Below are 262,437 nucleotides of genomic sequence, written 5' to 3' on the forward strand. Positions count from 1 at the left end.
TTGACTGACATGAGCCTTCAACTTTTTCAGCGAGTTAGAATTCCGCGTGAAAACTTTCGCGATGCTTTAAAGCATTCACAACAGCAACGTCATAACGGAACGGGTTCTGTTTTTATAAAAGCGAGTTTTTTGAAACTCGGAGGAAATTTGTTGGAATACGCACCGCGTGCATACGCGTGACTTGAATATTATCACTGCTGGTGCAGATCTGCCGCCGCGTAAGGCGGACATGCGCAACCAATGCGCAAAAACGAAACTAATGCTCGAGTGAGCGCGCCAGTGGCGCTCTATGAGATGCAACAGCGCAGCCTGGGTCGGAAGCTTTTGTTCCTGTCTTCCGTTCTTTGTCTTCCTATGTGGCCTAACCCATACAAAAACGTCCTATGGGCGTCTGTGGAAAAAGCTATGTCCGTCTATGGCCTTTTATGCAACTCTATAAGCGCCCACAGAGGTGCTTATTTCCAGCTATTGAACAACCTGTGCCACTAAAGCTATAGCTTTGGAACCATACAACTGTCTTAAGCTCTCTATAGAAAAATATATAAGCCTGTATATACAGCTATAGACAGAAATAGGAAAGGTTTATAGCTATTTTGGCCAAAATTCTATAGCCGGCCATAGGACATTTTTGCATGGGAAATGGCCATTCTAATAGACAAAAATTGTGCAAGGTGAATGCGGTCAGCATGACTATACCACTGTAGTGCACGTGTGTGCCGCAGCTTCGGCCGCGTCGTTATCCCAGTTGCAAGCCCTACTTTTGTGCGCGCCGCGCATCGTGGATATCGAAAACGGTAGGAGCACTGGCGCTTGTACACATCCTTCGCTAGCGCATTCACAGCGACTGTTGGCTGTGTGGAGAAACGACGCAGTTACGCGCCACGTGGTGCTGCATTCAGTTTTCTCATCCATTAGCGCCAAAAGCGGCCGCATCGGATGGCGGCACACGAGTTTCGTGTAACGGCTAGTACTACCGCGGGTGCTGGTGACTGGGCACACGAGAAATTGTCTGGATAGTGTGCGCTGTTTAGAAACGCCTGTTTTTGGCTGCGAGCACATGGGACCAGGAAAATGAACAATTTTCGGTTACTCTTTCGATATTCCAAACAGTAAATGCACGTGCGACTGAAATCGAACAGCAAACTCTAATCACAAACTATTAAAATTATGTTTATTGACACATATGCACTGGCCTCTGAGCTCTAAGTTTCCACTTGGGGAGCAAAACAAAACACTTTAATAAGCATCATCATAACCCGCATTTAATTTTTCTTGAGGTCGAATGCAGGCGCTAGTTTTAGTGTGATTAGAATGATGTTACAGTGAAGTCGATATATTTGCAGGATCTCGCTTATCCGAAAAGGCGGCGAATGTCGGGACTGGAAGCGACTAATTTGTGATGCTCAAGTCTTTTGCCTTCTGCGAATAAACCAGACTTTCCCATGGTCTGGGGTGCAGCAAGTGCCCTTTGATTAGGAGAGCCCTGCTACCTGATCTCAAAATGGGGTGAGCCGTCGCTGCCACTGCAACCTCAGATCCTGCGCCGCTACAGAAGCGACAATGTCATGCAAGGACCGCGATGACGACGTTTCAAAGCGCCGGTTCCGGTTTCGGTCTAGTTCTTGTGAATGGTTTCCAGTTGCCTTCTAACGCAAAAGTGAGCAAGAACTCTACTTGGTATCATCACGCAACACGACGCATCGTTTGACGCAGTAGTTCCACGGCTCTCCTTTAGTGCATATGTTATTTGTTGCTGTTTTGGTCAACTTTGTATCACAAATCGTGTCCCCAGCAATATATTTATACATATCCTGAATCATGAAGCTATGTACACCAGCGCAAAAAAATCTATCTCGTGGCGTATGTTGATCACGCATATTCTCTCAAGTGCGGGCGCTGGAAAAGCTTTCGACCATTAGGACTATTAAATTCAATGCAAATGAACTGCTCACAGAACATAATATTACAGTTATTCAAAATTTCGAGCCTAGAAACGTGCTATTTGACTGACCTGTCTGAAAAGTAGAGCCTACAATGAAAATTCTCCCCAAGTAACAGAAAATGTTGCTTCAATGTAGAGTGATTATTACAAAGTTTGCGCAACGTTAAAGAACTGAAGCCGATGATGCTATAACGTTAAAACAGGAACGTTGAATAAGTGATCATAATATACGTTTTAGAAGAGTGCGGTGAGGGGCTAGTTGGTACGACATTATGGAAAATATTAATAACTGCGCAAAAAGGACGGGACAAGATAGAAGAAGCACAGAAACACACGAGACAAGCGCAGACTAACAACTGATTTATTGCACCAACGCCTCCTTCCTTCGACAACAAAGTGCATGCGCACAAAGAACAAAGATAAAAGCCATAATCATCACGCCAAACCAAGAAACTCCAACTCCTTGCGGTACAGGTGTACGGAAGCCGCGCTAACACATTTGTCAGGCCCTAATCTCGCGATTTCCAAGGCTTCAATAACTTCACGTTCTTTCTTATCCCTCGCGCGACCAATAATCTTAGTGCTGCCGAAAAGTGGAGTGCAATCTTTATCGTCATTCTTGCAGATCTTGCAATGACTAGGCAGATGCTGCCCTCTGGAATCAGCTAAGGAATCGGCATGCTCTAATAATCTAATGTTGATGCATCGGCCAGTTTTCCCTACGTACACCTTACCACAGCTCAGCGGAATCTGATAGATTACATTCACTCTGCATTGCACAAACTTGTTCCTGTGGTTGGTGCTACACTCAATCTTCTTTTCCTTGTCTGGTATGACCAAATTGCACAAACGCGACAGCTTGCAAGGTGCCGAAAAAAGGACCTCTACGCCGAATTTACCGGCGACCCTCTTCCGGCCGTGCGAGACCCTGTGAACATAGGGAATTACTTCATACTTCCGCCTCTCCTGGGCATCCGCCCCACGTGGCTTTGAGTTTGGGCGGAAGGACTTCAACAGGGACTCGGCAACACCCCGAAGGAGGGCCAGCGGAAAACCAGCGGATTATGGCTTTTGTCTTTGTTGTTGGTGCGCATGCGCTTTGTTGTCGAAGGAAGGAGGCGTTGGTGCAATAAACCAGTTGTTAGTCTCCGCTTGTCTCGTGTGTTTCTGTGCTTCTTCTCTCTTGCCCCGTCCTTTTTGCGCAGTTATTCATCTTTTCCATAATATACGTTTTAGCATGTTACCAGCCACATAATAAGGTAATGTTTAATAAAAATGTCATGGAAACATTTTCTCTCTGTGAGAATGCAACGTATTCAGGTCATCAGTAAGAAACATTTAGACACAGTTAGACAATGGTTAGACAACAATTCCAATTGAAATTGAACACCAGCTGGAGATACATTGCAAACGTGAAGAATGTGCACCGGCTGAAAGCCAAACTTCGAGCTGCTGTTTGGTAAGGAAACGAACCACTGAGAAAACCAAAAACATGCGCAAAGAAATCTGTGAACGCAGTGCAAAGCAGCAGTCACATCTTTGCTACACAACTATCTATCAAAACGCGAACTCCTGCATAGATAAGACAAGCAAAGACACAATAAAATATTGCTCACTGCAATGCTTAATTCAGTAGGCGCCTATTACTGCCCAGTAACGCCTGCTCTTCCTGCAGGTAAATGAAACGCTGTCAAAAAGCAGCAAGTAGCCATAATTGCTGCAATGACAAAGATGATGTGCACCGTCAAAGCCAGAATGCTGTGTTACCTCAGGATCCTGAATAGGAAATAATAGCAAATTTTTGGAAAGCACTCTGAAAGCATGAATTTCATGTCCCTCTTTTACTTGCATTATTTGACACGACTCTTTGTGTACTTAGCAGCTTCGACAAACATGTGAACCAGCTGATAGCCTCAGAAAACTGTAGCACCTTGCCAACTTGCTAAAGATCAAGGCTTAGAAAGAAAAAGCTGAAAAAAATGAGGAGTTTCCTTATTTGCACTATGTTTTATATGGCACCAAGAATGCTGCTAAGACATGGCATGAAGATTGTTTTTTCTTCTCAGTTACAAACTTTATAGCCTGTTGTAACGTATCACTGCAATGCAAATATTTAAAAATACCTGCACTGTGCAACATGCTGCAAGACTACCACAAGGCTACCACATACCTCTTACATGCGGTAGAGTTTATATCGACCAAACTAGCTAGCCTGTAAGGTGAGGAGACACCAAGCCTCTGACATCTGGAGATGTGTACCTCCCATGTAATTAGAGTGGTTGGAGATGCTCCTTTTTGGCGACACTTCAGTTGCTGGGTATGGAAGGACCAGATATGAAGGGGAACAACTAGACATCTAGTTTTTAATCAGCATCACTGTGAGCAATGTGCGTTGGCTTTTCTTCTGTCTTTAAAGGAGTTTCATTTTCTATGTTCTGTGTCCACATAACTGCTTGCATAGGCTCATTTTTGCTTGGAGGTGCTTTTCTGTGTTAAACTACAGTTCCAACTCTGGCCTCAATCTTCTGCACCTTCTTGGTTTTTTGCTAGTGTTCAGTTTAAGCCGTGTACCAACGCGCGTAGATCTCCATTTTTCTAAATTTCCAACTGCCTCCGCCTCCGTCATGTTCATCTCTACACCCGACGCCTTCAAGTCTGCTGTGTATAATGATCTTAATCAATCTGCCTATTACACAGGCATTTTTGTTAGTCACCCACTCCTCCCTGTAATGCCTATTGGCCCTGAGAGTAAAAAAAATGAAATTAAATGTAGTCTAGCCTGAGCAAGCACGCATTATGTTCAGTTTATTTTACCATTTGACCAGTAGAGAGCTGTTAAAGCTGCTAAGTTGAGCTTGACATGCCTATCACACCTACACTGGAAAACAGCAGGCGCAAAGGCATGCGTAACCACTAACGACAACCGAAGATGCCAAGTGTGAAGTAATTAAGTACCGTGCCTCGCATTTATTACAGTGCATACTCACTGCTCAGTAATTTATTACCGCATTAGACTTCCTGCAAGCAGAGTGCATAATGATGTGTTTTATTTGAACATGGCACCAGAGTACAATGCCAATCATTAACCCAGTGCAAACACAAAAGAAGATAAATTCTTGCCCAATGAATGTATAGCTTACTGTGCAATCAAGAGGCGAGTATGGTGTACCCTCAAGATCAAAGTAATAAAGAATGACATTTGAGCAGCCACTCATTCCCCTCACCCCTCCCTAAAAAAATGAAAAAGGGTGTTCTCCAGACGGCACGTTAGAACGATGCGGTTGTAATATTTGCGACAGGTCAACTACATGTGAAATTCAGATATAACGCCTATGCATGGAGTTGGATGCGAGGCGCCAGGGCACAGGTAAACAGTAATCGTATTCAGGTATCTTCTGGTGACACCTCCTGCTCAACGAATACCACTCATGGCCGCGTTCACATCCAACAAGTTTGTATCAAACATTAGACAGGTGTTTATATCATAATGCAGCAGCAGTTCTTTAGTACTGTTGACCAGTGCTGATTTTTTGGCGTGATAAACGGAATCATCCTACGAAACGCGCATCAACTGTTCCTCGCCAGATACTTGCAGTCCCACGAGGGAGAGCAGCTTTTCCGTCGGTTTCAAGTCGACTCTTTCGTGCAGGGCTACTGACATTGTGACGCACATTCTGCACGGTCGCTCTACTGTGCATCGACGCCGCATGGGACACCATGTGCGGTTGTACAATCCAATGCGGCGTACGGGCCCCACATAAGACACACTAACGATAATACAACGCACGGGACACACGCAGCGAACACAGAAGAACAAAAACTGCATCAAAGCACCTGTTCCCCATACTGTTTCCTGTTCACTGCGTTCCGACTGTTGGCTTGGCCAGCGCTACGACTTTGCTATGGCTAAGCCGCAGCCGTGATGGTAACAACGTTCATACAACGAAAAGAAAAATTTTAATGTATCAAATCATTGAGGTTGTAAGCTAAAAAGCTACTGTAAAATTAAATGCATAACATTGCTTAAAAGCGTAACGTTGCGTTCTTTTGCGACGTCAACGAGGCGAGCATGGACGCAAATACGCGAATGGCGCTGTGAATTTGTTGTGCTTCTGTGTAACTCTGGAAATGGCGCGCTTATACTTTTCGAAATGCACGTTTGTCGGTGCGATCAGTTTGAGGTCTAATCGATTGAAATTGCTCAGGGAAAGTCAGCGACACTGTATTTCTCGTTTCTGTGCATCGCGAGTGACTTTGGTGGCAGCCACGCGGCAACATCTCCGGTTTGGCGAACTTGTGACAAGGTGAGCATTTTGTTCACAAATTTGGAAAGTGTCTTTCCCCCTTTTTTTAACCGCACAGTCTTTTTGTTTCTAGTGCAACCCTGCGCATCATCGCATGTTATGTTCACGATAACATTAGTGCGACGTGCATGCTCTTCCGTTTCTATTTGAAGTAACGTTAGTCAATCAGTGTAAACGTTAGGATTGAATTAAGCACTAACTGCCCATGTTGGAACTGCTTGTAGGATATGCTTTGAAACAATTCTGCGCAGGAGGTGGTCTTCTGATAATTTGTTTATTACCAGATATAGTCTAAAGGCATGAAACCATTCATCCCACTGCAACACCACTGAAAAGTTGTTTAGTGTTCATGCATCTGCTCTCCTTACGCTTAACCTTTCGGCAGTCATTCGCGTGGTTCCTTTGGATCTGGACAAGTGGCTGCTGTTGCTAGGGACGCCTGGCAACAGAGCTTCTGGTGACACCCAGTGGGTCAGCTGTTTGTGCAAGTGCCAAGGTACCAAAGTTACCATTCCTGGCTTTTTCTTCCCAGTCCATCAACTTCATATTCCTTGCAAAGGTTACAATATGTAATCAGGCAGTCAAAGTGAGTAATTTTTACTTATTTCAGGACAGTTCAGAGAAATGCACAAGCAGCATCAAACTTCTCTTTGTAGACTTTACAGGACCTGGGTTCATTTCGTCTAGCAGAGTGGCAAGCAGTAGGTCAACTGCTCACAAAATTGTTTGCTTCTGATGCAAAGTAAGGAGGGCAAACATCATAACACAAGTCTCTAGTCTGTTTCATTCTCAATGCATTTGATCAAAGCATAATGTGAAATGCTTTATCTCCCGTACCCTAGTTTTTCTTTACTTTGAACAGTAGGCATCCACAATGAACAGCACGGCAACTCCACTCACTGACGATTTTGCCTTCAGCAGCAATACAGGGAGTATGTTACTCCATGTGTCATCTCGACATAGACTCAAAACTTCGATGGACAGCTGCGTCAACAGCTGCAATCACCTCCCACAAGCATGCACCCCTAAGACACATACGGGTCATTCAGTCCATAAATTCCTCTTCTTTGTTCAGTAAACCCTCGTACATCATTTTAATGTTACTGAGTCGCGGCTCCTTTCACTTGGCATGCCCCGGGCCAAAGCTACAGTGTCTGTCAGCATCAACAGCAGCAGCACCTTATGTCCACTGCACGACAAAGGCCTCTCCCATACCTCTCCTGTTAACCCTGTCCTGTGCCAGCTGTGGCCACCTTATCCTCGCAAACTTCTTTATGTCATCCACTTAGTTATGCTTTCTGTCAAGATGCACCACACCATGAGGAACTACAAGTACAGTGCAAATATTGACTGGTATTCAATGTGTTCGAGAACCTCGAAGTGGCAAGGGATGGATGGATGGCAAACAAGTGCCACATAATGCTGGATGTTGCGAGTTATTTCTTAGCACTTTGACATGGAAGTCCATCGAGGACTGATATAAGTTTAGAGTGGAGCCACCAGTCAGTCCAATGCGAGGGAAAGGAAGCCAGAATAGCTTTGTCCCTTTCAGTTCCTTAAAGTATAGACGTTTAACCTTTAAGCCATAACTCATTTAAGCAGCATTGACGGTAATTGCGTGTAAAAAATTTAAAGGAAAAGAGAAAGTGAGGGCGGGTTCAGAGAAAAGGAAGAAGGAAGGGAGGGAGGAGTGCGGAAGCCAATGCTTCCTTAGAAGTGAATGTAGAAGGTGCCGGGAATAAGGTAAAACTATAACGATTAATGAAATGACGGGTTGGGCTGGAGGGGTAGGGTGAAAGAAACGATAAATCAGCAATCAGGGCCACGGCACTGCTGCTATGCATCCGCACTCACGAATGCCGCTTGTATAGGTGCTGCTGCTGCTTTTCCTGGACCAGTTACCGAGTTGACCTTATTGCCTGGACGGGCCCAAAATGAACGTCTGGGAGAGCGGCGCTGCAGCCTACTTCAAAGAGCCGTTGGATACCTACTCCCTCCCTACGAATTGGCCGCATTACCCGTCACCGCAAATTGTGGAAGCCACTTCGTAGTTCGTCGAACAACATGGGGCCGCGTCACCTACCGGCTTAAAAGGGCGTCATTCCTGCTGACACCGTGGGCCACGACACTGCTGCTATGCATCTGTACTCACGAATTCCCCTTGCACAGGTTAGTTATCTTGAAACTAAGTGTTATCGTGACAACGATGTTTGTCTCATTGAGATGTCGTGGCCGCCTGGTGCAGTGGATTATGTGAAGTATGTTCGTGCTGCTGCGTCGTACATTTGTCGCCTTTTATTTCTTGGCGGTGGCGTGGAGGTAAACCCAGGTCCTATGACTAAAGCGCAAGAAGACAAGATTTACGCTGTAGCTTTAACCATTGAGCGTCTTGAGGCGGACAACACAAGTCTTCTTGAATCGATAAATCAAGTCTTGAACCTCCACGTTACCCTTAGGAACGACCTGGAACAGTTAACTAAAAGAGTTACTGAACTGGAATGCAAAATTTAAACTCTTCCCTACAGTCAGCTTGTGTCAAATGCTGATATCTCTAAAAAAATTCAGGACAAAGTTGATGATCTGGAAGATCGCTCAAGGCGGCCGAACGTGTTGTTTTTCGGCATCGACGATTCTGATCAATCTGAGCCTTGGGAAGACTCGGAGCGATATATAAGACAATTTTCTTCACAGAAACTTAGCATTACTGTCACTTCCGTTGTCAGAGCTTACCGACTAGGGCGTCTTTCGTCTGACAAGAAACGTCCCATGATTGCCAAATTTTATAATGAGAAAGAAGTCGAATCTGCATTTGTCTTGGCTACAAACTAAAGAACCAATTTTAGCATACCACGCGACTACTCTGAGGCTGTTCGTGATAAGCGCCGTAAACATTACAGTCTTCTCAGACGATAAAGAATGTGAGGAAGCAGATTCGTCTGTATTTTAATAAACTTAATGTAAACGACGATGTTTATCTCTGGGACACTGCTGGCTATCGGGCTGCGCGTCTAACTGAGCCTTCTGCCGATTTACAACATTCAAATTATGCTGCTTCTGATCGTGCACCGAAAATCTTGCCGAGACCGAAGTGTTTAGATAACATTTGCGTCTTATATACTCAGCTCAGAAGCGTTACAGCAAAAAGTTATGCCCTCTCCTCCCTTATAGACTCCTCTGAAACCTTGTTAATAGCATTAACTGAAACGTGGCTAACCGATTATATATCAGATGTGACATCCTTTCATGGGAATTGTGTTTGAAATGTTTTCGGTGCGACAGAAAGAACAGAAGAGGAGGTGGTGTACTTATAACAATAAAGCAAGAGCTGATTTCTATAACAATTGCTACTTCTACTCTTCTCGAGTGTGTATTCGCCTCCTTTAAATTGATTTCTACAAACATTATTGCCGGTGTTTTGTATCGTCCACCCGACCTGTATGATGGCTTTGCATATGAATTTCTTCGCTTATGGACCGATGTGTGTACGCGGTTTCCAAATTCTGTCCTAATTATGTTTGATGACTTTAATTTCCCAGGTATCAATTGGGAAACACTATCTGTTTCTCCTACTGACAAAGATGCGCGCGCTTTCCTACAAACTTGTCTTGATTTTCATCTAACTCAGCTCATTACATAGCCCACCCGATCGTCAGGTACCACTGCAAACATTCTCGACCTGGTTCTAACCAATAATTCCGATGCTTGTTCTACAATATTTAACCTTAATGGTCTTTCTGAACATGACATTATTTCTGGGTGCATCAAATGAAGAATTATGAACAGAAAAACCACCACCAAGCTGATCAGGTGTTACAGCAGAGCTAATTTTTCCCAAATGAATCATGAATTAAACTATTTTTTTGAGACGTTCTTGGCTGAATCTTCATTCCGTTCCATTGAACAGAACTGGATACTGTTTAAATCTACCCTGATTAACCTCATTATATAATACAAACCGGTTATCAAGATTAAGCGCACCAAAAGAGCGCCGTGATTCGCGGCTGCGAAGAGGTAATAATAAGAAAAAACGTTTTTATCGGCAGGCGGTTGCTAACACCTTAATAAACACCTGGGAAAAATACAAAGTGATAAAAATTACCAGAAAATGCTTAAAGCTACCTGTCGCCAGTTTTATAGCGGCGTTTTGCCTACCATGCTGTCTAATAAACCCCGTTGGATTTGGAGCGTAATTAACCCTCATACGCATCATGATTCTTTCTTGACAAGTTCTAATGGTGACCAGCTAAACGATACTCATTCTGCTCAGCTCTTTAACAACGCTTTCTCATCTGTTTTCGCTCAAGAAGTCATCACCACCTCTCCAGTTCTCAACTCATTTCATGATTATTCTATGCCCCCAGTAATCATTAGTGCAGATGGTATTCTTTTCTTGTTAAGTAATCTTAGAACTACCACATGCGCGGATCCGCTGGGATTTAACAACAAAATATTAAAAGCATATCTCAGAGTACTGGGAAAACCTTTGACCACGTGTGAGACCTTTTTAAATAATTACGCCAGTGCTAGAATATGCATGTTTGCTCTTTTAGTACAAACATGCGAGTGCATGGCCGCACTCTTTAGAGGTTCATTGCGTGTGACAGAGCCACTCATCGCTGCAAAATGGCGCAGGAGAAGATGGACCTGAATGCAGTGCTAGTACTCCTCTACGGGCCAGAACGTGGAGCCTAACTTTCGGGTTTAGCTCAGGTTAAGGACAACATAGGTAGCTATGGAAAGATGAACGATAGGTTAAGAGACAGGAAGCGGGCAGAGTAGGACAGGGAACAAATGCTGGTTAATGATATCCTAGTTGAAATCAAGAGGAAGCAATGGGCTTCGGCAGGGCATGTAATGTGAAGGCAATATAACAACCGGTCCTTAAAGCTAACGGAGTGGATTCCAAAAGAAGGCAAGCGTAGCAGGGGGCGGCATTAAGTTAGGTGGACGGATGAGATTAAGAAGTCTGCAGGCATAGAGTGGACTCAGCTGGCAAAGGACAGGGTTAATTGGAGAGACATGGGAGAGGCCTTTGCCCTGCAATGGGTGTAGTCAGGCTGATGATGATGATGTCATCTGTCTCTTCACCTCGATGTGCGGCAATGCCGGATGCAGTGGTCCTCCAAAGAGCAAGCATGGCCATGTGGTCGCGTGTTCGCATTAAGAATGTACAACCCTCTACTTCAAAGATTCTACGTTTCCTCTGGGTATGTTGATCCCAGATGAAGACAAGTTCCCTTGTTGAAACATTGGCAAGCATCCTGAGGCTTTCCCCTTCTCTTGTTCACTTTTTGAGTGTCAAGAAACCGTCTGCCTACTCTCTCTACCATGCACTCCTTTTATGGCGAGTTACCTTTCGAGTAAACCCTAGGATTGCCTCACAAGGTGCAGATAACCACATCTTGTACTGTTATCTTTGTGTGTATACACCAGTTGTAAGTCATGAAGAAAATCAAGTGATTTGTATTGTTTAACACTTTAAAGCTAATCATGAGGATATAGTAGAAAATGTGCCGTTTTCTGCCCACAAGCGCTTGGTTGTGTGTCATTACTGGTTTCTCTTTATCAGGGCTACTTGACAGCTGCCATGAAACACAGGTTTTTGAGAAGTCATGCGTCAAATAGGAGCGTTTCTACTATGACAATTTAAATGTTATTTGTTGAGACGTCAATCATTGCCGGCCAGGGATTGAAATTTTCAAATAACTAGCCTGACGTTCAAAACCTGCATGATTAACTTTGTATCTTCTTTCCTTCTTTAATAACCCGGAATTTATTTCTTCCTTTCAGCAAACATTATTTCATTATAGCGTCTGTGTTATAGCCCATATTTTTCACTACCTTGAGTGAAAATTGGCCACTATCAACCCACCATAAAACTACGGGTGTAGTACACAAATTGCTCGGATGCAACTGTTTTCGCGTTACAGCATGCAGAGCGTGGTCTTAAAGCCAAATTCTTTACATTTGCAACTGGTTCATAAATGGCCTATTCTGGCTAATGGCATTTTGCAAAACTGTGTTGCTCTGAATGCTCCTAAGAATAACTTAATTTCATTCAGGAGCATATATATTGTCAATATCTCTTAAAGGCATGATTCCTCTCATTAGCCCTTGGTACCTCACAATATTTAGTTTTATGATTCCAGCATCACTGACTTGCATCACATGTTATATAGAGTAGTAAAATGCTCACTATTAGTTTAAACCACTACTCAGCATGGGGCTGTGCACTTCTCGTTGTGTTGCATGAAGTATACTTATGTATGAAACAACTTCTTTCAGGTGCGCGTCACACGTTTGAAGTTCTAGCAAGAGAAAGGCTGCAGCACAACATTAGTCACTACCTGTTTCTTGCTCAGCACATAACAGGCCATGGTAAGATATGAACAAAAATGTTGCATGTATGGGTTCTGCACATGCATTTTTTGCACTACCAACATTTTGATGCTCTTAACTGATATAATGTTAGAGAAAGCAAATAAAGCATTTTTATGTAATTTTTACAAAGCATTTTTGAATATATTGCGGCATGTTTATTTTAAGTCTTAAACTGACCATTTAGCTCACCTTCAGTAACTGCTATATATGCAGAAATTTTATACACAAACTGATTTACATTAATTCAACCCTACACCTTTAATTGAAGCGTTCTTGTGTCATGTCGGGACCATTAAATAATGTGCACTACAGTAAGCATATGCACACTTTCTTATACAGAGGTCTGCCACACAGTGGAGAATTTGGTGTGGGTTGGAATGGCGAACTAACCACTATAAGTCTCTTTCCTATTTCTTTGCTTTTTCTAAGCTTTCTTGCTGCGTGTGTGGTTATTTGATTTGTACATTTTTTTACTGTACAGCGGGCACATACAAATATCAACTCTATGTTAAGCAGACAGCGGTGTCCTTTTTCCGAGACAATTTTTGTGCTGAAAATTTACTGCCAAATTGTTCCAGTGGCACTCACATTTGACAGCTCTGCAATGCTTGCTGCCCAGGTCTTCCTAATAATGTGGTCCAGGTCATTGTAAATTGATGGCAAGCACCGGTGGCATGAATTACTAGCAAAGTGATCATGGACCTTGATGTTCGTGTCAAAACTTTTGGTGGAGGAGTGCAATAGAGCAGCATGTTTTCAAATATCAAAACGCGCGTGGTTTGACAGAGGTGCAGATGCCCTTGTACTATTAAAATCCATCAAGAAGTTCATCTTGTTGCCCTAAGAGGCCATTGGTGATCCATTCTCTGCATCGTATGCGCTGCCCAGGTTCATTTTCTTGTTTTAATTTCTGCCAGAGTATTGACAATTCAGGCTTGTTCTGGAATCAGTGTTACCATAGTTAAGTCTTACCGCTAACATTTTCATCTCTATGGCCTACTGTTCTTCCTGCATTTATTCTCAAGCCTCATTGATAGCATCCAAGTTTCAAGATGTGGCTTTTTTTGAGCAACATCATCAGGCTGCTTCAAAACACAAGAATGCCCACCGGGTTCACTACACGCAATACTGTATCTCCTGATATTTCCTTTCTCATGGTCTAGCTCTCCAAACTCTACTTGGCTTACATAGAGCTCCCTTACCACTTCTAATGCTCCTTTACTTATCATGGGCTGTTGGTTCTTTTCGGGACTATTAGACGTCACTTGTGATTTCTGCTTAGTTTTTTTATGCCCTCAGTTCTTTCTCTGCTTTGGTCGTCAAGCATACACTGCAATTCTTACTGCTAGATACTTAACATCACCATCAACATATCGAAGCTTACTTGCTGCCTGTCCCCTCTACATATATTTCGCTCCTGAATACTATCTTTGCTTGTTGCTGCTTTTAGCCTTCCTCCACGACATTCTATTTGCTCAATCCTTGCCTTTATGTATTTTCTTCTGCTGCTTAGCTTGGAATTATTGGCTAGGTTTGATGGTTATGCTCCTTCTGTGTTTACTGTGAGGTTTGAGACTTTCATGCTGTGTTGTTTCTTATATCTTTTTCTTCTCGAGGTTGTATATTCTCTAGCTACCCTACCTCTTGCTTTTCACTTGTTCATTTCTTGATTATTGTGGTAAGTTCACCATTCAAAACCACACCACATTCTCCGCCGTCTGGCAGACCTCTGTATGAGAATGCATACATGTTGTTCACCAGTCCTACTGACTGCAGTAATATGTAATGCCTAATAGCTCCGTAAACAGTACAGCTAGTCCGACCATGTTGGACGCCATGTTGCTTCCGATTACTAATACCTCATCTCTTGTGTGTGCTGCCCAAATTGTTCGTCACGCTGAGGCCACCCGCCAACTCGCCCGACAGCGCATACGGCGCCATAAAGCCCATGACACTCGCCGCTATAACCTCCGCCACAGAGCTGTTAGTTACAAGCACGGAGAACAAGTCTGGGTTTGGAGCCTAATCCGCATCCGTGGGCGCTTCGAAAAGCTTCTGCGCCGATATCTTGACCCCCACGAGGTACTCCTCTAAGTCAGTGAGAACTATGAAGTTCTCCCCCAGGGAACAGTTCGCTCCTCTAGACGGGTGACCTCCGAAGTCGCCCATGTCGCACGGATGAAGCCGTACCATGCCCGCTAGTGCTTCAGGCGTGTCTACACCAGCCGCCAGACACATGCGACGTCCCTTGACTTCCTGCTTCTCTCTGCTGCGGCACCGGGTCGTTTCCCTTCAGAGAAGGGAAGTAATTCCACAGTACCAATCCATCCAGTGCGTCATACCGCGGTTGAACTGTTTTAGCTGGGATTTGCCATGTCTTGACGATTGGAGGGGTTATAGGATTGTCATCTTCCTCGATCGAGCTCCCTGCTGTCTTCACGCCCAACACGTCTGATGAAAACTGGTCTGTGTGTTTTGAACGGTTATCGGAAACAGTATTTCAATCACTTAGGAATCTTTATAGTGCACTGACGTCGCACTATACATGGGCACCTTGCAATACGCCTGCATCAAATGGAAGCCACCTTGGACAGGTTCGAACACGCGTCTTCGTGCAGCATTCAAGCGTCCTAAACACTGAGCCACTGTCGCAGATAAACAGCTTTCAGCTACAATACAGGCTGTTATGTCATTGTTTATTGTTATTCATAACTTAAGAATACAATGTACTTCCTGTGTCATCCGTATGTCGAGCACTTGCGTGGTGCTCAGCCCCACCAACAAATCAACAACTCGATGCATATCATCAGCCTGACTACACCCACAGCAGTGCAAAAGCCTCTCCCATGTCTCTCCAATTAACCCGGTCCTTTGCCAGCTGCGCACACCGTATGCCTGCGAACTTCTTAATCTCATCTGCCCACCTTGCCTTCTGCCACCCCCTGCTACACTTGCCTTCTGTTGGAATCCACTCCGTTACCCTTAAGGACAAGCGGTTGTCTTGCCTTCGCATGACATGCTCTGCCCAACCCCATTTCTTCCTCTTCATTTCTAGTAGGATGTCATTAACCCGCGTTTGTTCCTTCACCCACTCTACCCGCTTTCGGTCCCTTAACGTTACACCTGTCGTTTTTCTTTCCATGGCTCGCTGCGTTGTCCTTAACTTAAGCTGATCCCTTTTCTTTAGCCTACACGTTTCTGCCCCGTGGGTGAGTACCGGCGGATACAGCTCTTGTACGCTTTTCTATTGAGGGATATTGGTAAACTGCTATTCATGATCTGAGAGAACCTGTCATATGCGCTCCGCCCGATTCTTAACCTTCTAGTTATTCCATCTCATGATCCGGATCGGCCGTCACTACCTGCCCTAAATATTCTTTTACTACTTCCAGCACCTCGCATCCAATTGTGAACTGCTGTTCCCTTACTATGCTGTTCAACATTACTTTCGTTTTCTGCATTTTCATTTTTAAATCGCTGTTTTTTCCTCTGCCTGTCTAAATTGTTTGCCTGTCTAAATTATTGTCTTGAGTGACTCTTCAAGGAAATATCATCAGTGAATCGCAGATTATTTAGGAATTCTACAGTAACTCTTGTCCCTAACTGTTCTCAAATCAGGCCCCGGAATACCTCCTGTAAACAGGCGGTGAGTAGCATTGGCGAGATCTTATTTCCTTAGCTGACGCCCTTCCTTATTAGAATTTTATTGCTGACTTTATGGAGGACTATGTTAGCTGTGCAGTTGCTATAGATAGCTTCCAGTTTTTTCACATAAGGCTGTTCTGTACCCTGAGTCCGCAATGCCTTTATGACAGCTGAGTTTTCCACTGCGTCACATGCTTTCTCTTATTAAATGAAGGCTATATATAGGGGTTGGTTGTAGTTATGAAGTATGAATCCAGCACTTCGATTTTGCAACGGCTCTGAAGAACAAACGAGATATTCAACACCAGGATGCCAGGGCAAACTTGCGTATTCAAATTTTAGGCGCAGGAAGGGTTTATAAAGTAATAGTATTAAGGAAGAAGATGTCATTACGCCTTAGATAACCGAACATTCAATTTGCATTGCTGACAATGCACTTAACGTGTGCTTGCCAGAAGAGATTAATGGTTATATAAACAGCTAGGTGTTTGAGGATGTTAAATCTTCTAATGAAAGAGCTTTTATTTAGTAGTGTAGAACGCTCGTGGAAATAGAAGCTGTGTTGAGGAAGATTGTCATTGCTTTACATTTTTACTTTAATATTTATACAATTGGATATTATGTACCTCAAACTGTACAGTCGGTTGAGAAAATTTCAGTATCGCATTCTCTGCGATATTGGAGGATTTGAAATACACAATTGCATTGCTTTACAGCAAAATGAAACGTCATTTGTTAATTTATCATACATAGGTAACTAGTCACCTTTTATCCATTGACTGTCATGGGCACAATATCCGCTCTGCCGCATAACCTACCCGCACTGTATTATTTGGTTTAAAATCTGTATGTACTGGCTAATACATTCGATATACGGCAATCACACAGCTGATGTGGAGTTCGAATGCTGGGAACACATTCCCTTGTCTAATCTGTGCCGCAAAGGCAGGTTGCCATTTAACGTAGCCCTAAATCGTCAGGGCACAACTGGCGCTGCCATTCGCACCACATTTATACTAACTTTCTTCTTTTATTTTAGTCTCACTATTCTCTAGGCATCCATCCATCATCCCCGCGTTTCGCGAAATGATGGTTGCAACAAGACCGCTTTTACAAACAAAGTTTTTACCCTCCACAAGCGCTTTAAAGCGCAATAGCTGACTTGGTATGTCAAGGTATGTGGCGATTGGTGTGCTGAAATCGTGTTAAGGTTGAATGGACGTTTCTTTCCTAGATTACCAGGTGGGCCTAGCGGCAAGGGACAAGGGGTAGTTCCGCTTGCTTCCGCTTCATGACAACAAAACCAGCGCGCTGTTCTCCGCCCGGCGCCTGGGTGCGGACCGTCTGCTACTGGTCGGTGTTGCATTTGGCTCTTCACTCACCCCAATTTTGGCTCCCAACGTTACTTTTTGAGTTCACTATCACTAGACACTGGGGCTGAAGGAGATACTCATTATTTGGCAATGAAACACTAAAGGTAAGAGTAGGAAGCGGCTTTTGTTTCTTGTTTTTGTCGGCTCTGTCCATTTCACTGCCAGTCCCGGGATAACTCGGGCGACCATACATGCACACCCCCTGTTTCTCCTCAGTAAACTTGTTCTGACTATTCCACTCACTCTCTGACACTCTAAAAAATGATCGTTTAAAAGAAAACAATGCAATCATGTCGTTCTATATATGGCGAGGCCTTATAAATTCATATACCTTGTAGGACAAATTGTAACACAACAGATGGAGCGCATGTTTCTTCGTCCGCGTGGCTTTATTTTCGTCTCAACACAACCGTCATGACGAGGCAGCGGTCCACGTGCGTCCTCGCTTTGACAGATGCAGGAAGTCAAGAACTTATAAATTCGGACTCCTACGACAGTGACAAACAGCCCACCTAAGTGCCTCGTCGAGTGATGACACCGATTAAGAGCCACTTCTAGCGAAAAAAGCGTGCAAATAGAGGAGAGGGCGAAAACCTTTGTTAAAAAGAAGGAGAGTTGTGCGAGCTTATGAGCGAGGTCCACATTCCGTGGATCCATTGGCTTGAGCTGTACTGCGGACCTGTTACATGAGGGCCCGTTGGTCATCCAGGTTATCGCTGGTCAGCAGCGCCTCCCACCGCTCAAAAGCCGTGTCTTTCTTCTGCGGAGTGTTTGGTTTGGCCCCACATCCCCACGAAATGTGAGAATTTATGGCGGGCCTGGCACTAGGGACATGTGCCGGTGTACAATGTTGCATTTATGAGATGGAGTGTATGTAGGTTTGGAAATGTGTTCGTCTGTATCTGCCGCAAACAGACGACATCTGGGGAGTCGAATATCCTATTAGTTTGGGGGAAGCGTCTCCTTTGAAGACTGAAATTCGAGGCTCTCGTTATACCTTGAAGGTAGAGGGGTAAAAGCGTAAAAGCGGGCACGGTGTGTGGCCCTGCTCGATTGATGATGGTTCGAGCTAGAGCTTGTGCCCTCTCGTTTTCCTCTAGGGCCTCATGGCCTGGGGTCCAGGTGATTTGCTTTTGTGCTTGATGAGGGGTGCAGTTCCCACAGTCCGGCTGATGTGCTTGGGAACTCGGCCTCTCAGGAAGATTTGACAAGCGTGTTGTTAGTCTGTTATCACATGAGCGCTTTGGCCTTGGGAATCGTAATGTCTATGGCAATGGCAACGGCGGTGGTCTCCGTGCTCGCTGGTGTTGCGACTCTTACAGAAGCAGTGAACAGAGCGGCAAAACGGTGGTTCACTGCCGCCACTGCGTACTGGTCATGGTCCGGGTATGCAGTGGAATCCTCACTAAACACGTTCGAGGGATTGGCTAGTCGTCGGCGTAGGTAGGATACCCGCGCTCATCGTCTGCTTGTGTGGGCGTCTTTAAGCATGTTTCGGTATCGGAGCCACGCTGATATATTTTCTGTGTTGCTTTCCCAGAGAGGACTGAGCAACCAGTGCGCGGATGCCCGCCACTATGCCTACTCGGCGTAGGAGAGCTCGTCCAGCACGGGTGGTCTGAAGTGTTTGGTGTTTGACATGCACGGATGGCTTCTGTTAGTTTCGCAAAGGTGTTGAAGCCTCTTAGAGGGGTCAGATGCTTCGTCGAGGTGTTTTTAGGAAGTTGAAGGGCCGGCTTGTATAACTCCTTACCATGGCGTCAACTTGCTGCTCTTCTCTCTTTGTTACCGTGTGAAACCATACTTCGTATGTGATTCGGGTAAGTACCAGTGCTTGCACGAGCCGAAGAGTGTGTTCTTCTCTAATTCCTTGGGGATGCTTGGTAACGCGTCTGAACATGCGAGCTATCTGGTTTGCGGTGGTTTTAGACTTTGGATTGTATGGGAGGCACGCACATTGCTCAGTAACCAAACACGAAGAATGCGGATCAGGCTAACCTCCCTGATGGCCTGACTCTCGATCGTGAGGTTGATGGAACCTGGAGAGACGTATCTCGGGTCGTGTACTTGTATGGCCTCCAATTTCTCCGATTGCAGTGGAGAAGAAATCTGACGGTTGAGATTTCTGCTGGAAGAAAGAGTTCGAGCCTCAGGAGCGTGCTTTTGACCTATCTTATTCAGGGATCATTTTCGTTTTGAAGTGCCATGTAACTCCGGAGTTACCATACAAAACAATCTCCTCGCACTGGAGTGTGACCTCCAACCTGCCTCCTGTCCCTGCAGGAGTAAGGTATGCGGTCTAGTTTAGGAAAAAGTCACGATGTTTGTGTGCCACGTGCTTCAATTTTTGGTTTTCATCAGGCAGCGAAAGCTAGACTGGCAGACCCGCGACATATAGGAGATGTATAAGCAGAGCTAACTAATTTGGGGTATGGAGCGCTAACGCATTTTTGTGCTGAGGAAATGTGCCGTAGTTTCTCAACTGCAGCAGTAAAACACTAAGAGATTGTGATTGTTTATTACAAGCTGTAAAATTGTTTGCGAAAACGTTCCAGCTTTATTCTGTTTCCGAGCCACATTCCTGGAATAGAATACAGTGGTAGTTTCAGAATAAAGCAAGCAGGTGGTTTATGAAGCTGTTAATTTGATAACCACGCAAAAATGTTACATAAACACACAGCTTACCTATCAAGAGGAACGGGACAAAAAATTGAGAGCGGTGTCCAACATTCTTGGACAAATACTTTGATCCTTGAAAAATTGTAAACTACTCTTTATGAAAATATTGAATGTCATATTGTTATGAATTATTGAAGAAAATGTTGCTATCAAAATATTGAATATGGAAGGTCCGTGATTCTTATATGTCATCATGATCATCAGCCAGACTAAGCCTACTCTAGGGCAAAGGCCTCTCCCGTTTTTGTCGAATTAACCCTGTCTTTTGACAGCTGCGCCCCTCTGTATGCCCGCAAACTGCTTAATCTCATCCGCCCACCTAAATTTCTGCCACACCTGCTACGCTTGCCTTTTCTTGGACGCCGCTCCGTTACCCTTAAGGACCAGCAGTTATCTTGTCTTCGCAATATATGACACTTATTACTGCTATAGAAAAGTTGTGAGGAACGCTTTTGACAATAGAAAAAACGTTATTCGAGAATAAAATGCATGAGTGCCGTCGGCTTATTTGCGGATATATTGACTGTCATAATTAATTTTTTCAGTCTATCAATAAATTCGTTCATAAGCAGTTTCATTTCATTTCATTTTATTACCTTAAATGCCCCGAAAAAAGGGGTGTTTCATATGAGGTGGCAACAATTAAAATCACAAATTCACAATAACAGGAAAGTTTTTACGTTTTCAGCAAAAAAACTTGGGAAAATGATGATGGCGACGTTGTTTGGAAGGCCGTTCCAGTCTGCGGCTGCACGACGAATGAAGGAATTAGAAAAAGTTACGGTGCGGGAGCGTGGGCGGGAAACTTGTAGGTGATGGCTGGCGCGAAGAGATTTGCGTGGGGGCGGAGAATATAAGGTGCGATGTGCATAGGGCTGTGGAATAATTTGTGAAATAAAGACAGGCTGGCATTGCGACAGCGGAGCGATAAGGGTGATAACCGGATGCTGTTTTTAAGGAGGAAACGCTGTTGTCATAAGAGTACGATGAATGAATGAAGCGAGCAGCGCGATTTTGAACAGATTCGAGGGCATTGATGAGGTAAGCTTGATGAGGATTCCAATGGGCGATGCAAATGCCAGTTTGGACCTGACGAATGATTTTTAAGCTAATAACTTTACATGTTGGGGAGCATGGTGAAGATGGTGCTTGAGGAAACGTAGCGTCTTGTTTGCTGGAGATATTATCTTAGTAACATGCAAGCTCCAAGAAAGATCGCTAGAAATTGTTATGCCTAGGTACTTGTATGACTGAACTAGTTGCACGGAAACTTTGATATTACGAAAGAGAACATTAGAGGATTACGGCGGCGGCTGATGGACAAAAGATTAGATTTACGTGAGATAAGTTCCATCGGCCACTTATTGCAGCATTCCTGAAAAGCATTAAGATCATTTTGAAGAGAAGATTGGTTAGCAGTGGTGAGAATGGCACGATAAAGTACACAGTCGTCAGCGAACATGCGTATGTTAGATGTTACTTGTGAAGGCAGAGCACTAATGTATATGAGAAACAGTAGTGGGCCAAGCACGTATTCTTGTGCGACGCCCGACGTTAATAAGAGTGAATTAGAGTTCTTTTTGTTAATGGAGACAAACTGCGAACGATTAGTCAAAAACTCTTCAATCCACTTCAAAATATTGGGGTGTAAATTTAATTGAGAAAGTTTATCAGCAGGCGTTTATGGGGTACTTTATCAAATGCTGTGGCAAAATCTAAAAATACGATGTAAGTCTGTAGATTACAATCAAGGTTAGCATGCAGAACATGAATGGACGTAGCAAGTAGGGTCTCGCAAGAATAACCCCGGCGAAACCCGTGCTGAGTCGGTTGAAAAAAGTTGTTCGAATCAAGGAATGCCATGACATGGGTATAGATGACGTGTTCCATGGTTTTACAGGGAATACTAGTTAGAGAGATGGGACGGTATTTAAGCGTCGAGGTTTTGTTGCCTGATTTGTAGACTGGAACGACCTTCCCATTTTTCCAGTCTATGGGCAGTTGACCGGTGAAGAATGACTGAACGAATAACAAGCACAACAGAGATAAACATATATCTTTGGTATTAATCACTATTTTAGCGTAGATATTGTCAGTTGCAAATAAGGATGAAAGTTTAATGTTTTCAATTAGTGACGAAATTCCTGATGAAGAAAATGTAAGAGAAGGAATAGTATCTTGAATAACTGGGGAGTTTGGAGGAAATGTCGGATCTTTTTCATTAGTAAACAGGGAAGAAAAGGATGCGTTAAACATGTTGGCATATTAAGTTTTACATACAGTTACACCCGAGCTATCGGTGAGGGAAATTGTGTGTGTGTGCTGGGGGTTAAGACTTGCCAGAACCTACGGGGGTTAGCTGACATTTTAGGCAGATCGGAGATGAAAATAGTTCTCTTGGCTTCTCGAATACTTGATAAGTAGGTTTTTCCGGCTGCGTAATATTTGTTCCAAGCCTTCTGACTAGGAATCAACTTGGCCGATCGGAAAAGACGCTTCTTTTTATTTTCAAGGTGTTTGAGTGTATTTGAGAACCATGGGTTTTGAGGGTTAGTTCTTATATTTATGTTCGGAATAAACCTATGGACCAAATCTTCTATTTTCCTCTTAAACAAAGACCCGATATCATGAACGAATCCTTGATGAAAGTTAGACAGAAATCCTGGCAAAAATGCTTGAAGTTCATTATTTATTGCTGTACAGTTTCCTTTATCGCACAATCGGATAGTTATTTTAGTTGTTGCGCGTAGAGATGGTTTGATCGTGAAGCCGACGTGTATGACATGGTGATCGCTGACGCCTGGTAGATACGTGGTGGAATGAACGCATTCAGGGTTATCCGTTAATAATAGATCTAGAATATTAGCGCAGTCTTCGGTTACACGATATGGTTAGGATATAGTTAGAACGAGGTTAAAATTAAGGCAAAAGGCTAGGAATTCATTATTACCTATATCGGTTAGATTATTCCACTCGATACTCAAAAAATTGAAATCTTCGAATAGGAGAGTGCAAGTGTTTGGGTGTTTAGCTTTAATTTCATTCAATGCATTATTAAGTTTTCGAGAGAAATCTGGGCTGCTAGGAGGCCTGTAGCAAACGCCGATGACAACTGATTTAGGTGAAGTGTGGCATAAAACCTATAATATTTCTATGTCTGATGAAAGGTGAATGGCTGAGCATGATAGATCTCGAGTGGTGGCAATCAGTACCCCTCCTCCCCTTCGATCTGAGCGATCTTTGCGAGAAACACAGGAATTGGGCAAGTCGGCAAGCACTTCACTATCAGAAATATCGCGGTTTAGCCACATTTATAATATGTTACTGGCAAATGAAGTGACGATATGGGAAACAATGTCGCGCTTTGAAATGAAACTGCGCACGTTATTAAAGATTGCTGACAATGAAAGGGGTTCTTTGTGTGCATACTTAGAACGATCTGTCGACAGGTGCTGAGATGGTTGCTATTTTACCTCTTTTACTGTCTGCGATGATTCATCGAATATGTAGCGTTTAGGACCAATATGTAACGTTTTGAAGCGCGGAGAGAACTTATCGGATACCGATTTGGCAAAGGCTACAAGATGTTTGCGGACGTTACGAACGGGAAGGGAGAAGTCTTCGCCAACATTCATAGCCACCTCAATTACTGTTTATCATCGTGGGGTAACACGTACTATACCCATCTTTCTTCTTTGTGTCATCTTCAAAACCAGTCTGTTAGAATTATGACATTCAGCTCATACACCGCATCCAGTGCTCCCCTTTACCGCCGGCTCAATATCTTACCTCTCCTTTGTTCACGCCAACTGAAACTAGGTTTATTAATTTATCGCGCCCGTCACAATAGCACTACTCTCCCTATATTTACAGGTTCCTGTTTGTGTAACGTTAATAATACTAGATTCGCTGAACAACATAATATTTTGCTTCCGAATGTCAAAACTAATTATGGCAAACAGTCAGCTTTATTTTCAGCAATCACTGTCTGGAACTCGCTACCCGCAACCATCAAATCATTCCTCACCGAAGCACAATTCCATAAAAACTTGAAAAACTATGTACTGCATAATTGCCTTCAATTGCCACGCCAGTGAAACCTGTTAGTATTGTGTACGACTTCTATTGCCTGAGTGCTTGTTCTATGTTCTCCTTTTGTGTTTGCAAAATGTGTTTTTAAAATTTAGCATGACTAAACTGTTATTTCAGATCTTAATTTTCATTGCACCTGTGTTCCGCTATGTAATTGCTATCTGCTATATATTTATCCTACTTCAAATATGCAATTAATTACAGGAGGTCCCCCTGACAGTTTCCACTTTGGGACCTCCTTCTGTAATAATCAATTTATGTACATCTTACCTATGCATCTTTTTCAATAAACTTTCAAACTTTCAAACTTTCAAACATAGTAGTTGGTGCCTTTCAGCTTAGTGCCCAAGGAAAGGATGCTTTCTTTAGTTTTCGATCAGGTGAATTTAACGATGATTGGCCTGGTGCGATCAGTTGAGTGGCGACTGAGGCGGTGAGCACACTCGATTTGATTGGGTTGATGGCAAAACCTAGTTGAGTGGAGCAATGGCGAATGACTGTTTCTTCCGAGTCTGCGTACGTTTCAATAGGGTAAGTATCAGGGATATTGTAAAATATGAGATTGTTACGGCGAGAGCAATATCGTGCATTGTCAATACGTGCTTCCAATTTGGCAATCTTGCAGGTAAGTTCAGTGTTGAAAGTTTTCAGGTCGTCGATTTCAGAATGGAGAGTAGAAAGGGTGCGTAGTGTGATTCTAGAGTGTACATGCGCTTGTTTAAGCTGGTCAAAGTTGTTTCGGTAGTTTTCAGTCGGCCTTTAATGTCCTGCAGATCGGACATTAATGTAGCTTGTCCGGTAGTTAGTTCCTGGAGCTCGGAATGTATGCTGTCGCAACGGTCGGGCCCTGGGTCAGTTTCAACATCGCTTACAACAGTAATAGAAAACTGAGAACACGTGAACGCTCGGCAACAATACTACAATACTACGCGCTCAAAAATGCTTTTGTTCAGAAGTTTTGGGTATATCATCTATTAAATTAGCACCACTTTGTCGAATATGCTAGCAATTATTTGTCGACTTGATCTCCTGTCTTTTGCGGTGTCTAGCAGAGCAGTGTACATGTACCGTTGTTCTTTCTAACATTCAATATTACATTCCTAACGATATTCGTTAGGACATCTGCATATTTTTGGAGGGCTGCGGAATCTACCTTTCTTAGAAAATATATCTCTAACCCACGAAAATGTCAGGACTATTTTACACATGTTCATAAATGGCTAATTCTTTTGTACAATAAAAATATCAATGCTTTCTCTTCATGCCACAAAAAATATCCATCAAGAGATGTCAGGTTAAGCTTTGGCCATATTCTCTGCTCTACGAATGCGTACTCCGCTCTCAGTCCTTCTAATGCTGCTACTGTGTCCGCATATCTATTGAACATGACTTAAGAAATAAATCACACTCTTTCAACTTCGCCCTATCTTGCGCCTTGACTCTGTCTAGGTTAAAACGTTAACTTACCGTGAATCTGTGCGGATTAGGCTGGAATACACATGTTCAACTTGGGATCGCAATCTATATAATCTTCCAAAAAGCCAAATATTTTTTTTTACTAAACCTCGTATTGCACGCTGCAGCCCTTCAATCCAACAAAATAGACCTCATTCGTTCATTTTATTACCGCAGTATTAGGCCCTCCCATTATTGAACGTGTAGCACGAACTACTATCCACTGCAGAGCTTGTCCTGGCTGCACATAACCAATACATTCGTAACAAAAATATCAAAGCGCACCACTCTCGTCCACGCACCAAGGCAATCATGTCCTCACTTTTTTTCTTAAAACCTCCCAGTAAGCGAATGGGTGCCAAAGAAGTGCAGTGCTCCATCCAACTTTTTTTTTTTTATTTCAGCCTGCCATCGATCCTGTATTTAACAAAACGCTCAGCCCCACTCTCATGTAATACCATGCTCATAGGGCGTTAAAGATGGCATTCTTCAATAAGCATAAATAAACTGAGGTGCCATTCACAAAATGACAGCCATGTTTGAAAAAAATAAATGGCTGTGCAAAGCTAAGCAAAAAAGGAGTGTATTTTTTATGTTAATCCTGAGTTTTGAAGTCATGAATAACGACGCAAGCACTTGTTAAAAGTAGTAGGAGACGCCGTCTCTAGCATGCAGTCGAACAGTTCGTGGGGCAGTGAACTTACTAGGTAAATGATGGCTTTCTTTTGTACCGGTGAGCTATCGTAACTGTTCTCGGTGTGCTACCAATGTCACTTTACAACTACGGTGGTCGCATGGACACAGCTGAGAAAAGGAAGAACGTCATCTAACGAGCAGCGAAGCTAATCTGTGAAAGCAAGTTTAAATATTTGGAGCACAGTGCTGCGACGTTAGGGTCGGCTGTTTTTTCCCCCTCCCGCTGGCTCGCACCTAGTGGCTGTGCATCGCTTGGTATCAAACTTCCCAACGGTATGCTATATTAAACGACTAACATCGTCAATCCTCTGAAATGTCGCCTATCATGCACACATCGCCTGGATCAGCAGCGAAAGGAAAACATATATACAGGGTTACACTTGATCCCGTTTATATTGCTATAAATATAGCGCCAGGGCTTCTTGAGATATTTTTTGAGCCGGAAACAGCACCTATGAGTAAATATCTGAAATAGAACAAACACGAAACTTCCTAGATATTATTTTACACCATCACTGAAAACACGCACTCCATCGGGCCCTGCTGCCTAGCGCGTTCGTTCTTCTTTCTGTGACTCTCCTTATTTATTGCTAGCTATCCAAACCTAACTTCTCTGTTGCCACCGCACTGTTGACAACTCAATATAGCCACTGCAAGAACCTTTCCGTCAGCCAAAACTGCAGCTGCTACTTAAAGTTTAGTGCAGAAGAACGTCCGGCTCCAATGTTCGCGCACATATACGCGTATAACTGTTTAAAACGTATGCGCCGACACCAATCTGAGTTCGCGTCAGCGTGAAGTAGTCTGACTACCGTTCAGAAGCGCAAACGAAGTAGTCGAGAGCTGGACAGAGACCTGTCTTGTCACGGATTGCGTTGAGAAAAAATGAAGCATTCATTGTCCACATATGAAAAACATTTTTTTTTTCGAAACCGAAAGGCATTTCTTCACAATTAGCAGCGCTGTAGGGGCGGCACCTGCTCTTTCCGTCTTTTTTCAACTGCGTTCAGTCACTGATTTTTTATTTCTTTCAATCAGAAAATAAAACGGGGAAGGTTTTGGTGTTTTTGCGCTGCTTTTAATTAAACGCCTATTGCACCGGTTGTTAGGTTGGGGCTGAATAAAAATATTGGAAGAACTTTACGGGAACACTTAAGCTGCGCCTTAAGGGTATGACACCAAAGCTTTAATGGATTAAAACTAATACACGTGGAATTGGTGATTCTCTACTTTGTATACATAAGTCACTGGTAGCCCTGATTCTACTCCTGGTGCAGTAGTGCAGTGGTTTTAAACGATGTGCCACTGCCATGTGATGGCAGGTGCGATGGCAGGTGGAATTTATGAGGCCGTGTTCCTCTTCCCGAGCAGCCTCTGGCGGCCAATCATTACTTCCACTGCCACCTGCCATGGTGGTTAGTTTGTTCACAATCCAGTGGACAGGTTGTGATGGCGCCACGAGGTCACGTGACCTAAGTGGCCCAAGTAAGCTGCTGTAGCGGCCAGTTGCTCAGGCCTCTCCACCTGCAAGGCTTCAAACGTTCGCCAACGCCAACGGCTGACTTTTTTTTCTGAAATGGGGGCGCCAATGCTCTCACTTATATATAACAAGCCCCCACCGGCACATTTTATGTACCACAGGCTTAACGCAATTATAAAGATAAGCGACTATGTCTTTACGTACAAATTGGTTTGTATTGTCTCAATTGCCTCAAAATGACAGGCTGTGAGGGACGCTGTAATGGACGGCTAAAGACAATTTAGACCACCTGATGTTCTTCACCATGCTCCGATACCGCACAGTAAATAGTCTTCTAGCATTTCAGCTCCATGGAAATGCGACCACAACGGCTAGGGATCACATCCGCTTGTCGACCGTCAGGAGCCGAGCACCTTGTGTACTCAGCAACCGGCAAACATAGGAAGCAATGATTCCAAAAGCTGCAGAGCATTTTCTTACCTGTAGGAACTAGTTTCAGGCACCTAAAAGACCATGTTTTCATCTCAGAGAAGAATAATGATGATAAATTTTTATGGAGCAAGAGCATCTGCGGCCAAAGAGCGCCACGGCACATGAATTTTTCTTCTACTCAAGGTTCTATTTTTTAAGCACTTCACCCTAAATAAGCCGAACACCTGACCAGGAGAAAGATGTGCCCATTACCTTTGGGTAACCAGCGGCACTGGGGATCGAACCCTGCACCTCCCACATGCGAGGCGGACGCTCAGACCACTAGGCGACCGCTGCGGTGCATCTCAGTGAAGAAGGAAATTCAGTGTCTTGAGATAAGCAGAACACCTGGAAAGCTCCGCCAAGTTCTCTAATCAGGAGGATACGCAGCAGTCGGCCGCAAATTTGGGCGCCCTGACAACACGTGATCTTACTGAATTTATTTTTATAGTGCAAAGGACTCATATCACCGTTGTGGCGGACTAGAAGACGACGCCCAACGTAATCTGCAGCGTTTCAAACTGAGTGTCATTCTTCTCGTGCGCGATCGGGACGATCGCTCGGTGGCCCCGGGTGGTGCGACAGAGTAGAAGACGAAGAGCTGTGCAGTGGCGCGGGCAGGAGTGCCATTAAGCCTGAGGACATCATCATCGTCAGTGCTCGCGGCAGGCCGTCGGCAATTGAATCATGCCGTAACAGTGTTTCATGGCGTACTGTATCCATCGGCTTGCCGTCTCGTAACACAGTGTACGTACAAAGGAGACCCCAACTGTTCCGGAAGGTAACTAGAGACCGCAAACGCTCAGTGATAACGTCAGTTATGAAATGAGCGATCAGCACGTGGTCTGATTGGCGCAATGTCAAGCTGCGAAACCTGCTTATAACAGAGAGGTAACGAGAAGAGATTTGTGGAACTTGTGTCCTTTAGACGACTGGGAACACGATGTTCCTTTCGATAACACATAATCTAACAGGAGTACCACCAACCAGTCATCTACGGTGTTTTCCTCTAAACCATGACTAAAGAATGTAGTTACCACCGAGTGAAACCGGAAGGTCTGGTTTGTGTTAGAGCAGAGGGCGGTACCTTCAAAACAACTGGTCGAGATGCCCTTGACCGGTATTAACACCTCTTTTTGGGCTAGATGGTGCATACTTGAATTAGAGAAAACCTTGCGCCAAAACAAAGCAAACCACAAGGACGATGACGAGACAATAGCGCTTTTGTCTCGTCGTCGTTCGGCTTTGCGTTTTGCATGGTTTTGGCGCTAGGTTTTCTCTAATTGAAGTTTGACCGGTATGTTAAGAAAGATGATCTAGGAATTGGTACTGCCAAGTATATACTGCTGCCCATCAAAAAAAAAAAGGCGACGAGGATGGCAGATTAAAAGGATCACAGTTGTGAAAAGAAGAAAACAAAGTCGCATTGTCGGATTGTTGGAAGTACATGATGAATCAGTCCAGAGCTAGCTTAGCTAGCTCCTGTTTCGTAAGTCTGCATGTAGCTAGCCTATTAACGACTCACAACGGTCGTCGGTTTGCGCTGCTAAATTAGGGTTCAGGAGAAAAAAAGCGGACAAGGGCGCATTACCAGGAGAATACACACACAGACTATCGCCGGACTTACGTCTGGTCCTGCGTTTTTTTTCGCTGGCTTTTTTGTCTTGAACATGCACCACCTCGCGAAGCAATGTACGCTTCTAATTAGGGCTACCACCGAAAGCTCGCTCCGGGTGCCAGGCGTCGACATTTTTTTTCCAATGTGCCAGCCCCCTATACTTCTAGCTTGCATTTGTGTGACAACTCTTGGAAAGCGATCCTTCAATTCGTTAGGTTCTAGAATGTGTGGCACGCGCAAACACCTAAGGAGCGACTCTTGAAAACAGAAGTGCAACGAACTGCTTTCATAGAGTCTTCGCAGCGCACACGTTTCCAACATGATCTCTGCATCTAATAAAACCTTATGGTTTTCGAGACGTGATTTCCGAAACGCCTCGCCATATATTACACTACTCGCTAGCAAAACTTGTTAAGCCGAAACTCGAATACGCCTCGCTTATTTGTACACGCATGAATCATCTCATTCACTGATTGAAATCTGTTCAAAAACGCACTACTAGGTTTATTCATCTCTATACGCTCATGACGTCATCATTTCAACATTAAAATCCTAATCCGGCTTCTAAACGCTCTGTAGTCGACGTCGCACTACCAGCCTGCCCTTTTATCCTAAGTTCTTCTTTTCTTCTCTTGAACAAACACAATACATCACAGCCAAATTGCGCATATCCCACCGCACCAGCCATCAGTCTCAAGTTGCGCGCGCACGAGCTTGAACCGCTACATTCACTGCTTCCTTTTTCTTCCGAACCGGCACAAACAGGAACAGCCTTCACCCAGACATCGCTGCTACCACGTCTCCATGTTTCTTTTTACTGCTTTGAAATGACCATTTTGTTGTAATTATCTCACCCATCACCCATACTCTCTGACGGGTGCAAATAAAGTGCTTTCTATCTCTCTTTCTTGTCACGAAATGATCTTCTTTGTATAATAACCCGCCCCTTATGCAATGCCCCCTACAGGGAACTTAAACTAGTAAACAGAACTGGACTAGTTGTAGTGAGACGCATATGTTAACTAGGAAATTCAGGACCAGAAGTTTTTGAGCGTCGACTATGCTCTGGGAGGACCGCGCTAGCACCTAGTTTGAAAATTATGAAGCCGCTTTTCTATTATGGAGAGCTACACGCACCAGAATACGGTGCGAGGCCCAGCGGATATAGCAAGACAGTTGGCCTTGTACCAAGCAGACGACGCGGAGAATATTTGCTTCGGCGTGAGAGGCGATAAAGTAGTGGTATGAGTGCAAATTATCCTAGCAGCGTACAATTACTAGTTGAATACAAATGGTGCGGCAACGAATGAGCGATAGCGCTAAGGGGCCGAAACAAGATAACGCCAGAACATTCACGTGTGATTACGGTTTTCCTCTTTTTTCTCTCTTCGCGCATGGTATTTTGCCGCAGTAATTAGATCTGAAATCTAGCCATTCTGTGCATGCACAGATTATTTCAAGGTAGCGGACAGCAGGCTTCGAACCTAGGCGTCGCACTAATGCTACCGCTCTGCAAGTGCAGCGTTGGTATAAACCTAATGGGGATAAGCATATTTCACGTTAATCTCGTCACTGTAAGATTAATGGGGCTCATTTCGAGCTTCACAGTATCGTTAATAAATACGATGAGCCGGCTATGTCTCTAACAACATTCGCGAGAGAAGAAAATGAAACACGGCTCTTTTAAGTTGTTGCACAAGTCCCCAAAGCAGGGCATACTATATGTTGGAATCACAAGAAATTGGTTGCAATACCTTACAGTGGCGCCTGTGATTACACCCTTGAAGGCCAGAATGCCTAACAGGGACCTTGAAAAGCTATATAGGCTGCGTTGTGCAGGACAGTTTGCATTGCGAACGACGTAACTTCTATGGGTCCGAATTGTACACTGATTTTTTTATTCGGCAAAGAAACCATAAATCACAGTTATGCTAAAAACTGGCAATGTGCTTCAATTGAAAATGGAATATTGCTCTCTAGCCAGGTGCTATTACATAAAACCATTGAAAAAGCTCATGCACCTTCTTTTTCCCCACCTGACTTTAACCCTAGAGGCCAGATGAGGCCGTGTATAAACGAACTACGCAGTAGACTTAATGCATACAATGGAAAGCTTGCTTGTACACGCTGGCAACAAACCTTTAGGATGGTAATGCCTGACATATCTCGGTGGACACCCGAACCGCGCCGTAAGGGAATTGATTGATTGAACAACTTTTATTTCCGTCAGAAAAGACGCGTCTTCCTGCCTTCGGCACGCAGGCCTGAGAGACGGACAGTTGCGCGTCCGCGGTTGGAGGCTGGCTGGCAGTCCTTGACTGGTACCGGCCTCTTCCGCTTGATGGATGTTGGTACGTTGGAGCTCAGGGTCCGGGCTTTTTTCCGACGTGCGGTGCCGACTACTCCTACAACTACTACTACGACGCCTACAGTTTTCGACCAAACGAGATGTATATGCTGTCGCGTAATAAAAAAAAAGAAAAATAGGAGAAAATGAAAAATGAAGGTAAAATGAGGACAGGGAAAGGTTTTCGCGTTTGCGCTCTTAAGCAGACTTAAGTGCAATTCTGTAATTTTTTATTCTCCGACCGCATATGAATGTTGGGACACATATTTAGACGTGCATCATTACAAAAGCAGTGCTTCGCCCTGGCTGCCTATATGCGCCGGAGCGGAAGCACTGCTGCATGCTGCCAAGCGCTGACTGCACGGTTTTGAACTTGAAGTTGCTCTTAGCATAAAGACTAGCAACTGCGTGGACACCAAAAATAACAAAACCTTCATAGAACAGTAAATGAAAATATTATTCATTGGTGTTATGCAGGCTGCGGAGAACATGACCATGCGAGAGGTTGTCCCGTGCATGTGGTGATTTTCTGTCGTCGAGATATACAGTAGCGAATGAAAAATTAGAATTATTGGTTTTTGCGCAGTACTAACATCCTTCTTGTTCTCGGTGTAAAGACCTATCCCTTCTCTTCGCCGCAGGTTCGTTCCAGGGTTTCGTAAAATTTTTGCAGTGAGATTATATATGCATAAAGAAATCACGGTCAAACAGTTGGAGCAATTTACTCGAAAAATCCGCTGAGTTCGATGGTGCGCTACAATTTGAAGACACAGTAATGTGCCATACAACCACTCGCTAAAATTTCGAAGTGCGTGCGCTTGCAAGCTCTGCGCTTTGAGAATGGGTACACACAGCACTGTTCCGTGCGTACATACCGACAGAACAAAAAGGAAATTTCGAGACAAGTGTATTTAACTTTAGAAACTGCTTTTCTGTGAAGAACACGTCCCTTCCGTTTAGAACTCGATTCCGAGGGTGACATCTCGTCTTTCTCAGACAGCTCCCTAAAGGTGAAGCGTCTCGCCACTTTTAAGAAACAGAGAGAAGAAAACTGGCAAAAATTCGGGTATCTCCGCTATGCGTCCTCAAAGCCTTCTGGTCAGCTACACATTGTAATTAAAGCTCAAAGTTCGGCTTGTTGGTGGACGTTCTTGATGTAAAATAAAGCGCAAAGGAAACACGAAAGACGGACAGGACGACGCAGACAAGTGCTAACTCGCAACTGAGGCTTATTGCCAAATGTGCGCAATTTCTACAGGGCCCCATGTAAAACATGAAACAAACAGATATCTGCGGTATCAGATTCAAAGGTTGGAAAAAAACGCATGGAGCATGTGTCAGTCATCGCTTGGGGAATGTGGATTTGCATAAAGGCAGTTAATCATTAACCTTGCACGGCATACACTAAAGCATTATATTCACAATCTGACATGGCAACAGAGGACTGGCTAATACAATGATCTGAACAAATTCGTATGCGTTAAGCTTCCATGACTTCTCGGACTAGCTGGTCGCGGGGTCAAAAAGGGCGGTTGTTCCAGAAAGTAAAGGCGTGCACTTTTTCTTCTTTCTCTGCTTTTCTTCCTCTTTATGTTTAAATTCGCCGCTCTGCTCAGACGTATTGCCATACCTGTCGATGGGCGAATTTCGGTGTTCGCCCAGCCTCGCAGTAGGCAGCGCCTCGTTTACCCTAAATACACAGCCCCGCACGACATCGACGACATAATGCGCCAGCGCAGCAGGGAAGAAACGGAGATGAGTGCTGAACGGTACGCCCACGCCTTTTTCTCATGTCGCCAGAACTTTCCTGCTTGTTCCTAACTTGTGAACACAAACTGCTTAACTTATTCTCAACGGGGAAAAAACAAAGGGAACACTGTGACGTTCCTTGTGTGTGCTACGAGGGTCCGCGTTCGACGGCGCGGCGTAGACGGAGCCCCGAGTGGCGGCGAAAGCACTCAAAGGAAAACAATTCAGCTGGAAGAGAGGAGAACGGCGACAGCCGGTCTCGTTTTGGAAGCAGCCAGCAGACATGTTTCTACTGTATATGGCTGCAAGCAACTTGAGAGGGAGTGCTTTCGGGCCTGCCGCCGTGGACCGCACGGAGACGACCAGAACGAAGGGGTTTAAGCACAACCGGACCCCCTTTCCATAGTGTCGGCACGAGTCGAACGCCGCCGCCGCCGCCGCCGCCGCGGGGAGACGGGCGTTATCTTCCCCAATTGCCATGGCCGTTCCAAGGGGGCCTCGTTTCGGCGGGCATGGCCCCGTGGAAAGACGGCGGGCATCATCAATCAACCCTCCCGAGCACATCCCAGGACAAGAGACCACTTTCCTGGCCTTTTAGTGACCTCGCGTTCCGGCCTTGAGGGGCGAGTGTCATTTGATGGAGAACGGAGGCCGGTGACCCGCGGGAACCGTCAGCGGACCAGAGCGCGCCTTACCAGAGCCGACGCTATGCGCTACCTCAACGACAACCTTCTTTCCCTCGGACTCAACACGTGAGGGGGCGAAACCATAAGTGCGGTGGTGTGTGTGCGCCCAAGTGAAAGCCCTAGCCCCCCCCCCCCCCCACTCCGGCGTGGGCGTCCTCACCCTAGGGAGTGTGGGGAGAAGAGGATATAAAAATCGACAAGGGGTACCGAAGAAGGAACGCTCAGGACGACATCGTTCGCCAGCGGGCCTTCAGCGCCGAAGCCCGACGGCGTGTAGCTTCTGCCAGCAACCGTTCGAGCTCAACTCCGGAGCCCCTACATCGTCCCCATGAAGTCGTCGGCACGTAAGCTCGGACGCCCCAGCCTCTGATGTATAATCATAATCATGTGTAATTATTGAATATATCTGTTTGTTTAAACTGAGCCATACGGTGTCTCATTGCCTCTCCGTGCCGTGTGGACCTGCGCATTATGGGGGGTCATCACACTGGTGTCAGAAGTGGGGTTTCAAAAGCAAATGTCCTCTTAATGCTGCGACATTCATGACTTCACAATTGTAATCAAAAGGGAATCACGGGACTGATTGTGGGACTTTTACCCCCATTTGAGAGGCTTGAGGCACCGGAGGGCTTGAGTGGAAAAAAAATGTCTATCTGAGGGAGCTCCCACTCCACAGCCGTCGCTAGGAGCAAGCATGCTGGCATTAGGAAGCGTCATTCCGACGTTTACTGGAGATAAGACAGGGGTTCTAAACTGCGATTTCTTTTCCATGCTAGAAGAGATTGGGAAAATGGGGGGATGGTCCGATGCTCAAATGCTGGGAATGGCGAGGTGTAAGATGGCAGGAGCTGCTCATGATTTTGCATGGCGAGACGAAAAAGTAAAATCCACAAAATCATTTGCGGAATTTAAGAAGCTCGCGTTTGAGCATTTCGACACTGAACCACGTCACGTGCGGGTACAGAGGTTCCGTGACGCCGGACAGATGGTAGGGGAGGACGTGCGAGCGTTTGCGTCGCGGCTTCAGCGCCTAGCACGGGATACGTTAAGCAGGGAGGAGGAAGGGGACCAGCTAAGGAAGAAATACGCGGAGGATCTACTTAAAGAGGAAATGACCGCTTTGTTCGTGGCTGGTCTGCAAGACCCCGTGCGCCGGTTCGTGCTCTCGCGCAAGCCGAGCAATTTCGACCAAGCCATGGCGGCCGCATTGGGTGAGAAACGAAATGAGGCGTTAACGACTGCCGCAGCGAGAGTACGCGTCATAGAGAGAGCGGTGCTCAACCCTGAGGTTGCTCTCTTGACAGAGCGGTTAGATCGCTTAGAACAGCTGCTATCTCAGCAGGTGGAACGCCAGGTTGAAGCGCGCGCTCAACAGCGTCCATTCGCTAGAAACCGGAGACCGCCACAAAGCTACAGGCGCTGTATGCGAGATTTTGAAGAAATCGTATGCTTCGCTTGCCAGGGTCGCGGATACATCGCCAGGTTCTGCCAAAACGTGCACCGTGGGGAGCCACAAAGAGAAGCAGGCGAAACACGCCCTAAGCAAGCCTACAGCTGGGCTCCAGATACCGAGACAAAAAACTAGATAGTCCTCCCCATCCTGAGGAGCATGGGGAGGAAGCAGTGGATGATGAGGTGGTGGTAGTTTGTGTGGCCGACGAGGCATGCCCTGTTATGCGTTGCAAGATAAATGGTTGTTGCATGGAATTGTTGATAGATACGGGGCAAAGGTGACATTGCTTACGGAGAGCAGTTTTAACACGCTTCGAAGGAAGGGGGACCGCGAGGTGTTGGAAACGTCTGGGGGTATGGCAACCAAGTTTGTAGGCATAACGGGGGATCCTCTTGGCATAAGTGGACTCTACCGGTTACACTTCTCTCTCGGCGGAATTGCATTGAAGCACCCCTGCTACGTATGCCCGGACACGGTGTCTCTGCCAAACGGAGTGTCAGGTATATTAGGGCAGGATTTTTTGAGAAAAGGGAAGGTAGTAGTCTCATTCTCTGAGGAAGAGGTTAATGCGGGCGGCTCAAAAGTTCCGTTTTTGAACAGGAGAGGGGCTGAGATTCGCATTACCGATATTGACACCCGTCAAACAGTGGGATCATTGGAGAAGGTGTATTCGCGGGTTGCCGTCAGGCTGGTGGATGAGGCGGTCGCCCTTCCTTGGTCGGAGCACATTTTGTACGCGTTTGTGCCTTCAGATGTAGAGAGCGGCGCCGTGGGAGTGCTTGAGCCGGTCGACTCTCTCAGTGATGGCCTGAAGGCAGCCGCGTGCCTCGTGACAGTTAATGACGCCCACAGAGTGCCCCTACGGGTGGTTAACTGTAGCCAGCAGCCACTGAGCCTTCCCAAGAACAAAACATTGGCTTTCTTCACCTCGGCGAAAGAGAAACGTGAGCCCACTGATACGGTACTCGCAACTGTAGAGCATGCTAGTCCTTCGGCTGCTCCAAAGTTGTTCGATCTTTCTCACGTAAAATCCAGGGAGAGGGAGGCTCTGGCTGGTTTGCTGAACGACTAATCGGAGGTATTCGCCGCGTCCACCCTGGATTTGGGCTGCTGTGGCGTTATAAAGCACAGGATAGAAACCGGCACTTCATCGCCCGTTTACCAGCGTGCGTACAGGATTCCTTACTCGCAACGTGAGGAGATGGGGCGGCAGGTGCAGGACCTGATTGATCGCGGCATTGTCGAACACTCAAAGTCACCCTGGGGAGCACCAGCACTATTGGTGGAAAAGCCAGATGGCTCGTATCGATTGGTAGTGGACTACCGCAAACTAAATGCCGTAACTCGCATCGATCCATACCCCATCCCCAATATACAGGAGACGCTTCCTCAGCTGGGCTCTGCCAGGTACTTCACGGTAGTGGACATGGCAGCGGGATTCTGGCAGATAGCAATGGATCTGGCAGATGCCGAGAAAAGGGCATTCAACACGCCCTCAGGGCACTATGAATGGAAAAGAATGCCGATGGGTCTGGCCAACAGCCCTGCTGTCTGGCAGAGAACCGCTGATGTTATCCTGGCAGGTCTTCTGGGGAGGCTGTGCTTCGTGTATATGGATGACATAATCATATACAGTGACAGTTTTGAGAACGATTTGCGCGATATTGAGCAGGTTTTGGTGCGACTAAGAGGAGCGGGTCTCAAGCTGAAGCCCTCTAAGTGCCAATTCCTCAAAAACGAGGTGAAATACCTCGGGCACGTTGTTTCAGCTGACGGCGTGTGACCGGACCCTGAGAAACTAAGGTGTGTCTCGGATTTTCCATCCCCGACTAGCGTACGCCAGGTCCGGCAGTTTCTCGGCCTGATCGGTTACTACCGAAGGCACATAGAGGAGTTCGCCAAGCTCGCTAAGCCGCTCACCGAATTAACAGCCAAAAATGTCGCCTTTCGCTGGGACGAAAACGCGGATGATGCTTTTGGGGCCCTGAAAAGGAAGCTAATGAGTGCACCGCTGTTGCGCCACCCGGAGTTTAATTTGCCCTTCGTTATGGCCACAGATGCGTCAAAGGTCGCCGTTGGTGCCGTGCTATCTCAGGTTATTGAGGGCAAAGAACATCCCGTTGCTTTTGCTAGCCGACAGCTGAGCCCCACAGAGCAAAAGTACGGAGCTACGGAAAGGGAGTGCCTCGCCGTTGTCTGGGCAGTAAAGCACTTCAGATGCTACCTTTACGGCCGCAAATTCAAGCTAGTCACAGACTGCCATCCTCTGAAATGGGTGATGAGTGTCAGGGACCCTAGCTCACGACTCGCTAGATGGAATCTACACCTGCAGGAATACTGCTTTGAAGTTGAGCACAAGTCAGGAAAGACACATCTGAATGCTGATTCACTCAGCCGCACAGCTGCCGTGGCAGCTATAGATGAGTTCGTCCCCGTAGTCGACCCGGCCGAATTACGCACAGAGCAGTGCAAAGATCCTGGCCTGAAGCGAATAATCGAAAGCTTAGAGGGCGCACCGTCTCACCCCGAACAGCTAGGTTATTTCATTGGCAAAGACGGCACCCTGTGTCGGCGCACGAGGCCAACCAGGAAAGGAAGAACAGAGAAAACCGCTTGGGAGAGAGTCGTCATACCTCGGTCGTGGACAGAAAGGGTTCTTCGCGCGTTTCACGATGCGCCATGCGCCGGTCATTTTGGCGTAGCGACGACACGCAGGCGTGTGGAGCGTTTGTACTTTTGGAGTGGCATGCGACAGGATGTTAGAGACTACTGTGCGAAGTGTCATTCCTGTCTCGAAAGAAAAACACCCAAGGGACGAAGACCAGCTCCAATTCAGCCGTTCCCTGAGGTTTCGGCTCCCTTCGAGCGGACAGGTATGGACATAATGGGCCCATTGCCCACGACCACTTCCGGAAACAAGTACATTTTAGTATTTGTCGATCACCTTTCAAAATACGCGGAAGCGGTAGCACTCCCAGATCAAAAGACAGACACGGTTGCAAGAGCATTTGTCGAACAGATCGTACTCCGACATGGACCCCCGAGACAACTCTTGACAGATCGGGGAACGAACTTCGTGTCGCAGCTAATGAGGAGAGTTTGCGAGCTGCTTAAGATCGCTAAGAAGCAGACAACACCGTACCATCCGGCTTGCAACGGCGCGGTGGAGCGACTGAACCAAACCGTGGCCGGGTTCATGTCGCATTTTGTTTCGCGCGACCAGCGGGACTGGGACTTGTGGCTCCCGTATGCAATGTTTGCCTGCAATTCCGCAGCACACGCGAGCACGGGCGAATCGCCATTCTTTCTTCTCTACGGCCGAGACCCGGACCAGCCTAGTGAAGTGCCAGAGGGCCCCCGTCGTGTCCCATACACTTCACTGGACGACCATAAGGTTGAGCTAGAATAGCGCTTGCAAGGGGCGAGGGACATCGCAAAGGAGGCCTTAAAGAAAGCGGCGAAGCGCAGGAAGGAGGTGCACGATCGCAGTGCTAGAGACGCGCCGTTTGATGTGGGGGACAGCGTGTACATTGAAAACTGCCAAAGGCAGATTGGGCTAGCTCGTAAGTTCCAGACGAGGTGGAGAGGACCGTGCGAGGTTGTCGAGAAGCTTTCTCCGGTAAACTTCAGAGTCCGAGACGTGAACCGGCGCTTGATAAGGATACACGCAAATCGCCTCAAGTCGGCACCGGTTCAGTATTCACGAAATGAGGAAAGGGAAAGCGCGGATTTTGATGGGGACAGAAGTGAAGCGGAGCGCGCAGATAGTTCGCAAGAAACGCCCTCTCCTGCATTTGTTCGGCAGGCGCCAGAGGTGACGGCCGGAATGCCACCGGATTTACTTCATGCATTGCTAGAAGAAGAAGAAGCGCGCGAGGTTGCCGCCCAGATAACGCCAGGAGAGGCTCCTACCACGAGCCCTCGCGAGTCCCAAAGCAGACAAAGGGTCACAGACTTACTTAGTATGACTCATGAAGGCCGATATCCACTGCGAAATCGGAAAGCTAAGTCGGACTAATGGCGTAAACAGAGCGGAGTTGTGAACTAGTCAGAATTGTGTAATGCCGCAGCTCATAACATTGCTATGTGCTTATGTGTTAAGTTATCGTAGTTGGTAGTTAAACCTTTCTGTCATTAAGTAACACCTTCACAGGAGAGCCTGCGGAGCGTATGCAGAACCTGCCCTACTTCCTTTTGTTATCTATATTTTTGTCTGTGCCGTGACCGTGCTAGAAGTGGGAGCTCCTTTGTAACTGTGGTAAATTTATTTCGTCCAGTTTGGACTAGAAAGGAGAGGCTTGGGTGCTGAGTTTCATGTTTATCTGTAAAAAAAGATCAGTGCTGCCCCTGGAGACGCCAGTTATGTCAGCTGAGGCATATGGTGTTCTGCAGTGGTGTTGATTGCAGCGAAAAGTGTTTTGTCGGACGCACTGTGCGAGGCGATTCAGAAAGACAAGGGGAGCTGCATGGACTCAAATGTTCGGAGAACATTCTTCTGGAGGGTGAGCGAGTGTGACGTTCCTTGTGTGTGCTACGAGGGTCCGCGTTCGACGGCGCGGCGTAGACGGAGGCCCCAGTGGCGGCGAAAGCACTCAAAGGAAAACAATTCAGCTGGAAGAGAGGAGAACGGCGACAGCCGGTCTCGTTTTGGAAGCAGCCAGCAGACATGTTTCTACTGTATATGGCTGCAAGCAACTTGAGTGGGAGTGCTTTCGGGCCTGCCGCCGTGGACCGCACGGAGACGACCAGAACGAAGGGGTTTAAGCACAACCGGACCCCCTTTCCATAGTGTCGGCACGAGTCGAACGCCGCCGGCGCCGCCGCCGCCGCGGGAGACGGGCGTTATCTTCCCCAATTGCCGTGGCCGTTCCAAGGGGGCCTCGTTTCGGCGGGCCTGGCCCCGTGGCAAGACGGCGGGCACCATCAATCAACCCTCCCGAGCACATCCCAGGACAAGGGACCACTTTCCCGGCCTTTTAGTGACCTCGCGTTCCGGCCTTGAGGGGCGAGTGTCATTTGATGGAGAACGGAGGCCGGTGACCCGCGGGAACCGTCAGCGGGCCAGAGCGCGCCTTACCACAGCCGACGCTATGCGCTACCTCGACGACAACCTTCTTTCCCTCGGACTCAACACGTGAGGGGGGCGAAACCATAAGTGCGGTGGTGTGTTTGTGCGCCCAAGTGAAAGCCCTAGGCCCCCCCCCCCCCACTCCGGCGTGGGCGTCCTCACCCTAGGGAGTGTGGGGAGAAGAGGATATAAAAATCGACAAGGGGTACCGAAGAAGGAACGCTCAGGACGACATCGTTCGCCAGCGGGCCTTCAGCGCCGAAGCCCGACGGCGTGCAGCTTCTGCCAGCAACCGTTCGAGCTCAACTCCGGAGCCCCTCCATCGTCCCCATGAAGTCGTCGGCACGTAAGCTCGGACGCCCCAGCCTCTGATGTATAATCATAATCATGTGTAATTATTGAATATATCTGTTTGTTTAAACTGAGCCATACGGTGTCTCATTGCCTCTCCGTGCCGTGTGGACCTCCGCATTATGGTGGGTCATCACACTGGTGTCAGAAGTGGGGTTTCAAAAGCAAATGTCCTCTGATTGCTGCGACATTCATGACTTCAAAATTGTAATCAAAAGGGAATCACGGGACTGATTGTGGGACTTTTACCCTCATTTGAGAGGCTTGAGGCACCGGAGGGCTTGAGTGGAAAAAAAATGTCTGTATCTGAGGGAGCTCCCTCTCCACAGCCGTCGCTAAGAGCGAGCATGCTGGCATTAGGAAGCGCCATTCCGACGTTTACGGGAGATAAGACAGGGGTTCCAATCTGCGATTTCTTTTCCATGCTAGAAGAGATTGGGAAAATGGGGGGATGGTCCGATGCTCAAATGCTTGGAATGGCGAGGTGTAAGATGGCAGGAGCTGCTCATGATTTTGCATGGCGAGACGAAAAAGTAAAATCCACAAAATCATTTGCGGAATTTAAGAAGCTCGCGTTTGAGCATTTCGACACTGAACCACGTCACGTGCGGGTACAGAGGTTCCGTGACGCCGGACAGATGGTAGGGGAGGACGTGCGAGCGTTTGCGTCATGGCTTCAGCGCCTAGCACGCGATACGTTAAGCAGGGAGGAGGAAGGGGACTAGCTAAGGAAGAAATACGCGGAGGATCTACTGAAAGAGGAAATGACTGCTTTGTTCGTGGCTGGTCTGCAAGACCCCGTGCGCCGGTCCGTGCTCTCGCGCAAGCCGAGCAATTTCGACCAAGCCATGGCGGCCGCATTGGATGAGGAACGAAATGAGGCGTTAACGACTGCCGCAGCGAGAGTACGCGTCATAGAGAGAGCGGTGCTCAACCCTGAGGTTGCTCTCTTGACAGAGCGGTTAGATCGCTTAGAACAGCTGCTATCTCAGCAGGTGGAACGCCAGGTTGAAGTGCGCGCTCAACAGCGTCCATTCGCTAGAAACCGGAGACCGCCACAAAGCTACAGGCGCGGTATGCGAGATTTTGAAGAAATCGTATGCTTCGCTTGCCAGGGTCGCGGACACATCGCCAGGTTCTGCCAAAACGTGCGCCATGGGGAGCCACAAAGAGAAGCAGGCGAAACACGCCCTAAGCAAGCCTACAGCGGGGCTCCAGATACCGAGACAAAAAACTAGATAGTCCTCCCCATCCTGAGGAGCATGGGGAGGGAGCAGTGGATGATGAGGTGGTGGTAGTTTGTGTGGCCGACGAGGCATGCCCTGTTGTGCGTTGCAAGATAAATGGTTGTTGCATGGAATTGTTGATAGATACGGGGCAAAGGTGACATTGCTTACGGAGAGCAGTTTTAACACACTTCGAAGGAAGGGGGACCGCGAGGTGTTGGAAACGTCTGGGGGTATGGCAACCAAGTTTGTAGGCATAACGGGGGATCCTCTTGGCATAAGTGGACTCTACCGGTTACACTTCTCTCTCGGCGGAATTGCATTGAAGCACCCCTGCTACGTATGCCCGGACACGGTGTCTCTGCCAAACGGAGTGTCAGGTATATTAGGGCAGGATTTTTTGAGAAAAGGGAAGGTAGTAGTCTCATTCTCTGAGGAAGAGGTTAATGCGGGCGGCTCAAAAGTTCCGTTTTTGAACAGGAGAGGGGCTGAGATTCGCATTACCGATATTGACACCCGTCAAACAGTGGGATCATTGGAGAAGGTATATTCGCGGGTTGCCGTCAGGCTGGTGGATGAGGCGGTCATCCTTCCTTGGTCGGAGCACATTTTGTACGCGTTTGTGCCTTCAGATGTAGAGAGCGGCGCCGTGGGAGTGCTTGAGCCGGTCGACTCTCTCAGCAATGGCCTGAAGGCAGCCGCGTGCCTCGTGACAGTTAATGACGCCCACAGAGTGCCCCTACGGGTGGTTAACTGTAGCCAGCAGCCACTGAGCCTTCCCAAGAACAAAACATTGGCTTTCTTTACTTCGGCGAAAGAGAAACGTGAGCCCACCGTTACGATACTCGCAACTGTAGAGCATGCTAGTCCTTCGGCTGCTCCAAAGGTGTCGTTCGATCTTTCTCACGTAAAATCCAGGGAGAGGGAGGCTCTGGCTGGTTTGCTGAACGACTAATCGGAGGTATTCGCCGCGTCCAACCTGGATTTGGGCTGCTGTGGCGTTATAAAGCATATGATAGAAACCGGCACTTCATCGCCCGTTTACCAGCGTGCGTCCAGGATTCCTTACTCCCAACGTGAGGAGATGGAGCGGCAGGTGCAGGACCTGATTGATCGCGGCATTGTCGAACACTCAAAGTCACCCTGGGGAGCACCAGCACTATTGGTGGAAAAGCCAGATGGCTCGTATCGATTGGTAGTGGACTACCGCAAACTAAATGCCGTAACTCGCATCGATCCATACCCCATCCCCAATATACAGGAGACGCTTTCTCAGCTGGGCTCTGCCAGGTACTTCACGGTAGTGTACATGGCAGCGGGATTCTGGCAGATAGCAATGGATCTGGCAGATGCCGAGAAAAGGGCATTCAACACGCCCTCAGGGCACTATGAATGGAAAAGAATGCCGATGGGTCTGGCCAACAGCCCTGCTGTCTGGCAGAGAACCGCTGATGTTATCCTGGCAGGTCTTCTGGGGAGGCTGTGCTTCGTGTATATGGATGACATAATCATATACAGTGACAGTTTTGAGAACGATTTGCGCGATATTGAGCAGGTTTTGGTGCGACTAAGAGGAGCGGGTCTCAAGCTGAAGCCCTCTAAGTGCCAATTCCTCAAAAACGAGGTGAAATACCTCGGGCACGTTGTTTCAGCTGACGGCGTGCGACCGGACCCTGAGAAACTAAGGTGTGTCTCGGATTTTCCATCCCCGACTAGCGTACGCCAGGTCCGGCAGTTTCTCGGCCTGATCGGTTACTACCGAAGGCACATAGAGGAGTTCGCCAAGCTCGCTAAGCCGCTCACCGAATTAACAGCCAAAAATGTCGCCTTTCGCTGGGACGAAAACGCGGATGATGCTTTTGGGGCCCTGAAAAGGAAGCTAATGAGTGCACCGCTGTTGCGCCACCCGGATTTTAATTTGCCCTTCGTTATGGCCACAGATGCGTCAAAGGTCGCAGTTGGTGCCGTGCTATCTCAGGTTATTGAGGGCAAAGAACATCCCGTTGCTTTTGCTAGCCGACAGCTGAGCCCCACAGAGCAAAAGTACGGAGCTACGGAAAGGGAGTGCCTCGCCGTTGTCTGGGCAGTAAAGCACTTCAGATGCTACCTTTACGGCCGCAAATTCAAGCTAGTCACAGACTGCCATCCTCTGAAATGGGTGATGAGTGTCAGGGACCCTAGCTCACGACTCGCTAGATGGAATCTACACCTGCAGGTATACTGCTTTGAAGTTGAGCACAAGTCAGGAAAGACACATCTGAATGCTGATTCACTCAGCCGCACAGCTGCCGTGGCAGCTATAGATGAGATCGTCCCCGTAGTCGACCCCGCCGAATTACGCACAGAGCAGTGCAAAGATCCTGACCTGAAGCGAATAATCGAAAGCTTAGAGGGCGCACCGTCTCACCCCGAACAGCTAGGTTATTTCATTGGCAAAGACGGCACCCTGTGTCGGCGCACGAGGCCAACCAGGAAAGGAAGAACAGAGAAAACCGCTTGGGAGAGAGTCGTCATACCTCGGTCGTGGACAGAAAGGGTTCTTCGCGCGTTTCACGATGCGCCATGCGCCGGTCATTTTGGCGTAGCGACGACACGCAGGCGTGTGGAGCGTTTGTACTTTTGGAGTGGCATGCGACAGGATGTTAGAGACTACTGTGCGAAGTGTCATTCCTGTCTCGAAAGAAAAACACCCAAGGGACGAAGACCAGCTCCAATTCAGCCGTTCCCTGAGGTTTCGGCTCCCTTCGAGCGGACAGGTAAGGACATAATGGGCCCATTGCCCACGACCACTTCCGGAAACAAGTACATTTTAGTATTTGCCGATCACCTTTCAAAATACGCGGAAGCGGTTGCACTCCCAGATCAGAAGACAGACACGGTTGCAAGAGCATTTGTCGAACAGATCGTACTCCGACATGGACCCCCGAGGCAACTCTTGACAGATCGGGGAACGAACTTCGTGTCGCAGCTAATGAGGCGAGTTTGCGAGCTGCTTAAGATCGCTAAGAAGCAGACAACTCCGTACCATCCGGCTTGCAACGGCGCGGTGGAGCGACTGAACCAAACCGTGGCCGGGTTCCTGTCGCATTTTGTTTCGCGCGACCAGCGGGACTGGGACTTGTGGCTCCCGTATGCAATGTTTGCCTACAATTCCGCAGCACACGAGAGCACGGGCGAATCGCCATTCTTTCTTCTCTACGGCCGAGACCCGGACCAGCCTAGTGAAGTGCCAGAGGGCCCCCGTCGTGTCCCATACGCTTCACTGGACGACTATAAGGTTGAGCTAGAATCGCGCTTGCAAGGGGCGAGGGACATCGCAAAGGAGGCCTTAAAGAAAGCGGCGAAGCGCAGGAAGGAGGTGCACGATCGCAGTGCTACGGACGCGCCGTTTGATGTGGGGGACAGCGTGTACATTGAAAGCTGCCAAAGGCAGATTGGGCTAGCTCGTAAGTTCCAGACGAGGTGGAGAGGACCGTGCGAGGTTGTCGAGAAGCTTTCTCCGGTAAACTTCAGAGTCCGAGACGTGAACCGGCGCTTGATAAGGATACACGCAAATCGCCTCAAGTCGGCACCGGTTCAGTATTCACGAAATGAGGAAAGGGAAAGCGCGGATTTTGATGGGGACAGAAGTGAAGCGGAGCGCGCAGATAGTTCGCAAGAAACGCCCTCTCCTGCATTTGTTCGGCAGGCACCAGAGGTGACGGCCGGAATGCCACCGGATTTACTTCATGCATTGCTAGAAGAAGAAGAAGCGCGCGAGGTTGCCGCGCAGATAACGCCAGGAGAGGCTCCTGCCACGAGCCCTCGCGAGTCCCAAAGCAGACAAAGGGTCACAGACTTACTTAGTATGACTCATGAAGGCCGATATCCACTGCGAAATCGGAAAGCTATGTCGGACTAATGGCGTAAACAGAGCGGAGTTGTGAACTGGTTAGAATTGTGTAATGCCGCAGCTCATAACATTGCTATGTACTTATGTGTTAAGTTATCGGAGTTGGTAGTTAAACCTTTCTGTCATTAAGTAACACCTTCACAGGAGAGCATGCGGAGCGTATGCAGAACCTGCCCTACTTCCTTTCGTTATCTATATTTTTGTCTGTGCCGTGATCGTGCTAGAAGTGGGAGCTCCTTTGTAACTGTGGTAAATTTATTTCGTCCAGTTTGGACTAGAAAGGAGAGGCTTGGGTGCTGAGTTTCATGTTTATCTGTAAAAGAAGATCAGTGCTGCCCCTGGAGACGCCAGTTATGTCAGCTGAGGCATATGGTGTTGTGCAGTGGTGTTGATTGCAGCGAAAAGTGTTTTGTCGGACGCACTGTGCTAGGCGATTCCGAAAGACAAGGGGAGCTGCATGGACTGAAATGTTCGGAGAACATTCTTCTGGAGGGTGAGCGAGTGTGACGTTCCTTGTGTGTGCTACGAGGGTCCGCGTTCGACGGCGCGGCGTAGACGAGGCCCCCAGTGGCGGCGAAAGCACTCAAAGGAAAACAATTCAGCTGGAAGAGAGGAGAACGGCGACAGCCGGTCTCGTTTTCGAAGCAGCCAGCAGACATGTTTCTACTGTATACGGCTGCAAGCAACTTGAGTGGGAGTGCTTTCGGGCCTGCCGCCGTGGACCGCACGGAGACGACCAGAACGAAGGGGTTTAAGCACAACCGGACCCCCTTTCCATAGTGTCGGCACGAGTCGAATGCCGCCGCCGCCGCCGCCGCCGCGGGAGACGGGCGTTATCTTCCCCAATTGCCGTGGCCGTTCCAAGGGGGCCTCGTTTCGGCGGGCCTGGCCCCGTGGAAAGACGGCGGGCACCATCAATCAACCCTCCCGAGCACAACCCAGGACAAGCGACCACTTTCCCGGCCTTTTAGTGACCTCGCGTTCCGGCCTTGAGGGGCGAGTGTCATTTGATGGAGAACGGAGGCCGGTGACCCGCGGGAACCGTCAGCGGGCCAGAGCGCGCCTCACCACAGCCGACTCTATGCGCTACCTCGACGACAACCTTCTTTCCCTCGGACTCAACACGTGAGGGGGGCGAAACCATAAGTGCGGTGGTGTGTTTGTGCGCCCAAGTGAAAGCCCTAGGCCCCCCTCCCACACTCCGGCGTGGGCGTCCTCACCCTAGGGAGTGTGGGGAGAAGAGGATATAAAAATCGACAAGGGGTACCGAAGAAGGAACGCTCAGGACGACATCGTTCGCCAGCGGGCCTTCAGCGCCGAAGCCCGACGGCGTGCAGCTTCTGCCAGCAACCGTTCGAGCTCAACTCCGGAGCCCCTCCATCGTCCCCATGAAGTCGTCGGCACGTAAGCTCGGACGCCCCAGCCTCTGATGTATAATCATAATCATGTGTAATTATTGAATATATCTGTTTGTTTAAACTGAGCCATACGGTGTCTCATTGCCTCTGCGTGCCGTGTGGACCTGCGCATTATGGGGGGGTCATCACACTGGTGTCAGAAGTGGGGTTTCAAAAGCAAATGTCCTCTGAATGCTGCGACATTCATGACTTCAAAATTGTAATCAAAAGGGAATCACGGGACTGATTGTGGGACTTTTACCATCATTTGAGAGGCTTGAGGCACCGGAGGGCTTGAGTGGAAAAAAAATGTCTGTATCTGAGGGAGCTCCCTCTCCACAGCCGTCGCTAGGAGCAAGCATGCTGGCATTAGGAAGCGTCCTTCCGACGTTTACGGGAGATAAGACAGGGGTTCCAATCTGCGATTTCTTTTCCATGCTAGAAGAGATTGGGAAAATGGGGGGATGGTCCGATGCTCAAATGCTGGGAATGGCGAGGTGTAAGATGGCAGGAGCTGCACATGATTTTGCATGGCGAGACGAAAAAGTAAAATCCACAAAATCATTTGCGGAATTTAAGAAGCTCGCGTTTGAGCATTTCGACACTGAACCACGTCACGTGCGGGTACAGAGGTTCCGTGACGCCGGACAGATGGTAGGGGAGGACGTGCGAGCTTTTGCGTCGCGGCTTCAGCGCCTAGCACGCGATACGTTAAGCAGGGAGGAGGAAGGGGACCAGCTAAGGAGGAAATACGCGGAGGATCTACTTAAAGAGGAAATGACCGCTTTTTTCGTGGCTGGTCTGCAAGACCCCGTGCGCCGGTTCGTGCTCTCGCGCAAGCCGAGCAATTTCGACCAAGCCATGGCGGCCGCATTGGATGAGGAACGAAATGAGGCGTTAATGACTGCCGCAGCGAGAGTACGCGTCATAGAGAGAGCGGTGCTCAACCCTGAGGTTGCTCTCTTGACAGAGCGGTTAGATCGCTTGGAACAGCTGCTATCTCAGTAGGTGGAACGCCAGGTTGAAGCGCACGCTCAACAGCGTCCATTCGCTAGAAACCGGAGACCGCCACAAAGCTACAGGCGCGGTATGCGAGATTTTGAAGAAATCGTATGCTTCGCTTGCCAGGGTCGCGGACACATCGCCAGGTTCTGCCAAAACGTGCGCCGTGGGGAGCCACAAAGAGAAGCAGGCGAAACACGCCCTAAGCAAGCCTACAGCGGGGCTCCAGATACCGAGACAAAAAACTAGATAGTCCTCCCCATACTGAGGAGCATGGGGAGGGAGCAGTGGATGATGAGGTGGTGGTAGTTTGTGTGGCCGACGAGGCATGCCCTGTTGTGCGTTGCAAGATAAATGGTTGTTGCATGGAATTGTTGATAGATACGGGGCAAAGGTGACATTGCTTAAGGAGAGCAGTTTTAACACGCTTCGAAGGAAGGGGGACCGCGAGGTGTTGGAAGCGTCTGGGGGTATGGCAACCAAATTTGTAGGCATAACGGGGGATCCTCTTGGCATAAGTGGACTCTACCGGTTACACTTCTCTCTCGGCGGAATTGCATTGGAGCACCCCTGCTACGTATGCCCGGACACGGTGTCTCTGCCAAACGGAGTGTCAGGTATATTAGGGCAGGATTTTTTGAGAAAAGGGAAGGTAGTAGTCTCATTCTCTGAGGAAGAGGTTAATGCGGGCGGCTCAAAAGTTCCATTTTGAACAGGAGAGGGGCTGAGATTCGCATTACCGATATTGACACCCGTCAAACAGTGGGATCATTGGAGAAAGTATATTCGCGGGTTGCCGTCAGGCTGGTGGATGAGGCGGTCGTCCTTCCTTGGTCGGAGCACATTTTGTACGCGTTTGTGCCTTCAGATGTAGAGAGCGGCGCCGTGGGAGTGCTTGAGCCGGCCGACTCTCTCAGCAATGGCCTGAAGGCAGCCGCGTGCCTCGTGACAGTTAATGACGCCCACAGAGTGCCCCTACGGGTGGTTAACTGTAGCCAGCAGCCACTGAGCCTTCCCAAGAACAAAACATTGGCTTTCTTCACCTCGGCGAAAGAGAAACGTGAGCCCACCGATACGGTACTCGCAACTGTAGAGCATGCTAGTCCTTCGGCTGCTCCAAAGGTGTCGTTCGATCTTTCTCACGTAAAATCCAGGGAGAGGGAGGCTCTGGCTGGTTTGCTGAACGACTAATCGGAGGTATTCGCCGCGTCCAACCTGGATTTGGGCTGCTGTGGCGTTATAAAGCACAGGATAGAAACCGGCACTTCATCGCCCGTTTACCAGCGTGCGTACAGGATTCCTTACTCCCAACGTGAGGAGATGGAGCGGCAGGTGCAGGACCTGATTGATCGCGGCATTGTCGAACACTCAAAGTCACCCTGGGGAGCACCAGCACTATTGGTGGAAAAGCCAGATGGCTCGTATCGATTGGTAGTGGACTACCGCAAACTAAATGCCGTAACTCGCATCGATCCATACCCCATCCCCAATATACAGGAGACGCTTTCTCAGCTGGGCTGTGCCAGGTACTTCACGGTAGTGGACATGGCAGCGGGATTCTGGCAGATAGCAATGGATCTGGCAGATGCCGAGAAAAGGGCATTCAACACGCCCTCAGGGCACTATGAATGGAAAAGAATGCCGATGGGTCTGGCCAACAGCCCTGCTGTCTGGCAGAGAACCGCTGATGTTATCCTGGCAGGTCTTCTGGGGAGGCTGTGCTTCGTGTATATGGATGACATAATCATATACAGTGACAGTTTTGAGAACCATTTGCGCGATATTGAGCAGGTTTTGGAGCGACTAAGAGGAGCGGGTCTCAAGCTGAAGCCCTCTAAGTGCCAATTGCTCAAAAACGAGGTGAAATACCTCGGGCACGTTGTTTCAGCTGACGGCGTGCGACCGGACCCTGAGAAACTAAGGTTTGTCTCGGATTTTCCATCCCCGACTAGCGTCCGCCAGGTCCGGCAGTTTCTCGGCCTGATCGGTTACTACCGAAGGCACATAGAGGAGTTCGCCAAGCTCGCTAAGCCGCTCACCGAATTAACAGCCAAAAATGTCGCCTTTCGCTGGGACGAAAACGCGGAGGATGCTTTTGGGGCCCTGAAAAGGAAGCTAATGAGTGCACCGCTGTTGCGCCACCCGGATTTTAATTTGCCCTTCGTTATGGCCACAGATGCGTCAAAGGTCGCAGTTGGTGCCGTGCTATCTCAGGTTATTGAGGGCAAAGAACATCCCGTTGCTTTTGCTAGCCGACAGCTGAGCCCCACAGAGCAAAAGTACGGAGCTACGGAAAGGGAGTGCCTCGCCGTTGTCTGGGCAGTAAAGCACTTCAGATGCTACCTTTACGGCCGCAAATTCAAGCTAGTCACAGACTGCCATCCTCTGAAATGGGTGATGAGTGTCAGGGACCCTAGCTCACGACTCGCTAGATGGAATCTACACCTGCAGGTATACTGCTTTGAAGTTGAGCACAAGTCAGGAAAGACACATCTGAATGCTGATTCACTCAGCCGCACAGCTGCCGTGGCAGCTATAGATGAGTTCGTCCCCGTAGTCGACCCCGCCGAATTACGCACAGAGCAGTGCAAAGATCCTGACCTGAAGCGGATAATCGAAAGCTTAGAGGGCGCACCGTCTCACCCCGAACAGCTAGGTTATTTCATTGGCAAAGACGGCACCCTGTGTCGGCGCACGAGGCCAACCAGGAAAGGAAGAACAGAGAAAACCGCTTGGGAGAGAGTCGTCATACCTCGGTCGTGGACAGAAAGGGTTCTTCGCGCGTTTCACGATGCGCCATGCACCGGTCATTTTGGCGTAGCGACGACACGCAGGCGTGTGGAGCGTTTGTACTTTTGGAGTGGCATGCGACAGGATGTTAGAGACTACTGTGCGAAGTGTCATTCCTGTCTCGAAAGAAAAACACCCAAGGGACGAAGACCAGCTCCAATTCAGCCGTTCCCTGAGGTTTCGGCTCCCTTCGAGCGGACAGGTATGGACATAATGGGCCCATTGCCCACGACCACTTCCGGAAACAAGTACATTTTAGTATTTGTCGATCACCTTTCAAAATACGCGGAAGCGGTTGCACTCCCAGATCAGAAGACAGACATGGTTGCAAGAGCATTTGTCGAACAGATCGTACTCCGACATGGACCCCCGAGGCAACTCTTGACAGATCGGGGAACGAACTTCGTGTCGCAGCTAATGAGGAGAGTTTGCGAGCTGCTTAAGATCGCTAAGAAGCAGACAACACCGTACCATCCGGCTTGCAACGGCGCGGTGGAGCGACTGAACCACACCGTGGCCGGGTTCCTGTCGCATTTTGTTTCGCGCGACCAGCGGGACTGGGACTTGTGGCTCCCGTATGCAATGTTTGCCTACAATTCCGCAGCACACGAGAGCACGGGCGAATCGCCATTCTTTCTTCTCTACGGCCGAGACCCGGACCAGCCTAGTGAAGTGCCAGAGGGCCCCCGTCGTGTCCCATACGCTTCACTGGACGACTATAAGGTTGAGCTAGAATCGCGCTTGCAAGGGGCGAGGGACATCGCAAAGGAGGCCTTAAAGAAAGCGGCGAAGCGCAGGAAGGAGGTGCACGATCGCAGTGCTAGAGACGCGCCGTTTGATGTGGGGGACAGCGTGTACATTGAAAACTGCCAAAGGCAGATTGGGCTAGCTCGTAAGTTCCAGACGAGGTGGAGAGGACCGTGCGAGGTTGTCGAGAAGCTTTCTCCGGTAAACTTCAGAGTCCGAGACGTGAACCGGCGCTTGATAAGGATACACGCAAATCGCCTCAAGTCGGCACCGGTTCAGTATTCACGAAATGAGGAAAGGGAAAGCGCGGATTTAGATGGGGACAGAAGTGAAGCGGAGCGCGCAGATAGTTCGCAAGAAACGCCCTCTCCTGCATTTGTTCGGCAGGCGCCAGAGGTGACGGCCGGAATGCCACCGGATTTACTTCATGCATTGCTAGAAGAAGAAGAAGCGCGCGACGTTGCCGCGCAGATAACGCCAGGAGAGGCTCCTGCCACGAGCCCTCGCGAGTCCCAAAGCAGACAAAGGGTCACAGACTTACTTAGTATGACTCATGAAGGCCGATATCCACTGCGAAATCGGAAAGCTAAGTCGGACTAATGGCGTAAACAGAGCGGAGTTGTGAACTGGTTAGAATTGTGTAATGCCGCAGCTCATAACATTGCTATGTACTTATGTGTTAAGTTATCGGAGTTGGTAGTTAAACCTTTCTGTCATTAAGTAACACCTTCACAGGAGCAATGCGGAGCGTATGCAGAACCTGCCCTACTTCCTTTCGTTATCTATATTTTTGTCCGTGCCGTGATCGTGCTAGAAGTGGGAGCTCCTTTGTAACTGTGGTAAATTTATTTCGTCCAGCTTGGACTAGAAAGGAGAGGCTTGGGTGCTGAGTTTCATGTTTATCTGTAAAAGAAGATCAGTGCTGCCCCTGGAGACGCCAGTTATGTCAGCTGAGGCATATGGTGTTGTGCAGTGGTGTTGATTGCAGCGAAAAGTGTTTTGTCGGACGCACTGTGCGAGGCGATTCAGAAAGACAAGGGGAGCTGCATGGACTCAAATGTTCGGAGAACATTCTTCTGGAGGGTGAGCGAGTGTGACGTTCCTTGTGTGTGCTACGAGGGTCCGCGTTCGACGGCGCGGCGTAGACGGAGCCCCCAGTGGCGGCGAAAGCACTCAAAGGAAAACAATTCAGCTGGAAGAGAGGAGAACAGCGACAGACGGTCTCGTTTTGGAAGTAGCCAGCAGATATGTTTCTACTGTATATGGCTGCAAGCAACTTGAGTGGGAGTGCTTTCGGGCCTGCCGCCGTGGACCGCACGGACACGACCAGAACGAAGGGGTTTAAGCACATCCGGACCCCCTTTCCATAGTGTCGGCACGAGTCGAACGCCGCCGCCGCCGCCGCCGCGGGGAGACGGGCGTTATCTTCCCCAATTGCCATGGCCGTTCCAAGGGGGCCTGGCCCCGTGGAAAGACGGCGGGCATCATCAATCAACCCTCCCGAGCATATCCCAGGACAAGGGACCACTTTCCCGGCCTTTTAGTGACCTCGCGTTCCGGCCTTGAGGGGCGAGTGTCATTTGATGGAGAACGGAGGCCGGTGACCCGCGGGAACCGTCAGCGGGCCAGAGCGCGCCTTACCACAGCCGACGCTATGCGCTACCTCGACGACAACCTTCTTTCTCTCGGACTCAACACGTGAGGGGGGCGAAACCATAAGTGCGGTAGTGTGTTTGTGCGCCCAAGTGAAAGCCCTAGGCCCCCCTCCCACACTCCGGCGTGGGCGTCCTCACCCTAGGGAGTGTGGGGAGAAGAGGATATAAAAATCCACAAGGGGTACCGAAGAAGGAACGCTCAGGACGACATCGTTCGCCAAGGGGGCCTTCAGCGCCGAAGCCCGACGGCGTGCAGCTTCTGCCAGCGACCGTTCGAGCTCAACTCCGGAGCCCCTCCATCGTCCCCATGAAGTCGTCGGCACGTAAGCTCGGACGCCCCAGCCTCTGATGTATAATCATAATCATGTGTAATTATTGAATATATCTGTTTGTTTAAACTGAGCCATACGGTGTCTCATTGCCTCTCCGTCCCGTGTGGACCTGCGCATTATGGGAGGTCATCACAACACCATAGCGACTTGCCACCTTCTTTACGTCATGCGCCATTCTGTGCACATTGATCACGACGCCAACCTTCTGAATCTCTCGTTCAACATTTTCTTTGAATTTGCGCCGCGTTTTAACCCATTGCACAAGATATCATCCGCCATCTAAATGGTATGCTCAGGGCTTCCTACGTCCTCGTTACCAATGGCTTGCGCAGAGAAGGTCTGGTGCATTAAATGAATACGATTTATGACTGCTGCCTTAAGACAGGACGTCGCGATACAATTTTTGGTGACTTTTCACTGACCAGAGGCGTAGTCAAACAGAGCTTTGGCATACCGGGGACGGTATAAGTCCACGAAATACCATCTTGGCGAACCGTCAAGGAGAAATCCAGAATTGAAGTCCACATTCTATCGTCGTTTCAAGGGTGAACTTCAGGTATGAGCTGCTTTCTGCGAAAATCTTCACATGTCAAGGATGCTCTATTAAGGTGCAGAATCTAAAAAAAACACACACACAAGGTATTCATCGACATACCTAGAAAGTTTTCGAACTAGCCCCTACGAATTCTGCTGAATGTTTCTGTACATCTGAGCGAAGAAAAAGTTGCTGAGAATAGTTGCTATGTACTAACCTAAACACACATCAGTGCGTGGAACGAAGGAGTTTTCCTTCCATACGATTACTGTTTAAGAAAGAAAGACAAAATTTCCATGAAGCACTCCAATGGAACCCCACACCCGGCCATGAAAGCTATTTCATCATTATCGTTTGTTCCGCACAGCTTAACAGTTTTCATCAGTTCCCCATAAGACATGGCGTAGTGCAAGCCCTCGGAAACTACGCTAAAACACCGCACTGACTCGGGTTCCCCGTCCACAGAAGGTCGACCACAGCGTCCGAGTTCGGGATAATGAACACGGCTCTTTTAAGTTGTTGCACAAGTCCCCAAAGCAGGGCATACTATATGTTGGAATCACAAGAAATTGGTTGCAATACCTTACAGTGGCGCCTGTGATTACACCCTTGAAGGCCAGAATGCCTAACAGGGACCTTGAAAAGCTATATAGGCTGCGTTGTGCAGGACAGTTTGCATTGCGAACGACGTAACTTCTATGGGTCCGAATTGTACACTGATTTTTTATTCGGCAAAGAAACCATAAATCACAGTTATGCTAAAAACTGGCAATGTGCTTCAATTGAAAATGGAATATTGCTCTCTAGCCAGGTGCTATTACATAAAACCATTGAAAAAGCTCATGCACCTTCTTTTTCCCCACCTGACTTTAACCCTAGAGGCCAGATGAGGCCGTGTATAAACGAACTACGCAGTAGACTTAATGCATACAATGGAAAGCTTGCTTGTACACGCTGGCAACAAACCTTTAGGATGGTAATGCCTGACATATCTCGGTGGACACCCGAACCGCGCCGTAAGGGAATTGATTGATTGAACAACTTTTATTTCCGTCAGAAAAAACGCGTTTTCCTGCCTTCGGCACGCAGGCCTGAGAGACGGACAGTTGCGCGTCCGCGGTTAGAGGCTGGCTGGCAGTCCTTGACTGGTAGCGGCCTCTTCCGCTTGATGGATGTTGGTACGTTGGAGCTCAGGGTCCGGGCTTTTTTCCGACGTGCGGTGCCGACTACTCCTACAACTACTACTACGACGCCTACAGTTTTCGACCGAACGAGATGTATATGCTGTCGCGTAATAAAAAAAAAAGAAAAATAGGAGAAAATGAAAAATGAAGGTAAAATGAGGACAGGGAAAGGTTTTCGCGTTTGCGCTCTTAAGCAGACTTAAGTGCAATTCTGTAATTTTTTATTCTCCGACCGCATATGAATGTTGGGACACATATTTAGACGTGCATCATTACAAAAGCAGTGCTTCGCCCTGGCTGCCTATATGCGCCGGAGCGGAAGCACTGCTGCATGCTGCCAAGCGCTGACTGCACGGTTTTGAACTTGAAGTTGCTCTTAGCATAAAGACTAGCAACTGCGTGGACACCAAAAATAACAAAACCTTCATAGAACAGTAAATGAAAATATTATTCATTGGTGTTATGCAGGCTGCGGAAAACATGACCATGCGAAAGGTTGTCCCGCGCATCTGGTGATTTTCTGTCGTCGAGATATACAGTAGCGAATGAAAAATTAGAATTATTGGTTTTTGCGCAGTACTAACATTCTTCTTGTTCTCGGTGTAAAGACCTATCCCTTCTCTATCGCCGCAGGTTCGTTCCAGGGTTTCGTAAAATTTTTGCAGTGAGATTATATATGCATAAAGAAATCACGGTCAAACAGTTCGAGCAATTTACTCGAAAAATCCGCTGAGTTCGATGGTGCGCTACAATTTGAAGACACAGTAATGTGCCATACAACCACTCGCTAAAATTTCGAAGTGCGTGCGCTTGCAAGCTCTGCGCTTTGAGAATGGGTACACACAGCACTGTTCCGTGCGTACATACCGACAGAACAAAAAGGAAATATCGAGACAAGTGTATTTAACTTTAGAAACTGCTTTTCTGTGAAGAACACGTCCCTTCCGTTTAGAACTCGATTCCGAGGGTGACATCTCGTCTTTCTCAGACAGCTCCCTAAAGGTGAAGCGTCTCGCCACTTTTAAGAAACAGAAAGAAGAAAACTGGCAAAAATTCGGGTATCTCCGCTATGCGTCCTCAAAGCCTTCTGGCCAGCTACACATTGTAATTAAAGCTCAAAGTTGGGCTTGTTGGTGGACGTTCTTGATGTAAAATAATGCGCAAAGGAAACACGAAAGACGGACAGGACGACGCAGACAAGTGCTAACTCGCAACTGAGGCTTATTGCCAAATGTGCGCAATTTCTACAGGGCCCCATGTAAAACATGAAACAAACAGATCTCTGCGGTATCAGATTCAAAGGTTGGAAAAAAACGCATGGAGCACGTGTCACTCATCGCTTGGGGAATGTGGATTTGCATAAAGGCAGTTAATCAATAACCTTGCACGGCATACACTAAAGCATTATATTCACAATCTGACATGGCAACAGAGGACTGGCTAATACACTGATCTGAACAAATTCGTATGCGTTAAGCTTCCATGACTTCTCGGACTAGCTGGTCGCGGGGTCAAAAAGGGCGGTTGTTCCAGAAAGTAAAGGCGTGCACTTTTTCTTCTTTCTCTGCTTTTCTTCCTCTTTATGTTTAAATTCGCCGCTCTGCTCAGACGTATTGCCATACCTGTCGGTGGGCGAATTTCGGTGTTCGCCCAGCCTCGCAGTAGGCAGCGCCTCGTTTACCCTAAATACACAGCCCCGCACGACATCGACGACATAATGCGCCAGCGCAGCAGGGAAGAAACGGAGATGAGTGCTGAACGGTACGCCCACGCCTTTTTCTCATGTCGCCAGAACTTTCCTGCTTGTTCCTAACTTGTGAACACAAACTGCTTAACTTATTCTCAACGGGGAAAAAACAAAGGGAACACTGTGACGTTCCTTGTGTGTGCTACGAGGGTCCGCGTTCGACGGCGCGGCGTAGACGGAGCCCCCAGTGGCGGCGAAAGCACTCAAAGGAAAACAATTCAGCTGGAAGAGAGGAGAACGGCGACAGCCGGTCTCGTTTTGGAAGCAGCCAGCAGACATGTTTCTACTGTATATGGCTGCAAGCAACTTGAGTGGGAGTGCTTTCGGGCCTCCCGCCGTGGACCGCACGGAGACGACCAGAACGAAGGGTTTTAAGCACAACCGGACCCCCTTTCCATAGTGTCGGCACGAGTCGAACGCCGCCGCCGCCGCCGCCGCCGCGGGAGACGGGCGTTATCTTCCCCAATTGCCGTGGCCGTTCCAAGGGGGCCTCGTTTCGGCGGGCCTGGCCCCGTGGCAAGACGGCGGGCACCATCAATCAACCCTCCCGAGCACATCCCAGGACAAGGGACCACTTTCCCGGCCTTTTAGTGACCTCGCGTTCCGGCCTTGAGGGGCGAGTGTCATTTGATGGAGAACGGAGGCCGGTGACCCGCGGGAACCGTCAGCGGGCCAGAGCGCGCCTTACCACAGCCGACTCTATGCGCTACCTCGACGACAACCTTCTTTCCCTCGGACTCAACACGTGAGGGGGGCGAAACCATAAGTGCGGTGGTGTGTTTGTGCGCCCAAGTGAAAGCCCTAGGCCCCCCCCCACTCCGGCGTGGGCGTCCTCACCCTAGGGAGTGTGGGGAGAAGAGGATATAAAAATCGACAAGGGGTACCGAAGAAGGAACGCTCAGGACGACATCGTTCGCCAGCGGGCATTCAGCGCCGAAGCCCGACGGCGTGCAGCTTCTGCGAGCAACCGTTCGAGCTCAACTCCGGAGCCCCTCCATCGTCCCCATGAAGTCGTCGGCACGTAAGCTCGGACGCCCCAGCCTCTGATGTATAATCATAATCATGTGTAATTATTGAATATATCTGTTTGTTTAAACTGAGCCATACGGTGTCTCATTGCCTCTCCGTCCCGTGTGGCCCTGCGCATTATGGGGGGGTCATCACAACACCATAGCGACTTGCCACCTTCTTTACGTCATGCGCCATTCTGTGCACATTGATCACGACGCCAACCTTCTGAATCTCTCGTTCAACATTTTTTTTGAATTTGCGCCGCGTTTTAACCCATTGTACAAAATATCATCCGCGATCAAAATGGTATGCACAGGGTTTCCTACGTCCTCGTTACCAATGGCTTGCGCAGAGAAGGTCTGGTGCATTAAATGAATACGATTTATGACTGCTGCCTTAAGACAGGACGTCGCGATACAATTTTTGGTGACTTTTCACTGACCAGAGGCATAGTCAAACAGAGCTTTGGCATACCGGGGACGGTATAAGTCCACCAAATACCATCTTGGCGAACCGTCAAGGAGAAATCCAGAATTGAAGTCCACATTCTTTCGTCGTTTCAAGGGTGAACTTCAGGTATGAGCTGCTTTCTGCGAAAATCTTCACATGTCAAGGATGGTCTATTAAGTTGCAGAAATTAAAAAAAACACACACAAGGTATTCATCGACATACCTAGAAAGTTTTCGAACTAGCCCCTACGAGTTCTGCTGAATGTTTCTGTACATCTGAGCGAAGAAAAAGTTGCTGAGAATAGTTGCTATGTACTAACCTAAACACACATCAGTGCGTGGAACAAAGGAGTTTTCCTTCCATACGATTACTGTTTAAGAAAGAAAGACAAAATTTCCATGAAGCACTCCAATGGAACCCCACACCCGGCCATGAAAGCTATTTCATCATTATCGTTTGTTCCGCCCAGCTTAACAGTTTTCATCAGTTCCCCATAAGACATGGCGTAGTGCAAGCCCTCGGAAACTACGCTAAAACACCACACTGACTCGGGTTCCCCGTGCACAGAAGGTCGACCACAGCGCCCGAGTTCGGGATAATGAAACATCGTGCACGTCCAACGACTTGAGATGTTTCTTAAGGTAAAGCCTCTCTTCGTGCCGTGAAGTATGACGCTCAGAAACAATAGATGGGAATGGGACGCCAACTTTGTGAGGCTGTGCTGTGAAGGACACTGCCAACTGTACGTCTTGCGCCTTCTCCGCGGAGCTCGCCAGCTTCTCCAAACTGTTATTACACGGTAGGTAAACTGCGTTTATTTATTTATTTCATTACTTATCTGCACTACGGGCTCTTACGGGCATTACATGGGGGGGGGGGTCAGTCAATTAAACAATGTTCGGTACAAAAAGCACGTAAGTAAAATTGCACATCACAAAGGACGCAGAATGGTTTGCCGGTGAAAATGCAATAACAAAGTAAAATAATTTTTGAAGGCTATGTTATTTACAAGATGGTTATATGGCATTCAACAATGTTACACAGTCTTTACAATTTACTGTACTGCTGTTGAACACAATACTTTCGAAATTCTCGATGGCCGCTCCAGCCTTCTCTCCGAAGGTATCTTCCGGCATAATAACAAAACATCCTTCCTTCTATGCACATATCACCTTTAAACCTTTTTCTCCAAAGAAATCAACAAGAAGCCTGGGGCTCTTTACTATTCTTGCCGACCTTGTGTTCTTTCGAGGACGCGGGCGCATTCTTGAAAGCTTCTCAGTCGAACTTCAATGCGGGCTAGACAAGATACCGACTTGGCAGGTGCAGCTTTTCAGTTGGCTTAAGCATGGTTTCGATGCAGAATTTCGGTCCTAGGTTTAGTATATCTATATGCTATTTTGAGAAGTTCGTTTCGCCTAACCGGACGAAGTTCCCTCGTGCCTTATTGTCCTTCTTTCTTCTTGGTAGTTTCAGTCGATTCCGCAGCAACTACGATGTTGCGCACCATTCCCTAAAGACCTTGTAATTGTGCGTTTAGATGCTGGCTACTTGAAGCAGTCCTTGAGGAACCGGGCCTGCAGCCACCACTCAGACTGCAAAAGTGTGCATATTCTTCTGCGGTGCCCCGCTTTGTGTTCAAGAAACCTGGAGAGAGCCTGCAATTTGGGAGGGCAAAATCCGTAACCGAATTGCCATTAAAACGTCTTATCCTCACAAACACACACAGAGAACACTGCCATGATCACTGCACCTCATCTTGAAGTGTTTACATGGAAAAGAACTTAAGGTTGTTATAGGGCTTGTCTGGCTTTCATGTTTCCTTTGCGCTATCTTTTACATAATGCGTTACAAATGATGGCTATTCTACAGCTGTTCTAAGCTACCCCCAAGTGTGCACTTCGAAAGAGGGCGCGCCGTGACATGTCGCTCACGTGTATCAAGAGAACACATACGTGGCGTCCACTTATCTGCCACCAGCGACTGAAAGGAATTGCACCCAGCCACCATAGTTAAGCAGTATCATTACAAGCTCGAGCACAACTTCCACTGTTGCTCTTTATTGACCAAAACTACTGGCCAACGACAAACAGGAAAGTAATAATGGCTCAACATAGAAAACCTAACCACCAAATTTCATCCCAGGTTCCCCTTCGCAGCTGCAGCAGCAGAAAACAATAATCCTATCAACAAATGAATGCTGCCCGCATGTGTCATTGCCGTCACTCAATACTGTGTTGTGTACTTACGCAGTAAACTTGTAATATGACGGCATTTCCGAAATAAGGAGCGATACGATCCGGGTAATCCTGTGATTGTACGAACTTCGCGCCGCTTTCGGTGCTTGTTAGAATGAGGTACCCATTTGGAGTGTGGCGCACAGACACGGTGATTATTTCATTTGTTCTGGTATAATTAAATGATGTCCCAATTGTTGGAACGCCAGGATTCCCTCGTGTGTCGAACATGACGCTGAACCTGAAATAACATTTTTGGTGCATTGAGTGATTTTGCACATTTCTGCCGAGGAAACAATAAATAAACACAATTTAAGAACTGCGAAAGAACAGAGGTGACCTAATGCTTACTGACATGGAGAAGTCTGCAGCATTTTGTGTTTTAAATCACATGTTGAAAGCGCATTTTAGTCTATAGTATTCACCTTGAGATTCACAAAAGGCGTAATACAACTGAAATTGGACATAGCGAACTGTCATAGCCTCCCGACCAAACGCGGAGTGTCCTACGCCTCTTTGTAGCCTTCAACACTATGGTAGATAGGTCACTCCATGAGAAACTTTTTTCGCATTGAGTACTACACTCGTCGATATCTTTATAAACTAGTGGCCCACTGTAACTCCGCTTATTACAAGGAGAAACGTTTTTTTTCTCCCCATGACCACGAAATGAAGCTCAGAAATGATGTCCAAATACAGCGTAACAACGCACTCGTAGAAAACTGCATCTTTGTTTCCCATTGTAAATGTTTTCAGAGAATTGACGACTACTGCTTTTTTGCACGCGCCGACGTTATATATCTGGGACGTACTTTATTATGAATTTTTCTCGATTTCAGGCCCTTGTAGTAGCGAAACCAATTTTTCACTAGTCAACACACCGCAAGAAAAATGAAGAAAATGTGTCCTTACGAAATGGATGTAAATCAGATTGCCGTTTATTGAAATTATCTTTATATGTTTTAAATATTGAAGAACACATTCTGTGAAACAAGCAGCACACAATTAATTTAAATCTTTCGTGCAGTAAATAGCTCTGTTATGCCAGGATATAAGTAGCGAAAGCGCGGAGACATCTTCATCGGAAGAGTGCATTCTCTACATGAGCCTTTATTCATGACTGACCCTTGAGCCGTCGTGGCGGAGTAGCAGCATCTCTTCCTCAAGCGTCAAACGTCCTGGTTCGATTCCCAGCTCGGCAGTTTTTTTTTATTCAGTGAGTGGGGGGGAGGGGGGTTGAGTGGCTCCCATAGATGCCGCCACCGAATACGTTGGTTAACGGTTATGCGCAGGCTCAGTTAAGGGGCGTTTATACTCCGACGTAAAGCGCGCGCGCGCTGCACGGCGACGTCACGTCGGCTAAAGCGAGACCCTCTATACTCCAACTGCGCTTGACCGCCGACGCGTTCGGCAGCACTCTGACCGCACTGGCGGAGACTTGGAGCATGTTGGCCGACGACCGAACCCTCCTCCCCATTCTGCGGCCCCTTCACCGAGAGCTGGTCATCAAGCCACTGCCCAGAAATATGCACACCTCCCACCATGAGCAGCGCCGCAGAGCCTGTGAGAAGGCACTCCACCGAGTGCACGGCTCCGAGCCGGACGCCGTATGGTTATACGCTGCCTGCACAGCGGATGTATTCCCAGTCTCAGTCATTTGCTTAGAGTGCGCACGACGAATCTTCTCTGTTGCCTTTTTCCTTGCTGGGAAAGTGGAAGATGTTATGGCGTGGTGGTCAGTTTTGCAGAGGCCACGTCGGTAAGCCACTGCGACTCCAGGCGCAGGTTTCACTTGAGTTGTGAAAGGGCAGGATCTACGCATGTGGCTAGGTCCGAAGCAAATGTAGCAGTAGATGGCAGTTGGTAGTATGGCTGATGACGTTAAATGCACCCACAGTTTTACTACAAGAAGGCTGGCGGTGTTGGTGGGCCTTGAAGGGTGACGATTCAACAGTGCTCTTTTCTCATATAACGTGCTTGGATCACTTGGTGGGCGGGAAAGTAAAGGTCAGGCTGAAGGGCGGGCAGACCATCATTAACATCGACGTTGACAACAAAAAAATTTTGCAAGTTGGATCCATCAAGTCGGGTACACCTGTACCGGCACCGAGACATCGCCGGTAACTTTAATGCTCTGTAGCGTTTGCAGACGTTCCACGGCAGCCAAGGTCAACACAGCAAAGGTATTGGACTGAGCCGAGGGTAGACAGAAATGGGCGGTCTGTGATTAGGCAGGTCATTTGTTTCTACATTACTCGCAATGATTAGGTGGACAGGGGAAGAAGGGGGAGGGGGGCTCTTACACATTTATAATCCTAATTATGATAAGATCCCCTTGTTGGTCCGGCAAGAGCAAATGGCGCTGGGTAACCAACTTAGGGCAGGGAATAAGTGGAAAGTCAAGTTGGCACTTCCCCCCCAGAGCTATCACACACTCCATTATGGTGTTGCTAGGGGTAACTCAGACCACATTCGTAAAGCCAGCCAACATCGATTACGTGCCGTGTACTTCAAGCCAGATGCAAAACTTGTGGGCTCGCAGAGAAAACGTCATGAGGCCAAACTGTGGCAGCCTCCACAAAACGTCTGTTTAGGCTGTGGCGGCGCTGAAGAGCTGTCATGCAAGCATTAAGTCCATATGGGTTCCCTTTCGGGTACTGAAGAGCAGATGCAACAAAAAATGGGCTGTGTATGGGAATAACTTCGTCAAGCCCAACGGGGCTGACCACACAAAACAACTTTGGGTCCCACACCGGCAGTGGTGTGGCTGAAAATCGGGCGTGCCCGATTTTTACCCCCATCGGTTCCTTGAAAGGTGCATGAGAGAAGCGACAACATAAAAATGGCCTACATGTGTTAGGCGAAATTGGGGCGGTCCAGAGGAAACCGCTGCATGCGATAACGGCATCGGCGGCGCAGAAAAAGGCAGGAGCCCACAAGACGTCCGCATCTCTTCGTTGACTGGGACATCAGGGACATGCAATATAAATGCGTTCTCTGTGAGGGAGAAAAAGCGGCAAGCCCGAATTGGGTTGCAGTTAACTGCCGCAGTCGCTCCTGCATGGGCCCTAGCTGAGCTCAGGAAACTGGTGTGCCACCATTCTTTCACGGCAGCATTCTTTCAATTTGGAAATTTGTATTAAACAAGCCTATGACCAGTTGCAGAATATTATTTTGTAACAATTACCTGTTACCTCGGTTGTAGTAATTGTTGGGTTTTCGCTCTGGCAATAGTGTAAATTAGGAAAAATGACTTCACTACGCCCATAACTAACTGTAACACCTTAAGATGATGTGCTGCACTAGATGTGGCTCTCTGAAATTAGAATTATGCATGAGAAATAGGAGCGCCTTTTTTGAAACTGTGTGGTAGCAGTGGCCACCATACTGGGCATGTTTTTCTTTGTAGGTCTCAAGTGTTGCAATAAATATGCCTCTAAATTCGTCATTTTTTCTTATTGCAAATTTTTAATCCCACCGTTTTAACCCTACGTCCGCTGTCTGTTTTTCAGTAACCAATGTTACCATCACTTTTTGCCAACTTCCACCGCTGATTCATGCACATGACAATTGTTATCTCTAAATCACAGGGCCTCAGGGAGAATGACTGTGCCTGAATTGACACCCGGATGAATACCACCGCATTCTGATAAATTTTCATTTCCTCCCACAGATTTAACACAAACTGCACATGTGTCATCTCCACGGTTAAAATTCTTGTCCTAGCTTTGAGTTCTGATGCACCTTGACCTAGCTTTAAATATTAGGGCACTGCTCTTCTGTTATCATGGGACGATTCCTTCCTCATCTGCTTTCTCTGACCTCGATATAGTTCTGCAATCTGCTCCTTTTCCATTGAATTAATCCAGTTTTTACCTTCTGAGTTTTTACCTCTGGTTTAAAGCTCTTTATTTCTATGTCCATGTCTCCTGAATGCCTACTGATTAGCTTTGAGGCAACCCTTTTTTGCGTAAGTATTTAGATATCTTAGCTGCCCACCTGTTATCATCCAATTTCGTCATGCGTTCTTTATATATTTTACTCTTAGCTTCTGGTACTTCGAAGCATGTCCAGCCCATATCCCGTTGTAATACTTCTTTATTAAACTTGGCACCAGCGTAAGTGGACGGCAAGACATAGTACAGGCAGACGGGAGAATCGCTGGCCCGTGTTTTGTCTTGTCTGGTCTTCCACTTACGTGGGTGCCAAGTTAAATAATGAATCACCAACCCGCCCAACTTTCTGCATTAGTTGTACTACCTAGATTGTGGTTTTGACGTGGGCACCTAGTGCTAATCTTCCAACAGCCCTCTGATTCATTTCAAGTCACTACTGAACTTCTGCCCTCAGTCATAAAAGCGCATTCCCGAAAGTAAGGCCTGGCCCCATTTTTCCTTTCGAAATAACTCTGACTACTTCACATCTGTTTCATCCCACAACCCACAATGCCCTGAATTTCTTTATCGCGACATCTGTACACACTTTCGCCCGAAGTCTGCTGGTGTTTTTCCATGTATATCCGTCCTTCCATTACCCATACCCTAAGATATAAGGCGAAAGCCTTCCTTGACTCATGAGTGACCTGGACGGAAGTTGGAGACGAAAGTTCGTAGGGGGAAGTTGTCGGCAAGAACTGGCAATAATAAGTTGTGCGGCAAATAAAACAAAAAAGTGAAAGTTGATTAAGGAACACTTCTTAAGCAACATATGTTTAATGGCAGAAAATCATCACGTAAAAATAAAGGAGAAAGTAAAAGTATATATAAAAAATTAAAAACAAAAAGAATACACCAAAATTGCAGAAAATACAAGAAAATAAAAAATGAAGGCAGAAACAGGACAGGGAAAGGCTTTCGCATTTGCGCTAATAAGCAGACTTAGTGCACTCTAAACGTTTTGTACTCTGCGACTGTGGGTATTTCGTGGTCTTGTATTATAAGCACCTCCTCAGTTAAGACGTTGAAAATCATCGGATCCGACCTAAATGCGCTAAATGTGAAGCATACAGCGTGTCCTTTTTTCCCTTAGAATTAAGGAGAGTTGCTAGTCTTCTTAGATATTTGTTAACAGTAAAATATTGTCCGCATACATTGAACCGGCCAGCAGCTGCTCTGCAGCCTTCCCGCCTAATATGTAGATAAATTGTAAGCTATGTAAGCTATGTAAGAGGACGTTGTAGCTCAGCAGAACCTAGGTCGCTTTGCAAAGGTTCGGGCCAAACGTTCAGGCTGCGAGCGAGCTTCACACGTCTTGATCGTCGTCGTCTTTCACACACACAGTTCACCACAGCGAGTGAGCGCAGCTGCACCTAGATTACTTTTTTAATAGGCTTCTTTGTATATTTATCACATCAAACGTGAACAGCAGTGGTGATTGACGACAACCTTGCTATAATCCTTAAATGACCTCCACAGTTGTTGTAACTCTTCTCCTTTCCCATGTACTTTAAATTTTTCGTTTCGGTGATTTTCTGTATGAAATCAATTATTTCCTCATCTTTCAGCATGTTCTTCTGGAGTTCCCTGCTTATATTGTGGTATGACCGCTTATATCGAGGAAAGCGAAATACAAAAGTTAATTTTACGTGCTACTGTTATCATGTAATTGGCAAGCACGAACAGACTATCATCGAAGACCCTTGCACTTCTGAACCCGTTTTTAAGTTTTCCAAGCTCATCTAGAAGTAATATATGAGATAACACTAGAGCGCGCTGTGGCCGCACTTCGCGGAATGCTAGCACCGACACGCGCCGAGAATCGGCCGTAAAGGCACATGCCAAGTAATTATCACCGTCTGCTCTTTTCCACGCATTCCCCCTGGTGCCACCATTTTCATCGTCGGTCGGCGGCGGCCAGTTGTCCTCATACTGCTTCCAGCTGTACCTGATGACTTTTTATGGCTCATGGTTCGTGGGGGTTTAACGTCCCAAAGCGACTCAGGCTATGAGGGACGCCGTAGTGAAGGGCTCCAGAAATTTCGAGAACGTGGGGTTCTATAACGTGCACTAACATTTTTCAGTACACGGGCTTCTATAAATTCGCGTTCATCGGAATTCGACTGCCGCGGCAGGGATCGAGCCCGCATCTTTTGGGTCAGCAGCCGAGCGCCATAACCACTGAGCTACCGTGGCGGCTGGTGATTACTTTTTATTCATGATTGCAGTTTCAATTTCACGGCCGGCATTGCTTGACCGTATATACCAGATGATTTCTTCATCGCTGTGAAGGATTTGATATTTGTTCATTTATTTATTTATTTATTACCTCAAAGACCCTGAATATGGGGCATTACATGAGGAATGGGCATGACAGATTACAAGATGATGACCTGGTACTTTTTCTAGAGTTTGATGGAGTTCGTAAGGTGTATGGCATCTGGCGGCAGATCGTTCCAGTCCCGAGCTGATTTCACAAAAATAGATCGGAAATGAGGTGCATTTCATACAGCGGGGGAGGACACGGTCTTGCTTTGATTAACGCTGCTGAGACACGATGTGCTGCTTATATGATTGATGCTCCTAAAGATGAAATGTAAAACTTATAGAACAGCCATAATCGAGATATTTTTCTTCTGGTTTCAAGATTAGACAAGGAGGCTCTGAATTTTAGAGAAGACACACTATTATAATATGCATATTCACAGTAAATGAAGCGGATAGCGCGATTTTGTATTTTTTCATGCGTTATTGAGAGTTTTTACTGATGAGGGTCCCATACTGCTGAAGGGAGTTCTACTTTAGGCCGGAAGATAGTTTGGTAAGCTAATCATTTAATTAAATGGGTAACAAAACGGAGATTTCCACGTAGAAAGCCAAGGGTGTGGTTAGCGCCATTGGCGATGCCCGTTATTTGAGACCACCATGTTAGGGTATGAGTTAAAGTAACGTTCAAATACTTACAGGTAAGAACGCAAGACACTTTAGAATCAAAAAGAACATATTTGGAGGGAATGTGTGAATGCCTGCGATGAAAGGAAATCATGCATGTTTTAGCAATGTTAAGGGACATCAACCAATGCTTGCACCAAGTTTCAATTCAAGTTAGACCTTGTTGAAGGGTATCGGCATCAATGCTTGTAGACATCGGGCGATGAATTATGCAATCACCGGCAAATAGTAGGTTGCTATAGGTGACGTTGCAAGGAAGATCGTTAATGTAAATGAGAAAAAGCAAAGGTCCGAGCACTGTGTCTTGAGGAATACCTGAAGTGACCGGAGAACGAGGGGACGATGATTTGTTAGCGTAGACGAATTGCCCTCTGTTAATCATAGAATTTTGAAACCAATTCATCACTAACTAATTAAGGTTAAGGAGAGACAATTTTAGTATTAATATTTTGTAGGGTAATTTATCGAGGGCTTTTTCAGAGTCAAGGAAGAGCGTGTCAACAGGAATATTAGGGTCCAGATGCGAACATGAGGTCATTGATAAGAAGAGCTAGTTGGGAATCACAGGAAAGTTCTTTTAAGAAACCATTTTCTTTAGGGTGAAAAAAGTTGACCGATACTAAAAATCTGATGTGCGAATAAATTACTTCTTCCGTTAGTTTTGAGAAAATGCTTGCGAGGAAAAAAGGGCAGCAGTTTTACCTGAAAAAGATGAAACTTTTTTAAGGACTGCGACGATCTTACCTATTTTCGAGTCTTGTAGGAGCACACCTGACGATAAAAACTGTTGAAAAAGATGGCATATCATGACACTAACAATTTTCTCAGAATTTTCTAGGACTTTCGAGTGTAATCCGTCAATCAATACCAGATCAAGATGACACTTTCAATGAATCGATCAGTTTTGTAATTCCACTAGGACCGAACAAAACGTCTGGTATAGCAGGGTGATCAAAGAGAGTGAAGAATGGTAATTTGATGTTAGGTTCTTTAGTAAAAATTGACCAAACGAAGGAGTTAAAGGTGCTACAGATCTCATGTTCTGGTATGGGAATGTTCTCATCGTTGTGTAAGGTTAGAAGTTTGGGCCGTGTAGCATTAATAGTTTTCGAAACTTGTTAGGTTTGGTCCAAGGGGCCCTCGAGCAAAACATTACAAACCTCCGCCTCCACTGAAAATCTGGGTGGAAGGGCTCCCTGTAAAGGAAGTTCAAACTATAAGAATCCTAGGACTCTTCCTTCAGTCGAACCGGAAGAACAAGGAAACACCACAAAAACTCCAGACAACCGCCAATATGATGGTAAGACTAATTAGACGAATTGCAAGCAAAAGGAAGGGAGTGAAAGAGACAGAACTTTGCAAAATAGTACAAGAATTTTTAATAAGCAGGCTTGTCTACGCACTCCCATACTTAAAATTAGACAGTAGTGAAAAAGCCAAAGTAGAGTCTATGATTAGAACAGCATACAAGGTAGCATTAGGGCTACCGAACTGTACCTCCACCGAAAGGTTTCTGGGCTTGGGAGTACACAACACCTTAGGCGAGCTTACAGAGGCACACTTAACAATGCAGAGAGGCCGGCTTTCCCGCATCAAAGCAGGAAGAACCATACTTGATCGTTTAGGACTAGGCATACAGTTTCCACCCCAAGATACCAAAACACAGATACATAAACGCATCGCTAAGGTAATAAGAGTTAAGCCACTAGCTTAGAATATGCATCCTGCTCACCACGAGGTGAGACGAAGGGCTAGGGCAAAAGCTCTACACAACATATACAACCAAGATGAACATGCAGTATATGTAGATGCCGCAGAATATCCCCAGAAACAAGCGTTCGCACTAACGGCGGTGGATACGCAAGGTAAACTGATAGTCTCCGGCACTACCATAACGAAATCCTCGGAAACGGCAGAAGAGGCGACAATCGCCCTTGCTATCATTAACACAGAAGCTACTACCATACTCAGCGACTCTAAATTTGCCATACGCAGTTATGCGAGGGGCAGAATTTCTCAGGCAGCAATGAGCATATTGGGTCAAACCAAAGACTTCGACAGAATTATTGAATTGATATGGGTCCCGGCTCACTCGGGGAACCCTGGTAACGAAGCGGCACACATAACTGCTCGAGGATTCGTCAGTCGAGCAAGGGACGCTGTCGTTGCTGAGAGTTTTTAGAAGGACGGCCTATCATCTTTTCACGATATTACTAATCATTTTAAACTTGAAAGGAGGATATTCCCTCCTCCAGACAAAGCCTTTAAGAAGGAGCAGGAGACCACTTGGAGGCGACTCCAGACGCGATCCTTCATGACGCCATACCTGTTGTCAAAATTCTACCCCGGTGAATACGACCCTGCATGTACATTATGTGGTGATTTAGCCACTTATGATCACCTATTGTGGAATTGTAAAGAGGAGCCGTCCCCGAAATCTCTAATACAGGTTCCTACTCTCGAGCAGTGGGAGGCCGTGTTGGTCAGCTCAGACTTGGGAGTTCAAACCCGGGTCATTGAATGGGCTACCCAGGTCGCTGTCAGCCGTGGACTGATAGCCACCTAGCACGGATCGTCTGCATTCTACCTTTTCTGACGAATTAAATGTTTTCCAATCCAATGTTAGGTTTGGTGCGTAGCGTAGACGGTAACACTGGTGAAAAAAGAGGAGCGTTTAGTTTGGTTTGCTGAAGATTGAATTATTTTTTCTGCAGACTGATACCTTTTCCACGTGCAAGCGGTAGTCAGGCGTATGGCGGCTCGAAAAAGTATTTTCTTTTTGTTTTTGCATGCTATCTCCTTTCTCCCTTTATAAATTAAATTGATTTTATTCTGTAGCAGCTGTCCGGAAATTGCGGGGGGGAAATCCGACTGTGCGGCCTGCCCGTGGCCCCCCCTGCCACCGGATACGGGCCGGTGTAGTTTCGGCTACTAGGCTTTGTTCCGGTGCAACGCACAGCGGTGGGGATGGGCTGGCCGGGGCCCGTCCTCTGGGGATGCAAAACCCCATGGGAGTGGCAGCGACTCCCAAGCGACTGAGTGGGCCAGTCGCGCACGTGAGGTCCGATGCCTGAGCGGAGGCAGGCCTGGTTTCATTATCAGGTTGGACTCACGGAATTGGACTCAAAAACTGCTCGAAAATCAAAAAGCCTCTGCACGCGGGGGCGTGCGTGGCTACCGGCTGGCGCGTCGGTTTCTGGCCACGGAGAGGCCAGGTCCGCGCGGGGGTTTCCAGCAGAAGGGCTCCTAGGAAGCGCGGGGGACCTTAGTAGGACCGATGTAAAAACCGTCGATGTTGCGGAGTACCGGTGGAGTAGGCCCGGGTTATCTCACCCTCGGCCAGGTTCTTGGTTTGTGGCCCGGTCAGCCCGGCCCTGAACACTCCCTCCTCAGTAGGTGTGGAGCAAGCCAGGGGAGGAAATAAGTGCATGGTTGGTTGGTTGGAAGCACAGGTGGGTCCCCACGGAGGGGTGGGTCATGGCGCCGAGGGCTGCGTGCCGATAGGCTGACGGCCCAAGTCTCTATTGGCCGGATCACACCACACATACTTCCGGAGTCTGAAAAGCCGCGAAAAACACTCGACGGTTAGTAGCTGGGAGCGCAATGCAAGTCCGAACCGGACCCCTGAAAGTCGTGGAGGAGCCTGAGGCAGCTGCCCCGGGTTAGGATTCCCAGTCTCCGAGTCGGAGCTGTTGCGTCGTTGGGTGGTCGGGCATCCCGTGAGTGGAGCCGCACCATTGGAGAACATCGACGCCCTCCCTGTCCTGGCCAGACAGGAGTCGAGCGATGATAAAATGAGGGTCAACATCTCGCTGTCCCCATTCCCATCACATTACCCATAACCCTTTCCTCAGTCCCATTCCCACAACCTATGTCCTACCCCCTCCGCTACGTCCCAGGGGAGATCAGGGGAGTCTCTCCGGGCCCGCTCCCCCGGCTGTGGGTCGCTTAGTAGCATTACCCCATTTTTTTATTTTCCCACCTTCGGGTGGCAAAAGCCCAACATTGCCTTCGGGCCTTTTCATTTATATTACGATTGGGTTAAGCCTGTGATACTTTAGTGGTACAGGCAGGAGCTCATTGGTTTACGTTTTTTTATGGCAGCTCCACCATACTCTTTGTCCGGAAATTGCATAGTCGTTATGACTGTTTCCACTGCATTTAATAAAGGTTTCTTAGTATTTGAGCGAAGCTTAATCATAAGCTTCATTAACGGCATTGTAGTTGCTACTTGCACATAGGCGACTTGCAGTAGGCCCATTATGGCCTGAGTGTGGGCAACCTACTACCAATGTTGTTTCAGTACTTGAAAAAAAAGTTGAGATCGGCACCTTTATCGCAATAACATGAGAATCAGAGCAGCAGGCAATTAGTGCGCGAGTAAACAAATCCGGCCTGTGTGGGGCACAAGGGAGCAGGCCGAAATTTGCCTTGCCCGCATAAAACCGGCATCTCTCGCCTTTGAGTACTGGCGCGCTAACAAAGTAAAAAACTCAGGGGGCTCGTACGACTGTGTAACTCAGGACTGAGCTGCAGTTGTCATTTTTATACTACCGTATATTTGGGTAGACAAGATAAGAGTGACTCATTTATGTGTGATTTTAGAGCTCTTAGTTTTTCCCACATAATCGCTTTTCGACATGCTCTCCTCTCCAGTTCGTCGCTCTAAGTGCGTTGTGCCACGAAAAAACCTATTCTCGGGTGGCCCGTTTCACAGCAGTTGTCGCAGATGAAGTGCGATCCATTTTTCCGCTCTCACAGAAATCTTCCTCCTCCTACCCCGCTAAACCAAACTCCTGACTGTTCCTGTGGTAGCCACCGGCAGTTAGGGTTTTATACGCTTTCGCAACACCCTTTCTTTCCACTGTAACCATCCTCCTGTTGGTGATTTCTCCTCTCTTGCCGCATCCTCCTCCTTCCACTGTAACCAGACTCCGGATGGTTCCCGCGGAAACCACCTTCCAGCTATGCTTTCTTATGCTTCCTCCACACACCTACTTTTTATGATAAACCTCCTCCTCCTCCCGGATAAACAACTTTACGGAAGGTTCATGTAGCACCCACCTTCCAGTTTCGTTGTCTTTCCCTCTCGCCATGCCGTTCTCCTTCCAAGGCAACCATACTACTGTTGGACATTGAACCGCTTTCGCCAGAGCCTCCTCCTTCAAGGCAAACCACCTCAGGAACGGTTATATTGGTGACCTATGTATGCCCTCCTCCCACCATGACAACTACCATCCGAGTGGTTTTTACGCCCACCACCCACTGGTTGCGCCTTTTTATCATCTCGCCATGCACTCGTTCTTCCACAGTAACCATCCTTCGCTTCAGGATTCCTCCGTTTTAACGATAGCCTACTCTTTCCACATCATCACCTTGGGGATAGTTCTGGTGGTAACTACCCAACAGTTCCGGATTTCCCTATTCACGGATACCCATCTCTTTCTCGGTATTCACCCCCCTGAATAGCTCTGATATCAACGCACCCACCTGTTATGCCGATGAATACAGTATTCGATTACAACTACAACGACGGTCACTAAAACATAGGAACTTGAGCTTAACAGCTGCCGCTGTAAAACAAACGTTTGTCGTCAGGGGCTGCGCTCACCTGTCTGCAGGGACAGAGGAGCAGTGTGCCGCACACACCAGGCAGTGCACACAAAATGTGAGCAGTTCCACGTTTGTTACTCACGTTGGTCCAAAACTGAACTGATGGGACTGCTTTTGGGCAGCACATCGTGGGTCAATGCCGGCTTCGTTGGCCAAACTGGGGCTGCTGACTTTGAACCCACAGGCCCCGCCCTTTAATTTAAATTTGAGTTAAGGGCTACATGGGACTCTATTTATACACGATTATTCGATCAATAAATGTGATAATAGCATAATGTCAACTGGAGGGTCTTTACACTTTCAGTGACTGTATTTAGGCTGATTAGGATAATGAAGCAGCAGCCGACGTTGTCCGCCCAGACTAGTCCCCATATCGGCCTTGTCCACGCTGCACACATTCGGCTTTATCATCATCAGCAGCAGCATCCTCACTACGCCCACTGCAAGGTGAAGGTCTCTCCCATGTCTCTCCAATAAACCCTTTTCGTTGCGAGCTGCGGCCACCGTATCCCCGCAAAATTACTAATAGAGAGTTATAGCATATCGTTACCATGTTTACGTTACCGTTTATCGGGCCCGGGAAGCGCCGCCACTTACCGGTCCGCAAACACTTTACGGAATTCCTTTTGGCGTTGCGGAGAGTTAGCGTTCGCTTGTAAACAAACATGGCGGCGCCCTGCACGGCCGCTTCGGACCAAATACAGCACCGCCGCCACGTTCTTCGGCGCCATTTCTCGCTATACATGAAGGCATTCGCTTTTAATTTGCAAACTCTCACTCGTACGTTGAGGTTTGAGTAACAACTAGGCCATGTTTTGGAGATTAGTTACCGATTATTGAGCAGTTAAGCCTGACTATATGTCGTGTACATAGCCAAATAGCAACGACTACACTGCAGCTCTTCAGTTTCGTGCCCGATTTAACATTTTTCTATAATTTCATGATTTCTTTCCTCGCAAAAAAAAAGACTGTTAATTCTCTTTGTATATTCATCAGTAATTGCAGAAAATAAAAAGTTTCTCCGGCCTGGTGTTGGTGTGCTTTAACTTACTGCCACTAGATGGCGCAAGAGTGTTCACATCCAAACACATAAAGAAGCGACGTTGCGGCACTGCGAACAGGCGTCGTAGTTGTGCTTTTTTTTTTTTACAGCGCTCGCAACGCAACCTGCGCTGTGTATGCAAGCTTACTGAGGTCTACGTAGTGAAATTGTCAACTGGCCAGGGCAGGCAAATGTGTCTAGCTTCACGGGTGCACATTTGAAAAGCCGCTGAGTCGGCTGTTAGCTAAAGTGCAGTCGGTACGTCTTTATATGCAGAGAAAAAGATTACTAAAGTGTAGCATTTCACTTCATAGAAATGATTGCAATGCATCCGTCTTTTTATAATTCAAAGCTGGGCATCTGCCATCATCATCACTCGTTTTAGCCCTACGGTAACTTGTTACGGGAGAGAAGGTACGCTAAAACGTCTTCTGGCGTGCGCCGCGCTAACCCGAAAATCCGGCGTCCGGTAACACGGTAAACCGTAACGTAAACACGGTAACGATATGCTATAACTCTCTAGTCTCATCCGCCAACCTAACTTTTTTCAGCCCCCAGCTACGTTTGCCTTCTCCTGGAATCCATTCAGTTACACTTAAAGACCAGCGGTTACCATGCCTTCGCATTATATGCCCTGCCCAAGCCCATTTCTTTATCTTGAGTTCCACCTGGATGTGTTCCGTCAGCAACTCTGTCCGCTTCCGGTCTCTTAACGTTACACCTATCATTTTCTTCCCATAGCTCCTTGCGTTGTCTTTAACTTAAGCTGAATCATTTTCGTTAGCATCCACGTTCTGCCCCATTGGTAAGTACCGTTAAGATACAGCCATTATATACTTTTCTTTTTAAGAATACTGGTAAATTAGACAAATGCGGACCTATTGTCCGATAGAACTGAAGAACGCAGCGGCAAACGTCCCTCGAATGCGACCCTCTAGCCAGTGACATTGACCGATTCCCTTGATATCGCTATGAAACCGATTTCACGGAAGCACCTGGCCATCTCCTGCTATTTTACTCTGGCGCTTAACCGCCATGTCAGGTGAAGACGTCGACGTAACTGGCTGGACGGCCTCCTTGAGGAGGTTTTTTTCCCGTCGGATAGATAATTTTGATAGACTTGTATCCCACTACCGCCGGAAGCAGCTTCCAGTACCTGCCGACACACAGCTGATAAGTTGTTAAGACGTGAACTGCCTTCATTAGCCAGACATGAGCCCGATAGGGGCAAGTTTCGCCTAATCTTCCAATGTATCTCATGCTCATGGGCACCTGCTTGTCTCACGTGGGCAGTTAGGTTGGCAGCAGCCCCTATATCACCAACTTAGGCGTTCTTTGCGGTTCATATGGGCAACAAAAATTATGCTTGCCGTTTTAGAACCCACATCGGTTCAATGCTGCAACTTGGGGGGTCAACTCACTTCCCAAAGCAAAGTTCGTCCGTTCGTGATGCTTCAAATAGCGTAGGTACGCTCTCGTAACCGCTACTGCCTAAAATCATTAAATTTGCACTAATTATTGCTCTGTGTGCCGCTGCACTGGGCGCACTGACCGTCATAGAGTCACAGGCAAGCACGCAGAAACACCACCTGATATGGGCTACGAGAACTAAAGTCTCAAAAAAAGTTGAACAGTTGCCAAGATCTCATACTTACGTCTGGTTCCCCGTGAAACGAATGGCGTACACAGCGAAAGATCCAACCTTTAGGGGAAACTTGTCCAGAAAATATTGGGTTCCCTGAGAAAAGCAATTATTACTCAACTTCATCACAAGTTTCTCGGACGAGAATTATTTTAGGTTGATAAACACCTAACAGTAGGTTTTCGCAAAAACAAACTCAGCTCTCACTTATTGCCCAAAAGGAATTTATGCTAGGAAAACTTTAATGCAGAAATACGGTATCTGGGCTTCTTACGGATCTTTCAAAAGCGCTCGACCTAATTAATTATAAACTTCTCCTGCAAAAACTTGATCACCCTGGCATAAGAGGCATCGGAAAGAAATAATTATGTCCTACTTGCAATACCGTTCTCAATTTGTCATTATTGAAAAACATTCTTCGAGAAAAAATAAAAAACAGTTGTCCTACGGGGAAGCATTCTGGAACCGTTTCTATTCGTCCTTTATATCAGTGAGATAGACCGCATCGATGAAATAGCCCATCATATAATCTCTGTTGATGACATGAATTTGTAATTTTCAGGTGAGCCATCTGCAGATTTAGGTAGTCGAGCAAATAGCTCACTGTCCAAAATCAATGCATGGACACAAATTAACTGCCTAAAACTAAGCACTGATAAAACAAAGGCTGTTTTATTCCACCAGCACAAGACACATGTGTGGTTGCCCCCTGTTTTATGCGTTGCATATTGCAATCACTCAGTTCAGCCCTTGGGCGCGGCCAGGAAGCCACCAAACCACGTGACGTGACGTCACGACAGCCGGAGGAAGAGCTGGGCCCCAACTCGCGCGGTCGCGCGCGGCCGCAGCCGCCACCTGACTCCCGCTCCTCCCGATAGGGGCGCTGCGCCGGCGTGTGACGTCACGGAGGAAAAGCTGGGCCCCAACTGGCGCGGTCGCGCGCGGCCGCAGCCACCACCTGACTCCCGCTCCTCCCGCTAGGGGCGCTGCGCTATGATTGACGTGAAGCGGTGGGCTAGGAAAGTTTTCAGATACCTGTATATAAAGAATGTTGACACGAAATGGAGAAAGCGAACTAGAAAATTGACAAGCAAATATCTGGACAGCAGTAAGGGGGCAAATCAGCAATTATCGGTTAAGAAAAAGGTTAAAGGAACAGAGAGAGCTTTGTGGAAAACAGGGATGCTGACGAAATCGGCACTAGAAACATACCGGACCTTTAAACAGGAAATTGTCAAAGAAAATATCTATGATAATTGTAGGGGAAGTTCTTTGTTGTTTGAGGCCAGGACTGGAGTTTTGCGGACTAAGAAGTATAGAGTCAGGTACCAGGAGATAGACACTTTGTGCGTTGCGTGCGGAGAGGAGGAGGAAACGGCTGAACACTTGATACTTTTCTGTAAAGGGCTTCACCCTACAGTGGAAGGCAGCGGGGCTGACTTACCCAAGGCATTGGGGTTTAGGGATAGTGAAGGGAAAGTGGATTTTAAGAGGTTAGAAGTAACCAAGCGAAGGTTATCTGATTGGTGGCTAAAAGCAAGACAGGAGTAAAATTTCACAAGACATGGCTAGGTGGCTTGAGCCACCGCCCGATGTAAAGGGTTCAGCCGTATCCATCCATCCATCCATCCATCCATCGTCACGGCATATGTATAAAAGAGCTGCGCTCCTTCGCCGGGACAGTCTTACACCCCTGTCACACGGGCATTTCGAGGGCCCTCGAACCGATAGTCTATCGACTCAAAGGCGATCGAGCGCTGCTACACGGGCAGTTTCAATGGCGATCGAGTCAATAGCCTATCGAGTCAACGGAGCAGCACTGAACTCCATCGAGATATGCAACGCATTCTTGGCTTAACCAAGCTAAGCCTGGCTATTTTTTTTAATAACTCTAAACTTCAAGTCGTCAAAAACTTTAAATCATGGTGCGCACACTTTTCACAAAAAATGGCATGGGATCATCGATCATCACCTGAACTAACTTTAATAATAAACTGCCTAGGACAACCGGCTTTAAGCCCCGCCACTACTACTTCTTACCTACGTATGTTAGCACAGTCATATATAATTCTTTATTTCCTTCTTTATTAATTATGCATTGCATCCATGGTCAACAAATACAGCTGGAAATACTAGTAAACTTTGTCTTAAAAAACGAGCTTTACGCCCAGCCTGTTTAGTCCCATAAGGCTCTTGCACTGCAGGTTTATTCAAGAAAAACCACATGATCCACGTTTAATCGATCTCTTATTACAACCTATGGCGTGATACTAGTGAGTCGCACCGACCAAAAATTAGGATGGAATGACGTTTCGGTTCCCACACGGGAGCCTTGTTCACAATGATCACAAAGATCATTGTTCACAAAGATCATTGTGAACAAGGCTCCCGTGTGGGAGCCGAAACGTCATTCCATCTTAATTTTTGGTCGGTGCGACTCACTAGTATCTTGTACCATCCCGACCAAACGGGATTCCGTCAGACCCTTGACTACAAACCTATGGCGTGTTTGTAAACTCGGTTTACTAAACAATAATGATGCCTCAACAAGCCTAGCACGGCTGGCGGAAAACTTGCCTGTTTATAATGTTCGCCATCCTGAAGGGTGGCATGTCGCCATATTCAGAACCAATTATGGACATCAAATGCTGAAATTTCGACTGCCCACAATTCTAAATCGCGTATTAAAATAACCTGTCATGTACATATGTGGACTATCGCCAAAAGAACTGCGTGAAATGTTTGTATAATGATGCGATACAGTGAATTCTTTTTTTTTTGCCTGCTACTTTCCTGTTAGAACGATTTTGTTTAACTAATGAATTTGCTTTGTCCTAGTGTATTGTACTTCATTAGCTGCGCGCTTCTATGCGGCCCTGTGTGCTAGGGACTCAGGGATCCCCGGACTGTTTCTAACAGCTTTTACCTGTCCTCCTCGAAGCTTTTTTGCTGCCGAATAAATTTCATTTGATTTGATTTCATTTGAAGATATTGCATTTACCCTGCGCAGTAAGATATTGTCACGTGTACTTATCTTTATCGGGCGACCACGTTTCGCCGCCTAACAAGTGTTATTGCACAGCACGGCACGCGCCTGCATCTATCCGAAGTTTCTGGCAAGTCATCGATGCTTCTATTCGCTGTCTGTTGTAGCCGAACCTTATGTTATCTGATTTCATCGCCTGACGCGAATGGTGTAGAACTTTGTGGAAGGCACGCGGGTCCCAACGATTAGTCTGGAACATTCGACCACTGCTATGTGACAGCCGACGCGCTTGAGCCGCGGATCAGATTTTCGACGATCGCCGAACGTGTTCGCCGCTACCGTTGTGGTGTAAGTGTAGCCTCTTTTTGTGGGCACAGGTTCGCCCAATAAAAGTTAGTTTTGTCTTTCACAGTATTGCTACTGTGTTCTTCAACGTCACCACCACGTTACATCTGGTGGAGGTGCTTCCTTTTTTTGTTCTTGTACCGGACGCCCCTGACAAGCCGTGATCCAAGCCCGGACCGCAAAGAGAACACCAACGTAGTCCCGGACAATCGAGCAAGCCGCCGTCTTCAACAGCTGCCCCCGGAGCACGGACTTCTACCTAAGAAGACCAAGAAGATTGTGGCCGAGGCAACCCCAATGGCAGCCCCAGCGTCCCCCATCGTGCTGCAGCAGCCCAGGGAACCACCGACGTTCCGCGGATCCACATTTGAGGACCCGGAAAGCTGGCTGGAAACGTATGAGAGGGTCGCTAGGTTTAACAGCGGGGCAAGCGACGACAAGCTGCGACATGTCTATTTCGCATTGGAGGACGCCGCCAAGACGTGGTTCGAGAATCGAGAGGCCACCTTGACGACGTGGGACCTGTTCCGAAGCAGCTTCCTGCAAACATTTACAAGCGTCCTGCGAAAAGAGTGAACCCAAGCTTAACTGGAGACCAGAGCGCAGCTGCCGAATGAGACGATCGTAATCTTCACTGAGGAAATGAGCCGTCTGTTCCGCCACGCCGACCCGGAAATGGCCGAAGAGAAGAAAGTCCGCCTACTGATGCGTGGTGTAAAGGAGGAACTTCTCGGCGCAATGATACAAAGCCCACCGACGACCATAGAAGAGTTCCTTCGCGAGGTCACCAGCATTGAGAAGACACTCGAAATGCGGAACCGACAATTCAACCGCCGAACGAACTCGACAAACTACGCCGGAGTTGAGTCACTGGGCACCGACAACCTGCGCGAGACCATCAGGGCAGTCGTACGATAGGGGATTCAAAGAATCTTCCCTTCATCGCAACCTCTGGTGGCCTCAGTCGCCGAAATTGTCAAAAAAGTCCAGCGATCGCTGGGTGTTCCCGAGGTACAACTACAATCATCGCAGCCCCAGCCAGAAGCTATGACCTACGCCACCGTCGCCCGCCGTCAAGGTCCGCCTCCACTACCGCGCCAGGACCCTGTAACGCCGCAATTCCGTCGACCACCGCCGCCGCCGCCAACACGCCCACCCGTCGCCCAGCGCAGCTACCCGAGGAAGACCGACGTTTGGCGCGCTCCTGACCACCGCCCGCTCTGCTACCACTGCGGGGAAGCCGGCCATGTGTACCGCCGATGCCCATACCGCGACCTGGGATTGCGAGGGTTCGCCGTGGACGCACCGCGCCCTCTGGGAGGCGAACGCCCTCGTGACATCGCTGACTACCTCGCCGCTACTGTCGCCGCAGCGCCGTCCATACACTGGCCAAGCACGGGGCCGCTCTGCGAGCCCATATCCAGAAAACGAAAAGCAGCAACCGATGGAGCTGCAGTTGCTGTTCGTCGAACTGTCGAAGATCCTCTGCCGCCGACGAAGACGACGCAGAGACCATCTCGACGACACAATAACGACACGCCACCGTCCCGACGAAGTCAGGAAGCCAAGACTACACCGACGAAAGACGACTTGACGACGCGACGTTCCAACTTCAGTTCAACACGACTCAGCCGTGATCCGACGCCAAGACCTAACTGCAACGCCAGACAAGAACCACCGACCTCGACGTGTTTCTCGACGGCCACGCAGTTACCGCCTTAGTGGACACAGGGGTTGATTACTCCGTAATGAGTGGACACATCGCCGCCCAGTTGAAGAAAGTTAAGACCGCATGGGAAGGCCCTCAAATTCGGACCGCTGGAGGACACCTCATCACGCCGACTGGCATCTGCACGGCAAGAATAACCGTTCTTGACCGCACTTACCCTGCCACCTTCATTATCCTCCAACAATGTTCACGAGACGTCATTCTCGGTAAGGACTTCCTGAACCAACACGGCGCAATCATCGACCTGAAGTCGAAGTCAATAACGCTGTCGGAAGATAAAGCGATACCGCCGGAGAGCCCTCGTAGTCACCACGCCATGAGTGTGCTCGAAGATCAAGTGAGCATCCCGCCTCGCTCCAGCATTGTTATTTCTGTCGGCACCGAAATACCCGCTGACGTAGGTGTCATCGAAGGCGACCAGCGTCTACTGCTAGACCGTGAAATTTGCGTCGCAAGAGGGATCGCTCGACTGCATGGAGGGAAAACTGAAGTGTTGCTGACAAACTTCAGCCAGGAGTTCAAGCACATCAACAAAGGCACGACGATCGCGTACATCGATTAAAATCTGGAAACCGGCGCTGCGTTCGTCCTCTCGGATTCCGCCGCATCTACCCCGACGACCATGGTTCCCGAACCAGACTACGACATTAATCCAAGTCTCCCCGTGATTAAGCAACAGCAGCTCAGAAGTCTGCTCCGACGATACAAAGGCTGCTTTTCGAAGTCATCGAGGATTCGACAAACACCAGTCGCCAAGCATCGCATAATCACCGAGGAGTGCGCTTGACCACTCCGCCAGAGCCCTTACCGAATTTCGCCGCGAGAACGTGAAGCTATAAGAGAACAACTCGACGAAATGCTGCGCGGCGACATCATCCAGCCGTCGAAAAGCCCGTGGGCATCCCCTGTTGTCGTCGTGAAGAAAAAAGACGGAACCCTATGTTTCTGCGTCAATTATCTTCGTCTGAACAAGATCACGAAGAAGGACGTATACCCCCTCCCACAGATAGACGACGCATTGGATCGGCTCTGCAACGCAAAATACTTCTCGTCGATAGACCTCAAGTCTGGCTATTGGCAAATAGAAGTTCAATAAAAAGATCGCGAAAAGACCGCCTTCATCACCCCAAACGGCCTCTACGAGTTCAAGTGTATGCCATTTGGACTGTGCTCGGCGCCTGCAACGTTCCAGCGCGTGATGGACAAGGTTTTAGCAGGATTGAAGTGGCCGACCTGTCTCGTTTACTTGGATGACGTCGTTGTCTTCGCCGCAAATTTCGACGATCACCTTAGGCGACTTGCCACAGTACTAGAGGCCATAAAGTCATCAGGGCTCACTCTGAAGCCAGAAAAGTGCCGCTTCGCTTACGATGAGCTTCTGTTCCTAGGCCACATCATCATCAAGTCTGGAGTCCGCCCTGACCCGCAGAAGACAGCTGCCATTGCACAGTTCCCGCAGCCCATCGGCAAGAAGGCAGCGCGTAGATTTCTTGGCATGTGTGCTTACTATAGGCGATTTGTCAATGACTTTTCACGCATCGCTTAGCCGCTGACACAGCTAACTAAATGTGACGTCGAGTTCAAGTGGGAAACGCCGCAGGCCGACGCATTTAAAGAACTCAAACTATGCATGCAGTCGCTGCCCGTGCTTGCGCGCTTCGACGAGCACGCCGATACCGAAATCCACACTGACGCCAGTAGCCTAGGCCTCGGTGCCGTCCTAGTCCAGAGAAAAGATGGGCATGAACACGTGATAGCTTACGCTAGCCGGTCGTTATCAAAAGCGGAAGGCAATTATTCTACAAACGAAAATGGATGCCTCGCCGTCGTTTGGGCCACAGCGAAATTTCGCCCTTACCTATATGGCAGGCCATTCAAAGTGGTCAGCGACCATCACGCATTGTGTTGGCTAGCCAACTTAAAGGACCCTTCAGGACGGCTGGCACGGTGGAGCCTCAGACTACAAGAATACGACATCAGTGTAACCTACAAGTCCGGACGAAAACACTCAGATGCTGAATGCCTATCACGCGCCCCCATTGACCCGCCGCCGCAATATGACGAGGATGACGACGCCTACCTTGGAATAATAAGCGCGGAATACTACGCCGAACAGCAACGAGGAGACCCGGAGCTAAAAGCCTTAGTCGATTATTTGGAAGGGCACACCGACGTTGTCCCTAGGGCATTTAGGCGTGGATTGTCTTCGTTCACGCTTCAAAACAACCTACTCGTGAAGTAAAACTTCTCACCAGTCCGCGCCAACTATCTTCTTGTTGTTCCGTCGGCGCTGCGTCCAGAAGTACTGTACGCCCTACATGACGATCCGACCGCTGGGCACCTCGGTTTCTCCCGGACGCTATCAAGTATACAAGAAAGATATTACTGGCCGCACCCAACCGCCGATGTCGCCCGTTACGTCAAGTCATGCCGAGACTGTCAGCGACGCAAGACACTACCGATAAGGCCAGCGGGATTACTACAGCCGATCAAGCCTCCTTACCGACCTTTTCAGCAGATCGGGATGGACCGTTTCCGACATCAACTTCCGGAAATAAGTGGATCGTCGTGGCGACGAACTATCTCACCCGCTTCGCTGAAACTAAAGCTCTGCCGAAAGGCAGCGCAGCCGAAGTGGCGAAATTTTTCGTCGAGAACATCCTGCTGCGACATGGTGCTCCAGAAGTCCTCATCATCGACAGAGGAACGGCTTTTACAGCAGAGCTCGCGCAAGCCATTCTGCAATACAGCCAGACAAGTCACAGGACGACAACTGCCTACCATCCGCAAAGAATGGTCTCACGGAGCGCCTGAACAAGACCCTCGCCGACAAGCTAGCAATGTACGTCGACGTCGATCACAAGACATGGGATGCAGTCCTGCCATACAACACGGCGGTGCAAGAAACAACACAGATCACGCCATTTAAGCTGGTTTACGGCAGAAACCCGACGACGACGCTCGACGCCATGCTGCCGCACGTCACTGACGAGGAAAATCTTGACATCGCTACCTATCTCCAGCGCGCCGAAGAAGCTCGACAGCTCGCCCGCCTACGGATCCAGAACCAGCAGCGTACCGACAGCCGACACTACAACCTGCGACGACGCTTCGTCGAGCACCGGCCCGGCGACCGTGTTTGGGTATGGACCCCGATACGCCGACGAGGACTGAGTGAGAAACTTTTGCGACGCTATTTCGGACCTTACAAGGTCATTCGACGTATGAGACGTATGAGGTCGTGCCAGACGGCATTTCGCATTCACAGCGGCACCACGCACGATCTGCAGTGGTCCCCGTGGTGCGCCTTGAACCCTTTTACGGGCGCTGACGAACTTCCTTATTTTTGTTGTTTTCTTTGCTACGAGTGCTTTTTCTTCATTTCGTTTGTTTGCAGCATCGGGTCGACGCTTTTCAAGAGGGGGTAATGACACGTGTCATTTATCTTTATCGGGCGACCACGTTTCGCCGCCTAACAAGTGTTATCGCACAGCACGGGACGGGCCCGCATCTATCCGAAGTTTCTGGCAAGTCATCGATGCTTCTGTTCGCTGTCTGTTGTAGACGAACCTTATGTTATCTGATTTCATCGCCTGATGCGAATGGTGTAGAGCTTTGTGGAAGGCACAAGGTAGATGGAAGGCACGCGGGTCCCAACGATTGGTCTGGAACATTCGACGACTGCTATATAACAGCCGACGCGCTTGACCCGCGGATCAGATTTTCGACGATCGCCGACCGTGTTCGCCGCTACCTTTGTGCTGCAAGTGTAGCCTCTTTTTGTGGGAACAGGTTCGCCCAATAAAAGTTAGTTTTGTCTTTCACAGTATTGCTACTGAGTTCTTTAACGTCACCGCCACGTTACAATAGGTCCAATGGTGTCAATGTCGAGGTCACAAAAAAAAGCCCACTTTACCACACTCTGTCGCTCACCGCTCGCCTAATTTACAGTATATCGGCTAGCCCTCAGAGTTTAAGGTAGTGTAACGTCCGCTCTTTCAAGAAATATAGGGCATTTATTAAATATTTTGAAAGAATGGAAAGATTTTCCTGGCAGTTTTTGTATTGATCATGCATCTTCATTCAACAACGGAAAGAAACGCGTGCAGCCCTCTTTCGGTTTGTTTGGCTAGGTGAACGACCAATCTTTAGTTGGTTGCATTGGCGACGTTCAGTCATGTCGTATGAATGCACGGTTTTATCAAAAGTGCCATCAGAAGTGCCCACGTCCAAGGGAGGACGCAAAGGTGGGCCGCTACAAGGTGTCTATAAAGAAGGTTGTAAGGAGACTCTTGCTTGACAGGTACATTTATTATTGCAAGCGCATACAGTGACTATATTGCAATGAGTGATAGTGGAATCCAGTGCGCATTAACAATACAAAGCAATGAAACTTCCAGAGAAATGTGTTCAAGTAGTACAACACGTAATTCCAGGGCGCTCATACTTGGCGCTCACTCAACAATACATGTGTATAGTTGCAACGATACTTGTTTCTTTCTGTTGCTTGCACCATACACTGCAGATATTGAAATCGCGTATTAATTGATACGTTTTAACGCTCAATAGCAGTCAGCTCTTCCAAAGTTTCGGCGCTGCCGTCAAAATGCAGCACGGATGCGTTGATGCCAAGGTACCTTTGCATTCTCTGTAAAGAGTACAGGCCCCAGTCAAGCCGAATTTGTTTTGCTTTTGTGTATGCTCATGTCATCGGTACATGTAAAGACCTTTTCACGACCCTCGGAAAAACTGGTTCTCTGCGGAGAACTGGCGGGGGAGGGGGGGGGGGGGGGGCTTCATCCCCTTTTGTTTCCTGTACTACGAGCACAGCCCAGTGCCCATTATGGATGCGCCCATGGACCATTTATGAAAAGGTCTATACATGCAAACAAACTTTAATTGCATTGGATGTTTTAAATACTACAGGATTCTAGGTGATAAATCTGGTGCGGCATTTCATGTTTGTCGAGCTCACTCTGCGCATTAGGTAATTTGCCCACTGTAAGAATTCATATAGTTCACCTTCGCTAAGAGCTGTGCCATTGCCGTAGTCATTGCTATTTTCAGCGGTCATGTCAAAGCTGTAGGCAGACTATGAAGTGAGAAAGAAGGTTTCATAGAACGGCATGTAGTAAACTAATCTGAAATGTTTGCCATCTGCTCGGCAGGAACCTACGCCTTTACTCAAAGCAGCAATCCAGAGTCAAATCTAGTGAAATGTTGTTGATTATGATTTCAATTTAAGTGAAAATGAAAACTAATCAAATTAGTTTCTTTATGATAATCATCATCATCATCATCATCATCATCATCAGCCCTACTACACCCACTGCAGGGCAAAGGCCTCTCCCATGTCTCTCCAATTAACCCTATCTTTTCCAGCTGCATCCACCCTTTGCCTGCAAACTTCTTAATCTCATCCGCCCATCTAACCTTCTGCCGCCCCCTGCTACGCTTACTTTCTCTTGGAACCCACTCCGTTACCCTTAAAGACCAGCGGTTATCTTGCCTTCGCATTACATGCCCTGCCCAAGCCCATTTCTTTCTCTTGATTTCGACTAGGATGTCATTAACCCGTGTTTGTTCCCTCACCCACTCTGCCCACTTCCGATCTCTTAACGTTACACCTATCATTTTTCTTTCCATGGCCCGCTGCGTTGTCCTTAACTTAAGCTGAACTCTTTTCGTTATGATAATACGAAGTTTCAAACTGGCGCTGTTCCTAATTGAAGGTGGCAGCTGTTGGCGCAATGTGCCATTCGCGTGGTTCATCAGCGACAGCACGCTACGTGCACGCGGCCTTTAATATGCAGTGAATTTACACGTGCTGTAAATGCGTGCAATAGTGCCTAGGCACTAGCTCGCGATCGCCGCGAACTTGTTACTTTTTGTGCTTTGTATGTAGTGTGCAAAGCTTCCCAGTGTTTTCTCTCGGTAGCTTTCTTGCGCGCTTTTCGCTATCTTCTCCCTGTGACGTTTCTCCCACCGGCTGCAGCTTTGGTTATTCATTTTTGTATTTTTACCAGTAAAGCAATACAACTACTTCTTCCTCAAGGTGCGACTGCGGGCCAGTTGCAGAGGCTTTTTTAACACACTTATGGCGGACTGCAGTGTCACGGAACGTAAACCGTGGATGTAGGAGGGAGTGGTTTCCAGTGAAAAACTAACATTCTCCAGCGTCATGACTCAACTAGAACACTTCTTGGCAGTTTGGCTCTGTCTTCAGCACAATAGCCGCGGCGGTGACCCTTCGAACTTCGCATGGAGCAGGGACTGAGTAAAGCCACCTCCATCTTAGGGAAGTCTGCTTTGTACCCGGCGGGGGGGGGGGGGGGGGGGGTGGTATAGTATAGCCATGAAAGAGAGGGGAAGGGACACCTCCAAACCTGTTTCAATTCACCACTGAAATCAACTTGCCATTCTCGATCTACCCCCGTTTGGCGCAAAAAAGTGTCATGCTTTTCTAGCTCATTATCAGTGTTTACAAGGATGTGATGCGCTAAGAAGTTGATGCGATGAGCTGCTGTCACGTTCATTGCAACGCGACTAATGGTTCTGTTGAAGTCAATCCTGTGGTCACATGCCTCGGAGTGCACGGCCACCGCGCTTTGCTCTCTGATCATTTGTCTGACATAAGCTTTCTATTGCTTCGCCCTTTCCGTCATATTGTTGGTGTGCCCAACCTACGACGCCAAGCACTCGAATCATGGGGTTTTACTTACCATGCCTTCCATTTCTTGAGGAAGACGTTTACTAGGGACGGTGGAGAAGGTATCCTATAACGTTGTCTGGCTTGTGTGCAGTTTGCACCCCTTCCTTTCCGGCAATGCTAGCCAAGGTGTCGGCGAAGTATTTTACGTACAGATTACATACGCATTTTTCCTCCTGGCCTGTCATTCGATTTTGGGTGTCCATTTCTTAGAAATGTTTCCTTTTACTGATGAGTTTTTATAGTGCAAGATCAGCGTAAAATGCGAGGATTGGGAATCGCCATCAAGCAAAACTTGCTCGAATTTCACCATACCTTTCGGACACAACTCTTTGACAGTGTGCCTCCCGCAAAGCCTATGACAACGTGATTCGCAGCATTAAATGAATCACAAATGGGGAAGGCCATTCTATGAAGCGCAAAGGACGTGAGCGGATGGATAGTTAGGGAGAAATAAGTGTTATTTTGAAGAGCTACGCGGGAGACCGGTATCAGAGGAGGTAAGGGTGAAGGGACAGAAAAGGACTATGAACAGAGGGGGTGGCTCCTGCTGAACATTTGTCCACGCCTTTTTTTCCTCTTTTATTTTTCTTAGAGTTGTGGAGCGCAGGCCACGGCTGCTTCTTCAGTGCGTTCTTTATGTCTGCTGCCGACGCTGAAGAACGACGAAGTTAGCTTGACTGCCAAAATGGCCTGGTAACGTCTCATATATGAACACATCCTTACTACCAGGCTCTCGAAAAAAAAGAATGTCCTGGGCCGCTGCGGTGGCTCAGTGGTTACTGCGCTCGGCTGTTGACCCAAAAGTCACAAACTCGATCCCGGCCGCATCGGTCGAATTTTGTTGGAGGCGAAATTCTAGATGCCCATGTACAATGCGATGTCAGTGCACGTTAAAGAACCCCAGGTGGTCGAAATTTCCGCAGCCGCTCGCTCACTACGCCGTCCTTCATAGCCGAATTCGCTTTGGGACGCTAAGCTCCCATAAACTATAAATCGTAAAAAAATATACAAGCGCTAATGTGTCAGTTTTTGCTTAGGATCAGTCCACAAGTGAACAACCAGCTTCTCGCTTTGTGGCGCTTTGTGGTGTGTTCTCTTGTTTTCGTCTTTTTTGAGCAACGACAATAATTTGTTGTGTGGAACCAACTAGCCCACCGGTTCGTCCTGAGCAAATACTTCCAAGAATCACATGAGAGCTTTTGGGGAGGATCAGGTGCATTCTTTCACGCCTTTGTTCCGCAAGAGTTCCATCAGCAAAGCACAGCGCAAGGCTGTAAGGCGCCCACGCCATACTGCGGCTGGAGAAGTTGCTTGGGATCGCATACCAAGAGGGGAAGCGGGAACGCAACGTGGCGTAGAGAGCGTGCCGGGGAGAGTAGAAAAAGAACGCGGTCGGCGACGGACGTGTACCATATGACAAGACGACCTGCAGCATTAAATGGATGACGAACGGGGAAGGGCGATTGTGTCTAGTGCGAAGGATGTGAGCGGATGGATAGTTAGGGAGAAATAGGTGTTTTTTTCAGGAGCAACACGGGCAACTTCTCTCCTACTGCGGGGTAGCGACTAAGTACCTGGCGGTGTTGCGCTAGCTTCCTCAATTTCTCCCTCTTCTTGTCCGCGCCTCCTCCTGTTCTAGGGGGAATGGGCGCGGGCCGAGGGCTTAATGTCTACTTCTCTCAGCCAGGGGTTTTCCCTTTGGGTGACCTGTCTACTTCAGGACCAGCTAGCAACTGATATCTTTTTCCGCAGTGGCGTTTTCATGATTCCTGTCGCTTTAGTGCATTCGGACGGAGGCTCGATCCGATTAAACAGCCCAGAGGCAGTAGAGGCGGCTCTTCAATCCACATCGAAGCACTTCATGCGCATTACTAATGTGCGGCAGTTCGGCAGGGGTGGTATCTTGTGCACGTCACCGGATAAGGACTGTATAGAAGACCTGCTGAAGTGTACGTCCTTCGCCAACCACCCGGTGAGCGCATCCATTCCGCCTCCTGTAGCGTGTTCTAAAGGGCTTATTCCGAGGGGTCGACTCTTAATTGAGCCCAGCCCTTTGGAAACGCTTGAGAACCTCTCGTCTGAGGTGTAATTGCTGTTCATCGATGTAGCAGAATGGTCGACGAAGTAAAAATTCCAACGCAGTCCGTCATCGCCACATTTGCAGAAATATTCTGCACTTAAGAGATAAAGGGATGGCCATTGGTATTTCTAGTAGATGCTGATAATTCTCGGCCCCCTAAAGTGCCAGAACTGCTAGAAATTTGGCCACAGCGGCAAAACCTGCAAAACGCTCTTACGTTGCTGTGCGCGTGGCGAAATTCATGGTAGGGGAGAATGTCCTGAACAGGAAGACGAATGCTGTTTTTGTTGTGATGCCCACACTGCTGATTCGCCTGATTGTCCTGCACGAGAACAATAAGTTCAGGTGCTTGACATAAAGGAAAAACGCAGATGCACGCGGAGAGAAGCTTTTGCCGCAGTCACAGAGAGAGCCTCAGGCTATTCTAGTGTGGCCACCAAATGCCCACCAATAATGGATGCCAGTTGGTCTCAGGCTTTAACAGTAGCCGTCGAGAAAGCTGTGCAAATGCAACGGATCGCATTATGGAAACCGTATCCACGTGCATTTCGCAGGTCATAGCTGCTCAGATGACCAATCTGCTGCAGGTGCCCCTCGTTCCGCTCTTGCCTTGTTTGGCTACGGAAGCTACTGTGCCTTCTGTGGTCATCACCTGCGCTCTACAGGGCCAAAATTAATATGAGCAACAAACGACTGCTGAAGTCTTCCTTTCGAACAGCGTTATAGACGCATCCTCTATGAACTGTGTGCATATGGAATCGATTATCCCCGCCCAGAAAAGAGGTGGGTCTTCTTTGAATATTGCAGGTCTATCTTGACCCCGGTTCAACACAAAGAAAACGAATGCTAGTCAAAATCCTAAGACCATGATTTTTTATTTACTTGTTTATTACAGAGACCTGCAGCGCCCGAAGGCATTATTGCAGAGGGGGGACAAAATAACTTCTACTCGTTTTGCCGAAGGTACCACAGAGAACGAAAATACAATGACACAACTAATAATAGATGAGGAAAATCATACACTGAAGGAGGACAACTACGGTCCATACATACAATGATACTAATGAAATGAAAGACACGCGCAAGGGAACTGAGCGCCACGTCACACATCAAGTAAAAATGCGCGGAATTGATCTTCTGTGCAGCACACAGTGATTCCGGCTGGCAGCCTGTTCCATTCATTGACCGCCCGTGGAAAGAACGAGGTTTTGTAAATATCTGTCCTACATTTAATCTCTCGGATCTTCCACTGATGATCAAGCCGTCTAGAAAAAAAAAAGTGAGGTTGAAGCAGGTACCGGTCTTTGTCAATGCTGAGTTTTCCAAAACAGATGCGATGCATCATTTGAAACCTCAAATGCTTCCTACTGTTAGGTAAAGATCCCCACCCTAGGTGGATTTTAAGAGACGTGACACTAGTTGAGGAGCGGTAAGTATTGGACACAAATCTCGCATCATTATTCTAAATGCGCTGGAGCATGTCAGAAAAATGAACAAACTAGGGGTCCCATACAGGGCAGGCATATTCTAGACTTGGTCATATGTAAGTAAAATACAGGAGTTGCTTGATATTAGACTAAGCTTTATTGAAATTTTGTTGTCAAACATTAAGCATTCTACAGGCTTTGCGTCTAATATAATCAACTTGCCTCGTCCACATTAGGTTAGATGTAAAATAAACGCCGATATACTATATTAAAGATACGCTAAAATGATCTCTCACAATCACTTCAGACCCATGCGTTGAGACAAGTGCCAAATTGAAGGCTACACATCTATGCTCAATGCGGGAAGGTGCAAGGCTAAAGTCTGAATTTTCGTCAAGAAAACCAAGGGTGTAATCGTCAATAATTGGTAGAATGCTGAGTGAACGCGTGCATATAGACGACGGAAAGCAACCTGGAAGAAACTTCTTATAAATCAATGCCCCAAAAAAATGGTTGGATTACAAGTTTGTCGCAGCAAAATTTAAGCGCGTTTTGTAAACTTGGAAGCGCAAAAAACCGGACGACGGACAGAGTAAGAGAACACAAAAAAAAAACAGGTTCACGAGCGCTTTGTGTTCCCTTACTCTGTCCGTCGTCCGGTTTTTTGCGCTTCCAAGTTTACAACATGCATCACCAACTAGCCCGGCAGCTTGCTGTCCTGAAATTTAAGCGCACTGTCATAAAATACAAATAATTATGATTTTGTTTCAGAGTCAGGAAACAAACGAGCTCTGTTCAATTTCATGAATAGCAAAAAAGTGATTCTGCCGGCTGTAAACATTGAATCCCTCGTTCAGACCAATGCTGACATCGCCAAGGCCTTAGAGGACATTATGAGCGGCCTAGAACTTCGCTTTACGTCTGCTCTACCTTCTCCAGCTGTATTCACATGCATCCCAAGTGATTTATTTGATGTCTTTATGCCTGAGCTATCGCAAATTGTTCTGCGCCTATCTCCAGTGGCTCTTGACCCTGATAAAGTTCCTTCGTTTGTGATCAAGATTTTGTTTAATGAATGTCCTGAAGTTCTGTTGGCTCTAGTTAACCATTCCATTACGAGTCTTTGCACACTATTTAAGTGGCGTCTTGTTGAAATACTTCCACCGCTTCAAAAACAGGGGGAGGGTTTACCTTTACACAACATACGCTCTATTTCATTAACATCGAAACTAGTGAAATTGAAGGAAAGGGTCCTTCTCAGCCGTTTCATGTATTTCATTTCTGAAAATGCTCTCCTGAATCTGTGTCAAATTGGTTTCAGGCCAGCTTGTTCAATTTAGTGTGCTCATACCAACCTCGAGAGTCGTGTTAAATTAGCTGGCAACTGAAAGCAGTTGGCCGGGCTTGTCACTTTGGATGCCAGTAATGTCTACGACAGCACTGAGCACTCGACGCTGTTACTCAGATCACAGGAACTTAACTTCCCAAAATATTTTGTAGCCTGGAGCTCTGCTTTTTTGGAAACAAAGAATTTAATTGGTACCAAAATGGTTTTCCTCTAGGATTTTTCAACAGACAAGAGCTTACCGTAAGGGTCAGTTCTCTCGCCTGTTCTTTTTAACACTTTTTACGCGCAGTTCCATTCATTAAAAATGTGGAAACTTATGTGTAGGCCGATTCTATTGCTTTTTTTTTTCTCATCAGCAGGTGATATTAACACTGTTTATCAAGCGCTGTAGAATTAACTCAGTGTTATTGACAGCTGGTTACTAAGTATACATGGGTCCCTCAATGTGAACTGCTGTGTATGTGTATTGAGTGTGTGGCAAGAGATGGCGCCACCATCCCAGCGCCTGTGTGTGCGTGTATGAGTGCGTGGCACGAGACGGCGCCACCGCCGCAGAGCGCCCCCAGCAAGTGCTGTGTGTGTGTACGGCCAGCGCCGGCCTGTGTAACGTGTAACCCAGGAGAATAAAGATTGCTGTTACGTTATCCCAAAACACAACAACTGGCGACGAGGATGGGATAGCGGGGACCCGGACGCAAGCGAAGACATCGCATCGTGATGCACGCAGGCAAGTGAACTTGCGCCAGTAGCCAGTGAAGTGAAGCACGCTTCGTTCCCGCGCAAACATGGCGACGTTTGGTCGAGTCGAAGAATACGACAACAAAGAGCCGTGGTCGTCATACACGGAACGGCTGGATGCGTTCTTCAAGGCAAATGGCATCGAAGACGACGATAAGAAAAAGTGGGTATTTTTGTCGACGGTCGGCACAAGCACGCACGCGACGCTCCGTAGTTTGCTAGCGCCCGTAAAGCCTAAAGAAAAGAAGTTTACTGAACTCATGGCTATTCTCAACAGCCACTTCAGCCCCGCTCCATCGGAAATAGCCGAAAGTTATCGCTTCCACACCAGAGTACAGCTCGAGAATGAAAGCGTCGCGGTGTTCGTCGCCGAGCTCCGGCAAATGGCGGAACACTGCAACTTCGGTACGGCGCTGAACCGCATGCTGAGAGACAGACTTGTGTGTGGAATTCGTGACAGAGCCGTGCAGCAACGGTTGTTAGTTGAGAAGAGCCTCACCCTAGATAAAGCGCTGGAGATTGCTAGAACGGCAGAGGCGGCGGAACTCAACGCAAACGAGCTGCGAAAGGGCCACGCGGACATACCGACTTCCCCGGTTCAAGAAGGCTCAGCGAATTATGTCAAGCACAAGAAAAAGCAGCACCTGCAAGGGCTCGGTGGCCAAAAAGGGCAAGACCCGAAGCCTAAAGGCAAAATCAAAACCGGACGCCAAGAGAAGTCCAGGCCGTGTGTACGCTGCGGATCCCGTGATCACAGGCCCCCGGAATGCAAGCACATCAACACAAGGTGTTACAAGTGCGACAAAGTAGGTCACCTGGCGAACTACTGTTTGTCTGGTGCTGAGAAAGGGAAGAAGTTGAGCGCAACTGCAGTGAATGCAGTACAGTCGACCGAGAAGCCACCTGAGTACTACCTGCATTCTTTGCGTGCACAGTCACCCCTGAAGCCAATCACAGTGACATTCATAGTCAATGGAGTGCCACTGGAAATGGAGTTGGATTCAGGTTCTCCCGTTTCGTTAATCTCAAAAGATACTTACCGGCAGCACCAAGGTGTTTTGCCGCAGCTTTCACGGACAGACATCAAGCTGAACTGCATACGTAGAACAATACCGGTGCAGGGAACGCTGGTGGTTGACGTATGTCTTGGCAAGACTACGTGTCAGCAGACACTGCTTGTAGTAGCCTGCAAGAGCCCTAACCTGTGCGGCAGGGATTGGCTTACAGCATTTGACCTGCTACCACGCCAAGTAAATGCGACACAGCTCGAAAGCACCACTGAAGGGAAAGTGAAAGAAATGCTGCAGGAGTTTGAAGAGATCTTCAGACCAGGCTGCGGGACACTGAAAGGACCACAGGTGCATATCAACGTTCGACCGGATGCACAGCCACGATACTTCAGACCTCGCACGGTACCCTACGCACTTCGGGCCAAGGTTGAAAATGAACTTCAGCGTCTAGAACGTGAAAACATCATCACACCAGTGGACCATTCTGAGTGGGCTTCACCGATTGTACCAGTACTCAAAGCAGATGGCCAAAGTGTCAGGATTTGTGGAGACTATAAGATCGGTGTGAATCCAGCAGTGGTAACGACACAGTGCCCATTGCCAAAAGTTGAAGACATATTCGCATCCTTGCAAGGCGGAGTCAAGTTTTCCAAGTTGGATTTCCGCGAAGCTTACAATCAGGTGCCTGTTGATGAAGAAACCAGTAAGCTACTGGTCATCAACACACACAAAGGTCTCTTTGCTTACAACCGTCTGGCATTTGGTGTTTCATCAGCACCTGCCCTCTTCCAGAGAAGAATGGAAGAAACCCTTCGTGACATCCCAGGCACATCAGTCTACTTAGACGATGTTTTGGTGACAGGAAGAACTGACGCAGAGCACCTTCAGAATCTGCGCAAAGTTCTGCAACGAGTCAAAGAGTCAGGGTTGAAGCTCAAACAGGAAAAGTGTGAGTTTTTCAAACCATCCCTCATTTACTTGGGCCACGAGATCAATGCCACTGGTCTTCACCCATCAAAGAAAAACACAGAAGCCATCATTGAAGCGCCCGAGCCCAAGGACGTTGGTGAGCTGAGATCCTTCATTGGACTCCTGTCATACTACGGAAAGTTTCTGCCGAACCTGTCCACACTACTAGCACCGTTGTATGCACTGCTTCACAAGAACAGTCACTGGAGGTGGACAGATGAAGAACGAAAAGCTTTTGTCAAAAGCAAGGCAGCCATCATGGAGGCAAAAGTGTTGGCACACTATGACCCATATAAGGAGCTCGTGCTAGCCTGTGACGCTTCGCCGTATGGTGTAGGTGCGGTGCTTTCACATCGTGATAAAGGGGTTGAATTCCCACTAGCATTCGCATCTCGAACTCTCACACCTGCGGAGCGGAACTACTCACATCTGGAAAAGGAGGCACTAGCCGTTATATTTGGTGTCACACGCTTCAGAGACTACTTGCTATGTCGCAGCTTTATCCTCATCATTGATCACAAGCCACTGGTCGGCATCTTCCGTGAAGATAAAGCAATTCCAGCCATGACTGCTTCACGTATCCAGCGTTGGGCACTCACACTTGGTGCCTACACGTATACTATTGAGCACCGACCTGGACGTCTCAATGGAAATGCAGATGCCATGAGCAGGCTACCACTGGCAGTGCTCTTTGCTGATCCACCTGAACCACCAGAGCTGGTGAATTCAGTCTCAAGCATGGAAAAACTGACAGTGTCAGTGAAGCAGCTTCAGCACTACACGAGTTGTGATCAAGCCCTAAGCCAAGTGCTGCGGTGGGTCAAGGACGGATGGCCACAAAGCACCCCGGACAAAGCCCTACAGCCATTCTGGCAAAGACGTGATGAGCTGAACACGTACAGAAATCTCTTGTACTGGGGTAACCGAATCGTGGTGCCTACTCCTGCCCAGAAGCATATCTTGGAACTGCTACATGAAACGCACCAGGGAGTGGTTGTCATGAAAGGCATGGCAAGGTCTTTGTTTTGGTGGCCTGGTATGGATGCTGAAATCGAAAAGTGCGCTCGACAGTGTACACAGTGTCTGCAGAATTCTCCAATGCCAGCAAAGTCTGAACCAGTGCCATGGCCGGAGCCGGGTGCATGCTGGGAACGTGTGCACCTGGACTATGCCGGACCATTTGAAGGTAAAATGCTCCTTGTACTTGTAGACGCCAAGTCAAAGTGGCTTGAAGTTATCATCGTGCCAAGTGCAACAGCGGAAAACACTGTAGAGCATTTGAAGGATATTTTTGCACGGTTTGGGCTGCCAAGGTGCATTGTAACAGACAATGGAACCCCATTTACTGGCCAAGCTTTCCAGGCATTCCTTTCGGAAAATGGCATTAAGCACCTACGGACAGCTCCTTTCCATCCAGCATCAAATGGTTTGGCTGAGAGAGCAGTTCGAACTGTAAAGGACGGCCTCAAGAAAACCACGGGTGGAGATCTCAAGCTCCGGCTAGCGAGATGGCTGCTTATGTACCGTAGAGCACCCCGCCCAAATGGAACGTCACCATCTGAGCTGATGTTGGCATACCCAATGAAAGCGAAGCTGGATCTTTGCATTCCTAGAAGGGAGAATGAGAGTGCACCCGAGCAGTTGCTGACAGAATCCAAGAGGCATTGCGGAGAGACGAAAAAGGGACCCAAATACAAGAAAGGTGACAAGGTTGCAGTTCGCAATTTCGGCAGAGGAGCTAAATGGTGGTTGGGCGAAGTTGATGAAACGAACGGAACTTCGATGGTAACGGTTTCAACCCCTCAAGGGAAAGTTCGCCGTCACAACAACCAAGTGAAAAAGCACTTGGCCACTCCAGCACCAAGTACAGCGGGTACACCTGCAAGCACCGAGGAAGACGTAGCCAGCACCGCAAGCACCTGGGAGGCTGCGGTGATGCCATCTGTGAGACGTTCAACTAGAACTGTTCGCAAGCCCCTACGTTACCGAGAATCTTCTTAAGGAAGGAGGAGTGCTGTGTATGTGTATTGAGTGTGTGGCAAGAGATGGCGCCACCATCCCAGCGCCTGTGTGTGCGTGTATGAGTGCGTGGCACGAGACGGCGCCACCGCCGCAGAGCGCCCCCAGCAAGTGCTGTGTGTGTGTACGGCCAGCGCCGGCCTGTGTAACGTGTAACCCAGGAGAATAAAGATTGCTGTTACGTTATCCCAAATGCGCATTGTTAGTATTTCCGATTTCTGATTGAGTAAATATCCGCCTGGTCTATATAGAAATCACGTAATTCCTAAAGTTCTGACGGTGAGGCAATTAAGAGTAATATACGGCACTTCTGTATCCTGGAGAACGCACACTGGGCAAGTTTCTGCAAAAAGAGTTCGGGTCATTGGCATTCTGTGCACGCTTTGCACTTCTATATCATGACATAAGAAGGCACGCCCTTCTCCTGATTTATAAAATGTACGTGTACCCAATTCTAGAGTTAAGCTGTGTTTTAGTCTCAGCAGCTCCTGGCTGTTAACTTCGCCCTCTTGTGCTTTTGGAGCATGAGGCACTGCGCCCCTGTCTGGGGCTTCTTAAACAGTTTTCCAATCCTTCTAGAAAAAACAGCGCACACAGGACAGGGACCAAGGGAAGAACCGACGACACGAGCGCTGACTTACAACTGGTTTTATTAGGCGGAAAGTGAACAATATATATAGGAAGGAAGTAGCAGATACAATCAGAGGCAGTCAACGTCAAAGAGGTGAAAATGGCCGATAAAATCGATAAAACCGTAAGGGGTGAAGATAAAGCAAGATAAAACTCAGCAGAAGACAAGCCATGGTGTAAAGAACCATAAAAACGCTAAGACACGTGAATAACACATACAATGCCATGAATAACAAAACCGAATACAATCAACAGTTGGAAGGCATGTGAAGGTGACAAGGATTTAAGCTGTGTGAACAAATTTAACAACTGACATGCGCTTGAAACGGATAACCAGGCACATAACTCACACATTCATCCGTTTTCTTTTTTCTTTTCTTGAGAGGTACGCCACTTCTTTTTCTGATAAAACTACAGATGGCGCACTGACGCAGGTGTATTTATTAGATTTTATGTTGAAGGCTTCCATCACTTCCCTAGTTATTTGATCCGAGTGGCTTCCTATTATTTTGCAGTTTTCAAATTCAGGTTGACAAGCATTGCAAATTCCTATATGGGCTGCTATATGTCCTTTTAGCCCCTTTTCCACATCTTTATTATGTTCCCGCAACCGGTCATTAATACATCTGCCCGTCTGACCAATATATTTGTCTCCGCAAGTTAAAGGTATTGAATAAATTACTTCCTTCTGACACGGTACGAATTGTTTACGATGTTTTTTGCTGCATGTTCTTGCTGTCTTGGAAGGAGGGTTAACGCGGTTGCAGATATTTGCAAGCTTTTCCGGAGCTGAAAACATCACCTTCACCTTTGCTTTATTCATGACCTTTTTCAGATTATGGGACAGAGCGTGGAGATAAGGGATCACTGCGACTCTTTGTTTCTTTTTTTCTTTGTCACTACCTCCTTCATTTATTCTTTCTTTTCCTTTCATCCTCTTTTGAAGCTTCTGGCTACGGAGATTAACAGGTGATTGGGATAGCCTGCCCCTAATAACCTATTGCATTGTGCGTCAAAGCTGGAAAGCATGCTGTGAGGACATGATTTCTTGAGCGCGTTAGACATGCAAAGACTCGCGATTGCTCTCTTCACTAATTTCGAAATAGCTGAATGGTAATGAATCACCGGTTTCTTATTACGTGGTTCATACCTCCAACTAATGTGATGGCCCTGGAATTCCAGCTTGATGTCAAGAAATCTGATAGTGCTGTCTACTGGCACCTCGTGAGTTAGGATTAGAGGGAACATGGTCGAAGTGAAAGTATGCAAAATATTCTGAAGGTCTGAGTGGAACGCCTGCTTGTGGCTATTTATGACCACGAGATAATCATCGACATACCGAAACGTCCTTATAACAGATGAGCTGGGAAGGATGGAAGCCAAGGTCCTGTCTATAGACGCCAGAAAAATGTCACTGGGTATGGGTGCTAAACATGATCCTATGGGTATTCCAGATTTTTGGAGTTAAATGTGCTCGTTCCATGCACAGTAGGTTGAGGAGAGGTGCGTTGAAAGTAACTCCAGAAAGCCTTGTACAGACATACCGGAGGCGTTTTGAAAAGCGGTAGAGCCGTGGTGATCTATGCAATCTTCTACTGCTTTGAGCAATTTTTCTTTTGGAATAGAATAATAAAGACCTTTAATGTCGATAGAAAAGGCTATGGTACCCTCTGTTTTCTGATCTTTAAGGAACTCTATAACTTCAAAGGAACTTTTGATCATGAAGTGGTCATCAACATGCAGGAATGCTAGATGAGCTTTCAAAAACGTGGAAACTGACTTCTGCCAAGTACCGTTTTCGGTTATTATTACTCGAAGGGGGCAATCAACTTTGTGGGTCTTCGCGGTAAAGAATATCTTCAAGGTGTTATTTTCATTATCCTCAATACGTTTTAAGAGACCATTTAAGTGGTGCTGAGAGAATATTTGTCTGACTTTTTCCTTTGCTGAGGTTACTGATTTTTCATTCTTTTGTAAAAAAACCGAGTTAATGGCTTCGAGTGCTTTTGATGCAAAGACGGCTTTTGGGAACACAGCGAAACCCCCTTCTTTGTCTGCTAACAGAACGCGTAGGGATTTTTCTTTTAGATATGATACAGATCGGCTAACGGGAATGTTGCAGTATGACGGTTCATAACGAATTACAGCGTCAATGCCTTCTGATATACATCTTTGTTTATCACATTCCTCTGCTAGACGGGAAGCCTGATGAACCATTGCCACTAGTTCCGGGGGCGTCTTCTTTGGTGGAATAGCGAATTTAGGTCCCAGTTCGAGCACACGGCGCACATCTTGCGGAAGGGAAACCCCACCTGTACAGTAGATGGCGCTCGCGGTGGTGACTGTTTTCTTCGGTAGTAAGGTCCGCAGGTGCGGCAAAACCTGTTGCCAAATGAAGTCGGTGCATCTGTCCACAACGGAGAGATGATCTCTGAAGGCCTGCTTTCCTCTGGTGAGACCACACGAAGTTTGCAGCTGAAGGAGCAAAGTGTCCCGATGAAGACGGCCAAGCTCCTGCCACTCGGACCTCACTATTTTGCAGATCCTGATGCCATGTCCTAGCGATGTTCTGCACCTTGAGCCTTGATTATTATCTTTATCGGCTAGGTTTCGCCTTTTAACATTTGAAACATTTTTAAAATTGTGCGACTCACCTCTTCACGCCTCCAATAGAACATTTCTCAGTCAACCTGAAACATTTTTAATTCCGTCTGATCTCGATTGCAGTCCCGCCTTGATTTCTTAAGCATTCATTTCACAGATGTCCGCCAAGTATATAAAAACTCACGTTCTCTAAAGATTGCATCCGATGACATTTTTCTATGGAATGCAAAGCTGTTGCGCTTTCCTTTCCTTTGGGGTTTGCTGCAGGACCACCAAGGGTCTTTTCCCTCTTATATTCTGATTTCTACTGATGCCTCGCAGGATCGTGAAAAGGCAGGTGTGGGAATTTTTCACCTTCACTAGGTTGGAGCTTTTCTCTCTGCCTTTCTGATATCACTCTAATTTTTCTGGCTCAATTATTAGCAGTAATTTGAGCCTTACAAAAACTAGAGACTACCGTTTTCCAGGTCATAGTTATGACGGAGTCTCTGTCTATTTACTCTTCATTATCTTCACCCAGTGTGTCTCGGGCATTACGCCTCTTTAAATTCCTGATGCCGCTCCATGTAAATCGGTAACCTTGCTTTGGGTACCGGGACACATGGGCTGCCACTTAAATGAGTATGAGGTTGCAGATTCCTTAGCAAGGGCCCCACTCTTCGGCCCAATTATTGCTGCCCGGCCAACCTGTGCATACACAGCTGCGGTGAGGTTTTGCAGCTACACGATATTTCAGGAATTTGCTGCCTCAGCTCTAACATCATCTCCCGAATATCAGAATCTTCTGCATCTTTTCAGTAGCAAAGACTGGCGCTCGCGCACACTAGAGGTCTCTTTCACGCGTTTGCGTTGCCGGGTTCCTTTGCTAAATTTCTACCTTCACAGATCTGGACTGGCGGTTCCCCACAGTGCTCTTCTTGTGCCGAACTGAAGCAGCAGATCACTTCCTGCTGTTCTGCCGCCGCTTCTCTTATTTGAGGAGGCACCTATTGCAAATTCTTTTCATCAGCTAGGTTTGCCTGTGTCCTTTGCGGCTGTTCTTTTCATTGGCGGGTCTTCGCTTGGACGAAGCGACAGGAGTGTGCGCCCTGCTGTGCAAAATTTCCTTTAAGATACGCAGCGACTCCCATTTAGAATTTTTTTTTCCATCCCGCTCTCAGTAAGTGATACATTGAAACATTTAAGGCGTTCTATACAGTTATATACATTAAGCCGCCCTCCCGTCTTCGGTCTCATTGTTGACAGGACACCTGTCTTTGTGTCTCCCAATCTGTCAGCCTATATACTGTTATTAGTCCTTTTCCCATCAAAACGTTCCTGTTTCCAGCACTTAACCGCCTGTGTCTTGGCCATTTTCACATAGTGAGTATGTGGCAGCTCTGTTTGAGGCCAGCCAACCAGCCACATCTGCTTTCTCCCCGAGTTTCCAGGCTTGGGCCTCAGGTGCAGGCGTCCACACTACCAGACCTGGACAGCCCGTCGTCGACGACCTGAGCCACCAGACAGGCTCCGCTGTTCTCTTCCTGCCTTTCCGGTGGGCGGCAAGTCTCTGAACACGGGCTGCCCCCGTTGCCCTCGCCGCTTACGCGGGCTACCTTACCGGGGGCCGCACGCGAATTCTACAGGTGTGACAGGTTCCCGCGGCAGCCTTGGGGCCCGCCGTGCACACCTTTCGCCAACGCTGTGCCATTGACACCACCGCAGACATTGGCTTCCACCCTACATCTCTGTTAGTGCACCGACCGGAGCCCACAGACTGCGCCGACGGCCCGCCACACCTCCTCGCTCGACGCACCAACTACCTACTAGATCATTTCCTCTCAAGACTTAAATTCGTTTCGTACCCCACATGCCACCTCGTTTATTTATTTCTCTGTTTAACCTGCAGTAACCTTAACCTGCAGTCTTTCCCTTCACAAAGGCACATGCAACGAGTGGCACAAAAACAAATTACGGTTCATTTGGCGTGGTAACGCCAAACGCGAATTAGGTGCTTTAAGTCTTCGGTTTTCACTGCACTTTCGGTGCTTGGATCTAATGGGTACGATTGGAAGTTTTTGTAGACAATACAGTGATACTATGAAGGTTACATATCTGTTCAATAGTTATCTGCTGTGCAATTACATCATTCAAGGGGAGAGCCGCCCCTTCCATTTACTCTTCGAAACAGCTTATTAGCGCCTGCTCCTTTCCTTGTATCAAAATACAATTAAAGTATTACTATATTATTACATTCAGTTATTGACATATTCATATTTGAAATAGTATTCTTATTTGATGCGAGGAGTGTACCCCACTGCAACCCGGAATGCGGAATTAGTATCGACAATGGCTCGTCGCCTGAGAGAAAGTACACGAGCTACTGCTAAAAATGATAGGCAACCCACAAATGATGCAGCGTTTCAAAGGCTGTGCGCTCATCGCAGGCGAGCTGGAAGGAAAGCTTGGCGCACAAAAAACATTGAAGACTTTCGTGCCTTCCGACGGCTAAACCGTCACGTTCTCTGCTACTTGGAAAACTTAGTCGGCAAAAGTGGCGTTTCTTTCGTCAGCTACCAAAATTTCGCGGATCACTAGAGATATGTGCACTTTCCTCCAATAGCTTCACGGTTTCGCTGCACTCTCTCTGCTAGAGTGCGTGAGTGAGTGAAAAACTTTATTGAGCTCTAGATTGGCTGGTCTTCTGCGGCCGTTAGTTGGCTTCGTCCATCTTCTTGCACAACGGTCGGTTGCCCTTAGTCCTGGGCTGCGCTGGATGCTGCTGACAATTGTACTCGCCGAATCGGACCTTCTTGGTCGACCCGGCGATCGCTGGAGAGCACTCCCTCCCATTGCTCCACACTCGGGTTTGGTATAACGGGTACCGAGTCTATCTTCTGGCATGCTCACGTTATGTGACACAGCGTGGGTGTTTCGTGGCACCAGGGGCATTTGTCATTGTATTGTGTGGATTACATTTTGCTGAGCACGTTTAGGTTCGGGTACGAGCCCGTTTGTAGCTGCCTCCACGCGACAGAGTCCTCTCTGCTAAGGGAGTTGTGCGGTGGTGGATACCGCTTTGTGCAGCCCTTGTGGTAATTTAGTATCGTCGAATAATCTTGGGGTAGCGGTTGGGTCCCCTCGAGGTCGTTTACTTTGGATGATCGGTATTAAGTGTACCCTCGAGCTATTCTGTCCGCCTCTTAGTTTCCTGCCACTCCCGTGTGTCCTGGCGTCCATACAATTGTATGGCCAATTGGTTCTTCATTTGGTTGTCGTTGTGTTATGTGGTCTCCGGAGTGGAGTATGCGCAGCGCTCCGTGCCCTATTCTGCCGCGTAGGTAGTTGCTACATCTCTGCAAGAAAGAAAATCCCTGAAAGAAGTCTCACAAGAATACAGCAAACTACTGTCACTGCGGTCAGGGCCTTTGGCACTCTCTGCAGATGATCAGTCATGCATCTCACAGATGGCAGTGCCAGCGTCGTACCTGCCTCTCACAATTGAAGCCTTATCCGCAGTTATCGTGCTATAATTCAGAGGGACGTCTACGGGTCACGTTGCAGTGACCTATGATGCCATTGCAAAGCTACCCCGCAACTGCCGTTTGCGACACCTGGAATGCTTCAGTTCTTCCTGGATGACTGGTGCGGTCCCCACGGAATGGAAGCTGGCGAAAATGGCACCTGCTTGAAACCATGTGACCAGCGAACAAGTTCTCCATCCTTCCGGACCATCGCCCTACTGAGCTGCTTAAGTAAGCTTATGGAGTGAATTTTCTGCAAACGCATCGTTTGGTTGCTCGAAAGTCGGATTGAGTAACCCCAAGAGATTTACAGGTTTCGTCATAATATATCTTCGACTGATATTGTGATCACCCACGTCTCATCAATTAAAGCGTATAATTTAATTTTTGCTGCATACCGACAACCGTTTTACTTGAGATCAAGTCGGCTTTTAACTGTGTTATTCGTCATGCAATTCTCATAAGCCTTAGCCAGTCTGGCGCTCAGAGGAAATCTCTATAAGTTTATTTGACACTATTTAAAAGAACCTTAAATTTTTGTGACCACTGCAAACGGTCCAATGTTCTTTCACGCTCTGGAGAAAATGGTACCTAAGGGAGCGGTGCTATGCCCTCTCCTGTTCAGTATTACCCTTATGCATGCAAGAAACCTTCCGAAAGGTGTACACATAACGATTTATGCAGATGATATGATTTGGGACGCTGCATGTTAGCGCTATATTACATAGCAGCGTCTTCAGAAAGCGCTACACCACATCTCCATGTACTTGGCAGCCCGAGGTGTTCGTGTCTCACCAGAAAGGATTGTTGACATGGATTCTGCAAGAAAGCTGATGACTCGATGTCCGCTCTTCCTTGGTGGACGGTCACTAACTTCTGTACGAACTCAGTGATCCCTAGGTGTTCTGATAGACTGTAATCTCTCATCAAGGATGACCACTGCGCGAGTTCGTACGAAAAATTGGCTGTGGTTTAGTTGTGGTTAAACCTGGTTGAATTGCGAAAGCTTGCTTAGCTTTGGCCTTAGAATTTAACTGTTCCGAAGCAGTAGAGCAACTAGCTTCAGATATAGACTCTTCGTCGGTAGCCTTCATGGCGAGACTGATCAACCAGCGCGTAGTGCACCGCTATATATCCCAGTGAACCCGCCACAGAGCGAGAGCAATGCGAGGAGGTCGTCATATCAACGGACAGACCACCTGCTAGGCGCGGCGCCGGCTCGGGGGCCACGGCACACGCGACGAGCGGCTGCCTTCTAGCTGTGGCGGGGAGCAAGCTGACGTCACGCGCCGTCATAGCAACGAAGAGAGTTGACGTCACACCATCTGCCATGCGCAGCGCCGGCACTGGGGGAGCACGGCATACGCGACGGGCGGTTGTACCTGGCGTAGTATTGCTTTCGAAATAAAACCTAAAGCTACCAGAACACGTGACCAGCCTTGTTTCGTGTTCTAAGAAAGGTTTTAAGTAATCTCTCGTGGTCATCTCAGATAAAAAAAACTCCGCGAGAAGTTCATTGCAGCATCGCAAGTTTCCATGGCGGGAACACGGGAGGGGGGAGAGGGTAGACAGAACTGCCGAATAATGGTTCTGGTTAAAAATTCATACGTTGAAGGAACCTTGCGCTACTTTCTACAGGTTTATATTTCCGGTTATTCTCCCTGCCTTTCCCCTTCCTCCTCCTCTATTTCTAAAAAGCACTGAGATTCTCGAGGCCGCGCGGAGCAACTTAGTGCAGATATGCCTTGGCCTCCCGAAGGGTTCCTCTGCATTAGGAACAGTAGCGGAACAATGCTGTCTCCCGGACGATGTGAGTGCCAGCCAAGAAACTATGCGTACCTATCTCCGCCATGACCTCCAGGGGAAGCATCAATTCCTGCACCCTGCGCACCTGACTCGCTGTAACCCCGGCTTTGTTCAAGCTGTGGAGCTGTCCTTCTTTACTATTATACAGCCAGAAAAACTACCACTTCTGACCTTTGGCCCTGGGCACTCTCGCCTCTAAAGGTGGAGCAATTTGTTCCAGGTCTTAATGCTACGAGCCACATGACACACACATGAAGAGGAAGAAGCAAGCTACTCTAGCCTGGTTAACCGAGGAATATACGCAGCATACTCATAATTTCACGGTAAGTAAGTTTAACTCCGCAATAAACTCCTCCCTGTGGTCTTTATGTGCCCTCAGCAACCCATGTCCTTGCTTACCGGCTAAAGCGGAAGTCATCCTCTACGACAACTGAGCTTCACGGTGTTAAAGAATTTTTTTTCCTATATCCTGCGCCGAACCTGCGGCTGATGGGTTATCTTTGACGACTCCAAAGCATCTCTGCAGATTCTGTCCAACCTTAATTTAGCTCTTGATGGAGGTCCAAGCGTAACATTTCAGGGGATACAAGCACACTGTGTCATTTTGGCCAATGAATAATTCTTTGCTACCACTGCCTCAGTGTGCGACTTAAGAGCGTCAGCTACGGGAGCTTCAAGTGTTTACATCAGTGTGCTCAGTATACGTGGAGAAGACAAAATCCAAACATCTGCGGATATTTTCTTTCTGGAACCACCCTTTCTGAGACACAAGCAGCACCATGAAACTAATAGAATTTGAACTACTATTATGAATTGCAGGCACGTTCAATATATCCACTATATTTCTTTGTATATCAGTTATAAATTTCATAAATGTGTCCATCGCAACACAAGAAATCGTTTGACGTCTACCAAAACTCCTGCGACAAACCGTTCGGCCGTATTGACCATCTGAAGGTCTTCAGAATGCATGGTTTGGGGGCGGAAAGGTCGTCCTTGCCAATTTCACACATAATTTCGGTTTCGTCTCAATTAGTGATACTATCTTCAGGATCATGTCAAGTCATTAGGCACCTCTTCGAATATTCTACGCCAAATGAGCTTCCCTTAAATTTTATGCGAATGTTGGCCTAGGAAGAGGGGGATGCAATTCGATGGCAGCTCTACTGGCACATATACAGGGCGTCCACGCTAACTTTACCCAGACTTTAAAAATATGCCGCTGCCCTCTAACACGACGCGACTAATTGAATGTTGCTTTCTATTGTATGGGGCAGCTCACACTATTTTTGTACTGTGCCGAATTGCATGATTATTCTTGACTAATTAACCAATCTCACAACGAATGAAGACAGGCGAAAAAATCTAATGAGAAAGGTGTAGAACATTCCGCGAAACGTATGGCTGAACGTCAAGCTAACTATCCATTCCTTACGTAATTGCTTCTTTTCGCTCACTGCAGATGCCCGCGAAATACAATACCACGTGACATGCCCGCTTGCGTGCCACGATTGCAGTGCTCTCAAACATTCCGTGTATGAACGAACCGGACATTTAGCCCACTGTGCTGCCGCTTAAAAGGTGACAGAGCAGCGACCAACCAGCTGGCTGTGCGATTTAGGCAAGCGTTATGCTTCCTTTGTGGAGTTTGATAGCGACAAGCACAGTCCTTATCACTTGTGCTCACGTAAATCGCGCAGCCAGCGCCTGCGTCGCAATCCTGTCATGTTTTATTGCGAAAGCCGTACTACGCCAGGTCTAACCGCACTTCGCGTATGCCGTGCTCCCTCCAGAGCCGGCGCTGCGCTTGGCAGGCGGCGTGACGTCAATAATCTCAGTTCCTATGACGACGCGTGACGTCAGCTTTCGTACCGCCGCGGCTAGAAGGAAGTCACTCGTCGCGTGTGCCGTGGCCCCGGAGCTTGCGCCGCGCCTAAAAGGGGGTCTCTACGTTGATGTTTAAAAAAATGTTAGACAGCCGCCGGCTTTAGGCAAGCCGTGTAGAGCGAGCTTGGAGCTCGAGTGTACTTTTTTGCCACCTTTTTTAGATTATAGGTTTTCGGTCAGGATTCGCGCAGCGCTGTAGCCAGCCCTCGGCTTTAGTCAAGCCGTGTAGGGTGAGCTTGGAGCACGAGTGTGCTTTTGTGTCAGCTTTGGTAGCTGACGGGTTTTCGGTCAGGCTTCGCGCAGCGATGTAGCCAGCCCCCAGCTTTAGTCAAGCCGTGTAGGGCGAGCTTGGAGCTCGAGTGTGCTTTTGTGCAGCTTTGGTAGCTGACGGGTTTTTGGTCAGGCTTCGCGCAGCGATGTAGACAGTCCCCGGCATTAGGCAAGCCGTGTGGAGCCAGCTTGAAGCTCGAGTGTACTTTTGTGCCACCTTTTGTAGCTGAGGGGTTTTCGCTCACGCTTCGCGCAGCCATGTAGACAGCCCCCGGCTTTCAGCACGCCGTGTCGAGCGAGCTTGAAGCTCGTATGTACGAGTACTTTTGTGTTAGCTTTCGTAGCTGAGGGGCTTTTGGTTAGGCTTCGCGCAACAATGTAGCCAGACCCTGGATTTGGGAAAGCCGCAAAGAGCGAGCTTGGAGCTCAAGCTTTAGTTTTCGGACAAGTTTGGTAGTTGAGTGCAAAGCTACTTTTTCATCTCTGTGAATTTGTTTCTGCGCTGTTTTGTGAACGTCATAAAAATTAATTTCTTTTTTGAAGCGTTATAATATTCTACTTCCGTGTGTCCTCGTCTGAATGTATGTTTCTGTTTCAATGCCAAACAGACGAGCACTCGTGGGCACGAAGCTCGCAGAAGGAACAACCTACCATCTTAACTGAGGCTTCCACTCCGGCGTAAGAAATGTCAAACTTCAGTTTTTAGAATATCGAAAACGCAGTTGTCCTCGCCGTTGCTGTGAAATGCACGACAGCATTTCACAGCAACACTTACATAAAAGAATAAGTATTGCACAGAATTGTAACTGGGGTACAAAATACATAAGCTGAGTAAGAGAAAATACATAAAAATAATACAAAGAAACACGTCGCAAGAGAAAACACTTTTCGCTTATCTTAGAAATATACATTTTCATTTCACGGGCTAGTTTCAAGAGAGGAAGTAGAACATCCTTACCGCCATTAGGTGAATATTGATATAATATGGCAGAAAGCCTGAAGCAAGGCATCCGCCTGCCAAACTTCTTCCGGCTCCTGGTAGCGTACCAATGTTCTGGGTTGCAGATGTCGTAACTTTTTACGGGTTCTTGCAAATTCACTATGGGTGTCAGTCCGTTGTTTTTTTAGTTTTGCCTTCATAAAAACACTAAGGCGCCCGTGTGCAGTGCGATGTCAGTGCACTTTAAAGATCCCCAGGGCGTCGAAATTATTCCGGAGCCCTCCAATACGGCACCTCTTTCTTCCTTTCTTTTTTCACTCCCTCCTTTATCCCTTCCCTTCCGGCGCGGTTCAGGTCTGCGCCGGTATATCAAACAGATACTGCGCCATTTCCTTTCCCGGAAAAACAAATATTGTTATTATTGTTAATATAGTCGCAAAAGGCTGGATTTATGAAAATATGTCATTTTAACATTCTTTAGCTGCTTACATATTGGAAAAGAAGTTCATTGGTTTGGGCTAGTTGGTGCATAGCTTCTAGATTATGTCAGGATGGCGTAAAAAGAACAAGGACAAAAGAGGCGTTCTTGTGCCTCTTTTATACTTGTTCTTTTCGCGCTGTCCTGACATCATCTAGAAGTAATTATTGGTCCTGTATGCGCAAGGTTACAAGCTTTAGCATTTAATCTGATTGCCCTTATATGAAGCAGTACTACCTTTGTGATGTTTTCTACTGTTGTAGTTGCTCATATTAACGGGAAGTACTTGAGAGCATAAAAAATAAGGAATCGAAAAGCAGAATGAAAATGCAGAGTGGCAATAGTGAGCAGTGGCGATGTGGGCAACCAATTGTGTGTGATAGTTTATTCACTAGACATTGCATGTCATCATCCCGTGTCATCTGCTCTCAAAAATACACGCCTAGCTTTTTCAAACAAGCAAGGACAAGTTTTTGTCTGAGTGCCACTGACTACCAGAGGATGTAGCTCACATGCTTTGCTTATGCGGTGGAGAAGAACAAGCGGCGATTGTTTTACTGACATTAAGCTTTAGACTGTTTTTAAACGCCCAATGTTCAGTTTTCACCAAGGTTGTTTTGGCAGGGCTGGATAGACGTATGCCTGTACGCCCAGATAAAAATAGGCTGGTGTCGTCGGCGAAAATAAGGTATTTTGCAGATGGGTCTATGGTAAAAATATCACTGATGTAAAGAGTGAAAAGAAGGGATCCTAAAAGACTATCTTGTGGTACACCCGAGATGGCAGGCTTGACTTAGCAGTTCATTAACTAGACTACTGGTTAGCACATCTAGCTGTATTCTGGTGCGCTACACCGATGGCAATGCCGTGCCGTAAAAAGCGCTGTTCGAACTCCAAAAGGCATGTTTTTTTTAAATTGAAGATTGAATAAGGTGGAACACACAATATACACACCTTTATCTACCTCCACCTCTCTAAGCTTGTCAGAAGCAAGGGCGTGAATTTACAAACTGACATCGATATGGTTAGAAATCGAAAAAGGTCGTTCCTTAAGTTTGAAAACGCTGTTTCTATTTCCAAGCCAGGTAGCAGGTGTTCAAGCTAGGCGTTCCTAGCCCCATATATAGAAAGTAGTTCTAATTGAATGTTTGTGAGGTAGGATGAATCTTGAGCATGTTTCGCTAACTTCAATATATGCCCATGTTAGCTTCAAGAAAACTGGGCAGACATGCAGCGTCTCTCTTTTCTCTGTGGGGTGTACTTTGCACTATTTTTATATTGTGCAAATCGGCCACTTTACACTTCTTTATCGGCCCACAGCACGTAAACGAAGCGCCCCTTATTAAGTGTTTCAAAAGCACAGCGCGACCGCACAGATTAAAAGCCATTTTTTCACCGCATATTTGCTAGCTCCTGAGGTGCGTAAAGTTAGGCTGCAATAAAAAAGAGACGTTGGGGACACAGGGCTGCAATAAAAAAATATTAGGGACACTTAGCTCCGCCTTTAAGTGCACGACACCCCAGTACAGTGGATCCCGTCACCGGTTCGCCTTGCCCACGCAGACACGGACATTGTTTCCTCTTTTTCAGCCGCAGACAACATGCGAAAGACACGAAATTCATACCACCTTCAAAAAGCTTCAATAATAGGATTTTGAGGTAAAATTGTGCCGATTGCCAGTATTTCAAGTGTTGGCGGACACCAGAAAACCAGTGGATCGCCCTAAGTAGTAAGCCGGTGAACAAATTTTTAAAAATTAAGATTTTGACTAGTAGAGTTAGGCGCCTAGTTGCAAATAGAGATTTGTAGCTGGTCGTTAGTAATAGCTATATCTGATTTTAGCATTTCAAAAATGCGATTACTCTTGCCGCTGTGGCTTGGAAATCTCGGCTTTTTCGACTTTCTACGTGCACTGGAGGGGTTGCTTTGCCTGCATGCCTTTGAAAGCCAACGTATTTCGGCATGATGCAACCATATTTTGTAGAGCCACAACGGCGACTGTAATCGCGTTTTCGAAATTCTAGAAAGTAATCTGGCTATTACTAACGACCGGCTAAAATCTTAAAATGCAGCCAGTTGAAAAGTGGTTATCAGAAATCGTTATCCAGCTTACAGCTTAAGACGATTCCCTTGTTTTCTGGTGTGCTCACACACTGATAATACAATGTCTTAAAAGCCAGATTTCTACCCCAAAAAGCTTGCTTTTCAAAATTTCTGAAAGTTTTCGCTCATAAAACTCTGCATAAAGCCCCGTTTTAATCGAGCCGTACCAGCGTTCCAGCCTGTCCTAGCGGCAGCCTGTGTGCTTCAGAAGTCAAGGGTCAATGATTCCATTGCAGAGTAACCGCTCAAATTTTGTTATCAACGCAGTTAATTTACAATCCTTACTTTCATGTCTAATGGCATTTAAGTGATGTTGTGTCCTTGTAATGACAAGTTTTCTAAGTTTTAATTTACATTTTAAATCTACCATTCCACGTGCGACGCAGCCCCCTTACTGACCAATGAGGAATTTCATCTTACACCGCCGCCCACAAAGTGGACTACGCCGCATTTTTTGCAGAACATGAACCTTATGACGCCGCATAATAGTCCTTAGTGCTTGGCACCCACACACGGTCCAACAAATCCGAGCAACCTTCCGCGTCTTCTAAATGAAGACAGGTTAGGAGGTTGGCGGTTCCACACTGGCTCGAATGCTACATGGCGGCGCTGCAGACAGCCGTCTGGAAGGGAGAACTTAGGAATAGGCTGCCACACCAAAGGGCGAGGTTTATTTGGCGAAATTTTCCGACAAAGAGATTTAGATTGGTAGCTGCCACACTAGGGCGCACAGATGTTTTTCGCAAAAATACAACTGTGAACTCTGCCGCTCTTTATCTGAATATGACGTAAAAACCGCCAAAAAAGGAGCAAAACGCAAGTAACCATGTTTGCAGGCTGCAGCTGCAAATAATGGTTGCAAAAAAGCGTGATAACGGGACTCCTTGCATAGAAAAAGGAATATGGTTGTCAGGTCGCAATGACACAAAAATATGTTTCGAAATTGTCCAAAAGCAACACTCGCTGCAATGAACAATAATTTTAGTTTTCGTACTTATTTCTTTATTGTAGCATGTTAAACAAGAAAATACCAGAAAAAAATTTCTTAACGCGCGTAATAACAAACTTCAAATTGTGAGTAAAAATGTTTTAGAAATTTTCATTGTGCCGTAGATTACTCAACGCTATTCAGCACGAAATTCTTCTCCCGAAAGCTGCCGGCAATGCTCAGAGACCATTGTTCGACTAACGGAGCTGTTATCCCGTCATACAAAGAGGCCGTCTGTGAACGAGCGACGATTTGCAAGGGAAGCCATAGCTAGAAACCCGAAGCTTCAGTGCCGGAATCTCCCTCTCCACAATTATTAATAATGTTTTTATACGTACCAATTTGTTGGCCGGAAGATTATCACCTTGCTCTCCGCTAGCATGTATTGACACGATGATGTGACTGCCACCATCTATTGAGAAAAACCAGTGGTCGTCCTCTGATGAATGGGAGGAAAAAAAGTAAATTCTTACATAAGTGTGAGTTTTAAGGTGTTTGACAATATTGCGGATTACGTAAAGAAAATTGTAAAATAAAATACAGCCCGTCAGTGTGATTGAGCGCTTTGCATTAAGCGTACTTAAGCAACAATTTCATCGAAGCATTCGCACTAAAAATGCCACACCACATTCTACCAAAAAGGCTTGCTCGTGAGTCAGGCTCATACATGCCGGAAAACGAAAGCAGGATGTTTTTTCCTTAGTGTAGTAGTCAGTAGCGTCGATCATGGCGTGGTAGTGGCGTCCACCAAGTGCGACAAGTATAGAACGATTTCGCCCATTTCTTGTGCATTGCGTGTTTTTTCTCTCTCTCTCTCACACACACACACACACACACACACACACACACACACACACACACACACACACACACACACACACACACACACACACACACACACACACACACATATATATATATATATATATATATATATATATATATATATATATATATATATATATATATATATATATATATATATATTTACGAGCAATTCGAAGGAGAACCTCCGGAGACGAGACGTAAAACTGGCGGTCCCTAAAGCCCCAACTCGATGGACAATTCCGAGGCGTACACGCGAAGCGCCTACGCGCACGAGCGTCTGGAAAACCGGTCTGCGCATGCGCGAAGCGCGAGGCGCGAGTTGGGCGCAAGGAGGGCGCAGATATCTGGCAATGTCAGATATTTGCGCCCCGGCGCGCGCCCGCGCGCCCGCGCGCCGCCGGAAGGGGTTCGCTGGTTTCTGACCGACGTGCACCAGAGAGCGCAGCTCTCCCAACATCCGGTACGGACTTTTTCGCGCCGTTCCCTCGGTTTCGCTTGGTTCACCTATGGCTGCGGCGATGTCTGAGGTTATAAATAACGAACTACTCATTGCTGCTGTAGAGAGGCGGCGCTCGCTTTGGCTGGCAAGCGACAGGCTGCATAAAAATAAGAACGTGAAAGCAGCACTTTGGAGAGAAGTGGCGGAGGATGTACTACCGGGAGCACCAGGTAGGCATACACTTCGCTCATGATGAGCACTTCATGGTTGAAATGTGCTTGAAACTTTTCGCGCTACAATTGTGCAGAAAGCGTGGACCTTGTACAAAAGCGCTGGAAATCGCTGCGCGACAAATTCCGCCGCCTGTACACGGCACGTGAGTTGGGGCGGAAGAGCGGCGCTGGCGCGGACGACATCGAGCCCACGGACTTCGTGTGGGCACATTACGAACAGCTGTTGTTCCTCAGGGACACAATGGTCACCAGGCCGTAAGTTCATCAATATTTTTATTCCCATAACAAGCTGTTCGCTTTAAGGAACACAAGCAGTGCCGTCGTTTGCCGTGGTGGGAACTTTGCATGCGTGAAGCAAGCGCTATTTGACGTGATGCGATTACATCCGAAGCAAACGTGTTTTTTGATGCAGGACTTGTTGCAAGAAAATGCGGCAAATTCTGTGGCAAAGCTGCAGCTGCGCGTGGTGTTGGCAATTGCTCCAGGTCATAAATCCAACGCAAAGTGTGCAAATGCACCCGACACAACCACCCTGTTGCTTCTTGCGCCGCTGAGCAAGCAGAACGCCGAGCCGCCGTCACACTGCCGGGAGCTAACGATAGGTGTATGAAAATCAGGCACTTTAAAAGTACGCAGTCTTCATATGCTGTCTTAATTGCTCAGTATTGTATATTCCTAAACAGGCATTTTAAACAAGCATCTTGTGTTGCTTACTGGGCTTTTCATGCAACTTGAATGCCACTGACGTCCACACATTAAAAATGAAATCTCGGCATTTATTTCAGACACGAGAGTGTTGTAAGTTTACAACATAACAGGTGGAATTTTTGCTACTGTTATTGAATTCTTCCTTTCCGTGTTTTTTTATAACTAATATATGAGGTATTATTTTCATCCCCAGGTTGAAAATGTATTAATTTGATTGTTTTCTAATGATTTCATCTGGTCCCAGAAGGAAGCCTTCTGGTTTGCTGCTGGTTGAAATAGCCCCTGTACGGCACAAACTATTTTTTGGCTTTAATCTACTGGTCCCAAAAGGAAGCCTCTGGTTTGCTGTTGGTTGAAATGGTCCCCGCTGGGAGCTTCTGGTTCTGAAGTGATATGTACTGGCTACTACTGAACTTTTTGTTGTTGGATTTACAACTTTTTTCTGTTGTATATTGTCACGTAGTGGTGACGGCAGTCGAAGCAGCGATGAAGACGGACTAAAGGATCTTATAAAAGAACTGTTTATTGGGCTGACTTGCACCCAAAATGGACTGAATCACTCGGCGGCGGCGAAGCGACAAGCGTGCTCGGCGGTCGTCGAACAGAATGCCCGCCGCTGTCGGCCGTGCTCAATTTAAAGCTGATAGCGAACATTCGAGATAAAGGGCGCAAAGTTACTAGAACATTCCGGAACAACGTAGAATCAGCTTTGCCTGGCTGCGATCAATCGAGATAAATCTAGTCGCGTCTTGCGTCGCAAACAAAGCGATAAAGCGATCTCTTTCGTCGACCTCAATTTGGCAGTAGCCGCTCTTGAGGTCCATCGATGAGAAATATTTGGCGTTGCAGAGGCGGTCCAGTGTGTCGTCGATGCGGGGGAGGGGGTAGACGTCCTTCTTTGTTATGTTGTTCAAGCGGCGGTAATCCACGCAGAATCGAAGTGCGCCGTCTTTCTCACTAGAACAACTGGTGCCGCCCATGGGCTGTTTGAAGGCTGGATGACGTCGTCGCGAAGCATTTCTTCGACTTGGTCCCGGATGGCTTGTCGTTCTCGCGGAGACACACGATAGGGGCTTTGACGGAGAGGTCGGACGTGTTGATCCGTTATGCGATGCTTGGCGATTGGCGTCTGTCGCACCTTCGGCGATGTCGAAAAGCACTCACTGTAGTTTTGAAGCAGATTGCGGATCTGGTCTTGTCTGCTCCGGTGCAGGGCTGGGTTGATGTCGAAAGTGGGCGAGTTCTCTTGGTAAGGCGGATCTTCTGCGGAGGGGTCGGAGAGGGCGAAGGAGTCTCGTACGTCAGATATTTCGTCGTAGAAAGCAATCGTCGTTCCTCTGTTAATATGCCGGTATTCTTCGCTGAAGTTAGTCAGCAGTACATCGGCCTTGCCATTGCGGAAATGTGCGATGCCTCTTGCGATGCTGATTCCTCGGTCTAGTAGCAACTGCATGTTCCCCTCGATGATGGCTTCAGTGTTTATGGCTTTCGTGGTGCCTACGGTCACGATAACGCTTGAACGGGGTGGGACGCTCACTTCGTCCTCCAGGACACTTAGGGCAACGTGCTTTTCCCGAGTTTTCATCGAAGCGATGGCTTCGTCCGTCGAAAGCGTGATCAGCTTGAATCGCAGGTCGATGATCGCCTGATGCTCATTAAGGAAATCCATACCCAAGATCACTTCGCGGGAGCATTGCGGTAGCACAACAAAGGTCGCAGAATAGGTATGTCCTTTGACAGTCACTCGCGCTGTACATCGTCCTGATGGCGTAATGAGGTGGCCCCCTGCCGTGCGAATTTGTTGGCCGTCCCAAGCCGTGTGACTTTTTTCAGATGCCCAGCGAATGTTCCATTCATAACGGAGTAATCGGCTCCTTTGTCGACTAGAGCGGTAACTTTCCGGCTGTCGATAGTCACTTCTAGGTCGGTGGTCCTGGCTCTTGCATTGCATGTCGCTCTCGGCGTCGGGTCACGGCTTCGTCGCGTATGCGAGTCACGGGTTGGGCGTGTGGTCGAAGCTCCTCTGGGTGGCGGCGTCGATTTCAAGGTAGCTTGCGTCGTGGTCGAGGTTCTCATTGTGTGCGGCGTCGGTGCAGCGAGTGTCGGTTCTTCATGCGGCGTTGCGGGTGCAGCGTCTTCATGGGGCGTGGTCGGTGGAGGATCTTCGGCGTTTAGCTCGTGAGCAACCTCACCTCCAGAGGTTGCTGCCTTTAGTTTCCCCTACGGGGGCTGGGCGACCTTCCTCGTACCGCGGCTGCGTAGCTGCGGCGTGGCGACGCAAAGCGCGAGGTTGGCGGCGATGGTGAGCGCGAAAAGCGGTTCGGCGTGTACTCTTCTCGACGCAGGTACTCGTCGATTTCGTGCGGACGTTGTCCGAAGCGTGGTCGTGGGGCGTTAACGGCAAATCCTCGAAGACCGATACGTCGGTACGGGCAGTGACGAAGAATATGGCCGGCCTCACCGCAATGGAAGCACAACGGCCGGTTGTCGGAAGTCCTCCAGGCGTCGCATTTCCTGGGGCTTGAGGGTCGGTCATAGGCTGGGCGGGCGGGGGCTGGCAGGCGGCGTTGTGGACCAAGTGGCTCATCTCGGGGAGGACGTGGGGGTTGTCGTTGGGGCTGAGCAGTCCTTACTGCAGCGGCGTAGGTCATGGCCTGGGGTTCTGTGGCCGTCGGGGTGCCAAGTGCCTGTTGCACTTCTTCCCGTACCACGTCCATCAGAGTCGATGCCTGTGGCTGTGGGGGGGATGGCAGTAATCGGCGTAGCTCCTCTCGGACGATTTCACGGATAACGTCCCGCAAGCTGTCGCTGGTGGTGGCCGGCGTGTCCGAACGGATTGCGTAGGCAGAGGAAGGGCGGTTGTACTGCCGAACTCGGACGTCGAGGGTCTTCTCAATCGTGCAGGCTTCCTGCATGAATTCCTCGTCCGTTTTTGGCGGCTGACGGACGAGGCTGCCAAAGAGTTGTTCTTTTACGCCGCGCATTAAAAACTGAACTTTCTTTTCCTCGGTCATCCCGGGATCGGCGCGGCGAAATTGGCGCTTCATCTCCTCGACGTAACTGCGGACGGGCTCATTCGGAAGCTGGATCCTGGACTGGAGGAGTTGTTCGGCTCTTTCTTTCCTCACGACACTGGTGAATACCTGCAATAGTTCTCTATTGAATAGCTCCCATGCCGTAAGGGACGACTCGTAGTTTTCGTACCACGTGCGTGCGGAGCCATCCAATGAGAAAAAAACGTGTCCAATCTTAGCCGCATCAACCCACTTGTTGAATGACGCCACGCGCTCAAATTGGTCCAACCATTCTTCAGGGTCTTCGACTAGGGGTCCACTGAAAGTTGGCGGCACCCGCGGCTGCTGCAGTATGATCGGTGTCGACATCTTCGGCGAGGTTGCGGTGCTCGTAGCAGCGTCTTTTCGCTGTCTTGTGCGGTCCGGCAGTTTCCCAAACTCAGGCTCCTCTCCCTGGAGACGTCGGCTGGCCCGCTGAGCTGCTGGCTCGTCCTCGGGTGCGAAGCGCTGAGGGCTGGCTTCACGACTTGAAGGGGGCGTCCGGAACATGGAAGGCTACCCAGCACCTCCGCCAGATGTCACGTAGTGGTGACGGCAGTCGAAGCAGCGATGAAGACGGACGAAAGGATCTTCTAAAAGAACTGTTTATTGGGCTGACTTGCACCCAAAATGGACTGAATCACTCGGCGGCGGCGAAGCGACAAGCGTGCTCGGTGGTCGTCGAACAGAATGCCCGCCGCTGTCGGCCGTGCTCTATTTAAAGCTGATAGCGAACATTCGAGATAAAGGGCTCAAAGTTACTAGAACAACGTAGAATCAGCTTTGCCTGGCTGCGATCAATCGAGATAAATCTAGTCGCGTCTTGCGTCGCAAACAAAGCGATAAAGTGGTGTCGCGGCAGATTTGAAAAACGAACACTGCAAATATTCGCGGCAATATGTTGTAATGGTGTTCCTCAACGCACAAAATTTTTCATCAAAATCTCTTCGAGGTTTTTTGCTATACGTTGCATAAATAGTGCTGAAGTTTAATGAGAAAACTATATTTATAACTAGCTGTTCCCCGCTAACACCTGTGGGATGCCCTTAATGAGGGTGTATATAAGCATGAGCAAGTTTCAACCAATGTGACTGTAAGTTATGTGTATTGCCGCGCTTTGTTGTTGGCCTTGTTGGCACTCAATTGTTATGATTAAAGCTGCGTGCTCTCATTATAGGCAGATGTGCGTGGTCCTGCAGGGCAACACATTTTAGTGTAGGTTGCTTCTGTTGTCCTGAATTTTTGGTGTGTTTATTGTCATTGAGCAACTCTTTAAAACATTTTGTAACTTGTCAGAAAGGGATGAAATCTAAGGACATAATACACGGATGGTTTCTCCAAGTAAATGTTCGCGCTATCAGCAGTTACTGGTTCCAGCAGCTACAGGGAATGGACTAATAAACCATTTGAACTGGGACAATAAAGAATCCCATTTGGACATTTTCGCCGCAGTCCCTATCTCACACTTGTAGATGCTTGTAAAGACATACCTGCAGCTCATGCTATTCTATTTGAAAGGATACCCTGTTGCTCAGATTCGAGTTCATGATCAGGAATGCCAGGTGGCGGAAATAAATGCACAGATTTCATTTTTTATTTCTAGCTATTATGTGGTTGTGCGAATTAACATGCCAACCAATTGTATTGAAACTGTTCCCTCGCCATGAAATGCACGTGGCAGGCCGTGTGGATACGTTCAGCCAAACAGAAGTGCTGAAAATATGTTTGAGGGCATATCAGCTCCATTATTAATGAAGAAAATGTGACAATTGGGAATCCACAACAACACTTTTATGATGCAATGATCACAGCTTGACTCTTGGCTGCTTAAGCAGTAAGTGTAGATCATGTTCTAAATATCACAAAGCAGCATGACCAGAAATAAGATCAACACCTTCAGCCTTACTTGCCTGTACACTTCAAATACAAAGCCCTCACAGTGAAATATTGTTAAAATGAAGAACTAGCATATGAGTTAAGACCAAGAAACACAGCAAATGGCACTGTAACATACAAAATATATTGCACATTGAAAGAAAATAACACTGCTTTGCACTGACTGGAAGCCTTTAACACATCTTTTATGCGACTCCAACACAAATGCTCAACATACCGTGTGCACCCAAAAGGCCTCATGAAGGTTCCATGTTTATGCATATTCATGTAAGAAAATTGGACTCTTTATGTGTACAAAAGGAACACCACTGTTTGCAATGTGCTTTGTGCATTGCAGATAAAATGTTTTTTATCATGTGCACTGTCACAGCTAAGATCTACGCGAGATTCCGTGGCACCAAACAAGAGACCAAGGCACAACTTTACTTCCTTGTTTCGCGCTATGGAACGGCACGTGAATTACCCACTAGCCTGAACCCTCACACTTCTAAGCTAAGGATCATAGGCAATGTTACGAGTGGTTCATCATTATTCACTCAAACACTCACTGCTTAATCAATCAGACAGGAGTGCCACGTTAAAGTGCAGATTTCCTGCAGCTATACAGATACTGTATAGACAAGCCAAGGAGCTGCATAATATGCTTAATGTGTAAGACAACTACTAAGTGCAATCAATGAACCTGCATATTTTATTTTCCATACAATGTGCACCAACTCCACACATATAGTTCTTTGGGTCACCACTATGCATATGTAGCTCACATGTATCAGATTTTGTTTCATATAACTTCCAGTTGACAGGAACGTCTTCCTGCAGCCAAGCAGTTGAAAAATGGCAGCACTTTTGTTGCATTAACTGCTCACCAAAACCTCAGAGGGTAGCACAAACACTGTGTCACCTTTATACTACAATTATGGTAGTCTTCATGAAGAGGTCAGTAGTAGTAATGCATAGCAAAAGCAGCCAAAAGATGAAGCGGTGCAGTGCACGAAACAAAACATTTGGGCACATAAGTAGGCTTAGAGCAGTTTAAAAATTTTACAATAATGTTTACAGGACTTTACAAGATAAAAATGCAAAAAAGCTAGGATATACAAGACAGTATGCTCAAAAAATGGTATGCAAGACATACGAGGGAACAGCATATGAGGATGCCACAGTATGTACAGCTGTCATGAGCCAGAATAGGGTCAGTCCGTTCTGCAAATATCATTGCATGACTTGAAAATGATGAATGAATGTAAAAACACTCGTTAAACGTATATCGAGACATTCTTGCAAAAAGTGACTTGAAACACGCAACTTCATGGTGCATATACATGTACACTCTCATATACAGGACGTCAGGAAACTACAGGCAGCAATTAAGGGAGCCAGGTCCAAATGTCGTGCCAGGGGCAAGCAGTACGCCGGCGTACCAGCACAACAGTGCCCCAGAGCCATCAGAGATCATCATTGAGTTGGAGGAGTGGCGACTGGACTGCGCATCGCAGGCGTCACTCGTGCACGAGGTGGTGACTGACGAGCCACTGCCATCACGCCACGAGTCGCTGCCGTCACGCCACGAGTCACCTGCGTCGAGCCAGTCGGTGTCATCCCTCCAGGCACCTGTTGGCTTGCTGGAACAAGAGGCATCAGTGCTGCAGTCATCAGCGCCTAGACAGAACAAGCGAAAGAGGAGAAGAGAATGTGCTGATGATGCTCTGGTTGAACACGTCGGAAAACTCGCAGATGCACTGCAGACCTGTGACGGACATGACGAGTACGACCAATTTTGTCTTTCAGTGGCCAAAATGATGAAGCGCGTGAACAAGAGTCAGCAGATTGACCTGCGCGTCAAGCTGCTACAAGTTTTTAACGAATTTACTTTTGAATGAAGTTGCACTGTTTGGCATCTTTCTTTTGGCTCTAGAATATGCTTAAAATGTGACACCAAAATAGTAATTTATGCCACAGTGTGAAATTACGATGCGCGAGAGATTTTGGTCAGGAACATATGCTTGATTATGTGCCTGACACAGGCTATGAGATTCACGAGTATAGACAATTCCTTTACCCCAAAGAAAGAACAGAGGCCGTGCTTTTGATTGCCTAAACACATTATGCGTAAAGATGCGTCAATCTGTTGCGCAAGCCTCACAAAATTGCTTTCACTAGCTTTATTCACTTTCATCAAATTCGGACTGTCCTTGGCTGCATTTGCTTGCTTTCTTTTCTTTTTAAGTCCTCGGGTGCTACAACCCGGCCTTCCTGTGCTGTGCACCTGCAATGCTAGGGGTTACCTACTCTTCTGGCCACGTCTTAACTATTTTGTTTTTGTTCTGGTTTCTCCACTTGTGACTTACTTTTATCTGACTTTTTTTTCTTCGCATTTTTCAGAATATATTTTTGAGCATTTAGTACTGTTCAGTTTGCCTTAATTGGTTTCAGCTCTGTAAGCAACAGCTGCTCCGATCTCTCTCGCCCTTTCATTTTTTATTTTTTGAGAGGACCATTACAAGGCTTAAAGGGTAGCATGTGCATTTCGCCAAACTATCACACAACTATGTGTCGAAATGCTTCTTCTCAGAATGTAGAACTCAAGCTTTACAAACCTCAATGCTATTGCCAGTCGCTCGCCTGGCTCCAGGGGCTCTCTCACAACATGCTGCCGTGTGAGGTCTGGCAAAACAAATCCCAGCACTTCGTCAAACAGCACTGGAGTCATCCGGAAAAACTTTCGGAAAAATTCATGGTCACCTTCACGCATGCGACGCATCTGTAGAGGGAAAATATGTGGTTTGTTATGCGAACAAGTAAAAACGAGACAGCATGACTGCAATACACTGTGATGCGCTATTACAGCACACCTATTGTGGGTGGTTTCTGTGACTGAATGAAGCAGCCTTGTTGTGTACAGTGTCTGTGAAAAGTCTTGAGGGTCAAAGATTTTCATTTCAGCCGCACAGTGGAGATATCACGATGCTATTAAGTCCAAAGAGCCTTGAAATGCTAGGTTTCTTCTGAGTGGAGAGAAGTTTACTCCTTGAATTCTTCACTACAAGAAGCATTCAAGGGACATTGATTGCACAAGTGAAAGTTGTGGCCTGACGACCTGACAGCGTGTGCATACTATTTATGCCAGCTGAGTTATTGAAGTTTTTCCAAAGCTGCATCTTGTCAATGTCAGTGCTGCCCTTCTGCCTCACTAGCTTTGTTATTTCAAAGTTGCATCTCTGCGATGCAGGCACTACACTTCTGCACGAGCAGTGCAGAAGCAGCCAATTTTTCATGCCCCTTGGTTCTCCTGACACTGTTTTGCAATAGCGATGTGCCCCAGAGACCACCGAGAGGAGCCCCAACTTTCGAAGACCGCGCTTATTCGTCAGTTGCCAATGTTCGAATACGCTGACGTGAAACTCCTTTGCCTTTTTTATGTATCTCTGTTGGCAGCGAAGAACTTTGGAGCGTACTTCATCCGAGTTGCTTCACATCTCCACGGTGGATGATATTTGGCCTCCAAATGGAACTCAATGCTTTCAGATAGATAGATAAAGAGGAGGAGGGAAAGACAGGGAGTATATATATATATATATATATATATATATATATATATATATATATATATATATATATATATATATATATATATTATATATATATATATTGTAAGCACTGTGAGTGACCTTCATCTTCATCTCAGCGTAATCATCATCGGTCATCGGGTCGTGCGAAGAAGACGAAGTGTTGCTAAGCTGTGACTAGTCGGTAGCTGCTGCTTCGGCCTACCTGAAGTAAAAAGGTGAATTTGCTGGTGCGTTCTTCTGCCTCACAAGTGGTGGAGGTGACTCCTGATCCCAGCGTCCTCAACGCGGCACCCCTTGGAGCCGCACACCTTATACCGGTCCTCCTTTACGTGCTGCAAATGGACAGAATATTAACCCTTGTGGAGCGTGTACAGCCAGAGTCACCATTGATGGCATCTTGCACTTCATTGAGTTTGCTGTCCTATCCTCCTGTGTCCATCAACTCATCTTCGGCTGGGATTTCCTCCAAAACGCCTCAGCAGTCATTACGTGTTCCCCTCCCACTATTGAAGTTACTGAATGCAACATTCTTGCCGATAGAGAACCACTTTCTTCCCGTGTAGTTATGCTTGCCGATCACGTCCTCTATCCGGGCAACGAAGATATTCTATCTGTGACTTCTGACGCCGTCACCGATGGCGACGTCCTGATTACACCCAGCCCTCGTCTCCTGTCAAGAGGTATTATCATCATCGTGTCCCTTCTTCGCTTCTCCAGCGGTTCTTCTCTTCTCGCCGCATTCAACACCACATCAGAGCCCATTCTTCTGCGACGCGACTCTACTGTTGCATCAATTGCTTCCGCCCAGCCTGTCACACTTCTTCCCATTTCCACCTCCGATCGCTCTGATTCATCCCCTGCCTCGCTCAGTGCAGCACTTCGCCACACGATCAGCACCGACCTGACAACAGACCAGACAGACGCATTGCTCGCTGTATTGAACAAGCACGCAGACTCGTTCGACGTCAATTCCGGCACACTGGGTCAAACCGCTGCAGCAACGCATCGCATACTCACCGACGGATCAAGCATAGTTAGACGCCGGCCTTATCGTGTTTCTCCAACCGAGCGCAAAGTTATTCAGGAAAATGTTGCTGACATGCTTGCACGCAACATCATACGCCCATCGTCTAGTTCCTGGTCATCGCCTGTTGTGCTAGTGCAAAAAAAAGACGGTTCGGTTCGTTTTTGTGTAGATTACCGTGCTCTAAACAGAATAACTCGTAAGGATGTGTATCCCCTCCCTCGAATTGACGACGCCCTCGATTGTTTGCAAGGTGCCCAATTTTTCTCCAGCCTTGACTTAAGATCAGGCTACTGGCAGATCCCCATGAATGAAGATGATAAAGAGAAGACCGCCTTTGCAACACCGGACGGTTTATACGAATTCAATGTAATGCCTTTTGGACTCTGCAACGCTCCTGCTACATTCGAGCGTATGATTGACACAGTTCTCCGCGGCCTCAAATGGAAAACATGTCTCTGTTACTTAGATGACATCGTCATTTTTTCTTCGTCATTTCCTGATCACCTTACTCGTCTCGATGAAGTTTTGACAGCACTTTCCAGCGCTGGCCTACAGCTAAACACGAAGAAATGCCGTTTTGCATCAAAATCCATTAAAGTTCTTGGCCATCTCGTAAGCAGCGAAGGAATTAAGCCTGACCCTGAAAAAATCGCTGCTGCGCTGCACTTTCCCCGTCCAACTCGGGTCAAAGATCTCCGCAGTTTCCTCGGCTTGGCATCATACTTCCGCAGATTCATCCGCAATTTCGCCTCTATTGCCTCACCTTTACATGCGCTTCTTCACAACGACACGCCTTTCATCTGGTCTCCTGCTTGCGAAGAAGCATTTGAAACTCTGAAGCGTGCTCTGACTTCGGGTCCCGTCCTCTGCCATTTTGATGATAAAGCACCGACAATTTTGCACACCGACGCCAGTAGCCATGGCATTGGCGCTGTCCTTCTGCAACGCCAAAACACCTCTACAGAAAATGTTGTTGCCTATGCGAGCCGAACTCTGACTTCTGCGGAACAAAACTACACTATTACCGAACAAGAATGTCTCGCCGTCGTCTGGGCTGTTCAGAAGTTTCGTCCTTACCTGTACGGCCGTCACTTCACAGTCGTCACTGACCACCACGCCCTATGCTGGTTATCCACTTTGAAAAATCTGTCCGGTCGTCTCGGGCGGTGGATCCTCCGCCTTCAAGAGTACGACTTTACTGTCACTTACAAATCGGGCAAGAAGCACAAGGACGCCGACGCTCTCTCTCGTTGCCCTATTGCTTTGCCGTCGCAACCCATGTCCTCGCATTCCTCTCCTGTCCCAACGGAGTCAAGCCATTTAAACCCTACAGTTATGCAGTCTTTGAGCGCCGCCTCTATTGCTCCCATGCCAGATATACACTGCAATCTTGCTCACCACCAGAGTGCTGACCCTTACTGTCAAAAGCTGATTGATAGTCTCAGCGGTGTTCTTAGACCTCCAAATGCCCGTCTCCGTCGTCGGCTCAAAAATTTCAAGTTACAGGATGGCACATTATTTTGGCACAACTACAGCCCACTGGGCCACACATGGGTTCCCGTAATTCCTTCTTCCCTGCGTCCTCAAGTTCTACAAGCCTTCCACGACGACCCCACCGCAGGTCACCTTGGGTACCACAAAACCTATGACCGCATCAAACGTCGTTTCTTCTGGCCTGGCCTTTCAACCTCAGTATTAAAATACGTAGCGTCTTGCATCCCTTGTCAACGACGCAAGCGGTCTACGTCGCCTCCTGCCGGTCTCTTGCAACCTCTCCCATGTCCTTCCACACCTTTCGAAGTCGTCGGAATCGACTTGTATGGACCCCTGCCCTTGACTCCAGCTGGCAACCGCTGGGTCGTTACTGCCGTTGACCACCTCACCCGATACGCTGAAACCGCAGCACTTCCTTCCGGCTCCGCTTCCGAAATCGCCAACTTCTTCCTCCACACCATACTTCTTCGCCACGGCGCCCCTCGCCTCCTCCTTAGCGATCGTGGCAAGTCGTTCCTCTCCACCGTCCTCGCCGCAGTGCTTCATGCTTCAGGCACGGTCCATAAAACTACATCTCCTTACCACCCTCAGACCAATGGCCTCACAGAACGCTTTCATCGCACCCTTTCTGATATGCTATCCACCTACATTCACCCTCAGCACAACAACTGGGACTCTTTACTCCCCTTTGTAACCTTCGCCTACAACACTGCCGTTCAACGAACCACCACCTACTCTCCGTTTTTTCTTGTTTATGCCCGCCATCCTACCTTCTCCCTCGAAGCATCTTTCTTCACAGCTTCTACTCCTTCTGCCGCGCCTTCCCACGAACAGTTCGTGTCTCGTATCGCCCACTGCCGTGATCGTGCCCGCCTTCAAACTGAAGCCACTCAAGCTTCCAGGAAAAGCACGTATGATGCGACTCATCGCTCAGTGTCTTTCCGCCCTGGAGACGAAGTGCTACTCTGGACACCTACTCGCATCCCCGGCCTGTGTGAAAAGTTTCTGAGCCGTTTTATTGGCCCGTACACGGTTCTGGAACAAACTTCCCCTGTAAACTATCTCATCACACCTGCATCGCCTGTTCGCGATCGTCGGTGTCGCGGCACCGAGATTGTGCACGTGTCGCGCTTGAAACCCTTTAACCGCCGACCTTAAGATTTAATTTGCGACCAGGATGGTCGCTTTCGTTCGGGAGGGGGAATGTTGTAAGCACTGTGAGTGACCTTCATCTTCATCTCAGCGTAATCATCATCGGTCATCGGGTCGTGCGAAGAAGACGAAGTGTTGCTAAGCTGTGACTAGTCGGTAGCTGCTGCTTCGGCCTACCTGAAGTAAAAAGGTGAATTTGCTGGTGCGTTCTTCTGCCTCACAAGATATATATATATATATATATATATATATATATATATATATATATATACACTCTCAACGGTTCACTTGGAGGCAAACTATCATCCAACGCTTTCAAGAGTATATATATGCACTAAGTGCCTAGAATTCAGTTCAGATGGAACATGACTGCTATTTTAGTCCCATCAAACAGCAACTACCGGCACTGCAGTTCCACCTGTACCAAAGCCTCCATTCCTTTTTGTCACTAACCCCTGCCACCCACTCCCGCTGTTGAATGTCACTTCTTATGTTAACGGTATGTGTGGACACCACTACAGAACATTAAAACATGTATGATGGCGTATTGGTAGCTGGCTTTTTTTTCTTAACCATTACACCTCAAATCCAAGCAGTTATGTTTGTTTCAGTTTGGGTTCGTTGTCACAGAGTGGCAGTTGCTGTTCATTTTGGACACAGCTACAACAGCGGCGAACTTTTCTTTCTCACAGTGCACAGCCGACAATGTACCTGCTGCTGGAATTCCGTCCGCACGTACCACTGCACAGTACCACAAAATGTAGCAATATTTGCTGTTGCGTGGCTTTAACCTGTTAGCTAGATCACGTCCGCTGTCGTTACGGGACCTATAAGTGACAGCACAGTGTAGACGCAATCAAACCAGTGATGATATAGCCCCACGGGACAAAGCATTCTTCTTTGCACAAGGTGCAGTCAAAGGCACATTTTCCACGCAGTTTAATGCAGAGAAGCCTACCACCAGACCAGGGGGAAAGGATCCTGTACCCAGTGTATCATAGTGGGTACCCGGCGGCACTGGCGACCGAACTGCGCGCCTACGGCATAGGGGTCGGATGTTTTAACCACTAAGCCGCCGAACTGTTGCGCTAAATGTCTTTTCAATACTCTACACGGACCTTTTACACTTACAGAGGAAACGAAGATACTTACCGTAGGGTGATATCGGCCTTCTTGCCTGCGCGCCACGAACACGGGCCGAACCCACCAGCGGTGCCTCCTCCGCTGGCGACGCTCCTGCCTCCTCCTCACAATGAGCTGAAGTGCTGTTCTTATCACAAGCAGTAAAACTCGTCTTCGTGCACACATCGCTGACATTATTGCAAATAATGATGCTTGGAGGGGAGCGCAATACCGAAGATCTGAACTGGGATCCAAGCGATGCTATGTCGATCGGGCTGCAGATTACGCTAAACACCGAAGAAAACTGCGAGGCGATTTGTGCGCGTTTGCATAAAAACCTATTGTGCAAACTACAATTCAGTTTATAAATAGATTTACTTCTCCTGCCGCTTTAAAAAGCTAAACGCTTCAAGTGGCAGTCGAAAAGTTTCGGCCGATTTTAGCCTATGCAGTCTAGCAACGATACGGCAGCGCGAGCGATACGCGAGCACAAGCGCGCGCCAGCAACTGGCCATGGAGATTTGCACCGCTTTCGACGTCCGTCGCGGCGCGCCGCTAGGCGCGTAGGCGCTTCGCGTGTACGCCTCGGAAGTGTTCATCGAGTTGGGGCTTTAGGGGTCCGAGCGCGCGAGCGGAAAAGGAACATCTTTCTCCAGGATGCAGGTGCTTTTTTCTTCTTCGACAGTGGCACGTATCACTGCCCCCTCTTCTGCAGCATCGCCACGATGTGGCTAGGAGGGAAATATCAGCAAAATACAGCTGCAGTTAAACGCTGTTCAGTCAGGGAGTCTGTCGAGGTGAGACTTCATGGGAACAATGTGCACGACTTCAGTATGGTGTGACCGGCGCGATGAGCAAGCCTCTTGGACGGGAGTAACTGCATACGTCACATCACTGATGCGGCGCACTACTTCGTAAGGGCCGAAGTATCTGCGCAGCAACTTTTCAGAAAGGCCGCGGCGACGAACAGGTGTCCACACCAACACCAAGTCGGCAGGCGCGTAACTGACGAAGCGGCGTCTGAGGTTGTACCTAGCGGCGTCAGTCTCCTGTTGGTGGTTAATTAGCAGGTGCGCCAATTGCCGCGCTTCCTCAGCACGCTGAACGAAGATGTCTGCGTTGAGGTCAGCGTCAGAGTCGCAGGAGGGGTCAACGGGCCACATAGGATCCAACGGAGTGGTCACTTGCCGACCGAAGACAAGCTGAAAGGGGGTCAGTCGGGTTGTCTCTTGCAGGGCGGTGTTGTAGGCAAACGTTACGTACGGAAAAATCGTATCCCAAGTTCGATGCTCGACGTCAACATACATAGAAAGCATGTCGGCTAGAGTGCGGTTGAGTCGCTCTACCAATCCGTTTGGCTGTGGGTGATAGGTCGTAGCACGTCGGTGGCTGGTGTGCGTCAGAGTCATCACGGACTGGGTTAAGCCGGCAGTGAAAGCAGTTCCCCGGTCAGTAATAACAACGACGGGGGCTCCATGACGCAGGACAACGTTGTGTACGAAGAACTGCGCCACTTCAACCGCAGTGCCTTTGACAAGAGACGTGGGCTCAGCGTACCGTGTAAGGTAGTCGGTGGCAACGACGATCCAACGCTTTCCAGATGAAGACTTCGGAAAAGGGCCAAGGAGGTCCATGCCCACTTTGTGAAAAGGGGTCTTCGGTGGTTCGACGGGGTGAAGGAATCCGGCGGGATTCAACGGAGGAGACTTACGACGTTGGCAGTCGCGGCATATTTTTCCTGAGGACCGCACTGATGAGAGTAACCTGGGCTAATAATACTTCTGCTTAATGCGCGCGAGTGTACGAGTTACTCCGAGATGGCCGCCCGAGGGTGCATCATGAGAGGCACTCAAAATCTCTGGCCCCCCGCTGTGATAGTACGACAAGCAGGAACACTTCTCTGTTGTTGGAAAAGTTGCGTTTGTGGAGAACACTAGATTGTAAAGTGAAGGTGAGGAGCCCGCGGCGAAAAACATGCGGGATGCGAGCGTCGACGCCTTAGAGGTAATCTATGAGCGGCGCGAACTCCGAGTGCGCCCGCTGAAGCTGTGCCATTTGGGTGGTATTAATAGCGCCTAGGAAAAAAAAATCATCGGCGGGTTCCTCGCGACCAATTGTGATAGGCGCACGCGGCAAACAATCCGCATCCTGATGCTTACGGCCCGACTTGTAGACGACTGTTAAGTCGTATTCTTGCAAGCGTAAGCTCCATCTAGCCAAGCGTCCTGAGGGGTCTTTGAGGCTCGTCAGCCAGCATAATTAGTGGTGGTCGCTTACCACACGGAAGGGTCGCCCGTAGAGGTACGGCCGGAACTTGCTGATGGCCCATATCACTGCAAGGCACTCTTTCTCCGCCGTAGAATAATTGGTCTCGGCGCGCAAACGTGTTCGGCTGGCATAACTGATGACCCGTTCTGCACCTTCTTGCCACTGGATCAGTACCGCGCCAAGGCCGACATTGCTGGCATCAGTGTGGGTGTCCATGGCAGCGTGTTCATCGAAATGGGCGAGTATCAGAGTACGTTGTAGACGGTAGCGTGACATGTGCCAATGCTGCTCATGGCAGGTGTCGGAGTAGCGGGACCGTAGCCAGCCGAGCGACGTACAACGAATGCATATGTGGGTCGGACATCGAACTGGGGCGGCGCTTCGGGAACAGGAGGCGCCTGCGCAACCGGCCGCACTTCCTCCCTGACGACTTCTGTCAGCGCCGCCAGGGGCCCAGGCGCAACCTGGGGCAGACGGAACCGCTGGAGTTCCACCCGTACAACTGACCGAATCAGTTCGCGCAATGTGTCTGTACTGCCGCCTAGGCACAACGAAAAGGTTTCGGGCACAACGCTGTTGATGTGCCTATTGTACTGGCGGGCCCGTTGTTGGAGCGTCGTCTCCATGGTGGTCGCCTATGTGAGAAATTCCGCTACAGTGCGGGCTGGGCTGCGTACGAGGTCTGCGAAGAGCTCCTGCTTAACCCCTCGCATCAGATGGCTGGCGAAGCTTCTTCTTCTCAGTCATGTTGGGATCGGCACGCTTGAATAGACGGGCCATGTCCTCGATGTACATGCGCACGTTTTCATTCGTGCGCTAGTTTCGGGAGTGCAGAGCAGACTCAGCCTTCTGCTGGTGGTCGGCGTTGGGGAATGTAGCCAGGAGATTCTCGCAAAACGTCTCCCAGGTGGGCAGGGTAGACTCGTGGTTTTCAAGCCACGTCCGGGCAGATTCTTCCACAGCAAAATATACGTTGTAAAGCTTGCGCTCGTCGCTCCTGCCGTTGTAGCGGGCGGCCCGCTCGAAGGTCTCCAGCCAATCCTCAGTGTCTTCAAAAACGTCACCGTGAAAAGATGGCGGTGGTCGCGGTGGGTGGCAAAAGGATCGGCGCCAGGAGCCGGGGGTCAGTGGCCATGGCAATTGGACTCACCGGGCTAGGCTGGGTCGGCGCCGGGGACCCGGTGTCAGTGGCCATGTCAGCTAGACTCGGTGGCCGAGGCTGCGTCGTTCTTTTGGGCGGGGGGGGGGAGGGGCCGAAATTTAGGCGACTCTTCGCGGATATGGCGGATGGGTCGCTGGTGGACAAGTGTGAGGTCCATTGTGATGCTGTACGGAGTGCGGTAGTCGGGAAGCGTTACCCAGCACCTCCACCAAATTTTACGAGCAATTCGAAGGATAACCTCCGGAGACGAGACGTATAACTGTGGCAGTCCCTAAGTGGTCCGAGCGCACGAGCGGAAAAGAAACATCTTTCTCCACGGATGCAGGAGTTTTTTTTTCTTCCGCAGTGGCACGTATATATATATATATATATATATATATATATATATATATATATATATATATATATATATATATATATATATTGTAAGACATACAGTTGGGGTTTGCTGCCCCAGCGGCCTGTGCCGCCGAAGGAGAGAAAGCTGAAGGAGACGAAGCTGACGCAGTTCAGTTTGCGAAGAAGACGAAGCGGACGCTCTCGAACTCTTGGCTTGGAGCTACGCTATGTAAACAAAGATTTTGCCTGTCCACATTTCTTGTGCGTCTGATTTGCGTCTTTACATTTGGTGGAGGTGCTGCCTGTTCCCACCCTGGAGCTACCGACCTTACGGATCTACGGACCTGAAGATCTACACTCCTTACCAGCCTCTACCACGATGACTGACACCCAGCCTCAGCCTGGCTCCACTGTTCCCGCCGCTGTCGTCTGTTCCGGTCCCGTGCGTCAGCGCGACCCTGCGATCTCCAGCGGCACGGACGACACCGACGTCGAAGACTGGCTCGCCTCCTATGAACGCGTAAGCGCCTATAATAAGTGGGACGACAGCGTCAAGCTGACAAACGTCATCTGTTATCTGACCGACGTCGCCAACTTGTGGTTTCGCAACCACGAAGCTGATTTGTCTACCTGGGCGGCCCTCAAAACCAGCCTTACCGATGTCTTCGGCCGCCCCGCTGTCCGAAAACTTCGTGCCGAACAACGGTTGCTCAGTGGGGCCCAGCAGAGCGGCGAGAATTTCACAAGCTATATCGAGGATGTCGTTGATTTATGCAGGCGTCTGAATCCATCCATGAGCGACGCGGACGAAATCAAACACATTCTTAAAGGGATTGAGGACGACGCATTTCAGATGTTAGTGTCCAAAAATCCTCAAACCATCTCCGACGTCGTTTCTTTGTGTCAGAGCTATTACGAGCTCCGGAAACAGCGTCTTGTCACCCGCCGTACCATTTGTCCGGACGACACCCTTTCGAGCTTGGCTGTCGGCGGTCCTGCTCACGAACAGTTGACCCCTCTTCAGCAGATCCAGCAGTTTGTGCGGGAGGAGGTCGCCCGCCAGCTATCGTTGGTTACCTGCCCACCCTCTCCAAAGCCAACGCTGTCGCCTTCTATTCAGCGTGTCATCCAGGAGCAGGTTGCAGAGGTCCTGCCATCCGCTAATCCACCTCCTGTAGTCTGCACCACTGACCTATGCTCAAGCTGTCGTCCGGCCACGACCTCAGCCGGTTGTTCCTGCCTATGCGCACCTTGCACCGTCTTTCCTGACCCGCCGCTCGCTCCTACAATTCCTCACCCTCACTGGCATTTGCCTCGCACCGCTCCACGCCCTCTGAATTCGTGGCGCACGCAAGATAACCGCCTGATTTGCTATACTTGCGGCCTCACAGGTCATGTGGCCCGTTTGTGCCGCACCCGCGGATCCTGTTCTCACGACTACGGGCGATCGCCGACGTACGACGTTCCCGTGCCCTCCGCACTTGACTCTTCTCATCTGCCCCAGCATCCCTCTGCCTATATCTCCGACTCCTACCACCGAACCCCCCTGTCGCCGTCTCCTCGCCGCCGTTCGGTCTCTCCTATGCGCCGCCGCTCGCCACCCCTCCAATCGGAAAACTAGGCGCCGCAGTTCCGGAGGCAAGAACTGCGCCATCACCGACCGTCTAAAGTCCTATTGCAGCTCCTGTGAACATTCTTGAAGTGCTGGTTGAAGGTGTTCCTGTTCATGCGCTCATTGACACTGGTGCTACCGTGTCCATCATTAGCCGCAACTTGTGCCGCAAACTAAAGAAAGTGACGACGCCGCTTTTTGAAATTTCTCTTCAAACCGCCAGCGCTGACCCCGTTCGACCTCTCGCAGCGTGCACCGCTCGCCACATCATCCAAGGCCTCTCCTACACCATTGAGGTCTTCGTTCTTGCCCGCTCCTCTCACGACATCATCCTCGGTTGGGACTTTCTGTCCGCACATCACGCAATCATCGACTGTGCACGTGCTCTAATTGATTTGTCGCCACTGTGTGATACTCTTGTGGACGCCTCCCCTTCTACTGCTGCGCATATTCTCGCCAATGACGACACCGACGTGCCGGCTTTCTCCTCGTTTCTTGTGCCCCTTACTTGTGCTGCACTCTCCGACGCTCCTATCCTTTTTTCGCCCTCACCCCTTTGTGCGCACCGCAAAACTCCCATGCTCCCGCGTGCTGTGCTCACAATTGCTGGTGGTTGTAGCGCCCTGAACGTTGCGAACCCGTTGCCTATCCCGACTACTTTATTTCGGGGAGAATCGCTTGGCACGGTTGATGTCATCGATCTCGACGACGCTTCACCTGTTCCAGATGACCCTCCCGCGTATGACATCAATGTCCTCACTCCTCCCATCGTCGCAACCGATCAGACCTCACCCGATTGGCTTGCCGATTCCGTCGATGCCGCTCTGCCACCTCTCCAACGCGCCCACCTTGTCGCCTTGCTTCAGCGCTTCCGAGCGTCCTTCGATTCTCATCAAGATACCTTGGGTCGTGCACTGGAACACATCGACACTGGAACACATCGACCTTTGCGTCAGCGCCCTTACCGCGTCTCCTCCGCTGAGCGCCGCATAATTGATTACACCGTGGATTGATCCAGCCCTCTCACAGCCCGTGGGCTTCTCCCGTTGTACTCGTCATCAAAAAGGACGGTTCCATTAGATTGTGCGTAGACTACCGCCGGCTAAACAAAATTACTCGGAAAGACGTCTACAACCTGCCTCGTATAGATGACGCGCTTGACTGCCTGCAGGAGGAAGAGTACGTTTCTTCGTTAGATCTGCAATCTGGATACTGGCAGGTGCCGATGGCCGAAGCTGATCGCCCGAAAACAGCTTTCATCACGCCTGATGGGCTGTATGAATTTAATGTGATGCCCTTCGGTCTCTGCAACGCGCCTGCTACTTTCGAGCGCATGATGGACAACATCCTACGCGGGCTCAAATGGCAAACATGCCTCTGCTACTTGGACGATGTTGTATTCTCCCCGGATTTTCCGTCTCATCTTCTTCGTCTTGAGAGTGTCCTTCAGTGTCTCAGTGACGCTGGCGTGCAGCAAGACGTGTCACTTTGGCGCCCGACAGCTGACTATCTTAGGCCACGTCGTGTCCAAGGATGGTGTCCTCCCGGACCCTGCCAAGCTATGAGCAGTCGCTGATTTGGCAGCAGCGGCAGCTAGCCGGCACTTCGACTTATCGAGCGCATTTCTGCACTGCAGGTTGGATAGCGAATAGTGGTCATACCCAGCTAGAATCCACGTGACCCACTTGGCTGCGGCAGCTTTCCACTGGCGCTGACTCTACCGGAAGCTATCGGAAGCATCTTCGTCGACTTCCCGGGGACTAGCTTCATAAAAGGACTGCGCGTGACGGACGGACTACTTGGCAGCAGCGGCAGCTAGCCGGCACTTCGACTTATCGAGCGCATTTCTGCACTGCAGGTTGGATAGCGAATAGTGGTCATACCCAGCTAGCATCCACGTGACTCACTTGGCTGCGGCAGCTTTCCACTGGCGCTGACTCTACCGGAAGCTATCGGAAGCATCTTCGTCGACTTCCCGGGGACTAGCTTCATAAAAGGACTGCGCGTGACGGACGGACCACTTGGCAGCAGCGGCAGCTAGCCGGCACTTCGACTTATCGAGCGCATTTCTGCACTGCAGGTTGGTGCGAAGCTATCCTGTGGCTGGTCGCTTTGTTTTTTTTTTTGTTTTTGCTGTTGCTGTTGCCAACCTTGTGTTTCTTCTGCAGTGCTATTGAGCTTATTGAGCCTTTTGTTTGTACGGCTTGTGCATCTAACTCATAGCAAGTGGTAATGCCTAACCCATCGCAGTCCTCAGACCGGGACAACCGTTCCGACCTGCGCGAGCTTCGTGCAGAGATTAAAACGCTGAGAGACAGCCTACAATTCATGAGCGACGAGTTTGAGAGCATGAAGAAGCAACTGGCTGAGGCGCGGACAGAAACGGTTGCTCTAAGGAAGGAAAATGAAAGTTTACAATCTAAATGCCAGGAAAGTGACGCCGCACTCAAACGACTTGAAAGCAGAATGGTTCAGTGTGAGCAGTACTCTCGTAGGACCAACGTAGAAATCCGAGGCATCCAAGAGAAACAGGATGAGAATGTTTTTGACTCGGTGACTTCGATAGGTGAAATTATAGGTGAGCCTATAAGTCCTGCCGACATCGAGGTGTGTCACCGTGTACCAACTAGAGAAGAGGGCAAAAGCAATGTACTGGTGCAGTTCAAAGGCAAACAAAAAAGAGATGCATTTCTTGAAAGGGCACGTCGAACTGTAATCAAGGATAGCCAGCTCGGAATCCAAAGTGAAACACAAAATGAAATGCGGATCTTCGTAAATGAACACCTGTGTCCTGCACTGAAACGCCTGTTGCACCTAGCTAGCACAAAAAAGACTGAACGCGGATGGCGTTTTGTGTGGGTGCGGAACGGCAAGGTCTATGCGCGAAAAGAAGAGGGGAGCGATGCCATACGGATTGCTTCTGATAGGGACCTATGTAAGATTGACTGAGCGTTTTTTTTTTCTTTTTCCCTAAGGCTTTACTCACCTGTTCATGTATAAAGAATACGCCTTACCCTGCGATATTTCACTTCACTGCGGTCAAACGAAGAATAGCATCTCTGCTATTCATATTAATGCACGGTCTCTGGCTTGTAAAGAAGATCAGGTCACTGTGTTCCTAAATAACTTCCATTTCAAATTTGACGTCATCATGTTCTCGGAAACCTGGTATCAAAATAGCAGCCCTGTACTGATCTTAGATGACTACACCCATTACAACCTCAACAGAACATGCATGCGTGGAGGGGGTGTTGCACTATATGTTAAACGAGGCATATCAGCTGAGGTGTTAAGGGGATTTACACGTGCCACAGCTGATTACGAAAGCTTGTGTGTGATATGTGGCCTTGAAATGTTTCTTGTCATCTACCGCCCTCCATCTGGCAATCGCAACGAGTTCATAAATTTTCTAGAAGAAATACTTGAATATGCCTCGGTTCACCATTATCGGTTGCTACTTGGCGGTGACATGAATATTGACATGCTGACTGATAATCAACATTATTGTGAATTAGGAAACAAGTTTCTTGCTTCTGGGTTCCACAACGTCATAACGACGCCAACTCGTGTAACGTCGACAAGTCAGACACTTCTCGACCTTTTCGTTATTAATACAGACACACCTGTTCTAGCGGCTGGTACAATCAGTACTGACATCAGTGACCATTGTCCTATATATATAAAGTTATTCTACCAATTTAGCCCGACAAAAACAGTGCTCAAACAGGCTAAAGTACAGATGCTTGTCATGTGAGAACCTTGAAACATTTCGCAGACGAATAATCCATGCGGACTGGTCATCCATTTTTTACAAGGTCTCCAGCAGTGACGCCTACGCTGACTTTTTGTCAATATTCCGTCAGCTGTATGGGTTGTCGTTTCCATATCAGAATGTTAAACTTAAGAAAAGAATAAGGAAACCTTGGCTAGGACCAGAACACATAAAAATGATAACTGAAAAAAACCTTCTTTTTCAAGCCTTCCTCAGGACAAAAGACCTAGCTAAACTTGAAATATTAAGAAGTATCGCAACAAACTAAACGCGGAATTGCGAAGAGCAAAGAAATACTACTACAACCACCTTTTCAGTACTGCAAGAAAAGAGCGTCCGGACAAAGTTTGGAAAATATTCAACGAAGCCCTAAATAGAAAAATAACACGAGAAAACACTTCTGAATTGACAATAGATGGTAAAAAATTATCCGGAATTCCTCTAGCCGAGTATTTCAATGAACACTTCGTCAATGTGGCAGAGCCAGCAGTCGTTAACTCGACTAGCGCTTTGCTTCACTACCAGTGTAAGGAGACGCTATTTCTTTACCCAACGGATGAAACAGAAATCTATCGCACATTTATAAATTTGAAAAACACCAATGCCAGCGATATTGACGGCTTTCAAATAAAGGCAGTGAAATACGCTATCGATATTATTGCGCCGCATCTAGTATACATATTCAATCTGGCTCTTACATCTGGATGTTTCCCGGATAGGATGAAAATCGCTAAAGTTTCAGTTCTTTTTAAGGGGGGCGATAAAAACGATGTTAACAACTATAGACCCGTCTCAGTGCTTCCTGTATTTTCTAAGGGTTTAGAGAAGATTATTCTTTTGCGCATGAACAGCTTTTTCGTTAAACATAACATGCTTTCAGATGCTCAACACGGCTTTCGGAAAGGCAGGTCAACGGAAACTGCACTATTAACTCAGAAGGAATTAATAATCTCTAATATTGATGAAAGCAGACTTACCCTCGGAATTTTCATTGACTACAGCAAAGCATTTGATCGCCTAAACCATGAAATATTACTAGACAAACTGTTCAGTTATGGTGTCCGAGGAGTTGGTTTCGCTTTACTTAAATCTTTTCTTTTGAATCGTCAGCAGCACGTCTCTATCGCTGAAAGTGACTCATCCCACAGATTACTAACTTCCGGCGTGCCACAAGGAAGTATTTTAGGGCCGTTTCTTTTCAACATCTATGTGAACGATATCGTGCAAAAGGAAAGCAATGCAATATACGTGCTCTACGCAGATGACACGAGCATCTTTTTCACTGGTAAAAATGTAGACGAACTATTATTAGAAGCCAAAAAAGAGCTTGCAATAATTTGGGATTGGTCAAGTAAGAACTGTTTAAAAATAAATGGCAATAAATCTAAGGCCATATTATTCATGGCCAGAGGGAAGCAAGCACAGATAGAAGAAAGGTTGGTTCTTGGAGGTGCACCCATAGAGATTGTTAAGAAACATAAAATTCTTGGCGTGACCTTTGCTGCTGACATGTCGTGGAATCATCACGTTCAATCATTATCAAGGACACTATCTACGTCAGTCGGCGCACTAGCACGGTGCCGTCATTTTCTTCCAGATAGAGCAAAACTTCAAATTTATCATGCACTGTTTTCCTCTCACATAAATTACTGTACACTGGTTTGGGCCACAACCACACAAACAAATATTCAAACACTGCTCCTTCTTCAAAAGAAAGCACTTCGTTGCATTGCAAATGTGTCCTATTTACATTCATAGCACCATTGTTCACACGGTATAACATAATAAGCGTCGGAAAAATTTACGATTTCCGTCTACTGTACTCATACTTATTTTCCGATGAAAAGTTTAAGAGCCTCATAAAATTCCTTTCGCATTTGCAGAAACAGAAAAGTGATTGTCGCACCCGTGGATCTGAGACATGGCTGATACCACGCAGACGTACAAATTATATGCTACAGTCGCTCACGCACAAGTTGCCGTGCTTGCTTAACAAATTACTGTCTGCAAATTTTGACTTAAGAGCATGTAATAGAAAACAGACACGTGAAATTTTTTTCTCATCCCAGTTTTTGTGCAGCTAATCGTATTCAATGTATTTTCATTGCCTTTATGTTTTTCGTACTGTATACTTTCTTGTGCTGTGTTTTAATGTGTTTCGAATGTGTTCCGATGAGTCAATATCTGTGAAAGTGTAACTGAACATGTGTTCAGAATTTTGTGTTGGCTATATGCTGCTGCCTTGTACGGGCATCAGGCACCCTCAAGCTGCCAATGGCAGCTTTTTTGCCTGATGACCCCCAACGAGGCGTTGGAAATAAAGTTTTGAATTGAATTTTGAATTGGATTGAAAGTCTACCTCCCTGAAAGAACTTAGAAGCTCGTACTTTCGTCGGTTCGTCAAGAATTTTGCTGAAATTATCGCCCCACTGGCACAATTTCTCGCCGGCGGCCACGACTTACCGGCCTGGTCCACTGCATGCGACGAAGCTTTTGCCATGCTGCGCCATCTACTCACCTTCCCTCCGATCTTGCGCCATTTCGACCCTTCCACCCCTACAGAACTCCACACGGATGCCAGCGGCATCGGTCTGGGTGCCGTTCTTGCTCAGCGTAAACTTGGCTTCAATGAGTACGTCGTTGCTTATGCAAGCCGAGCACTCACAGAAGCGGAGACTGATTATTCCGTCACGGAAAAAGAATGTTTGGCAATTATTTGGGCGGTCTCAAAATTTCGTCCTTACTTAAATGGGCGCCCGTTCGCTGTCATCACAGATCACCATGTCCTTTGCTGGCTGTCGTCACTCAAGGATCCTTCCGGCCGCCTCGCTCGTTGGGCTCTCCGATTACAAGACTACGACATTGAGGTCATTTACCGCTCCGGACGCAAACACTCCGATGCTGACGCCCTCTCACGCTTCCCTCTGTCCTCTGCACTCGACCAACCCTCTATTTACAGCCTCACGCCTTCTTTCAATACCATTGATATGGCTTCTGAGCAGCGCAAGGATCCTTGGATAGCTTCTATTCTCGATATCTTAGCCAACCGTTCTGCCAGCACCCATTCTAGAGCACTCCGTCGTCAAGCCCGTCACTTGTCGTGCGTGACCAGCTGCTGTACCGTCGCAACTACCTACCAGATGGTCGCAAATGGCTGCTCGTGATTCCCCGGCATCTCCGCTCCTCTATTTGTGCCAGTTATCATGACGACTCGCAATGCGCTCTTGTCGGTCTGCTGAAAACTTTTACCCGCTTACGTCTTCGGTATTATTGGCGAGGCATGTACCATTCTGTCCGTCAGTACGTCCGTTCTTGCTTCGAATGTCAGCGGCGCAAGGATTCACCACAGCACTCAACGGCTCCTCTCAACCTTTACCTTGTCCGGCCCGCCCTTTCGACCGGGTTGGAATCGACCTTTATGGCCCTCTTCCTAGCAATTCTGCTGCACCGTTGGATCATTGTCGCCATAGATCATCTCACGCGCTATGCGGAAACCTCCCCGTTACCAGCTGCAACGGCCTCCGACGTCGCCGGTTTCATACTTCAAAACATCATTCTTCGCCACGGTGCGCCTCAGGAATTGCTCAGCGACCGAGGTCGCGTCTTCCTGTCCGGCGTCCTGGAGGCCCTTCTTCGGGAGTGTCACATCATCCACCGTACCACTTCATCTTACCATCCCCACACGAACGGCATGACCGACCGCTTTAAGCGGACCCTCGGCGACATGATGGCCAAGTACATTTCATCCGATCACTCCAACTGGGACCGCATTCTACCATTCGTTACCTATGCTTACAATTATGCAATGCAAGCAACTACTGGTTGGTTTTTCCCCGCATTTTCTTCTCTACGCCCGGGAGCCATCTTCAATTATGGACACCATACTGCCTTACCGCCCAGATTCTTCCGAATTTACAACCGTCTCTCAAGCCTCTGCGCATGCCGAAGAAGGCCGTCAACTCGCCCGTTCCTTTACTGCCCACGATCAGTACCGTCTGTAAAGTGCCCGCACCACTTCTACCTGTCTGCCGCCGGCTTACCTTCCTGACTCCTTAGTTTGGCTTTTGGAGCCCTCCTCCAGCCCGGGCCTATCGACAAAACTGCGCAGCAAATACCACGGCCCCTATCGCGTAGTTTAGCAGACATCTCCAGTTAACTACGTCGTCGAGCCCCTCACGTCTTCGCCCGATCATCGACGCCGCGGCCGCGAAATCGTCCACTTCGACCGCCTGAAACCTTACTACGACCCCGCTATCATCTCGTGCCCTTAGGCCGCCAAGATGTCGCCTTTTCACCCCGGGGGAATTGTAAGACATAAAACTGGGGTTTGCTGCCCAGCGGCCAGTGCCGCCGAAGGAGAGAAAGATGAAGGAGACGAAGCTGACGCAGGTTAGTTTTCGAAGAAGACGAAGCTGACGCCCTTGGAGCTACGCTGTGTGAACAAAGATTTTGCCTGTCCACATTTCTTGTGCGTCTGATTTGCGTATTTACAATACATATATATATATATATATATATATATATATATATATATATATATATATATATATATATATATATATATATACAGTATTGTGCGTTTTTATCGTGAAGACTTTCAAAAACTTCTCCGCCTCAACCGCTGGCTAATTTGCGGTAAAACTGCACACAGAGGTTGCGTATTATGGTAACTTTTGTATCGTAGCAAGCTTGAGAATGGTACTTATTTAGTTAAACCGTGCATGATGCGAACACGTAATCGCCTACTTACATATCGGCGAAGCAAAGCCCGCCGACGATGTTTTTTTTCGCCGAATGGCTGCAGTGGCGCCATCTATTTTCGGTAGTAGAAAGCGTCCCGACATAGCCACCGAGACGACCTTGCATATATTATTCTTTGAAAGGTCAAGCCTCGTTAAATCAGTTGTTCTGATATTTTTCCGCTCAATTAGCCGCAAATGTTGTAAGCGCTTCAGTTGAGGCAGACGAAACGGCTGGAACGTCATAGTCAAAGAGTCGCGCTTCTCGAAACGCTCGCCTCGGTGGCCTTGTCGTGACGCTTTCGACTGCCAAAAACAGATGGTGCAACTGCCGCCATTCAGCGAGAAACGTCGTCTGCGGGTTTTGGTTCGCCGATCTTTACGTAGACGATTGCGTTTTCGCATCATGCACGGCTCAAATAAGTAAGTATCGTTGTAAAACTTGCTACGATACAAAAGGTACCAGAATACGCAAGCTCTGTGTGCAGTTTCATCGCAAATGAGCCAGCGGTTGAGGCGGCGAAACTTTTGAGTCTTCACCATAAAAATGCACAATACTGTATATATATATATATATATATATATATATATAGTATAGAAAGATAAACGTATTTGGTTGCTAGAGGCAAAATGCAAAGTTGAAAACGCTTCATTTAGCCATAGATTTATTTTGAGTCGACATTTCGGACAGCGCCTGTCCTTTCTCAAGACTGCGGTTACAGGGATCTTCTTCCTCTTCTTAAGGAGTTGGCACTGGCACACAATGTACGGCACCTGAGCAAAAGAAACAAACGGAGGCAAAGATGCTAGAAAAGGAATAGAGATCAATGAAAAAAGGAGAACAAATATAAAAGAAAAACGCGCTGTCTCCCGCCGACCACCCCGAAGCCGCGGGGTTGCCGACCCGGGACGAAGTAAAAAAGAAAATAAAAAGAAAAACGAGGAGTGGGAGGGGACAATGGCCACCGCTGAAGGCAACAGAGTGGAAGCGAGTAAGGTGCACAGGAACAGACGGTGGCGGAATTGTCCAACATATAAAAATTAGAGATGCGTGCACTCGCGTGCCCCGGCCAGAAAGAGTAAACAAATAAACAATAAAATGCAGACAGGGCCGGAGCTTCCATCATCTGGAGCCACTTCGGCAGCCAGAGCCAAGGCCGAATCAGCCGCGCCGTGACCTTAACTAGACACACGTGCACTGTGCCTGAAAACACCCAGACACTCAATGGTAAAACAGCCGAGCTCGGGCCAGTGTCGTGTGGGGGCTAATTGACACTGGCGGGAGCATTTACGCGAGTAAGGTGTAGAGAAACAGACGGTGGCGGAATTGTCCAACATAAAGATTAGAGATGCATGCACTCTCGCGTGCACCGGCCAAAAATAGTAAACAAATAAACAGAATAAAATGCAGACAGAGCCGGAGCTTCCGTCATCTGGAGCCACTTCGGCACCCAGAGCCAAGGCCGAATGAGCGGCGCCGTGAGCTTAACTAGACACGCGTGCACTGTGCCTGAAAACACCCAGACAAACACACAAAAGAAAAAAGTGGCAAAATATCCGAATTCGGGCAAGTGTCGTGTGGAAGGTGAATGTGAATGGCGTGAGCATTTAGGCAAGGGTTCTTTCAGGCCGCATGAGTACGCCGACTCTCTCTCGCTTATCCTACCGACAGCCTTCCTCAAATAACTTCAAATTTTTAAAATTAAGAAAAATTTTGGACAAACGAATTTGGCATGAACTACATATTCATAGCCAAAAGGCCTATATTGAATCAAATATCGTACCAAAAGGTTTACAAGTGTCGTTATCACCATCAGTGGGTGACCTGTGTGAAGAGGAGAAGGAAAATTGGAATCTTATACTACAATCTGCCTGTTTCAATTTGCTTGTAGTTACCATTCCCCCCTTTGAGAAGGCGTTGGTGGCTCTGAGAATCGAAGAGAGTCGTGCTCATCAACAAAGTACCCTTACCGCGCCGGAGGCCACAGAGCTTATGTTCTTTGAGGAAAAGAAAGCGACTGAGGTACGCGAGACCAAACGCAAAAAAATTCATTCGAGACGGGGTTCCACACCACGCGTGGTCAAATTCAATAACAAGCGAAAAAGAATCAAGAACGGAGGCAGCTAAAAATATTAACCCCACTATTATAATAAACTCCAACAACAAATCCAGTAGAACGGCACAAACATCAACAGTTCAAAAAACACGCGTAGAACGTTCTGAAATGACAGCATCTACTAATTATAATCCTGTTGTTCCAAGCGCCGACTTTGATTTCCAGCATAATATTATTAATCTATCAACCAGGGCCTTAACGACAGAGGAGACATCCGTCCTTTCTCGAGGCGTTACATTCTGCCCTACCACCGGTAAATACAACGAATTCTCGGTGTTAAAAGATTTGGACAACTTTGCGCGAATGTTGCGACTCCGGGAATACTTCTTTGATCGGGCGCGGGTTACCACGGATAGCAGAGAAATCGTCATTACTAACAACCACTGGACTCTTAATATATAGGAAGGGACAAACACTTGGACATGTACATTAACACCGTCCAGAAAGACATTATTTACGCCTACAAGAGCAACAGTCCAAAGAGGCAAAACTTGTGTATAAACGAATTTTATTTATTTATTTATTTATTTCAGATACTGTCAATCCCATTGGGATTTTTACAGGATGGGCACATAGTAAGAAGGTACAAAGCGAATACAAATGGAATGGTATATTGTAAGAACACTGTTGTTTGCAAGTAATTACATGAGTATGGGAAAAAAAACACAGATAGCAGAAAATAAAACACATAACGAAAGAGTATATTTCACAGAAAAGGGTGCGATTTTATACATTGTAAGTAGTATGTTCATACAGATGCTGTTATATGCAGTGATACGAGCGGTCTGTTGTACTTGTATAATTATTATTTATTTATCTATTTTAATTATCGCGCAACTGTTCTTCTACCAGAGTTACAAATTTCTGCAAAGATGTATTAGTAGTGATAGAGGGGTTCAAACTATTCCAATCTTTTATGGCAAGCGGAAAAAATGAATATCTGAAACAGTCGGTTCGGAATGCGTACTCTCTAAGGGTTAATGGGTGCTTATGCCGGGATGGTCTCGATTCATCTACAGATATATATAACGAAGTATCTATGTTTAACGAGTTATGAACAAATTGGAACAATAATTTTAGTCGTGCTAGTCTGGCGCGTTTCTGTAAAGTAAGAATTCATGCTTGGTTTAGTAGTTGGGATGGTGAATCACTGGTCCTGTATTTGTTAAAGATAAATCTAATTGCCTTTCTCTGTACTCCTTCTAGTTTGTTAATGAGCTGTTGTGTGTAGGGAAACCAAATCGTGTTTCCATATTCGAGAACTGATCGTATAAATGTGTTATATGCTAACAGTTTGGTCTCCGGTGGCGCTTCTCGAAGCCGTCTTCTAAGGAAGAACAATCGTTTTAAAGCAGATGATACTATACTGTTAATATGTGATTCCCATCTTAGATCATGTGAAATGATTAATCCAAGGTATTTGTGTTCGTGAACTCGGGTGAGCGGTATGTTATTGATGCTGTACACATATTCGGACCTTTGTTTTTTACAGGTTACACATAAGAAGGCTGTTTTTTTAATGTTCAATTCCATTTGCCATTTGTGACACAATATTACCACTTCATGAAGGGCGCTGTTTAAATCATTGTGGTCATTTACAGTGTTAATTTCGTTGTAAAGTATGCAGTCATCGGCAAAAAGTTTAATTTTAACTTGTATGTTAGAGGGCAGATCATTAATGAAGATAAGAAATAAAAGTGGAGCAAGGACGCACCCTTGGGGTACTCCCGACGTAACGAGCGCAGTAGAAGAAATTTCATTGTTAACTACAACATACTGAGATCGGTTAGTTAAGTAGTCCTCGATCCAGTTGATAATAGGGCCGTTACCTAAAGTTGATCTAAGTTTGCTAATTAGTTTTTTATGGCTTACTCTGTCAAACGCCTTAGAGAAATCAAGTGCAATCAAGTCAACTTGCTTTTGGTTATCAATGCTCTGGAACAAATCATGTGTTAGTTCGAGTAATTGGGTGATAGTTGAAAGTCCCCTTCGAAATCCATGTTGAACAGGCGATAAAATGTTTTCTTGCTTAACATAACTGGTGATATGCTTTAGTATGATGTGTTCCAATAATTTTCCTACCGTGCACGTTAGTGATATTGGTCTATAATTTGAAACGTCATCTTTGCTTCCTGTTTTGTGTATAGGAATAACTTTCGCTATTTTCCATTCATTAGCTAGACTACAGGTTGATAAAGATTTATTGAACAATAAATATAAATATTTCGCATTGACTTCAGCATATCTTTGCAAAAAAGTGTTTGGAATATTATCAGGACCATTTGCTTTTTTTGTGTCTATTGATAATAGTAGGTTGAGCACGCCGGTCTCAATGCGATGCATTGAAGGCTCTGAGCAGAAGGACAGATATAATCATAAAGCAAGCGGATAAGGGAGGTGGTATAGTTGTCATGGACAGCGAAAAATACATTGAGGAAGGCTTGAGACAACTCTCTAACATTGGTTTCTCTCAACGTCTTGAAGCAGACCCAACTCCGCAGTACCAACATTTTGTAGCGGAGACTCTGGGTTAACTTGCGACGAATGGGGACATATCCCTACGGTTATCTAAAGCCCTCACCGCACCACACCTGTCGCCAGGCCGATTTTACATGTTACCGAAAATCTACAAAAAGAATAATCCTGGCCGCCCTATAGTATCCGGCATCGGCACGATTACAGAACCAATTACCAGTTACATTGACACACTAATTAGACATATTCCAACAACACACGCATCCTACATACGCGACACAAACCATTTCCTTCGCGCAATCGCAGGTCTCAAACTCCCGGAAGGAGCCTTCTTCGCAACACTAGATGTAGTCTCTCTCTACACAAACATTCCTCATTCCGATGACATTAAATCTCTGACCGAAGCGTGTGAAATGAACAAAACAGAAAGGAGGAAGTCCCTACCCCACGTGTTTTTGAAATACTGGCGAAAATCGTACTCGAATATAACAACTTCGAATTTAACAATGAACACTGTTTGCAAATAAACGGCACAGCCATGGGTACAAGGATGGCACCCACCTACGCCAATATCTCCATGCATAGTGTTGAATCCAAGTTTCTGAAAGATTGCCTCATTAAGCCCACCCTATACAAACGCTACTTGGATGACATCTTTTTAATATGGACTGACACAGAGCAAGAACTCATACATTTTATTGAAAACTTCAACCTCGTCCACCCCAACATATCTTTCACCTACACGTACTCCAACACCACAATTAACTTTCTAGATGTTGAGATTTCGGTAAACGAAGGCTCACTTACTACCGGTGTATATAGAGAACCGCCGGACCGCCAACAATATCTGCACTTCCAAAGCTGCCATACTCGTCACTCTAAAACAAGCATCCCATACTCTGAGGCAAATCGATTTAAAAGAATATGTTCCCAAGACGAGGACTTCGTAAAAAACTCCAAACGCATGCGAGAAGTCCTCATTAAGCAACGATACTTCCCCGCCATTATCGACGATGACATTGAAAAAGCATCTAAACTCAACCGAGAGGAAATACTGGAGGGATGTCGCTACAACGAGGAAACTGATCACCGGGCAAATCTCGTTATTACCTTCACCAGTAACCCGCCTAACGTAAACAAAATCCTTAGAAAACATTTCAACATTCTCGAACAAAGCGAGTGCCTCACCAAAATTTTCACTGCGCCCCCTCACGCGATCTAAAGACGACCAAAAAACATTCAAAATATTCTAGTGCAGTCAAAAACAAATAACCAGCTGGTTTTGGGGTGCCGGCTCTGTGCAAATAGTAGATGCCAGGTCTGCAAACACATACAAACATCAAGCTGTGCAGTAAGCACAGCTTGAGGCTTCAAATGGGAAATTAATGACAACTTTGATTTTGATTCCTGCAACGTAATATACCTCCTAGAATGTAGTGTGTGCAGTATGCAGTACATTGGACAGACCGTCAACCCTTTTCGAATTCGCTTTAATAACCACGGCGCGCATATCTTATCTCTACCCAACCTTCCCTTGTCAAAACACATTAATGAGCGCAACCACCTATTTGATGCAATTAAGTTAACAATCCTGCAAGGTGGGTTCCACAACACCCGGGAAAGAGAGCAACGCAAGTTGTACTTTATTTACAAATTTGGAACAATTCCTCACGGCATTAATGAAAATCCAGATGTATTGTCCTCCGTCCGCCCATTGCAGGGCCGTTGCTGACATTACGAGAGCCAGCTTGACTTACCTCGGTCGTTTCTTGCCAGCGACATCTTTTTCAAGCTCACACAAATTTCTTCATCCCCCCCCATCCCACCCCTATCTTCTCAGTTCGATTACCTTGCCGAGCGGGGTGCAATTGAAGAACCCTTGCCTTAAGTGCTCACGCCATTCACATTTACCTTCCACACGACACTTGCCCGAATTCGGATGTTTTGCCACTTTTTTTTCTTTTGTGTGTGTGTCTGGGTGTTTTCAGGCACAGTGCACGTGTGTCTAGTTAAGCTCACGGCGCCGCTGATTCGGCCTTGGCTCTGGCTCCCGAAGTGGTTCCAGATGATGGAAGCTCCGGCCCTGTCTGCATTTTATTCTGTTTATTGGTTTACTCTTTCTGGCCGGGGCACGCGAGTGCACGCATCTCTAATTTTTATATGTTGGACAATTCCGCCACCGTCTGTTCCTGTGCACCTTACTCGCTGCCACTCTGTTGCCTTGAGCGGTGGCCATTGTCCTCTCCCACTCCTCGTTTTTCTTTTTTACTTCGTCCCGGGTCGGCAACCCCGCGGCTTCAGGGTGGTCGGCGGGAGACAGCGCGTTTTTCTTTTATATTTGTTCTCCTTTTTTTCATTGCTCTCTATTCCTTTTCTAGCATCTTTGCCTCCGTTTGTTTCTTTTGTTCAGGTGCCGTACATTGTGTGCCAGTGCCAACACCTTAAGAAGAGGAAGAAGACCCCTGTAACCGCAGTCTTGAGAAAGGACAGGCTCTGTCCGAAACGTCGACTCAAAATAAATCTATGGCTAATTGAAGCGTTTTCAACATTGCATGTATATAACTCCAAGAGGAAAAGTGACCAAAAATGCCGCCCGGCAATTTCGACAATCGCTTTTGGACTTTTTGTACCCTTATCTGCGTTGGTGTTACTTTCTCTAAAGTGCCCTAGAAAAACACGGCATTGTAAACTCGCAGTGTGAATGACGTGCACTAATTAATATTTCATAGTGGACAAATATGTTTATTTTGAAATGATTTATTTTATAAACACACAGTCCTTTTTTTCCTGATCAGTGAAATTAGCGAATACGACGAGGAGGTACACGTTTTCAAGACGTAACTTTCAGAATGAAAGCCCTTCGCCACAGATGCTGCCACTGCTCTTTGCACCCAGCCACGTGACTTTCTGTGTCTGTGTCCGACGGGTTAAGCGCAAGAACTGAGAGGTAACTGGAAGGATACCATTGCGCTTGGGCGTATTGCCTCATTGTAAGCATTGCATGGCGAGCAAACACGGCTGAGAAAGTACATGATCAGGTTTACGAAAAACCGAGAGAGTTTATGCATTTCGAAAGAAATCTAACTCACCCTTTATATTTCCCATGTTAAAGTCCTCGCTTGGAATGTTGTTGTATTTAGCCTGTAAAACGCAAAAATATAAAAATGCACTTCCTGCAAAGATTTTAAGATATTTCAGAATGGCATCATTAAAAACGAAGCACGCTAGAAAAATCGTAAATAATCAGGCCGTAGGGATCGAATGGAGCATTTTATCGTACAGGTACTGCGTAATTTGATAAAGGCGAACTTCTTCGAAAAATATTACAAAGAAAAAAGGGTTCAAGCGAAGATGGAGACATGGAGTCAGTAAGTTTTTGATGGTCCGTTGGGTTCTTCGGAAGGGTGCAGACCCTTCCAAACGTTGTTGTTCGGCGGTGATGAAGGGAGATGTGCAGATGAAGGTTAAAGAGAGAATATATTTACAGTATGTACAAGGGCAAACTGCGTTACAAGTTGAGTCACACAGACGGTCAAGCTGTAACTGACGAAGACAATTCTCACACAGAGAAACACTCTCTACAAGCCCGTACTCATCGACGCGAGGTTAGAGTCTAGGGTTGTAGAATTACGTGCCTCTGCACGGAGCCTCTAGCTCAACTAGACAAGACTGCCCTCCAAAGATTTTACATGCAGTTTTAAAGCTTCTGCAAACAAAGAAATAGGGCGGTCATATATCGAGGCCCGCCCTAAGCTTCGATAACCAATGGAGGTAGCCACAGCCGCTGAAGGTTGGACCCAACTTCGAGCCCGGGGCTTGGCTATAAAGAATAAGAAACATATACAGAAAACATTTGAAAACCCTCTCCCCGAGGGGAGTTCTCGGCCTTAGCGCTTGATGCTTTCCCTTTCCCTGCCGCACCCGCGCGTCGCCTCTCAAAGAACGAAGCGTTTTTTTTTAGCTAATTGGCGGGACCACTGACCCACTGGCTCGCCGCAGGAATGTCAGACGGCGGAGAACCGCGACTCTTCGGTGCCATCGAGAATGCCAGAAAAAAGAAGCAAAAAAGGGGGCCCATCGCGGAATGTGGAGTGGTTCGCATTCTGCCACCGTGGGAATGCTGCCTGAGATTAAGCGGTCCACGTGCTCGTTGTTCGCGCCTCGCATGCTTTCTTGGCGCCAGGTGTCCTCGGCCGTCACAGTGGTGCTGTCAAGCAGCCAGTGCTTCCTGCGCCTTTGCCACTGCTTGCGGTGGTAAGGGGGGGGGGGGGGGGGCGTAGACCGGAGGCCCGCAGTGACCACAAGCTAAAGGAATAAAAAAAGATATGCGCGTTGATGAAGCGCGGCCTTACAGAGTCCACACAAAATATAGTGCATTCTGAAAACATGTACAATGATTCGGGATGTGAGCAATCTGTTACCATCAACGAGACCCAGCAGGTGGCGAAGTAAAATCTTTTAAATTGAGCACAGTGGAAGTTATTGATGCATGATATGAAGAAATATGTAGCGCCGCCAAAGTATATACAGATATGAGACACACACGCAGAGGTAGCTTCCGTCAGTGATTTATTGAGCAAAGCAATGGTGGTTTTTATGACAAATATAATCACAGTGTGATCGTCAGCACATACGATAAACTAGTAAAATGAAGCTGGTAACCATCATACTCCCGAGAATCTTTGTAGTGTTCGTTTGTTCATTCTTCAAAGCTTCCCGCAAGGCGCTTTATTGCTTTGTTTGCGATGCAAGACGCAACCACATATATCTCGGTTGACTGCAATCAGGCGAAGCCGATTCTACGTTGTTTCAGAATGTTAGAGCAACTTTTCACGCTTTATATCGAACGTTTGCTGCCAACTTTAAATTGAGCACAGCCGACAGCGGCGGGCATTCTATTTGTTGACCGCCAATGGTGCTTGTTTCTTGCGCCGCCGCCGCGTCATTCAGTCCGTTCTAGACGCAGGTCAGCCCCAATAAACAGCTTACTTTTAGAATTTTTGGCTGTCATCCTCCTTGCCTGGACTGCCGTCACTCCTACGTGATATCTGGTTGAGGTGCCGCACCATGGACCTGCAATGCTACCAAAAATAGAGGGCGACACTGCAGCATCACCGCTCGTTTTTCATAAGCGACGTGATGTACCTGTATTCAGTGATCTACCCCATGAAGATGCCAAGGAGTCGTTACACCAGTTTGAGCGTCTGGCGACATTCAACCGATGGGACGGTGAAGCAAAAATACGGTACGTCTTTTTCGTCCTGAATGGCCCTGCTAAAAACTCGTATGAGAATCACGAGGCTTTCCTGCAAACTTTGAAGGAATTTATGAACGAACTCGTGAACACATTTTCAAGCATTTTCCGCAAAGAAACGGCCGAATTACTGCTTGAGATGGGCATCCAACTGCCACATGTGACCACCCTAGCTTACGTCGAAGAGATGTGCCGTCCATTCCGACGCACTGGCCCTCACATGACAAAGGAGAAGGTCCGCGTCTTGATGCGGGGTGTAAGAGAACTTTTCAATAATTACTGTAGTTTGGGCTAGTTGGCTCATAGCTGTAGGTGATGTCAGGACGGAGCGAAAGGAACAATGACAAGAGAGGCACAAGCCTGCCCTGTTGTGTTCTTGTGCCTCTCTCGTCCTTGTTCCTTTTGCGCCGTCCTGACATCAACTACATCTAAGAACGTTTCGCCGGATGGGTCCGAAACACGCCTAATACCATTGCCAGGTTCACAACTGAAGCGTCTACGATCGAGAAGACCCTCGACGTCAGAGACCGGCAGTTCGACGGCATAACCCAAGGCATCCCAATGGGCCATGCGGACACCTCAACAACCACCAATAAAAGCCTACGTGTCATCTCCTATGAGAGCGTCGGCGAAGAGCTATTGCGACTGCCGCCACCCTCCGCAGAGCCGCAAGCTGCGGCTCTCATGGACGTGGTACGCGATCAAGTGCACCAGTCGCTGGGCGCCTCGAGTTCCGACGTACAGGCCATGACTTACACCGACGCGGTGCGCAGCCAATGCAATTCTCTCACTTAGCGTCAGGAGCCGTATACACCTCCCCAAAGATCCCAATCGCCCGTCCGCTCAACTCATTTGTAAGCTCACCAATGTAAAGCTGACCTGTGGATGACTCCTGACCAGCCGGACACATTTTTCGGCACTGCCCCTTCAAAAGAATGGGCTTGCGAGGCTTTTCAATTGATATCCCACGGCCCCGTCCCGGCCAGAGGCCACGGGATATCGACTAGTACCTGCGTCGAGAGGAGTACGTGTCATCTAGCCGACTCTCCCGCTCACCATAACCGTCCACGCCATGGTTTGGGTCACTAGGCCGCTACTACGCTGCGGTTCTTTGCAGAAGGTCCCCCAGCCCCCGCAGGGGAAAGAAAAGAAAGCAACCTTTGGAGATAAGGTTGCTCACCAGCGAAACTACGAAGATTTTACATCGACCACACCGCATGAAAATGCTGCACCCATTAAACCAATGCCCCACAAAATAACAGCATCAAACACGACGCGAACCGCCATCAAAACGACACCGCCAGCCATAAAAGCTTCGACGACACGTCCTACCCAAGCTTCACATACGAGATGAAGCCGTGACCCGACTGCGAGAACGACCTGCAACGCAATAGCCAAGACATCCCACCTAGAACTGGCTACCGAAGGCCGGCAAGTTACCGCTCTAGTCGACACGGGCGCCGATAATTCGGGGAAGAATGGAACATCCGCCGCGCAATTGCGGAATGTCACGACCGCCTGGGAGGGCCCAAAAATATGCAGCGCCGGAGGCCACCACAGAACGCCATCGGGGCGATGCACAGTGCGAGTGACCGTCAAGCGGTATTCATATCATGCGAACTTCAAGTACTACAGAAATTTTCCCGCGACGTGAAACGTGGCACTGATTTCCTTCACGGGCTTCAGGTGATCATTGAAATGCGTTCCAAGCTTATCAAATTTTCAATGGACGAATCCCTCCCTTCTGTGAAGACCATCGAACAGCAAGTTGCCCTGAGTGTACTGGATGAACAAGTGAGCGTCTCACGCCAATCAAGCGTCGTGGTCACTATACGTGCGAAACATGGAAGCTTTCATCGAGGGGAACACGGTGTTGCTTCTAGAGCCAGGAATCGGCATCGCAACAGGCATTGCAAGCTTCCGCAAAGGACAAGCTGAAGTGCTGCAGGCTAACTTCAGCAATGAAAACCGGCACGTTAACAAAGAAACGACGATTGCTTTCCTAGACGAAAAATCAGACACTCTCGACGCCTTCGGTCTTTCCGATCGAGTCCCAGAAGATTCACACAGGGATATCGCAACCACGTTTTCGACAATAAAGCCAGCTCTGCCCCGAAACAGACCAGGCAAGATCCGCAATCTGATTCGAAGCAACAGAGAGTGCTTCGCGTCTTTGCCGAAGTTCCGACAAACGCCGATTGCCAAGCATCACATTATAACCGATCGCCAGAACCCTTACCGCGTGTCACCAGGAGAAAGACAAGCCGTTCGGGACAAAGTGGAATAAATGCTTCGCGATGAAGTCATTCAGCCGTTGAAGTCTCTGTGAGTGGCATCGGATGTTCTAGTGAAACAGAAAGATAGCGTACTTCAATTCTGCGTCGATTACCGCTACATATATACACAACATAACGAAGAAGGACGCCTAACCCTTCCCTCGCATAGCCGCCGCGGTGGCTAAGTGGTCATGGCACTCGGCTGCTGGCCCGAAAGACGTGGGTTCGTTCCCGGCCGCGGCGGTTGAATTTCGGTGGAGGCAAAATTCTAGAGGCCCATGTGCTGTGCGATGTCAGGGCACGTTAAAGAATCCCAGATGGTCAAAATTTCCGGAGCGCTCCACTACGGCGTCCATCATAGCCTGAGTTGCATTGGGACGTTAAACCCCCATAAACCAAACCCCTCCCTCTCATCGCACTCTGGACCGGCTCTGCAACGCCAAGAATCTCTCTTCGATGAAATTCAAGAACGGCTACTGGCAAAATGAGGTCGATGAAAGACATCGCGAGAAGGCCACATTCATCACTCAGGATGGACTCTTCGGGTTCAAGGTGATGTCATTTGGCCTCTGCTCCACACCAGCGACGTTTCTGATTGCGATGGATACTGTGCTAGTAGGCATCAAGTGGCAGATTCGTGTAGTATATTTAGACGACATTGTTTTTTTCGGCGCGAACTTTGAAGACCATCTAAAATATCTTCGAACAGTACTAGAGGCAATCAGGTCTTCCGGCCTAACTTTTAAAGCAGAGAAGATCCTATTTGTCTATGAAGAGCTACTGCTTCTAGGCGACATCGTTAGCAAGGAAGGATTACTCCCAGACCCGCAGGAAAGAGCTGTTGTCGCACTGTTTCAAACTGCAGCCGATAAGAAAGCTGTGCGCCTCGGACTGTGCGGGAATTACCGACTATCTGCCCAGAACGTTTCGCGCATATCCGCGCCTCTGACCCACCTGACAAAGGCAGACGTGTATTTAAATTAGAAGCGCCGCAAGCAAAAGCTTTCAGGGAACTTCAGCGCCCTGTACAGAATCCATCGATCTTCGCGCACTTTGATCAAAACGCCGATACTGAAGTTCGTATACCTACGCAAGCAGCGTGGGCCTAGGCGCCGTCCTCGTTCAGAAAAGCGACTGACTGGAGAAAGTAATCGCAAATGCTAGTCGTCCCATTTCCAAGGCCGCGACTGACTATTCGACAACCTAGAAAGTTTGTCTTGTCACATCTGGGGTCCGTCGAAATTCCGCCCTCACCTTTACAAACGGTCCTTCAAGGTGGTCGGCGATCACTACGCACTGTGTTGGATTGTCAGTTTGAAGCACATCTCTGGCCGCCTCGCTCGGTGGAGTCTGCGCCTCCAGAAGTCCGGACGCAAGCATTTTGACGCCGATTGCCTCTCACGAGCTCCTGTATATGCACCACCGCCGGACGACGATGAGGATGTCTTCCTGGGACACACGAGCACCAGCTCTTTTGCACACCAGCAACGCTCGGACCACGGCCAAAAACGCCCGATCGAGTATTTGAAAGGTAAGATTTTTTCACCTCTCCGCCTCCTTCAAGCGAGGACTGTCTTCCTTCTGTGTGCAGAATGAAGCCCTCGTGAAGAAGGTCTTTGCAGCAAACAAAACAGCCTACTTCCTTGTTGCACCTGCAAGTCTCCGCTAAGTTCTACAGGCTTCGCTCGACGAGCCGGCAGCTGGATATCTCTGGTTTTCTCGCACCCTCGGCCGCATTCAAGATAAGTATTACGAGCCCGACTCTCTGCGGATGTCGCACATTACGTAAAAACCTGCAGAGATTGTCAGCAACGAAAGACCCCTCCCATGGGACCAGATTTATGAATCCCATTGAACCCCCCCCCCCCCCCAATCAAGGCCCTTTCAGCAGATCGTCATGGGCTTGCTGGTCCTTTTCCCGAAGTCAACGTCTGGAAATCAGTGGATCATAATATTGACTAACTACCTGAACCCCTACGCGGAGGTGAAATCACTACCGAAGAGAACAGCAGCAGAAGTCGGCAAACTTTTGGTGGAATGCATTCTTGTTCATGACTAACCTGCGTGAAACAGGGATAAAGACAAAAAAACACACAGAGCGCATACTTCCAACTTTTATTCGAAAAACCCTTCAAGCATTCTTTTTATACGCACCATCCCATCACATGACATATCTTAGTCGAAGGGAACGTCAAAATCCCTGCAAATATACAGAGCCTCCTGGAAAAGGGTCCGAAGTTCTCCTTTGAACCACGGACCAACCGCTTTGAGCTTCTAGCAATAGTGCGACAAATTGCCCGTAGCACAGCTAACCAAGATAAAGGACATGTTATCGGTGACGGAGTTGACAGCGTCATCCGCACTGAAAGTGAACGTCCACCAAAAACCCTCCTTTAAAGAAAATCGTAAACTACTTGAAAGATAACGACCTTACAGTCACACAAGCCGACATAGAACTTGGCTTCGTTGTTATGCCAGTTAGAATGTATGAAGAAAAGTCTTTACAGGTGTTAACGACAAACTTCAGACCGATATAGCTTTTGAAGAAGGTACCGCTTGAATCAATGGCCAAAGACGTAAAGAAAGGTCAAAATGGGCTCCTGCACGTTTTCTGCACAGGAAAAACCCACAAGGTAAATTGGCCCCTTCGTGCCATCGTATCAGATAATGACAGCTGGCCGCGTATGGTAGGTGATTTTCTAAAGCACCTTGACAAAGTTGTGGGACCAGATTCGTTTTTAGTGCAGAGCTCAAAAGAACTTCTTACCACTCTGGATGACATAACTTCGGCCACGATGGCGTTCTCGATAGACATAGAGGGCTTGTTCTACTCTATTCCGCATGGAGCCTTGTTTGCAGCTGTGAAGCAGCAAGTAGAATAATATGGTGAAATCAGCTTCCGAAACGCAGTTATCATGGCCTTGGAACAATTCCTTGAACTTTTGGAATTTTACCTTGCCTCGACCGCAATCTGCCACCAAAGGACAGTTTTACTTTCAGAAAAGTATTTGCGTTGGTTCATCCGTAGCAACCGTTTTATGTAGCATTTTTCTCTCTTCCTTTGACCAGCGCTTGCAGTGTTGTCTGCACGACCAACATATAGAGCGTATCTTTAGGTACGTTGACAATTATTTCGTGATGGTCAACCTCTATGCTAATTCTAGTCTGCCTTAATCAGTGAGCAGCATCCTCAATGTTTTCAAGTGTGAAGGAAAATGGCTGCATTTCACACATGAATTGTCTGAGGGTAACCAAATCAGTTTCTGGATATCAATCTAGCATTTACGCTCTCACATATCTGTTGGTCCTACAACCTCTGAATGAGCGAAGCAGTTTCTACCCTATGGCAGTGCACATTCAAAGTTGGTAAAAAGAGCGATCGTTCACCTTTCCAGCCATTCCACCCTAGAAAAGTCATGTCAGCACAAAATGAGCTTAAGTCTTAACCGTCAGATTGCGAGATTGCATGCTGCTGTGTATCTGCGGCAACTGATAGCCTCTGTTTGCGAAAGCTTGCTACAGAGGATGAAGAATATGAACCGCCAAGCGAACGAAGAACGAAAACCTGTGTGTGTCATGCCTTACGTGCACCGAGTTTCACACAATTTTAAGAACGTTGCAGGAATATATGGCGTCCAACTCGTGTTTGTGGCGCCATGTAAGCTCGCTGATGTGTGTGCTATCATGCAGAGAGACAATAGACGGCAAAGACGCACCTTAAATTACAGCCTTGAGTACTCAGAATGTGCCAGACATGTTATATATAAGGCTTCATTATCCTGTGGGAAGATGTACATCGGCCAAACTGGGCGATGTTTCAATGAGAGGGCGGCTGAACATGTTCGCAGTCGGTCTACCAACTCAGGAGGCAACTTAACATTGTTAGAAGTCCAAAAAAGTGACTGCCACCCGTTTCTCGAAAGCACAAAGTTCCCTGCTATGGCTAGAACGCGAAGAGAAAGAGAAATAATTGAGGCCTTCTTAATCGCAAAGAATGCGAACAATTGTGTAAGCACACCGTCCATTCTGTTTTCGAATAAAGAAATCTCGTGTTTAGAAAGTAACACTTTAAACTGTCCTTTTTAGCCCTGCACCTTTACTCTTGTTGTTGTTTCCACCCTTCATAGATTTTAGCCTGGTTTTAGTCTTTGTCATTTTCGCGTCGCCTTTAACTTTCTTGATTGCTGTTTCCATAATTCACTCTAGGTTTCACGGTTTTAGCCTCGTTGTTAATCTTGTTTTGTATCATACGTATGGTTTTACTTTTTTGCTTTTCTGCTGACTTTTTAGTGCTTGACCCTTCATCTTTTACTGTTGTTACTGATGGTTTCACGTCTCACCCCTTTTGCTTAGTAAGTTTTCGCTTGTAATAGTTGGTTCGGGCGTTTGCTTTTTAGTACTTTAAAGTTTTAGTTTCACCTGTCAGGTTTTTATCTTCCTCTCCTCTTTCATTCTAGTTAACAAGGGTGTTTAGGTATGCACTTACTTGGGGTTTTCTAGGCTGGTTCTCAAGATTCGCTCTACTAAACTGTTAAAATTATACGCTGCGTTTCATCCCGGCTGTGTCATGTGTTGGGTTGCTGCGCATAAAAGCAATGCTCGAAGCGTTTTCTGAATAAGCATTCGAAGTCTGCGGTCTATGTGTGTACGTGTTTTCTTGCCTTTGTCCCTGTTTCTTTCGCGCAGTTTAATCATGAACAAGAAGCACCAACTAACCCGCCTGAAAAACCTTCTTGAATGCATCTTCTCCGACACGGCACCGCCGATGGGCACATCACTGAAACAGCCAAACCAGCCACCGGAGGACAGCTGCATACCATCTGGAGACCAAGGGGCTCACCGAGCGCCTAAAACAAAACCATTGCCAATATGCATGCCATGTATGTGGATGCCGTTCACAAGACATCAACCTGCCTTACGTCTTCGCCTACAACACCGCAGCGCAGGAGACCATCTAGATGACGCCTTTCAGCCTCGTTGATGGCAGGGAGGCCACTGACACGCTAGCCACCATGCTGCCTAACGTTACCGAAGAGAATGTCGACGTCGTTGCCTACTTTCAATGCGCACTAGAAGCCCAAATACTTGCCCGATCACGCATGAAAGACCAGCAGCGGACCGACGCCAGACGCTACAACGTACGAAGATGAAACGCGGAATACATGCGAGGAGACCGAGTCTGGGTTTCGATGCTCATTCGCCGCTTGGACGCCCATACAAGGTTCTTCGTCTTCTAGGGGAACTGGACTATGAAGGCGTTCCTGACGATATGGCTGCATCAAAGCGACGCCTCCTACGTTGAGAGGTCGGTTATGTCATCCGTCTAAAAGCCTATTATGGGCGCTAAAAATTAAGGGCGCTGTGTTTCCATCTCGGTACTTAATTTCTATAATCCGTTTTGTTTCTAGTCGCCTTATCTTTTAAAGCACCGGATCGATGATTATTTGAGAGAGAAGTAGTTGAGTTTCCCCTTTCAAGTGGTGATGAGAGGAAACACCTTGTTGATGATGAAATCGGGGTTTCTTGATGACCTCGGCGGTTCTAACTCGCAAACATTCACGTTACTAGAGAAAAGGAGAAGGTCAAGCATTTATTTACAGCATAAATAAGACAAGAAGAAACAAGAGAGAGAGGGTTTGTTGATAGGAAAGGCAGAGAGGTTGGCCTGAAAAATAAATATCTGGCCTGCTACTCTGCTCTGGGGGACGGGAAGAGGAGATAAAAGAAGGTCACGATGGGGGACGATGATGATGGGAGGAGGCAGATGAAAAACTACTTAAAAAAAACAAGGCACACTTTCTGACATCACAAACGCGAGACAAGGTCCATGTCGCTCAAAAAGCGTTAGAGCGCTCGCGTTGCCTTTACAGTTCTAAAACTATCTGGCCAAGCGCCGAGGATCAAATCCTCAGAGAGAAGCGATGTGTCCATAGGCTTCAGAGCAGATGCGAGTATGAGTCTTTCACGTGCATACGCTGGACACGCCACTAAAACATGTTCTATAGTCTCTAGTACGCCACATGTGGTACATTCCGGGGAGTCCGCTTGTCCTATTAAGTGCCAGTATTTGCGTGTGAATGCCACGTTTAAACATAGTCTACGGATAACGCATGCAATAGGGCGAGGTTTTCCGCGAGGAACTGAAAAGGTCATCGTCGGATCTAGCCGTTTAAGGCGGATGTGGCGGTGTCTGGCAGGGCCCAGTACCTAGCCGTCGCCCTCCTCATCAATTCCAAAAGGAGACAAGTTGTGTCCACTATAGAAAACGGTACAGCTGTACGCAGGCCACTGCTGAAGGCGCTCCTTGCTTCAGCGTCGGCGGTCTCATTTCCATCTAGTCCGCAGTGTCCGGGGATCCACTGAAACACTATACGGTGGCCGTTTCCCTGAGCAAATGATACGAGACTAATGATATCAAGAGCCAGAGCTTGGTACGCTGTGTGGCGTAGGAAGCATCCTAAAATGTGTAGCGCAGGTTTACAGTCGGTGAAAATGCACCACTCCTGAGGCGGTTCTCCGCAGATGTGGCGAATCGATTCCCGAAGGCCCACAAGCTCTGCAGCGGCTGAAGCAGACTTGTGTCCCAAAATGAGTCTGCGGGTCGTCTGTTGTGCAGGGATTGCGAAAGCTGCTGTTGATACATTTGGAGACGCAGATGCATCCGTGTAGACGTGCACACATTTGTGGTATTCTGACCAGATGTAGGCAAGTGCGAGTTTCTTCAGTTCGCTAACCGGCATCGCAGACTTCTTGATTATGCCAGGGACATGCAGGCAGACTGAAGGCTGAGCCATTACCCATGGGGGCTGCAAGGAATGATAGCGGCAGGGCATAGTCTGATGGCAATTCGGAGCGATGGAAGCGCAGTGCGCGTGCAAAACTGCTGTCCGGTCGCTCATCAAAAATCTTCGTCAGCGGGTGACAGCGGTGCCGTGTAAGCGCACGTAAATATACACGAAGTTGTTCGTGTGACAGGTAGACCGATATTGGGCACGCACGAGATTCCTCAATCGTGCCTTTGTTCGAGGCACAACGTGCTAATCCGAGGCATATCTTAAGCGCCTGTGCTTGGGCACTCTCTAATGTCCGCAAGCAGGAAATACTCATGTTAGAGAGTACAGGAAGGCTGGAACAAATGTAGCCAATAAAGAGGGTATAGTGAGTTGAAGCAAGGAGAGCTCCGTTGGGCCCCATTTAATGCCTGCCACAAAGCGAAGCACATGGCAATAAAGAGTGAGTCTTTTCTATAGCATGTTTATATGCCTCGACCATGTCAGATCGCGGTCAATGATAATGCCCAAAAATCTGTGGTGGGAGCCGTATGGTATTGCCACCCCTTGAAGAGTTACCGGGTAGTGGCAGACAGACTTGCGGGTGAATGCGACCACAGCACATTTTTCAGCTGCCAAGTGCAAACCCTGACGCCGTAGGTACCTTGAAGTAGATGACACGACACGTTGTAATCTCGCACGCATTTGCGGACGTGTCGAACCCGACGCCCAGATGCAGATATCATCAGCATAGGCACTGATGTGAATGTTAGTGTGAAGTTCATTCATCAGTCCAATCAATGCCAAGTTAAATAGGGTTGGGCTAAGAACTCCTCCCAGAGGAACTCCACGGCAAACCTGATGACGGGTAGTCTCCCCATCAGGCGTAGACATGTAAACAGACCGGCCGTTGAGGTAGCTCCCAATACACGAATACATCCGGCCGCCAACGCCAATGTCGTCAAGGGCATCAAGGATGGCGTCATGAAGTACATTATCGTAGGCCCCTTTGATGTCCAAGAAGGCAGCAGCGACGAGTCGGCGACTATGTTTTTCATGTTCCACTGTCAATATGAGGTCGATTACGCTGCCAATCGAAGAACGTCCCCTCCGGAACCCGGTCATCATATCCGGATAGAGAGCATTCTGCTCTAATAACCATTCGAGCCGCGCCAGCACCATTCGCTCCATAACTTTGCCGACGCAGCTTCTAGTGCAACTGGCCGGTATGAGGTATGCTCATAAGGAGGTTTGCGAGGCTTCAAAAGTGCAGCCAGGCGGCTGATCTTCGTGTTCTGGAACGATTCCGGAAGCCCATGTATCATTGTAGTAACTGAGCAGCACAGTTCGGCCTTCCATGCCAAGGTGAGAGAGGGACGCGTACGAAATCCGGTCAGGACCAGGTGCAGATGGACGCCTACACGAGGAAAGAGCAGCTTCTAGTTCAGGCATCGTGAATAGCATGTCGTAGTGGCCATCTGGTGAAGGTGGTACAAAAGCTTCCAAACTGGTTGATGGTACCATAGTTGTGCCCACAACCATTTTGCAGAATTCTTCTGCTACCTCTACATTATTATGGCGTTGGCAAATAGACAGGGCATGGAAAGGATAGCGTTCCTGCGGGGGTGAACGGAAGCTCCTGGCTACATGCCAAATACGCGACAGTGGTTTGCGAGGGTCCAGCGATGAACAGAACTGCCTCCAACGTTGTCTCCCTAGTCTCGCTAGGTGGCGCTTTATTTGTCGTTGAGCTCGGCGACAAAGGGCAAGATCATACGTAAAGTTAGTTCTTCTGTATTTATTTTCGGCGCGCCGACGTACTGCGCGTAGTCTTTCGAATTTCACGTCAATAGTAGACCCTGGCGTAGGCGCACATATAGACCGCGTGGTCTCACTGAGAGAGGACGTAATCAGGCCTTCTATTTTAGATGGTGTTGAGAGGTCCACACAGGAAATCTCCACGGACGACCAAAAGGCAGGCCAGTCTGTATATCACACGCGAGACGGAGTAGTAGGTGCGTACCACTTGACGCAAACATACGTTGGAATGTGGTCACTCCCATGTGTTTCCACGTCACTGCACCAGCTGTCGTAAAACTGGAGACTTGCTGTAACAAACGCCAGATCCAAGCAGCTGCTGTACGACGTGCCACGCAGAAACGTAGGTGAACCATCGTTGATATTGATGAAGTTCTGGAAGTGCATAAAGTCAAACAGGTTCCTGCCTCGGTTATTCATAACAGCACTGCCTCACTGAGGGGGATGAGCATTAAAATTGCCCACTATGATATGAGGAGCTGCACAAGTCTGGATGGCTGAATATAGGTACGAAGTATCAATGGCATCTCTAGGTGGAATGTAGGCACCGATTATCGAAAAGACCCGTCCTTTTTTGTGACTGTCAAACAGATGTAATGGTTTGTGTTGTGTGGCTGTAGAACTTGGTGGACGTGCGCAATGTCTTGGCGTATGCAAACTAACACTTTGCTAGTTTCGTCGTCTGTGCGAGACCACAGCAGCACGTATCCAGAAAGGCGGAAAGGCGACGGCATGTTGGGCTCACATATAACCAGCACAGGGAAGCGGTACTTGTGGACGCGTTGCCCGGAAGTCACTCAGACAACCTCGTAGGCCTCGGGCATTCCATTGCACCACTACACTACGGCGCACGTGCATTGGCACAGATGAGGTGGGGTTTGGTTGTGCTATAATGAATTACTGCAACGCCGCCAAGAGCGCCTCAAGTGCATCCAAAAACTGCACAACAATCTTTGCTGTTGGCGTGTTAATGCCCGAAAGCAGCACGCGCATTGAACACACAAACTTTTTTAACATTATGCTCACATCCTGACCTTCGGGCTTGCCAACAGTGTCAGCTGGAGTGGCAACCGGTCTTGGTCTTGCCATGGCGATCTCCTTGGATGGCAGAGCAGGCCATTCAGCATCTGAGGAAGAAGGTAACACAAACGCATCAGACTGAGCTACTGCGGTAACATGGGACACGGCCGCAGACGTCTTGTTATCGCTGTTAGGCTCATGCTGCTGTGCCGGCTGAGCTGATACTTCCTGCGACTGTGGTGCAGGTGGACTAGAATTGTGTGGAACCGGACGATGCCGCCGGGAACGATGTTTGCGGCGACTAATACGCGCCGCCGCTTCTTGGTGGGTTGAACTGTCCTTCAGCATCTTTTTCAGGATGAGTTTTTCGTTTTGCAGCTTAGGGCAGTCCTTAGCTGTGGCTTCATGGGCACCCGAGCAGTTGGCGCACTTTATAGTCTCCGTCGTGCAGGTGTCATGCTGGTGCATCCCGCCGCATCGACGGCAGGATACCTCATTCTTGCAAACAGCACTCACATGACCTATCTTATTGCGCTTGTGGCACTGAACAGGTTTGGGAACATACAGGCGGACAGGATGCCTCACATATCCAACCTTGACGTGGGATGGCAGAGCGTCAGTTTCAAAAACTAGTTTGACACACTTGGAGCGCCCGAAACGATGAATGTCAACAATCCGGGCCGTAGATTTAATCAGCGACCAGAGGTACTTGTCAGCTATCTCCGGGTCAACATCAGTGATAACTCCAGTGGTTGTCCGCTTCCCGTAAGCAACGTAGGAGCGGAACGCCATGCCACCGAGGACGCTAGTTTCTTTCAGATGGTCTACTGATGCCTGAGATGTAACATCTACTGTCAGGACATTCTTCCATGCATTAATTCTGACTTCACAGACTTGTCCTGGAACAACCCGGTCGAAAAACTGGGTTAGGCGCTGTCTGTTAATGCTGTTCAGATTAGCCGTCTGCGTTGTAGGAACGAAGGCCACTGAGAAAACGCCTGGCTGGTCAACATTCCTCGTAGGCAACTCACCCGCTGTCGATGTCCGGCGCAACTTCCTTTTCAGGCGGCGCGACTCAACAAGCGTGAAGCTGCTGCTGTCAGAATCCATCGCTGTCACCGTGGATTCATCAGACGAATCTGGAAGCTCCACATCAGCACTAGCTTTGCCACCTGGTAGAGCCGCAGTCTTGTCAACGGCGACCACGGGAGGACGCAGGGGTTGTACTCCCGCCATCCCGAAGGATGACGAGGACACAGTTCACGCACAAAAGCAAAAAACTGCAGAAAAGTGGAAGAGCTCAAACAAAGAACGTTCGGCACATGAATAAACCGTTGATCAGACGAATTCAGCCCTCTTTCAACTCAGAGCACTTGTTTTTAAACCGTCTGTCTCCGTCCGTAGCGGGGACGGCCACCAATAAGATTACAAGCGACACACCTCACGAATCAGTAGTTAAGGAAAGGAAAATAAGGTTTCCGCCAACTAATCACAGATCGGGGAAAGAGTACTGATTAAACATTTGGGAAAAAAGAGGTTGCAATTAAATACACAAACGCGACCACCAATTCCACCCACGGCACAGCCGTTACCACTTTCCCATCTCTTTCGAACACGCGACAAACATGCCTACAATACGATCACTAAAGTTGTTTACAGAAGATCGAAAGAGAAGACAGTCGTCGGGAATAATGGGTTTACTGGTCACTCGGCTCCTACTCAGGCGTATCTCGTGCATTCCCGAAGCCTCAGCAACGCAGTTTATGCCCGTGACGGCGCGGAGTAAACAAGGACATCCGCCGCAAGAAGGGGACGCAGGGACGGGACGGGCCCCTTGTTGGCCATTTCCGACCCCACTGCTGCGGCCTTCTTTGCGAACACGAGACCGACCAGTTCGCGGAAAGTTCAGCGAACTCCACAGGAGTAATGCCGCGAATCTTTGTAGTATTGTGAGACTGTGGCCCAAGCGAGCTCTTTATTCCCGCTGGGAAATATGGCGGTCGCTCCTCAAAAGACGAAGATGCGAGATGATGATGAATATTCACAGATGAAGACGAGAGTCACGCACTGTGCTCACACTTTCTCCCCCTATGGGCGAAAGCGACCGTCCCGGGCGCACGTTAGAGGGAAGTAGGGCGACTGGTGAAGTTCTTTAAGCGCGACACATGAACAAGCTCTTCACCGCGACAACGCCGGTCACGGGCAGGATGGACAGGAGCAACGCGATAGTTCACGGGGGACGTTTGTTCGAGTACAGTGTACGGACCAATAAAGCGGCTGAGAAATTTTTCGCACAATCCGGGGGTACGCACAGGAGTCCACAGCAACACTTCATCACCAGGAAAGAAACGCACTCCACGGTGTTTGAAGTCATAGGTTGTTTTCCGGGAGCCTTGGCAGGCGTCAGTGTTCAGGCGGGCAATGGTGCGACAGTAGGCAAGACGGGAAGTAAATTCGTCATAGGAAAGGCCGGAAGAGGTTGTGGGGGCAAAGAAAGATGCTTCGAGAGTGAAGGTAGGGGGCCGACCGAACACAAAGAAAAACGGGGAGAAACTGGTTGTTCGTTGCACAGCAGTATTGTAGGCAAAGGTTACAAAGGGGAGCATGGCGTCCCAGTTGGTGTGGACGGGGTGAATGTACATAGACAGTATATCTGACAGGGTGCGGTGAAACCGTTCGGTGAGCCTATTGGTCTGGGGGTGATAGGCTGAAGTTGTTTTATGGGCGGTCCGGGAAGCATGAAGAACTTCGGCAAGGATGCTGGAGAGGAATGACTTGCCGCGGTCACTGATAAGGACACGTGGGGCTCCATGACGCAGAAGAATGGCGTTGAGGAAGAAATGGGCGATTTCGGAGGCAGAGTCAGACGGAACTGGGGCTGTTTCAGCGTACCGTGTTAAGTGGTCGACGGCTGTGACGATCCAGCGGTTGCCCGATGAGGTTAGTGGCAAGGGACCGTACAGGTCGATACTAACGACTTCGAAGGGTGATAAAGGAGAGGGAAGAGGTTGCAGAAGGCCAGCAGGAGGAGACGTGGAGTGTTTGCGGCATTGGCAAGGGATGCAAAGTGCAATATATTTGGCGACAGAGGTGGAGAGACCAGGCCAAAAGAAACGGCGCTTTATACGGTCATATGTTTTCTGGAATCCTAAGTGGCCGGCCACGGGGTCGTCATGAAGCACCTGCAAAACCTCACGGCGAAGAGAATGGGGCATGAAAGGCACCCAGGCGTGACTCAGGGGGCTATGGTTGTGCCAAAGAAGGGTGCCGTCAACCAGCTTGAAACAGTTGAGTTGGCGTCGGAGGCGGGCATTTGGAGGCCGCATAGCACCACTCAGGCGTTCAATGAGAGTCCGGCAGTAAGGGTCGGCCCGCTGTGCTGAAGCGAGATCGCCGAGAGCGGGAGCGGGCACCAGATCAATGGCTGCGGCCGTCGAGGCGTGGGTAGCGATGGAATTAGTAGTTGGGAGCGATGAAGCAACAGGAGGAGAGCACAGAGGTTCTGCGGAGGCGAGGGGGCAACGAGAGAGCGCATCGGCGTCTTTGTGTTTTTTTCCCGATTTGTAGGTGACTGTGAAATCATACTCCTGGAGGCGGAGAATCCAGCGGCCGAGGCGCCCAGACTTCTGTGACGACAACCAGCACAGCACATGATGGTCAGTTATAATGGTGAACTGGCGACTGTACAAATAGGGGCGAAATTTTTGAACGGCCCAGACAACTGCAAGACACTCTTGTTCAGTGATCGTGTAGTTCTGCTCCGCTGCAGTCAGGGTACGACTTGCGTAAGCAATCACGCGCTCAGTCGAAGATTGCTGGCGCTGCAGATGAACGGCACCAATGCCGTGTCCACTGGCGTCAGTGTGCAAAATCATCGTAGCGCTGTCATCAAAATGAGCCAGTATCGGATCAGATGTGAGAGCCTGCTTTAGAGAAGTAAAGGCGGGCTCGCAGGCCTCAGACCAAACGAAGGGCGTGCTGACTCCAAGAACCTGATGCAAAGGTGCGGCGATGGATGCGAAACCTCGGATGAAACGACGAAAGTATGAGGCGAGTCCAGAAAACAGCGCAGGTCTTTAATCCGTGTGGGGCGGGGAAAATGCAGTACTGCAGCAACTTTATCAGGATCTGGTTTTATGCCTCTGCGACTAACGACGTGTCCGAGAACTTTGATAGAAGTGGAAGCAAAGACACACCTCTTTGTGTTTAACTGGATTCCGGCCGTGGAAAGAGGACTTAGAACTTCATCGAGGCGGGCGAGGTGCTCAGAAAAAGTCGAGGAGAAAATTGCGATGTCGTCTAGGTAGCAGAGGCAAGTTTTCCATTTCAGCCCGCGGAGTACGGTGTCAATCATGCGTTCGAACGTGGCCGGATCATTGCACAAGCTGAACGGCATAACGTTAAATTCATATAAGCCATCTGGCGTGGCGAAAGCTGTCTTCTCTTGGTCCTCTTCATGCATGAGGATTTGCCAGTAGCCGGATCGGAGGTCAAGACTAGAGAAAAATTGAACACCTTGGAGACAGTCGAGGGCGTCGTCAATCCGAGGAAGTGGATAAACATCCTTTCGAGTGATCTTATTGAGGGCGCGATAGTCGACACAAAAGCGTACGGAACCATCCTTCTTTTGTACCAGCACGACTGGTAAGGACCAAGGACTTGAAGAAGGTCGTATGATGCGGCGCTTGAGCATGTCGGTGACATTATCTTGAATAACTTTTCGTTCACTAGAAGACACATGATACGGGCGGCGGCGAATGATGCGCGAACCGTCAGTGTGGATGCGATGCGTAGCCGTCGATGTTTGGCCCAAAAGTTTCGACTGGGTATCGAAAGAAGCGGCATGTTTGTTCAAGAGGGCAAGCAATTCTGCTTTTTGAGCAGGCGTGAGATTGTCGCTGATAGTGGCGGAAATAGCTGCCGGAGAAGAAGGGTGGGACGAAATGGCGAAGCTGCATGGTGGCGAGGAAAGAACGGTGACAGGTTGAATGGTAGACACAGAAGCCACTTTAGTACCAGCGCGCAGAAGAATGGGCTCCGACGTAGTATTGAGCGCAGTCAGAAAGGCAGTCCCATTGACGAAGCGAAGAAGGGATGCGACGAGGAGAATGCCCCTGGAGAGAAGACGGGGCACGGCTGTGGCGAAAACGTCCCCAGCATGTACGTAAGCAGAAGCAACTGAGATGACATCTTCGGAGCCGGGATAAAGCACATGGTCCGCGGTGTTGATCAAGTGATGAGATGGAATTGCAGGAGCGTCAGAAGGGTCGGAGTCAGCAACTTCCAGAGTAGGAAGGCAACATGTAATGACAGCTTGCGCGGAGTGGAGGAAATCCCAGCCGAGGATGAGAGGGTGAGCACAGGATGGAAGTACAGCGAACTCGATGTGGTGCAGGATGCCGTTGATAAGGACGCGTGCTGTACACAGACCGGAAGGATGCATGGATTCTTCATTAGCAGCACGGAGAGAAGGACCGCAGTAAGGAGTGCGCACTTTACGAAGATGTCAACACAAAGCAGAACTGATGACGGAAACAGCGGCGCCTGTGTCAATCAATGCGTCTACAATACTGCCTTCAACATTAACAGCGAACAAGTTCGACGGCAGCGTAGGAGGAATTGAAGGGTGGGCGAGTGGTGCAGCTTTACCTTCGGAAACTGTACAATTTAATTTTCCGTATTGTGACCAGGTGCCTGAGAGGCTGGACGTAGAGGCGATGAAGAGCGCCGGAACGGTGATGGGGAGCGGCGGCGCGACGAGTGGACAATCGGCGAGCGGTCGGGAGAGGTCGATAGAGGGAAGAAGCGGGGAGGATCGTTGGGGTGAAACGTTGGCCGGTAAGGAAACGATGAGTATGTGTTGTCGTGATGAGGAGTATTGGAGGCAAAAGTAGGGCGGTAACCACGTGATGTGTAGGTTTCGTCGTTGCGAACGGTACCAAACTGGTTACGCTCGTCGCGCTGATGCCGACGACAAATGCGGGCAACATGTCCACGAATTCCGCAGTAGTAGCAGATAGGGCGAGGCGAAGGCGGCCGCCAAACCGCTGGGTACATTGCGGGCCGCTGGGATAAGGAGGCGACAGTTGGCTGTACGGGCGGCGAATGTGAGGCATAGACGGGAGGAGCAGGAGACGCAGCGACCTGGGCATACGTGGGCGCACAAAGAGGCACAGATGGTTCGGACGCCGCGGGACGAGTGACAGAAGCGAGCTCGTCCTTGATTAGATCACGCAATGGCGAGGTCGGAGGCCGGTGCTGATGGGAATCCAGCGGCGGTAAGGTGGAGCCGTGCAGCTCCTCGCGGATGATGGAGCGGATGAGAGAGCGCAAGTCCACATCAGTTGAAAGGCGGGGGTCCCAGGCGTCTTGCAAGCAGAGGGATTGGAGGTCGTCAAGACGGTGACATGTGGTGCGGATATCGTTGACTGAGGTAGGGTATTGGCCAGCCAGCGTGGTAAAAAGCAAAGGAGCCGATGCCTTTAAGAATGTGACGGACCCGATCGTACTCGGACATGGCACTGTTGACACGTCGACACAGGCTCAAGACATCTACAATGTAAGACGTGTAAGATTCGCCGGGCAGCTGGGCACGCGCATCTAACTTTTGTTTGTAGATGGCTGGGCTGGCACCAATAGCGCCAAAAATTTGCCGAAGCTGCGATGTAAAGTGGGTCCAGTCCGGGATGGTATCTTTATGGTTGACGAACCAAGTCTTAGCCACGGCGGTTAAATAGAATGGCACGTGGAGAAGCTTCATGGCAGAGTCCCAGCGATTGTAGGCACTGACCTGGCTGTACTGATCGAGCCAGTCCTAGACGTCATCACCACGGAGACCCGCAAATGTAGGAGGCTCGCGCTGAAGGGTCGTGACGGTTCATGTCGGGTGTCCAGGTGACATAGGAGCAGCGGGGGCGTTGGAGTCAGGGTGGCGGGCGGAGGGATCAGCAGGTAGGGGTAGCACACCTGCTGAGGCAACAGCAACGCCTGCGGAAGTGTCACGGCGTTGTTGGTCGACGGTTTCCATCTTCGGAGATGGTCCGACCAGGTGACGACCGGAACGGAGAGGCAGTGTGGCGACGGAGAGGACGCGAGATCTAGAGCAGCCTCCACCACTTGTCAGACTGCGGACCAAGCGAGCTCTTTATTCCCGCTGGCAAATATGGCGGCCACTCCTCAAAAGACGAAGATGCGAGATGATGATGAATATTCACAGATGAAGACGAGGGTCATGCACTGTGCTCACAGTATTTATTTGTTCATTCTTCAAAGCTGCCGACACGCCGCTTTATCGCTTTGTTTGCGATGCAAGGCGCGACCAGATTTATCTCGATTGATTGCACCCAGACGGAGCCAATTCTATGTTGTTCCAGAATGTTGCAGTAACTTTGCATTCTTTGTCGCGAAAATTTGCTATCAGGTTGAAATTGAGCGCTGCAGACAGAGGCGCGCATTCTGTTTTTCGACCGCCGAGCACGCTAGTTGCTTTCGCCGCCGCCGCCCTGTCATTCAGTCCATTCTGGGCGTAGGGCTGCCCAATAAAGGGTTTTATTTTGAAATAACTTTTGTCTGTCTTACTTACTAGCTAAACTGCCGTCACGACTACGTGATAATATGATCGAATGCCGGGCGAGAACACAGATAAAATGTATAAGCCTTCATTAATTGCCTCTTTAAGTTTTCATTGCAACGCTCTTTTAACAGGGATAGATTGTTACTGTGACGTTCTATAAGGGCGTTTGTGTGTTCTAGTTCTTGGGGTGTGTTGCTGCTTATCAATTTCATAAAAGAACAACACCACCGAGGGTTACGCTCGTTGTTTTTCAAGAAAGGGGCGACTCTGTTTTGTACACGGTTAACTTTAACAAGAGAGTATCAGTATGCATTCATCTGTAGTAGTGTCATATTTGTTAACTGAGAGCCTCTTTTACAGCGTTTGCAAGCTGCAATTTATCTGTTGTAGCTCAATTTTCAGAGCTGTCGGGAATATCTGTCAAGTGCAGGGTAGTTTCGCCTTAGAAACACTACGGATGCAAAAAAAAAAGAGAACGCTTACTCTCTCCCACATAATGCGCCAAAGTCTGCGAGGGCACTCTTCCACGTGAGCGCTTTGTCTCTACTTTCGGTTCCGAAAGACGTTTAAGCAAGCTACTTTTCCTAAAATAAAGACAAAAGGATCTTGCCCGGTCCTCCAGCTTTCATCTTTCGTCTCCTCTTATCTCTCCCGAGTTGCCTGATATTGAGCCGAGGTTATGTGCTGGTTATCTGCTCAATAGTGAAAAGAAGGCCTAAGTGCTTGCAGTATTGATGACATATAAAGCATCAGAAGACCCTCGCTTAGCTTCTACCCTCAGATTCTGATCACATTTCTGATGACACTCGACGTTTTAAAAGGCCCTCTACGTCAGTACTGCTGTACACTCTCAAGGTCATCTTACGTGCACAATATAAACCCTCCGAAAGTTGAAGATTTGTGTGCCGTCACCGCATTCTAGTTCGTAGAGCACCGTACGCGAAAATCTGAGATCATATGTTGACTTAGCTCTCATTTCTACTAAATTATCATTGAGTCACAAAATAATGACTAATCATTTCCCATTGATCCACAACACAAATTAAATGGATAGAAACATTCCGACTTGCTCTTCGTGGTTCGCGTGGCGATTGTGTGCCTGGCGGCTTCTATTTATAACATACGTATTGAAGCAAGGCTTTCCCTCAAGGTTTAAAATCGCCCTCTTTTTTACTTTTACGAATATAGTTCCGATATCCATCAGGTAGAAATTACTCATGATTCTTGGCGTTCGCCTCTATATTTCGATAGCCGCCACCCCATAGGTTGCAGCAATCGCAGTAAATTTTGGGTGGATTCTCTGCTTCTGTGGAGTGACGCCACGCAGTTATGACAACAAACTTCTCTTCTAATGTATATTTTCAAACAGGCAAATGTACACGATATTTACAAGTATTTACAGCAATGTCACATGCGAGTAATGCACTCTACAGCACCCGAGACGCCGCAGGTCCCGCACGTCTTAACTGTACGTTGACTCAGCGTTTACCAGTGGTAATAGCACACGATCTGCCCCCCCCCCCCCCTCCCCCAGGGGACCCTATGATACATCGGCACCCTGGGCCCGATAGCGAAGACCGAGGATGCTCCTGGCTTGTAACGTTATTGACATATACTAATTGGGCGGGGGGGGGGGGGGTGCAAGCGTCCTGAAACGAAAGAACGTGAGGCGCATTATTAGCCTGCTGCAAGCCGCTGAAGAGAGAAGCGCCTCTCAGGGATGATTTGCTGCAGCTAGAGGCATATGAGACCCCGCGAGCCTCATGCATGCGTAGCGACATTCATCCGCCTTACCACAGAAGGCAGTTACCGCTGTTGGCAGTTCCTCTTACGCATCTTTACGTGAATTATTGCGACATCTATACTACGTACACGCCTCCTCCTCCAAGACCAAAACTTCAAGCGATACAAACGGACATTGCTTTTGTTTTGCGATCCGCCTGTTTCTTTTATTATAGTTATTATATTTAACACCTAAACTCATTTCCTCAGGGTACTTACACAATATAAGAATTATCGCCACAAATTACACAATAAAAATCAAACCAACTGCTGTTCGCACAATACCTTGTTCAGTGAGCCCACACATGATTCGGGGCTATAAACAAATATTTTATTATATTAACTTTGTTGTTTTCACACGGGCTTAAGCATAAGACAACCTCTATTTTTCTGCGCCCAGCGCAAATTAGTGTCTATTCCAAATGTCCCTCTCCCAATTCCTGTGTCAACTAAAACCGGCACAAATTCCTTTATTCTATTTTTCCATTCCCTTACTAATTTTAAGTATACGGTGCCCGTCTGACAGGGTTTTCGGGAGACACGGCTTTCAAGGCGTTTGTCGGTTTTGTGTGCGAGGTTAAAGAAAATTCCACTTCGGCGCTTCTCTAGACATTTTTGACGTGTGACATTGGCAAGGTGTCTATGCACGGACGCTTCCTCAGGAAGCCGAGCCTAAGGTGAACCTGCGAAATGCGGCTATTTTTAGAGGACAGCGCAAGTTCCCTATATCATGGAACCCTGCTGCTTTGTATGAAAACTTGTCAACATGACTTTTTCTAGCTTCCCGCCCTGTGGAATATGCGAATGCCTTGTGGCATATTTGTGGCATAAAAAAATATCAAGCGCTCAGCAGAGAATCATGAAATTTCCTTGGTGTCATATGTATTATGAACAAGATTTCCTTTTTTTGTAATTCGTAATTTGTAATTTGTGACTTCGTATTTGGTAATTTGTGACTTTGAACGCTTTATACTACAAAAAAAAGTGCTTCCCTCTGGACCTGGTGCTGGTACACACGCTATTTCTTTCATTTTGGTTTCTAAACTCTTATAAAATTCGGCAAGAAACCCACCCGAATATTGTGTACGTCCATTTCGATGGCGCTGGAGTAGAACCCAGGCGTTTTGACCCTAGCGCTTGTGATAAATTTGATACTTTGGGGCCCAGAAGCTAGTGCGCCTTGATATCTTACACTATCGGGCGTCACTATTATTTGTAGAAACCATTTTGTCTCAGTCAGACTACCACGAACTAGTTTCACTGTTGTTGTTGATCTGGAAAGAGAGAAAAAATGCAGTGAAACGTTTTGTCATGCAGAGACAAGTATGTATCAAAGAAGCGAGCGCTCGCTTTGCTTAATGCTAGTTTCAAACAATCCAGCTGTCGTTCACCGATTAGGCACCTCGTCAAAGCGCATTTATTCAACTTTATTTGAGTAGCGGTTCGTTATACAAGAGACGACCGCAAATCCAGCCTGGCGAGCCCTTTCAATGCGTGATCGTTCTTATAGGCAATAATATAGGTAGCGTAACGGCAAGCAATGTCGTATATTGAGAACGAAAGTGGCTCTTAGTGAAGCATAAATCGAGCTTAGCGCACATTATTACGTTATCCAACCTGCGTCCTCGATACTGTGTCAAGGCAGACATTTGAGGAACGTAGAGGGGCAAGTATATATATGCAGGTTTTCAGTTGGGAAAAACCTCCAGTTCCGAAGCAACAAGCTGTCCTGGCCAATTCCTGTTCAAGCGAGTTGATGGGCGCTCAAGAGATAAGGGAGAAATATTTTTAGTTGGAAAGCAAGAAGAAAGCTACCTTAGTCCCTCTTACAGTAGCTAATGCTATGCGGTTTGGTTTATGGTTTGGCTTATAGGGGTTTAACGTCCCAAAGCAACCCAGGCTATGAGACACGCCGTAGTGAAGGGCTCCGGAAATTTCAACCACCTGGGGTTCTTTAACGTGCACTGACATCGCACAGTACACTAGCCTCTAGAATTTCGCCTCCATCGAAATTCGTCCGCCGGGCCGGGATCGAGCCCGCGTCTTTCGGGCCGGCAGCCGAGCGCTATTACCACTCAGACACCGCGGCGGCTCAGTTAATGCTATGCGTCACAAAAGAAAAACTGCGAGAAGTGTGGCAACTAATAGTGTTAGGCACAGAATTAATTTCTCCCCACGAATTTCGTCAAAGTGCACCAGAACCTTACGCAATCGCAAGTGCTTTTGTGAACGCATCTAAATTTCATCCCTTCCAAATTATGCAGCAGAAACACTGGCCTCGTTGTCAGCACGATAGCGCTGAAGGCACTGAGCCACCACAGGCTATATTTATTACGTCGAGCACAATCTATGACGTAAAGCATTTTAGTCGCTTTTTGTTACAATAAATTTCTTTTCCCTCCAAGGGCCGCTTTGGTTGTACTGCCCAGCTGCTGACCCGAAATAGAGATTCGATCACGGCGACGGCAGTGACATACAGATGGAGGAGTAATTCTGGCAGAGGCTCGCGCACTCTGAGATTTGAGTGCACGACAGAGAAACCGATGGGGTTGAAATTATGCATGCCCTGCAGTACGACTCATACCCGGAGTCGCTTTAGGACTTTATACCCTTTAAAACGAAGACCAAATATTTTGCCTCTTCTTCCTTCAAGCACTGGAATGAAACACTTTCTAGCTTGCTTGAAACCATTCCGGCCATCACCAGGCTGTGTGTTTCTCTCTTAGATTCAATGCTTTTTTTGCGCACGTGCCGAATCTGGTAGCGCAGCATCATGCATATATTGAAATATTGTGCAAAGCCTGTTCGCAGCTGATTTCGTTCTAATATAACACTGCAAGACCCACGTGGAAAAGCTTTATACGAGAATGATTCATAAAGAATGCTGTTACCAGTTCACCATGACCGCTGAAACCGTCCGGCCTCGGAGCGAAGTTGCTGTCAAGTGTCGACGCGCGAACGCCAGCGCATCAGGAACCACGTTTAGTAGATGTGTACGACGATGTTTTCAGGAAACGTCATCTGCCTGTTTGTGTAGCGCTAGCTACACTGGCCGAGAGTGAGCAGTTTCGCGTGGCTCCTGGGGAGCCGTGAGGCGCATACGCGAGGAGCAGTGATGTCACACGGCGCAAAGCTGGCTCGCCGGAGCCGCCGCTGCCGCCCGCGTCTCGCCGTTCTGCGCATTCCAGAGGAGTGACGTGTAAGCCGCGGCAGGCGCACAGGCGCCGGCGCATGCTCAGCTGTGCGCCCCTGTTGCGCAGTAGCCAAGTCTGATGCTGCGCCGGAGCCGCTTGATAGCACCTCTCATTTTATGCTCATGCGCAGAGGTATCAGTGGGGGTATACATATAGTGAGGCGTTTGCCAGTGTAGTATAGCCATGGAGACGGAGAGCGAAATTGCTGCTCAGCGGCAGTTGATGCTCAGCGTAACTCACGCTACGTATGTCCTGGCATAGCCGAGCTAAGCCGCTGCCAATTTTTTGTTTATTGCTGCCGACTTAACTGCGCTAAGAAAACAACTCTCAACACCCTACCATGTATCGACCGTAGCCTAGCCGCCTTTGTGGCACCTAATACCTCTTGTCTAAGGCCCCAAATATTGCCGCGAATCATTGTAGTAGTAGTTCGGTCATCATTCAAATCTGCCGGCACGCCGACATATAGCTTCGTTTGCGATGCAAGAAGTCACCAGATTTTTCTCGACTGATCGCATCTAGGCGGAACCGATTCTACGTTGTTCCAGAATGTTTTGCGTAACATTGTGCGCTTTATCTGGAAAGTTCGCTTTAAGCTTAATATTTAGCACGGCCGAGAGCGGCGGACATTCTGTACGATGACCGCCGAGCACGCTTGCTGCTACGGCGCCGCCACCGAGTGAATCAGTCTATTGTGGGCGCAAGTCAGCCCAAATAAAGAGTTCTATATAAACTCCATTTTCGCTTATCTTTCCGCAATATGGATAGCAGTCACTACTACGTGACATCTGGTGGAGGTGCAGGGTTGCCTTATATGTACCGGACACCCCCTTCAAATCATAATGCCAGCCCTCTGCACTTCTCACCAGAGGACGAGACAGGAGTTCACCGAGCCACCCGACGCCTCCAGAGAGAGCAGCCTCAGTTCGGGACCCTGACGGACCGCACCCGATAGCGAAAGGGCGCTGCTACGAGGACCACAACCTCGCCAAAGATGTCGACCCTGATCATACTTCAGCCCCCGCGAGTGCCACCAACTTTCAATGTATCCTCAGGCGAAGACCCCGAAGAATGGTTGGACCAATTCGAGCGTGTGGCATCATTCAAACACTGGGATGATGCGAGGAAAATCGACACGTATTTTCCTCACTGGAGGGCTCAGTACATGCCTGGCACGAAAACCACGAATCGCCCCAATCCACATGGGAGCTATTCAAGAAGGAACTTTTCAAACTATTCAGCAGTGTCGTGACGAAAGAAAAAGCCTAACATATCCTCAAGTCCAGGATCCAGCTTCCGAACGAGCCCATCGCAGTTAAGTCGAAGAGATGAAGCGCGTCTTTCACCGCGCTGACCCCGATATGACCTAGGAAAAGAGAGTTCCGTTAGCAATGCACGGCGTAAAAGAACAACTCTGTCAGCCTCGTCAGCCACCCGCCAAAACAGTCGAGGAATCCATGGAAGAAACCTGCTCGATCGAGAAGACCCTCGACGTCCAGGCTCAGCAGTGCAACCGCCCTTCCTCTTTCTGTACAATCCGTCCGGACACGACGACCACCACCAGCGACAACTTGCAGGCAGTTATCCGCGAAATCATCCGCGAGGAGCTACGCCGATTGCAGCAACCCTCCCCAGAGGCCCAGGCAGAGACTCTAATGGATGTGGTACGAGAAGTGCAAGAGGCACTTGGCACCCCGACGACCACAGAACACCAGGCCATGACCTACGCCGCTGTAGTACGCGCTCCTCAGCCCTAATGACCATGCCTACGTCCTCTCCGACATAAAGAACTTGTTAGCAAACGCTGCCTCCCTGCCCCCGCCCATCCAGCTTATGAGCGACGCTCAAGTCCCAGGAAATGCGACGCCTGGAGAACTTCCGACAACCGGTCATTGCGATTCCATTGCGGTGAGGCAGGCCATTATCTTCGTCACTACTCATACCGATGGATCGGTACTTGTGGATTTGCCGTTGACGTTTCACGATCAAGCTTCGGGAAACGTCCGCAGTAAATCAACGAGTACCTGCATCGAGAGAAGTACACACCGAACTGCCTTTTGCGCTCCCAATCACCGTCAAGTTGGCGGTTTGCGTCGCCATGCCACAGCTACGCAGCCGAGGTACGAGGACGGTCTCCCAGCCTCCGTAGAGGAAACTAAAGACAGCAACCTTTGGAGGTAAGGTTTTTCACGAGTGAAACATCGAAGTTCCTCCACTGTCCACGCCCACGAAGACGCTGCTCGCGCTACGTCGCATGAAGAAGCTACACTCGCTGCACCGACGCCGCAAAAAATGACAACCTGGACCACGACCCGAACTGCCTTCAAAACGGCGAGCCACCCAGAAAAGCTTCTACGACACGCGCCATCCGCGATTCGCGTACGCGACGAAACCGTGACAAGACACCGAGGGCGACGTCCAATGCAAGAGCTATGACATCTAATTTAGAAGTGACTATCGGCGGCCGGAAAGTTACCGCTCTAGTCGACACAGGAGCCGATTTCTCGGTAGTGAATGGGACATTCGTTGCGTAGCTGAAGAAAGTCACAGCCTCCGGGGAGGGTCCAAAATTCGTACCGCCATAGGCTACCTCATTGCGCCACCAGGGCGATGCAGAGAGCGAGTGACCGTCAAGGGACATACCTTTCCTGCGACCTCCTCTGCCTCTGCATCTGTGGCGTTCGCAGTACTACAGCAACGTTTCCGCGACGTGGTACTCGACATCATTTTCCTTAATGAGCATGAGGCAATCATTGTGCTGCGTTCCAGACTAATCACGCTTTCGACGGACGGAGTCATCCCTTCTTTGACGACTATCGAGCAGGATATTGCCCTGAGTGTCCTGTATGAACAAGTGAGCGTCCCACGGCGAACAAGTGTTGTGGAAACCTTAGGTGCCCCGGATGTCAAATGCATGGAATCTCTCGTCGAGGGGAACACGGTGTTGCTTCAAGAGCGAGGAATCGGCATTGCAAGAGGCATCGTACATTTCCGCAATGGACAAGCTGAACTGCTGCTGACGAACTTCAGCGAAGAATTCCGCACGTTAACCTTAGGATCTACGATTGCTTTCCTCGACGAACTATCCGACGTTCGTGAAGCCTTCGCTCTCTCTGATCGAGTTTCATAATAGTCACCTAAGCGAGATCGCAAGGAACATTTCGGGATAAACCCAGCCCTGCCCCGCAACAAACAAGACGAAATCGGCAATTTGCTTCGAAGCTACAGCGATTGCTTCTCGTCATCGCTGAAGATCCGGGAAACGCCGATTGCCGAGCATCGCATTATAACCGACAAGCACGCCCGACCTCTCCGCGATCAAGTCATTCACCCATCGAATAGTCTTTGGGTGGTACTGGTTGTTCTAGTGAAGAAGAAAAAAGGAGCACTTCGATTCTGGGCGTCGATTACCGCCGCTTAAACCACATAACCAAAAAGAACCTCTACGCCCTCCCCGGTTCAACGACACACAGGACCGGCTCTGTAACGCCATGTATTTCTTATCGATGGACCTAAAGAGCAGCTACTTGTAAATTGAGGTCGATGAAAGAGATAGGCTGCATCCTTCACTCCAGAATGGCCTCTTCGAGTTGAAGGTCATGCCATGTGGTCTCTGTTCCGCAGCAGCGACGTTTCAGCGTGTGATGGGTACAGTACGGGCAGGACTCAAGTGGAAAATTTGTCTAGTTTATTTAGATGACATCGTTTTCTTCGCCTCGAACGTTGAAGGTGATGTAAAAAGGCCTTGAACAGTACTAGAGCAAATCAAGTCCTCCGGCCTAACCTTGAAAGCACAAAAGCGCCAATCTGTCTCTGAAGAGCTGCTGTTTCTAGGCCACATAGTTATCAAGGAAGGAGTGCGCCCAGCTCCGCAGAAAACAGCTGATATGGCACCATTTTTCATACAGGCCGATAAGAAAGCTGAGCGCAGATTCCTTGGACTGGGCGCGTAATACCCACGATTTGTGAAGACCTTTTCACGCATCGCTGAGTATCTGACCCAGTTGTCATAGGCAGGCGTGCTATCTAAATGAGAAGCGCCGCAAGCATAAGCCTCCAAGGAACTTCAGCGTTGTTTACAGTCCCCATCAATCTTTGCTCATTTCGATGAAAACGCCGATACTGAAGTTCGTATACCTACGCAAGCAGCGTGGGCCTATGCGCCGTCCTCACTCAGAGAAGCTACGGACTGGAGAAAGTAATCGCAGACGCTAGTCGTCTCCTTTCCATGGCCGATGCTAACTAATCGACTACTGAGGAGAGCCTTGCCACCATCTCGGCTATGTTGAAATTGCGCCCCTCTACGGGCAACCGTTCACGATGGTCAGTGATCACCACACACTGTGCTGGCTTTCCAATTTGAAGTACCCCTCCGGCTGCCTCGCTGGATGAAGTCTGAGGCTCCAGGCGTTTTTCACCAGCATCGTTTCGAAGTGGGGACGCATGCACTCTGACGCCAACTGCTTGTCGCGAGCCCCTCTAGATGCACCGCCACCGCACAATGATGAGGACGCCTTACGGAGACCCCTCACCTCCAGCTCTTTTCCATAGTAACAACGTTCGGATCGTGACCTAAACCGCCTGATCGTGTAATTGAAAGGCAAGGCTTCTTCACCAAGCGAGGACTGCATTACCTCTTAATACAAAAGATGTCCTCTTGAAAAAGATCTTCACAGTGAACAAAACAGCCGACCTCCTTGTTGCAGCTTCAAGTCCCTGCGAAGAAATTCTACCGGCTTCACACCACGAGCTGACAGCTAGAAATCTCGAGTTTTTCTCGCACCCCCCACCGCGTTAAAGACAAGTATTACTGGCCCCGACTGTCTCCCGATGTCAACAATAATGTGAAAACCTGCCGAGATTATCAGCGACGAAAGACGCCTCACACCCGACGAGCAGGATTTCTGAACCACCCTAAACCCATATCAAGGCCCTAAGCATATCGGCGTGGACTTGCTTGGCCCTTTTCCAAAGTCAACGTCAGGAAATAAATGAATCATCATAGCGACCGACTACCTGACTCGCAACGCTGAGGCAAAAGCCCTACCGAAAGGAACAGCGGCAGAAGTGGCCAAATTTCTCGTGGAATGCATTCTTTTTCGATACGGGGCCCTCAATGGGCTTATCACGGACAGAGGAACAGCATTCATGGTGTAACAAACGCTTGCCATCCTGCGTTACAGCCAAACCAGCCACCGGAGGACAACTGCATACCATCCGCAGACCAACGGAGTGACCGAGCGCCTGAACAAAACCATCGCCGATATGCTCGCCATGTATGCCGATGCCGAACACAAAACCTGGGATGTCATCCTTCCTTACGTTGTCTTCACCTACAACACCACAGTGCAAGAGACCACCCAGATGACGTCTTTTAGACTCGTCCATGGCAGGGAGGCCACGACCACGCTAGACGCCATGCTGCCCAACGTTACAGAAGAACGGAAAGTCGACGTTGCCGCCTACCTTCAACGCGCAGAAGAAGCCCGAAGACTTGCCCGCTTACGGATCAAAGACCAGGAGCTGACCGGCGCCAGACACTACAACCTACGACGACGGAACGCGGTATACAAGCCAGGAGACCGAGTCTGGGTTTGCACGCCCCTTCACCGCCGCGGATTGAGTGGAAAGCTTTTGGGCCGCTATTTTGGCTTATGAAGCGGTCTTCGTCGGCTAGGTGAACTGGACTGGGAAGTCGCCCCTGAAGAAATGACGGCATCCCAGTGATGCCGCGTACGACCAGAAGGTGTGCATCAGAGTTGAAGTCTAGGTCAGTTGGTATACATTCTTGAAAAAAACCAGCCAAAATATTGAGCACAGCAAAGAGACGAGGCACACATGACGACTGGTCTTTTTTTTGTCTATCCGCTTCCAATGCCCCGAAGATGGCTCCGAGAATCCAAAGATTGTGACGAGCTATTCGGGCGCCGAATTCACCCTGAGGCAATGGGACAGAGTACGCGCTCAGCAAGTGACGATGACAACTGCGCTGACGCATACCGTTGTCTGTTTCTCGGGACCGTGCATACTTAGAAAGATACCCAGCGAAGAGGAAAGGGATTGCAGCAGAGTTCAAATCTGGGTCAGTTGGCACATGTTGCTGAAACAACTAGTCAAAAGATATAACACAGCGAAGAGACCTGGCACACACGACGACAACTGTGTTCCTCGTGTGTTTGCTGTGTTCCGTCTTTTGACTGGTTTTCAAGAAGGTGCGCACGTCCTCCGTCTACAGTCGGAATATGGGCGCAAAAGATCAAGGACTCTGTGTTTGTTCACTGGGAGTTTATTTTTCACATCAGTTATCAGTTTTCCTTCTAGTCGCCTTATATTTAAAGCGCCGGGTCGATGCTTCATTCAGAGGGGAATAATGCTTGAATCTTTTTAGTGTTTGTGCATTCTTCAAAGCTGAATGCACGCCGCTCTATCAGTTGTTCGCGATGCAAGGCGCGACCAGATTTATCTTGATCGATCGCACCCAGGCGGAACCGATGCTACGTTGTTCCAGAATGTTGTAGTAGCCTTGGATGCTTTATCTCGAAAATTTGCTATCAGCGTTAAACTGAGTACGGCCGACAGCGGAGGTCATTATGTGCGTCGAACTCCGAGCACGCTTGTTGCTTTCGCCGCCGCCGAGTCATTCAGTCCATTCTGGGCGAAGTACTGCAAAATAAACGGCTTGTTTTAGAAGCACTTTTGGCTGTCTTCTTTATTGGCTGGACTGCTGTCACCACTGCGTGAAAATATGATCGAATGCCGGACGAGAACTCAGATAAAATGGTTTTATGGTTTATGGGGGTTTAACCTCCCAAAGTGACTATGGCTATGAGAGGCGCCGTAGTGAAGGGCTCCGGAAATTTCGACGACCAGAGGCTCTTTAACGTGCACTCACATCGCACAGTACACGAGCCTCTAGGATTTCGCCTCCATCGAAATTTGACCGCCACGGCCGGGATCGAACCCTCATCTTTTGGGCCAGCAGCCGAGCGCCGTAACACTCAACTACCGCGGCGGCTTCACAAAAAATGTATGAGCCTTCATCTTATCGCGTGCCAGAAGAGAACACAGCTAAAATATAATAACCTTCATTGATGATCTCATTATGTATTCATTGCAACGCAAGTTAATAGTTCTGTGAATAGATATCCAGTGGCAGGGTTATACTGTTCCATTTTAAAAGGGCGTTTTTGCGTTCTAGTTATTGCGATGTGTTGCTGCGGATCAATTTCGTAAAAGCACAACACGAACAGTTACGCTCGTTGTTTTTAGAAAAAAGGTGGAACAAATCTGTTTTGTGCATGGTTAAATTTAACAAGAGATTATCAGTATGCATTCATATGTACTATTGCCATGTTTGTTAACTGAGAGGTTTTTTCACAGCGTGTGCGATCTGCAATTTCTCTTTCGTAGCTCAATTTTAATAAGTGGCGAGAATATCTTCCAAGTTCACGAAAGTTCCGACATGAAAACAAAAGTTAGAAAGTTTGCTATCAACTCTAAATTGAGCACGACCCAGAGCTTCGTGCATCCTGTTCGCCGACCGCCAAGCATGTTTGCTGTAGCGTTGCCGCCAATTCATTCAGTTCATTGTGGGCGCAAGACAGCCAAAATAAAGAGTTTTATTACGACGCCATTCTGGCTATCTTGCTGCAATATGGACTGCAGTCAACACTACATGACAGTATTAGGTATTGGCAGCAGAAAGTCGATGGAAAGTACTGTAACTACACTGCCCTCATCGTCTCCGACAGTCTGTACGAACTAGTTCAAGATCAGCGATATTGAGATGTAGTATCGTCATCATCATCGACAGCATCATCCTCATCACGCAAACTGCAGGGAAAAAGCCTCTCCCCTGTATATCCTACAAACCCCGTCCTTTGCAAGCAGCACCCATCGTGTTTCCCCTAACTTCTTATTCTCATCTTTTGACCAAACTTTGTCCCGCCCGCTGCTACGCAGCGTTCCCTTGGAATCCACTCCGTTACCCTTAAGGACCACCGGTTATCTTGCCTTCGCAATGCATGGCCTGCCCAGGCCCATTTCTTCCTCTTGATTTCGACTAGGATGTCATTAACCCGCGTTTGTTCCTGCATCCACTCTGCCTGCTACCTGTCTCCTAACGTCACACCTATCATTTTTTTCTTTCCTAGGCTCGCTGCGTTGTCCTTAACTTAAGCAGATGCATTTCGTTAGCCTCCACATTTCTGCCTCGTAGGTGAGCACCGGTAAGATACAGCTTTTGTACAGTTTTCTCTTGACGGATATTGGTGAACTTCATTTCATGACCTGAGAGAACGTGGCATATCCGCTCCGCGCCATTCTTATCCTTGTAGTTATTTCATTCTGATGATCCGGAAGATGTGTCACTACCATCCCTAGGTAAACGTATTCCTTTACCACTTCCAGCACCTCGCTGCCGATTGTGAGCATCTGTTCCCTTTGTAGACTGTGGAACATTACTTTGGTTTTCATCACGTTAATTTTAGAACCGCCGTTCTGCTCTTCCTGTCTAGCTCATTGATCATGATTTGCAGTTCACCGCCTGAATGCCTCTGCAAGTCTGCAAGGCAATTCCATCAGCGAATCGTAGATTATCTAGGTATTCTTCATTGACTTTTATCCACAGCTGTTCCCTATTCAGGCGTCGGAATACTTCCTGTAAACAGGCGGTGAATAGCATTGCATAGATCGTGTCTCCTTGCCGGACGCCCTTCATTGTTAGAATTTTATTGCTGACTTTATGGAGGACTATGATAGATGTGCAGTTGCTATTTATATCTTACAGTATTTCGACATAGCACTCTTCTACACCATGATTCCGCAATGCCTGAGTGACTGCAGCTATTCCCACTGCTTTGAAGGCTTTCTCGCTATCAATGAACGTTATATATCTAAAGTGGCTGGTTATGTTCTGCTGATTTCGCTATCACCTGATTGATGATGAAGGGAATATGATCTAATGTAGAATATCCGTCATGAAAGCCTGCCTTGATTAAACTCTAAGGTGGCCTTGACTCTATTAGCAATTACCTTAATAAATACACTTTAGAGAACGGAAAGTAAGCTGATTGGTCTGTAATTTTTCAAGTCCTTGGCGTTGCCTTTCTTATGAATTAAGATAATATTTGCCTTCCAAGCTTCTGGTACGGTCGAGGTCATAAGTCATTGCGTGTACTGGGTGGGTAGTTTTTGTAGCACAATATACACTCCATCCTTCAACAAATCTGCTGTTACCTGATCGTCACGAGCTGCTTTTCCCCTTTGCAGTGATTTTAAGGTTTTCTTTACTTCCTTCTTCGTTACTTGCGGGGTGACGCCTTGCTGCGGGCTACTGTCCCTCTCATTAACGTTCTGATTACATTGGCTACTGTATAGATTTGTGTACAACTGTTCAGATATTCTTACTATTTTATCCATCCTGCTAATAGAATTGCATTCCTTGTCTCTTAACGCATACATTTAGTTTTACCTATGCCTAGTTTACTCTTGGTCACTTTTAGGTTACCTACGTTCTTGAGAGCATGCTCGATTCTCTCCACATTGCACTTCTTTACGTCGGCTACCTTGCACTTGTTTATTAACATTGATAGCTCTGGTAGTTCTATCCTTTATTTAAGGTCAGACGCCCTCATGCATTGGCGCTTCCTAATCAGATTTTTAGCCTGCTGAGATAGCTTGCCGGTATCCTGTCGAACCGTTCAACCGCTCACTTCTACTGCGAACTCCGCATTGATAGCAGCCAGATTACCATTCACTGTGTGAACATTAAGATTGTTATCTTCAGTTGAAGCTGAATATCTGCTCTGCAGCGATATCCTGAGTTCCACTTGGTGCCCTTTTACCGCTAACTCGTTAATGAACTTCCTCTTCACTAGCCTCTCCCGGTCTCTCTTCAAGTCTAACCTCATTCGAGACCTTACCATTCCGTGGTCGCTACAGCGCACCTTTCCGAGGACGGCCACATCCTGAACGATGCCAGATTGAGCGCATGGTATGAGTCGATTTCATTTTTAGTCTCTCTATCGAGGCTCTTCTATATCCACCTCCTTTTCTCTCGTTCGCAGAAGAAGGTATTCATGATTCAAAAATTATTTTTATATGTGAACTCTACGAATAACTCTCCCTTGCTATTCCTAGAACCTCTCCCATAGTCGCCTACCGCCTGGTTGCCAGCCGGCTTCTTGCCGGCCTTCGCATTGAAGCCGCCCATCAGCATTGTGATTTTACTTTGTTCATTGTCGATTCCGCGTCTCCATAGAAGCTTTAAACAGTCCGGTAATCATGGCTGGATATAGGGGCGTAGGCCCTTCACCACCTTCAGCTCCATTAACAAATTGCGAAATTCTGCCAAAATTATGAACGACGAAAGACGCTACCTAAGAGACCAGCAGAAGTCCTGAGCCTTACTGCACTTTCTACATATGGGCGTGAAGCATCTGGAAACAAATGGTCCAGCTTGGCGGCTGACTACCTTATTCGTTAAGCCGAGGCAAGGGCCCCTTCGAACAAGACAGCAGCTAAACCAGCCAGGTTTTTCACGTAGCTCATCCTTTACCACACGGTGTCCTCGAAATGCTTATCACAAACAATGTAACAGCACTCTAGGCAAAGCTGGCACAAGCCATCTCTCGCTGCAGTCAGTCAAAACACCGAAAAACTATTCAGAAGAGCAAGGTGCCGGGATAGCTTGTAATGCATTGTACTTAGAAACAGCGCGATGAAACGCGGACATGAAGAAACCACAAACATGAGCGAAATACAGAACTGAAATATGATTATGAAGGAAAGATGCTTAAATAAAAAACATGAGGAGGTGGGTAACAGGGCTGCTGCAGCGATAACAAGCAATCATCGTGGTCGCGTCACAAGATTTCAAAAACAGCAACGAAGGAAATAAGCGATAAATAGACGGTGTAATGAGCCGCGAAAAGGTGGTCAGGTGGACAATAACAAAAGCAAATTCAATGAAATATTACTCAAAACGGCGGAGAATGCGTTGAAACCATGGAGGACGCAGAGGGGAATATACAAGTGAATACATAAAAATTTAAGAAGTTAAAAGCTTTAAAAACATGCCCAAAAAGGGGGATTAAAATTGGTAAAACAATATAAAGCACTACCAACAAGGGATCATATGTGGCGCAAAGCAACCTTAGCTGTTCATCATGCTACCCAGAAAATTCAGCCCTCTTTCCGACGAAGAGAGGGATGTAGTGCTCACGCATTTTTCACCAGAATAAAGAATTTGGATGCCTTCGACGATTTCTCTTGTCAACCTATCACGTCCTCGGCCGATTGTGGTGCAGCAATTAAAGTCAGGGGTGCAGAGACTTTCAGGGCTTTTTTGTGGTTTTGCGCTTCTTACAGTGCTTAGCCAGATGCCCAGAAATGGCTATACTTTTAACGTTGTTTTGATGTTTTTAGAGACGCACATTGATGCACCTTACCGTTTGACCGATACACCTCTTCCCGTCGAGCCGTTGAGCCCAAAAAGTCCGTGCTAGAACTTCTCAGACTACTGAGACAGTAAGGGCTACGAGCAGCTAACTCTGGCAAAGCCAGATGTATTTCCAAAGGCGTCGACGTCCTGCAAAAACGTTTAACGTCTCCAAGCAGTTCCCGCTGCGCCAAACCGTCACCTTTCTTCGAGCCAAGGACCTGTTTCTGGTTCAATCCCGACAAGGAAGGCGGCTGCACGGTGCTCCGGCGGGAGACTTCAACGCAAGATCCACCAGTGCCCTACAGACTGTCTTCCACAGAAGAGACGGTGTCAACCTTTTCAAGGTGAAGAAGCAAGCTGCGCGCCTTTGTAATTCACTAAAATTGGACAATCTAGCCACAACAATTCAGTCTGCGAGTCGTCTCAGCGGGAACGCGTTTTCCTCCGCAAAGACCTATAAGCCTGCGACCCCGATTCGTGTTATAGTTTCTGAAAATGAATCTTGGCAAAAGTAGGTCGCAATTTTTCATAGGGACAAGCTGAAGTTAATAACTGTTGATGACCCTTTCGTGGTCATTGGAGCAGGTAAGATCATCGAATATTTAAACACTATCCATGACAGCGACTTAAAAGCCTTTTCCGTAGCCATTAAGAATTTATATTACTCGTACCGCATAATGAATTAATGCTGTGCATTGAAGCCGCTATTGATACTTTCGGAGCCATAAGCTTCCAAAACGCAGTCGGTCTTTCCGTTCGTGATTTTTTGCGCCTTTAGACTTCTACCTAAAATCAACATTTGTTACTTGGAATGAACACAACTATATTTAAACACAGGGATTGTGCATTGGGTCTTGTGTAGCGCCCATTCTAAGTGAACTTTTTCTAGCCCAACATGACAGAAACCTGCATGAAATGATTCCTAATATGGGCGTGGTAAAAATTTTCCGCTACGTTGACGACTATCTCGTCCTTTTAGATTTGAGTCACGAATCTTTCACCTCAGCGGTATCGCAGGCCCCTTCCTTATTTGACGCATAAAACACCCAAAGATCAGTCGATCCGATTTCTTGACCTGAACCTCCGATTTTCCGACAACCACACCTGATGATCTTACCAACCTAGAAGCCAGAAGTCACTCCTGCCATTCGCGTCAGCCCACACAAAGCTTGTCAAGCGGGGCATAGTAAAACTGGATTTCCAAAACGCGCTGCAAAAATCATGTGAGCAGTTCTTCCTGGACTGCTTCAATAACCAGACCAATCGCTTTTTAACAGCAGGCTACCCTTTGCATCTGCTTGTATTCGTAGCCTGCTCCATGATCAAGAAGTCCCGACCTCACGCCGGGCTTGCTGCTTCAAACGATAACCGCAGAAATTTTTTAGTAATGCCCTATCTCTACACAATCTGCCATCGTCTAAAGAAAGTAGCACAGCGCGCCGGCGTGTATGTCGTCTTCACTGCTCCCAACAAGCTTTCCGCTCTCTGTTCAAAAGTGAATAACCATCCGGAAACCTGAGGGTGTAGGGTGACACTCTTACCATTATGCCCTCTGTGATTCAGGAATAATTTACTCCGTCCCAGTGTCATGCGGGAAGAGGTATATCGATCAAGCGGGAAGGTGCATCAATATCCGTCTCCAAGATCATCAAAACAACGTTAAACGTGTACCCATTTCTGGGCACCTGGCTAAGCACTGTAAGAAGTGCAAAATCACAGAAAACAGCCTTGAGAGTATCTGCACCCCTGACTTTAATCGCTGCACCACTATCGGCTGAGAACGGGATAGGTTGACGAGGGAAATCGTCGATGTCCTCCAAATTCATTATGCTTGTGAACAATGCGTGAGCACACCATCCCTCTTCTTGTCGGAAAAAGAGCTGAATTTTCTTGGTGGCTTGATTTTATGAATGGCTTGAACACCTAAGGTTCTTTTGTGCCGCCTTGTTGATTCCTTGTGATTTCTTGTTGGCAGTGCCTTTATCTTGTTTTACCCTCCCCAGCGTCTTACAAGATTTTAACGCATTTAATCCCCCCTTTCTGGGCACGTTTTTAAAGCTTTTACCTCTTACTTTTTTATGTATTCTCTTGTATATTCCCCTCTTCGTCCTTCATGGTTTTAACGTATTCTCCGCCGTTTTGAGTAATATTTCATTGAATTTGTTTTTGTTATTGTCCACCTGACCACCTTTTCGCGGCTCTTTACACCGTCTTTTTATCGCTTATTTCCTTTTTTCCTGTTTTTGAGATCTTTTGACGCGAGCACACTGATTGCCGGTTATCGCTGCAGCAGCCCTGTTACCCAATATCTCATGTCTTCTATTTAAGCATCTTTCCTTCAAAATAAACGCTCAATTGTGAGTCAGCGCTCGTGTGTGTCTTTTCTTCGTATTGCCCGCGTTTCATCGCACTGTTTCTAAGTACGAAGAACTATTGTCTATCATCAGCATTCCAAGGAATAGCGAATTGAAAGAGCAGAAACATTGCAAAAATGGTTGACGTGCATATAGACGCATAACACAAGACGTCGGATGCCGGCCTGCCTTTCGTCGTCATCGCCAGCAGTCTGAAAAAGTTATTCTGTTTCAGAACCGATGCAAATGCAAATCAGTTTTAGTGTGCGGCATCTTGACCTGTGCAATGTTGAAACATAACGTTTGCATAGTAGGTTTGCGTACCATAGGAATTGGTAGTGTCTGCAACTTTTTTTTATTACCTTCACTGCTCTTGCATCGTGCTCACGTAATGTCCCTGACGTTACGGCTTTATTGTATGTTGAACGCATCGCGGTGTACAGCACCCACTAGCATACTAAGTGGAGCCAGTGCCCTACAATGAGCCCTGCATATACGTCGACTTAGGCTTCCTCAGTTGGACTTCACCGTTCTGAGAATAAAACTGAGGGCATGTCACCCGAAAACCTCTAAATGGGCCGTAAGCAGGCTGCAGCACTAATACGTCTTCAATTATCTGCAACCAAACTTCAGAAAAGCAGGAAAGGACGACCGTAAAAATTCTAAGTTAGATAGTCCAGGAATCGGGAACGGCGACAGCTTGGCTTTATCGAACTACGCGTAAAAAGCAGGCGAGTCAGACGTTAGATCTAATTCGATGTATTGCTCCTAAAACGGGTGGCGACCTCTTATATGTTGCACGGAAGTTCCTGAGGTCGTTTGTGTAGTAGCGCCTCTTTTACGAAGTCCAATTCCACCATTTCACAAGCGGACAATGGGATCGCTTTGAAGCTATACATCCAGAGGCAATGAGAGTTACCTTGTCTTTCACTCATAACTGCGATTGTAGCGCTCCAAGAAAGTGCCAATGGTTTCTCCTACCACCAAAGTAAGAAAGGTGGGATATTGTCACCCTGGTCGTGCGAAACCACGCTCATAATGTGAACTGAATAACGCGCCATACGCTTAGTCCATGGTGGATTTCCGGCGCAGACGCCGACCATTGGCAGAGAGCGACCAAGTATTTTTCACGCATAAGTAGCGGTGCTACTGCCGTTTCGGGAAAGTGTACGCTAGTTGTGGGGCGAGTTTTATGAGCACGCTGTGGTTCGGCAGAGCAGGGTAAGTTGAGATAACGTTGAATACCGGCGACCTTCGGCAACACCAACTGAGCCTTCAGTAGTTTCTTTGCTTCCACTCATCGTGGTGCTAGCATCACGAATAACGCCACGAGCAGATGCAATAAAAATAAACGCCAAAAAATACAGCATCTGGACGCTGATGTAAGGGAGGCCGTACGCGGAGAGCGACGGCAGACCTTCTAACGCAGCCGCAACAGTGCTGCTGTTAGGTGCGGTGCTCAGTTTGTTCTGTGAACATGCGCTTTGTTCAAACAAGACAGTGTTGGACAAATGCTTGAGATTACGGCAGAGGCGGAATGCATACATCATTCCTGTACAGCAAATGTACTCACGATTGGGTAGCGTAGAAGAAGACACGGAATGTTAGCCCCTGGTATAACGGTGGCTTCAGCTGTGCGCCTATAGGCCTGGTCAGCGTTCGACCATACTGTGAACAGGAATCAGAATAAAAAGCAGGTGTTCAGAAAGTGCTCCCGTAAAAAAAAAAAAGACGCCTGCCTAAGTACAGCCTCTATCTTTTCTCCAGTCTACGCTATCCTGAGCAGGAACCAAAGGATACGCAGCCGAAAGCATCTGCGTATATTAGTGCAATGGTATAATAGTGCAAACCCACCCATTAGATACAAACAGGTGCCACCCAAGACTCTACGCATTAATGATACCAAGCGCCGGACTGAACAATCAAATGCTCCTTGAGAGACGCAATTTTGGTTGCGTGTGTTCTGGTTTACTAATAGTGACAGCTCAGCAATGAAGTTGCCTTTGCACGAATATTTTCAACTTTTCTGCTTTTCTTATATTTTGCAGTGCAGCTATGTGCTCTGTTACGTATTGTGGTTCACGACAAACGGGAAAATGATGATGAAAGTCTTTTGCTTGTGGGGAAGGTAAAGATTACTAGTGAGAGCTGAAGGGCAGCTTTCATAATTTTAGTATTCGGCCTTCCCACTCTGTCACACTCTTCTTCCATGTACCGTACAAAAGAATCTTCCGAGTCGTGAATCTCCGCTACGTTAAAAACGAATGCCGCGCTTTAGTGTCATGAGGCTGTAAACATGCCGTCTTTTCAACGAACATAAAACATGAGGGCAATATTACTGTTACATCCGCAAATGTCATCAACTTGGTCAGTTGTCCCATTTACAACCTGTGTTTCGTGCCGTTTGCGTTTGTGCACCGGTAGCGCTTGTGAGCTCATGAATGTGCGCTCCGGCGGCAGTGGTTGACCGAGCGACGGCACTCAGGCGGCCCACGCTACCAGGCACAAAGATTCTTCTTTGAACCTGGAATGAGAACAAGATATTGAGCACGTCTCCGGCGCTCGTTGGAAATAACAGCTAATTCTTGCTATGCCGTGATGGTAAAGAGCTGATGTTGGCCCACAGAAGTTTATAACTGCAATCACACCACTAAAGTTCTAAGCGTCATGAAGCGGGTTTTGCAACTCTCATCAGCCTGACTATGCCCGCTACAGGACTAAGATCTCTCAATACTCCTCTAATTAGCTTTCGCCAATGCTAGCCGCGGCAAAGTTATCCCCGCAGAGGTCTTGTTCTCGTGCCCCCTTCCCTCCTGTTATGTTTGCCTTTTGTTGGAAATCAGTCCGTCATCCTTAGCGACCATACGTTTTCATGGTTTCGCATTATGTTTTGCTCAAGGCCATTTCTTCTTGATGGCTGCTTCTGCCACTTCCACTGAACGAATTACTAAGTAAGAAATATTCAGCTCCTTTCAATGCGCTTGCCTATAACAGGTGTGACAAGAGAGGTGTACGTATCACAGGTGCTTTTATTGCAACTCGTACATTGTCTTTCGCTAATCAGGTGCGTTAACGTTTAGTGTGTGTGTGTTATGTGGCTGGAACCAAACGCCTGCACAGAACCTGCGTCATCAAAGGCGGACAACAATTCACATTAACATTACACTATAAATCATATTCATACTATCAATCAGATGTTAGAGAAATGCGCACATTATAACTAACCCCTATATATAACCTTCATTGATTACGAGAAGAAATTTTACTCAGTGGAGACCTCAGCAGCCATACAGGCATCGCGGAATCAGGGTGTAGAAGATCCTTATGTCAAAATACTGGCAGTTATATATAACAACTGCACGGCTACCAGAGTCCTCCATAAAGTCAGCAATAAAATTCCAATAAAGAAGGGCGTCAGGAAAGGAGGCACGATCCTGCCATTGCCATTAATCGCCTGCTTACAGGTGGTTTTCCGAGGATAAATTGGGAACAATTGGGGATAAGACCTAATGAAGAATACCTAAATGATCTCCGATTCGCTGCTGAGATTGCCTTGCTGAGTGACTCAGGAGGTGAGCTGCGAACCATGATCAATGAGTTAGACAGGAAGAGCAGAACGATAGGTCCTAAATTAACATGCAGACAACCGAAGTAATATTCAACACTCTAGCAAGAGAACAGCTGTTTGCAATCGGTAGCGAGGTCCTGGAAGGGGTAAAGCAATACATCTACTTAGGGCAGGTAATGACAGCTGATCCAGATTATGAAAGGGAAATAACTAGAAGGATAAGAATGGGGTGGAGCGCATATGGCAGGTTCTCTCAGATCATGAATGGAAGTTTACCAATAACCTTCAAGAGAAAAGTGTACAACAGCTGTATTATACCAGTACTCATCTACAGGGCAGAAACGTGTAGGCTAACGAAAAGGGTTCAGCTTAAGGACAAAGCAGGAGCAGGAAAGAAAATTTATAGGTGTGATGTTGCGAGACTAAAAGCGGACAGAGTGGGCGATGGAACAAAGTCGGGTGAATGACATCCTAGTCGAAATCAAAAGGAAGAAATGGGCCTGGGCAGGTCATGTAATGCGAAGGCAAGATTGCGGCTGGTCCATAAGGGCAACGGAGTGGACTCCAAGAGAAGGCAAGCGCAGTAGGGGGCGGCAGAAGATTGTGTGGGTGGATGAGATTAAGAAGTTTGCTGGCATAGCTTGGGCGCAGCTGGCAAAGGGCAGGGATTTTTCGAGAGACATGGAAGGGGCATTTGCCCTGCAGTGAGTGTAGACATTCCGATGATGATGATGATGATGATGAATTCACATTTTACAAATGAAAGTTGGAGCAGAGTTAATGGTTTGTGTAACTGACATTTGCCTGTGCACAAAAAATTTCTCTTATAGTTGCGTTCGGCTACATACGCTTTATTTTTAAATTTTAAATTTTTAAATGTAGTTTTTCTGCTTACAGGATCACATGTTTCGCCTTCACATTCTTAGTAGTAGTGTGCTTAGAATGCAGCTAACAAGATTAATCAGCAGGTTGGTTAAGTTACAGTGGTGGTGAAGGTTTTACTTTTAAATTTGGGCTCCTAATTTATTCACAGGTTTATCATCAACCACAAGTATCATTCATGTGAGACATTAAATTTTCGCAAGCGCCGTTCTCGTCACCGCTACCGTGTATAACATGCTATGGCTGCAGAAGAGAGAGAGATAGGTTTTATTTGTCCACCACGACTACCCCGCGCATCGGGGCTGAGACCTTGAAGGTTGGCACAGTCGCCTTAGTTGCAGGCGGCTGGTTCTTGGATCCCAGCGGCATCTTCGGCCAGTCCAACAATTTATCCTTGGGCTTTTGGGTCCATGCTTTGCAAAAGTGTCTCGCAGGCGTCTTTTGTTCTTATGTTTTAGTACTGCCTGCTGACTTCTCACATTAATATGTTATGTGATCTAGTGGTACACTTTCAGTGCATGATGAGCATCTGTGCGGTCGTGTTTCCGGTGATATATGGCTGACCAGACCTGGGTTTGGGTATGTGTTTGTCTAGAGCTTTCTCCACATCATTGCTTCTTCTATACCCAGGTGGGGTCTGGGGGTGGTAGGACCACCCGGCTTAGTATATAGTGCTTTGTTATTTACTATAGTTTGCCAGATCCTCTTGTTTGTTTTGCTCTGGTGACACTGCCTGCTCGGTGTGTGAGTTCTAGGGCTAGTCTGTGTGCCACCTCGTATCTGGGCACGCCTGCATGAGCTGGCGTCCATAAAAGGGCGAATTCTGTTTCTATGGGCTTTTGATCTAGATTCTACCCGAGGTCGTTGCTTTGATTCCTGCGGTGCTGCTCCGGATTGCGCTCTTGATCTTTGTATGTTGCATTAATGTGAGCAAGGGACAGTGCTATTGCAGCCTCTGTCTGTATCGATCTTTTATTTATGGATTGCTGTCACCATTCACAAGGAACATACTTTAATTTTTTCCTTTGCCGTAGTATGTGGAGTCTACATATCAAATTCTCTCTAGATTTTCGGCTCCGAATCTCCACGTCAGCCTTTCTGCCCTTTTCTCTCGTCTTTCCTTATATTCTGGGTTCATGTTTGATATTGTGGGGTTATGGATCCGTTTCCGGTCCTCCGCTTTCTTTTTCACTACCTTGTCCTAGTATTCCTTCGGTTGTATTCCTATTTGAGTATGTTCCTTCCACCCTTAGTGTTCTCTAGCCTTCCTTCTTGCGTAGCTAACGCTGTCTCCATTATTTTCTCTAGCTGTACTCCCAACAACATAAGCCTGTACGCGGAGATACTTGCTGGGAAGTGTAGTGCGCTTTCAATGAATTTTATGATCATGCTATCGATATTATCCTTTTCTACTTTCTTCAGCTCTAAGTTGTGGCGTGGAATAGCCGATCTTGCTTATCAGGAAAGCATATTCTAGTCTTAATAGCCTTCATTCCTTAAGGTCTGCATTTTGTTGGTCATTGTCCTCATAATGTTTGTCGTTCCATCTGCTTTAGCGTTTCTTCTTTGTACTCATTTGTTTGGAGGACCATTTCTACCCCTTTCATATGTTCTACTTTCGGAACTAGTTGTCATTCCACTGTTATGTTTAAATCCACCTGTTCTTCTTGCCTCATGTGTGTCGGATTGTGTATAAACAACACCGACCTCTGCGAAGAACATTTCATCCCCATCTCCCTTGCATATTCTACGGGATTGCTTGCCACCACTTGCAGCTTCTGGTCGATTTCGGCATTGCTACCGTTGTTTGTCTAAATTTTTGTCATCCGCTTATAGGCTAAAGTTTAGGTCTTCTATTTGCCTTAGCTTTGGGAGTCCGTGCATGGCTATGTTGATGAGTGTATGAGAGATAGCACTGCTCCCAGTGGTGTGCCGCTGCTTTCGACTTCGAATAACTGAAATTCTTGACTTTTGCTAAGATTTTCGCTTTTCTTCCCCTTAGAAAGTTTCTTATCTATTCATACATTCTTTCCTAAACGTTTATCTACGTCAGACCCTGGAGAACAGCCTCATGTTTAAACAGTCGGAGGCCGTCTTCAGGTCCACTCCTAAGATAACTTTATCATCTTTGGATCTTGAATTTACTATGTCACGGTGTATTCTTAGTATGATGCCTTGCGTACTAAGATGTGGCCTGAACCCCATGATTTCTCGAGGCCATATCTCATTCTCCTCCATGTCTCTCTTCATCCTTGTCTGAATAACGTGTTCGAATAGCATACCCTCCCATGATATGAGTGAGAAAATGGTTTGAAATTATCAACCATCGTAGGTTTTCCGAGTTTCGATATCAGCACTCTCTCGTTGAGTTTCGAGTGTTCTGGGATTCTCTGTTTTGCAGCATCCCTGTGCGAAATGGTTTAACTCCACTATCGAGTCCTTGTACAAGTTTATAAGCATTTTGTTCGTTATCCCACCCAGCCCGCGCGCCGATTTCGTCTGTAGCCTGCGGATTTCTGCCACCACTTCTGCTACTGTTATGGGATCATCTAGTCGCTGATTTGGGGGTCCTTTGTAGTTTTACGCGGCAGCGTATTCAGCTCGTTGGGTCTAAAAGCTATCGGCGTAGTCGGCATCAAATGTCGGAAATAATGGAGGGCTGCGTAAAGAAACGACATCATGCCAACCGTTTTCCGCAGAATGTCCCGGATGGCGTCACATGATTCACCGTTTCGTGCAGCATAAACATACTAGTTAACGCCTAGCTCGTGGTGGAGATTGGAACCGGCGTCCTATTATCGGGAGCTCCTTAAATAATCGTATCATGGTAATTTCTGGCTCTAGTAAATAATGATCGGTGGGTGTGTGATAGGTGAAGACGATGTAATGAATGAATTATAATTAATTGATTGCTAAAAGAAAGTAAGGAATGAAAAACTCGAAAAAAGAGATTCAAAGGTGTAAAAATGCTCAAAATGTAGAGACAATTCTTGATGATGCGAATTATAAAAATTATAGTTTGTAATTTATCACTTCCATAACTACAGCAATTGAAAAAATGAAAAATGCGTTCAAAGGCGTTAAACTGCTCACAATGGAAAGCCTACCGCAGTATGCTATCTCGTCATACCCTTAAAGCGGAGCTTAAGTGCCGTCTCCAATTTTTCGAATTTTTCTTTTCGTATTCCTCTCATATATTTGTCTTTGAGCTTTTTATTGAAGTCCGCCTCGCTGGCTCCATGATGTCTAGCCTTTATCAACTTAATAGATTTTTGCGTTTCAGTTCTTCCTTGGTCTAGTAGGTGTCGTATCACGCTCCAAGTCTTAGCCATACCCATTTCGTTTTCCATTTCACTGCATATGTCGGGCTGGTTTCGCTGGCATAGTTTTTGTGCGTGTTTTTCTATTTCTTTTGTAGCATCGCTGCCCTCCTTCTAAGACAGCGGTTCCATTTTTTTTCTTGAGTGTTTTTCGGGACCTTGCTTGGCTTCCCAGATGTGTAATAGCCGGCTGTCAACCACCTCCGGAACATCCTCCCATTTCCTTTACAATTTTGGTGCGCTTCTGGACTTCTCTTTTAAGCCTGTTACGCCATTCGTCAATGTTATTTGTGGGCAGAATTTCTGCCTCATTTCTTCAGTGCCAAACTTGTCATACTCGGTGATTTTGCGTTCCCTGCTCTTCCGTGCTTTCGGCCCTGCTTACTCTGATTACTGATTACTCGATTGGTGAAGATTTTTCAGCTCGAGTACGTGATATCAGAAGGAAGCTCTGGAAAGTTGGTAAGGAAAAAAAGAATTCAGGACAGAAACTGTCTCTTGTTTTTGATAAGCTACGCGTCAACAATGATCTGCACCGATGGGACGATGAGACAGACAATATTGCTTTGATACGATCATACCCTCAGGCTGCTAACCAAAGGAATGAGATAGACAGCAATGCTTCGTCTGAGCCAGGTGCTCAGACTAGAAAGGAAAAAACGACCGAGCCGAAACTCGCTTGCTACGTTTTCGCCACCCAAATCAGCGTGGTGGTGGTGGTAGTGGTTTTATTAAAAATAATAGTAAAAAGGAAGGAAAAGATTTTTGCTGGCCCCGGCATCTGCCATCGATACTGAAGCACCTGAGCTGGGGCAGCGGAAATAAAGGATAGCTGGCAGAATGGAGAAATTGAATGAAAGAGGTGAGGAGACAGGAAGAGAGGATAGGGGGAGGAGTAATATGTACGAACTATCTACACAATAAGAAATGCGTCCAGGTATGAGTAAGAATGCAAACATAAGAAAATGCATAAGAAAATGAGAGCAACATAGCAAGCAGGAGATCAAGCAACCGGCAAACAAGCAGTGCATGTAGCAAACTGGGAAATAAACCTGACATGAAACACTGAATAGAAATGGCCATGGAAGGCAACCGTGCTCAAGGAGTATAGATGGCAGGGAGAGAGAGAAAAAGTGCCGACGAAAAATCTTTCACACTTGCTGTCATTCTCCATCAGAAAAAGAAGCTTTGTATATTTTTAAACTCCGCCCTAAGACTGAAACACCACAGCGCCCGCGTCCATCCCCAGTGCTCTTAGAGGCCTAAGTGCAAAAAAATGCCCCTCTACTGTGTGATGTCAGTGCACGTCAAAGATTCCCTGGAGGTCGAAATCGTTGCAGAGACCTCCAATACGCACCTCTCTCTTCTTGCACTCCCGCCTTTATTCCCTCCCGCACAGCGCGGCTCGGGCGTCCACGGAGACATGCGAGACAGCCACTGCGCCATTTCCTTTCCTCAAAGACATTTTTTTTTATTTTTCACGGGGGCTTTATCGAAACGCGGCCACCGCAGTTGGGTTCGAACCCGGGTACTCCGGCTCAGTAGACGAGCGCCTTAACCACTGATCCACTGCAACCGGTAAGCCCCCGTGCGCAATAGCAACTTTCGTCTCCGCTTCCTCAAGGGCCAACAATGACTCCACAATAACTCAATGCGCTCCTTGTGGCATCCGCGAAAAGAGGAAAGCTTGCGCAAGGTTTTCCTCGCACTAACGACGTGGCGGAAGTGCCGCAGCAGCGGCAACCTCACAGTCGATGCCGCCGACGACAGTTACTGCGTCACTTCTTTTCCTTAAAGCCAATTTTCAATCTTCTAGATTTGGTTGGTTGAGTTTTGGGGAAAGGAAATGGCGCAGTATCTGTCACATATAGGCGGACACCTGAACCGCGCCGCAAAGGAACATTATTATTATTATTATTAATAATAATAATAATAATAATAATAATAATAATATAATAATAATAATTGGTTTTGGGGAAAAGGCAACGACCAGACGAGAATACGAAGAGATCAGACTACCCACGAGCAACGGAGCAACCATCCCGATAGTGCACAGAATTAGGGTCCTTGGCATGATAATCAAAGCCAATGGCGTCAACGGTGAAACGATCACTAAATTACAGCACCAGACGGCTAACGCCATGCGAATACACAAGGGAGTCATCAGCAGAAGAAACGGAATGAGGGAGGCGAGTCTCACACGACTCATACACTCTTTCGTCGTGAGCCATAATGCGTACGTCGCGGCATTCCACAACTGGTACAAGGCAGAAGCCAAGATCAACGTCCTCATCCGCAGGGTGTACAAGATAGCACTGGGTCTACCCGAGTCCACCAGAACGCAATGCTTGCTCCAGCTCGGGCTTCACAACACGCTTACCGAAATCGCCGAGGCGCAGCGCACTTCACAACTAGAAAGATTAGCGGGCACGAAAGCAGGACGCCAGATCATGGAAAGTGTCGGCACCCGTTACCAAGCGCAACAAGGCCAGCAAGTCGCCGTTCCGGACGCGATCAGACAAACTAAGAGTCGACCCGATTCCACGGACGTCCACCCAGAACACAACCGGGGAAGAGTGGCCAGGGCCAGAGGTCTCCTACACAGCCACGGAGACGAAACGGGGACAAGGTTCGTTGACGCCGCGGAATACGCAGAACGCTCTCGATTCGCGGTTACGGTCGTCGATTCGAGTGGCGAAACGCGCATAACGGCAAGTGTAGCGTGCGAGCGCGCAGAAGAAGCGGAGGAAGCAACGGTGGCCCTCGCCCTCACGGATCCGACGTGCACCACAGTTCTCTGCGACTCGCGACAAACGGTCAAAAACTTCGCCGAAGGATGGATCTCTGACAGTGGCCCGAATTCTGAGCAATCGAAAAGTCCAAGGGAGGAACCTTTTAAGGCCATAATCAAGTGGTTCCCGGCGCACATGGGAGAAGTACCGCACACATCGCAACCGAAACGAGATGGCACACGCCAAGGCGCGCGAGCTCGCGAACAGCGCCGGCGACCGTAGTCCATGGGACAGCACCAAAGACTGTTTGACCAGCTACAACAAAATTACCAAGGCCATCTGCCTGGCCAGCCGAACCTTCCCTCCACCCAACGGCAAGCTGGACAGGGCGCACGCGGTGGCCCTCAGACACCTGCAGACGCTCACGTACCCCAACCCGGCACAATACCACAGACTTTACCCCGGAACATACCCGATATATATATGCAAGGTCTGCCACATGCTATATCAACTTTACCCCACATCCTCTGGGACTGTAGCAAAAACCCTGACGGTGCTAACTCCGGAATCCTCCCACCGCGGTGGGCCGCTGCCTTGCGCAGCCCCTGCCTCGGTGACCAACTCTGGGCCGTCCAGCAGGCCCGCGAGGCGACGGCGAGGCAACACCTCGACGTCCCCACGTGGTAGACCTAAGGCCCCATCGGCGAAAGCTCTGCAGGACTTTTAAATAAAGCTGTTACCAACCATCATGGAAAGGCCGCCGTATCTGTCTCATATATCATTGGTAGCCTGAACCGCGCCGTAAGGGAAGGAATAATGGAGAGAGTGAAACAAGAAAGGAAGAGAGAGGTGCCGTAGTGGAGGGCTCTGGAATAATTTCGACCACCTGGGGATCTTTAACATGCGCTGACATCGCACAACACACGGGCTCTTGCCTGTTTTGCCTCCATAAAAAGGCAGCAGCCGCGGTCTGGTTCGAACCCGGGAAATCCGGATCAGTAACCGAGCGCCCTAAGCACTGAGCCACCGCGGTGGGTCAACCGTAAGTGAAGAGATATGAAAATTGGAGGACGCTCAAGCTTCGCCTTTAAAAGTGGAACGCGACAGTGTGTTGCAGCACTGCCGGCTACAAACGTTCATGTCTGCAAATGTTATTTCGGACGCTGATTTGGGGAGGAGGAGAGATTTTTCGTTCACGGCCAACGCAGCCGAAAAATCTCTCCTCCTCCCCAAATCAGCGTCCGAAATAACATTTGCAGACATGAACGTTTGTAGCTTAGTCAACAAAACAACCGAGCTTGAATCATTCCTCCTTTCCGTCAGCCCAGACTTCATAGCAATCACGGAAACATGGTTATCAAGCAATATTAAAGATTGCGAGGTAACCCTCCCCAACGCGTGTACAAGGTAGCAGTTCAAACATACCAGATCTAGTTTTCTTAGTGATCACTTTTCTACAGACAAAGCAAAGCTGCAGCTTCTAGATGGTATGTCAGATCACAAAATAACGCTCTGCAATATCGCCATTCATGACCTGCCAACGCCCTCAAAATCATTCCTATCATTTCCGGATTTTTACAGTGCAGACGACAACAGCATACTCGACCACCTATCTTACGAATTCTCTTCTTTTGAACAGCTTGCACTAGACAGTAGCACTGACACTGAAACACTGTGGCAAAGATGCAAACGAATTATAGATTTTGCATAACTAACTACGTACCAGTTAAAACTAAGAAAACGAATAAACACAGCCCGTGGATAAATCGCGACATCATTCATGCCAAGCGAAAAGTCAAAAGGTTGAGAAAATCTTTAAAGACAAAACCCAGTGCCAAAGGAAGTTCTATTCTCTCAGGTGCAATCAGTAATATGAAATCAAAAATAGAAGTCGCCAAAGCGAACTTTTTTTCTTGCAAATTATGTAGCTTCCTGAAAGATTCTCCGCGTAAATATTGGCAATATTTAAACCCTAAAAGACAAGATACTAAGGTGATGAGTCCTGAAGAAAGCAAATCCAGGGAAAACACACTGAATAAACACTTTCAGTCGATCTTCACTACTGATGACGAAAACCTACCACACTTAACAGCTCCCAACACGTGCCCTATCCCCTTACAGTTGATGAGGCTGGTGTACTCAACCTCTTGCTTAAATTAGATTCGAAAAAGGGATCTGAACCCGACAATATACCCAATGCATTTCTAACAAGATATGCAGAATGGATGGCGAAATACTCATCCCTTATTTTCAATAAATCGTTATCTTCATCTTCCCTTCCAGCCGACTGGAAATTGGCCAAAATAATTCCTATCCACAAATCTGGAGATGAAGATCAAGTCTGTAACTTTAGGCCCATTTCACTTACTAGAACCGCTTGCAAACTACTGGAACACATAATATTGAATCATATAACATCCTTCCCTGAATGTAATCAAATTATATCGCCGTTTCAGCACGGATTTCGCAAAAAACTATCTACCGTCACGCAGCTCGTCGAACTTATACATGACGTTTCACTAAGCATCGACCATCAAAAACAAATTGACTTCATTTTACTAGACTTTTCTAAAGCATTCGATCGTGTATCCCATAAAAAACTAATTGTAAAGTTGGAATCTACACTTGGCGAAGGACCAATCATTAACTGGATTAGAAACTACTTACCTAATCGATCACAAATTGTAGAAGGTAACCGTGAAAAGTCTAACATAACTGAAGTTACGCCCGGTGTGCCCCAGGGCAGTGTTCTCTCACCCATTTTATTTATTATCTTCATCAATGATTTACCTGCTATCATTCCTATTCGAATGAGGCTTTTTGCTGAAGATTGCATACTGAACCACGAAATTAACTCTCCAGATGACCACATAACACTTAACAATGCACTACGGTCTGTATCTGATTGGTACGCTAAATGGCAAATGAGTATTAATATCGAAAAATCAGCCAACTTGCGAATTACCAGGAAACATAACGTATCAGAATTTTCATACACACTGAACAATATCCCGCTTCCCACAGTTGCAAAGCATAAATACCTTGGTTTAATTTTATCATCTGATCTGAAATGGAACTTGCACGTGAACTTCATTGCGTCATCTGCACTGAAACGATTTTTCTTTTTCGAGAGGCGCCTCCGAGACGCGCCGTCAGACATTAAATTACTTTCCTACAATACTTTTGTGAGACCTGTACTCGAATATGCGAATATAGCCTGGTTTCCGTTTACAGATAAACTATAAAGAATCTAGAGGAAGTTCAAAGGAAAGCTGTAAGATTTATCTACAACAAATACAGACAAACTGAATCACCCACAGAACTCATAAACAACGCTAAAATACTTACGTTGCAAAACCGCGCCAGGCTTGCACGACAGAAACTACTTTATCAACTTATTCACAGCATGGTGAACATAGATTATACAAGGTATATATCAAAATCAGAAACAAGAAAAACGAGACATAAGCACTCACAAACATTGGAAGAATATCGATTCAACACAGACTGTTTTAAACATTCGTTTTTTCCCTCAGCCATTCGAGAATGGAATGACCTACCATCAAATATAACCATCTCATCTTTAGGAAAATTTTTAGAGACATATGAAGCGCACCTACTAGCTTTACAATGTGCATTATAAACACCATTTCGTCACCTCCAGTGCTATATTTGATTTAATGAAAATTATTCTTTCTAATGTGTAATGCAATTATGTTGTTCTTGTTTCTTTTCTCTTGTATTTTTGCTCCCATGTTGTCTCTCACCGATTATTATTATTGCTATTAAACCTAACAGCGTCTCTTCGCGTATAGTTGCAACGCTGTGTTTTATGTACCTGCTTTGTTGAATGCTATTTTTGGCCTTCCTGTGATGATACCGATTGGGATTGGCAGTATTTCTAAATAAAAAAATATATAAATAAATAAATATTAATGATTATGATCGAAAGCGGTCGCTGCCTCAGTTTAATTCTACTTTCTTTTTATAGTCGTCCTGGCTCCGCATCTACCAATCTGGGATGGGTTCGTTTTCTACGTTCTACCAACTCGGGTATCCCTATTCTAGTTGGCGGTGACTTCAACGGCGCACACACTGCGTGGTGTTACCCATCGGATTCCTCAAGTGGTTCACACATCCAAGGGAGCTTTTCGGATCATTTCTTTCAACTTTTAAACCACCCGAATACTTCTACCCGCCCACGAGGTGGCCCGTATTCACCTGATTTGACTTGGTGGTTAGGCCCCGGTAACCCTCGTTGGGCTGTTGATTCTGATACTTGGGGTAGCGATCACAGCCCTATTTTTATCTCCCTCACGCCTACGCGTCTACGGAAAATACGCCGCACTGTACGAATAACATCATGGGACTCTGTACGCGCATACAATCATTTATCTACATTCAACCCCTCTTCAGCATTGTCTACTCTATCTGCTGTTCTCGCTACTCACACTATTACCACTACTGTAAATGAAGACGACCCAAACCCGGACATACATCTCTTGAATCTGTGGGCTCTTCGTCGCCAGGCGGATCTTTACGCGACTCGTCACCCCGATGACCCTTCGGCTCTTCCTACTCTTCACCGCGCTACCACACGGGCGCGGCGCTATGCAAAGCGGCTAGGCAGGCAACGCTGGGCTGCATGGTGTGCCCGCCTGTCCTCTACGCAGGGCAATCGACATCTTTGGAGACTGTTTCACGCCATGGAGCGCCCTTCTCAGGTTGCAGATTACACAGAGAGCATTCGCCTCGCGCTAAATGTGGATGAGGACACATTTGCACAACAAGCGGCCCGTCAATTTTTTCCAAACCATGACTGCACCGCTACGTCTCCACCTGACTTATCGGTAACAGAGCCCTCTGATGGGATTACTTCTGACCTCACCATGGCAGAGCTTCTGGCCTCCATTGACCGTTTAAAAACTACTACTACTCCCGCGCACGACGGCATACCTAACTCCTTATTCCGTAGCTTGGAAGGGAGGGCTTTGGAAACCCTACTTGATACTTTTAACGAAGTGTGGCTTTCTGGCGTCATGCCGGGAGACTGGAAGCATTCTATTGTGGTTCCAATACCCAAGTCAGGTCAGCCTCCAGTATCTCTCTCGGCTATTCGTCCAATTTCCCTTACCCCTACCATCCGCAAGCTTTAAGAAAACATTCTAGCCGCACGCTTATCATGGTGGCTGGAATCCCATGATTGTTACCCATATTCCCAAATTGGTTTCCGCCCACAAATTGGAACGGAGGACGGCCTTACTACTTTGGCTGCTGACGTGCTTGACCACTCTCCACAGAGTCACCTTGTACGAACCGTAATCGCTACAGACATAACAAAGGCATATGATAACATCCTTCACTCTGCCATTCTTGCCTCTCTTCAAACTCTTGGTCTCCCTCACCGGTTCCTCCTCTCCATTCACGCCTTTTTAGCAAATCGAACCTTCAGCGTGCGTGTCCACGGAAAGCCCTTTGGTAATTTCACTTCCAATAGAGGAGTGCCGCAGGGCTCCGTTCTCGCCTCCACATTATTTAATGTGGCTTTAATTCCTCTTGTTCGAGCCCTAGAGACCATCCCTTCTATCCGCGTGCTTGCGTATGCCGATGATATAACCTTGTCGTGCTGTCATCCAGATGCGTCTATTCATCAGTCGGTCCTTCAACACGCTCTGGATGTATTGACATCTCGCCTCCCACCTCTGGGTCCAACACTCTCTCTTACTAAATAATGTTTCATTCGAATTGGAAATAAAGCCGCCTTACGGAAAGCTCCCCCTTTAGATTTTACGGTACATAATTCTCTGATTCCTCAGGTAGAAACTGTTCGTATTCTTGGTCTTCTCCTCCATACATCTGGGACTGGCACCCCGTGGCTGACAGCCACCCGTAAATCGGTTCACGCTACTCTAGGTCTGATTCGTCGCATAGCTAGCTATGCGCTCTGGTGGCGCACGTGCTCATACGGCCCGCCAGCTTGTGCGCTCTATCCTTCAGCCACGGATAGTATATCAGACTCAATTTCAACGTCTCACCCGTAGACAGTGGGACTCCCTTGAAGCTATCAATCGTGAGGCTATGTGCGTCATAACATATCTGCCTCGTTTAACACCCATACCTGTGCTACAGGAGTTCGCCCAACTTAATACACTCAGTGAAATCATCGACCAACGGGTGGCAAATAGAGCTCGAAAACACTCTCAAACTTCATCGTTTAAAGACGCTTCCACCGTGGTCCTATTGCCAGCTCACTGACAATCGCCCCACTGTTTCCCCGTCGGTATCAGCAGCGTATCTGCCTGAAGGGTGCATATTATACACGGATGCATCTCATTCTGCAGAGAGGGGAGTTACTGCTGTGTATAGTCCATCTCATCCGCATCTCAACTCTCGCGCGACGTATACTGCGGATACGTGCACTCCCCTGGCATTGGAACTTCAAGCCATTTACAATGCCATTGCTTCCCTTCCGCTCGTTCCAACATTCAATACAGTTCACATTTACACCGACTCCCGCGCCGCCCTTAAACAGCTTAAGGCTGTTCGACGAACGTTCCAGATTTCACAATCTATTCATGTGCTCTGCGCAAAGTATCCATGTCCTGTGCGCATACACTGGATTCGCGGCCATGCCCAGGATCCACATAACATTCAAGCGGATGCTATGACTCATCTTCATACATTAGACGATCCGCCACCTTCCCCTCTTCCCCCAGATCCGTTCCTGTCCCACGTTTCCGATTCCGAAGTTCTGCGCCAGCGAACACGCGCTCTAAATCCTCCGTGTTCGCACCCTCTCCCCCGTAGTCTTACTCGGCAGGAGGAGGTATCCGTGCGCCGGATTCGGGCAGGGGCGGCTCTGACACCATCTGTCCGTCATCGGTGGCGTGCCAAAGATATGCCACTACCTGACAGGTGCCCTCACTGTAGCGCTGCACCGGACATATGTGATGTGCGGCACTTGTTGTGGACGTGCCCAGCGACGGCTGATATCAGGAAACGGCTCCTCAGGGAGGTGGGTCTGCGGTGGAACCGCGAAAGTGACTTCGTGAAGTGGACAATGGACAACCGTTTCATTAACAACCTCTGCGACTACCTCAGCGCAACGGTTCTTCACTCCTTCTTTTAACTTTCAATCCCGTGCATTCCCCCCTTTCCTTTTTCAACTTATGCCTCATGGCACACTTCACGAATAAAAAAAAAATTCCAGCCTGTATCGCTATACAGCTTCTATGTTCTTTGAAAATGTGAGGTCTGGAGATGTATCCTTGCTGACACTATTGGCTGTCTTCGTCGGGCTGCCTGGGTTTTTATTCAGTATGAAGCCTTGCATTTGAATGTCGTCCGATAGTTGCCTGCCTTTGGGGCGTTGTTTCCTATATCCTCATGCCTGATGGTGTGCACTGAAGTCTCGAACTATTAGTAGCTGTTGCCCTCCGAACATGTTTTAGCCTTTCTGATCATTTCGCTGATTCTTGTCTTTTTCGCCTTTGGCGAGCTGTACATGTTGAGTATGAAAATATTCGGCTCTGTGACGCTCCCGGTTAGTACTTCCGCAAGCATGTATTCTATATCTCTGGATCGTATTTGGTGCTCCAGAGCTGCCACATTTTTTTTTCACTAGCTTTTTGACTGCCGTTTTGTCTCCTTGTTGTTATGGAAAGCGTGCTATTCTGCCTATTTTGCAGGATGCCCTATTTCCTGTAGCGCTATTGCGAGTGGTTGGTTTTTTAATTGTTGCAGGTGAAGCTGCAGCAATGGCCTCTTTCTCCTAAAACCTCGGCAATTCCAGTGCCATATTTCATTCTTATTATTATTCCTTTAGTCCATTTTGAAGCGTAAATATCGCTTCCTCTCATTTGCTGCCACCTTTGTTGGCTGCCAACTCCACCTATATTAGAATTATTCTCTCTGGTTACATTTGTATCCCTTCATTAAGCTTCTGAATATGTGCGTTTAGTTGTGCGTCCGATTGTTTCATAAATTCTGTGAGGCTTGTGATCGCACTGTCTAGCTTCGTGACGCCAGTCTTCAATATTAATAGCCTAGTTTCTGAATTAATCTTGTGAGCACCCCATCTCATCGCTTTTTTGTTCTGACGGTGGCAGTTGAGCTGGTCGTGCATCCTTATCGCTGCTAGCTCCTGCCTCTTTTTCCCGCTGCTTGTTTTTTAGCTTTGGGTGTTTGTGTCAGTGTTTGTGCCTGCGTTGGTTTCTGCAGTTTTACAAATCTACGTAAGGTTTCGTTTAGCTTCTCTATTATATTTTGCATTTCCTCGATTTGCCCCATGAATTTATCCATATTCTCGTCCTGACCGTACCCCTTACCTGGTTGCAACCGTTCTGCCAAGCTGATTTTTTTCTCCCGGCATCATGTATCTTCCCTACGGGTTAGTCGGTTGCTTGAGCTTGGCCCCGGACTCTGTCTTTTCTATGAATTGTGTTCGGCTTCTGGAGATGCGTCTACCCCTCGGTTGACCCTTGTCTCTTAACTTTCTTCTCCCTCTGGCTCAATCTTTTCACCTTGTAGTTACCCTCGAGTTGTGTCCTCCACTTCCCCTCCGAGGCTTGAGAAGGATTTGTCTCTGATTCTGTATTCAGATCTCTTCCTGTGGCCTGCGCCTTGGCTCCATCCTTGTTCTTGCCTTCATTGCTGTTCCGTCTTCATGACTTTCTCCAAGTGCCGCTTCTTGACGACGCATGGCGCACGGTAGACGTATTTGCATTTGTTGTCTACCATGGGTTCCTTGCCACATATATAGAATACAGGTTTGCACTTGTGGCCTTGCGGTGGGTTTTACTTTCGCACCTCCAGTATTTGATGTTCTCCGGATCCGGGCATACGTACGCTCTTTGCCCCATTCTTCCGCAAGCGTAGCATACCTCGTACTTCTTCTTGTATAGCCAGAATTTCACCGGCACACCTCCGAAAAGGATTCATCTCGGGACCTCTTCCTTGCCGATTATTATCGTCACAACCTTGGATATTTTTACTAGTCTTCTGACCCCATAGATTTCCGGGTTGTCATCTCTTACTACTCTCATTAACGTATATTGTTGCGTGTAGAATAGCGGGAAGTCGTGTATGACTCCCTTGCCGCTTTTCTCGGGTGTTGAGGGGCACGCCACAATCTCCGTATATTTTACGTTGATCTTCATTTTCTTAAGGCCCACGTATTTCAATCCTCGGCTTTCGCTTTTCGTTGCTATCAGAATCATCTGTTGCTTCAGGTTTGGTGAGACAAAGTCCTTGTCTCCTTGCTCTTTCGGAGTTATACCCGCCGCCAGCTTGATTCCGTCACCCAGTGCCATTGTTCCGGGCGTCATGAACTTCGTTAAGCCTCCGTGTGGACTTATAAGGATTTTCTCCGCTCCTATCGGCATCAGTGCGCACTGTTTTCCTGCCGAATTCGCGGCCATCTTCTTTCGCTTCTCCTTCGCTGGAGCCTTCCTTGTCTTTTTCTTGTTACTGGCGCTCTTCCTCCAAGCGCATGTTACGAGCCTTAAAGTTGACGGATCATTGGTCGGCCACCTGAAGTTCCTCGTGTTCTATATTTCCTTCGTCTACGATGAACTACATTTTTCATATCCTGGCTGCAGGACTCGCGCGCACTTCTGCGCCTACGCAGCTGCGGCAGCTTCTCCACCGCTGCGTACTCTGGCTCTCTATGCCTCGTTATGCGTAGCCTCTCCCGTGGTTGGAAAACTGCGATCTTCGGGAAAATACGAAAAAAGGTTCGCTTGCCCAGCCATTCCGTTCTTTCGTGATTGTCGTCACTTCCGCAGTCCGATGCATCAAAGTTTCAAGATCGATGGCACAAATTATCGCTGATGTCGAAGTCGAAACACGGAGCTCATGCCAACACGTCCGTTCGCCTCGAGCGACAAGAGCGCCCCCACGGCCGCAGGAAGGACTAAAACAGACCATCCGCAGTGGGCGCTAGACACATGCATCTGGGCACGTCGCATAGCAGCGTGAATGACACAAACTCTGTCGTTTTTGGTTTTACCGGCATGGTGCCCTCAAATTCTGTGCTTTGTAGCAACAAGCAAGAATGGAATTTTCGAAAAATTTTAAAGCTGATATAGATATACTCACGGTCATGTGAAAACATAGCTCAAACGTGCAAGGTTTTAACAGTTAACTATTTAAAATTATTTGCCCTGCTACTCATCATGTCTGTACTCTATTAAGCTGCACAAAGCTGATAAGATTGTTAGCCTGAAAAAATGTTTTTACAACTAATAAACTTATATTTAAAACTTTCATGTTCTTAAGCTTAACCCCTCTGCATAAAGCCTCCACCGCACTGCAGACGACTGCTTTCTGCCACTTTGAGGAAGAACGTCGATGCCTTAAACCGAGCACTACCAGTGCCTGAAATACCGTGGCTAATCAGGAATTTAAGATCAGCTGCTAAGACGAATGAGAAAAAAGTTGCTAACAAGCACAGAGCAATGTTTTGAAGACCAGTCGGATTATTCTTTTCCACCATGTACCACCATCGCCGATAGAAAAGCGTAGGAACTTTGCATCGCCCAGCACAATGTTTAACTCCGGTTGTCAGAAGTCTATAAAAATTGCCCCCCCCCCCCCCCAATTTCTACATGACGCAGACCCGCGCACAAAGACTTTACGTGTACTGAGTATGTTCCAGTTGAAAGCAGAAATTTTAGAACCAAGTTTCTAGCTCTCTTCTGCCATCCGCTTTTGTTGCGCTTCGAAGTGCTACAGAAATTCTATCAGTACTTAGCACTAAATGTAACTGTCTGTTTTATACTTCCGTCGTGAACTGATGCCTTCAGAAAAGCGGCCCTTCTTAGGCGAAATATTAGGATGCTTGAACACAATTGTCCCCGTTATTCTGCTTGTGAGCTCTGCTTCACTGGTCCTTATTTATATATGCAAAAATGTCTTCGGTAGGTGACCCCTTAAGCCCCTGGGTCAGCCATACCTGGGTGTCAGGCGACAAATGTTATTCAAGATTACGTCATTTCAAAGCCACGCGCGCAATCACGCAGCTGCGGATGTCACGAAGTGAAAATCATTGAGACCATCATCTGTCTCCTCTTTTGCTACTTGCATACGCAAGGTATTAAAACATCCTTAACAGCAAAAGAACTCCGACCGTGGCTCAAAGGTACACTGGTACAGCGTCAATCTATTGCTGAGGAAGAAGTAGATGTTTACAGGCCAACCTTTGGCCTCTACCGTGCCATTTATTTCAACCGACTGGGAGCCCTGACGTCTAATTTTTTCTTCTCCTTTTATTTTCTTTCCTCTATACCGCAGTTCACGTAGGGTGGACGAAATCAACGACAACATCGCACTCGTGTAATATTGTCAATTTGGCTTACCGGGTAATTTAGGTGAAATCCATTAAAGTCCACGATGTCGAGACGGTATTGCAGCATGTCGTCGGGCATATTCGCAAGCGGTCCAGAAGCGGTCATGGTGGTGTAGAAAGATACGATTCTTTAAAGTGGATATTCTGCACATAATAAAAGATTAACGCCAGACTTAAACAGGAGTAAAGCAATAAAGCGTCGCGGATACAAATCACCTTGCACTGAAAACGTTGACGCTGTCGTTGATGTATTATGAGCCTCCATTTGTATGTGAACAAGGGCAGCAAATAAAGACCTCCCACACCTTTGGTGCGAAAGGTACGGACAATGCATGCTTATAATCCTCAATGTGTGCAGGGCCCCCTTGCTATACAGCGCCAGGACAGGATGCCTTCAATGTTCAATGAAACACGAATGCCGGTTTAGTGGCCCAGGATGTTTGCTGTCAACGTATCAATGGTACATAGAGGGGTAGAGGGCGCGGCGGAACCAGCGTAGGCATGTGGTCTCACAAGGTTCTCTTCTGCCTTCTGCAGGTTTTCTTGCCCAGTTCTACCGCATCAACGATTGCAGTAAATGGATCAGCAATCGACACGTGTTCTCTGGCTGCACCGTCACCTTTGGAGCCTCTTCCTTTTGATTGTCCATTCCCGCGTGACATCAAACCTGGAACGCCACCTAGCCACCACGTGACCTTGTCCGAATCGCCTTTAAAAGAACGTCAACAGGAATTTGTCTTCAGTGGGCGCGGCGGAACCAGCGTAGGCATGTGGTCTCACAAGCTTCTCTTCTGCCTTCTGCAGGTTTTCTTGCCCAGTTCTACCGCATCAACGATTGCAGTAAATGGATCAGCAATCGACACGTGTTCTCTGGCTGCACCGTCACCTTTGGAGCCTCTTCCTTTTGATTGTCCATTCCCGCGTGACATCAAGCCTGGAACGCCACCTAACCACCACATGACCTTGTACGAATCGCCTTTAAAAGAACGTCAACAGGAATTTGTCTTCAGTGGGCGCGGCGGAACCAGCGTAGGCATGTGGTCTCACAAGCTTCTCTTCTGCCTTCTGCAGGTTGGTACCGATTACTGTTCTGTTAAAAGTGATTGCCGCTGTCTTCTGGTCCTGCCGTGCCCACATCAGTTCGTTGAAAATGCCTACAATGCTTTTTGTATGTGCAAACTGCTCCTATGTGGAGACGTTGAAACTAATCCCGGTCCGGATACTAGTGAAATGCTGAAAGAATTACTTAAAGGGCAAAAGGGCCTAGCCACTGAAGTGACTGCTTTGAGAGAGCAACAGAGCAATATGGAAAAACTCATGAATGATATGAGAGTAAGGTTTACAGCCTTGAGAAGCAGGCAAACAGGATTGACACTCTAGAACAAACAATATATGAACTCCAGGCGAAAATAACTGATTTAGAAGACAGGAGCCGCCGCTCAAACCTTATTGTTTTTGGAGTAAAAGAGGAACCCGGGGAATCAGGCTGACTTGAAAAAGAAGGTTCTAACTGAAGTTTTTGCAGCAAAGCTTAACGTATCTTGCAGTTCTGAGGGCAGAATACACAGGCTGGGCAAAAAGGCAACAAACCGCCCTGTAATTGTGTTCTTCCAGGACTATAACGAAAAGCAAGAACTCTTTAAAAACTGCAAGAAACTAAAAGGCAGTAATATTTCAATACAGAACGATTATTCACGAAACACACTTAGGAAGCGTAAACTACTGTGGGACAGCGCAAAAACAGAAAGGAATGAAGGAAAAAAAGTTACCTTGATAAATGACAAGCTGCGAATCGAAAAAATGCTTTACACCTGGGATGACAGCGATAACAGCAGAGTTCAACTCGATGATAAAAACAGTTATCAAAGCAAGGACTGACTTTCACAACCTCGTGTTAAGGAATTTCGCTTACTTAATATAAATGCACGTAGTATTGTAAATAAATCGGAGGCTTTGGAGGCTATCTTGTTGATTCACAATCCACACGCCGTAGTTATAACCGAGACTTGGCTGAGAGATGATATTGATGACGAAACTGTTTTCCTCCGCTCTTATCAAGTTTTTCGCCGTGATAGAGCAACACGTGGAGGGGGAGTTGCGGTCCTGGTGAATCAAAACACAGAGGCACACACGTTGCAGCAAATAGCTAACCATGAAAGTATGACCTTAAAACTGTCGTACGGGGGTAGATCGTTTGTGCTTTTTGCTGTATACAGACCACCTGATTCACCACCTCAATATTTATGTGATCTGGCGGATCACATGTCTAAATTCCGCCGTGATAAAATATATCTTGTCGGTGATTTTAATCTCCCAAATATTGACTGGAATAGTCCCTTCGCTAGTACAAACAATGACATAAATGCTTCATACATGTGTGATATTATGCTTATTCATAATTTGCAACAGGGAGTTAAGCACCCAACGCGCATACACGGTGAAGCTGCATCTATTCTCGACCTCGTCTTTCTCAGCCAAGCAACAGAACGTTTTACTGTTTCAGTTGAAACTGGGTTATCTGATCATTGCATGGTGGTTTTTACTTGTCCCATTCAACAAAATGTCGACAGTGAACCTGCAAAAATTATTTCCGTGAAAAACTTCTCCAGAGCTAATGATGAAAGTGTGTTAGACTATTTCAGCTTACACCTTGACATGTTTCGAGGAACTAATGTTGATGAACTCTGGAATAACTTTAAAGAAATCTGTACGTGCTGCATTGATAACTACATTCCTAATAAAACAAAGAAAACATGTAAAAAAAACTCCTTGGATCATGCGAGAAATAATACATTTGAAAAGAAAAATCAAACGTCTGAAGCGTGGGGGTGCCTGTCGAAATATAGTTAAAATACATCAGGCTAACTTCACAAGCGCTTTGCGCCAGGCTAAACAAAATTACTTTCAGTATAGCCTGCCAAATTTTTTCGTGACTCACCACATAAGTTCTGGAAATTTTTATCGAAAAAGAAAAAAAACAATTACGCGCATTTCATGTCAAGGTGTCCAGCTTGCTGATAAATCGCAAATCTCTGAGGCATTCAATAAGTATTTTCAGAGTGTGTTTTCCCATCATGGTTTATTTGTTCAACCCAGTACCATGTCTCACAACAGGACCCCCGACATTGTTTCTTCATCTGGCGTATTCTCCATGCTACTCAACCTCAAAACTAAAGCGTCCGCTGGACCTGACGGGATACCAAATATTTTTTTGCGCCGTTATGCAGAAGCCATCACAGAGTTCCTGGTTGTTATTTTCCGCAAATCATTTGAAACAGGAAACATTCCTTCCGACTGGAGGAAAGCGCGGGTTGTGCCCGTGCTGAAAAAGTGTGATCCTGCCTTGATTGCTAATTATCGTCCCATATCAATAACTTCCACATGTTGCAAACTTGCTGAGCATATCATAGCTAACTACATAACTACATTTCTAAATGATCACAAGGTACTTACCCCCCATCAGCACGGGTTTCGAAAAGGCTTTTCCACTGTCACTCAGCTAGCTTCTGTCATTCATACTTTTGCAAGTGTACTAAATAGCGCTGGTCAAATGGATGTTATTTTTTTAGACTTCAGCAAAGCCGTTGATGTTATTTCTCATGCCAAACTAATTTACAAACTTGAACTTATTGGTCTTCCTAATTTCATAATTCGTTGGATTTCCTCATACCTTTCTCACCGCACACAATTTGTTTGTATTGATGATTGCTATTCAAACCACCTGCCGGTCACTTCAGGCGTCCCACAGGGAAGCGTCCTCGGACCTCTCCTCTTTTTGATATATATCAATGACATTACTAACGTTATAACTACCCCTGTTCAAATGACATTATTTGCAGATGACTGCGTTTTATTTCACCAAATTACTTGCCAAGATGATCAAGTTTTACTAAACTCCCATCTTCAGAACATACATACATGGTGTAATAAATGGGACATGAAGCTAAATTTAGAGAAAACAGTATACATGACGATAACTAACAAAAACGCTTCCATCTCATTTCCTTACAATATTACATCTCACCTTCTGACCGAAGTCAGCGAGTACAAGTATCTAGGAGTTACAATAACAAAAAACCTTAGCTGGAATAAACATGTATCAAACGTATGCTCCTCAGCCTTTCGTAAACTCTGCTTTCTTAGACATAAACTAAAACTTACCCCACCTGAACTTAAAAAATTAACCTACTTTTAAATAATAAGGCCATCACTAGAATATGCGTGCACCGTCTGGGATCCCTACACTAAACGTAACATCGAGGCCCTTGAAATGATTCAACGCAAAGCCGTCCATTTTATTTTTTCAAAGTATCATGTAACTGACTCACCAACGACCCTCATGCAAACTCACGGTATTGAAACATTACAGCTGCACCGGAAAATTCAAAGACTGAAACTACTTTTCTTACTAAAAAACCATAAACTGTCTATGAATGCAGACCCCTTCCTTAAACCTAACACTACGCGCCAAACACGAAATCATCATACACAATCATTAACCCCTTACAGTGCTAGGATTAACGCCTTTAAATACTCATTTTTTCCACGCACCATTGAGGAGTGGAACAGGTGTTCGCCAGATCTTTTAACCAGAGCTGATTCTTTTGACTCAATGTTTTCTTCACAGCATTTAATTTGAGAGCCGTTTTTTTCGTTCACTTTTTGTATTTTGCATCTGAGCCTTGTATTTATTGCTGTATTTTGTGTTACAACTTGTATTTAACATTTTTTCAATTTTGCTTAACTGTTCTTTTTTGCATATCGAAAAAGAAAAAAACAATTACGCGCATTTCATGTCAAGGTGTCCAGCTTGCTGATAAATCGCAAATCTCTGAGGCATTCAATAAGTATTTTCAGAGTGTGTTTTCCCATCATGGTTTATTTGCTCAACCCAGTACCATGTCTCACAACAGGATCCCCGACATTGTTTCTTCATCTGGCGTATTCTCCATGCTACTCAACCTCAAAACTAAAGCGTCCGCTGGACCTGACGGGATACCAAATATTTTTTTGCGCCGTTATGCAGAAGCCATCACAGAGTTCCTGGTTGTTATTTTCCGCAAATCATTTGAAACAGGAAACATTCCTTCCGACTGGAGGAAAGCGCGGGTTGTGCCCGTGCTGAAAAAGTGTGATCCTGCCTTGATTGCTAATTATCGTCCCATATCAATAACTTCCACATGTTGCAAACTTGCTGAGCATATCATAGCTAACTACATAACTACATTTCTAAATGATCACAAGGTACTTACCCCCCATCAGCACGGGTTTCGAAAAGGCTTTTCCACTGTCACTCAGCTAACTTCTGTCATTCATACTTTTGCAAGTGTACTAAATAGCGCTGGTCAAATGGATGTTATTTTTTTAGACTTCAGCAAAGCCGTTGATGTTATTTCTCATGCCAACCTAATTTACAAACTTGAACTTATTGGTCTTCCTAATTTCATAATTCGTTGGATTTCCTCATACCTTTCTCACCGCACACAATTTGTTTGTATTGATGATTGCTATTCAAACCACCTGCCGGTCACTTCAGGCGTCCCACAGGGAAGCGTCCTCGGACCTCTCCTCTTTTTGATATATATCAATGACATTACTAACGTTATAACTACCCCTGTTCAAATGACATTATTTGCAGATGACTGCGTTTTATTTCACCGAATTACTTGCCAAGATGATCAAGTTTTACTAAACTCCAATCTTCAGAACATACATACATGGTGTAATAAATGGGACATGAAGCTAAATTTAGAGAAAACAGTATACATGACGATAACTAACAAAAAGGCTTCCATCTCATTTCCTTACAATATTACATCTCACCTTCTGACCGAAGTCAGCGAGTACAAGTATCTAGGAGTTACAATAACAAAAAACCTTAGCTGGAATAAACATGTATCAAACGTATGCTCCTCAGCCTTTCGTAAACACTGCTTTCTTAGACATAAACTAAAACTTACCCCACCTGAACTTAAAAAATTAACCTACTTTTCAATAATAAGTGTGACATTCCGTGTGTGCTACGAGGATCCACGTTCGACGGCGCGGCGTAGACGGAGACCCGTGACAGCGGCATCATCAATTACCCAGCCATGCTCTTTGAGTGACGACCAGAACAACCGGACCCGCCGCCGCCCCGGGGAAACAGGCTTTATCCTCCCCAATTTCCGGGCACATTCCAGGACAAGGGAGCTGTCAGCGGGCCAGAGCGCGCCGTACCACAGCCGACGCTATGCGCTACCGCGAAGACAACATTCTTTCCCTCCCCCCCCTTTGTCGTGGGCTATCGCCGGGAAGGCACCCACAGCTTCCCAGAAGGGCCGTGACGGACACCTGTCATGGCGGACAGGCAGTACTCGCCAAGAATGTGGAAAGACAGGCGCTAGTGAATTAGCTCCGAAGAGAGAGCCTGTGTATACTCTCACTTGAGAGAGAGTGGTGGCGTTTTTGTTGTTTATTTAGTTTGTATTGTTAACAGACTCTGGGTTCGAGGCTAAGCCCAACCCAAGGGGTGGTCCCCATCTCGCATGTTATTTTGGATTGGAGAATTGATGCTTTGGGCGGGCCACTGGAAATGACCGCCCTCAGTCCTTTGTTAATCAAGTGCTTAAAAGCACATGTAAACGGATGCAGTCCAGTCTGAGCTGGGGCTCCACGCTTAGCATGTAATGTGATGCTACTTAGGCACTAACCTGCCCGGTCGATGAGTAAAGTAGTGCAAAGTTTGTTCTTTTGTAAATTCAGTTCTGCTTTTTCCAGTTTAACTCTCTGTATATGTATGTTGTAAAATTATGCTCTGCTGTCATCATCTACAAGCTCGCCTCCTGTTCATCTTCCAAGCCGAACGACACTAGAGGAAGGGTTTGTGAACCATCCTCGAAGAAACGGACGACTATTGAAATTCTACTGCATACACGCTCAGGACGACATCGTTCGCCAAGAGGGCCTTCAGCGCCGAAGCCCGTCGGCGTGCAGCTTCTGCCAGCAACCGCTCGAGCCCAACTCCGGAGCCACTCCATCGCCCCCATGAAGTCGTCGGCACGTAAGCTCGGACGCCCCAGCCTCTGATGTATAATCTTAATCATGTGTAATTATTGAATATACCTGTTTGTTTAAACTGAGCCATACGGTGTCTCTTTGCCTCTCCGTCCCGTGTGGACCTGCGCATTATGGGGGTCATCACACTGGTGTCTGAAGTGGGGTCTCAAAAGCAAATGTCCTCTGAATGCTGTGACATTCATGACTTCAAAATTGTAATCAAAAGGGAATCACGGGACTGATTGTGGGACTTTTACCCCCATTTGAGAGGCTTGAGGCACTGGAGGGCTTAAAAAAAAATGACTGTATCTGAGGGAGCTCCCACTCCACAGCCGTCGCTCGGAGCAAGCATGCTGGCATTAGGAAGCGTCATTCCGACGTTTACGGGAGATAAGACAGGGGTTCCAATCTGCGATTTCTTTTCCATGCTAGAAGAGATTGGGAAAATGGGGGGATGGTCCGATGCTCAAATGCTGGGAATGGCGAGGTGTAAGATGGCAGGAGCTGCTCATGATTTTGCATGGCGAGACGAAAAAGTAAAATCCACAAAATCATTTGCGGAATTTAAGAAGCTCGCGTTTTAGCATTTTGACACTGAACCACGTCACGTGCGAGTACAGAGGTTCCGTGACGCCGGACAGATGGTAGGGGAGGACGTGCGAACGTTTGCGTCGCGGCTTCAGCGCTTAGCGCGCGATACGTTAAGCAGGGAGGAGGAAGGAGACCAGCTTAAGAAGAAATACGCGGAGGATATACTTAAAGAGGAAATGACCGCTTTGTTCGTGGCTGGTCTGCAAGACCCCGTGCGCCGGTTCGTGCTCTCGCGCAAGCCGAGCAATTTCGACCAAGCCGTGGAGGCCGCATTGGATGAGGAACAAAATGAGGCGTTAACGACAGCCGCAGCGAGAGTACGCGTCATAGAGAGAGCGGTGCTCAACCCTGAGGTTGCTCTCTTGACAGAGCGGTTAGATCGCTTAGAACAGCTGCTATCTCAGCAGGTAGAATGCCAGGTTGAAGCGCGCGCTCAACAGCGCCCATTCGCTGGAAACCGGAGACCGCCACAAAGCTACAGGCGCGGTATGCGAGATTTTGAAGAAATCGTATGCTTCGCTTGGCAGGGTCGCGGACACATCGCCAGGTTCTGCCAAAACGTGCGCCGTGGGGAGCCACAAAGAGAAGCAGGCGAGACACGCCCTAAGCAAGCCTACAGCGGGGCTCCAGATACCGAGTCAAAAAACTAGTTAGTCCTCCCCAGCCTGAGGAGCGTGGGGAGGGAGCAGTAGATGATGAGGTGGTGGTAGTTTGTGTGGCCGACGAGGCATGCCCTGTTGTGCGTTGCAAGTTAAATGGTTGTTGCATGGAATTGTTGATAGATACGGGGTCAAAGGTGACATTGCTTAAGGAGAGCAGTTTTAACACGCTTCGAAGGAAGGGGGACCGCGAGGTGTTGGAAGCGTCTGGTGGTATGGCAACCAAATTTGTAGGCATAACGGGGGATCCTCTTGGCATAAGTGGACTCTACCGGTTACACTTCTCTCTCGGCGGAATTTCATTGGAGCACCCCTGCTACGTATGCCCGGACACGGTGTCTCTGCCAAACGGAGTGTCAGGTATATTAGGGCAGGATTTTTTGAGAAAAGGGAAGGTAGTAGTCTCATTCTCTGAGGAAGAGGTTAATGCGGGCGGCTCAAAAGTTCCGTTTTTGAACAGGAGAGGGGCTGAGATTCGCATTACCGATATTGACACCCGTCAAACAGTGGGATCATTGGAGAAGGTATATTCGCGGGTTGCCGTCCGGCTGGTCGAGGAGGCGGTCGTCCTTCCTTGGTCGGAGCACATTTTGTACGCGTTTGTGCCTTCAGATGTAGAGAGCGGCGCCGTGGGAGTGCTTGAGCCGGTCGACTCTCTCAGCAATGGCCTGAAGGCAGCCGCGTGCCTCGTGACAGTTAATGACGCCCACAGAGTGCCCCTACGGGTGGTTAACTGTAGCCAGCAGCCACTGAGCCTTCCCAAGAACAAAACATTGGCTTTCTTCACCTCTGCGATAGAGCAACGTGAGCCCACCGATACGGTACTCGCAACTGTAGAGCATGCTAGTCCTTCGGCTGCTCCAAAGGTGTCGTTCGATCTTTCTCACGTAAAATCCAGGGAGAGGGAGGCTCTGGCTGGTTTGCTGAACGACTACTCGGAGGTATTCGCCGCGTCCAACCTGGATTTGGGCTGCTGTGGCGTTATAAAGCACAGGATAGAAACCGGCACTTCATCGCCCGTTTACCAGCGTGCGTACAAGATTCCTTACTCCCAACGTGAGGAGATGGAGCGGCAGGTGCAGGACCTGATTGATCGCGGCATTGTCGAACACTCAAAGTCACCCTGGGGAGCACCAGCACTATTGGTGGAAAAGCCAGATGGCTCGTATCGATTGGTAGTGGACTACCGCAAACTAAATGCCGTAACTCGCATCGATCCATACCCCATCCCCAATATACAGGAGACGCTTTCTCAGCTGGGCTCTGCCAGGTACTTCACGGTAGTGGACATGGCGGCGGGATTCTGGCAGATAGCAATGGATCCGGCAGATGTCGAGAAAACGGCATTCAACACGCCCTCAGGGCACTATGAATGGAAAAGAATGCCGATGGGTCTGGCCAACAGCCCTGCCGTCTGGCAGAGAACCGCTGATGTTATCCTGGCAGATCTTCTGGGGAGGCTGTGCTTCGTGTATATGGATGACATTATCATATACAGTGACAGTTTTGAGAACCATTTGCGCGATATTGAGCAGGTTTTGGTGCGACTAAGAGGAGCGGGTCTCAAGCTGAAGCCCTCTAAGTGCCAATTCCTCAAAAACGAGGTGAAATACCTCGGGCACGTTGTTTCAGCTGACGGCGTGCGACCGGACCCTGAGAAACTAAGGTGTGTCTCGGATTTTCCATCCCCGACTAGCGTCCGCCAGGTCCGGCAGTTTCTCGGCCTGATCGGTTACTACCGAAGGCACATAGAGGAGTTCGCCAAGCTCGCTAAGCCGCTCAGCGCCTTAACAGCCAAAAATGTCGCCTTTCGCTGGGACGAAAACGCGGAGAATGCTTTTGGGGCCCTGAAAAGGAAGCTAATGAGTGCACCGCTGTTGCGCCACCCGGATTTTAATTTGCCCTTCGTTATGGCCACAGATGCGTCAAAGTTCGCAGTGGGTGCCGTGCTATCTCAGGTTATCGAGGGCAAAGAACATCCCGTTGCTTTTGCTAGCCGACAGCTGAGCCCCACAGAGCAAAAGTACGGAGCTACAGAAAGGGAGTGCCTCGCCGTTGTCTGGGCAGTAAAGCACTTCAGATGCTACCTTTACGGCCGCAAATTCAAGCTAGTCACAGACTGCCATCCTCTGAAATGGGTGATGAGTGTCAGGGACCCTAGCTCGCGACTCGCTAGATGGAATCTACACCTGCAGGAATACTGCTTTGAAGTTGAGCACAAGTCAGGAAAGACACATCTGAATGCTGATGCACTCAGCCGCACAGCTGCCGTGGCAGCTATAGATGAGTTTGTCCCCGTAGTCGACCCCGCCGAATTACGCACAGAGCAGGGCAAAGATCCTGACCTGAAGCGAATAATCGAAAGCTTAGAGGGCGCACCGTCTCACCCCGAACAGCTAGGTTATTTCATTGACAAAGACGGCACCCTGTGTCGGCGCACGAGGCCAACCAGGAAAGGGAGACCAGAGAAAACCGCTTGGGAGAGAGTCGTCATACCTCGGTCGTGGACAGAAAGGGTTCTTCGCGCGTTTCACGATGCGCCATGCGCCGGTCATTTTGGCGTAGCGAAGACACGCAGGCGTGTGGAGCGTTTGTACTTTTGGAGTGGCATGCGACAGGATGTTAGAGACTACTGTGCGAAGTGTCATTCCTGTCTCGAAAGAAAAACACCCAAGGGACGAAGACCAGCTCCAAGGTGTCTTGGTGAAAAAACAGCGCACAAGCAGACACAGACAGAAAGAAGGGACAAGCGCTGAACTAGCAACTGAGGTTTTATTGAGAAGCATGGGGAAATATATACAGCACAGCATACAGCATTCAAAAACATATAAACAGCACATAAAAGGCGGATAAGAAGCCAGCATCCAAAATCATCGCTTAACATTGCATATCCAAGAATTCCATCTCTTTTGTTGAAAGAAGGATAGACGGGGTGCTGACACATGAGTCCTCCGCTTTTGCTATCGCCCTAGCCTCGATAATTTCCCTTGTTATTGTGCACTTGTTTCGTGCCAGGATTTTGCAGCCGTGAAGGTCGGGTATGCAGGCAGGTTTATGATTGCAACGGTGACAGTGCTTAGCCAGAAAACCTGATGAAGCAATGGATCTTACATTGTTGTTATGCCCCAGTAATCTTTCGTTAAGACACCGACCGGTCTGGCCGATGTATCTGCTTCCACACGGTAACTTAATTTCATAAACAACACCCTGATCACATGCAACAAAAGGATTCTGGTGGTTGATTTTGCATCCAGGACGAGGCTTTTTCATTGGATTTGTCGCTTTACACAGTTTTATTAGTTTTTCTGGGGCAGAAAACACAACCTTAACATCGGCCTTCTTCGCTATTTTCTTAAGGTTGTGTGAGATCTTATGCATATAAGGGATGACCACAACTTTTTGTTTATCATCTCTTTGTCCCTTTTGTTGATTGCATCCCGTCTGCCCTTCCGCTTTTTTCTCTTTTAGAACACCTTCCGCCACTGACACTAGCAATTCACTGGGGTAGCCAGCCGCACGTAGACGGGCAGTTTGTTTCAGTAGGCTTTCCTCAACTGTGTGAAAACACGACTTGTTTAATGCATTACGAAAGCAAAGCTTAGCTATACCCCTTTTCACCAATTTCGAGTGTGCCGAATCGTACGGAAGTATCGGCTTTTTTCCCCTAGGATCATAAATCCAACAGGCATGGTTGTTCGTAAACCGGAGGCTTAAGTCCAAGAAACGGATGCTTTCATCCAGAGGCAGTTCATTGGTCAAAGTTTGGGGTTTAAACACTCCTCGAATATTCTTAGAATGCTCCCGAATGTTTCGTCAAGAGGTCGGTCTGTCCTTTCTATTATAATCAGAAAGTCGTCAACATATCGTGCCACGTTTAAAACTTGGCAGCCGTCCAGACGTGTTAACAACACATTGTCACACTCAGCCAGAAATAAATCGCTCAACAAGGGCGCTATGCATGAGCCTATACACACACCTTGCTTTTGTAGATACGTGTTTTTTCCCCAGTCTACATATGTAGATGTCAGATAAAGATGCAATAGTTCCAAAAAGCCCCCTACATCTATACCCGCCTCATTCTGGAATGCAACAGCTCCTGCCTTATCAATGCACGTTTCTACACACGACATTAATCTATCATGCGGGAGTGAATAAAACAAATCCTTGATGTCAATAGAAAAGGCCGTCACTAATTTTCCTTCTACAGAATTGAGATAGTTAGCAACTTCATTGGAATTTCTGATTAGGAACGGGTCATCAAAGGTAAGCTTTTTCAGCTGGTCCTGCAAGAAAATTCCAATGCTCTTTTGCCACGTCCCACGCTCCGACACTATTACCCTGAAAGGGCACTCTGGCTTGTGCGTTTTGGCGGCAAACAACATTTGTAATGACAAATTCTCACTCTTGTCTATGTGGGTTACAAGTCCTGTTAGATTGAGCTTGTTGCACAGTTTCTTTGCCTTTGATTTCGCTCTTTTTAGTGAAACATTTTTGCTGTCAAACGCAGCATTCACAGCCTGTGATGCTTTACGGGAGAAGGTCCCCACAGAAAACACTGCAAACCCACCTTCTTTATCGGCAGGCAGAACACACAGTGCCTCTTTTTGAAGGAAGGATAGCGTCTTTCGAAATGGCACTCTGGAGTTTGATTGCTTGTGTTGGTCGAGCACATCTACGCCACTCCAAATACACCCATCGATGTTGCGGTCCGTTGCCCGTCGAGCAATCCGTCTCACTAAGGCCAACTGTTCGGAGGCGGTCAGTTTTGGTTCTATGGCGAATTTCGGCCCTCTTTCCAGCACTCGACGAACTCCTTCCGGAAGGCGGACGCCGTCCTCTGTGTGGACCTGGTTTCGTGTTGTGGTGTTCCTCGGAGCCAATGAGTCCCGAAGCCCGCGAAGGACTGGTTGCCACAAGAATTCAGTAGTACAGTCCAGGCATTTCTTCCACTGTGACCACAATATCTTCCTCGTAGACGGCGACCCCTGAGTGCTTAATTTTGCGTATAGGCAATCCTTGTACATACGTGCTTGTCGTTGCCATTCAGAACGAAGAAGCTTGCAGATTCTGGCAGCGTGCCCTCTGGAGGGATTTAGGCATCCGAAAAGTGCTCGTATGTCTGGTGGCAAAACCTTTTTTCTGATGCAGAAAGACAGAATTCTTGCTCTGCATGCTGCGTCGGCGGTGAGTGAAATAAGGAAGCTTGGGTCCAACTTGCTACACATAAAAGAGCCCGATGTACAAGAAATCATTGTCAGTAAAGCAGCTGAATGGGCTAGTTGGTTTTGCATCTTGGTGAAAAAACAGCGCACAAGCAGACACAGACAGAAAGAAGGGACAAGCGCTGAACTAGCAACTGAGGTTTTATTGAGAAGCATGGGGAAATATATACAGCACAGCATACAGCATTCAAAAACATATAAACAGCACATTAAAGGCGGATAAGAAGCCAGCATCCAAAATCATCGCTTAACATTGCATATCCAAGAATTCCATCTCTTTTGTTGAAAGAAGGATAGACGGGGTGCTGACGCATGAGTCCTCCGCTTTTGCTATCGCCCTAGCCTCGATAATTTCCCTTGTTATTGTGCACTTGTTTCGTGCCAGGATTTTGCAGCCGTGAAGGTCGGGTATGCAGGCAGGTTTATGATTGCAACGGTGACAGTGCTTAGCCAGAAAACCTGATGAAGCAATGGATCTTACATTGTTGTTATGCTCCAGTAATCTTTCGTTAAGACACCGACCGGTCTGGCCGATGTATCTGCTTCCACACGGTAACTTAATTTCATAAACAACACCCTGATCACATGCAACAAAAGGATTCTGGTGGTTGATTTTGCATCCAGGACGAGGCTTTTTTATTGGATTTGTCGCTTTACACAGTTTTATTAGTTTTTCTGGGGCAGAAAACACAACCTTAACATCGGCCTTCTTCGCTATTTTCTTAAGGTTGTGTGAGATCTTATGCATATAAGGGATGACCACAACTTTTTGTTTATCATCTCTTTGTCCCTTTTGTTGATTGCATCCCGTCTGCCCTTCCGCTTTTTTCTCTTTTAGAACACCTTCCGCCACTGACACTAGCAATTCACTGGGGTAGCCAGCCACACGTAGACGGGCAGTTTGTTTCAGTAGGCTTTCCTCAACTGTGTGAAAACACGACTTGTTTAATGCATTACGAAAGCAAAGCTTAGCTATACCCCTTTTCACCAATTTCGAGTGTGCCGAATCGTACGGAAGTATCGGCTTTTTTCCCCTAGGATCATAAATCCAACAGGCATGGTTGTTCGTAAACCGGAGGCTTAAGTCCAAGAAACGGATGCTTTCATCCAGAGGCAGTTCATTGGTCAAAGTTAGGGGGTTTAAACACTCCTCGAATATTCTTAGAATGCTCCCGAATGTTTCGTCAAGAGGTCGGTCTGTCCTTTCTATTATAATCAGAAAGTCGTCAACACGTGGCACGATATGTTGACGACTTTCTGATTATAATAGAAAGGACAGACCGACCTCTTGACGAAACATTCGGGAGCATTCTAAGAATATTCGAGGAGTGTTTAAACCCCCTAACTTTGACCAATGAACTGCCTCTGGATGAAAGCATCCGTTTCTTGGACTTAAGCCTCCGGTTTACGAACAACCATGCCTGTTGGATTTATGATCCTAGGGGAAAAAAGCCGATACTTCCGTACGATTCGGCACACTCGAAATTGGTGAAAAGGGGTATAGCTAAGCTTTGCTTTCGTAATGCATTAAACAAGTCGTGTTTTCACACAGTTGAGGAAAGCCTACTGAAACAAACTGCCCGTCTACGTGCGGCTGGCTACCCCAGTGAATTGCTAGTGTCAGTGGCGGAAGGTGTTCTAAAAGAGAAAAAAGCGGAAGGGCAGACGGGATGCAATCAACAAAAGGGACAAAGAGATGATAAACAAAAAGTTGTGGTCATCCCTTATATGCATAAGATCTCACACAACCTTAAGAAAATAGCGAAGAAGGCCGATGTTAAGGTTGTGTTTTCTGCCCCAGAAAAACTAATAAAACTGTGTAAAGCGACAAATCCAATGAAAAAGCCTCGTCCTGGATGCAAAATCAACCACCAGAATCCTTTTGTTGCATGTGATCAGGGTGTTGTTTATGAAATTAAGTTACCGTGTGGAAGCAGATACATCGGCCAGACCGGTCGGTGTCTTAACGAAAGATTACTGGAGCATAACAACAATGTAAGATCCATTGCTTCATCAGGTTTTCTGGCTAAGCACTGTCACCGTTGCAATCATAAACCTGCCTGCATACCCGACCTTCACGGCTGCAAAATCCTGGCACGAAACAAGTGCACAATAACAAGGGAAATTATCGAGGCTAGGGCGATAGCAAAAGCGGAGGACTCATGTGACAGCACCCCGTCTATCCTTCTTTCAACAAAAGAGATGGAATTCTTGGATATGCAATGTTAAGCGATGATTTTGGATGCTGGCTTCTTATCCGCCTTTTATGTGCTGTTTATATGTTTTTGAATGCTGTATGCTGTGCTGTATATATTTCCCCATGCTTCTCAATAAAACCTCAGTTGCTAGTTCAGCGCTTGTCCCTTCTTTCTGTCTGTGTCTGCTTGTGCGCTGTTTTTTCACCAAGATGCAAAACCAACTAGCCCATTCAGCTGCTTTACTGACAATGATTTCTTGTACATCGGGCTCTTTTATGTGTAGCAAGTTGGACCCAAGCTTCCTTATTTCACTCACCGCCGACGCAGCATGCAGAGCAAGAATTCTGTCTTTCTGCATCAGAAAAAAGGTTTTGCCACCAGACATACGAGCACTTTTCGGATGCCTAAATCCCTCCAGAGGGCACGCTGCCAGAATCTGCAAGCTTCTTCGTTCTGAATGGCAACGACAAGCACGTATGTACAAGGATTGCCTATACGCAAAATTAAGCACTCAGGGGTCGCCGTCTACGAGGAAGATATTGTGGTCACAGTGGAAGAAATGCCTGGACTGTACTACTGAATTCTTGTGGCAACCAGTCCTTCGCGGGCTTCGGGACTCATTGGCTCCGAGGAACACCACAACACGAAACCAGGTCCACACAGAGGACGGCGTCCGCCTTCCGGAAGGAGTTCGTCGAGTGCTGGAAAGAGGGCCGAAATTCGCCATAGAACCAAAACTGACCGCCTCCGAACAGTTGGCCTTAGTGAGACGGATTGCTCGACGGGCAACGGACCGCAACATCGATGGGTGTATTTGGAGTGGCGTAGATGTGCTCGACCAACACAAGCAATCAAACTCCAGAGTGCCATTTCGAAAGACGCTATCCTTCCTTCAAAAAGAGGCACTGTGTGTTCTGCCTGCCGATAAAGAAGGTGGGTTTGCAGTGTTTTCTGTGGGGACCTTCTCCCGTAAAGCATCACAGGCTGTGAATGCTGCGTTTGACAGCAAAAATGTTTCACTAAAAAGAGCGAAATCAAAGGCAAAGAAACTGTGCAACAAGCTCAATCTAACAGGACTTGTAACCCACATAGACAAGAGTGAGAATTTGTCATTACAAATGTTGTTTGCCGCCAAAACGCACAAGCCAGAGTGCCCTTTCAGGGTAATAGTGTCGGAGCGTGGGACGTGGCAAAAGAGCATTGGAATTTTCTTGCAGGACCAGCTGAAAAAGCTTACCTTTGATGACCCGTTCCTAATCAGAAATTCCAATGAAGTTGCTAACTATCTCAATTCTGTAGAAGGAAAATTAGTGACGGCCTTTTCTATTGACATCAAGGATTTGTTTTATTCACTCCCGCATGATAGATTAATGTCGTGTGTAGAAACGTGCATTGATAAGGCAGGAGCTGTTGCATTCCAGAATGAGGCGGGTATAGATGTAGGGGGCTTTTTGGAACTATTGCATCTTTATCTGACATCTACATATGTAGACTGGGGAAAAAACACGTATCTACAAAAGCAAGGTGTGTGTATAGGCTCATGCATAGCGCCCTTGTTGAGCGATTTATTTCTGGCTGAGTGTGACAATGTGTTGTTAACACGTCTGGACGGCTGCCAAGTTTTAAACGTGGCACGATATGTTGACGACTTTCTGATTATAATAGAAAGGACAGACCGACCTCTTGACGAAACATTCGGGAGCATTCTAAGAATATTCGAGGAGTGTTTAAACCCCAAACTTTGACCAATGAACTGCCTCTGGATGAAAGCATCCGTTTCTTGGACTTAAGCCTCCGGTTTACGAACAACCATGCCTGTTGGATTTATGATCCTAGGGGAAAAAAGCCGATACTTCCGTACGATTCGGCACACTCGAAATTGGTGAAAAGGGGTATAGCTAAGCTTTGCTTTCGTAATGCATTAAACAAGTCGTGTTTTCACACAGTTGAGGAAAGCCTACTGAAACAAACTGCCCGTCTACGTGCGGCTGGCTACCCCAGTGAATTGCTAGTGTCAGTGGCGGAAGGTGTTCTAAAAGAGAAAAAAGCGGAAGGGCAGACGGGATGCAATCAACAAAAGGGACAAAGAGATGATAAACAAAAAGTTGTGGTCATCCCTTATATGCATAAGATCTCACACAACCTTAAGAAAATAGCGAAGAAGGCCGATGTTAAGGTTGTGTTTTCTGCCCCAGAAAAACTAATAAAACTGTGTAAAGCGACAAATCCAATGAAAAAGCCTCGTCCTGGATGCAAAATCAACCACCAGAATCCTTTTGTTGCATGTGATCAGGGTGTTGTTTATGAAATTAAGTTACCGTGTGGAAGCAGATACATCGGCCAGACCGGTCGGTGTCTTAACGAAAGATTACTGGAGCATAACAACAATGTAAGATCCATTGCTTCATCAGGTTTTCTGGCTAAGCACTGTCACCGTTGCAATCATAAACCTGCCTGCATACCCGACCTTCACGGCTGCAAAATCCTGGCACGAAACAAGTGCACAATAACAAGGGAAATTATCGAGGCTAGGGCGATAGCAAAAGCGGAGGACTCATGTGTCAGCACCCCGTCTATCCTTCTTTCAACAAAAGAGATGGAATTCTTGGATATGCAATGTTAAGCGATGATTTTGGATGCTGGCTTCTTATCCGCCTTTTATGTGCTGTTTATATGTTTTTGAATGCTGTATGCTGTGCTGTATATATTTCCCCATGCTTCTCAATAAAACCTCAGTTGCTAGTTCAGCGCTTGTCCCTTCTTTCTGTCTGTGTCTGCTTGTGCGCTGTTTTTTCACCAAGATGCAAAACCAACTAGCCCATTCAGCTGCTTTACTACCAGCTCCAATTCAGCCGTTCCCTGAGGTTTCGGCTCCCTTCGAGCGGACAGGTATGGACATAATGGGCCCATTGCCCACGACCACTTCCGGAAACAAGTACATTTTAGTATTTGTCGATCACCTTTCAAAATACGCGGAAGCGGTAGCACTCCCAGATCAGAAGGCAGACACGGTTGCAAGAGCATTTGTCGAACAGATCGTGCTCCGACATGGACCCCCGAGGCAACTCTTGACAGATCGGGGAACGAACTTCGTGTCGCAGCTAATGAGGAGAGTTTGCGAGCTGCTTAAGATCGCTAAGAAGCAGACAACACCGTACCATCCGGCTTGCAACGGCGCGGTGGAGCGACTGAACCAAACCGTGGCCGGGTTCCTGTCGCATTTTGTTTCGCGCGACCAGCGGGACTGGGACTTGTGGCTCCCGTATGCAATGTTTGCCTACAATTCCGCAGCACACGAGAGCACGGGCGAATCGCCATTCTTTCTTCTCTACGGCCGAGACCCGGACCAGCCTAGTGAAGTGCCAGAGGGCCCCCGTCGTGTCCCATACGCTTCACTGGACGACTATAAGGCGGAGCTAGAATCGCGCTTGCAAGTGGCGAGGGACATCGCAAAGGAGGCCTTAAAGAAAGCGGCGAAGCGCAGGAAGGAGGTGCACGATCGCAGTGCTAGAGACGCGCCGTTTAATGTGGGGGACAGCGTGTACATTGAAAACTGCCAAAGGCAGATTGGGCTAGCTCGTAAGTTCCAGACGAAGTGGAGAGGACCGTGCGAGGTTGTCGAGAAGCTTTCTCCGGTAAACTTCAGAGTCCGAGACGTGAACCGGCGTTTGATAAGGATACACGCAAATCGCCTCAAGTCGGCACCGGTTCAGTATTCACGAAATGAGGAAAGGGAAAGCGCGGATTTTGATGGGGACAGAAGTGAAGCGGAGCGCGCAGATAGTTCGCAAGAAACGCCCTCTCCTGCATTTGTTCGGCAGGCGCCCGAGGTGACGGCCGGAATGCCACCGGATTTACTTCATGCATTGCTAGAAGAAGAAGCGCGCGAGGTTGCCGCGCAGATAACGCCAGGAGAGGCTCCTGCCACGAGCCCTCGCGAGTCCCAAAGCAGACAAAGGGTCACAGACTTACTTAGAATGACTCATGAAGGCCGATATCCGCTGCGAAATCGGAAAGCTAAGTCGGACTAATGGCGTAAACAGAGCGGAGTTGTGAACTGGTTAGAATTGTGTAATGCCGCAGCTCATAACATTGCTATATGCGTATGTGTTAAGTTATCGGAGTTAATAGTTAAACCTTTCTGTCATTAAGTAACACCTTCACAGGAGAGCATGCGGAGCGCATGCAGAACCTGCCCTACTTCCTTTCGTTATCTATATTTTTGTCTGTGCCGTGATCGTGCTAGAAGTGGGAGCTCCTTTGTAACTGTGGTAAATTTATTTCATCCAGTTTGGACTAGAAAGGAGAGGCTTGGGTGCTGAGTTTCATGTTTATCTGTAAAAGAAGATCAGTGCTGCCCCTGGAGACGCCAGTATTGACAGCGGAGGCATATGGTGTTGTGCAGTGGTGTTGAGTGCAGCGAAAAGTGTTTTGTCGGACGCACTGTGCGAGGCGATTCAGAAAGACAAGGGGAGCTGCGTGGACTCAAATGTTCGGAGAACATTCTTCTGGAGGGTGAGCGAGTGTGACATTCCGTGTGTGCTACGAGGATCCACGTTCGACGGCGCGGCGTAGACGGAGACCCGTGACAGCGGCATCATCAATTACCCAGCCATGCTCTTTGAGTGACGACCAGAACAACCGGACCCGCCGCCGCCCCGGGGAAACAGGCTTTATCCTCCCCAATTTCCGGGCACATTCCAGGACAAGGGAGCTGTCAGCGGGCCAGAGCGCTCCGTACCACAGCCGACGCTATGCGCTACCGCGAAGACAACATTCTTTCCCTCCCCCCCCCCCTTTGTCGTGGGCTATCGCCGGGAAGGCACCCACAGCTTCCCAGAAGGGCCGTGACGGACACCTGTCATGGCGGACAGGCAGTACTCGCCAAGAATGTGGAAAGACAGGCGCTAGCGAATTAGCTCCGAAGAGAGAGCCTGTGTATACTCTCACTTGAGAGAGAGTGGTGGCGTTTTTGTTGTTTATTTAGTTTGTATTGTTAACAGACTCTGGGTTCGAGGCTAAGCCCAACCCAAGGGGTGGTCCCCATCTCGCATGTTATTTTGGATTGGAGAATTGATGCTTTGGGCAGGCCACTGGAAATGACCGCCCTTAGTCCTTTGTTAATCAAGTGCTTAAAAGCACATGTAAACGGATGCAGTCCAGTCTGAGCTGGGGCTCCACGCTTAGCATGTAATGTGATGCTACTTAGGCACTAACCTGCCCGGTCGATGAGTAAAGTAGTGCAAAGTTTGTTCTTTTGTAAATTCAGTTCTGCTTTTTCCAGTTTAACTCTCTGTATATGTATGTTGTAAAATTATGCTCTGCTGTCATCATCTACAAGCTCGCCTCCTGTTCATCTTCCAAGCCGAACGACACTAGAGGAAGGGTTTGTGAACCATCCTCGAAGAAACGGACGACTATTGAAATTCTACTGCATACACGCTCAGGACGACATCGTTCGCCAAGAGGGCCTTCAGCACCGAAGCCCGTCGGCGTGCAGCTTCTGCCAGCAACCGCTCGAGCCCAACTCCGGAGCCACTCCATCGCCCCCATGAAGTCGTCGGCACGTAAGCTCGGACGCCCCAGCCTCTGATGTATAATCTTAATCATGTGTAATTATTGAATATACCTGTTTGTTTAAACTGAGCCATACGGTGTCTCTTTGCCTCTCCGTCCCGTGTGGACCTGCGCATTATGGGGGTCATCACATAAGGCCATCACTAGAATATGCGTGCACCGTCTGGGATCCCTACACTAAACGTAACATCGAGGCCCTTGAAATGATTCAACGCAAAGCCGTCCATTTTATTTTTTCAAAGTATCGTGTAACTGACTCACCAACGACCCTCATGCAAACTCACGGTATTGAAACATTACAGCTGCACCGGAAAATTCAAAGACTGAAACTACTTTTCTTACTAAAAAACCATAAACTGTCTATGAATGCAGACCCCTTCCTTAAACCTAACACTACGCGCCAAACACGAAATCATCATACACAATCATTGACCCCTTACAGTGCTAGGATTAACGCCTTTAAATACTCATTTTTTCCACGCACCATTGAGGAGTGGAACAGGTGTTCGCCAGATTTTTTAACCAGAGCTGATTCTTTTGACTCAATGTTTTCTTCACAGCATTTAATTTGAGAGCCGTTTTTTTCGTTCACTTTTTGTATTTTGCATCTGAGCCTTGTATTTATTGCTGTATTTTGTGTTACAACTTGTATTTAACATTTTTTCAATTTTGCTTAACTGTTCTTTTTTGCATATAAATATGTACTCGCCCCTCCTGTTTGGGTCTACTGTAGGCCGGCAGTATGTTCTAAATAAATAAAAATAAATAAATAAATAAACACGTGATATTGTGTGAGCACCAGTATGTAAACGATACACGCATCGCCCAGTGATCGACTACAACGCAAGATTTATTGAGGATGCTTCAAGGGGTTACCAGCCGATTAGAACCCAAGAGTTAAACAAGGACAATGCTGAAAAATTTTCAGGGATATTTGTGTTCTGTCTTATGGTTATGACGCGATAGCTTAATGATTTAACGACCATATATATAGAATTGGTCGCCCTCTACTCAACATTCGTAGATCCCAGGGAGTCCTCATTTCACTGCTGGCGAAGCGATGCGCCATTGTCCTGCGATGATGACAGGCACTGCCGCTGGTGAAGCCTGTGCTAACTAGTGCGCTCTTCCCAAGAAACCTCTAGCGACCAACCATCAATTTAACTGCCACCTGCAACGGTGTAAAGTTTGCTCATAATCCAGTGGGCAGGTGATGATGAAGCAGCTAGGTCGCGTGACCGACGTTGCCCACCTTCCTCCTAGGTAGTTTCTCTTGGGATTTTTCATGATTTTTTTCACTCACGGTCAACGGCGCCGATGACGCCGACGCTGGACTTTCAGCGACATGAATACCTCACTGCTATCACGTTAATAATACTGCAAGGTCGTCATCAGTTTCCAGGGTCGGTGTGACCGGAGCAAGAAATTCCTAGCTCCCTCCGGTAAGTCACAGCTATGACGACCGCATTGGTGAGTTGCTCCGCCACTGCTGGGGATTAAGACTTCAGGGTTAATTGGCGCATTCACATAGAAGGCTGCAACTAATTACTACATCAGGAGGCCAGATTATATTCTGCGAATTAGTGCGCAGTCGCTTCTGGCCACCGAGACAACTCTGCACCCCAGGCCCGGTTATGGAATTCCATCTGCACACATATGTCATACTTGGGGGTACCGAACTTCTTGGTCAAATAATGTCATCGATTTGCTGTTGACCCCCTCATCGTCTTCGTTGCGGTGTGAGTGCCCCTCACCCTGCAACAAGTTCTTATTCTCCGCGTCGCGTGAGGAAATCGTTGACTGCGCCTCTAATCACAATAATTACGCTGCTTTGTTGACTTGTGTGGCTACTCACGCTCTTCTGTATAAATGCACCTTTTGCCTGAACATTGCCTTCTGTCGGGCTGGGAGGGTTCTTTTTAACACTATTGGAGAAAACTAAATGCGAAACCCTTCTCTGCATGCAAGTACAGACATGAGCAATATGAAATGGAACAAACAATTTACTCTAAATTGCAGTTTTCGTGTTATTCTCCCGCACATTTTCAAAAGGAGTTTTGAATATTACATATGAACAGTGAAAACAGATAAAAAATACTGGGCTTGTCCCACATGATTATGGATTAAACAATAAATGAATGCTCAACATTGTTTCCTGAAATACTGCTCACGATAATACATGCGCATATTGCGGTTATCGAAGAATGACAAAGCTGAGAAAAATAGTTTCTTCATAATGACCATCATCACAAGTCCAGATACATCTCTTAAAGGACTAAGCACCCCCCCCCCCCCCTACTGTTGTCAAAGCAAACCTGTCCTGCACTGCTGCAGTCATCATGCTGCTGCAGTTTCTAGTCTCAACCGATCACCTCACTGTATGTAGTCTAAGTGCTGTTTTTTCTCTCATTAATAATGAGCAAGCCATAGATGGGTCCAAAATGTGGGTTTGCATGTCCTCTTTGTTATTTTATTACTCGTGTAGCTTAAACTACCGTAGAATTTTTGTATATTATGAGTATCAGCTCTAAAAAACAGAGTATTTCAAATTCCTAAGATTTCCGGCAAGCAAAAAAACTCGTGAAATTCGAAGCATTTTGCTGACACTCACTCTGCAGACACTGCGCTTAGCAGTATCGTCTGATGTACTTGCAGCACACAACTAGACAAGCGCTGTACTTCCTTGCTAGCTAATGGTCTGGTGGTCGGAGACAGGGCCAAGTAATTGTGGCATAGGGAGCCTCATATTCGGATCGGCGTACGCTTTCCGTGACAGCGGCCATAATTTATCACCAGCTGCAAGTTAGGGCCAGGTGAATTGAAGAGAATCGCAGCCAAGCCACTCTGGCAAGCCATAGAGCTGCTATAGTTCATCGAAGTAAGCCCTGGTAATAAATATGGCTGATATAAAAGAAAGATACAGGGGGCAGCATCATCATTTGTTCCTACACACCGATAAGACAAAGATATAAATGGCATGCATGAGCCCGTAAAAAGACGAGCACTAGAGCGACCACAATGTTTGGTATACAGAAAAAGCGCTTCATTTTCGTTTGATTAGGAGTAAAAGCTTTGGGGCATCCTTAAACCCGTTCTTAAAAAGAAAATTTAAAGAATTTTAGTAGCGTGCTATAGTGTTTGCAATCAGTGCCTAATGTTCTTACAATTTGATAGCCAAAACTCTGGTTGGAACCGGTTCCATTGTCATTATATGGTTTGCATGAGTCGTAACCGTCTAGGATGTTGGAGAACCTTCAATTAGATTATAATAAAGAGTTTTATTAATCCGGCCAAATATTCATTATCTACTTGCCCACCAAGCTACCTTAATTGATTTTCTCCTCCATTTTTAGTGCCCTTTGAAATTTTACATACAAAGAGCCTAGATAGAAAATTTGGGCCTCCTCTGATTTTCAAACATGGCGGTGCTGGAGATGCCACGACCCTGTTGATCAATAGGACAATTTTGTGATAGAAAAGCCAGAAAGTTATTGCGAGAGGCCAGCCTAAACACTCTCGCATCAATACAGCCCGACAGTAGCGCAACCACAGCGGTGGCCAAGTCGTTGAGCATCTGCCCCGCATGCGGGAGGTGTGGGGTTCGATGCCAAGTGCCGCCGGGTACCCACCGGTCATAGAATCGGTACAAGGTCTCCCGTGGTCTGGTGCTCGGCTTATTTAGGATGAAATGCTTGAAAAATGGTATTTGACCCCACCTTGAGTAGTCGAAAACACCTTGTGTTATGGCGCTCTTCGGCTATAGATGCCCTTGGACCACAAAAATTCATTATCAACATCCGATAGTAGCGCAGACAAAGAAATACGGCATATTTTTTATTTTTTAGCTAGACTTTTCCAGTGCCATCTGAGGTTTCTTGCGACAGCATGCAAATTCTTCTTGAGGTATGTGAACGAACTTGCACAGCCACATTCAGTGACAATAACACGTTCGTTGTGAAAAGTATTTGACATATTTTTCACTGCTTATACGCCTCGACCAGGCCGCATGACGCTCCCAGTACGCATAACATCTACTCGCCATATATTATCACTAAGAGAAAATAATGCGCTAAAGGAAGAAGAAAGATGCATATGATCTCAAAAGCGAGCCCAAATACGCACGAAATAATCATGATAACATAAATGTGGGTGCAAATAACCACCGCTCCCTTCCTCCAGTGTAATTTTCAAAATTTCGTGTCATTTCTTCATGTACGCTGAAAAACCAAGTACGAATTTTTCCAGGAGTATTGGGCAGAGGGCAACCGCAAGCACTCGCACGAAAGTTTTTGCTGGAGGGAGTTTTTTTGGAGAGTTCCACTGAATATCAATACTCATTTTTGTGGATTCCTTCAAATGCACAACTTGACAAGCTCAATTCAATGTTTTAGCCCCACAGTACGTCTGTCTAACGGCGAAAAGGCGCACCCTGATGTTTACGCTTGTGGGCGCGTACTTATCTTCAACAACACGGCGTAACGCCGAGATACTGAAGGACATGCTGGCTCTAACACCTGGCCCTTAGATCGTCACTGGAGACTTTAATGCGCATCAAGCTATGTGAGGAGGCATCTGGATGAATTTGCAAGGAAGAAGTCGCGTCTGTTTTGCTTTTGACCACGACCTGCAATGCTTTAACGACGGTTATCCGAAGTGAATTCCCGGGCTGTGTGACAGCAGCTGTCTGGGCTTGGCGTTTTTGTCTCGGTGCCTTGCGAGACTTAGCCGGTGGTTTGCCGATGTTTAAAACCCATATGCAAGAGGCCTGCAAAGGAGACATTAGAACAGGCATTGAGGAGAGCATCAAGCAGGCAATGGAAAACGCGAGATGCTTCTTCACTCCATTGCCAAAGTTTACAGAGTTCGATGTGGCGCTGCAGCGCCTCCGATCACTTCGACGAAGACCATAACGAAGATACAGGCGAACAAAGTCGCTGCTCGACCTAAGGGATGCAAGCCGCACGCAGACGAAATTCCAGCGCAAAATGCAAATCTTGCAGGCTTGGCGTTGGAAGGCATTTTGTGAATCACTGGATAATCGAAAGCCTCTCTCAGGAATTTGTACTGTGGTGCGTGGTCTACGAACATCTCCTCAGAAGCTCCAACCATTCAAGTTTTTCGCACTTCACCAGGAACTTTGCGAAGCGGAGATTGGTGAAACTCTTCCGGAAGAATACTAGCTCCCAGGAACCCATCCACAACTGTGAATTGCTGCGAAGTACCTAGATATAGGGATCCGAGAATGGCCCTTCTTTTTTCCATGGAGGAACTAGACGCTGCCGTGGCCGGTTGCAGACGGTCATCATCGCAGGGGCCCGATGGAGTAATATACTCTGCACTTCCAAACGTTTGCCAGGATGCTCGGCGTGCTCTTTTAGACGACTTAAACTTATCATGGCGAGCAGGTACAGTTCCGGAGGCGTGGAAATCAAGTCATCTGGTTCCAGTCTTTAAACTCGCAAATTAGCCGCTTGATCTCGAATCGTACCGTCCAGTTGCATTGGCTAGTTGCGTGGGCAAACTCATGGAAAGTATGGTACTTACACGGCCTGAGTGGCATCGGTTGTGCTACCAAATATACCCAGATATAATAACCTGGTTTAGACGCGGCATCTTATGGAGCATTCAAATAATGTCTACAACACTTCAAAGAGAAACCTGGGAGTCCACTGCTTAAAATGCCCCTCCCGTTATTGTGAACCCTTTTTTCATGAATGCACTGTTCTCGCGAAGAATGCACATGAACTCACACGTGAAATCATAGAAGCCGCCCACATTTGAAAGCTAGGAGAAGACTGTGTGAGCACCCCATCGATAGCCCTAACCTAACGGGAATTAGATTATTTGAACCAGGTTTCCTTGGAATAATTAAGCAGGCTTTTCTTAACCTCGATACCTTTTTAGTGGGCTATGAATCCTATCCTCGACGTTTTTATTGGATGGATTCTGAATTCAACCTTTTGATCTTATTGGCCCTTTTGGCATCGAAATTTCATCCTGTTTTGGGCTTTTCTTGGCTCTTTTAGTCGTTTTTCATTGCCTTCGTTTTTAACGCCCTGGTTTGGACCTTTTAATGCATTTTATCTTCATTCTGCTTGTAATGCCCTTCTGGCTTTTACTACATTTTTCTTATTTTTCATGTTGTTATCGCTTTGTCATTTGTCATTCCGTTACTGCCTTTCAGTGCCATCCTCTACCCGCCCTTACCTTTTATACACTCCCAGTTGCACTTTATCACCTCTGTCTTTTCACCTCAGTTATCTTTCTGTCGCGTGCAAACATAGCAGCTGCTTCCCATGTATTCCCGCCCACTTTTCGTATATATGCTGTGTCACTCTGCAATAAAGAACTAGTTCAAGTCAGCGCTGTGTCGTTATATCTGCCTCTGTCCGTGTCTAAAGGTGCGCTGTTTTTTTTTTTTTTTCAAATAAGATCTTTTAGACGAATGCCATCATATCCAGGTGGTTTGAAGTTCTTCATTCTGCATATAATGCTCCATAGCTCGTCAACTGTCATCAGTAGCAGATATGCGGTATGCACACATGCCCGTTTCAGTCGATGTCGTACAGGCCTACTGACTGCTATATTTCGCAACTTTTTTGTTGTGTTTATAAATACACATTAAATCTATCGCAGAGCACTTTCACGTTCTCCTTTGGGAAATTCTTCGGTACTGTTTCATCAATGGAAGTCTTTTTCTGTCTGCCTATCAGTTCATTGGAAATTTGCCACGTTTTCTTTCCGTCATGTTTGTTCAGTGCAAACTATCGTGCGTAAAACGAGCTTTTCGCCAGTCGCATTTTCACCGTTACCTGGTTCCGCAATGCGCGATATTCATCTCTTAAAGCTTTATCTTCAGGTTGCTTCCAACATTTTTGCCACGCTTTGTCTTTTGCGCAGCACAACTTCGCTATCTCATGAGTTATCCGCTTCTTATCTGGTTTTCTTCTTTTGATGTTAACAGATTTAGTTGACTGTGCATAGACGTTGCGAAAGATTTCAATAGTTCTGCTATATAAGCTGATGTGATCTAAATCAAAAAGGAACTCCAGTTAACATTACGAATAAATTGCCTACTTTACTGTTATCTATAACAGAACCTGTAATAGTACCTCCATCAGTTGTATGATCGTCAGACATTATTGTAATCGTTACAAAGTAATGATCAGCTAGTTTTTGCTTTATAACTCCCGAAACATATAGCTGGTCTTGCAAACGAATAATTATGTGGTCAATGAATGACTTGGTAATATTAGCAGCTAAGTATTCTTCTCTCATGTATCCATTAATTACGTTCACAAGTCCAAATTCTGCAAGCAAATTGAGGTAATCTGCTGTGATACCTTTTGTTTCTATCATAATGTCAATGTTTAGATCCCCTGCAATAATGAAGTGTTTCTCATTCATGTATTTATGAAAAAAAGTATACAGCTCATCTAGAAATGCACTGGCATTAAGATTTGATGGCCTCTATATTGCACATAAAGTGTAATCTGTATTTCCTTTTGAAATAGAGAGAGTGACCGCCTCTGCGTGAATAAAGCTGACGCCAATTCTATTCGTCATCCACTCATTTTTTATGAACAGCAAAACACCGCCTCCTTTACGATTTTCACGGCACAATGCGTACTGAGTGTATCCAGGAAATACAAATGGCCATTTTCTCGACACATCTATATTAACCTCAGTGAGAATAATAACATCCAATGAAACCTCCACTGTCTTTAAAATCAATCCTAATTCATCCCAGTATTTATTCAAACTTCTGATATTGACATGAGGCAAACCGAGTTCATGGTTCAAATCTGCATCGGTTTTTGCAGTTTCAACATAAACGTTCCACTGGCGAAATGACTCAAAAGAAACCATTAAGTTAGTTTCTCGCGATCCCTATCAGAGTTGATACTATAGTGATCGATGCACCTCCACCTTTTCAGACAAGAATTTTTCCGTTGCTCACCCAGACAAATTGAAAGCTCGTTCTTTCGCAAGCTTCTTGGACTGTGAAAGCAGCATTTTTTGAGCTCTTGTCAGGTTCTCATTTATGTAGATTTTTTTCTACTTGCAGCGCGCGCTTTTTTGCCAGCCGCATGTCCCGCGTGGCTTGGCCCACAAAGCGAACAATAATAGGCGGAATCTTATATTTTTGTGCCTTGAGGCGATGCAGCCCTTCTATCCTCTGTCGCTCCGGTGTCCGTATCTTCAACTTTGCACTGAGGTCAGTCAGAACTTGGTAATGGTCGAGATTACGGGTTTCAGCTATCCCGTGTATTTCTACGTTAGTGCGCCTTGTGTTCTGCTCAGCGCTTTCAACACGATCTTTCAGCCTGGCAAGCTCAGAGTCCTTTTCAGCCTTTTTTTCACCCAGTTCTTCAGTTATTGTTTTTAGTTTAGCTATCTCGTTTTCATGACCGGTAATCTTTGACAAGATTTCGTAGTACTTGGAAGCAAGTACTTCCATTGCTTTTTCTACAGCATGTATGGTAGCGTTCTGTTTGTCAACCTTGTTTTCAAGCGTTTCCAGACGGCACAAAATTTTTGTAAGCTTCTGGCTGAAGCCCTCAATCAGAGTGTTCACAGCGGTTGTCTTGGCAGACGTGGGCCTACTACTCTGCTTTGTCTCATCATTTTCGCTACTTGATGCATCATCATCAGCACTTTCAGTTCCCCTGCAGTCGACTCACTTGCAGACCGATAATTCGTTTGATCCTAAGTTTTTAAGAGCTGATTTAGTTGTACCTGAGCATTCAATGTGGAAAGACTTTTCACAGTTACTGCAAGTCAAAAACCTAGCTTTTTTTTCCCAAAACCCTTTGAACAAGAGGCGGCATTGGTATGGATTTTTCTCATTCACACTGTGAGGAGTTAAGTACAGTCGTATATTTGTTATTTGCTGGAAGTGTGGTATAGCGGTGCCGGAATGTGATGGCCAAAGCCAACCGTTTTAGTTTTACAATGCAAATAAAGCAGGAGCTTACACCTTCCTTTGAATCCTCGCTCGCTTCGCCTTGCATTGTATGACGTGCTAAAAAAGAAGAACTTGTACTGCTCTCCAAGTAACAGGAACATCTTTTGGTCTATTTCAGTCCCTGGTGAGACATGTGACCACGTAATCATGCGCCTTATTTTATGAACCAAATTTCTAACAGGCATGGTTGCGAATCGACACTAAGCGTTTGGGTAGTGCGTAGACATGCAAGCAAAAAATCACAGGCGGTTTCGCGTGGGGTTAACCACGAAGTGTCGCGCGCTAGCGCCCTTACCCCTGCTTTTGCATGGTTTATCTTAATATCCTAAGCGTTCGCTTGACCTGACCTGCTTACTTCGGTTGATTTATCATATGATATAAGTTTGCGTGATAATTCATCATTTTAGACTTGTACTGCGTTAGAATAGGTCTATTGTGTACATATATAGATTCATGGGAGTTCTGATTCCGCGCCTGCCACTGAGGTGCAACGGTTAAGCTACGCGCCATTGCCTTGCGATGGCCGGTGCTGCCATTGGTGGGGCTTATGAGACCCATGTTGTTCCTGAGGAATTTCTCGGGACTAATTAATAATTCAACTGCCGCGGTGCGCATTTTGCTCACAATCCAGTGGGACGCTTGTGATGACGTCAAATGTCACGGGGCCAAAGTAGCCCACATGTTGGAAGGAGACTTCGGACACACAGACAATTGCTTTCGGTGGAATGGAAGCGCTAGGACTCTAAAATAGCAACCATGAACGAGAATTGTTCACTCCAGATTCGGGGAGTTAGTGATTACCATTATTCAGCCCAAATTCTGCATTTTAGTGACCCGTTTTATTTTCAAGTGGCCTGACTAATGTTTTATTTTCAGTGACAGCTTAATAGCCTGACTGCAGCTGAAAGCTGGCATCGCATTGGGGAAGACACTAACGAAAAAAAAATTCATCGTTGGGGGAGCGGGATCTGTACCCTCGGCGGCACTAAAAAATCAGCTCCTCTAGCCGCTTTTCCAGACGACTACGCCATCGCCCCAGCTTTTTTAAGCTTGATATTTTATTCTATTTAAAACATATTCTATTCACATTAACTAAATTATTTACAAAGCTTTTAGGAAACACCACGAAGCACATTGCAAAAGACAAAGCAACAGAGCACAAGCCGGGAGGTAAAGCTGAACACATCACCAAGAGGGAATTCACTCCGATTTAAAGTCGGCCCATTCGTATACTTTTCTCAGATGAACAATCAGTTGGGAGAAATCTTAACATCGTGTCTGTATGAACTGCCAAGCAATGTCGTCGTATTCGTCACGTACCAGCTTTCACGAGTGTTAAACTGCCAGCCACTCACTCTGTAGTTTGAATGTGTGGTCTTCATCATCATCATCAACATCATCATCACACACACACACACACACGCACGCACGCACACATACATACATACACACACACACACACACACACACACGCACGCACACACACACACACACACACACACACACACACACACACACACACACACACACACACACACACACACACACACACACACACACACACACACACACACACACACACACACACACACACACACACACACACACACACACACACACACACACACACACACACACACACACACAAGCCCTGTCTACATGAACCCGACAGGACCGGGTAGAGTCAGCGTCGGGTTAGGTGACTCGCCTCTGACTCGCCCCGATTGGTGTCTACATGAACTCTGTTCAGGCGAGTAAGTATCGCAGCGGCGCCTAGCGTCGAGGTTCGCAGTTATCGTGCAAGTTTCCGGTTCCTGTTTTTGGCCCGCGGGTTCCCGCGCGTTCGCATTGGCCATGTCGTCTGCTGTTTTGATCATGATGCTCACACTCCATCAGCTTTATTTCATGACCCTTTTGATGTCATGGATAAGCTTTCATAATATGCTTCTCTCTGCCGCGGTGATTCATTACCGGGCTCGTTGTCAACGTATACGGAGTATATCAAACAGCCGAATACCGCTCACCGCCGGTTGGTCCGTCCACGAAGTCGCCGTCATGTATGGTAAGTATCTATTCTTCTACGCCTGCCCTCGCTAATCCTGGTGTGCAGAAACTAATATAGCGGATGATGCGGCATTCCTAAAGTCGCAAGATACATATCTCGAATACAGTAGGCTGCATGAGTTTTAACGGTGGAGTGTGAGACGAAAAATGGAGCGCGGAAGTGCCGCCTTTTCCAAAACTAACCGATCAATGGGTTTTGCATCTTAGCCGAGTAGCATGACACTTATGGCAGACCTTAAGCTCTAATTCTGTGTAAGGTCCGGAGAACCCCTGTACTCACCTTTCGGGACTTTTCACTCAGTAGGAGTGCCGTAAGGGGGCTGAAAAGCTAGCCCCGTTGCACGGTTGCTTTTAAAAAGGGGGTACAGCTCGTTACCAAACATGCACTGCGCTGTTACGGGAATACGTTCTCTTGTGTTTGGTGTAGCTGAACAGCATGGTGACGCGGCTGCAAATGATCGCATTACGTAATATTAAACATCGTTACTTTATAACGCTTCATCAATCGCGAGGTTTTCATAAATTGCTTCTTGGTTTTCATAGGGTAGCTGGATGCAAGCACATGTGGTAAAACTAATTATATAACGTAGCAGGATTTTGTAAGTGCTGCATAAGTTCATTAACCTCATAACGATGGAGTAACCTAAAGAAATATGCAATCCTGTATTTTCAATGATTACTTTTAATAACTGCACTATAAGCCAGCAGCAAGTGAATTGGAAATACTCAAAATCAAGCAACAGAGTTCATGCTTTCCAATACCTTATGTAGCACCATGGCATCTTTTGTGACACTCGTTTTTAGGACTGTGATATCCACGCACTAGCCTGTAGTTTCCGCATATTCATAAAAAGGTAGTGAAAAAAAAAGTGCGTGTCCAATTGATAACACCAGGTATCTTGCAGGACTGGAATCCCTGGCACCACCACCAAAGCGGCGCATGTGGATGAAGAACAGAAGTAGTGATTGGTGGGACAATATTATTTGCTCTAACTTTGATGATGATGAATGGAAAGAAAACTTCAGAATGTCACGGGCAAATTTCTGTGAATTGGTTGCTGCCCTTGCTCCATTTATGTCACCAGAACGTAATTACGTTCGAGAGCCAGTGCCAGTTGACAAAAGAATTGCAATTGCACTGTACAAACTGGCTAGCTGTTGTGAGTACCGAGTAGTTGCAAATCAGTTCGGAATTCAAAAAAGCACTGTGCAGAAATTTTTGTACCTTTTCTGCAGTACCGTAAAAAGGCACCTTTCAAACAGATTTATCTACCTGCCATCAACTGAAGAGGCCACATTGATTGGCAGGAGGTTCTCTGAGAAGTGCCACATCCCACAGATATGCGGTGCCATTGATGGCACTCATATTCCTATCACCGCACCAAGAAAAGGGTACAGAAACTTTAATCGCAAAATGTGGGCATCCTACAACATGCAGGCAGTCTTGGACGACCGTGTACTGTGAGTATATTTGTTTATTCGTTATTGGAACTAAGCTTTGCTGTTTGTATGCAACAGCAATAACTGAAAACTTATGAAAAACAGTAATGAAGCATGTTGATGAAGTGTTTCACACTAAGTACTCTGAAATTCGAAGCTAGATAATTATTTTGTTGTGCTTGTGTGCAAGGACAGGCATGACGAATTTTCAAACTTGACATTCTTGTGTGCTAGGACCTCTCCCAAGATATGCTTATCATGATTGACTAACATGGCATCCATTTGTTGGTACTGTAGTGCATGTATCTTGTTCTATTTAAACTGTGGGACATCCATAAGTAATCCATTTGCCTTTAAAATCTCGCAGCAGACTTTCAGCACACTTCCCACTGAGTAATCTAGTGGTGTTGTACATTTTGCTTGTGAACTCTTTCTTTTAAACCTGTACTAACTTTTTGGCACCTAAATAAAAACAAGCTATATGAATGCAACACATGGATAATTTGCAATTAGGATCATAGCTATAGCAAAAAAATATATAAAGATGGCAGAAAGGAGCTGAACACAGCTCCTGTGGATGTGCCCAGTGGCACATTTCGTGGCAGTGATGCCACAAAGTTTTTAAAATGCAATTCAGGGTGGTCTGCAGTTTGTTTTTGCTTTTTCAAGATATTTTGTAATTACTTCTATTTCCTTTTCGACATTGTTTTGCCGGCTAGTTTTGCTTTCCTTTGGTGTAGTTCAAATACAGACTTATTGCTTTTATTTTGCACCAGTGCTTTAGCACCTAATAGATGGTGTAAATGATAGCTTTCAAAAGCTTCTTTGTCTTGACGTGCATCCCATTTTTTCTGCATTCAGGTTTCGCAGCATTTCATGTCTTGCGCCAGGCAGTGCGCATGACTCGACAGCATTTAAGATGTCGAAACTCTACAAGAACAGCGACCAACTGTTGCCAAAGGGCAGCCAGCTCTTTGAGGGGAAGCTTCTTTCCTTCATGCTTCTCGCTGACCCTGCGTATCCCCCACTGCCCTGGATCTTGAAAGGCTACACAGGGAGGCTATCCAAAGAAGCAGAGTCCTTCAACGTGTACCACAGCACTGATAGGAATGTTGTGGAACAGGCATTTGGCAGGTTGAAGGGGCGTTGGCGCGTTTTACTTAAGCGCACAGACATAAATTATAAGTTTGTGCCCACTGTTGACCTCACAGCATGCGTGCTGCACAACTTTTGTGAGCAGCATTCAGAAACCTATCAGGACTCCTGGGGTGCCATTGTTTCAGCTACTGAATCGGAAGACTTTCCGCAGTCCGTCAGCAGGCCTTATGCAGGCACCCAACAGTCGGATGTAAGGGACTGCCTGAGCAATTATTCATCCCATAACTTCCCGATTCGCACAAGTAGCTTCCGCTAAAGTGAAAACGCAAATTGGTTTTTGGGGAAACGAAATGACACAGTATCTGTCTCACATATCGGTGGACCACCGTAACTGTGCATAAGGGAAGGGATAAAGGAGGGAGTAAAAGACGAAAGGAAGCAAGAGAGTGAGGGCTCCGGAATAATTTCACCACCTGGGGATCTTTAACCTGCACTGACATTGCACAGCACGCGGGCGCCTTAACGTTTCGCCTCCATCGAAATGCAGCCGCCGCGGTCGGGTTCCAGCACTAAAGTGCATTTAGCAGAAACTTGTTAGCACAGAAGACCGGAACGATGAGCACAGTAGCACAGGTAGGCATGAGGTGTCACTAGAATTTTGTCAAGCAACTTTTTACGGCATTTACCACACACAACTTGCATTTTGTGGAAGCAGACAGCAAAAAAGATCCCATACATTATATCAAGCATGTCCATTTTGCACAGCCACTTATGTGAAGAGCACCACAACAAGCAGTACTCAGGCAAAAGGCATTTGTTTTTAGTGGCCTGAAAAATCATTAATGCTTTCAGTATCCCAGAAGTCTTGGGATTATTTTATTTGGCTGAACAATAATGACTGCTTTCCTGGTCTTGGTGACAACTGAACTACAGTGTCTCTGGACTGAATGGGCTTGAAATGTGCTCTGCTTCAGACAGACTATTATGATAGTCCTCATAATATATGCGACTGTGTGGGCCACATGTTGCTTCTGATATATCATGTGGAATCCTGTGTAATGCCTAGTTCCTTATGTTGTAGATTGTATCTGGCAATGTGCGGTTGTCACAGAGAGCTTGGCTCGGCAATACTCTTCACTTCGCAGTTCACGCCTGTCCTGAGTTAATGTGTTCTCTGTCATCTTTTGGTTTGGATTGGTTTTTGGAGTTTAACGTCCCAAAGCGACTCAGGCTATAAGGGACGCCGTAGTTACGGGCTGCGGAAATTTCGACCACTTGGGGTTCTGTAACGTGCACTGACATCACACAGTGCACGGGCCTCAAGAATTTCGCCTCCATCGAAATTCGACCGCCACGGCCGGAATCAAACCCGCGTCTTTCGGGTCACCAGCCCAGCGCCATAACCACTGAGCCGCTGCGGCGGCTACTCTGTCATCTTTAGTACTGAAAACAGTTTTGCTTTTCTACCATGCATCACCTACTTGAAACCAAAGTATTATTGCATTTCGCAGTTAGTGTAGACATACTATAACTGCCAGCCTTTTTTTTTCACTCGTATCTTGAACAGCCCTACTATGCATGCATGAACTGAGTGATGCTCAAAATCACTTGAAGACAGTGATTTGCCCAATAATTGGAAAATGGCGTATGTTGTGCTGATTCATAAATCAGGGCCATGTAATCTGGCTTCAAATTATCTCCCAGTATCCCTCACAACTGCAGTTTTAAAGGTTTTGGAACATGTATTTTTTACATTGTACACCATCTTAAGTTTTTCCTCATAAATAATAACCAACATGGGTTTCGCAGTGTTTTCATGTGTCACACACTTAACTGAACTTGCCCAAGATATAGTTAGTTATTTAGATAAAGTAGTTTCTGTTGAGTGCATGTTTCTCGATTTTATGAAAGCATTTGACGTTGTACCACATACTTCATTACTAGAAAAGTTATCATTGTATAACATTAGCAGTAAAGTAGTAGCATGGATCAAAGCGTACCCTCACTTAAGAAAACTAAGGGCGGTGGTTAGTGGTGAAATATCGGACGAAGTTGCTGTAACCTCAGGAGTACAGCCACGAGTAAGAGATTAGCACACATGACGGAACACAGGAGCGCCGGAATGACAATGCGTGGCGCTGCGGATGACAAAGAGGCTGATAACGAGAGTGCCGGGCCGTTCCCATTCTACAGTATAGGGGGGTTCAGCGGACTGTCACGGCCCAGCAAAATTTATTTTTCTGTCTCGCCCTCTCTTTTTTTAGCGCAGCCTTGCTCCCACAGGCAACGGGTGAAGAATATGATAGTTGTTTTTTTTTTGCTTGTTTGGCAGTTATTTTTGCAAGCAGCCTCAGCCGTGCTGCGTTTGGTAACTGCTTGAACAGCTCTGCATCCAGGAGTTGCCATGGCCTCCCAAAGGTGCAGATTTGAATATAATTGAAAATATATGGGGATTAATGAAAAAGCGACTAGCTGTAAGGCAGCTGCACAAATCATCACCAGATATCCTTTGGGCAGCGGTTCAAGAGGAATGGAGCAGGCTCCAGGCTCTTCCTGACCTTGCAAGCAGCCTGTTTGACTCCTTCCCTGAGAGCCTTCAAAGCGTTGTGAGGGTCGGTGGGGCCTACGCACGCCATTAGTGCAACGACGTGTTTGCTCTCGCATCACGACAGCAAACTGGCTGTCCTCCTCCCTTCTTTCCCTGAATTGATGGGATAGTGCTCCTGTTAATAATGTTACTACACTTTCCCAACAAAGTGACTTGTGTGAATTAGTTGCATCGGAAAAATAAACTCTATCTATTTTTCGAGCTTGTGTAATGTTGGCTAAAAGTAGCTCTATCATCCCGAGCGAGGTCCTTTTGACAAACCATCACGGACATAAAAAACAGTAATAAAAAAATCCATCTTTGCTCATGATAACCGAGCCAAAATAAATGCCGCATGCACAGTCAAGTAGGGTCGGCACTTCGACGCTCAGGCAATGGCACGCTTCATAAAGCTTACTTCCTGCCGTCCCCCCCCCCCCCCCCCCATGCTGGAAATATGGAAACGGCCCGATAGGCAGGTCTGCAAACCACAGCGCCGCATGGCGAGATATACAAATTCTGATCGGCAGTGATTGGTGCTAATATTTTTTACTTGCGACTGTACCACGAGGGTCAGTTCTGGCACTACTTTTATTTGTAATTTTTATAAATGACATTTTCGCTGGTATATCATCTACATTGAGGCTGTTCGCAGATGACTGTGTTTTGTACCGAACTGTTTCTGTTCCTGCTGAACGTGATGCTTTGCAATGCGACCTTGACAGAATTTCTAAATGGTATGATAAATGGGGCATCACTATTAATCTCCGGAAAAGTCTCCATATGTGTTTTAGTAAGAAAAGCTCACCTTGTAATTTTCTTTACAGCATTTACTCCGTGGATTTTTTTTTCCGTCACCGAATACAAATATCTCAGTGGGTATTTAGGTAGTGATCTGTGTTGGCATAGGCACATCAATTAAATAACTGCAAAAGCAGGTCGAATTTTGACTTTCGTATGCAGGAATTCCAAACGTTTTCCTTTATAAAGTAAAGAACTGCTATACACAACTAACGTAAGGCCTATACGTGCACAGTATGCGTATGCGTGCATAGTATGGAGCCCTGAAACTAAAAATATTGATAATATACAGAAGGCCCAAATCCTGGCTGTCCACTTTGTTTTAAATACTTACAACACAAATTTCAGTGTGTCCGCAACGCAGAAGTCTTTCGGATGGGTTTCACTGCAGGACGCAGATAAGTACTGAGGCAGAAATTCTTCCGAACTATATACCATTCTAAAACAGGTATTGACCGTGACCATTATTTCCACCAGACTATATATCTGCAAAAAGGGACCACACTTTCAATGTAAAAGAAGTTAGTGCACTACTGATTTACTAAAAATGTCATTTGTTCCAAAAACAATAAATTAACGGAATAAGTTGCCCCAGGAAGTCATTTCAACAGAATTTAATGAATTGTTCGCCGCATTGCTGTAATTTTATGCTTGTGTTCGTTTGTATCAAATTATGTTGCTATGTATTTTCCGTGAGAATTTTTTTCCTGCCACTATGTTGTATGATTATGTTGTAACTCTCTCCCCCCACTGCACTGCCAAGCAGGCACTTTGGGTAATGTGATAAATACAATATACAGCCGTGTTTGGAATGTAGATCTTCTTTTTTATTTGTCTCAGAAACCACATACAAGAAATATAAATGTGTTTTCGAACAACAAAAGGTGCTGAAGTCAAAAAGTGTCAGGAGGACCCCTGATTAATAATGTGATTGCTATTGTTTTCACATCAGATAAACACACCACTGTTTGTACCTCTCCGGTTAAGCAAAATAAATGTCACTCTTTGGCAAGTAATAAAAAGAAAGCATGCATAAATACAGTTAATTAAAAGACAGCAACAAAAATCAGATGTCACTAATATTCGAGATTATCACATACCTGAAACAAGGTTATCAAAAATCTTAAAATCAAATTAGGAACTGAGAAACAGATCACACAGTTTGTACCTTTCCGGTGAAGGAAAACAAATGACCTTTGGCAAGTACTAAAAGAAAGCGCGCATTAATATAGTTCATTAAAAGACACCAGCAAAAAGCAGATGTCATTAAAATTCGAGATTAACACACATCTGAAAACAAGATTATCAAAAATCTTAAAATTTATTTAGGAACTGGGAAACATATCACATAGTTTGTACCTCTCCAGTCAAGCAAAATAAATGATTTCGGGAAGTAGTACAAGAAAACATGCAGAAATATAGTTCATTAAAAGACTCCAAGAAAAAGCTGGCATCATTAAAACTGAAGGTTATCACATTTGAAACAAGATTACCAAAAATATCTTAAAAGCAAATTAGGAACTGAGAAACAGATCACACAGTTTGTACCTTTCTGGCGAAGGAAAACAAATGACCTTTGGCACGTACTAAAAGAAAGCACGCATTAATATAGTTCATTAAAAGACACCAGCAAAAAGCAGATGTCATTAAAATTCGAGATCAACACATCTGAAACAAGATTATCAAAAATGTTAAAATTAAATTAGGAACTGGGAAACATATCACATAGTTTGTACCTCTCCAGTCAAGCAAAATAAATGACTTCGGCAAGCAATACAAGAAAACATGCAGCAATATAGTTCATTAAACGACTCCCAAAAAGCTGGCATCATTAAAACTGAAGGTTATCACATTTGAAACAAGATTACCAAAAATATCTTAAAATCAAATTAGGAACTGAGAAACAGATCACACAGTTTGTACCTCTCTGGTGAAGGAAAACAAATGAACTTGGGCAAGTACTAAAAGAAAGCATGCATAATTATAGTTCATTAAAAGAAACCAACAAAAACGAAGCTTCATTAATACTCTTAATATATATATCTGAAAAAAACATTGCCATTATCTTGTAAACAAATTAGGAACTGACAAACACATCACACAAAAACACAAAATGAAACTGAACAAGGACGCAAGAAAAACCACTGCCTCGGTAGATAATAATAATAATGAAGATAGGAGCATATTATTAAAAACAAAAAAATACATTTACTTGCTGCACACTTTTGACTTGTCAGGAATCTAATATTGCATTTATACGGTTTGTGATAGTATTGCACATTCTCATAGTTACCTATAAGGTATTAGAGTAGATTAACAGGACACTGAGAACAAATAGAAGCTGGCCTGTATTGTAACTGAACCGTGCTCAAACCACAAAGAGAACGTTCACACCAAAATTGGAGCTTTTCGTAAGCTGGAAAAGAAAAGCAGGCATTGCCGTCAGCGGCCGATTTCGGAAGTGGAATGCATGTATCAACACAGATTTTTGGGCGCGGATCCCAGAAGCTAAGCTACACCACCATTCACTTGTACACGATGGCAGCCCGGTGGCAGAAAGTACAGATGTCACGAATTTGAATTGACTGCTGGCAAATTTTTTAAATCCAATTTTCTCTGCTACAAATGCATCTTTTGGTGCTAGAGAAATGCCAATACAGCCAGAAAGAGGCAAAGAATCAGCCGCCGCGATAACTCCGTGGTTATGGCGCTCAGCTGCTGACCCGAAAGACGCGGGTTCGATGCCGGCCGCGGTGGTCAAATTTCGATAGAGGCAAAATTCTAGAGGCCCGTGTACTGTGCGATGTCAGTGCACGTTAAAGAACCCCAGGTGGTCGAAATTTCCTGAGACCTTCACTACAGCATCCCTCATAGCCTGAGTCGCTTTGGGACGTTAAACCCCCATAAACCATAATTTGTATAAAAAACAATGATTGGATGAACTTGTCCTCAGTGTCCCTTTAATGTTTCCGAGGCTGCTGCACGTTAAGGAGGCATCAGTCGCTATTTTGTACTCTCGAAGGGATTAAAGGAAACTGAAAAAGGTGGCAAGGTCACGGGTGTAGTTCACCTCAGTGTTTATGTGTTGGTGGTGTGTTGGTGGCTGGCGGCGGTGGTGGAAATTGGCGTTGCAAGTTCATGTTTGGTGGTCTCATAAATTGTCGGAAGCTGGGCATGTGTTGCAGGGATGCCACCAATGCTACCTGCTGAGAAAAAAAACTGCCCCAATAAAGCTTGTGTGCCTTGCAGAAAGGTGGTGGGAACACCTTGCAGGAGCTCCTGCATGTGCTTGTTTTCATCTGCAAGCAGTTGTTTTTGTTGTTGAAATTGTATGTCTGCTTGCTTCATCCAAAATTCTTCGTTTTTGCGCTGCACATTTAACAGCACCTTTTCAAATTTCGCCTCTCCCATGCGGCGTCGTTTCTGTGGTGGTGATCTGCTTGAGGTGCTTGCTAAAAAAAGAAGGAAAACTCATGCAAATGGTCACAACTTTCCTTCGTGGACTATTCACACTTTGCTGAAAAATAAAGAATTGCAGAGCAAAAAAAGGCAGGTCTGCTAAAAACAGGATTGAACTTTTAACTTTTAATACGTGATGTGGCTGAAGCAATCATTTCTTGCATGAAAACTACACGGAGCTTAAATGGAACAGTGCTACAGGTAACCTTCCACACAGGACACTGTTGCTGGTGTAAAAAAAAAGAATGGGTACTAGCAGTTGTCACGGACATTCAATTGAAGAAGCGTAGATTGTTGGGCCGGTTGCTGCATGATACATAGAAAACCAGTGAAAAGGACCCATTCACAAGCAGAAGTACACAGGGCAACTTTGCCCTGTGTCCTTTCCGCGGGTTTTCCATGCATCACCGACATTTTTTTTGTGTGCAGCGCGAATCCTAAAATGTTTCTGAAAACTGCTCACAGCTTTCCCTCTGTGTTTATGCATATCCTAAAACATAGCCATACTCAAATGTGACAAGCACCCATTACATTTATAGCATCCTGCCAGCTGACCCCTTTATTGAACAGATAAACACTGCCTCATGTTCTTGAACAGCACACATACTATACCAGGGTGCTCACTTCTTTGCACATTGTTTACTTTTTCTTTGCTAGAGGAACCAGTGTTCTGAGTCCATGCAGGTTGGAAACTGAAGACAGTTTTGATTTTATGTGTCATGACTATCATTCTAGTATATAACACTCTTTGGATGCAGCAATAACCTCCTGCTGCCAGTGCTTGCCCAGGCAATTTGTTTTTTTTTGGAAAACACATTCTAGAATGGTATGACTCCGAAAGAGAGGAAAGATGCTGTGGCAAGGTACTAGACCTGGAATTTGAGACTACGTCCTGTGTCGTGATGTCCCCTTTCACTAGTAACATTTCTGTGTGATACATGGCAATGTCCATGTTTACAAAGTGGGGTAACAGCTTTAGGCATGTTCAATAAACCGAGAGACAATTTTCAATTAGAGGTAAAAAAAAGTGAAATACTGCAGGCACATACTCACCCTTAACCTTGTGCAAGTGAACCTTAGTCCACGAGACCTTGTGGTACAAAGTTTACACATAGTTTAGATGAAAATATTAAAATTACCAGAATGGGGAAATGAAATAGTATGCATAAATTCTGACCACCTCAGCAATGCCCATCACAAGCACACTGCTCCTTTCACTATAAAAAACGTTTTTTTTGCCGAAACATTGGTCACATATGTATTTATGTTTGCACTACCTAAATATTCCTTGCAATACAACACACCAGGATACTGCAAACAACCACACTTAAAGATAGCAAGTTGCATCACTTTACTTTCACAACACTTCCTAATAGCATAGGTATAAGAGCTTTGTGCTGTGTTTGCATGCCTTTTTCTTGAATAAAATTCCTGTGCTACTCTTGTTCTCTCATTACTGCTGCATACAGATGAGCACCAGCGATGCCACTAGGCGTTCAGGGTGCAGTACAGTGGCCAATATAGTGGCCAGTTCAGTGGATGCTGCGCTGGCGCAGAGGTAGAGAATCCGCCGCGCGTGCAGGAGACCCATGGTTCAAATCCTTGTGCCGCCACTATTCTCCACCAGAAAAAGAAAGAATGGGTGTGAGGAAATTGAACAACAAGGTTTGGGGTGTAGAGTAATGTACCAAAATGCCAATTAGAAAGGGTGTAGAGTAAGGCAACATAAGCTCTTTGATGCTATACACTGCATGTTTACAAGAGTCAAAGGATTGGACTGGGATGAGCTTGGGATAAAAATTAATGGAGGAAATCCTAGGAACCTCCGATTTGCTCATGTTGTCCAGCGACGTAACTCAGAAGGAGTCCCAGTGCATGACTCAGGGCCTCAATATTCAAGCAGAATGGTAGAGCTAAAAGTTAATAAGAAGGAAACTGAAGTCACGGCCAGCAATTTGGTAAGGGACAAACAGTTAAAGATAGGCAGCAAAGTATTGTATACTGTAAGAGAATACATCTATCTTGGGCACGTAATGACCGTAGAATTGGACAATGAGAGTGAAATAGCCAGGAGAGTACAAATGGAATGGAGGGCATTTGGCAGGCACTTGCGTCATTTAGAGCAGCTTAGCATTTCCCCTTACAGGGACAGCACACAGTATGTGTGGAATGGTATGGTATTTGGGTTTAAGATTCGAAAGCAACAAATGGGCCATGAGATGTTTCATACTGGAGAGCCCTGGATTAATATGAACCACCTCATGTTCTTCCAGGATGCAGGAAAGACTAAAGTGCAGGGAAAAAAAATTGATTTTTGGTTTTTTACTAATATCGAATTCCGAAACCTTCATGAATATTATTCAGCGTCTCGCATGCTTTTGTGCCCTTTAATAGAGCCAGGACAGCCTTTTTTTCAAAGCCAATTTTTTTGGAGCTTCCATTTTCTCACATTTCTGCCATGAAAAAAATGCCAAAAAACACTGCAAATTTCATAAACACAGTTGATCCATTAACAGCCTCCAGGCAATGCAAGCAAGGCACTATGCATGTTTTATTCAGTGCTGACACTTTTATTCTGCGCTATTCTTGCCTCACGTGAAGCGTAAGACCTCGTTTTTGTATGGATGTATTTAAACATTTCTTTTGCTTTTTAGTGGGCACATAGAAATTTTGCGTAAGGCTGCTTTGCGCAGGTATTTCCACATGTTGGCTATCAACAGCAATGTCTGTCAAATGCTGTGTTCAAAAGACTGAGGCACCTGCTGTGCTGACAAGAGCCAAATGATGAACAAGCCTTTCCTGCATAGGTACTCGCTCAAATTAGTTCTTCTCACCACAAAGCCTGCTCCCCAGCAAGTAGCGCAATGCACAACCAAAGCTTCTAGAATAGTGTTTCTACAGGAGACGCAAAAATACTTACGAGTCATTTAACCATGCAGTTTGGGAATGTGCACCAAAGAATGCCTTCCTTACCAGCCACACATCCGAGCTACCATCTTAGACGCAGCACTAACATTCAGTCATGGGAGCATAGCCCAAATTGATACCCTTTGATATACCCGGTGACATCCCAAGGTATTTCGTTCATCACCGGGACACTACATCATGGCGTAGCTGTGTGAGGTGGACCGTAGTAGAAAGTACTTCACTGAGGAGAGATGCAGAAAAGATCAAAAGGGAAGCTCAGCAGAAAAATGACAGGCACAGTAAAATTTGATTTCGTATTGGCTACATGGCTAGTAGCTGTAGATTCAAGTTTCGGTGCATGTTGGTTCTGTTAAAAAATTGAAGCAAATATGTTTTTTGTCTTCATCTCGAAAAACTCAAGGTGTCATTTCTTGTTATATTTGAACAATTATTGGATAAACAAAAAAAAAGAAATGAGGCTGTCTTTTTCTATCTTCAGCTACACAGAGATGCAAAACTACTGAATCAAAATGGTACGCAGGAAGTATGCAGGAAGCATAAAGCAGGGCAAATATTCTAATTCTGACCTCTCGTGAGACTCGCAAGCATTCTTTCATTGGTTGAAGCAGCAGAAGCAGTTGCGGCACTTGCATCGTCTGCATCTGCGGTTAAAAAGCCTGAACGGTGCCACAGTAAACTGTTTATATAAACAATAAAATGCAGTAACCTTGGAAACAAAACTCTGCGCCAATGGAATCCACACCATCCCACTCAAACGATGTCTGGAAATATAATCACGTATACCTCACTATTATCAAGGTTGGTTCGACGGCACTTTGCAGTGCAGCTGAGCAGCCCATCCGCTTCCGCTGCCTCAGCCAATTGTTGAGCACCTCAAAGGATCAATACCACGAGAAATCGAAGTGTGAACATGGGCCCAGGGAACCAATTTTGTTCTGTAGCCGAGGTATTAAATGCCATCCAGTGCTTAAAAATTGCCCAAGCTTACGTTCACTTCGTTCCTGAAGGATATCAGCGTCGTCCTCCTCAGTCCTGGTGTCACCATCGCTGATATCTGCAAAACAGAAAAAAAATCACTGCTCCTATAGCCAAAAGCGCTGAAATTGCACATATTGCAGTAAAGATTGTAAGATGCCATCCCATCCCACTGCACAACATGGACCCTCTATCTCCAATCACCTCTCCTTTGCAACTAGCATGCCTACCCTGTTACCAGCAAACTTCCTTGCTTTGTTACTGCAACAGACTCTCTACTAACTTTAACTACTTGTGCCTTGCCTTGAGAGTCACTCAAAGACACCATGCTATATATTGCATGTTTCACCCATGTCTATTTCCTGCTCTTAATGAACTGAAATAGCATTAATTTATGTTCTCTCATACACATTGTTCTTGTGTCCTTTTTACATTACACTTATTGTTTTTTTCTTAACTCATTGTACAGCCCTTCATTATTTTTTTAGTTTATTTGTTAGCTTCCAAGTTTCAGCCCCGCGGGCAAACACTAGCAAGAAGTGTTGAACTTTCCTTTTGGGAGATATCAGCCTTTCAACACTGTCTATATCTCATCAGTATATAAAGCCACCGTGGTGGCTCAGTGCTCATGGTGCTGGGCTGCTGAGCCCAAAGACGTGGGTTTGATTCCTGCCGCGGCAAATGCATTTCAATGGAGGCGAAATGCGAGAGGCCCGTGTACTATATCAGTGCAGTGAAATTGGGATGAGATTAACCATGTCTCATGAAAGCACAATAATAATATACGTCAAAGAAAATGTGCTCTTAAGAGTTCGTTTTTAAGGGGAACTGTGCTGAGGCACACAAATTTTAAGCCACTGCATTTTCAAAGCGGTTGGTGCGTACTGCAGTCAATGAAAACGTGCACTAGGAGCAAAGAGCATTTCATGTTAGGGCCAAGTGCAGGGCACCTTGGTTATTTGTCAAATACATCTGCACAGTTACATGATTGCATGGTAAGAAAAAATTAAGTCAGCCCCGCTGCATGCCCAGTGGATTTGTCAAGGAACAAATTCAGTTGTCAGCTTATTGAGGCTCTTTACTGGAAACAAGAATGTTTGTGTGTCTCGCTCAAGAGTACCTGTGTGCACTCGTTATCAGCACAGTGCCACATTTGTCCTTACGATTATACGTTTTCTGGAATCGATTTTTTTGTGTTTACACAGCATTTAATGTAGGACTAATATCTTGTTGCGGGGTAGTTGGTGAATCATCATGGATAGCGACAGCGCGAAGCAACAAGTTCGAAAGAGAGAGACGAGATCAGCGCTTGTCGTGTGTTCTCGTGTCTCTCTTTCGTCCTTGTTCCTTAGCGCTGCCGCTTTCCAAGGAGTTGTAAATGATCACGCTATTAGAAATACGAAAGCTGGTTGAAACTGCGTTAACCGCTGCGTTGCGGCATTCAAATCAGCGCTCACCAAAACAACGCAGCACCGAGTCGCCGACTTCGGCGCTGCTGACATGCTACATCACATAAAAGGAAACGAGCGTGAAAACACATTTTGATGTATACTTGCCTAGCTGCGAGTTGTCGCCGTAGTCTGGTGGGACATCTTGCGAGTCCACACCGTACTCGCGAGCCTGCACCATCGGCCTGTGGCTGAGCAGCGCGCTCATGTGGTCATACCACTTCCAAGCCGACGGTGCAGCTCCACTTCTCTCTTGCTCCAACCTTTCCTGTCACACAAGACAGAATTGGGCTGCAACGTCGTATCATTCCGTATGGGTGTCGAAATTCGGGTGAGGGAATGTTTATACTCACGGCCGTGAATCTCTTCTTCAAATTCTTCCAGCAGTTCCGCAACTGCTGCCACGTCCAGTGATAGCCGAGATTGGCCATTTAGGCCTGCAGCTCTTTAAACACATCTTGGTTGCGCTGCCGTCTGCTGTCCAGCGCCTCGCTCACTTTTTTTTCACTGATTAGCGCTAAAAAATATTCCACTTCCCGGTCGGTCCAAAAAGCTCGGGTGGAAACAGCGCGGGGACCGACGGCGACTGCCATTTTGGTCGACTGGTCACATGACCGAAATCTTTCCCAGAGTTCCCCGTTACCCGACTCCCTGACCCGACTGCGTATACATGGTTTTTGGAAAGGCGGGTCAGGCGAGTTAACCTACCCCCTGCAGGCGAGTTAACTCGACTCGCTCTGTCGCTTATTTTACTCGACCCGACAGCGTCTACATGAACCCGGCAACTGGTTTTTTACCCGACAAGGAAACTCTACTCGACTCTATCGGGTTCATGTAGACAGGGCTACACACACACACACACACACACACACACACACACACACACACACACACACACACACACACACACACACACACACACACACACACACACACACACACACACACACACACACACACACACACACACACACACACACACACACACACACACACACACACACACGCACGCACACGCACACGCACACGCACACACACACACACACACACACACACACACACACACACACACACACACACACACACACACACACACACACACCATTATAAGCATGTAGCCTCTCGTCCAGTAGTGTGTTGAGGGCTTGTCTTATATTTGTAATACGGAGTAATATCGCCAGGCGTTGCCGACTACAAATTAAGTCCAAGATTTTTCGTGTAGAACTAACGCATTTAAAAATTACTTTTTTCGCGCGCTTTTTGCGACTGGAATGCGTTATCAGCCGACAATGTTGACTGCCCAACGGTTTCGCCATTCCTCTGCGCACTTGCGCATAAATCGTGAGTGACATGTGCCTCCACCCCCCAAAAAAAAAACTGACATTCATGTTGTAAATACCATCTTGTGTTTTTGTTCTGATTTATTATTCAGCGTCTTGTATCTTGTTTGCTGATTTTTATGTTTTTGAATTTGTTGATTTGTGCTGTCCACTCCTTCTTAAGGCCTGATAAGGCTTGCAGTACCTTAGAATAAATGAAATAAAATAAATAAAATAACTCGAGTTTAAAAACGCCTGTTAGTGAGAGTGAGGGTGAAGGAGGGCCGACTATGTGAGCGTGGGGGCGAGGGGAGGCGAGCAAATTTTTCGAAGTGAGGGAGAGGGTGAGGGAGGACCGGATAACTTTTCAAAGTAAGGGCGAGGGTGAGGGAGGGCCATAGATTCAAAAATCTAGGGGAAGGAGGAAAAATAAAAATGAGGGCATTTGCCCACCTCTGGCCAGGGCACAGCGGCATCGCAGGCAACCACCGCGCGGACGAGGCAGCAAGGAACTGCTCACCATGAGGGCGATTTTGTGCCCATCCGCATCTAGAGAGCAGACGCAGCGGGTAGGCATCAAACACTTGCGCGGGATATCACTCTAGCCTTGCGAAATTCCGGCCAGTATTCGAACCCGCGTCCATTATCCTTGGATCCTTACCTGAAGCTACGGCTTCCATCCGGCCTACCACGGAGTAAGGCAACTTTTCTGTGTCGCCTGTGGCTTGGTGCCACATTGGCAAACTATTACTCTACTGGGATCGGCATGGCTGATAACCCTGCATGTGACATCTGTGGCCGCGACGAGACCATATCTTCCAGAGTGAATGCGCAGTGCATCGTTCTGGAAGACATTCTCTACGCCGTGCGCTATAATACATCGATTCACACCCGCGAACACAGTTCGATATTCTTGGACACTGGCCGCGGCAATCATCGGCGCCCTCCTGCGATTCTTCAGAGAGTCGAGCCTG

General features: G+C 47.3%; 2 protein-coding genes across 2 annotated transcripts; both read right to left on the reverse strand.

The window, feature by feature from the left end:
* Positions 1–61,306: 61,306 nt before the first annotated feature.
* LOC144103290 (uncharacterized) lies at positions 61,307–237,081 on the reverse strand. Its single transcript, XM_077636051.1, has 9 exons — positions 236,988–237,081; positions 213,102–213,235; positions 192,816–192,910; positions 175,324–175,525; positions 150,848–150,899; positions 114,092–114,192; positions 77,194–77,276; positions 62,009–62,237; positions 61,307–61,417 (listed from the first exon to the last, which is right to left on the reverse strand). Exons 2-9 carry the CDS (start codon positions 213,195–213,197, stop codon positions 61,307–61,309), a joined length of 969 nt encoding a protein of 322 aa, XP_077492177.1. The 5' UTR covers positions 213,198–213,235; positions 236,988–237,081.
* On the reverse strand, positions 122,265–129,452 carry LOC144105068 (uncharacterized). Its single transcript, XM_077638268.1, has 4 exons — positions 129,305–129,452; positions 123,653–123,671; positions 123,508–123,574; positions 122,265–122,532 (listed from the first exon to the last, which is right to left on the reverse strand). The coding sequence occupies exons 2-4, from the start codon at positions 123,669–123,671 to the stop codon at positions 122,265–122,267; spliced, it is 354 nt and encodes a 117-aa protein (XP_077494394.1). The 5' UTR covers positions 129,305–129,452.
* Positions 237,082–262,437: the final 25,356 nt, after the last annotated feature.

Source organism: Amblyomma americanum, chromosome 9 (assembly GCF_052857255.1).
Source record: "Amblyomma americanum isolate KBUSLIRL-KWMA chromosome 9, ASM5285725v1, whole genome shotgun sequence".
NCBI classification, from domain to species: Eukaryota; Metazoa; Arthropoda; class Arachnida; order Ixodida; family Ixodidae; genus Amblyomma; species Amblyomma americanum.

Coding starts and splice junctions, on each gene's coding strand:
- LOC144105068 (XM_077638268.1), bottom strand. Junction 122,533..123,507: donor CGACTGGCAATAGCATTGAG/GTTTGTAAAGCT, acceptor CTCTTGTTCCAG/CAAGCCAACAGGTGCCTGGA.
- LOC144103290 (XM_077636051.1), bottom strand. CDS start 213,197: ATGACCGCTTCTGGACCGCTTGCGAATATGCCCGACGACATGCTGCAA. Junction 114,193..150,847: donor TAACATGGGAAATATAAAGG/GTGAGTTAGATT, acceptor CCCATTCATCAG/AGGACGACCACTGGTTTTTC. Junction 62,238..77,193: donor CGTTTCACGGGGAACCAGAC/GTAAGTATGAGA, acceptor ATGTTATTTCAG/GTTCAGCGTCATGTTCGACA.